The 288,358-nt window shown below is 35.2% G+C and overlaps 2 protein-coding genes and 2 long non-coding RNA genes across 11 annotated transcripts; 2 read left to right on the top strand and 2 right to left on the bottom strand.

Annotated features, from left to right (window-relative positions):
- Nucleotides 1-19,201: 19,201 nt before the first annotated feature.
- Nucleotides 19,202-39,299, bottom strand: LOC124233501 (uncharacterized). The gene is made up of 3 exons (XR_006887081.1): nt 39,195-39,299; nt 34,111-34,185; nt 19,202-19,305 (listed from the first exon to the last, which is right to left on the bottom strand). It is a non-coding gene; the product is annotated as an uncharacterized LOC124233501 (long non-coding RNA).
- Nucleotides 39,111-117,404, top strand: LOC124233500 (tissue factor pathway inhibitor-like). Of its 6 annotated transcripts, XR_006887080.1 has the most exons (10): nt 39,113-39,386; nt 70,619-70,741; nt 78,213-78,410; nt 88,310-88,354; nt 97,737-97,913; nt 98,581-98,676; nt 104,208-104,312; nt 110,724-110,748; nt 114,004-114,183; nt 114,898-117,404. XR_006887080.1 is itself a non-coding variant. In XM_046650643.1 (9 exons), exons 3-9 carry the CDS (start codon nt 70,621-70,623, stop codon nt 115,002-115,004), a joined length of 924 nt encoding a protein of 307 aa, XP_046506599.1. In that variant the 5' UTR covers nt 39,112-39,386; nt 58,022-58,197; nt 70,619-70,620; the 3' UTR covers nt 115,005-117,404. The 6 variants fall into 6 exon arrangements, 5 of the variants coding, with proteins under 5 accessions (XP_046506600.1, XP_046506599.1, XP_046506598.1 ...); XM_046650643.1 differs by lacking the exons at nt 104,208-104,312; nt 110,724-110,748 and adding an exon at nt 58,022-58,197 and having other exon boundaries at nt 39,112-39,386; XM_046650642.1 differs by lacking the exons at nt 104,208-104,312; nt 110,724-110,748.
- Nucleotides 117,405-119,284: 1,880 nt separating this feature from the next.
- Nucleotides 119,285-183,157, bottom strand: LOC124233508 (uncharacterized). Its single transcript, XR_006887082.1, has 3 exons — nt 183,066-183,157; nt 161,342-161,404; nt 119,285-119,473 (listed from the first exon to the last, which is right to left on the bottom strand). It is a non-coding gene; the product is annotated as an uncharacterized LOC124233508 (long non-coding RNA).
- On the top strand, nt 137,485-240,659 carry LOC124233507 (calcitonin gene-related peptide type 1 receptor). Of its 3 annotated transcripts, XM_046650652.1 has the most exons (16): nt 137,485-137,711; nt 155,864-155,931; nt 198,713-198,803; nt 198,976-199,065; nt 200,101-200,193; nt 202,474-202,609; nt 205,580-205,690; nt 205,781-205,893; nt 207,364-207,455; nt 222,999-223,125; nt 225,917-226,070; nt 227,328-227,388; nt 227,470-227,536; nt 231,895-232,113; nt 232,323-232,364; nt 237,364-240,659. In XM_046650652.1, exons 5-16 carry the CDS (start codon nt 200,140-200,142, stop codon nt 237,577-237,579), a joined length of 1,392 nt encoding a protein of 463 aa, XP_046506608.1. In that variant the 5' UTR covers nt 137,485-137,711; nt 155,864-155,931; nt 198,713-198,803; nt 198,976-199,065; nt 200,101-200,139; the 3' UTR covers nt 237,580-240,659. The 3 variants fall into 3 exon arrangements, with proteins under 3 accessions (XP_046506608.1, XP_046506609.1, XP_046506610.1); XM_046650653.1 differs by lacking the exon at nt 155,864-155,931; XM_046650654.1 differs by lacking the exons at nt 137,485-137,711; nt 155,864-155,931 and adding an exon at nt 161,755-161,870.
- The last annotated feature ends 47,699 nt before the right edge of the window (nt 240,660-288,358 follow it).

Consider the following 288,358-nt stretch of genomic DNA (forward strand, 5'->3'; position numbering starts at 1 on the left):
TTTGGGGAGTCCTGCAGGAGGTTAGAGAGAGAGACAAAGACAGAGAAAGATTAAGGAGAGAGAGGTAGTGAGAGAGATATCAAGGTATATATCTCCATGGCTCTTCCTTTGTGGGGTTGCCTTCAACTATGTCCTTTACATAAAGGTCACATCATCAAGGTGGCACCTCTCAAGGTGGTCTGCTCTACCATGACTCTCTTTCTTCTGGATTCCAGTTCCCTCTCTCCCTTTGACACTTTAGGCCTAGGGGAACTGACAGCTAAGCTGCTCTTAGGCCTAGATCCAAGGACTATTCTTGTGTTCCATCCAAATCATTGGGTAATTAGTACTTTTGGAAATAATCTCTTTTTGAATCACTAAATGTGTGTGAACCATCTGTTTCCTGTAGGAACTCTGACCATCTATTTTCATTTCACCCTAAGAGAGGAAAATACTAAAGATAGAGGAGATTCAGGTCACAAAAAATCAGAAATGAGTACAGAATGTATATACGGGAATGAGGAAACCAGGGCAGAGAGATAAAGCTGCAAGGGGCAGTACTTCACAAATAGAAAGGAAGCTATTAGTTGCATAACATATAATTCGTAGCAGACACTTTGTACAATATTTTGGAAGAACAGATTAACAAACATTCTTTTGAAAGTAAAGTGAGATATCGCATAACCAGATGATAGGAATTTCTGCTGAAAAGAACAATTCATATAAAAGAAAGAGACATTGCAAGTCAAACCAGCATGTACAAAAGACAACACAGAGCAAACAAAAAGGAATCAGCAACATTTGATCAGTATCAGAAGCAAAGGACATGCCATTGGGACTGTGCAGACTACTCTCACAGTCCTGCCTGATTAAGGGCATTTCAGTTTTTTAATGTGGACAAAACTTTCAATGAATATATATTATTATGTTCTCTGGTATGAATTTTCAATTAAACGTTATTGACTGTATTGTGATTAACACACTTTTTTGTTTTTTTTTTTTTTCACAGTTGCTAAAATTGTTTTATTTTTTTTTCTTTTTTTTTTTTTATTAATGTTATGATGGATTACAAGCTTGTGAAATTTCAGTTGTACATTTTTGTTAGTCATGTTGTGGGTACACCACTTCCCCCTCCGTACCCTCCCCCCACCCCCCCTTTTCCCTGGTAACCACCGATCAGATCTCCTTCTCAATATACTAATTTCCACCTATGAGTGGAGTCATATAGAGTTCGTCTTTCTCTGACTGACTTATTTCGCTTAACATAATGCCCTCGAGGTCCATCCACATTGTTGTGAATGGGCCAATTTCGTCTTTTTTTATGGCTGAGTAGTATTCCATTGTGTATATATACCACATCTTCTTTATCCAATCATCAGTTTCTGGGCATGTAGGCTGGTTCCACGTCTTGGCTATTGTAAATAATGCTGCGATGAACATAGGGGTGCAACGGACTCTTGAGATTTCTGATATCAGGTTCTTAGGATAGATACCCAGTAATGGGATGGCTGGGTCATAGGGTATTTCTATTTTTAACTTTTTGAGAAATCTCCATACTGTTTTCCATAGTGGCTGTACCAGTTTGCATTCCCACCAACAGTGTATGAGGGTTCCTCTTTCTCCACAACCTCTCCAACATTTGTCGTTCTTGGTTTTGGATGTTTTTGCCAATCTAACGGGGGTAAGGTGATATCTTAGTGTAGTTTTGATTTGCATTTCCCTGATGATTAGCGATGATGAACATCTTTTCATGTGTCTATTGGCCATATTCATATCTTCTTTTGAGAAATGTCTGTTCATGTCCTCTGCCCATTTTTTGATCGGGTTGTTTGTTTTTTTGTTGTTAAGCCGTGTGAGTTCTTTGTATATTATGGAGATTAACCCTTTGTCGGATAAGTGGCTTGTAAATATTTTCTCCCAATTAGTGAGCTGTTTTTTTGTTTCAATTCTGTTTTCCCTTGCCTTGAAGAAGCTCTTTAGTCTGATGAAGTCCCATTTGTTTATTCTTTCTATTGTTTCCCTCAACTGAGGAGTTACAGTGTCCGAAAAGATTCTTTTGAAACTGATGTCAAAGAGTGTACTGCCTATATTCTCTTCCAAAAGACTTATTGTCTCAGGCCTAATCTTTAGGTCTTTGATCCATTTTGAGTTTATTTTGGTGTGTGGTGAAAAAGAATGGTCGATTTTCAGTCTTTTGCATGTGGCTGTCCAGTTTTCCCAGCACCATTTGTTGAAGAGACTTTCTTTTCTCCATTGTAGGCCCTCTGCTCCTTTGTCGAAGATTAGCTGTCCATAGATGTGTGGTTTTATCTCTGGGCTTTCAATTCTGTTCCATTGATCTGTGGACCTGTTTTTGTACCAGTACCATGCTGTTTTGATCACTGTAGCTTTGTAGTATGTTTTGAAATCGGGGATTGTGATTCTGCCGGCTTTGTTTTTCTTGCTCAAGATTGCTTTAGCAATTCGTGGTCTTTTGTTCCCCCATATGAATTTTAGGATTGTTTGTTCAATTTCTGTGAAGAATGTTCTGGGGATTCTGATTGGGATAGCATTGAATCTGTATATTGCTTTAGGTAGTATGGACATTTTAACTATGTTTATTCTTCCAATCCATGTGCAAGGAATGTCTTTCCATCTCTTTATGTCATCGTCAATTTCTTTCAAGAAAGTCTTGTAGTTTTCATTGTATAGATCCTTCACTTCCTTGGTTAAGTTTATCCCAAGGTATTTTATTCTTTTCGTTGCGATTGTGAATGGGATAGAGTTCTTGAGTTCTTTTTCTGTTAGTTTATTGTTAGTGTATAGAAATGCTACTGATTTATGCACGTTAATTTTATACCCTGCTACTTTGCTGTAGTTGTTGATTATTTCTAATAGTTTTTCTGTGGATTCTTTGGGGTTTTCTATGTATAAGATCATGTCGTCTGCAAACAACGCGAGTTTTACTTCTTCGTTACCTATTTGGATCCCTTTTATTTTTTTTTCCTGCCGAATTGCTCTGGCCAGCACCTCCAGTACTATGTTGAATAGGAGTGGTGAAAGTGGGCACCCTTGTCTTGTTCCTGTCCTCAGAGGGATGGCTTTCAGCTTTTGTCCATTGAGTATGATGTTGGCTGTGGGTCTATCATATATGGCCTTTATTATGTTGAGGTACTTTCCTTCTATACCCATTTTACTGAGGGTTTTTATCATAAATGGGTGTTGGATCTTGTCGAATGCTTTCTCTGCGTCTATTGAGATGATCATGTGGTTTTTGTTTTTCATTTTGTTGATGTAGTGTATCACGTTGATTGACTTGCGGATGTTGAACCATCCCTGTGTCCCTGGTATAAATCCCACTTGATCATGGTGTATAATCTTTTTGATGTATTGCTGTAATCGGTTTGCCAAAATTTTGTTGAGGATTTTTGCATCTATGTTCATCAGTGATATCGGCCTGTAGTTCTCCTTCTTTGTGTTGTCCTTGTCAGGTTTGGGGATCAGAGTGATGTTGGCTTCATAGAATGTGTTAGGGAGTTCTCCATCTTTCTCAATTTTCTGAAACAGTTTGAGGAGAATAGGTATTAAGTCTTCTTTGAATGTTTGGTAGAATTCTCCAGAGAAGCCGTCTGGTCCTGGACTCTTGTTTTTGGGGAGGTTTTTGATTACCGTTTCTATTTCCTTACTTGTGATTGGTCTATTCAGATTCTCCATTTCTTCCTGATTCAGTTTGGGGAGATTGTAGGAGTCTAGGAATTTGTCCATTTCTTCCAAGTTGTTCAATTTGTTGGCATATAGTTTTTCATAGTATTCTCTTATGATCTCTTGTATTTCATTGGTATCTGTTGTGATTTCTCCTCTGTCATTCCTGATTTTGTTAATTTGCGCTTTCTCTCTTCTTTTCTTGGTGAGTCTGGCTAGGGGTTTGTCAATTTTGTTAATTCTTTCGAAGAACCAACTCTTTGTTTCATTGATCCTTTCTATTGTCTTTTTTGTTTCAATATCGTTTATTTCTGCTCTTATTTTTATTATTTCCCTCCTTCTACTGACTCTGGGCTTTGTTTGTTCTTCTTTTTCTAGTTCTGTTAGGTGTCGTTTGAGGTTGCTTACGTGAGCTTTTTCTTGTTTAGTGAGGTGAGCCTGTATTGCGATGAATTTCCCTCTTAGGACTGCTTTTGCTGCATCCCAAATGATTTGGTATGTCGTATTCTCATTTTCATTTGTCTCCAGATAATATTTGATTTCTTCTTTAATTTCTTCAATGATCCATTGTTTGTTGAGAAGCGTGTTGTTTAGTCTCCACATTTTTGCACCTTTCTCTGCTTTTTTCTTGTAGTTGATTTCTAGTTTAATAGCGTTATGATCAGAAAAGATGCTTGATATTATTTCAACTCTCTTGTATTTATTGATGTTTGCTTTGGTTCCCAAAATATGGTCAATCCTTGAGAATGTTCCATGTGCACTTGAGAAGAATGTGTAACCTGCTGTTTTTGGATGAAGTGTTCTATATATATCTATTAAGTCCATCTGGTCTAATTTTTCATTTAATTCTATTATTTCCTTGTTGATTTTCTGTCTGGATGTTCTGTCCATTGGTGTTAATGGTGTGTTGAGGTCCCCTACTATTATTGTATTGTCGTTGATGTCTTCTTTTAGTTCTATTAAGAGTTGCTTTACAAATTTTGGTGCTCCTGTGTTGGGTGCGTATATATTTATAAGTGTTATGTCTTCTTGGTGGAGAGTCCCTTTTATCATTATATACTGTCCCTCTTTATCTTTCTTTATCTGTTTTGCTTTGAAATCTACCTTGTCTGATATTAGTATAGCGACACCTGCTTTCTTTTGTTCATTATTAGCTTGGAGTATTGTTCTCCATCCCTTCACTCTGAGTCTGTGTTTGTCTTTGGGGCTGAGGTGTGTTTCCTGGAGGCAGCATATTGTTGGATCTTGTTCTTTGATCCATCCTGCCACTCTGTGTCTTTTGATTGGGGAGTTCAATCCATTTACATTTAGAGTGATTATTGAGATGTGGGGGCCTACCACTCCCATTTTGTGTCTTGTTTTCCGGTTTTTTTCAGTTTCCTTTGTTTCTCGTCCCATGGTTTAATCTGTTCTGATGTAGAGCTGCTACTCTCTGTTGTTGTCCTTCTACTTATCTCCTCTGCTCTTGGTTTTGTAGCCCCTTTCCTTTTTTGGATTTTTCAGGAATGAGGGTTTTCCTGAGGATTTCCTGAAGAGGAGGTTTTGTGGCAATGAACTCCCTTAATTTTTGTTTATCTGGGAAAGTTTTTATTTCTCCATCGTATTTGAAGGATATTTTCGCTGGGTAGAGAATTCTCGGCTGTAGATTTTTGTCCTTCAGATTTTTGAATATATCATTCCACTCTCTTCTAGCCTGTAAAGTTTCTGCTGAGAAATCTGCTGATAGCCTGATGGGGGTTCCTTTGTAGGTTAGTTTCTTTTGCCTGGCTGTCCTTAATATTTTCTCCTTGTCGTTGACTTTTGCTAGCTTCACTACTATATGCCGTGGAGTTGGTCTTCTTGCATTGATAAAGTTTGGAGATCTATTGGCTTCTGTCACCTGAAGATCCATCTCCCTCACCAGATTTGGGAAGTTCTCGGCCATTATTTCTTTGAATAGGTTTTCTGCCCCTTTCTCCTTCTCTTCTCCCTCTGGTATACCTATAATCCTTACGTTGCATCTCCTAATTGTGTCTGATAATTCTCGGAGAGTTTCTTCATTTCTTTTAAGTCTTGCTTCTCTCTCCTCCTCTGCCTGCAACAATTCTATATTGCCATCTTCCAAATTGCTAATTCTTTCCTCCATATTATCGGCCCTACTGTTCAGAGCATCTAGATTTTTCTTAATCTCCTCTATTGTGTTCTTCATTTCCAATATTTCTGTTTGGTTCTTCTTTATCGTATCAAACTCTTTTGTGACATAGCTCCTGAACTCGTTGAGTTGTCGGTCAGAATTCTCTCTTAACTCATTGAGAATCTTAATGATGGCTGTTTTGAAGTCATCGTCATTTAGGTTATACATCTCATTTTCTTTGGGATTGTTTTCTGTATATTTGTTGCTTTCTTTCTGTTCTGGAGATTTAATGTATTTTTTCATATTGCTTGATGTTGTTGATTTGTGCCTCCGCATGGAAATAGAGTTTAGTTGCTCCTTTCACTTGTTTCAGCTGCTGCGGTGGGAGGAGCAGCTGTTTATATTTCACCAACCAGGAATCCTGTCCGTAGTTGCTAACTGGGCCTGGGCCCCTCTTCGTAGCCACAGTGGCCCTTTGGATTCCCTCCTCTGCCGTGGGGGCCGTCACAGGGGGGCTTCAGGCTGCAGGTGCCTACTGTTGCAGCCCACCTAGATGTGCTCTCTCCTTGGGGTCTGCAATGGTGTTATGGGCTTTTCCAGCAGCCGGGGTGGGATCACTTATATTTGTCGCTCCGTTGCTGTCGGCACCCACCAAATCTCACTTGTCCTCTATAGGTCGCAGGAGAGCTATTGGCATCTTCTACAGTCTGTGGTTAGTACACCTAGCTATGCTGCTTTTGCCCTGGGGTCTTCCAGCCTTGTGGCTGGCGGCTGGGTGCCTTCTACTGGTGCTGTGCAGAGGCTTTCCCTAAGGCTGCTGTGAGCCTGTAGGGTTTCCCCCTAGGCTGCTAAGCTGGGTCTCTGGAACTCTCTCCAGCCCCAGTCCTCTCTGAGATCTCCAGCAATCCCTAGCCTCACGGGGTGGGCAACGGCAGCTGGGGGTCGCCCCGCCCTCAGGGATTCTCTCCGGGCCTCTGCCGGAGCCGTGAATGCTCAGTGTGGCCCCTCTGCTAACGGCAGGCAGAGAGTTTTGTCTGCTGCCCGGGCGGAGCTCCGGCGCTTCCCCTCCGGGTCGCAGAACCGGCCTTTGAAAATTCCCCCCGCCCCGGTCCTCTCCGAGATCTCCGGCAATCCCTAGTCCCACAGGGCGGGCAACGGCAGCTGGGAGATCTCCGTGCCCTCCGTGTCTCTCTCTGGGACCCTCCGGGTGCCCCGAGCACCAGGCTGGATCCCCCCGCCAATGGCGGGGAGAGACTCTCCCCGCGGGCTCAGGTGTGCAACTCCAAAGTTTCCCTCTGCGTTTAGGAGTAATTGCAGGGGGTTTAGGTAGGGTTCTGGTCACCTGTTTCCACCGTCGCTCCTCTGTTGTGTTCTCACTCCTGCCCTAGACGTGCGTGGATCCTCTGGGGGCGTCCGTTGGAAGAAAGCCGCTTGCGGGTACCAGGCTGCCCGTCGGGGTCGGAGAGCCCTCACCTATTTCCACATCCTCCCGGAGGAAAGTCCATCCGCCTTCCGATGTATAGTCGCGTGGGTGTCTCAGACGTCCTGAGATGCTGTCTGGATATCCTTTGTCAAGCGATAAGTGTCCAAATAATTGTAGACTCGAAGGGCGAGAGACAAAGAGGACTACTCACGGCGCCATCTTGGCTCTTCCTCCCACACTTTTTTGTTTTTAAGTTTATTTTTATAAAGTTCTAAATTCTTTTTTTAAAAATTTAGATACTGTGATAGGCAGGGTAAGTAGATATAAATATAAGTAAGTAAATAGTGTACAGATTAATAGATTCATCATCTGAACTGGGTGGTCCCGACCATATTGTGTTTTACTCTTAAGAGACTGTGTTCGAGAATGGAGTTGGAGAGGGAACTGATAGCACCACTATGAAGAATATATTTTCTTAAAAAAAGACTTTTTACAAATATCTAAGTATGCTGCAAGTTACTCATAAATGGCAAAAGATTATTTATGGAAAAACAAACAAGCTACCTTTACTTTATTAAATAAGAGTTTGCCTCTAATACTGAAGCCTCACATTGTTCTAAGAGTCCCTGACATTATTCATTTCCTATTGGACTTCATTTTTGGCCTTTCTGGATACATAAAACACTAAGATACAACAAGTTATATAATACAATTCTATTTATCAGTGGGATGTTTTGTAGTTTTTAAGCCAAAGTATCTTGATTTGCCCTTTACATTGGTGTTTGCCCTCTGGAAATTAGTGCTTGTAAATTTTTTATCTTGAACTAAAATGTTTTCCTCTATCATATCTTTGAAATAGTTACAGACTGACTTCTCTTAGAGCAAGAAGTTTCCCAATCAATTCTATTAGACAACAGATTTATTTTTAAAAAATTGAACAACTCCCTAAAAGATAATTAAACCTTATAATAGTCTTCTATTATACTATATTCTGTGTAGATCTCATAATTAATTAGAAGGGATAAAAATAATCATTACGGCGTTGAAAAAGCAAGGTGTGGTGTGAACTGGACATATTGGTGAAAATGGTGATAAAGAAAAATATCTAAGAATAGGGACATAGATATGGATATAGATATAGAAATAGAGTATTCAATTTCAGCTGCTACTTGATGTAATAGATTGAGCCCCCCATTAAAATAAATGTACAACTTTATGCCATTTTTATAGTCTAAAATTTCTAAAACTAAATAAATAACATTGACTTTTTCCAAAGTCTAACTGAAATATATATCAATTGGATGATAAATAAATATCTTACTTTTTAGTCAATAATTCTTACAGATGCATTGATAAAGTATTGTTATTAAGTAAAATACACAGAGTTGCCAAATCAAAATTATATTGCAGTTTGATCTTCTAATTGAAATTACTTAGACCACTAGAGAAACTGAGCAGAGAAGACAACTGAGTTAGAGACATGAAACTTCAGAGGGCCCTCTGAGGAAGTCAGAGGAAAGAGGGAAGCGAGGCAGTTATTTTGATGATTTTTCACTACTAGGAAATAATGATCTAGCCAATACTCAAAATTATTTTCAAAAATCTCACCTTGTAGATATTTGTAAATCTAAGCAATCGCATATTTTTATACATAAAGGCTGTTATTTTTGCTATTTATTGCAGCATTTTACAAACCTGCAATGTTCCAGATGCTGTCTAGTTTAGGAACTAGGAGATTATATTAATTATCAACTTCCTGATAGTTAATCATCTACACGTGAAGAACAGAAGAAAAATTGTTTGTCAATTTTTATACTTTTTGTTACCTTGTAACTTCTCCCTTCTCCTTGAAAACTGTTGGTTTGCATTCGTTGTCTCCAATTGAAAATATTCTTTGTCAAAATTACTATTAGTAGGAATGTGTTTAAATTGTAAGCCATTAATTGAATATGTAGCCTTGACAACTGGCAGTATTCAAAGGAAAGGAAAATAGAATATTTAAAATCTAAAATTTGTGCATCAAAATCATATATATATTGATCTTTAAGTAAATATAAACAATGTCTTATCATTGTCTTCTCAATGTTGATACATATATGTTCCAAAATAGAAATGGTGTGGAAAAGGTGTGAGCTCTGAAAGTTTTGCAGTATGTAGTCATTGGTGTTTTGATCCAGCAAATAGTTAAGTAAAATATTTATTATAATTTATTTTAGATTAAGAGTTTTATCCCTATCTCCTCAAATGAATTTTTAGTAATATTCTTTATGATTACACATAACTTTTACGGTAATATTTTACAGTGTTAAAAGTAGTTATTGCCTAACCGGTGTTTCACAATTTAACACATTTTGTGAATAATCTTCAACGTGCTCCTGGACATTAGCAATCAATAAAGCAGATATTGTGCTGCCTTCAGGAAACTTACAGCCCCTCAGGACAGACAGGCATTCAGCAAGTACCAACCTGGATGGTGAATGTTAAAAAAAAAAGAGAGAGGGGCCTGCCCAGCGGCATATTGGTTAAGTTTGTGCACTTCACTTTGACAGGCTGGGATCCAGGGTGCAGACCTACGCACCGCCCAAAAAGCCATGCTGTGGCAGGGGTCTTACATACAGGGTAGAGGAAGATGGGCACAGATGTTAGCTCAAGGCCAATCTTCCTCAGCAAAGAGAAGCCGATTGGCAACAGATGTTAGCTCAGCTAATCTCCTCCCTCTCCCCCCCCACCCCCGCAAAAAAGAGAGAGAGAGTGAAGTAATGTTCTAAGGTACTGTATAACAAAAGGCTCCAACCCAGTATAGGAGTCCCTGAGGAAAGGATGCTTAAGGTAAATAGTTTAGCCAGACAACAGGGTGGTGGGTGGCATATGTTCAAAGCATGGAAGGACATGCGTAGAAACTGTTTTAGCATAAGGCACTTTGTAAGAGGAGCTGATCGGGGTAGGCAGTTTTAGTCAGTGCTTATGGTATCTGGTGGTTATACGAAGGCTGTGATAAACTGCTTTCTTTCAAACATTTTTTTCCTAAGGAAAAAAAATTCAAACATAAAATTTTCAGTATATATATCAGATTGCAATGGAAAAATATATAGGATGAACTTTTCAAATTTTATATTAAGCATGTAAGTTTTTAGTACTTGAGTGTATATAAATATTCTTATATGCATATATAATTTTAAATGCTTTGTAAGAAAATACTTTGAAAATTTTTTATGTGCTATGTATTAGCCATGCACCATATGCAGCCTAAATCTTAATCCTCTATCTTGAAAAAAGTTATTGTTCAAATAACTTATTTTGGTTCTGTAGTCTTCCTAATGAATTCTTAGTGCTATTTGAAGCATGTCTATAAGTTTAGGAAGAAACTTATATCTTGTAAATTAAAAAGCAAATTGTTTTCCTAATTCTTGGTATTTCATGTAGCTTGCACCTAAACCTAATTGACAGGTGCTTAAGATGTGGATTTGCTTCTTTTAATAAAGTGATTATTTAGAAAATATTCTAAATCACTGTCTTTAGGAAGAAAACAGTCTTATTTGGTAAAGCAACAGTGACATCCAGTGACAGCTCAGTTTTATTTGAGGAATCTTGTTTAGATTTGCCATTGAAGCAAAAGAAAAAGGGTTATTAAATATTAAACTACACACTTTTTCCTGTTTGAAATGTTCTAAGAATGTATCCATATAACAACATCGTTGGATTAAAATTAATAAACAGTCAATCATTTAGAGAGTGAACCGCCACAGTCAGAGAAAATACTTGCAAAACATTGTCTGTTAAAGGACTTGTAGCTGACATGTACAAAGAACTCCTAAAACTCTGTATTGTAGGGCCTGGCCCCATGGCGCAGTGGTTAAGTCGCACGTTCCACTTTGGTGGCCCAGGTTCACCAGTTCGGATCCTCGCTGGGGACGTATGCACCCCTTGACAAGCGATGCTGTGGCAGGCATCCCACGTAAAACAGAGAAAGATGGCATGCATGTTAGCTCAGGGCCAGTCTTCCTTAGCAAAAAGAGGAGGATTGGCAGTGGATGCTAGCTCAGGGCTAATCTTCCTCAAAAAAACCCCAAAACCAAACAAAACTCAGTATTATATATCATAAGGGAATTACAAATTAAAACAATAGTGATACATCCAGTCATGCATCACTTAACGACAGGGATATGGTCTGAGAAATGCAGTTTTGGCATTATCGCAATTGAACATCATAGAGTTTACTTACACAAACCTAGATGGTATAGCCTACTACACACCCAGGCTATATGGTACTGATCTTATGGGACCACGTAGTACATGTGGCCTGTCATTGACTGAAACGTGGTCATGTGGCGTATGACTGTACCACTACATACATGTTAGAATGACTAAAATCCAAAAAACTGATTATACTAAATACTGACAAGGATACAGAGCAACAAGAATTCTCATTCCTTGCTGGTGGAATACAAAATATTACAGTCACTTTGCTGCCAAAATTTTGCAGTTTCTTACAAAGCTAAATACAGTCTTACAAAGCTAAATACAAAGCTAAGTAAATTACATATATCGAGCAACCATGCTCCGTGGTATTTACCCATATAAGTTGAGAAGTACATCCACACAAAAACGCACATGAAAATATTTATAGCAACTTTATTCTCATAATCACCCAAAACTGGAAGCAACCAAAATGTCTTTCAATAGATGAGTGGATAAACAAATTGGGGTGCATCCACAGAACAGAATGTTATCTAGCTATAAAAAGAAATGAGCTATCAAGCCACAAAAAGGCACGGAGGAAAGTTAAATGCATGTTTCCAAGAAAAGGAAGCCAGTCTAAAAAGACTGTACTGTATGATTCTAATAATATGACATTCCGGAAAAGACAAAACTGTAGAGAAATTAAAAGTTCAGGGGTTAACAGAAGGTAGCGGGGGAGGGGATTTTTAGGGAAGTGAAACTATTTTGTATGATATTGTAATAGTGGATACATGACATTATACATTTGTCAAAACCCATAGAACTGTACAACTGTGAAGTTTAATGTAAACTATTTAGTCAATAATGTATCAATATTAACCTGTCAATTGTAACAAATGTACCATAGTAATGCATGATGTTAATAATAATGGAAACTATTTGTGTGGGGCAATATGAAAACTTTCTTACTATCTTCTCATTTACTCTGTAAATCTAAACTCTTCTAAAAAGTCTATTAATTTGAAAAAAGTCAATCAAATAACATTATCATTTACAAGATTAATCTCTTACATGGAATTAACGTGTTTCACTGAATGGTGGATCATCACCAAGATATTTCATGGCGTTATTCATGCTTCTTATTGAATATATGGAGTAGTGAATATTGAGTGAAATGGTGAATGTGTAGCTGTATGACTTTTAATTGCAAAAATTAAATTGGGTATTGTATGTGTTTGGGATGAAGACTTCACAGTCTTGCTACTTTGTTCTGTCCTTGTCATAGCATTATTCACTGTTTTCGTTAATACTAATGGGATATTGAAAACTTGTCCTTGTAATTCACCACTTCTAAAAGCATAGTGGGAAGAGTTAATATAAAGGATACACACAAAAAAAATCACAATTTAATGCAATCATGACAGACTGAAAAAAATGGACTACCCCACTACGAAATTAACAGGGGTACATACAAAGGTCACATCAATCACAAAAATATACAAGGGAGACATAATTTGATAATAGTTCACACTGAAAAGTAAATGTGAGAGAGATTCGTAGTTCACCACAGATTCAATATAATTTATTCATGACAAAGGTATTTGTTTAGTCTGCCTTAATTTCTATTTTTATTCTATTTTGTTCAAAAACAAAGGGAGGAAATAAGCCAACTGCGAACTCCAGCTGGTTAGACTGAATCTGGAGTATTGTGTTCAGTTCTTGTTGCCGTATTGTAAGAGGGCCATTGACAAGTTAAAGCATCGTGAGAAGAGCTAAAGTGTTGAAATAATACAAGGGCTGAAGAAACGAGAATGTTTAAACGAAGAAAGAAAAGCATAGACAATCACTAATAGTTACCTTTAGATACTTGAAGGCTCTCTGTGGGAGACAACATTTCCTTTAGTCTTATAGGAAGACTGTAATAGGTGAAAATTACAGGGAAACAAATTTTATTTCAATGATTTTCACTTATAACATGAATTGTTCATGCGGAACTTGATTATATTAACATAATATTAAGACACGTTACTGTTGATGTATTTTATTTTAAACATAAAACGAACCCATCTCTATTTTTTATGTAGCATATGAAAAATCGAACGATGGACATCTTGAGAGAGACATACAGTTTTTTGCAGCTAATTCTCATTTATGAAATTATAAACAAATTACGTCAATGTCTCTCCATATGAAAGACTCAGAAGTACATAAAATTCTTGATGCAGAGATGTGTAAAGAAAACTTTAATCATCACTCATACGTCTCCTTTCCAACAACCCTGAATTCATCAATTTCAAAAGTCTTTTGGATATTCTTCGATCCTTTCTCTATATTCATATGAATACATTAAATACATGTATATATAGGGGTTATTCTTTTCTTTTACAAAAATATGGATCACAAATAGTACACTGCAACTTTAAAAAATATCTCTAGACAACAAGCATATTGACCATTCCCTCAGATCGGAAGGCTTACTCGACATTTTTTCTATTGTTTGATATTTACATTGTTTCAACTTTTTAGTTTTATATTGCAATCCTGCTGCCTGAAACAAACATCTTTGTGTGTATGTATTTAATTACTACTGGTTTTATATTTATATGACACTATGTAGGAACATTTTGAAAAGTGGGAAGGCTGGGTTAAAGATAATGTGTGTTTCTTGTGTTTGTTTAATAGATGTTACAAATTACAAAATGTTACGAAATGTTACAAAAAATTGTAGCAAGTCATGCAAGAAAATGAAAGAGAATTTCATTTTACACGTTGAGTCATAGTGCTGGACATTATCAAATTTTAAAAGTTTGGTAAATCTGAAGACAAAATATTGTTTAATTGTTGCTTTAATTTGCATTTTCTTGAGTAAGGTTGAAAGCATTACGTATGATGTTTTTGTCGTTGTTTTATTTCTTCTTCTGTAAATTGCCTGCTATATTAGGATAATCTAGGATATGCTGTGGTAATATATTAACTCAGAAACTTTGATGTATTAACACAGGAGAGTTTTATTTCTCAATCATGTTACATGCCCAAAGTGGATTAGCAGCAAGCCCAGATCCACAGTCTCTCAGAGACTCAGACTGAAAACGGCTCTTCAATGTTGTATCTGAAAACACCAGCAATATATGTTCCCAGGGAGCTTCCACAGAAGCCAAGAATCTTGGAGGAGGCCTATCAGCTCAGAGCAGCCTTCGCTTCCAAACCCTCTCTCACTTCTTACACTCACGAGTCCCGTGGCACCAATCCAACTGTTAGCGAGGCTGGAAACACAAGTGAGCTGTATTTGGTGAATGCTTGATGGCTACGAACTTTGTCTGCAACAACTGCCATTTTTCTAGCTCCATATTTGTCTTTTCTCAAATCAATTTATCAAAAATATTTGTAGGAGATATTAACTTTTTATAGTTTATGTTAAGAAATACTTGTTTAGCCTTTATTATTATTTATTTGTCTTTAGCTATTGCATGGTGTCCTTTGCCATATAATAAAAAATGTACATAAATATATCCACCTTTTACTTTATGGATTCTGAATACCTTTTATGTTTAGTAAGACCTATAGAACTTCATTTTTGTACTATCATCCTTGTGGAATATTTATTCATTTTCTTTACATTTAAATATGTACTTCATTGACATTGTTTTTGAAATGGTGAAGAACCTGGCTTTCCCTCTGCCAGATGATTAACTAGTCCCATCAACACCATTTATTAAATAAACAATCCATATCCCATTGAATTAAAACATTTCCCTTACAACACTATATTAGATTCCTTTATAGGCTTTCTGTCTCTTCCAAATTGCTTTTTATATATTCTACAAGGTTACTGTGTCCCTTAATTAGACAGTATATTTTCTTTTGCATGCAGTGTTTTCATACTCAATTTTAATATCCAGTAAAGCAACAAGAGAACCTCTTTCGATTCTTCTTGATAATATTACTAGGTATAGTTCTTCTGAGCTATAAAATCCTATTCAAAATCTAAGGTAAAATCAAATTACTATGGAATTGCTTGAAATTGTTTGTCAATTTTGTAATCACTTTTATTCAGCTATGTGGTTTCTCCACTTTGTGCGGGTCTTGTTTAATGTCCATCAGTAATACTTTGAAATAAATTAGATGTTTTCCATTTTTGCCGTTAAATTTATTGATAGGTATTTTTGTCATTTACTATTTATTGTTTACTACCATAACAGGGTATTTTTATTTTCATTTCTCAGTGGTAATTGTTAGTAGAGATAAAAAGCTACACTGACTTTTATGTATTAACCTAAACAATCAATAAACTTCTTTACTGATATACTCAGTTTCTTCACTTTTCTAGATACACCCGAAGTTATCAACATCTAAGAGTAAGTTTCTCTCTCTTTTGTAATGCATGTACAAATTTTTTTTATTGTCTTGTTGCATTATGTAGGACAGCACTGTCCAACAGAACTTTCCATGATAATGGAAATGTTTTAAATCTTCACTACCAATAGGATAGCTGTCAGGCACACAGGGCTAGTGCAGCTGTGGAACTGACTTTTAAATTTCTTTTAATTTTAATTAATTTAAATTTAAATTGTCATATGTGAACAGCAGCTACTGTACTGGACAGTGCACACCAAAAACAGCAAAAATAATATTGAAAAATATGATAATGGACATCACTGTCTTCTTATTTTTTAATTATTGCAGCATTTCACTGTCTTATATGTTTGCTGGTTTATCTGTGTGAGTGTGTGTGTGTGTGTGTAGGAATATTCTTCAATGTTTTTAAGTAGTTCCTTCCTTTCCTATTACTTAATAAAGTTTAGAAATTTAATTCAGATGGGATACAGAATTTTAGCAAATATTTTTTGGCATACAGTTTTCTTTTTTAATATACATGTAATTGCTTAAGATCAGTGCCCTAATTTTAAACAAAACATATTTCTGTCTAAACTCTTTCTGCTTCTGGTGTTCTTTTCACACTATGGAAATTTATTTTTCTAAACAATGTATTTAGAAAATTAATAGTGCTAAGTGGATTATTCTAAAGTTCTCTAACATGTTATAATATTAAGGTTATAATAAATGCATAAAGTGACATGAGAAACTTCCCATTTTTCTACGATCTAGAATACTTATTATTACATAGAGCTTTAATGTTTAGATAGAGCTCAGTTATAAAAAAAATAAGGGCCTTGTGGCTCTCTTAATATGAGATTTCCAAATATCTTTCTAATTGTTTTCTGTAATTTATTATTATTATTTAGTAATTGCTTTCCATGTTTTTGTAGTTTAACTTTTGATAGTTTGTATTTTAATAGGAAAATATCTATTTCTTCCAGACTTCCTAATTTATTGCCACGGTATTGCTCATAATGTTTTATAATTCCCTCATTCTTTTATCTGCTTCCCAAAGTTATATCTATTTTATCAATCTAAATATTGTAGAATTTTGCTATCTCGTAATTCATTCATCAGTTTGTTAAGAGTTTATCGATTTGGCATTTTTAAAGAAACTTTTGGCCTGTTGGTTTTGACCATATTGTACTTTTTCTATTGAATTATTTCAGCAGTCATGGATTTACCTTCCCTGTTTCTTTTCTTTGGCTTCATTTTTGTTCTTTTTCTAATGTTTTAATTTGGATACTTCATCGGTCTCTTATTGTTTTCTTAAATGTGCATTTGGTATATTACATCAGTCTTGTAATGAACCGTTTTAAATTTTTTTATTTTTCTGAAGTCCCATTTATGGTTTGATTTTTCTCTTTGATCTAGACACTTTTAGAGTAATTTTTCTAATGTTTGTTATTAAATCTGTTATGAATCATTTTTTCTTATTTCCAATTTTATAAAAATTTCAATCAGGGAATGTGGCCAGTAGAGCTTCTACTTTTGAGAAAATATTAAAGTTTCCTCTTTGTACCAATATTTAATCTACTTTATAAATATTCCATTTACTTAAGAATTGATATTGGTCTGTAGGTCTTGGCAGATGTGGAGTTACCTTACACACGTGTCTCTACAATATAAGAGAGTAAAACTGATCGAAACCCTCCAGCTGCTGTAACTTTTTTTTTTTTAAAGACTGGCACCTGAGCTAACAACTGTTGCCAATCTTCTTTTTGTTTTTAATTGCTTCTTCTCCCCAAAGCCCCCCAGTACATAGTTGTATACTAGTTGTAGGTCCTTCTAGTTCTGCTATGTGGGACGCTGCCTCAACATGGCGTGATGAGCAGTGCCATGTCTGTGCCCAGGATCCGAACCTACGAAACCCTGGGCCTCTGAAGCAGAGCGCAAACTTAACCACTCAGCCGTGGGGCCGGCCCCTTTCTTTCTTTTTTTGGTAACTTTTGATTCATCGGGCATTCCAGGATGCTCTGGGTGAGCATGGTGTTGGTCTGGAACCCTACAACTGGGACATTTCGGCCCAATGCAGGATTCTTCAAACAGAGAGACTTTGCTCAAACATTACCCCATCAGCCTAGTGGATAATTTTTTTATAACGATGCTGCAGTCTGAAGCTCTGCCCACCCAGTCCTTCCTCATTTCTGTCTTTCCACCTGGGTTACAACTGCCTCTTAGTTTGAATGCTCTCCTTGCCTCCACCTGCTCCCTTCCGCATATCCTTCACTGAGTTTACCCACAGTGAATCTTTTGTATATCTATTCTTGGAATTTTGTTTCTTTGAAGACTCAAACTGATTTTTGAGTACCCAGATAAATATGGAGATTTCGATTTATGACTTTAACTTATATGTTGTTTGGTGTGTAAAGATTTATATATGTTATACGTTCTTTATGTATTTATTGTTACTATTACGTGATATCTGTCAAATGTCTTTATCAGTAACATAATATATTATGAAGAGCATATGGATTGAGATTGCTGGGAGAGAGTTCTCTACTTTGGAACATAGGTCACACTGGTTCACTGATTCAGAAACAAGAAACAAATAAAAAAATTTTGTAGTAACTTAAAAAACTGTGCCCGTCACAGATGGTAAGTTCCTCGATATACGCAAGGACAGGAAAAAACAATCCTGGCAAGAGCAAATGAAAAGCAAAGCTCATTCAGTGATGCATCACAGGAATTTCACAAGTAAGCAAGGTACTTAAGTGTATAACCAGGACTATTGCTTAGAGGAACCATGAAACAACCATTCTCTTATACGAAGTACATGTTCTATGTGCATTTATGGTCTGTAAAAAAGATAAAAGAGAAGATAATCAATTGAAAGTTCTATGAAGTAAATTGATTAAACAGCATCTAAAATACTGGAAAATTAGACCAGCGATGGAAGATTAAGTGATATGGATTTATTCTCTCTGTTAAACACCCTGAATGAGATTGGATAGTGGTTTGAAGTACGTGAAAGCTTTTTCCAGATGGAATGGTGACTGTTGAAGAGGAGAGAGAACAGAGTCTAAAGGATTTATGTCCCATTTAAGGAGTACTTTCCTGGCAAAATTGATAAACATAAGAACATACTGATGTTGGAAACTGCAGATTTCCTCTTGTCCACAGTCATCCTGAAAAGGACAGGCGACTCCCAAGTAGGTTAATACGTTGGCCTGGTGTGAGACAAAGTGGTGGGAGTTACACAGCTACAGGCTCCATTTGACGCTATGGAGCAAATATCCAAGGTAGCTAATGTACAAGTGAAGAATTCTTGGTCCTAACGTGGATCTTAGAAGGCTTGAATCTAATTCCAAATTTTTATTGTGGACTAGCCTGAGGCCTAGAAAAGTGGCAAGCCTGCATAGTGCATAGGAGCTTCGGCTGAAGTATTGGACAGAGAGAAATAACTCCACCCCCTAACAGGGGGGAGACATCGATATGTGAGACTGGATGGTCCATGGTCTCAGATGGTGGTCTAAGAAGGCTTCTGGAAGAGTAAAACCTGAGTCGATAGGTAGAGCTGAGGCAGTTTTCATTTTAGGCAAAAGGCAAGTATCTGCAAAAAAGGGGCATAAAAGTCAGTCATTTCTTTTCCCCAAGCACCGTAAGATACTCAGCATGCCTAGACTATAAGGCACAACTGGGGATTATGAGAAAACACCTCTAAAGGAAAGGCAATTCTTAATTTATGGAGTACTTTATAAGGCAATATTGGGAATTTGTATTTTATTATGAAGGAATTTGGGCTAATATCTTAACAAGGTCAGGACAGTGCAAGGGGACTGCATGGCAGTAATTGACTGCATTTTCTCTAGAAAATCTAAAAACAATAATAAAATCAACTTAGTCCTTTGTTTTTTATTATGCACCAGCAATTCTAAAACGTCAGTGATGAAATACTTCTCCCAGAAAAAGATATTTTGTTGGTCTAATTCTAAACAATTTCAGCAGTTATTGCTGAATTTTAATAATATGAATTTTATTACTGGAAGATTATATTTTTCAAAAACAGCTGCAACGGTGTTTCTAGTTGTACACGCTTCTAGAATTTTGTCAGTCTCCCATCAATAGGTGGTAACTTTTTCCCCTTCGCTTGCCTTCATGTGGACTTTTGTGAATGCTTTCTTGAGTAGAATGCAGCAGACGTGATGCTGTTTGTGACTTGTGAGGTTAGGTCATGAGTAGGTCTTTCTTGTAATGCCTGCTTTTGGAACCCAGCGCCCTCACTGTGAGGAAGCCGGAAGTCACTTGCAGAGGTTACATGTAGATGTTCCTGCTCACGCTTGACCCAGGCGACCTTAATGTTGTCCCTCTCAGCTGACCAAACTGTAGACTTTCTTCCTCACTATAGTCCCCTGACATTCCTCTCTTTAGAGCATTTATTTTAGAAAACTTGCAGTTGACAATTCTACCTCTGCCCTTTTGAGATGTAAATCTTTTCCCAGCCTCTTGCCCATTTTATAACCCACGAAAGTCTTTCTCAAGGACCCTTTGAAATGGAACCTTAAGAAAGATAGCACCCCTATTTCCCAGTGTGTGTGGGAGTGTAGGAGCCTAACTTTGATAAATACGAATTAGCCAACACAGATGACCTAATCCCGTTGACCGAACCCTCCCCTGTGTCCTCTAATACTTTTCCATTGGCTCACCCCAGCGCTTAAAAACTCTCTTGCCTTTTGTTTCAAGGGAGTTGAGTTCGATCCTTCTCCCTGTGGCAACAGTCTTCACCTCTACTGCAATATTCCTGAGTAAAGTCTCCCTTGCCTGTTTAACTCCATCCAATGCAATTTTTCTTGGATTCACTCTGATGTGAGGTCCCCAGTGACAGCAAGCAACTGTTGGACAGGTGAGTAAGGGAATCTTCCATTTCCAGCACTCAGCTGTCCTCATGGCTGCACTGGCTGGTGCCACTTGGAACAAATGCAAACCGTCTTCACTGAGACCGCCCATGTTACAGATGTGCAAATTAAATAAATGACTGTCATGCTGTAAGTTGCTAAGATTTAGGGTGGTCTGTTAGGTATCAATAGATAACCAGGATAGTAAGCTTCAAATTCACACAATTTTGCTAATAGCCCTTTTATGAACATTGTTTTTTACATGAAAGCTAATTCTGTAACTCCCAGTAACACAGAACACCCAGTTTACAACTGTCCAGAATCATCCCAACACACTTTCTATACCATTTGGTTCTCTGACTCCTAGAAAATCTCATATTCCTGCACTTAAGGAATAGATTCAAAATAAACAGTGATAACACGGTGATTATAAAAAAGAAGAAACAGAACTAACATTTCTGTCATTCTATGTGACCACTTGGAGTTTGTATGTGTGTGTGATTAAACTTTAAAACATTGAAACAAAGCACAAATTGGGAAGAATAATATTTTTTGATAAGTGCAAATTTTATCCCATGCATGAAAATTTTTACTAGATTTAAATAATATCTGTAAAACTAAAATGCATTCCTTCTTTTCGACTGTTAATTGATTATTTATTCAGGAACTAAAGAACAGATCAAGAAATAAAACATTACGTCAGATTTATGATGTAGCGGTTACTTAAATTGTTTTATAGATGTTTCAGTTGTATTAAAATTCATTTATTAATTATTAGACACTTATTTGCATAAAAATTTTTATAAAGTTGTAAAAAAGATGACAGTCCAAACTCTTAAGTAGATATAAAATCCATTGTATAAAATATTGTGGTTTTTTTCTCCTATAGAAATCTGAAGGAATTTGTAATCATTTGCAGTAATTTTGAATAACCAGCAACTGGTTCATAATTAATTTAAATTTCAGAAAGAAAATGGAATGGGACAAGGGTACCAACATGAAATAATTAAAATGAGCTTTTCCCTGAAAATTTTATTCTAACCACTATGCCACACCAGAGATAAGTGGGAAAACCCTTTCAGTAGCCAAAATAAACATTAAAAGTCAGCAAGTTGAGGATTTCTTTTTTATTCTCTACAGATTAAGTCTTAGGTGACTAAGTCCTCCTTTTCAGTCCTACCATCCATGGAGGAGGTTGTGAGGCCCGGTCTAGCCTGCCCTCTTTTCAGCACTTTGCTATCCTCCTCACAGTTGATATTGCCACTCCCCACAAAACTTGTCTTTTCTTATCAATCCACGGAGTTCAACAAGGAAAAAAACCCACAATAGGAAGCAATTGCAGCAATTTCTGAATCTAGTTTGGAATATCCAAAGTCTTCAATATTATGTATAACTGAACTTCATGGTCATATTTAAAATGGTTTTGCCTTATAGCAAGGGAGATATTAAAGAATAATTCCCTCTGGTGTCATATGCTATGTGGACCACTGGAATGCTTACTTTAGATCATAAAGACGGTGGAACTATACCTATCTTGTGCTTAGAACATAGTAAGTGCTTCACAGATATTTGTAAAGTTGATTCATCAAATGGTTACATACGGAGTGACATGATCAAAGTCTTACTTATAAAGGATCACATTGATATTCAGCTTGGAAACTAAATTAGAGAAAGCTAAGACCGCAGTTGGGGAGACCAGTATGGTAATTGTTGGTTAAGAAATGAAGAGCCAAGGTGGTAGCTGTGGGGATGAAGGAGATGGAAAAGATCAAAAAAACTGTTTAGGAGCTATAATTCACAGGACATAAGGGAGAAGAAGGAGGTAGAAACTTCTAGAGTATCAAGAAAAAGGCTAGATTTAGGGAATTAATGATATCATTCAGCTTTATACATGATGGTCTAGAAATGTCTCTGAAATATCCAAGTGGATATAACCAACAGGTGATTGTATATATAGCATTTGTATTTAGAAGACAAGTATTAAAAAGAGCAAAATATTTGGAAACTAATACATATATGGTATATTTGATACCAAGGAAGTGAGAGTGATAACTCAGGTGCAGTCTTTAGGTGGAAGAAACAAGTGTATAAAAACTTGGGGAAAATCAGCAATTACTGAATGAGCAGAGAAAGAGAACCTGCAGAATAAGACTGAAGCAGAGACTTAGAAAACCACTTGGAAATTTCTAGAAAGAAACAGTGACTCCTCTCAAGTTGTGCAAAGAGGTAAAGGGCTGGAGTTCAGGATGGTCATTGCAAAGTGTCCATGTGACTTAGCAAACAAGAAGTCCTTGCAAACCTTGGAAAGAGGGCCTTCACTAGAGCACTGTGGGTAGAAAGAAGGTTGCTATGACTGGACTAGATACTGGCAGATGCAGAACTGCAGATAATTATTGACTGTTTCAAGAGTCTTGACTGTAAATGTCTGGAGAGGTTATAAAATACCAAACAGGATGCAGGTCTAAGGAAGAGTTTGCTTTCTTTTTTAAGATGGGTGAGAATGATTATATTACTGATAAACAGACAGCCCTAATGTGGAGAGATAGTGATAGGAATACTTAATAGAAGATACTCGAGGATATGAAAGGAAATAAAATTAAATCCACATTGAAATCTACTGGGAGGATACTGAGGATTTGCTCATTCAATATTTATTCCAGCTTCATTTTAGTATTGCTTTCTATACTGCAGAGACAGGAAAGCTTAAAACAAATCCCAGATTATCTCTTAGCTAGAATTCCAAATGTGTTTTAGACTCCATAATCAAATACACCCCCATAGGACTTGCATCAGAACTGAGATTACTGATGAGGGAGGAAGGCGGCATGATTCTCTAATGGGTGGCGCATACCGTGGAAGAGGCAGCGTGGTCTGAAACCAGCAGGTGTAATGGCATCACGTTTGTGTGTGAGTGTGTGTGCCCATACACGTGTGTGTTGGTGTTTGGAAATAGCAACTACAGAGACAACAAAGTATTTCATTACAGAAAGAGTTGCTGGCGTGTTGGCAGCAGTTCTGCTACTGAAAGTTTGCATTAGAGTCTCTTTTTTTCAGCTCTCTCAATGATTTATAACCCATTGAGAACACTGTAATAAATATATTTATCCTTTCCAACTCTCTTCATTGTGATATGATTGACATACAAAAATCCATGCAGATTTAATGTATACAACTTGATGAGTTTGGAGATGAGTATATCTCTCTGAAACTATCACCACAGTCTATGCCATAAACATATCCATCACCTCCAAGTTTCCTCTCTCCTTCTTTATTGTTATTATTATTTCTTTTTTGTGATAAGAACACTTAACATAAGATCTACCCTTTTAGCAAATATTAAGTATATAATACAGCATTGTTAACTATAAGCATATCCTATACAGCAGATCTTAGATTCTGTTCTCTTCAACTCAGCCATGACATAAGTTCTCAGTACAACTTAGAAAAGAGCTTTGGATAGTGAAAAGACTGCTGGTGGGGAACAGGAAATTCCTGTTGGTGACACACAATCTGGCAATCTCCTTTTTATCTCAGAACAAAATAAGACCTTCAATTGAAAGTAAAGAGGAAAGTGTTGAGTACAGACTTGAGGAATATTATAAATATTTTAACTTTGAGTTGGTATTCAAAAACTCCTGGGGGCTGGCACCATGGCTAAGAGCTAAGTTTGCTCACTTAACTTTGGTGGCCCAGGGTTTGCTGGGTCAAATTCTGGGCACAGACCTACACACAACTCATCAAGCCATGCTGTGGCGGCATCCCATGTAGAAGAACTAGAATGACCTACAACTAGGATATACAACTATGTTCTGGGGCTTTGAGGAGAGAAAAAAAAGAGGAGGATTGGCAACAGATGTTAGTTCAGGGCCAATCTTCCTCACCAAAAAGCACACTTAAAAAAAAAAATAGCATCACCTCCTTGGAGAATTCTGTCCTGGTTTCCCATCTAGGAAACAGAAAAACCAAACAAACTTACCTTTGTCCTTTTAATTGTAGTCTCTTGTTTTAAAGGGAAAATGTAAATTCCTGAATTAATGGAATGCAATAACAAAGATTCTGATTGAGGCAAAACAGTAGAAAAAGTTAACACAAAACTTTTTTGCAAGAAATGCATCAAAATACTGAATAAAAATATAACTTTTCTGATACAGTGCATTGCTGTGTTTACAGGAAAGAATGGGAATACCTTAGGGGCAGAGGGAAAAAAGCAAAGAAGGAAGTGGAAAGAGTGAGCTGATTTTGTGGCTGTGGCTGAACTTCGCGCCTGGTTTTACATACCCATGGGGACAGGGAGCAAGTTTTGAGTCTGTGGGAGACAGGAAGTTAGAACTGAGGCACCTGCAAAGAACTGAGACTCTCCAAAGAGTTACCCAATTACTGAAAAGGAAGACTAGGGAAATATCTATTCACTGGCACAAGTCAATCGTAAAACTATTTTGTTGGGATTAAAGCAGGAAAACAAGTTTCCCTCGATAACTTAAAGCAATGAACGTGCTCCTCAAGTGGGTTTGATGTCAAATTTGCAAAACTCTATGGTGTTGAAAGGCCAGTAGAGGTGAAAATTAAAGCTTAAAAATAGATTCCATTAAAAAGCTTAAAAATAGGTGAAGTTAGTGCCATCATGGTTTTTTTTTTTTTTTTTTTTTTTTTTTTGGCAGGTTTTGCACTACACGTTGGTGCCACTTTCAAGAGAGTGAGTCATATCCTTGACATCATAGATTGTATATTTCTTCTAAGAATTTTCCAGTAATGGCAGGAAATTGTGTTGTTCAAATAAGTCAATGCATTATGACAATTTTATGAAATAAAATTCTTGAAAGAAGAGTGCAAAAGGTTCCCAGGTGGGATAATAGCAGTCATTTTGAATACGTGGCATATGCAGATGCACAATCTCTGAAAAGATATATAAAATGAGACAGGGTTCTCACAAATAATCCCACTGTGGAGGTGAGGACATTTCCAAAATTTTTTAGCATCATAAGTGATCACTAGCAGACATAGCCAACAGGATGACTAGAGTCCTAAAAACTTCAAAAAATAGAAAAACATAGAAAAGAAAAAAAGGACCAGAAAATAAGTATGTATAAAGTCATTAAAGACAAAACAACAAACTAAAAGCACAAATCAAAAAACACAAAATTATGAGAAAAGGCAGAGTTGACAGAAAATCAAGTAGAACTTCTAAAATTAAAATACAGTCACTTCAATTAAAATCAGCCAAACAACAGATTAGGCACTGAAAGAATTAGTGAATTGAGTATGAGACCTTGAGAAGTGACCCAGAATGCAGCACAGGGAAATAAATGACATTTACTTCCTATTTCATTGAGAAAATAAAAGCCAACAGAAGAGAACTTCCATATACACCCGCCCCCCCATCTGTTTTGCAACTGTACCTGTATGCGTACTCTCCAAGACCAGCTACATAATTTGGGGTGGGGGAGGGGGCAGTGCAAAATGCAAATACCCACCACTTGACCAAATTTCAAGGTGCTGACAGGAGAGTGTTAAACAAGCACAGGACTCTTCTCTGCATAGCGTCCTGTATGACTGCACCAGTCTCACGCCCATGAAGCCAGCCTTTAACTCAGCCTTTACTTCTGTTTTTATGGATGAGCTGCCTGCTTTCTAGCTAAGGTCAGTACATCCACCAGATTATTCAACTCCAGCTCCTCTTATCTATTCAAGCTTATTCTTCCCAAATTAATTTATTAATCCAGTGCAATACCAGTCAACATTAATTTTTTTCCAAAGAAATAGGCACATCAATATTAAACTTTACATGCAAGATGTAAAGGGCAAAAAATAGCCCAAAGAACTTTGTTTGAAACAGAAAACAAAGAGGAAAATGAAAATATTCATTGTATTATGGAGGTAGAATTTTTTAAGTAAGATTTTAAAAGCATAAGCCATTAAGGAAAAGGTTGATATATTTACCTACCTCAATATTAATCCTTTGTGACAAAAAAAAAAAACAATCTAAACAAACTAAAAAGATAAGATACATTTAGAGAAGGTATCTCCTATCCATAAAACCAATAGAGGATTTTTTCCAGAATATGTAAGAAACATCTATTATTTAAACAAGAACAAGACAGAACAGAAAACCAAACATTTCAAATGATTAAAGGATATAAACAGCCATTTCTCAAAAGAGTAAACCAATAAACCTGAATACTTCCTCACAAGAAATCTAAGAAATAAAAGCAAACGAACAATAAGATATCACTTCTTAAATATCAGATTGGCAGAAATCAAAAATTCTGACAACACTGTTTGGCAAGCATGTGGAAAACACGTACTCTTCTATAGTGCTTTGCTGAGACAACTTTGTAGAGAAATTTAGCAATACCTTGTGCAATTAAAAACTGTTTATTCTACGCCCCAGCAATTCCATTCTTACATCTCTATCCTGAAGATTTGTACAAGGTGTTATGTGTAAGAACGTTCCCTGAAGCAAAAACAAACGCAGGCAAGCTAATCAAACAAATGCTCGGTAGAGGACTGGAAAAAATTAGTTGTATTTTTTAATAAATGGAATAGTATACCATAGTTAAAGTGAAAGCAGATCCACACATATAAACATATATGTCAGAAGTATAATGATGTGTGATAAGGGAAAGTTGCCAAAGAATAAGTCGAGTATAAATTTAGGGACATTTTTCTAAAAAGAAGCAGTTGTATAAATTATTTGTTTAAATATCATATGAAACAATGAACAACATCATAAATGGGAAAAATTCATCCCAACTTCTGGATATCGACTACTTCTAAAGAGGAAGAGAGACTATGGAATGGACTGGAGTTAAGGTGGTTTCAGACAAAGTAAAATAAATTTGGGTCCTGATTGGTTATGAGTGGTGAATGCTGTCCACAAAGCATGAATACAACAAATATCAGGAGAAATGGTCCAAGATGGAAAACAGCTCCCTAACCCATGTGCCATAAAGGATTGTTAATGCTCACTGAAGATTATTTCCGTGCTTAGTGACATATACGCAATGGAGCCTGAAATATCTTCCTAAAGTGCATGCATCACTCAGTTGTCATCCATTTTTGTGAAAGGAAAAGTTGACTTTAAGATAAACGTGAAAAAAATCTAGACTGATCTTGTCATTTATGCATTTCATTACTTAAATTTTTGTGAGACAATGAAAGCCGAGTATCGTCTTTATGCTTTCATTGTTTAGTCTGACTTTGGTTATAATGAATGTCACCTGGGTTCTGAAAGACTTCTACATCGAAAGAGAGAAAAATGACTGTTGCCAAAGAAGAAGAAATAAATATTCTCCTCAGTTCAGGTGGGGGTTTGGCAGGGATCCCACCTTCTGAGCCGTCATAGTCAGTCACTAATATATGGATCTGACACGATCCTAATAGAACTTGGAAAAAAATCATGCCATGAAAATACTCTTTCCTGAACTGGTTTTGCTGTTAATGGAACTGAATTTGCAAGGACAGTACTTCTAATTAACCTTGCTTTTCTGTGTGTGCAAAATGGACAGCAGCTGTTTATCACTATGTTTCCAGGGGGAAAGAGAGGATGTGGTTTTGTGATTGTTTCTTACATGTTACGGTACCAATTAATCAAGCTTATCCCACTCACTTTCCAGAATACCTCCATAACTTGAAGCAAAATTCTATTTAAATTTATATTTTCCTTCTTTCTTTCTTTTTTCAATTCTACTCATTAAATTTTGAGGATCCTATTGGCTGCATTGAAATTTTCCTATTATTCTTCTGCTTTCTTTTGCCCCCTAAACATTTTCCACAAGGTCAGACCTTTTCTTCAAGGCTTCTGGCAAGTCTGTCTGCAGTTATGACTTCATCCTACCAAAGCCACATGTCAATTCAGCCAAAATTTGTCATGTCAATGAAGAAAATTGAGTAAGTTTATATGTGCCATTACATGGTCAAAAGCTATATCAAATGCCCAAATATGTCCCCTGACCCCCTTAGTAAATAATGTACTAAAATGTAAGTTCCAAGAAAACAGGAATGTTTATCTGGATTGTCTGTTGCTATAGTTCCAGTGCTGGCATGTAGTAGGTGGTCAAGAAATTGTTGGTAAATGGATGATTCAGAAAATGCTCTGTTTGTATTACAGTGAAGTGGGAGGCAGCAAGGCATTATGATGACCATATGTTCAATATTAAAAGTCGTTAATCAATTTAGCAAACTAGAAGATTTTTTATCCTACTTAAACATACTTCATAAAGATGAAATTGTAAGATACGTTGTAAAGCCATAATTTTTATATAGCTGAAAGTTGACAAACTACCAAGACATCTCAATTGAATTTTTATTGTGCATATTTGGATATTCAGTTAATTGGCCAGTGATGCTTGGATGAATAATAAACTAAGTACATAAGTAAATCGGAAGTATTTACATGTTTATTCCATACCACTGATCTTTTTGCCTTTATTTCAGCAAAATTAATACTTACGTTATAATTAAAATTGTCACATAATTTAGTTCTACTTTATTTAAGTGTATGCAACTTGAAATTTTTGTCCAAAATGTAAATTAAATTAAATCTAAACATTTAAAAATTTCATGTTTTCAAACAGTTTTCTTGTAAAGCATTCAAAATTATTTATGAAAACACAAATGCAGGATCATATGGTAGATCTAGTCTTAATTTTCTGAGGATACTCCATACTGCTTTCCATAGTGGCTGCACCAGTTTGCACTCCCACCAGCAGTGTATGAGGGTTCCCTTCTCTCCACATCCTCTCCAACACTTGTTTCCTGTCTTGTTAATTATAGCCATTCTGACCGGAGTGAGGTGATACCTCATTGTAGTTTTGATTTGCATTTCCCTGATAGCTAATGATGTTGAGCATCTTTTCATATGCCTGTTGGCCATCTGTATATCTTCTTTGGAGAAATCTCTGTTCAGATCTTTTGCCCAGTTTTTAATTGGATTGTTGGTTTTATTTTTGTTGAGCTGTATGAATTCTTTGTATATTTTGGACATTAACCCCATATCTGATATATAGCTATCCCACTGCTGGGTATTTATCCAAAGAACTTGAGAACGCAAAAGCATAAAGATACATGCACCCCTATGTTCATTGCAGCATTGTACACAATAGCCAAGACTTGGAAGCAACCTAGGTGCCCATGAAGGGACGAATGGATAAAGAAGATGTGGTATACATACACAATGGAATACTACTCAGCCATAAGAAATGATGAAATCCGGCCATTTGTGACAACATGGATGGACCTTGAGGGCATTATGCTGAGTGAAATTAGTCAGAGGGAGAAAGCCAAATACCATATGATCTCACTCATAAGTAGAAGATAAAAACAAAGACAAACAAACACATAGCATTGAAGATTGGATTGGTGGTTACCACAGGGGAAGGGGGGAGGGGAGAGGACAAAAGCAGTAATTAGGTTCACATGCCTGGTGATGGACTATTATTAGTTTTTGGGTGGTGAACATGACATAATTTACACAGAATTCCAAATATATTACGATGTACATCTGAAAGCTATATAACGTTACAATCCAATGTTACTGCAATTAAAAAAATAAAAAACAAAAATACAAATGCAAAGTGAAAATTTTAATCAATATCAAAATTTAGTATAAAAATTCACGACTGAAATTTTAATATAATTTTTGAAAATCTCTCATTAAATATTTTAAGAAAAATAAAACTGCCAGTAGTTCTGGTGTGCACTGTTCATCTAGTTGCCAATGAAAAGAATTATTACACTTTATATGTTACATATAGACCTACATATTAACAAATCTCGGAGTTATATGAATTGTCTAATATGACAAACATTCCTCACGCTCCAGGTGCAACTGTTGCAAATACTTCACTAATTTGTGTGTTCCTCCAGGAAGAGGATTGGAATCAAATGAGAGGCCAGGAAACAGACACTCTGCACTTCTGGGAAAATAATCCTTAGCATTGTAAGATCTTTTCCATTCCTGCTACCTGAGAGAAAGGATTTTACAAATTATTTTGATTTTGTATCTTAGCGAGCATTTCTACCACTCACATCCTCTCTGTGCACAGAAGTAGAAACATAGGGTAGCTGACAATGGAGAAGCCTGTAGACGACACCTTGATTAAGTGACCGAAGTGAACAATCATCATCAGTAATGAGACAAACCACAGTCAAGCACCCTGGATGGAATGAAATGCAAACAAAGCAGCCTTACTTCTGGAACAGTTCAAGAAGAAACATACAATCTAAATGAATAATGAGGAACTGTCAGGCAAACCTAAATTAAGGACATTCTAAACTTACTTGTAGTCCTTAGAAGTGTCAATAAAAGGCAGCCGTGTATATATACATATATTTTGGTGAGGAAGATTGGCCCCAAGCCAACAGCTGTTGCCTCTCTTCCTCTTTTTGCTTAAGGAATGTTGTGGCTGAGCTAACAGCTTGTGCCAATCTTCCTCTGTCTTATGTGGGATGCTGCCACAGCTTGTAGCTTGATGAGTAGTGCTAGGTCTGTGCCTTGGATCCGAACCTGCAAATCCTGGCTACTGAAGTAGAGCACACAAACTTAACCACTATGCCACTGGGCTGGCCTCAAGGCAGCCATATTTTTTTAAATGTTATATATCCGTGTGGTAATATGGAATAAACTCTAAGATGTATGTTTTAAAGTTTTTAAAAAGTTGCAGAACGGTATTTCAATTTTGAAAAAATACATATGTATATATATAAATAATTCCCAAAATGACAAAGAAATAGTTAATAGTGGCCACATCTAGGAGTAGAATCAGGTGGAGAGTGAGAGAAAGATGTTTATTTTCTACTTCCCACTTTTCTGTACTGTATGATTTATTTTGAACCTGAACAGACATTTTACCTAAATTTTTTAAAAAGTAAAATAAGTTATTTAATTCCTTTGACTATTGTAAATTTTGTTTTTGAGTCTCAGAAAATGGAAAATATTGTCAGGCAAAAATATTACTGTTTTTAATTTAGTCAACACAAGGGTGATCATAGATCATGATTCCTGAGGTCTCACGCTATCCTTGTCATTAACTACTTATGACTGTTGGGCAAGGCACGTCGATTCTTTGGGATTTAATTACTCATCTTTATAGATGAAATTTCTTGTAATTCTACCGTTAAATACTCTTAAAACATAAATTGTCTTATACAACATGTTGTCAACAGAGGGCAGTAATTAACCACAAATAGTTCCATGTTTTCTATGAGCAAGAAATGAATCATTTTCATAGAATTTGAGGGAAAATAGTATTCAAAATACCACCATTCTTTTCACTATTCCTGAAAATTTTGATCACATTCCTGTTTTCTCCCATTCAAACAAACTCTTCTACCAACCACCTGTCTAAAACAACTTCAGTCCTTTGCGTTAGGAAGATAAGATATGACAAAAAAGGGGAGAATGTAAAGTGAGTTTCGTGATGACAGAAGGGGCCTTGTCAATGGGAATGAAGACGTCATTTACCCTCTGCCTTCTGATCACTTGCACGGTGGATATTAATGCAGTTGTGTTCACTAGAAAGATCACAGACAGGGGATTACTACAGACTTGGGTTTGAAACTGCTTGACTGTTTACTGTCTGTAAATGCTAAACCCTGGCCAATTGGATTAAGCTTTCCAATGTTCAGATTCCTTCAAATTAAAATAGTAACAATAGTTAATTTAGAGGATTGTTTAAGGATTAAAATTATTATTTGTAAAAGGTATAATAACGCTAGGTATATAAATGGGTGCTCAATAATGCTTATTATTATTCTCATTATTATTAATACTGTTAACTGTTATCATACAGATTTCCTTGTTTTAGTACAACTGAGTCTAATAGTAGAAGAAATATTGCATTTTATCCTTAAACATATATATGTAGGTATATATAAACATATATACATAATATGTATATATTCCTTTAGTAAATAATGACTAAAATTTTGTTTTCTTGAACCAAGCTTTGGAAATTTGGTACAAGTTTTAATTAAGAATAAACATCGGTTTAGCTTTCATCTCAATTTTAAGCTTTTTAAAAGAGAAAATTTGGGGGCTGACCCCGTGGCCAAGTGGTTAAGTTCGTGCACTCCACTGCAGGCAGCCCAGTGTTTCGTTGGTTCGAATCCTGGGCGCGGACATGGCACTGCTCATCTAAACCACGCTGAGGCAGCGTCCCACATGCCACAACTGGAAGGACCCACAACAAAGAATATACAACTATGTACGGGGCGGCGGGGGGCGGGGGGGGTGGTTTGGGGAGAAAAAGGAAAAAAATGAAATCTTAAAAGAGAAAAATTTGAAAATACTTCAGTACAGTGGGCATATTACTTTCCTTATGCTAAATGATGTAGCTCAATTATTGTGACCTAAGATTGTACAATACTTTTGTAACAGACAGGTCACTTGCATAGGAAGTTTTCACAGAGGTAGATGTATGTGAAACCCCTGTTATTCATCAATGAAAAGTAAAAGAGGTTACCTCTTTATTCATGTTTTAAAGATACAGATATACTTTCCAGATTCTCACATAAGGAGTTAGACAAGTGAACTAAGTAAGATTAGGAAAAAAGCCACATTAGTGAAAGTGAAGGTTCTGAGTACTCTCCCATGCTATGCAATAGAATATCTGATTCTAGAAATCCAGAAAGAAATAGCTAAGAACCAACTTGTTTTATTTTTCCTCTGAGACATTACACTAAATATGTATATACCACTAAGTAGCAGTAATTTATTGTGAAATGCAATGCCTAAGCACAGATGATACAAAGATTAGCTTTCACTATTTTCTTAGTTAATTTGTTTTATCTGATGAAGGAAAATCACTTGCCCAAGATGTCTGCCTGTTAATAATGCTGGTGATGACTGAGAGTCCTGTGGAGAACCTCCTGAGAGAGCTGAGCGGCACTAGAGCTTCATTACCTCTACTCCTAAATAACCACTCTCATTTTAAAATTAGCAAGAAATAACTGGTTAATCAGAAATATGAACTAGATAACACATAAGTAACGTAATGATTCCAGTACTCAAGTTTGCGTGTCTGTATTTATTTTGAGCTCCATGTGAAAATTCAGCCTAATTTGAGAAGAATTTGTTTTCCTACAGATGGAGTCAGCTTGCTTGTGACCATAACATTTCTGAAAATGCTTTTGTTATTACTCTATTGCATAACAAGGGAGAAAGGAAATCTGCAACATATTTCAAATTGATTGTTGTTTAGTTTTGTTTATCCTGCTGCTTACCATCAGTAAATTTCCAGAGAGCATCCTCTCCAAATTACTTTATATTTTGCAATGAAATCTAAAGGAAGCAAAAGAAGATAGGGTGCCAGGAAGACAGAGGGCATGGGGTCCAAGAGTCCAATTTAGTTTAGTGTCCAAGGTTACGTAATGTAGTAATATGGATGCGGTCAAAATAACGTCTTTGAGGGAAGAGAGTATGCAGCTAGGGAGTATATTATTCATTTCTCCTTAAGTTATGCTTGATAGCAAACTACCCCAAAATCTACAGAGTTTTTACCAAGAAAGCGTTTATTTTCAATCACCTTTGTGAGTCATCTGTGTGACCATTTCTCCTTTATTGTGATCCAGTTTGAAAGAATAATCCAAATGCAGGATATCTGGCAGAGAAAATGGAAAAAAATCATTGAATCATAAAACTCATAAATGTTCCATAAAGCTCATAAAAATCTACTTGGCTGTTGCTTATTTTTCGTCTGCTCATTCTATTAGCCAAAACTGGTAACGCAGCAACACCTCATGTCAATGTGGAGGGAAATGTCCTCTTCTTACTGGTTACTAAGGAGGGACCCAGAGGGAGGAGCACCAAATATGTTTGAAGAAATAAGATAATCTACCACAGAGAGGGGAAGGAAAAGAAGCAAAGTAGACCCGTTCTCCCTGACATATATCCAGTTGTCCCTGCTTCCCTATGAGATGGATTGCTTTTGGAAATCTCCATTTAGATATTAAGAAAATTGAGATACTTAATGGTTTAAGAAAAAACTATCCAAAGGTTAATTAATCATGCAGATACTCTGACTTTAAACCCATACTTGATACCGTGTATGTAGGCATCTCAACTATTGTTAAAACGAGCATGATACTAAATTTGTCTAAAAATGAGGCAGCTGGATTGTAGCTGGTAGCATTTTGATTTACCACTACATGATATATTTTTCCATTTATTTTTGTCCTTACTCTTTACCCTCCTGGGCAGATAAAGCTGAGAGCAAGGAGCAGAGGCTTCACATGACTTGTTGAATAGATGTTTCAACCCACAGGAGAGAATATCTTCTTGAAAGCTACAGCTTTAAATTGCAAGAACTAGTGTCTAAAGCAAGAACAGAGTTTTAATCCAAAATCTTGGCCAAACTGTAATAGACACGACCAGGCTGAATGAGTTGTCTCTCAGCAGAAGCCAGTGAGGACAGAGGACAGCAAGTGGGCCAGATGCCCTTCCCAAACACTTCCAAGGGTTCAGGTGCCCTAAAAAGAAGGGAAGGATAGGGGACATCTGGTTTGCCTGGGTTTACCTGAAAGTGACAAAATTTTGACTGGTAATTTAGTCAGTAGTAAACTACTTAGAATAGGCAAGGTTGCATTTGTCACATCAGCAAAAATAGGGATTTGAGAGATAGATTAATTTTGTTAATGATGAAGTATAGAGGCAATTTTGCCCCTGTGTTTGTATATGTCAAATCTATTACACAGAGTTTCAATTAATACAATTTGATAAAGCCTAGATGCCATTCCTTTTTACATCTGAAGTCTGAAAATGTACATTGTTTCCGGTTGTTGATCAGTTTTCAGAAATTCACTTTGAGAAAAAGTGAACCACAAGCAGTACATGGTTTAGATTCTGGATAATAGGATGACGACTGAGACAAGAGTGAAGCTCAAGGACTCATCCTTAACCTAACCCAATGAAAGACCTTTGCAGTCACACTTCATGTGAAAAGTAACTGGTTGAAATATGCAATAACGGAATATCTAATCTTTCACATACTTTAGAGTAGAGAGAAACGCGTGGAATGAGTGTTAGATGTCATAAAATTTAACTTTGTTTTGGATAGTTATCAAAACTTCTGTATAATTTAGTTTTTAACATCCTTTCTAATTCTGATGTTCTCTATTGTGCAACAATGTTTACTCTTCTCACAACGCTTTTAAGGAACCAACTTCCTTCCAGATTTGTCTCACTCATATAGTCACCTGAACTTGTTGAAACATTTGATATGTTTGAATGAACAAAATTCTTAATGGATAAAATTAGGAAATGTTTCCTGATACTTAGGACAAGTAAAGAAAAAAAGGACAATTTTTCTATCTTGGACAAGAAATAAACAAGCTCAAAGAAAGAGCCTGGAATGTTATTCTAATTGTGTGAGACTTGAAAAGAAAAAATTAACAGAGAATAGTTAGGAATGAAAAGGACAGTATCTAGTATTAGGTGGGTACTTGGATCATCCAGATGGTGATTATAGACAGAAGTCTAAGATGCGCATAGTGAAATTGTTGTTGAGACTTTTTTTTATCCAAATAATTTAGACTTAGAGCTGTACGCAATGGAATGGCAAACTGGTAAGAAAACCACAAAGAGTCACGTAAGCCTCAGGAATAGGAAAGCTGAGTCCACAGAGCCCGTAAGTGACAGCATCAAGCTGTCTTATCTTAAGATAGTTTACCATCAAGTTCCCACATTCTCATCATTGCAAGAATATTCAAGTTTGTGTAAGTTATGTGGAAACAAAATGATGAAAAGTTTTCATTGATGCCAAGTGCAACTTGAATATGAAATCGATTATCTCTGGGAAGTTAATTTCAGCTCAGCTGTGACATTTTCAGGTAGGATTCTTTACATACTAAAAGAGATTACTTAAATGACTTTAGGACAAAGAGGAGTTGATTACAAGAATGTATGTTCTTGAGTACTTAGGAAAACTTGAACTGAGCCTGGGAAAGGGCTTCCCCATAGAGCTCAGGCATCGCTCTCTCCTCTCTCCTGCTGCTTTCATTCCTTCCATGTTCTCTCTAAGAGGTTACACACTCTCTTCCATTTATTCTTTTCATCATTCTCTCTCAAATAGCTTTCTCCACATAATCATCCTGTGCACCCCATAATGGCCGCCAGTCCTTTCTCTATGTCTGCTTTTTAGTTAAGAGCTTGGCATCTACTGTATACTTTTTCTATAGCTCTTAGTTCAAGTTTGGAAAGAGGAAAGCTGAGATTATCTCTATCTGAGCAGAGCCTGTAGATTGGCCAAAAAATTAATCAATGTCCACTCCAATCCCAAAACAGGCAACTTCTCTCAACAATCTGAGCAAGAAGGGAATATTGAATATGCTTGAGTTACAGGGTATAAGGTGTCAAAAAAGAAACAGGTCCAAAATGGAGTCACTTGTGCTAAGCCCCACATCAGAAAACCAAGACATAATACCTAACCTAATTGTAGTGTCAACCTCTCCAGGAATGTGACCTTAAATGTCAATCTGGAATTACCTGGTCAGCACTAGTGAGGTAATCTGCCTCATAGACACCTACCTTCTCCCAAAGGAAGGTGACCTTGCCTGAGACAATCCATTTATTGCTAGAAACACTCTTCTGCCTATAAAACCCTTTCATTTTGTACAGCTCTTCAGAACTCCTTTCTATCAGCTAAGATGGGATACTGTCTGAGTCATGAATCATTAAATAAAGTCAATTAGATCTTCAAATTTACTCGATTGAGGTTTGTTTTTTAATGGAGGTAATAAGGGATAGTAACTACGCAGCAAAGTTTCATGGTTAAAAACAAAATTTTAACACACAGAGTTTTGTTGTGGTATAAAATCCAGAACATGGGTGAGAAAGAAGCATAGAAGAGTATTTAAGCATCTGTGCTCTGAAATCAGCCTACATGATTTGAATCAGAGCTCCACAAACCTATACTCAACCTTCTTAAACCTGTGAAATGGCCACTGAAAGGGCATAGAATGTATCACCCCAAAATATGCCTCTTTGGCATATGGATTAACTTTAGGCTAATTATTTTTAAGAAACAGCAGACACAAGAGAAGCTCTGAAAACTAAGTAAAACTTATCCTTTTGTGAGGGACATTTACATGTGTAGGGGAAATCTTCACTTGCAAATGTATCTCCCCCTCTTTAATAGGAAGAGGAGAATGACTGAATCTGTAAAAGCTTGTCGATGGAGAAGGCTAGGACCTAAATATGCATAACAATTTTACTCCTGTTTACCGTGCTTTTCCAGATAGCATCCCATAACTGGCTCCCTCATGCTCTGACATCTTCCTTTGTTTTTAGCTGGAGATGTTATTTAAGGTGGTGGCTTGAGCTATTTCGGAGAGTTACCCAGTTTTCCTGGGTATCTCCCATGTGTACACAAGGTATACGTGTTATTAAACTTCTGTTTGTTTTTCTCCTGTTAATCTGTCTTTTATTACAGGGTGGTCTCAGCCAAGAATCTAGAAGGATAGAGAGAAAATTATTTTTCCTCCTCCTCTACACCATACAGAGAGGACTTTCTTTATAACCTAGTTTTGAGAATTAAATGAGATAATGTATGTGTCAGACACTTAATAATTATTCAGTGAATATTAAAAACACACAAGAGGAAAAGTTACTCCTTACACAGAGGTCAAAGTAAAGAAGCAAGAACAGTTGAAGGCACAAAGACAATCTGAGATGGAAAAATCAAGAAACTGAAAGATTTTCTGATCAAATGACTTCAGCCTTCGCGGCAAAGTAGATTCTGCCATCTTATGAAATGTCTAGTGGTCTTAGTCTGATATGACCATAATTCCATTATGGAAATACAAAAGGTTAACCTCAGTGATAGCAACCTACAGCAGAGCAAGCTGAGTGACATTAAGTATTCACAAATTGTGTAAAATAATAATAATATAAACAACAGCAATAAACACAATAGTCAACATTCATTGAAGGTTTGCTATGTATGGAGGCCTGTCTTAAGTGCTTTATATATATTTATATGTATTAACCATTTACTACTTATATCAAACCTAGGAACTTATATTATCATCATTTTAGGGAAAAAGAAACTAAGGCACAGAGAATTTAAATAACTGACCAAAGTTGCAAAGCTAGCAAGTAGCTGAGGCAGGGTTCACAGCCGGACAGTCTGCAACAGACAGAACAGTATATTGCCTTTAATCAGAGGGAACTTCCATAGTCCTCAGATTTTTTTTGTAAATATACTGACAATGTGGATGAAATCATTTAAAGAAAGACAAGAAACAAACTGAAAAAAAAGTTCGTTTGGTTAAGTAACAATGTAATGATAAATATACAATGATTTAAAAATATATAACTGGAAAAAATGTTTTCTTTTAAAAAAAACTGATTACGAAAAGAATCCTGGAAAGTAAAAGAAATATTCAAAAATAGTAATTGTGAAATCTTAGTGTAAGCTGTTTCCTTTGTCTGTTTTCTCCTTACTAGAAAAGGCTTTTGAAGAGTTTGGTGAAATTAGCCTAAATACAGTTAGAGTGACCTAAACAGGAAGCCTGGCAATTCCCACCGCAGTGATCGCAGAGCCGGCTCGGAGGCGCCCTCTGCTCCAACAGACAGGGGCGACTTCGGGCTGGATATCCGTCAAATTCTTACCTCGCCCTTACTCTGCTGGCAGGATCAGATTGCATTTCTTTCATTACTCTTCACTTCCCAGTTTGCTGATCTCTTTAAAAGAAGCAGCAGAAAAGATAAATCCTCTCTTCAATGCCTGGAAGGGAAAACAAAATAACCTCAACGGCGCTTTGAAAAAAATCTTTCCAAGAACTTTCTTCAGAGATTTTACTCGTGAGTACTTGGCAATATACTTTCTAGCCCATGAGAAATAACTTTTATTTCTTTTTCTTGGGGGAAAGCAGGGCACTGAGAAGTAAAGAGGGGTGAAGGAGGAGCATTGTCTGTAACCCTAAAATGAAAATCGGCTCTTCTCTGTAAACAAAGTAAACTCATATTGCAATGCAAGTTGTCAGCTCTTTGCATTCAGTTCTTAAACAAGTATATATGCAATTTAGGTTTATGCTTTTAAGATCATAGACATTTTTGCAAGAATTTGGTCAGATGTAGCCTTTTTTATAATTTCACCTTGTAGTGGCAATTCTGTAGTAATTGTCTCTGTTTAATTGGAATTTTCTGAAGATTTGTTTACCTTTAAATATTATTTAGTAATGTATAAAAACTATAACAGAGACGGTCTGGAAGCCTTATGTTTAAAGAAACTTCTTTTATTTTCATTAATTGGTGATATTTAAAACGAGATGTAAACATTAGCATTCTTATAATCTAAATGTTTTACGCCTGCATTAACTAATATCTCTAAGGAAATATTTACAAGACTCCAAAGACCAGAGCTCCTATTCTAAGATACTTAAATAAGAATATATGACATCACGTCTATGTATAGTGCGATTATGTAAAGTAAAGCAATAGGTTACATACCTACACGATGTACTGTCATGTTCTTGTTGGCTATGAAACCATATTAAACTTTGCTTCTGGTAGTAAAGGAAAGCATATAATATAGAAGTACACAACCACAAAAACTCTAACAAGACAAACAATTATTATGGAAGAAGCTTATTTGTATAAGAGTATTAGCAAAAAATAAGGGACAAGAGCAGTACCATGGAGAAAAAAAGAAAAGATAAGCCACAGCCACACTGTGACTCAGTGCTCTGGAAATTAGTCACAAAATGACTTTGTGTAATATGTGATAAACACAAAGGGCAGAACCCAAGCAGGAAGCATACAGCTCAGAGGGTCATATTTTGTGTGTAAAAGCATAATATTCACGTCAAAGGGGAACAGTTGTGTCAATTTTGAGATATTGCAAAGTTTTTAAACCTAACAAAATCCTTTCATAAAACATTTTTAGGATTCTTTTAAATTCATCCTTCTAGTGCATGATTATTTCAAGACATACCGTCTATATCTCATCTACTCCTTAAAGTAAGGGGTGAATTAACTCTTTGAAAATTTATTGGAGTATGAAAAATTAATTTGGGGCCTATAGGTTAATAAAATGATATACAATATTCATGGGGATCAACAGAGATTTAAAAATATTAATGTAAATATAGATAATATTATAGACATAAAACTTTAAAATACTTAATTTTAACAACTTTGAATAGTTATATTGGGAAATCAGATTTGTCTTCTTCAGGTAACCACAGAATCTTGCTGGAGAACTTTATTGACATCCATACTGCTATTTGGTTCCGTTCTCTGTTGGGTATGCTGAATTGGACAAGTTTTTATTTGTAAAGGTACAGTTTGATGTCTTTAGGTGTTTGTTTTACCTCCAGTGACTAGGTCAAACCCCTTTTGGGAAATGTAGCTCCTGTTCAAGTGGATTATGCCATTAGTTGGTACTTGCTGGTCTGATTGATTGTCCCTAATTCTAGGCTTTATTTGCTTGTAGGTTGTACAACTATTTTGACTAGAATCTTCTATTATAAATGTTATTTCTAAATTTAGATATAATAATAATCTATGAAATGGAGAATTATTTTTGTATGAAACTACAATTTTCACAACACTAATTTACTCTTTCCTTAAGAATTGATTTCCTGATGTCAGTTATGTACATTATTCAAATTCAAAAGATAATTGGACAGGATGACCAACTACTGGAAGGCAAGCTCAAAAGGCTTTACATATTCCCAGAATGCCTAGCAATCTAACCAGATAGTAAATGTGCCATAGATTCTTTTGGGATGGTTAGTGTATTAAATTCAGTGTCACAAACTTTAAGACAGATTTCAACTGATATCTACCTAATAGAAGGAAAAAATGCAAAGTAAACATCTTTGCCAAAAAAAAAGGCAAGAGAGACAATATAAAAAGGGAAGGGAAGTACTCAGAATAGAGTTTTCAAAAAAATCTTATTTATTAGTATTAATTAAATACATTGAATGATAAAATTGATTAAAATGGGGTAATTATATCACCAATTTATTTTTGCTATGTATACATGATCTAAAAAACTGTACAACAATCCAACTCATCTCTTCTCAACAAAGGCCATCTCTAGCCACCCTTTTTTTGCTTACCATCTAAAACATTTAACTAGGGGAATTTAATTTGCAGAGTTACCTTTTTAAAAACAAAAATATGTTCAAATGCATTATACCTGTTGTAGAAATATGCCAATACTATAATTCTTTCTGATTGTTACCATGTGCATTAGGAGAAATCTGAATCCAAGACATAAAGTGACTATCAAAGTCCTTGTTTCTGGATATTAAATTTTGCCAAAATGAAGAAAGGGTGCAAGTTATTCCAGACAGTTCTTTTCATGCTAGACCATCTTTCTTGGGTCTCTGAGATCCTCAGCAACTGCTTTCTTGGTGTGATATGTAATCTCCAGGAGCCCAGTCTTCTCACTACCCTTCTCTCTCTGTCTTCACTTCTCCAAGTGGCGGGTGTTAGGTAGAATCAGGGCCGAAGATTCAACTACCAAAGGCTGAGGGCAACCTAATCATTTCCACTCTTCTTTCCAGAACCAATAACAAAAAGCACTGGACCCATGTCAAATCTGCTATGTTCGTCTCTCTTCAGGCCTTCCTTTGGGGTTCTATGTTCTCTCTTAGTTGGAACAACCACACTTTAAAATTACTTTAAAAACAAAAGAGTAAAAGGACACCATCATCCGTAGTAGAAGTCCCAATGCTGTGATATTTCTATCCCAGTTGTTCCGTCTGGACCACAGTTCCCTGGGGAGACATGGACTTACTGCAGGGAATTCCCCAATCAAAATGTGATGACAACATTCTCTCTAGATTGAATAAATATTATATATTGTCATTTAGGCTATTTTAACGTCCAGAATGTGAACGTATCAATCAGTATGGCACTGATAAAATTTAGTGTTTCTATTACCAAGCATAATGTGCCATTGACACTCTTCAGCTGTACCACACTTTCAGTGCCACCATCACTCTGCTGTCAATCTTATTCTCTCTCCTGTTTATGATTCTTATCAGCATCTATCCCATTCTGGAATCTCATAATAACTCATCTTTAAGCATCAGCTCATTACTCATATCACAAGGCTTAGAAATGGAGTAAATCTCAGTGATAGGATGAGTCTCCAGAATAATAGTGTTTGTTGCAAAATTTTGATAACATTTTTAAAGTTCATTTAGGAAACTTCCAAGTAGCCTATATAGTGAATCAAAATGATTATATGAAAATAACATATGCCTACTCTTGCTCATTTTTGTGCAACTGATTTCAAATAAACATGAACAGGAAATGAATGAATTTCTGATTCATGCTACATGAATGAACCTTGAATACATGCTATGTGAAATAAGCCAGACACAAAAGAACAAATAGTATATAATTCCACTTATATGGAATATCTAGTATAGGCAAATTCGTAGAGACAGAAAGTAGATTAGAGGTTTTACCAGAATCTGGAGGAAGGAATGAATGGTGAGTCATGCTTAATGGATACAGTGTTTACGTTTGGAGTGACGAAAAATTTCCTAAATAGTGGTAATAATTGCCCAACATTATGAGTATAACTAATGTCAATGGGTCATACACTTAGTGGCTAAAATAGCAAATTTCATGGTATATCTATTTAACCACAATAAAAAAATAGTAAAAGAAAATAAGAATTCAGTTGAATAATTCTAGATTCACAATGATATTCTCTTTATATCTTCTCAATTAATAGAATAAAAAGTACAAATATTATAATGTAAAGATGCTTGAATTTTTAAAAATGAAAGCAAGAACTTCCTGTTTCGTTTCCTGATGAAAATTGGAACATATTTTTACCTGATACTGCAGTACTGGATGCTAAGGTTTTTTATTCATAATGTCCTTTTTTGGCTTTGGTATCAGGGTAATTCGGGCCTCACAGAATGAATTGGCAAGTATTCTCTCCTTTCTGTTAAATTTTCTGGAAAAGTTACTGTGGAATTGGTATTATTTCTTCCTTAAATGTTTGGTAGAATTCACTGGTGAAACCATCTGGGGCTGAAATTTTCTTTTTGAGAAAGTTTGTAATTACAAAATTCAATTAAAAAATAATTATAGGGCTACTCAGATTATTTATTTCTTCTTGAGTGAGCTTTGGTAGTTTGAGTCTTTCAAGAAATTGGTTCATTTCATCTAAGTTGTCAAATGTATTAGCATAAAGTTGTTCATAACGGTTCATTATACTAGAATCTGTAATGGTGTGAAACCTATAGTTTTTGAGTTTAATAATTTGTGCCTTCTCTCTTTTTTTCCATATCAGTCTACATCGAGGTTTATCAGTTGCAAACCTTTTATAAAACACTCAGCCTTTGGTTTCATTTAGTTTCCCTATTGCTTTTCTATTTTTACCTCATTGAAATCTTCTCTGATTTTCTTATTTTCTTGCTATATATTTTTCTCTAAATACTGCTTTGGCTGTGTTTTGAAATGCTGTGTTTTCTATTCAGTTCATAATATTCCCTAATTTCCCTATGATTTCAACATTGACTCATGAATTTTTTGGAAGAGTTTATTTAGTTTTTGAATACTTGAGGATTTCCCAAATATCTTTCCTTTACTTATTTCCAATTTAATTTCATTAAAGTCGGAGTACATATTTTATATGGATGAGGTAATTTCTAATTTATTGGGACATTTTATGGCCCTGAATATGCACTAAGTTGGTAAATGTTCTGTATGCCCTTGAAAAGTATGCATGGAATGGAATGTTTTATAAGTGTCAATTGGATCAAGTTGGTTCGTAGTGTTTATCAAATCTTCTATAGCCTTACTAAATATTTTTGTCTACTTTTTCTATTGAATATTGGGACACAGTTGTTGAAATCTCTGATTATAATTCTGGATTTGTCTACTTTCCTTTCCATTTCTGTCAGTTTTTGTTTCATGTAATTTGATGCTCTGGTATTAGGTGCATAAACCTTTGGGATTACTTTGTCCTCTTGATGAATCTCTCCCTTTATCATTATGAAATGACCCTCTTTATGACTAGTAATACCCTTTGCTATAAAATGTAATTCAATATTAATATAGCCACCTTAGGTTTCTTTTGATTGGTGTTAAAATTGTACAATGTTTTCCATCTTTGTACTTTTAACTTGTGTGTTGATATATAAAATGGGTTTTGTAGGCAACATATAGTTGGGTCTTGCTGTTTTTTTCAATCAGACAATATTTGCCTTTAAACGGGGGTGCTTAGAATATTTACATTTGATGTGATAATTGATATGTTTAGGTCTACTATTCTTGTTATTGTTGTTTTATTGGTCCTGTTTTTGTTTCCTTTTTTACTTCTTGAGGTCTCCTTTTGGATTTAGTATTGTGTGATAACATTTTATCTCCTTTGTTGGTTTATTTGCTATCATTCTTTATTTTATTTTAGTGGCTGCTTCGGGACTTAGAATATACACATTTGATTTATCCTAGTCTATCCTCAAGTGATGTTAAGCCGTTTCTCTTGTAGTATAGGAAATTTCAAATAGTATACTTCCACTTTTTTCCTTCTTGATCTTTGTGCTGTTGTTGTCATATGTTTTGTTTCTACATATGTTATAAATAACACACTACAAATGTCATTATTTTCGTTTCAAACAGTTATCTTTTTTAAGAAAATTTTCCTTAGAATACATTTAGATTTACAGAAAATTTGTGAAGCTAGAAAGCGTCATCATATACCCGACACATTTTATTAACGTCTTACATTAGTATGGAACATTTGTCAAAACTGATGAACTAATTATCTTTCAAAGAGATTTAAATGTTAAAAAAAGTCTTTTCTATTTGCCCATGTGGCATCTTCCTTCCTTTGTATGGATCCACATGTCCACCTGGTGCTATTTTCCTTCTTCAGGAACTCTCCTTTTTCCAGGACTCCGATTACAAGTGTCTTAAGTAGAATGCTTAAAGTTACCTCACAGTTCACTAATGCACCGTTCATGGTTTTTAGTCTTTTTTTTCCCCCCGATGGTTCAATTTACATAGATTGTATCGTTATGTCTTTTCTTTTCTTTTCTTCTGCTATGTCTAATCTGTTTATAATCCTATATAGTGTATTTTTCATTTCAGATATTGTTGTTTTCATCTCTAGAAATTCAGTTTGGGTCTCTGGCTTCTCTCTCTAGTTAATACGCTCGCTATTTTCTCTAGCTTCTTGAACAAATGGAATGCAGTTAAGATTACAGTTTTAATATCTTCATCTACGCGTTCTGTTTTCTGTGCCATTTCTGTGTCGTTTTGACTCTTCTCGTTATGAGTTATATTTTACTATTCTTTGCATGCCTTGTAATTTTGGTTCGAATGCCTGATATTGTGTATTTTACCTTCTTGGGTGCTGGCTGTGTTGTATGCCTATAAATATTCTTGAGTTCTGTTCTGGGATGCAGTTTAATTACTTGGAAACAATTTGGTATATTGTTATCTTGCTGTTAAGCTTTGTTAGGCAGGATCAGAGAAATGTTTATTCTATGGTTAATTTTTCCCCAGTACTGAGGAAAACAGCCTTCTGACTACTCTCCTTGATGCTCCATGAATTGAGATTTTTGCAACTTACAGACAAGAAATACTCCCAGCTTTACACGTGTTCTAAGTGTTATCGCCTCTTGCCCTTTCAGGTGTTTCTTTACCCAAACTTGGGTACCCTTCTCTCATGCATGCACTGACGAGTATTAAGCTGAAGACTTGAGGGCCATCTGAAGATCTCTGGATCTCTCTTGCTAAATAGCTCTTTACTCTCTGGTACTTTGCCCTGCATCCTCGAGCCGCCTCAGTCTCCCCAGATTCCCTGCTTTGTCTCCTCCACTCAGGAAGGCCACCGGGCAATTCCACAGCTCTCGCTTCCTGAACTTTAGTGTGGAAACTCTCTTCGGTCAGCACACTGGAGCAAATGACGGAATGTAGGGCTGAACTCTTGTTCCCCGTCCTTATGGGATTGCTGTCCCTCACTGACCAATATTTAATTAGTTGAAAACCATCATTTCATATATTTCGACTGTTTTATTTTTTAAGTTGTTTCAGGTGAGAGGGTAAATGCAGTCTCTGTTAATCCATCATAGCTGGAAGCAAAAGGGCTGTTTTTTAAGTTGTATTTTAATGTTATCCTAAAAAGCGAAAAATGACCATAAATAGAAAGAGAAATTTTAAGGACATATAAACTATAAATCGTTAATTTGCCTAAATAAGATAAACACATTTTTGCCTACTGTATCCCAGTAGCTATGTTAGATGAATAAATACATGTTTCTACAATGAAAAACGTAAATTTACTATTTCTATAAAATAATTATTTTATATCAGCTAAGCAGTTCACCTGTTTCATTATGTTTTTCTTATAAGAGTAGCTGTTTGGGCAGCTAAAATCTTACTCTCTTCTATTTTAGGTGACAAAGAACTCTTACAAGCTTAAAACCAATCAAGTTGTCACTTGTTCAACAGGCATTTCCAAAACTGTGAGGGCTTAGTGTTATTTACCTAGAACCTCCAGAGTTTATAACCAGTTAAAGATCGCCCTTCCTGATATAGTTTCCTATCACAATCTTTCATGATTATCTTTCCTCCCCTGCTTCCTAGTTGCTTCCACATATTGAAAGATGGTGAAAGTTAATTAACAGCACAGATTAAAAGTTTCTCTTTTTGTGAAAGGGAGCTTAGTCTCAGGTGCTTCCTGCTCAATTATTTATACCAGTTGAGGCAAACAGATAATCCCAAATGGTAAATATTATAGACAAAATGTATATTTAGCATTAGAATTTTGTTTTATAATTATGCGAGAGTGCGTACATTATTCAAGTTTCCACGCATCTTGTTTGAGTTCTGTGGTTTTAGTCTCATTTAGCAGAGTTGTTCAGTCTGTGAGGAAAAGAAACAGGGACATGATAAAGAAATCATTATGGTATTCATGTCCTAGTGCTAATGCGGGTTATCAAAAACTTGTGAGACAAGCAATTTATCTTGGAAACACCCAGTCTCTCCTTTTAGGGCCAAAAATTTTGTTCTGGTTCCGGACCTCCCAGGATTAACCTCTGTTTGTATGTTTTTCTCTTAAGGAATTGCTGACGAATGAGCTAACTGAGGAAAGATGTTTAATCAAGGAGAATTTAGATTAGCCTCAATTCACATGGCAACAGAGACGTTTTTTCTTTTTGTCTGTGTGTGGTCAGCTCTGGATGAAACTGCTTTAAAGTCATCTTAAGTTTGTATTAATTAATTATAGCCCTTAAAGAAGTAAAAGTTTCCTGAGGTACCAGTGTTTGCCATGTCACTATTATGTCAACGTTCCTCTCCCCACCACACTGACCTGCTTTCCATATTATCATCTCCTTCTTCAGAGGCCAGAGAGGTACGGGTGACCCTCTATCATTCCTAATAGGCACTGGAAGCCTCACCAGGAAAGAGATGAGCAAGTGGGGATCCATGCATGGTCTTCAAAAACGTGTGTGAAAAAAATATCTGTGCATGTGTGCGTTTGCACTTTAGAAGGAATTCTACAGTTTTCCTCAGATCTCTAAGGAGCTTACATATCACCATGAAAATGTATCTGAGTAAATATCTAAGGAAAACATATAGAGTTAGGATCAAAAGAGTGTTAAGTAATAATATGTCCTGAAGAAGGAAAGATAAAGATCTCAAAGGCAGATAAATGACATGGCGGGTGGAGGGCATAGATAAGAGAAGATCTTTTTGAGAAGCCAAAGAAGAGATTAGATCATTTTAAGATCTCTGTCAGTTCTTTCATTACACTTGAATAAGCAGATTCAATTTTCAATATCTTCAAAGCTAGCATTAACTATATGCTTTTTATATATTAGATCCTTTGCAGGTTACAAAACGTGTACAAAGTGATAAATTTTAATCATTTCTAAATTAACCTAATTATTAGGATTTGAAGTAGCTTACAAAAAAATCAAAAGTCTGGTCTCCATTCTCAGAAAATTACAATCAAGGGAATTAAGTAGGGCTTTTAACAAGAAAATATTATCTAATTCCTGATTATATGATCATGTTTAGGTAGAATTTGGGTAGGAGAAAAAGGAATGGCAATTTGGACAAGTAACCGGGGTCTTTATAAAAATGTAAAATAAGGTGCATTCAAAGTGAATAACCAAGAGAAAAAGAGACTTATTTATTGGATACTATGAATAAAAAAGGAAGTGGCACCAATTGTTTTTTCTTTCTCTGGGCCCAGAGTTCTCATTCTTTCATGGGCCTGACATTTTACAGTCTGAATGGATGTGGCTCAAGATCAACAAGTTAACGGTTCCCGGAGGACCTGACTCAGCTTCCTGGGGCTCCCTGTTCCTTTACAGTGATGATTCAGAGAAGTTGAACTCAGGATGTCATCTAAACTTATGAGTATAGTCACCAACAGCTGTGGTTCCCATCTTGAACTAAGCTCAGCCCTCTCCCCAGCCTCTTTTCATTAGAGTACAATCAGAAATTCCAGAGTTTTTCACATTAGGACTTATTTCACCAGCAGAATTATTCTCACTGAGGAGTGAGAAAATCGATCATTATTAGTTCATCATAATTATTGCATACTCAAGGGTAAAAACTTTAGCTAATATTTGGAACCATAACACTTTTCCAGTCAGAAGCTTACCTGCTTCATCATATAACTGAAACCAAAATGTTCTAAATATCTAGTCTCATATCTAGTCCATATACAATATGGAGTACATATTTTGCTTCTCTTCTCTAAAGGAAATAATATTGTAATAATTTGTGGGAAATTCTGCTACATGGGCTCACATTTTCCTCTCCTTTTCTCATACAAAATTAGATAATCATAAGCAGAGAGTTGAAAAGTCTCCAATGTATTTGTCTAAAAAGAGACAAAATCTGGGATAGCAACAGACTTTGAGGGGAGATGAGGAAACCAACTTGACTTTAACTATTGATCCTTAAAATAAAAAAAGGTAATATCAACCAGAATTATATTAGCTATGAATAAGTTCTAATTTGAAATATGTTAGGCAGGCCTCAACTGTCTTTCTGTGTCTTTCCAGAGGACGTATCCCCTGCCTATAGATGTCACACTCATCTGAATTAATAGATTAATTAGAATTAATAAACTAATTGTATAACCAAGAGATAGATAGATAGAAATATAATTAGAGAAGCAATGGTGCTGAAATATCTTTTTCCTATCTTACTCAATAATGGGTACACAAAAAGCAGGAAAAATAGATAGAAGCAGCCATAGGTCTTTCTATATCATTCTTTTTCTTAATAATAATAGTAGACAAAGACAGTTAATGTGTTCAGTTCCTTTCTTTCTCCTCTCACACCAAAATTTACTGTATTCATTTGTATTTTTTCCATTTCCTTCCATTTGGAGCTATTGGCATTAGTAATTCAGCAGAATCGTATTCTCAGAAACCTCCATTTTTGTTTAGCTATATAATACCAGCTTTTATTTGTTTTTTTCCCCCTTTAAAGAAAATAAATGAACACAACATTCTTTGAAGAACTTTGCCTTTAAACAAACTGGGGTAGTATGGAATCAGAGTCACTGGGATGAGGAAAGGTGAACTCATTCAGAGAAATGATTGCCACTCTCCTTTGAAAAAATGGCTTACAAATTTAACTATAAAATCCAGACAAATAGTCCACATTTTTTTTCTGAAAGAGTTTTAGTAACTATAGGCAACTATATAAGGAAGAATCTTTGGCGTTATTTCCTTTATGTGTTTTTATTTGATTCCCTTTGTTTAATGTATTTTTAGTAGCAGAAGATCTACTCTGTCATGTTCTCTTCAGACTTTACTGACAAATTTCTAGAAATATGTTTACATATTTACGTTTTCCCTATTTTTAAACTTCTAAATATTTCTTTACACCACCCTCCCTATTGCTTCTTAACTTTCCTTTTCCACATGCTAGGTCTCTCACTCTTCTCTCTTAACTAGCAATAAGAATCAATATTCCTTATTATTATTTAGAGGGAGATTATTTTTCCTTTTCAAAAATAGAAACACAAAAATTTTTTAAAGATTGGCACCTGAGCTAACAACTTGCCACTCTTTTTTTGCTTTTTCTCCCAACATCCTCCCTAGTAGGTAGTCGTATATTTTTAGTTGTGGGTCCTTCTAACATGGCTTGATGAGTGGTGCCATGTCCGCGCCCAGGATCCGAACCGGCGAAACCCTGGGCCTCGGAGCACAGGAACTTAACCACTTGGCCACGGGACCAGTCCCTAAAAAGATTGTTTTAATTGATGAGTTTCTTGACTTATTTTACTTATAGGGCTTTGGCCCAAAACAGAGAATAAAAATTCCCTTGTTATGATTTGATGAAAATGCTAATTTCTAAATATTGTGAATAATCTGAAATCCACGTTTGGGGGAAAAAAAGAGTAATATTTGTGAGAACAGTGTGGGTCTTTCTGGGACTTGCAGTTGCGCTTTCCTTGAATGGTCACAATTTCTGTGTTTGAGTTGAAGCTCTGCCAATATGCAAATAGAAGACTTTGGGGGGAAAAAATCAGTTTCGGAGCTTCAGTTTCCTCATTTAAAAAAACCCAGGATATTCCAGATACTAGTCTCTATGGTTTCTTTTATCTGTAGCAGTATATAGTTATATGACCTTGCCCTCCATTTCAGTTTTTTTAATTTTTAAAATAAACGTAGTTTACTTGTGTTGTATGTTATTTGGTTACAGCATGAAGATATCCACGCTTTTTCCCTGGTATCTCCTTTGCCTTTCTGTGGGATATTTTTTTATCTTTAAATATTATGATTTTATTTCTCACATTATGAATGACAGAAAGTTAGGCTTACACAGTGAACAGGTTTTAATGTATTATTTCTGGAGGAACCTCCCCTGCTCTTTAAAATCATACCTGACAACTGCTTCTATAGCTAGAAGAAAGAGAGCAGCAGGCATTTTTACCAGTGATATTGTCACAATCTGAAATACAGATAAATGATGATTTGACCTATTAGCTAACATTAGGGAATTTCACGTTGCACAATTCTCCAGAAGTATGACTTCCTGTAACAAGAGCCAAATCTAATAGCCATTCCCTAGTGGATTGGCCAGTCTTAGTAAACATGATCAGAGTCAATAGTCTGCAATTATTTGGAGAGGTTTGTTTTTTGTTGTTGTTTTGCTTTTGTTTTATTTTTAAATCACTCTGTTTCTTTTTTTTTTTTTCTTTTTGAGGAAGATTAGCCCTGAGCTAACTACTGCCAGTCCTCCTCTATTTTGCTGAGGAAGCCTGGCCCTAAGCTAACATCCGTGCCCATCTTCCTCTACTTTATATGTGGGACGCCTACCACAGCATGGCGTGCCAAGCAATGCCATGTCCGCACCCAGGATCCGAACCGGCACACCCTGGGCTGCCGAAGCAGAATGTGCACACTTAACCGCTGCGCCACGGGCCGGCCCTCACTCTGCGTTTCTAATATTAATTTACTTATCAGGTACAGAATGTTTTGTTTCATTTTTCCCTGCATTTATCTTTACTCTCAATATACTTTTAAAATATAATCTGAAAAGTTGACTCTTTTATAGCAAAACATTAGAGATTGTTTTACTGTCAAAATAGTTTTAACGATAAGAAAAAGGGATTCAGACTTGGGCTTTGTGGTGCTGATATTATTTTCCCACCCCCTCAAGCATCCTCCAATCAAAAACACTGGAAAAAGTCGCTTAATAATCAGTTTGTTAAGGCAAAAACAGCAAATAACTGTCAGTTCGGTTACTCTTGGCTGCTGGTAGGAAAAAACCATAGCACACGTAGCTTAACTAATGAAGCTATTTATCTTACATTAGACAAAGTGCGGAGGTAAGAGGCTTCAAACTGGTTAATTCAACACGAATCCAGATTCTTAGCATCATTTTATTGCTATTCTTCAGAGCAGGTCATTTGTTTTCATCTCAGGGTAGTTCCCCTCAACATTACAAGATGGTTGTTTCAGCCACAGGCACCACATACAGACACAGTAAGTGGAAAGAGCCATCATGTGGCCCTTCCCATGTGGCCCCATTTAGATCAAGGATTTTTTTCAAAAGTACCCATCCCCAGCCCTGGAAGACAGCATACTTCCTCTCTCATCTCAATGGCCAGAGATTTATCATATGGAAATATCTAAACCAGTCACTGTAAGGGAAATGGAATCACCATGATTAACGTGAATTAGTGAAGAGTCCACCATTTATAAATTCGTTCCTCAGGTGGGCATAGGCTATCCTTCTCTGAGGGCTGGATTTATAAACATGGTCAGCTCGTCTGCTCTCAGTGAAAAGTGGCAGAGAATGGTTATTGCATAAGCAAACAAGACAACTGAAACAATATTTTAAAAAGTTGAAAAATGTGACAAGTAATATCTATAATCTCCCTGACCTAATGTATTTTCCTCTATCAAGACATATTTTTCTGCATGAACACCAATTTTTGCTCAGTTGATCTTAAAAATACATATATTTTTGTGTACATCTTTTAGAATTCATATTACCATGATTATCCCCCACTTTATCTTCTAGTCATTATCATTACCAATTTAACTTTCTGTAATATTACATGTGGTAGATGGATGTGCTGCCATATCTAATAATTGTCATGATGTCACATACTACGTTTTTAAAAATGTAATATTATTTTCTATGCTAAAATAAACATGAATGTGCATTTAGCCATTTTCATACTTTTAAATTCCCGAGTGTGGTATCACTAGCTTAAAGTATCATCTACATATTTGAACAAAGAAAGTAGGAAAAATTATTAGCTGGCGATTAAATAATAAACCACATGCATTTCCTCTTGCCAACACTCCTCAAAGTCCTGCCTTTTTTCTTCTTTATCCCTGTCCAATTGAGAAACTCCAACTCTGAATCCTTTCCATTTTAATTCCTGCGTCTGGAGGGAAGGGGCACTGAAATTTTGAAGGCACAAATTACTATAAATTTATAATTTGGGATTCCAGCAGCCCAGAAATCCTTTAATAAGAAATCTTCTGTACCTTGCTTTATTTTGCCTAGAGAAGATGTCAAACCCTCACATTTTGTGTGTGTGCGTGTGAGGAAGACTGGCCCTGAGCTAACATCTGTTGCCAATCCTCCTCTTTTTGCTTGAGGAAGACTGTCACTGAGCTAACGTCTGTGGCAGTTTTCCTCTGTTTTGTATGTGGGATGCTGCCACAGCACGGTGTGATGAGCAGGGCCAGGTCTGTGCCTGGGATCCGTACCTGCGAACCCCAGGCCATGAAAGTGGAGCACGTGAACGCAACCACTATGCCACCTGGCCAGCCCCCTCATGTTTTTAAAAGTCCACTTTTGAACAGACAAGCTCTTCTTCACACAAAAATCGAAAGCTGAATCACAGCAAGAAAATCTGCAACTTTCTATCTACTCTTCAACAACTCACTCACAAAACACACACACAAACGTGCCCACACCTGAAAATAACTCATGTGGCCCTACTGTCCCAAAGAAAACCTCTTGTTTCTATGGAAGATGCTCTTTTCTTTAGGCCAAAGTTAGACCTCTTTCGTCTGCGCCCACGATCTCATCCTTTATTCTTTTTATTTTTGTTTTAGATTTGTCTCTCCCTCTCTGATGGCAGAAACGTATAAAACTATACCCTCCACGAAAGTTTCCCTTCAAGTGCTCTCTCCTCCTTTTCAGCAGAGAGTCATAAAATGGCACCATAAATTGCTGTTTGCACAGCCACTCTTCCAGTTCCTTCCTCAGCTCACCTGCTGCTGCCCCCACCAAGGTACCAAATCTTTTTTGGCAATTTTGGCAGGATACTGATGATGCCATTATCATTAAACCAGACCCATGTTTTTAGCTCTTACATCATTTGGACTCTCTGTGCTTTAGACATTGACACTTGTGACAATTTCATGAAGTACCGACTTCCCTCAGCATCTGTGTCACCACAGCCTCCCAGATTTCCTTCTCTTTCCCTGACCATTTCTTAGTCTTCTTCTCAGATCTGTTTTCCTCATCCTTGGTCTTTGGAGTCCACTTCTAGGGTATTCCTTCCCAATCTTCACACTGATCTCATAGAGTCACTGTGAGGACTACATGAACTAATATTTCTAAAACACTTAGAAGAAGCCTGCTTCCCATCAAATGCTACATAAATCTTTGTTAAACAAATCGATCTCATCCCCACCACAGAGGTAATTATTATCTCTATATGGATGCTCACATTTCTGTCTCCAGCAGAGGTGTCTACCCTGAGCTCCATGTCTACGTATTGGGCTTCTTATTTCATGGCTCCAATGAATGACTCACAAGTACTTCAAAGTCAAACTGCCTCATCCTGAATTCACTACCTTCCTAAGGCAACGTGTTCTTTCTCTTAGGCTCCTCAACCCATTGTCTGGAACCATCCATTGATCCTTTAGCTTAAGTCAGAAACTGTAGCTTGAATCCTCCCTCACATAGGCTTGTATAAATATGATCACACACTTATACACAAACATTCACATACATGTGAAATCATATGCAGCAGTGATTTTTTCTGAATGAGTGGGTTGATGGCTATTCTATAATTTCTTTATTCTGCTTCTTTATGACTTATAATTCCTTAGGAATAAAAATAGATTTCCCAATTTTAGAAGACTTTTCATTTTTAAACTGTCAGAAGAATAGCACAGTATATACATGGGTAAGAAATACGTGAAATATAGCATCTGTCAAATTTAATTAAAAAAATAAGAGCAGTTGATCAGAAAATCATCAAACTATCCATACTTCTCTCCACTTTGGGATAAAAGTATGTATTTAAATCTATTATAATTAGTGATACTAGTCATAGCAAAATTTTGCCTAACTATGTTTCACACTATTTCAATAATACCAAGTAGGATGTTTACTTTATTTTTTAAAAATTTATATTGAGATGTAATTGACATTGACGTATAACATTATGTAAGTTTAAGGTGTACACGAGTTGATCTGATATATTTATATATTACAGTATGCTTACCACCACAGTGTGAGCCAGCACTTCTATCATGTCACATAACTGTCATTTCTGTTTTGTGATGGGAACAATTAAGAGCTAGTTTCTTAGCAACTTTGAAATTTATAATACGGCATTGTTGTCTATAATCACTACGCTGTACATTCGACCTCCAGGACTTATTTAGCTACTGGTTTTAAGCTTGTACCTTTAAATAACATCTCTCCTATTCTCCTACCCTCCAGCCCCTGGTAACCACCGGAGAATGCTTACTTTAGATTTAACAGATACATCACGTAGATAAAAACTGAACTACATTTTTTTCCCTACATGGCGTCAAACACAAATGAAAGAGACAATTTCCAGATGGTTTTATTGATAAAAAATTTTGTATTTTTTCTCATTGCAGAGATGAGAAAAAATAAAATTTCTGGTTGACCTAGAACTTATAAGCTTCTTATAGTCATAGAAGTTATATTGAAAGAAGAATATGCCAGAGATATTTTTGAATGGAAAATTAAATTGCTATTATGAAAATGATTTATAATCAAATGGTTGCAAAATACACATAGAAAAAAATGCTGTGAATACACTTGCTTTTCTATTATTGACATTTTTTGCAATAACTTTAAAAAGAAACTGACCATTATGTTAATTAAGGTGATGATAAAATATGTCATTTTAATTATGGGTCATAGGACAGGATTAATTTAGATGCAATAAACTATACATGTAATAGGCCCTCCAGGGCACAATCTGGAATTCCTGGATAGACTATGGAGTATTTTAGAGAACATACAGTCGTGAACTAAGGCAGAGACTGAAATGGAAACAGGTAAGATCGCCATTACAGCCTCTCTAGAGAACTCTCATTATCTGACCCTCTCTGTAAGTCTGCCCCACACTGCTCTCTATAGATCAGCAATTGACCTTACTCAGTACAGGTGTCTACCCCTTGGCAAGTCAGCAGTGGCCACTTTCTAGCGTGACTCCATTATTGTCCATTCAGTAGGAGTTTTGGGAGTAGATTTTATAAGTAGAGAATATGGGCAGGTTTCGGAGAAGTGAGGATGGAGGAAAGGAAGAAATAATTAGTTAGATAATTATTGTCTTCTCTAATAGAGGATTAATTTATAATTGAGGTTGATATGTTCACTTTCATTCATACAGTTTCAAATAATTTTAGTTTATACATATTTTAAAATTTCTCCAGTGACTTTTTACTTTCAGTAAAAATTCAGGTTTTTTTACAGATCCCTAATTCATTGCTTTGTTCCGCAAACATTTATTGAGCTCCTATTAGGTACCAGACAAAACAGACGTAATTCCTATATATAAGGGCAGAGAAGACAGATAATAAGCAAATAAATATATAATGTGTTACATAGGGATAGGTGCAGTGATTTAAAAAAATGAGAGGTAACAGATCATAATCATGGAGCTATTTGGTCTTGGGAACTCAAGGAGGCACTCTGGGAAGCCATCATTGAGGAGAGATTTGATATAGAAGCAGTGTTTCCACAGCATTTATGAGATTGTGTCAGAGTGTGATTCCAGGAGTGGAGAGGCAAGGAGGCCCCTGAGAAGAGGGATTTGCCACAGAATGCCCTCTCTGCTGCCGTGAAGAGTGTCTCCACATCTTTTCCATAACAGTGATAATGACTGCTCATTTTCCTAAAATCTTGTGGCAAATGTTACATACTCAGCTTTCAGGCCCTCAGAATCTTTTTTTACAACCTTTATTATGCCAAATTATGAAAAAAAATCTATTTTCAAAATAAAACTTCTGAGTAATTTCATAGTTAGCCCACACAACTAAGAGGAAGTCATCCCCCAATTTGATGTGACAAGAATTGATGTACAGGGCGGGGCCTTCTGCTCTCTCACACGATTTGTGACGGCAATTGAGGAATGAGGGTAGAGAATAGATCAGGCAGTGAGGGTCTGTTTTACCTGCCAAGTCTTTCCTTCTTGTTGTGAACTAAAAAAGGTACTTTCTTCTTAGGAAAGACTTATAGCGAACAGTTATTTTCTCAGAACAGATGTCCACTAGGAAACAACAACAAAACAAAACAACAGAAACACATAATTTTGGAGAACTGGATCGTAAGCATCCTTCTTATAGAGGTGATTTCTACATTTCCTATAGGAACGTGGTAGGCCATGGCCAGTCCTGCCTCAAGCTGAATAATGCAGCAAGAAATGGAACATGGACGTCTGTAGCTGTGCAGAAGGGAAATAATTGGCTTACACATTAAAAAAGAGATTCGAGGGCTGATGCGTCTCCTCCCACAGCCTGTTGACAAGAGAAGTGACCCTCACTTCTGAAACAAATTTACCAGCCAAGTTTAGAGACACTGCCTTAAGAAACTAGGAGGGCTGCTGCTGTGGACTAAGTCGTGACCCCTCGAAATTCACATGTTGAAACCATAACCACCAATGTGATTGTATTTGGACAGAGGGCTTTTAGGAGGTAGTTTAGGTTAATTGAGGTCATAAGAGTGGTGTCTTGATCTGATAGGATCGGTGGCCTTATAAGGAGAGGAAGAGAGATCCCTCTCTCTCTGTACGTGCTCATACAGAGGAAAGGCTCTGTGAGGACACAGAGAAGGTGGCGTCTGCAAGCCAGGAAGAGAGCTCTCACCCAGAAGCTGAATCTGCCAGCATCTTGGACTTGACTTCCCAGCCCCCAGAATGGTGAGAAATAAATTTCTGTTGTTTAAGACACCCACTTGGTGGTATTTTGTTACGGCAGCCCTAGTAGACGAAGACAGCTCCTGTAAGTTTTAGCCACAAAACTGCTTGTGTCGTTACCGATAAAGATTTGTTTCAAGCCTTATTGGCTGGTTTGAAGGGATAGTAAAGAAAAGTCACCTTGAACTGAGTCTAATTCTGCATTCTTGCCAGACTTTGAACCTAGTTCATTGAAGTTTGCCTACCTTAGGCATTGAGCCTCTTTTATTCATTTTTTTAATCAGTTGGCCTATAAACACAAATTTCATTTAGAACATCGTATATTCAGAGCTCCGAAAACTCCTGCTAACGTGGTTTGGGACATTGTAAGATGGTGACTGCCTTAATCAAATCTGTAGTGCCTTTTTCAAATCTTTACTTACCATTTTTATTACAGCAAATCACATTAATCAATCCATAGATTAATGTGTAGATATAATTTTTACTAATATTTAAATTTTCTTTAACCAAGACTGTTTTTGAAATCTGACAGTATAAAGCCATGATTAAAGACATTTGCGTCAGAGTCGGGTACACACACTTGCACTGCCACTTACAAGCTGTTTTCTTGGATAGTTATTTTATCGTTTTGAACCATCATTTATTTTCTCTATCATTTGAGGACACCTTCCTCTTAGGGCAAGTGTGAGATATAAATGAGAAAAATATAATAATAAAGTTTCATTAATGGAAACTGCTATTTGCATTACTATTTATTGTTGTTCTTTGACAAAGTGTAATTTAACCACCCCATGGTAGGACAATGCCTTAAAAGCAGACATCTAGGGAGAAAATTAAAACAAAGACTTAATCTACAATAAAAAAATTTATCCAAGATAGTTCAAGAGCTGACTTAAAACATATTTGAAATGGCACTCAAATAAAACAGGAATTTGCTCTTTTCAACTCTGGTCTTTAGCCAAGATTTTTTCTTTTATGTGTGTATATGTGGTTTCTATTTCCACTAAAGTTTGGGAAGAAAGAGAAGATATGATACTTGACAGATTTTCAACTATCCCTTTTAGATGTTCCCTTGTGTAGGCTTGTTCTAATCTACTCGTTCTGGCTTTGACTGATGGGAAACTTCTGTGTCTTCTTCCCACGTGTAAGGGGCAAACCCCCAGGTTTTCCAAGGCTTATGACCTGTGTCCTTCTCTAATGTAGTCAGCTAAGGTTTGGGCCCAAAACCAGCTTCTCATATATATATGAATAGAATGATGTGGAGATATTCACACAGCAATAAATATAATCACTAATGAAGTATAGAGTTTAAGCCAGGAATAGAAAACTTTTAGGCAAGTCACTGAATCCACAATTATAATAATGATCACAGTTAAAGCCTAAATTGGTTAATGAATTATAATTGTAGGATTAGCAAACCAGAGAAACCAATTTCTATTCTGTAACTCCTTTGGTGATCTTGCCGAATCATCTTCTTCAAGTCACAATAAAGATAATATTTCAAAGAGAAATAAATATAGGAAGACGTAAGTAATTAATATATTTAGTTGCATTTTCCTGAATTGCATTTGGTCTCTATTCCATAAATCTTATTTCTTTTAAAGATTCTTTGGGATAGTCCAGGATCTAGTCCTGCCTCTGTCACTTACTAGCCATCTAGGCAAATGATGTTGGAAAGTAAATCACATCTCTCTAACATAAATTCAGTATACCTGCCCCATTGCCTGCACAGCGTTATTGTCAAGAAACGATAACCTAATAGATAAGAAACTACTTCAAAAAATAAAAGATGATTAAAAAAGTGATGTTTTATAATGATATCTCTTTGCATTTCTAGTATCATTTCTTAAAATAAATGTGGTATATATGTCATATAGCCAGAACCTCATGATATTCGGTCTTAATTTTAATATTATGAATCCTGATGCCAAAATAATGCTTATAGTGATGACTCAGTGTCCTAGGAATGTGGGCCCCTGGGGGGAAGTTAATAAAGAGAGAGAGAAGGCTCTGTACCAACCTGTTAGAATCTGGTATGTGGCAAATGTGCAGCGGCACAGCCTTAGACCTCTCTTGGGAAACTGCCCAAACATTTGCATTCCCACAATGTATTTATTCAGAAAATACTCTTTCCTGAGAAAAATCTGGGCTCTCAAACCTCTCGCCAAGATTATTCAAGTTCAGTGAATCTCCATTTGGGAATAAGAGAAGTCTAGTAAGAAATTTTAACAAAAATACGTTTGCAGTCCTAGTTGTCAAGAATATTTGGGAACTTTCAGTTGAAAATGCTACTTGTGAAAAATGAACTTCAAAACATAAAAGGAAAATAGAAAACTATTAGAATCCCTATTGACCTTTTTGTCTCCCTCTCCCCACCGTAGTTCTATTCTATTTCATCTCTTCATTTATTATCCTTTCCATTAGTGTGCTGCAGACTCACCCAAAATGAGAAATAGCCAAGGAAGCACATAAGTTAAAGATAAAAACAGCCTCCAGGTTTTAGTGGACAGAGGGTAGCCCCCCCCGGGGATCAGCCAAATTGAGTGGATGGAAGTAATAAACACCAAGAAGATAACAACATTAGCCACTGCTGAGCAGAAAATTGGAATTATTCTTCAAGCTATGTTTTTTTCTCTTTTTCTAGTTGCCAGGTTTTGTCTCTCCTGTCTCTCATTGGTACATCGCAAATAAAGAAGCAGCCCAAACGAAATTTCTTTCTTTTAGACGTGGCAAAGTACTCATTGAGCTTAGAGCTTAACAATAAAACTCTAAAAAAGAAAAAGTTCAACAAAATGTGATAAAGAAAACCTAAGTGCTATTTCAAAAACAAAGCAAGATATTACTGGTAAGAATGTAAAGTGGTGCAGCTGCTTTGGAAACAGCCTGGCAGTTCCTCAATTGATTAAACAGAATTACCATATGATCCACCAGTTCCACTCCTAGGTACACTCATACCTCCGAGATATTGTGGGTTCCGTTCCAGACCACTGCAATCAAGTGAATATTGCAATAAAGCCAGTCACATGAATTTTTTGGCTTCCCAGTGCATATAAAAGTTATGTTATACACTATACTGTAGTCTATCGTGTGCAATAGCATTATGTCTAAAAAAAATGTAGATACCTTAACTAAAAAATACCTTATTGCTGAAAAATACTAACCATCATCTGAGCCTTCAGCGAGTTGTGATCTTTCTGCTGTTAGAGGGTCTTGCCTCAGGGTTGATGACTGCTAAGTGATCAGAGTGTTGGCTGCTGAAGGCTGGGGTGGCTGTGTTAATTTCTTAAAATCAGACAACAATGACGTTTGCTGCATCGATTGACTCTTCCTTTCGTGAATAATCTCTCTGTAGCATGTCATGCCGTTTGACAGCATTTTACCCACAGTAGAACTTCTTTCAAAGTTGGAGTCAATCCTCCAAACTGCTTTATCACCTAAGTTTATGGAATATTCCAAATCCGTTTTTGTAATTTCAACAATCCTCACAGAATCTTTACCAGAAGTAGATTTTATCTTAAAAAAACACTTTCTTGGCTCATCCATAAGAAACAATTCTTCTGGGGCCTGCCCGGTGTCACAGTGGTTAAGTGCACACGTTCCACTTCTCAGTGGCCTGGGATTCACCGGTTCCGATCCCTGGTGCGGACATGGCACTGCTTGGCACGCCATGCTGTGGTAGCCATCCCACATATAAAGTAGAGGAAGATGGGCACGGATGTTAGCTCAGGGCCAGTCTTCCTCAAAAAAAAAAAAAAAAAGCAAAGAAACAACTCCTCATTGCTAAAGTTTTATCATGACATTGCAGCAATTCAGTCACCTCTTCAGGCTCCAATTCTAATTTTAGTACTCTTACTTTCTGTCACATGTGCAGTTACATCCTCAGCTGAAGTCTTGAACCCTTTAGTCATCCATGAGGATTGGAATCAACTTCTTCCAAACTCCTGTTAATGTTGTTATTTTGACCTCTTCCCATGAATCACAAATGTTTTTAATGGCGTTTAGAATAGTGAATCCTTTCTAGAAGGATTTCTATTTACTTTGCCTAGATCTATCAGAAGAATCACTATCTATGGCAGCTATAACATTACAAAATGTATTTCTTAAAGAATAAGAGTTGCAAGTTGAAATTGCTCCTTGATCCATGGGCTGAAAAATAGATGTTGTGTAGCAGGCATAAAAACTTTAGTCTTCTTGTACAACTCCATCAGAACTCTTGGATGACCATTGTCGATGAGCAGTAATATTTTGAAAGTGATCTTTTCTTCTGAACAGTAGGTCTCAACAGTGGGCTTAAAATATTCGGTAAACCATGCAGTAAAAACAAGTGCTGTCATCCAGGCTTTGTTGTTCCATTTATAGAGCACAGGCAGAGAGATGTAGCATAATTCTTAAGAGCCCTAGGATTTTCAGAAGGGTCAATGAGCAGTGGCTTTAACTTACAAAGTCACTAGCTGCATTAGCCCCTAACAAGAGAGTCAGCCTATCCTTTGAAGCTTTGAAATCAGGCATTGACTTCTCCTCTCTAGCTATGAAAGTCCTGGATGGCATCTTCTTGCAAGAGAAGGCTGTTTTGTCTACATTGCAAATCTCTTTTTTAGTGTAGCCCCCTTCATGAATGATCTTAGCTAGATCTGCTGGGTAAATTGCTGCAGCTTCTATATCAGCACTTGGTGCTTCACGTTGCACTTTTATGTTATGGAGATGGCTTCTTTTGATATGGAACCTGAAGTGAGTTCGCTCACCCATTGCTCAGCAAGCCAATCTCTGACACCGGGTGTGGTGGAAGAAAGTAGGAATTTTATTTTTGCACAGCACTGAGCAAGGAGAGAGGACAGTTAACGCTGAAATCCCAAACTCCCCGAAAAGCTAAAAGGAAGGGTTTTTATTTGGGGTTTTAGATAGGGGAGGGGGAGCATATGGGCTTGCTGATCAGAGCTTTCCCACCAGCCTGTGTTTGTCCTTGAGATACTTGCAGAGAGGAGGGACCCCGTGACCTTGCTGGTCAGCAGCTTTCCCACCAGCCTGTATCTCTTTGTGGAGAGATGATCCAGGTGCTTGTCCTTGATGGTGTCTGTCTCCATGGAGGATAGTGGATTCTGGAGCTAGGAAGCCAGGGAGTAAGCAGGGAATGAGTGTTTTGGTTTTAACCCCGTATATGCTAGGTTTCATGTGGGGAAACTGATATCAGGGTCGATATCACTTTCCTTAAACCTCATGAGCCAGCGTCTACTACATTCATACTTTTCTTCTGAAGCTTCCTCACCTCTCTCAGGCTTCATAGGCTTGAAGAGAGTTAGAGCTTTCCTCTGGATTAGGCTTTGGCTTAAGAGAATTTTGTGGCTGGTTTCATCTTCTATCCAGACCGCTAAAACTTTCTCCATATCAGCAATATAGCTATTTTGCTTTCTTATCATACATGTGTTCACTAGAGTAGTACATTTAATTTCCTTCAAGAACTTTTCCTTTGCAGTCACAACTTGGCTAATTGTTTGATGCAAGAGGCCCAGCTTTCAGCTTATCTCAGCTTTCAACATGACTTCCTCACTAAGCTTAGTCACTTCTAGCTTTTGATTTAAAGTGAGAGATGTGCAACTCCTTCTTTCACTCGAACACTTAGAGGCCATCGGAGGGTTACCAGTTGATCTGATTTCAATATTGTTGTGTCTCAGGGCATAGGGAGGTCTGAGGAGAGGGAGAGAGACAGGGTAACAACCAGTCGGTGGAGCGATCAGAACACACACAACATTTTTCAATTAAGTTCGCCATCTTATTATGGGTGCGGTTCATGTTGCCCTGAAACAAATACAGCAGCAACATCAAAGATCACTAATCACAGATCACCATAACAAATACAGTAAAAATGAAAAAGTTTGAAATATGGCAAAAAGCACTGAAATGTGACACAGAGACATGAAGTGAGCAAATGCTGCTGGAAAAATGGTGCTAATAGACTTGCTCATTGCAGGGTTGCCACAAACCTTCAATTCATAAAAAAAACAATATGTGCAAAGCACAATAAAGCAAAGCATAATAAAACAAGGTATGCCTGTGTATGCCCGAGAGAAATGAAAACGTCTACACAAAAACTTGTGCACAAATGTTCATAGCAGCATTATTCATAATATCCAAAAAAGTGGAAATAGCAAAAATGTTTGTTAAGTGATGAATGGATGAATAAATTGTGACATATCTATACAATAGAATATTTTTGGCAATAAAAAGAAGTACTGATTTTTGCTACAGCATGGATGAAACTTGAAAATATTATGCTAAATGAAAGAAGCCAGCCACAAAAGGCCTCGCATTGTATTATCCCATTGAAAAGAAATGCCTAGAACTAGTCTATATATAGAGACAGAAATTAGATTAATGGTTTCCTAGGGATGTGGGAATGGGGAAATTGGGGGGTGGGGGGAGATGGCTAAAGGGTGTGGAGTTACAGGGTAATGAAAAATGCTCTAAAATTGATTGTGGCTCTCAAATTGAATGTTTGTAAACTCTGTGGCTATACTAACAGCTATTGAATTATTTTAAAAAGACAATTTATCCAAATTAAAAATTTGTGCTCATCAAAAGACACTTGTATAGAAATGAAAAGATAAGTCTTAGACTAAGATAAAATATTTATAATATATATTATTTGGCAAAGAACTTGTATCCATGATATATAAAGAAGTCCTACAATTCAATAATGAAAAGACAAAGAACCTTGAAAAACAAACCAGGTTATTGGGATAGAGTGACAGAGGAAGTGGTGGTGGTTACTTTCTAAATATGGCACTCAAAGAAGATCTTTTGGAGGAGAGGCTGTCTGACAACCATTCTTACTAAAAGAAGGGAGTCTGCTATTGCAGTATCTTGTTGAAGAGTGTTCCCATGACAGGAAATAGCAATTTCAAAGTGTTAAACCTAGAAGGAGTATGGTTTGTTCAAGAATTAGCAGTTTCAGTGGAGGTAAGGGATTAGAAGGCAATGTCCATACAGCTAAGCAATTACGGGAATGACTGACAGAAAATAAAGTTGGAGGGGGAGCTGGGAATGCTTTATTGGACACCCGTTCCCTTGGAAAATCTTACCTCATGATGATGATGGCAATAGAGCAAAACATCTCCTAGCTCCTGCCTATGTCTGTAATTGCCCTTATACAGGTCCACTTAGAAAACATAACCTCACACGCAGACTGAATTCATGCCTAATATGCACACAAATCCATACTTATATTAATTTACCTAGTTGTATGACTAGCACAATTCCCTCGGGATATCCTTGAGTCCTCTGTCCTTCATATCCTCACTCAATTTTGCCAATACTCAACTCAAAAAGTCTCTCACACCTGGCCTTTTTCCTATAGTTCCACCAATAGCTCCTGTTCGTGATTACATTCTGATCCTCTGCAATATTCTAGCTGTTAATTCCACTTATAATTTTGCCCTCTCAACATCTTTCCACACATGCTGGATTTTATTAAAGCACAAATCACATCATACTTTTTTGTATTTTCCTGATTCAGGAAACCTGCTGACTTTTCCTTACCTGTATCTTATTTCTCAAGGTATTTTCCAAAAATATTTTATGGAAAAACAGTCCTTTGTCATGTAACTTTGGAAATGCATTTACTATGTTCTCCCATAGAAGATACAATTGCACATTACCATAATAAGGATTCTGAAAAAGTCCTACAGTTGAGAAACCTATATAAATTTTTCAACTCAGATAGAAACATATATTAACCTATGAACACTTTTTTTATGTAACAACTAATAACATCTTGCTGAACTAGTATTCTAAGAACACACCTTGACCTAAGAGAGTAAAATCGATGCTGAAAATTAGCATTAAAGTGAATAGAAAATGTAAGCTATGCAGTGTGTAAAATATGTTAGTTCAAATGCATAAATTCTTAGCACTGAAATGGAATTTAAGGACAATCTAGCCCAAGTCATGCATTTTATGAATCAGCTTCAGTAATATAAATTTATTTCCAAAAGTTACTTAATAAGTTGCTGGCAGAGCTGAGCTTAGAATTTCTAGTTTATTGCCCCAGTATATAAATACTATTTTTATTCAAGTTAAATAATTTAACATATATTTATTCTCCACTGCTACATGCCTGGTATATGCAAAGATATCCTGACAATCCATCTTGGCACTTATTGCATTTTTATTTAACTCAATTGGTTGAGTGCAAATTCCTTGAGGGTCAAGGATTTCTCTAGATTTTTTTAATTTCCCTTAGTGTCTAAAATATTATGATGCACAACCAGTCACTAACACAACACATTCATATAATATATTCTTGCCTAAATAACTTCTGATGCCAAGTTAGAAATTAAAAGGGACATAACTAGAGTGAGGACCTAGTTCATAGCTGGTGCCTTCTCACTCTATCTTCATATGGTGGAAAAAAGGAAGAATCTCTGTGGAAGGATCTCACTCATGTATATATATACACAATATATATATATATATTATAACCACACTAATCCCATCCCTCATGACATAATCTGCTCTGAAAGACCTCACCTCCTAATACCAGCACTTTATGTAGAATTTTAGGCTTCTACATAAAAATTTGGGGGAAGCAAACGAGACCATAGCATAATCCCACCAACAATGATGGTGGGGTCCATATTCTCACCAACACTTTGTATTGTCCGTTTTTATGAATTTAAGTTATAGTATCTCACAATAGTGCTAATTTGTATTTTTCTGATTACTGATTATGTTGAGCATCTTTTAATACGCTCATTGGCCATATGCATGTCACCTTTTGAAGTGTGTGTTCACTCTTTACCCCATTTTTAATTAGATATTTATTTGTAGTTCTTGATACAGTTTCAATATATGATCTTTGGAGATATGAACTTCAAAAACCTTCTCACAGCTCACCTTTTCAGTCTTAGCAGTGCTTATCTTGATGAACAGAAGTTCTTAATTTTAATGAAGTCCATTTATTGGTATTTTATTTTATAATTGGTGCTATCTGTATCCTGATTCAGAAATCTTGGGCCAGCCTTAGTGGCCTAGTGGTTAAGTTCAATGCGCTCCACTTTGGTAGGCAGGTTTCAGTCCTAGTAGTGGACGTACACCTCTCTGTTAGTGGCCATGCTGTGCTGTGCTGGAAGCCCACATACTAAAAAATAGAGAAAGATTGGCATGAATGTTAGTTCAGAGTGAATCTTCCTCAGCAAAAAAGAAAAGAAAAGAAAAGAAATCTTCGTTATGCTCATCATGAACATATTCTCCTACGCTTCTTCTACAAGATTTAATGTTTTGTCTTTCACATTTAGATCTTTAAGTTCCCTTGGCTCAATTTTTGCATATGACACAGGGTGGGGTAATGCATATTTTTAATGGAGCCAGCTATTCAAGAAAGTCAAGTACAGAAAGGTACAGGAATGTGGGAGAAGTGAGTTAACCAATGCACAGCTCCGGTTTGGGCTTATCATCTTGTTTGCCATTTTGCAAGGTGACTTGATGCATTTTGAAATTTTAAAAAGGAAGTTAATTACAATAATATATAATTAGGTCAGTTCACTCTGATTGATCTCCACAAATTACAGTTTTATAGATGTTATAAAATGTTGTATTTTTTTTCAATGGTATGCCGAAATCAGTCTCCCACTGCTCTGTGAACATGAATCATTTAATGTTTTTGGTCACTTTTCTGAGGCAACGTTATGGAGAAGAGAGAGCGCTGAACTAGCAATCTGCTGACTGAATTCAAGTTCAGATCAGCCATTAATTAGCTGTGGCCTGTTGTAGTGCATACTCATAGTTTATCTGTCCAATATCTTTCCTTTCTTCTGGAAGCAACAATCCCCTCCTCCTGGGGGCTACCTCTGTCCACTCCACCCCCAAAACCAAATACTTAAATCAGATTTCCAATGTTATTCCATTTTCCTGTTTCTGACCCCTGGCTTGTTTAGGGCCCCCCAAATCCATACTGATCTCCTACAGCTTTCCAACTCAAATATATTGGTCCAAAGTGGGGACACTTTTTCCAACTTGAAACTATCAGTGCCATTCTCAAGCTGTTTGAACCTAGTCCATAAAGAGATGTAGGAACGCTATTTTGATGGAAGAACCTTCAGGGTTTAGAACCCAGGAAATATCACTGCTATGCATCGTACTGTGTAGGGAAAGTTGGGCTGCACTGGGCGAGAATAAAGCTCGTGTAAGGGGTGCAGCAGGAATGAAAGACTCCTGGTGGTGGTCAGCTCCCTGACTAGTCGTTTCTGAGATCCAGCTGCAAACCTGCATCTCTAGTCCTCATTGTTCTACCTTCTCTAGAATGAATGAGCTGATGACTTTCTGACCCAAACTATCTGAGCTGGCTTCTGATTCTCACAATCAAGGAAAGTCTAAAACTACTAAAACTGAGCAACACTCCAGGCCACCATTTGTAAAGAAAGTCACGATGGATTTAGAGTCCCAGTTTTCATCAAGTTCTTCAGCAAGCACCCAACTTCAACCTGCTTCCTAAGCCATGGGATAGAAAAACATGATGTATTTTACACTCAAAGTAAAACAGGTTGTATATCTCAAAGAATCAAACGAAAATAGAAGAGTCGCTGAAAAATACATTTTCAAAAATTAGATAAAGCCTACAAATTTGGTTGATAGACTCTTCAAAATAATATATATGTGTATATAGGCATACATATACATACATATATTTGTGGATTCCTATAGCTTATGATATGTTTTAGAAGGTATATAACATTGCTACTGACTCAAAATCAAATATGTGCTAATGTGTCTAAAGTGTTATGAGAAAATAGGTTATACATTTCACTGGTGCTTTTAAAGAAGCTTAAAGCAAAATGGCATTTCTTACTTTATTAATTTATTATAAGGCTACTCACACCTTAATGGTGTATATTGTGGCAGTGATTTGCTACAGACATAAACAGAGAATTCTCAAAGTTGTTTTTGATGGAATATCTGTTCCTGCATTTGTGAATGTTTACTGATTAGATTTCTCTTTCCTTCGGGACTCTGATGGCATTAGTATCTGAACATGTGTGTACGTTCCCTTCTTTTTCTGTTCGCATCCTGTATGAACATTACACATTTCCTTCCACCTCTGAATCCAAGGGAGAAATAGCCTTTAAAAAAAAAATTTAGATATACTTTTCCATTATTTTTTTGCTGTAAATCTTTAAATCATTTTGAAACAGGAAGTGTCACTCTCCTGCTGAAATCTGTTTCCCTCAGAGTGTTAATGTGTTGGTTTATCACTTTCAGTCACTTTTCTGTGAAACATTTTTGAATCAGATAACTCCCTAAGCTGAGGGGGGAAGAACTGGAGGACAGGACTGGCTGGAATGTTAGATATTTCTTTTTTCCTCAGTTCTGTTTGCTATCTCATAGAAAACCTGGTTAGGAAAGTGGTTATAAAAACAGAAAAATATTTTAAAGGAAACAAAGATGAAAATTTGGAAAATGTGTTTCTTTTTTCAAAGAAAGACTGGAGCAAAAAGAAAAAGAAATCAGGAATTGAAAGTTTCATTAATGAGTTAGTAGAAAAATGCAAGAAAAGTTAACATATAATTAGTTCTGACTGAGAAAGAAGAATAGCTGTAGAAAGATGTGGCAAACAGAATTGCATGTGAAAATGGATCTTTAAAAAAATTTTTTGTAATTTATTTTGTTGCAGTAACATTGGATTATAACGTTATATAGTTTTCAGATGTACATCGTAATATATTTCAGATTCTCTGTAGATTACACCATGTTCACCACCCAAAAGCTAATTAGAGTCCATCCCCTCACGTGTGAGCCTAATTGATCCTTTCGCCCTCCTCCCTCACCACTTCCCCTATGGTGACCACCAATCCAATCTCTGTCGCTATGTGTTTGTTTGTCATTGTTTTTATCTTCCATTTATGAGTGAGATCATGTGGTATTTGACTTTCTCCCTCTGACTTATTTCACTCAGCATAATACCCTCAAGATCCATCCATGTTGTCACAAATGGCCAGATTTCCTCATTTCTTATATCTGAGTAGTATTCCATTGTGTATGTATACCACATCTTCTTTATCCATTCGTCCCTTGATGGGCACCTAGGTTGCTTCCAAGTCATCTTAATACATACTTAGCCATGTTTATCAGCATTTACCCATGTCTCTCAATTATTGCTATTTTAATTTGTATTTTCAAGGAAATATGAAATATGACCTGTGTATTTGAATTTTATTAGATATATGTGCTGAAAGTATGTGAGTCCACAATATTGAATGCTACATACACATGTTTGAAATATGAGTCATGGAATGTGTGGACAGAGATGTATAAGAATACACATTAAATGTCATAGAAATTTACATTTGGAGGTATGCATTAGATTCCTACTAGCCTATGGATAATTATGCATTAACATTTTATTTATTAGCTCTATCCATGTCTTGTATTTCAGAGATGATCTATACAATGAAGAAAGAACAGATTTGTTGGGCTTCTATATGTCTGCTGCTTGGTTGTGCGTCTGCTCCTCTTAATGCTGCTCCTCAGGAAAGTGAAGAACATACAAATATTACAGGTAAAGTGGCGGAAGCATTCATCTTTTTAAGCTAGTCAAAGCTCTCAATTTTAATCCAAAACCAAATTTATTTTCCCCATCACGTAGGAAAATTAGTTTTTATCGAAGGGACATTTTTCTCGGGAAACATCTTATATGTAATGTATCAGAAAACAAACAAACTTAGTCCAAAAAAAGTCATTTTAGCAGGGAAGACTTCTCTTTTTTCAGGCTATAATATTAAACACTGAAGGATCTCTGGAAAATTGCAAGGAACCAAATGCTGTAAGAACAACTCGCTGCGGACTTTGATGCCCCCGTTAGCTGGGAGAAGCGTGAGAAGGAAACAGAAGCTACAGACATCTGAAGTCGAGCCATTCTCTCCTTCCGGCCCTTATTCCCCAAATCAGAACTTGCCAGATGAGTCCAGTGTGAGAATCTAGTCAAGCAGGACACCAAGAGATCTGTAATAGAATTTAGTTCTAATCCCATAAAGCTCTGTGTCTAAAAATAAAATATAACAATCAAACAATAGAGCAAGGAGAAGACTGTACAGTGATTGTTATTATAGATTTCTGTCTTTCTTAAAAGTAATATTTTGTAGCAAGTTAGTAAATCACTGATAGAACTCTCAAGTCATTGGTAATAGTGAGAGAATATGAACAAAATGACAACTTCTATTTGTATTTATGTGCGTTATGTACAAAAGACTTCCATAAATACATCCTTATTACGTATCTTGAACAGCTCTTTAAAGTGATTTTGTTCAGTGTACTTCCCTTTGATAAAGATTGAACAGATAAATTTGAAGTGCCTGAGACTGTGGTAGGTGCTAGGCAAGCAGTGGTGACTGAGACCAGGTTCTCAAGAATCTCAGTTTCACAGGGGAGACTGAAGTGTAGACAGCTGGTTTCAGTGTAACGTGTAAGTGAAGTGATGGAGGCAACCCTAAGGAGCTGCTGTTGGTGAGAAGAGGAAGGGGACTCAGCCACGCTTGGTGACCTGAGAGCTTGGCATGGGGAGGTGGCCAAGTGGTACGTGTGGCATTACTTCATCCTTCACCCAAGAATGAGACACTTGGAGCAGAGCTGAAGATCTGCCCCAGCTGGACCCACAGCTTGAAGCCCAGCTGCCCAGGCGGACCCAGCTGAGACCACCTCCAGCTGACCACGGGAGGGGAAGCAAGGCAGCTGAGATCAACAGGGCCATTCACATCCAACCCATGAGTGAAAAATAAAGGCTTACGGTTATATGCCACTGAGAAAAATATATATCGTTAGAAAAAATTCCTAAAGATGGAATGTTATTTAATGAAGTCAAAACTGTAATGTGCCTTATGAAAATAGGAATTTGGGCATTATGGGATGAACTCTAATCCTTCATTTGGCTCATTTCTCAAAAAGGATGTCTAAAGTTCTAAAATTCTGGAGGTTCAGTCAAGAGGGGATGTGGAGGATAAAATAGGTTCCAACAGGGAAAAAGCAGGCAACCCCATCTCGGGAAGTGGGAGGAGAAAGGCTCTGCACGTTCCGATATTCACCTAGTCCAGTCTCCCTCAGGTAGGCTGAGAAAATGCAAGCCAGTTAACAAGGAGGTTCCCGAAATTGTTACTGCAGCCGCAGTCAACCAAGAAATCAGATTCACCCATCAATATTTAGGCCAGAGTCTAAAATCGCATAAATCCAGACCAAACCCAGCTGGATAAGAAAACATTTTGATCTTAAAGCTAGACTTGAAGACCACTTAGCTGACTGATTGATTGCACAGTCTTACTCAGTTTTTGTTTTGTTTTGTTTTTAATGAATCTTGGAATAGCATGATCCTGCATCTGAATCAATTCAATTTTGGAGATACTGTTTATCACATTATGCCAAGGTCGTACCACCATTTTCTAGAAGTACACTATTTCAGTGAAATAGCGTACTATCCTTTTATAGAAAAACATGCAAGATTTTATGGCTTCTCTCACAATAGTAAACTTTCTTTCATCAGTCCAACCAGCAGGTAGGATAAAGTAGAATAAACTTTTTATTCTTTTTTTGGTAAGACAAAAAGGATGATAAACCACAGTGGTGATAAACTTTTTTTTTAAATTCCTCTGGACTGGGAGAGAGAAGATAGCAGGGAGCATTTAGAGAAAGGCAAGTATTTTTCATAAGATTTAGAATCAGACAGACTTAGGTTTGCGTGTGCGGTTTGCCAGAGGGTAGCTTTGCAAAATTAGATGGGTTAATGTAAACTTTCTGACTCGCAGTGTCCTAATCTATAAGCAAGTGATGTAAAGAACCACATTTGGATGGTTGTTATACAAACGGCATGAAAACATGTGGCACATTTTCTGGCACAGAGAAGGCGAAGAGTACATGTCTGAGTTCTTCCCTTACAGAGAAGTCAAACCTTCTAGTGAGAGAGCCAAGCAGCAGGTCGACTCTTAGATAGCAAGTTGCCTTAAAGCTCTAGGTTCCCCAACAAATTCCGGGAGAATTAGGATGCTAACAGTCGAGGACGCGACAGGCTCCAAGCACTATGAGGAGCCTTCCATCCAACATCCCGGACAAGGGGACGGAGGAGTGAGACTGTAATTGTCGGACGGTGAGATATAAAATACAAGAAATCAATTACAAAAGTGCTTAAACATAGGGCCAGCCAGGTGGCACAGCAGTCAAGTTTGCATGTTCCTCTTCAGCAGCCCAGGGTTCGCAGGTTCGGATCCCAGGTGCGGACATGGCACTGCTTGGCAAGCCATGCTGTGGTAGGCGTCCCACGTATAAAGTAGAGGAAGATGGGCATGGATGTTAGCTCAGGGCCAGTCTTCCTCAGCAAAAAGAGGAGTATTGGCAGCAGATGTTAGCTCAGGGCTAATCTTCCTCAAAAAAAGAAAAAAAAAATGCTTAAACATAAACCATAATTCTGTTTATCTCACTGCATCAGGTTGAATTCATGTTACATTGCCCTCCGTGTGTTTTCCAATTTCACAGCCTTGGGCAGACCCATGTCACTGTCAACACTGTCTTCACATCTCAGTTTTGTCTCAGGAAAGTTATCCCTGACCCCCTCAGACAAGCTTAAGAGTCTGATTATAGGCTCGTGCAGCTTCCTGAGCTCCGTGAATATTTATACATGTAATCTTTAGTGTCTGGATGCCCCATGAAAAAGAGGGTACTGCTGCCATATATTTACTCTCATATCCGCCATGGCAGCACAGTGCCTGCCACAGGCTCGACCCACGATCGTTAACTCTCAAAAATTAAGAAATGAAAACAAGGGCGATTTCCATCCTTTTGAGTGGAGTGGGCTGATGCTGTGTCCAAGAGGGCAGGCCTGATCACTCCTCTACCTCAGGGATGCTGCGCCCAGGTGTAGGTCCCAAGCTCACTGCACAAAAGGATATTCTAACACAAGATTCAGGTAAGAAATACATTAAAATTCGAATAGTAAAGAAAAATAATTGCTAATAAGATACAGTTAATAAAAGTTAATTCTTAGCATTTTCCTTAGGAAATTGGTATAAAATCATCACCTACTTTCATCATTGAAAGCTTTTTTAGTTTTTATAAACTGAATTTTAGAAAAAAGTTTATTAATTGACTGGAAATTATATAACTAAGTCTATGTGCTTCACTTAAATGCCAATTTAGGATTCTCAATTATAGAGATCTGTGACATTATTACTCAGTTACTAAGAAGGTGTGACATATCTGATGTAAAACTATGTGGGAGTCAATTCCAAAGCCATCACTTATGGTGTGAACTGAGCAATTAAATTTCTGCAGTGCTTTTTTTTTTTGGTGAGGAAGATTGGCCCTGAGCTAACATCTGTTGCTAATCTTCCTCTTTTTGCTTGAGGAAGATTGTCACTGAACTAGCATTGTTACTGAGTTAACATCTGTGGTAATCTTCCTCTATTTTGTATGTGCTTGATGAGCAATGAATAGGTCTGCGCCTGGGATTCAAACCCGTGAACCCCAGGCCGCCAAAGTGGAGCGCACAAGCTTAACCACTACAGCCCCTGCAGTGCTTTCTATATAATTTACAAATTGGAGATAATACCTAAGTCAGAAGGTTGTTGTGATCATTAAATAATATAATTACAAAATGTCTGGATCATAGTAATCACTCAGTAAACGACATTAGCTGTGGTTAGTACTGGGAGGAGTGCTGCAATTACTGGGCATTATCTTTCGTGTTTGTGGTGCACTGCCGCCACCTCGTGGCACAACTACTAAATAGCAGGTTGAACTTCGGGTTGCATATCCTTAACAGGCAAAATGTGAAAGAAAAGATTTGGCATGATGATAAGGAATATCAACTATATTAAGAGTCAAAAGCAGAGGAATCATCAATGAGAAAGAACTGATATACATTACTGATTTATAAGAAATAGTTTTCCTGCACATATATGGCAACCCAGGTGAAGCTCCCTGTGCTCTCCAGGGGGAGATCTGTGTTAAAGGTGCCTGTCTGAAGCCCTTCTTCAGTCGTCGGGTGTCTGCAAAGTTCTAAAGTAACATTAACGTGGGAATCAGGACCATCAGGTGATATGAGAAGTGCTATAGGAATTTCTGAGATAATGGTATGTAGCCGTAAGATTCAAAATGTCAGAATACTTTTATTCCTAGCTCATTTCTCAAAATTATTTATGTGACTTCTGAGGTCTAATTCTAAGATCAGATATTTATAGAACTGATAGGTCAGATTTTGTCCATCCTATAAAAATGCATGTGGAGCAAATACACAGCGCTAATTCGATACTGCCATCGTGGGCCTGCTGTCAGTCAGAGGCACCACGCAGGGTCTCTGATGCAAAGTTTTCTAGCTTCTCACAACTTTTTAACAACTCAGGCTGCCACTTATAGAATTCTCAACCTTTGAGCAACAAAAGAGAATATAAAAAGCATTTACATTCATAAACGTACTACTAGAAAATGCTTTCAATTATTTTTTAATTCAAACTGACATAACTTCAATGATGAAGAGGGAAACATTGTTTCATAAGTCATTTTTTGTTTATACAGAGAGATTTATCTGTGAAAAATGCTTTCATCAACACTCAAATGCTATTTTATATTACGAATTTCTATAGAAAAAGTACTTGTGTATATAATTTAAGAAAAATAAGGAATGTCAAGGAAGTCTACAAACATTTAAGGAAAATTCTAAATCTGAAGTATCCATTTTTCTAAGTGCTAAAAACTTTTGATATGCCTTCAGGGATCTTTTACAGCTAATTAATTTCAAGTAAGTTCATCAGCATAAAATGTTAGGTAAATAATTAGGAAGAAAAAGAAATGAGATTTAAATATTTATATGATAATCAATAGTTATTAACTTACTTTGATAAAGTTATTTATGTATATTTTATAGAGATTGACTGGCTTTAGGGACACTATATAATTGGTGTAAAAATTATAAAAAACATCATATTGGTAAGCACCTAAATGATATTTTGCCAATTGAACATAACCCACAGGAAGCTGAAAACACACAAATGCATAGGTGCAAAAAATTCAATGTTACAGATTTGACCAGTATTACACCTTGCTAATTAGCCAGTTCATGAAAACTGTGTTTGGTTCTAAAAGTTCCCCTGTCTTTTGTTGACAAAGGTATGTGTATCATAACAAATCTCTGTTACTCGTTACTCGACCTTATCAAGTTTGGGGTCTGAAAATTTCTGTTCTGTCATTCCATCTGCTTAATTTATTTCAGTTGAAAAAAATAGTCAATTCTGTTATCAGAGAAATCAAAATGGTAATATGAAATATGGTATTTTATAAATTAACCTCGGAGTTTTTAAATTAAAAGTTGCATTAGTGGTTGACATAAAATTCACTTATTCATAAATAGTGTCAAATGAATCAAGCAGCATAATAATACCAGCTATATTTGAATGCAAGGCCTACTTATCTTTTTATAACTCAGAAAATAAAAAATAACATTCCAATTACTTTTTTTACAGAAACTCTTAACATTATTTGAAATATGGCTAATACTTGACATTAATTCAGTGTAGATCATTAGGATAAAATATTAAGGGTGAAAGAGACAATAAAATTATCTAATTCAACTTTTATGATATATGTTTTTCTCTTTCAAAAAATTCAGTTTTGAAATTATAGGAAAATTAAAATTGATTTCGTTCTAGATGTCACACACCCACAAACCTATCCTTTACTTCATGTTTTTAAAATATTTTATGTGAAAGTATTAAGGTGACATCCATTCATGTTTCCTTTTTCAAAGTAAATTATTTTATAGTGCATTAAAGCACTTTTTTCAAAGATACTTAAACTTGGTTTTCATTCAATAGGATACTGCTGCCCTCTAAAGGGCTGCTTCGGTTTAGATCATTTTCCGGTTTTGTATCCTCCACAAGGAATCATGGTGAATAGTGAAAGACAAAGAACAGAGACTCAACACTTGGGCAATCCCCGAGGACTATTATACGGCATCCTTTGGTCGTTATTATGTTGGTTGTACCATCCAGAATTTTCAGTGTCTATCTTACTGGCCGATTCTGTAGACAAATGCAACTTAATTAAAGTCAGGCCTCCCTCTATTAATATTATTAGACATGATAAAAATCAATTTTAAACATCTTAGTTGAGTTTCCTGTATGTACAAGCCCCTTCCCAAGATAGGAAACTCTTCTGTGATGCAAATAAGTGACTAAATATTTAGGGAGAAATTATAACTCAAGGTCAACAGAATTGCCTCATTCTATTTTAAAACATAGAAAGCATTGTTTAAGTTTTCTCACTGTTGTTAAAAACCAATCGTGGTAAGTAAAAGCATATATATATATATATTCATAATATCAAACACCTAAATTTTCATAATTAGGGAATATTTTAATATAGTATGATATATATATGTATATATATATATATATATATACACGAGTATAAATATACTGTTGCTTATTTTGGTTTGTTTTCATGTGGATTGGTGTCTTGTAGGAACCCTGATACTGTTGCTTTTAAAGAGTTGTTTTTTGTGTAAAAATGACACAACAGTGAATTAGGGAGAGGAACTCAAAAAGATTGTCCATTAACGTCTGCCCTTAAAAACTGCTGAATTAAAACAGAGGTCTCTACTTACTGGTGATGCCAACACATCAGCTATCTTACAACTACTGCTCAATTCCATATGGGTCAACTGGTACAGGTGTAAGCCATATTTATAAAAAAAGTCTAGAGAAATTATTCTACATTTTCCTTTAATAGTTGATTAATAATAGTTAATCATAATTAATCATTAGTTAGTAATAACAGTTGATTAATAAAGTTTAATAAGACCTGTCTCATTTGATGAGTTTATAAACTTTATCTGCCTTTTTGATAATTTTGAATAACTTTTCATAGTTTCTTATATCGGCCTGTTTTTTGTTGTACTTTTCCTTAAAATTAAGATGTATTAAAAAGGAAATAAAGAATATTCCTACAGGGTTGATGAAGGATTTTATGTTACATCTTTTGTTTTTACCTTGTAGATGCTGAGTTACCACCACTGAAACCTCTGCATTCGTTTTGTGCGTTGAAAGCGGATGATGGCCCATGCAGGGCAATGATCAAGAGATTTTTTTTCAATATTCATACTCAGCAGTGTGAAGAATTTGTATACGGGGGATGTGAAGGCAATCAGAATCGATTTGAAAGCCTGGAAGAGTGCAAAGAAAAGTGTATAAGAGGTAGGTGTCTGGAGGCAGTTATCAGCCAGGAGCCTTTAGACTTATTAGATATAACCATAGATTTGATAATTCTAGAAAAAAAAATTAAAACTACTTTGACATTCCAAGGAATTTTCTTTTTTACTTTTTCAGCTTTCCTTTTCAACTATTGCTTTTCATTTTTGTCATATCAGTCATTTAACATACCTTAAGCCTATTGTCCTATACTCTTCTCCACAATAAAGAGGGAAGACAAACCCTTAAGTTTACAGGAAGGGTTTTATATCTGCAATGATATGAGTGTAATTCAGCCTCTCTAAGTGGCTAAGAAATTGTTTGTCACATTGACTTAGACTTTCTTTTATCAATACAATGATCTCATAGCTGTCTCCTTCCAAGATAATGAACCTGAGAATCCACTTTGAGGCTCTCAGTAGCTACTAATTAGAAAATTCTAAGCTGCATCAGGAAGTAGAAGTATATATATGAAAGTTAAGTCGTTCTCTTTGGAAACTTGGAAGACTGTAAAAAAGAAAATATCATCCTTGCTGACCCACGAAGACTTTACTGAACCCAACTTTTCATATTTTTATTAAGTTATAAGGTTTAAAAGCACATCACGTTATATTGTTAATAACCCTTATTGGACAATTTTATTCTGCTTTAATCCTATTAAAACAACATTTTTTTTTGCAAATTTTACAAATTACGGTGTTTTGCCTAGTTTTACCGCTTCCCACTGAGATCAATTCCAAAGAATTACTGGTTCAAATTTTGAATGTTTTTATCTCAGTTTTATTCTTCTGAATTGTGAGCTACTTGAAGGATAGAAGAATCTGTGTTCTCTTTATATCCCAAGTTTCTAGCTCCAAATTCCCCCCTCGCATGTTCTTAGAGCTCGTTGAATTGAATTGCTATAGCAGTGGTATCCTTTTAGTAACACTAGGTGTCTTGTTTTTTGCAAAGCAGGCGGCTCTGCATTCTCCCTCTGGTAATGCTTTCCAAACAGCTTTTACAAAACAGCCTTGGCATCACGATGCTCTTGGCCTGTGGGAAAACCTCAATGTGGTGAAAAGAGAGCACTTCTCTCCTCTGTGACTCTGAGTTGCTTTGTTGTATGCTCCAGAGCTGACAGAAAGGAATTGATGTGAATATATTTCTTTGACTTCAGCGCACTTATTTCCTTCTTTCCTCTCCATAGATGTGCTGGAAATGTTACTGACACAGATTAGGCAGGTCAGTGGTCCCTTGTGGTGCCTTTAGTTTTTGTGATTGTCCGGTCATTTGCCACTCATCACAGATTTCTATACCCATTCTCTTCCATACTGGGCCAAATCATCTTTTGTGTTGATTTGAATATCACTCAGGTTCAGCACCGTGGCTAGAGGCTTGGATGCCTCATTCTTTGTAATCCCCGCTTTTTCGTTTGGCAGCTACTTATTTCCATCAACTAGCCTCTTCCTTGAAATACATACTTGTTTCTTTTTTATAAATTCATGAATCAAGGGTGTCAAAAGTTACCCTTTTCTTTAGATATTAATCAAATATACTGGGACTGGCCTGGTGGTGTAGTGGTTAAGTTAGCATTCTCCTCTTTGGCAGCCTGGGGTTTGCTGGTTCCAATCTCGTGCACAGACCTATGTGCCACTTATCAAGCCATGCTGTGGCAGGCATCCCACGTATAAATTAAAGGAAGATAGGCATGGACGTTAGCTCAGAGCCAATCTTCCTCAGCAAAAAGAGGTGGATTGCCAGAGGATGTTAGCTCAGGGCTAATCTTCCTCCCAAAAAAAAAAAAAGAAAAGAAAAAGAAATTAATCAAATATAATCATTTTGTTCTTCAGTGACTGCCCTGCTTATAATGTTTTCTCAAGCATCATTACCGCCTAGCATATAAATATGTCTCTTGCCCCATCTATCCATTATCTCTTCAAAAACCACTTCATATTATTGTTTGAATATCTGAGTGTTTTATGTGGCAAACTACTGTTAAGGATAAAGCTAGCATATAGAAAAAATATTTCCAGGCTTTTAAAATATCACCCAAGGAGAAAATTCCATCTTCAGCAATGATGAAGTAACTGGAACTAAACTTCCTCTCCTAATATAAATAACTAGAAAATTGGGCAAAATATATGAAGCAACTGTTTGCAGACATTGATCAAAAGTCAGTGCAGGACTGTGATCTCTGAGAGAAGGGCAACACGTGAGGGGATCCTCCAATCCTCCCAGCTTTCCACTTGAAGGCACTTCTGGACCACAGTAAAAGGAGAGGAGCCCAAGTACAGCCGTGGGGGTCTCCCTGGTGGAGGTTATGGAATTGGAGATTAGGAGACTGAGGTGACTGAGTTTGGGGGGAAAATATGTGGGAGAGAATGTACATATGTCAAGAAAAAGTACAAAAATCTGGATAAGGGTCCCTTTGAGTTTGTCTCTGAATAATAAAGCTGAATGCAATTGGTGAAATTTTGTGTTTGAGAAAATAATTATAGGGATTTGTAAGTGGAAAAATTCCCAGAGCTCCCACCTGACTGAGAGAAATTTAGCATTTAATTTAGTACTAAGACTAAATTAGACCTAGTATAAGGGCCAGTTTAGACTTACCATAATGAAGCTTAAAACAAACCTTAAAAGATCTGGCTGATCCACAGGTGACTTAATTACTTACCAAAAGGCACTTCAACATTTTTTAAAGGAAGACAATAAAATCCAGCAGCCAACAGCATGATATTAAAAAATATCCGTACCCAACCCCCAAAATACTAAACATTCAAAGAAGAAGCAAACTGTGATCCATGATTAGAAGAAAAATTACTCAGTTGAAACAAAGAAGTGACAGAGGCAATGGAATTAGCAGACAAGGACTTTAAAATAGTTATTATACATATGCTAAAAGATTTAAAGAAAACATGAACATAATAAGGAGAAAAATGGAATATATAAAAGAGGACTAAATCAAACTTCTAAACCTGAAAAGTACAATATATAAAAATACAATATATAAAATAGGAAATTCACCAGATGCACTTGAGAGCACATTAGACGTTATAGAAGAAAAGGTCAATAAACTTAAAGACAGAGCAATAGAAACGGTTGACAATTAAGCACAGTGGGAAAAAACTAAATATACAAGCAAAAAAGAATATAGTCCAATAACCCATAAGACAATATCAAGAATTCTATCAGAATGTGTTATAGGTATCCTTGGGGTGGAGCAGAAGAAATACGTGAACAAATAATTGCTGAAAATTGTAACTTGTAGAACCAAGAGCCTTGATGAATCCAAAAAAGAATAAACACCAACAAAGAGAAGACCACACAAATAAATAGAATAATCAAATTGCTGAAAATCAGGGATAAAAAGTAAATCTTAAAAGGAGTTATAAAAATGATACATTAGGTATAAGAGAATAAAGATCAAGAGAATCACAAATTTCTCATCAAGAGAAGATTCACAAGAGAGGAAAATGAAACAACTTATTTAAAGAGCTGAAGGAAAAAGATTAACTGCCAATTAGTAATCTAGATCTATGAAAATACCCTTAAAATGGAGGTAAACACTTTTTCAGATCAACAATATCTGAGAGAATTTATTGCTAGCAGTGCATGTCTAGCAATAAAACTGCAGTGCAGTTGTACCTGCACTGCAAGCAATATTAAAGGATTTAAAAGTACAGCACATAAGAAAGAGGGGGAAATTCGCAATTACTGCTGTAAAGTTCTGACATTGTTGGTGAAAGTGGTGGAAATTACCGGAAGCCAAATTGTCATAAGTTAAAGATATGTATTAAAGGCCTTAGAAAAACCATTAAAAATAAAATAAGGAGATATAGCAAATAGGCCTATATCACTAATGAAGATACAATTGTCATTAAAATACTCAATTCTAAAGAAGATAGGGAAAGAGGGAAACAGGCACAAAAAACAGATAAACAGTGGGAAAAAAATAGCTAGGGATTTATACTCAACCATAATAATAATTACATTAACATTTAATGGTGTAATTGCTCCAATTAAAAGGCAGATATTAGTCAATATACAAAGCAAATCAAGAAATACATGCTGTTTATGGGAAAGATATCGTTGTTTTTTTTTGAGGAAGATTAGCCCTGAGCTAACATCCACTGCCAATCCTCCTCTTTTTGCTGAGGAAGACTGGCCCTGAGCTAACATCCATGCCCATCTTCCTCTACTTTATGCATAGGATGCCTACCACAGCATGGCCAAGAGGTGCCATGTCCGCACCCGGGATCCTAACCAGTGAACCCCGGGCCACCGAAGCAGAACGTGTGAACTTAACTGCTGTGCCACTGGGCCAGCCCCTATGGGAAAGACATCTTAAAAATAAAGACACAGCTAAAAGAGAAACAATAGAAAAAGATATACCCTGCAAACACTAATCATAAGAATGGTCAAGAAAAGTATACTACAGAAGAAGAGATAACAGCAGAAGAAAGGGAAGATACAAGGATGAGAGCCAATTAATAACAATCCTCAGTGTCTATGTGTATGCCTCAATTACAGAACTTCAAATTTTTCAAAGAAAAAATTGACAGAAGTTAAACGAGAAATCGTTTCTCAGTTCAGTTTAGATTTTTCAATACACACTTTTCAGTACTTAATAGAACAAGTAAGCAAAAAATCAGTCTAGATATATAAGACTTGAACAACACTATCTTCCAACTTCACATAATTGACATTTATATAACACTCTCCTCAACAACAGCAGGATACATACCTTTATTTTGAGTGCACGTGAAACATTCACCAAGACAGACCATATGTAGGACCAAATTTCTTAATTAAATTTAAAAGTATTACAATCATACATAGTATTTCTGTAACAGAAAGGGAATTAAATAAAAAATCAATAATAGAAAAATACCTTATAAACCCCAAATATTTGGAATATGAAAAATATTGTGAGCCAAATGATGAAAAAAACACAAGCTACAAAATCTGAGGGATGCAACTAAAGCAGTGCTTAGAGAAAAATTTCTAGCTATAAATATTTTACTACAAAAACAAAAAGTTGAAGATACATTTTTAAGTGTCATCCTCAAGGAACTAGAAAAAGAAGAGTAAATTAAACCCATAATAAGTAAAAGAAGAAAATGATAAAAATAAGCAGAAATCAGTGACATAGAAAATGGACAAACAGTAGAGAAAATCAATGAAACTAAAAGGTAGTTCTTAGAAGATATCAATAAAAGTAATACTGTTCTAGCAGAGAGAGAACAGAAAGGACCAATATCAGGATGAAAGCATAGATACAGTTCGTGTGAACATTAAAAAGATAATAATGGAATATTATAAACAAATTGGTGCCAATACATTTAACAGCTTGGATAAAACAGACAATTCCTTGAAAGATAAACATTATTCAAACTATCACAAGAAAAAGAATAGAAAATCTGAATAGCTCTCTCTATATTAAGTGAATTAGATTTGCAAATAAAAAACTTCCAACAAAGAAAACTCCAGGCCTAGATGACTTCATTGGTGAATTCTATAAAACATTTAAGATAGAAATGACGGGGGGCCAGCCCCATGGCCGAGTGGTTAAGTTGGCGTGCTCCACTTCAGCAGCCTGGGGTTTGCTGGTTGGTTCGGATCCTGGGCGTGGACCTGCACACCGCTCATCAAGCCGCGCTGTGGTGCCATCCCACATAGAAGAACTGGAATGACTTACATCTAGGGTATACAACTATGTACTGGGGCTTTGGGGAGAAAGAAAAGATAGAAATAATGTAAATTCAATACAAATTCTTTCAGAAATTGAAAAGGAAGAAACACTTCCCAATTTATGATACGAAGTCAGCATTACCTTCATATTATACCAGATAAAGACAATTCATGAAAGAAAACTACAGACCCAATTTCTATCATGAATATAGTCACAAAAAATCTTAACAAAATAATAGCAAATCAAATTTAGGACAATATGAACAGACAATATATTATGACCAAGTGTGGTTTATGCAAGCTTGCAAGATTGGTTAAATATTCAAAATTTAATCTCCATATTAATCAATTAAAGGAGAAAAAACATATGAACATCTCAAAAGATGTAGAAAAGCAACTAACAAAATTAAACAGCAATTCATAATAAGAATATCCTCAAATTGATAAAGGACACCTATGAAACATCATCAGCCAACATCATACATAATGGTGAAAGAATGAATGCATTTCTCCTAAGATTGGGAACAAGATAAACGATGTTCACACACCACTTATTTTAGACCCTCTGATGGAGGTCCTAGCCAGTGCATTAAAAGAAAAAAGTACAAACAGTTTGGAAAGCAAGCATAACTTTATTGAGAGAAAACCCAATCACATAAAAAACACACATATAAAATATATTAATAGATTGAAAGACGTTATTGTTAAGATGTAACTTCTCCCGAAATAGATCTGGAAATTCTACTCTCTACCAATCAAATTCCAGCAAATTCCATTCTGGTTTTATATTCATTAATTAATCAACTCTAAAATTGATATCCAATATAAAGGACCTGGAATGGGTAAAACAATTCTGAACGAAAGAGCAGCTTTAAAGGACAGTACACTGTCTGATTTTAGGAGTTAGGTTACAGCTGCCAAAATTGGACAGGATGATATGGGGATAAGGATGGACAGAAATCAATGGAACAATAAACAGTCTAGAAATAGACCACACGACCATAGTTAACTGATTTTCTATGAAGATAGACATACTATTTTTATAATAAGAAAAACAATTTAATGAAAAAAAAATAAACTTGGTAAAGCTTTGTTTGTTTCAGTCCTGACTGTCACTTAACTCTCTGAAGCTCACTTCATGTGCACATTGAAGACGTGCTGATGACATAGACCACAACCGTTAGTGTTGTTTAAACTAGTATTTACATCACTCGTTCAAGGGAAAGATCCCTTCAGGTAGATAATGTGGCTGTAGGTTTGAAAGGGCCCGGAAACATTAGAATATCATGACATCAGCATGTTGGTATTTTATCCTGTCACACCTGCTAATGTCTCTATTGCGAAATTATATATATATATTTTATTATGCTAGTAGTTGTTTAGATTTTTATTCATTTGTAAAAACTGCTGTTTAGTTGCTATGATAAGATAGGAATATAATAGAAGTCTCTCAAAAGTGGTCCTCTCTCTGCTGAGAACCTAATTATTTTACAGTAACAAGGAGAATGGCATTATTTCAAGGCATTTCTGGTTGGTTTTTGTTTAATATATGTTATTTGAGCATAAATTATTGACAGAATGATGTAAATTAAGTGTTTCATTATAGATATTCATATCACTTTCCAAGGGATAAAGGGAAGATAGTGTGAGCATAGGGAATAAAAAATCAAAATATGAGGTACATCTTATATATTAAGGCCTGGAAGCTGAAGTTTTGTTTTATTTGGGAAGACCAATGAGAACTATAGTTTGTAAACTACCATGCCTAAGAATAAAGGCAAGCCAAATATTTCAGAGAATAGAAACTATGCGTGTGTTTACTTTGATATGTATGCTAGCTGTCCTTTTGGATGTAAAGTTGCTTTATTGTTTCCAACTATGTATAATTTTGTTTGGTGTATTTACCTATATAATAGAGGCATGTTAACAAAGTTAATAAATTTAAAAAGTAAAGATACAGTTTGTAAAATAGCTTCTAGATACCTCACTTTCAAAATATTTGTCCTTTGGTTTAGTTGCTTTTTTTCTGTAGCCTAAGCAACAACGTTGTCTTTGATTATTATTTTTTGAAGAATAGGTGTAATGTAGTGTGGGAAATTAACAAATTAGATGAAAGAGATCAGATGTCCACTTAGCTTTATAGACTCTCAGCCTCTACAGCGAGGTTGAATGTGTTACATTTAAATTCATGGAGCGTCAATTCCTGAAACGTCTTTCAAGGTTCTAGAAAGTGTGCTGTTAATATTAATTACTATTTTATTGATGGGGCTACTGTGACTTGTGGCTTTTCATGGGGATTTAGGTGGAACTTTTCTCCACAGGGTATTAAACAGCTGTGTAAATGCTTTTTCCATTCTTATTTTTTACTTTGTCGTTTCATGTTTTATTTGTTTGGAATTATGAATACTTATTTGGTAACAAGAATCTTCTTCCCATAGAGTCATTTTCCCACCTGCTTGGATTTTCTAGGCTGACTTCAACAAATAAGAAACATTAAAAGTTAGCATTCAGATTTTACCCTACCCTTCTCCAACAAGAGACAAAAAGATGAAGAAAGAATGGGAGAGATAAACAACCCATTACAATTACTGAAATGTATCAGATAATTATGACTTAATTTGTTGGATATTACATTTTAATATTCATAATAAAATATTTAAAATGTGAATTCATGTAAGTTAGAGCTCAAAGAATTAGTACAATGGGAATTGGTAAAGCACACTCTCATTTCTCCTTAAGATGTCATTAACAAATGTTATGTTATACATAAATCTAGGAAAATATGATAACTTGGGTAATTTGCTGTAAATCTTATCTTTCTATTTTTTCAGACTGTAATTGGCATAAAAATCCATTAAATAGGGTTTCCATGGTTGTTATTTTCAGAATCCTCAAAGATAATCATTAGTAACGTAAATACAGTTAAAATTCCAATGGGCTAAAACACTTTATTTGAGTGAGTTTGTGTGTATACCAGCTGAATTAATCTGACTTGAGATGAAACCAGAGACAAACAAACAAAATAGTTCTCTCTTTTAATATTGCATGAACATTGAAACCAAGCATTTCTATGTTCCCATCACATGGCTGTTATCAGTGGATAAAACAGAATAAAAATTATCATTCAGCGCTCTAGTCTTACATGCTATTTATATGTATATATTCTTTCCTTGCCCTCAGAAATTAAAACTGTAACATTAGTACATTAAAACATTTTAATGTAAGCTTATTATGATGATCCACTATTTAATTAAAAAACAGCAATTGGGGGTTGGTTATTTACAATTCAAAAAAAATCACAATATTTAAAATGGAATTAGAATTATATATACCTTTTTAATATATATTATATGTATTTCTTTTGTAAATATATATATATTTCTTTTTTAAAAGACTACTGAATAAAACACAGTAAAACTCAAAAAGGAGATAGGCCCCATTACCTTGTCTTTCATGGGTGTTTTACTCTCCAAAACACTCTTTCCCTCTCTCTCTCTCCTCTCCCTTACCATACAACTAATTAACTAATTATAAGCTGCCTCAAACAAAGCTTTTCTCTGTAATACAAGTGATTATAAAACAAAATAAATATCACTCAGCTTTCTTAATGTTTACATGAACAAATTAAAACTTCACGTATATCAATTTGAAATTCATTATCATTAAAATTAGAATTTAGAATCCTTTCTCGAAATATAATGAGTCAAAGACAAGAAGCATTCTAGTTCTTGAGTGGAGTAATGGCATTAATTCTATGAGGCTAAACCTAAAAATATGTCCCAGATAACTTTTGCTTCATTTCTCCTCTGTACTTGGAAATAATAATAAAGTTATATTTGAGTTAAGAATGAGGCAGGGAAGGAATTAGAAAAGGAGATAGTTCTGACTTCTTCCACCCCTACTCCCAATACTCTATAGAAATTATTTGTTTTGTGCGCAAAGCAGGCTATTTGAATTACTTTCATATTTTACATTATTTTGATCATAGATATTTTGAATAACAGAGTTCACTGTGAATTCTTATTTTTGTAAATGTGTTAGAAACTTTTAACATAGTTAATTATGTTAAAATAATTTAATCTTTATAAAAAATGAAAAGAAATATATTTATTGACATTATGTATAGGAATAATTCTAATGGTAATGGATACAGTATCCTAATTTTTTAAATTGAAATTCATAATATTATATTATCAATCATGGTAATTGATACACCTATATTGTTTTTCTTGCAGTTTATCCAAAGAAATCTAGAAAGACAGAAGGAACATTGCAAAAAGGTGAACATTCATTTGTTTGTTAATTAGTAGAATTTACATAAGGAAATTCAATTCTCGCATTTCTCTGATGCTGGGTTCATCATAAATTCCTGTGATCTTTGAAATGCTATGTTGTTTCAATGGACATAATGAAAAAATTAGAAATAACATATATGATATTTGGTGGGGAAGGCTTCAAACACCGTATTGACTCCCAGTCTAATGCAGCATGATGTTTAGTGTTAGATCAATCATAATCCAGAGCCCCACACACGTTATTCTAACATCTCCCAAATGGCAATTTGGAGGTTGCTAGTCTTACATTTTAGTTCTCAGATCTCTAATCCCTTGGTAATCTCAGCACTGTGTGGCTTTAGCAAATTTCATCCAATATTCCCCCAAATGGATATATGTCTTTATGGTGTCAACAGTCTATATGCAAGAGTAGGTGGAGATATATAACAATAATTGTTTTTTCCAACATTATTTAATTTGCATATTTTTTATTTTGTTATTTAAATTATTTTACTTATTGTTTATAATGAAAAATAATTATTTTTTTGTGAATATATTATATCAGCCCAAGAAAAATTGTTATCAACAGATCAAGAAAGCCACATTCCTGTTAATAAAGGTCTAGAAACTGATTTGGCCCAATTAACATTTATAGCATTTATCTTTGAATCAGAAAATATTGAATAAAGAGATCAAATTATTCAACTCAGGACATGAAAGAGCTACAAAATTCAAAGTGTATTTTTATTTTACTGACTTTGATTTAATTGTTTGGGAAAGAGTGGAAAATTTCTGTGACTCACCGATAAACTTGATACAATTTATTGTTTGGAATTTGAATCAAAATTTATAAAATAAATTCAGCAGCAAAGATTGTACAAACAGCATAAGTGAATGTTTTTATTTACAAGTTTTAAAATATCTCCCTATAAATATTTAGATAATCTTGACAAAAATGTTCAATACTGCAATTAAATGAAAGTCTCGTTATCTGTAATATCAAAGAATACAGCATATTTATAGCATGTTTTGTACCAAGTAAAAGATGACATGTCTGTGAAAGGAAGGACCATTATTTAAATGTTAAGACATTTTTTAAAAAATGTAGAATCAGGAAAAAATTATATGCAGGTAGAGTTTACTATAAAATTATGCCGTATAATGTATATTTAGTGATTTAGGAATTAAATCATTCTTTTACTTTATTGCGGTCATAATAGTTTATAACATTGTGAAATTTCAGGTGTACATTATTATTTGTCAGTCACCATATATATGTGCCCTTTTACCCCTCATTCCCCTCCCAACCCCCTTCCCCTATGGTAACTACTAATCTATTTGCTTTGTCCATGTGTTTATTTATCTTTCACATATGAGTGAAATCATGCAGTGTTTCTCTTTCTCTTTGTGGCTTATTTCACTTAAAATAATACCCTCAAGGTCCATCGATGTTGTAGCAATTGGTACAATTTTGTCTCTTTTTATGGCTGAGTAGTATTCCATTGTACGTATACCACATCTTCTTTATCCATTCATCAGTTGATGGGCACTTGGATTGCTTCCATGTCTTGGCTATTGTGAATAGTGCTGCAGTGAATATAGAGGTGCATAAGTCTCTTTGAATAGTTGATTTCAAGTTCTTTGGATAAATACCAGTAGTGGGATTACTGGGTTGCATGATATTTCTATTTTTAATTTTTTGATGAATCTCCGTAATGTTTTCCATAGTGGCTGCACCAGTTTGCATTCCCACCAGCAAGGCACGAGCATTCCTTTCTCTCCACATCCTCTCCAACATTTGTTATTTTTTGTCCTGGTAATTATAGCCATTCTAATGGGTGTAAAGTGATATCTCAGTGTAGTTTTGATTTGCATTTCCCTAATGATGAGTGATGTTGATCATCTTTTCATGTGCCTGTTGGTCATCTGTATATCTTCTTTGAAAGATGTCTGTTCATATCCTCTGCCCATTTTTTGATCGTGTTGTTTGTTATTTTGTTGTTGAGTTATGTGACTTCTTTATATATTTTGGAGATTAACCCCTTGTCAGATATATGATTTGCAAATATTTTCTCCCAGTAGGTGGGTTGTCTTTTCATTTTATTCATGGTTTCCTTTGCCTTGCAGAAGCTCTTTAGTCTGTTGATTTCCCATTTGTTTATTTTTTCTTTTGTTTCCCTTGCCTGAGTAGACATGCTATTCGAAAAGATGTTGCTAAGGCTGATGCCAAAGAGTGTACTGCTTGTATTTCTTCTAGGAGTTTTGTGGTTTCACCTCTTACCTTTAAGTCTTTAATTAATTTTGAGTAAATTTTTGTGTATGGCTAAAGATAATGGTATACTTTCATTCTTTTACATGCGGCTGTCCAGTTTTCCCAACACCATTTATAGAACTTTCTCCATCCTATGTTTATAGCTCCTTTTTCAAAGATTAGCTGTCTGTAGATGTGTGGTTAAATTTCTGGGCTTTCAATTCTGTTCCATGGATCTGTTTGTCTGTTTCTGTGCCAGTACCATGCTGTTTTGATTACTATAGCTTTGTATTGTATTGTGGTGCCTCCACCTTTGTTCTTTTTTCTCAGGATTGCTTTAGCTATTCAGAATCTTTTGTTGCCCCAAATGAATTTTGGGATTCTTTGTTCTCTTTCCATAAAGAACGCCATTGGGATTCTAACTGGGATTGAGTTGAATCTGTAGATTGCTTTAGGTAGTAGGGACATTTTAACTATTTTTATTCTTCCAATCCATGTGCATGGAATATCATTCCATTTGTTTGCATCATCATCGATTTCTTTCAATAATGTCTGATAGTTTTCCATGAGTAGGTCTTTTACCTCCTTGGTTAAATTTTATGCTAGATATTTTATTCTTTTTGTTTTGATTGTAAATGAGATTATATTCTTGACTTCTCTTTTTGTTAGTTTGTTATTAGAGTATAGAAATGCAAGAGATTTTTGTAGTTGATTTTGTACTCTGCAACTTTGCTGTAGTAGTTGATTATTTGTAATATTTTTTGATGGATTCTTTAGGGTTTTCTATATATAGAATCATGTTGTCTGCAAATAGCGAGAATTTCATTTCTTCATTGCCAATTTGGATACCTTTTATTTCTTTTTCTTGCCCAATTGCTCTGGCCAAAACTTCCAGTACTATGTTGAATAAGAGTGGTAAGAGTGGGCACCCTTGTCTTGCTCCTTTTCTCAGAGGGATGGCTTTCAGTTTTTCCCCATTGCATATGATGTTGACTATGAGTTTATTATTTTGAGGAATTTTCCTTCAATACCCATTTTATTCAGAGTTTTTATCATAAATGGATGTTGGATCTTGTCAAATGCTTCCTCTGCATCTATTGAGATGATCATGTGGTTTTATTCCTCATTTTGTTAATGTGGTGTATTGCATTGATTGATTTGCGGATGTTGAACCATCCCTGCATCCCTGATGTAAATCCCACTTCATCATGGTGTGTGATCCTTTTAATGTAGTTCTGTATTCAGTTTGCCAATATTTTTTTGAGGATTTTTGCATCTATGTTCATCAGTGATATTGGCCTGTAATTTTCTTTCTTTGCATTGTCCTTTTCTGGCTTTAAGATCAGAGTGATGTTGGCCTCATAGAATGAGTTAGGAAGTGTTCCATCTTCTATTTTTTGGAATAGTTTGGAAGAAAAAGGTATTAAATCCTCTTTAAATATTTGGTAGAATTCTCCAGAGATGCCATCTGGTCCTGGACTTTTATTTTGGGGGAGGATTTTGATTACTGATTCAATCTCTTTACTTGTTATTGGTCTATTCAGATTCTCTATTCTTGATTCAGTTTTGGGAAGTTATATGGGTCTAAGAATTTTCCAATTCCTTCTAGATTGTCCCATTTGTTGGCATATTGTTTTTCATAGTATTCTCTTATAATCCTTTGTATTTCTGTGGTATCTGTTGTAATGTCTCCTCTTTCATTTCTAATTTTATTTATTTGAGCCTTCTGTTTTTCTTGGTGAGTCTGGCTACAGGTTTGTCAATTTTCTTTATCTTCTCTAAGATAAAGTCTCAAAAACCAGCTCTTAGTTTCATTGAGCCTTTCTACTGTTTTTTTTGGTTTCTATTTTATTTATTTCTGCTCTAATTTTTATTATTTCCTTCCTTTTGCTGACTTTGGGCTTTATATGTTCTTCTTCTAGTTCTGTCAAGTGTAGTTTAAGATTGCTTATTTGAGATTTTTCTTTTTTGTTAAGGTAGTCCTGTATTGCTATGAATTTCCCTCTTAGGACCACTTTTGCTGCAACCCATATGAGTTGTTGTAGTGTATCTTCATTTTCATTTTTCTCCAAATATTTTTTGATTTCTTCTTTAAATTCTTCTATGATCCCTCGGTTGTTCAGTACCATGTTGTTTAGTCTCCACATATCTGTCACTTTCCCAGCTTTTTTCTTGTGGTTGATTTCTAGTTTCATTGCATTATGGTCAGAAAAGATGCTTTGTAGGATTTCAGTCTTCTTAAATTTATTGGGGCTTGCTTTGTTTCTCAACATATAATCTATCTTTGAGAATGCTCGATGTGCCCTTAAGAAGAATTTATATTCTGCTGCTTTTGGATGGAGTGTTCTATATATATCTATTAAGTCCATTTGGTCTACTTTTTAATTTAATTTCACTATTTCCTTGTTGACTTTCTGTCTGGATGACCTATCTGTTGAAGTAAATGGGGTGTTGAGGTCCCCTACTATTATTGTGTTGCTGTTAATTTCTCCTTTTAGGTGTGTTAATAGTTGCTTTATGTGCTTTGGTGCTCCCATATTAGGTGAATATATATTTCTAAATGTTATATCCTCTCAGTGGAGTGTCCCTTTTATCATTATATACTGTTCATCTGTGTCTCTCATTGTGTTTTTTATTTGGAAGTCTACTCTGTCTGATATAATCATGGCAACATCTACATTCTTTTGTTTGCCCTTAACTTGGAGTATCATCTTCCATCCCTTCACTCTGAGACTGTTTTTGTCTTTAGAGCTGAGATGTGTTTCCTGGATGCAGCATATTATCGGGTCTTTTTTTAAATCTATCCAGCCACTCTGTGACTTTTGATTGAGGAATTCAATCTATTTACATTTAGAGTAATTATTGATATATGAGGATTTAATACTGCCATTTTATCACTTGTTTTCTGGTTGTTCCATATTTCCCTGCTTCTCATCCCATGTATTACCAACTTCCAGTTCAGTTTGATGAACTGAACTGTATGAACAGTATGATGGCTTTCTCAGTTTTCCTTTTTTTTATCATTTGTATCTCTGTTCTGATTTTTTGTTTAGTATTTAATGTGAGGTTTATATAAAAGATCTCATAGACAAGATAGTCCATTTTCTGATAGCCTCTTATTTCCGTAGTCTAAGCAGGTTCCATCCCTTTTCTCTTCCCCATCTAAGTTATCGTTGTTACGACTTATTGCATTTTGCGTTATGAGTTTGTGATTAAAATCAAGTGATTATTGTTATTTTTGATGCTTTCCTTCCCTTTATCTTTAATGTTTTAGTTAGGTGTTTGCTAACCTGTTCTGACAGAGAACTGCAGTTTTCTGATTTTATCTATTTATCTCTTTGCTCAAGGCTTTTTAAAGTCTTTCTCTTTTTTTTTCAGTTATGAGGGCCTTCTTGATCCTTTCTTGTAGTCGGGGTCTTGTGGCAATTAACTCTGTCAGCTTTTTTTTATCTGGGAAAGTTTTTATTTCTCTATTGTATTTGAAGGATAGTTTTGCTGGATAGAGTATTCTTGGCTGAAAGTATTGTCTTTCAGAATTTTGAATAGGTCATTCCACTATCTCCTAGCCTGTAAGATTTATGCTGAAAAATCTGCTGAAAGCCTGATATAGGCCTTCCTCTATAAGTTATTTTCATTTGCCTTGTTGCCCTTAATATTTTTTCTTTGTCATTGACTTTTGCCAGTTTTACTACTATATGCCTTGGAAAAAGTCTTTTTATGTTGATATAACTAGCAGTTCTATTAACTTCATTTACACATACTTCCAGCTTCTTCCCAAGATTTGGAAAGTTCTCAGCAGTTATTTCTTTGAACAAACTCTCTACTCCTTTCTCCCTCTCTTCTTCCTCTGGAATACCTATAATCCTTATGTTGCATTTCCTAATTGAGTTAGATGTTTCTTGGAGAGTTTCTTCATTTCTTTTTGTTCTTAGCTCTCTCTCTCCTCCATCTGCAGCATTTCTATATTTATGTCCTCTAAATTACTCATTCTGTCCTCCATTATATCAGCCCTATTTTTTAAGGGCTCTAGATTTTCCTTTATCTCATTCATTGTGTTTTTCATCTCCAACATTTCTGATTTTTTTTTTGTTTCAATCTCATTTGTGAAGAATTCCTTCTGTACGTTAATTTTATTCCCAAGATCATTAAACTGTCTTTCTGAGTTTTCTTGTAACTTTTTAAGCTTCTTTCTGAGAGCTATTTTGAATTCTCTGTCATTTAGATTGTAAATTTCTGTGATTTCAGGATTGATTTCTGGGTACTTGTCATTTTCCTTCTGATCTGGAGTTTTAATATACCTCTTCATGCTATTCCATGGGGTGAACTTTTGCCATTGCATAGTGGTAGTATCTGGTAGCAGATTCCACCTGCCACCACTGGGGTGAGGGGTCAGGAGCTGTGTCTTCTGAGCTCTCTGCAACCCCTGGGAGATGTGACTGTCTTTTGGAAGCTTTGCTGACTGGACCTATCTGTGTTTGCCTGCTGGCCACTGCTGCTTTACACCCATATGTGAAGCCATTTTGGAGTGATCCCCTCTTCTGACTGACTGGCTGAGCTGGTGGACCAGGCAGGAGGGGAGGATGGGTGCTTTCTTTCACATGCACAATACCACATGTCCCTGCTCTGCACTCACTGTCTGCCAGCTTGGACTACTTGACTTGGTGTAGGCACCCCCACGATTGCTTAGCTGCCTCAGTGTGGATCAGTCCCACAGGCTGGGAGGCAACTCCAAGAGCTCATGTGTTCCCATGAAGAGCTACCTTTTCTCCCTTCTCCTCTCAGTATCATGCACCAGCCACTGGCAAGGTCCCACACCTTAGATTGCCACCACTCAGGGAGGGAGGGGAGGTCTCCTTACCTCTTTCCACTGCCTCCTGGGGGGTTCCTGCACTACCACCTTCATACATATGACTGTGTGGATCTCTCAGACATCTATGATGTTGTGAGAATGTCCTCTGTTTGTTTATGAATGTCCTTTTCATTATGTCTTAGCAGGGAGAGACTACGGGAAGAGCTCACTCTGCAGTGATATTGATGTCACAATTTCAATCATTCTTAATTGAGATTATACATGAAAGTTAGAGAATAAAGTTATAATACCATTCACATGAGTGTTAAAAATGTTCAGATGTTAAAACAAATTCGTAATAAAGACCTCTAAGCACATCAATTTGAAATTAACATTGTGATATGCTTCCTAGAATCAGCATTGGAACAGTTATAAAGACAATGGAATTCTTTACCACTCCTTCAAAAGAAAGTTTGGTTTAAGACAATTGCCAAGTATGCAGCCTCAAGCAAAAGATAATAGTGAAAATCATGTGGCTTGTGGAAATTGGTGTATAGCTTAAAGTCTGCATTCTGTGTTAGTTTTAACTGAGCATCAATTTAGAGCAAAGATTGTGTATGCAGATTCAATATGAATGTTACTTTATTTACGTGAGGAATATGGGTCGTGAATTTCTTGATTTGTAACCATAGTATTTTAAACAGTAGGCCTAAGCAGAATTATTTTACAAGTATGATATTTCGACTTTGTCCTAAAATAAATTTATGTCCTAGAATGGGCCTCATAAATAGTATCAACTTCCAGTTGTAAAATTCCTTAATTATACTTTTCAGCATAACTTGCTACTGTTTTCTGTTCCTTATATGCAATATTTTTTACCTACTTCCTTTTGTTAAACTTAGAATTATTATATTCTCTATTAAGATAATTTAAAATTTCATAAGAAGTACATACTAAGACCAAAACAAATCAAAATGAAAGTAATTGAATATATTTTTTCTTTTTCTTATAAAAAACTATTATAAAAATTTAAAGAGTTGTTTTCTTTCCTTGTCCCATATATTAAACTTAACTACAAATTGTTACTATGGGAATAATAGGAACATTCACTTTGAGAAATGAATCAATAAATGATAAGCAAAATAATTTTCAAATTGGTACTCTGAGAACTTATAGAAAATGGATATTTTAAACTATTAAAATAGTATGTTTTATTTAATAAAACAATTTTTATGGGAGATTAGTTTTTCTGAAGATCTGCAACTATTGTAGAAATTACTAAAACATTCTTTTTATAATAAAAACCTCATGAGTATTGCTTCCCTGAGCTAGAAGAGCAAGTTGCTTTAAGATGCAAAAAGATACCACAGTTCATTTTGGCCGCTATGGTAATATAGTTTTTACAGTATAGTAATTTTGCAGCAAAGAAAGGGGGAAATCGGAAGTTTGCCCTAAAATATTCAAGCCCAATATGTCTTGCAATCATAATAATTTTGAAAGCAAATTCAATTCTCTCTTTACAGAGTATGCAGGCAGACAAAGCTTGTAATATAGATCACAGTGGCACAACATTTGTGACAGCTGTGTTTAGCCAGGTTTGGAGCACTATCAAAGAATGGGTCTTGGACTTTTTCAAAAGCCTCTCCGATCCCTGAACATGTATTTCCTTTCTGCCTCTGTACTGTTGGAGTCATTCCAAGGACTGGAAGAAGAAAAGTAAGAGGCACAGTGGTAGAGGATATCATGCATAATACAGATATTAATCCCAGCATAAAAATTCAGGAACTTCTAAGAATAGCCATGAAAGCTTCCATACCCCTTAAAGTTTCTTCTCCAGTTTCTTTTTTGGAAACCATTCTTAACGAAGCAACATATTAGATGTGTTTCCCTAATGAGATCACACACCTAAAAAATACAAAAATATTCATAGATCTTTCCTTATTGTCAATGCCCATAAGCTTAACAAAAATAATTAAACCAAATTTTTGCCATAAAACTTTGTATTTCCAAACCAAGCATAAAATTACCCAATATCTTTTATTCTCTCAAATCATGGAATAGTTGATAGTTAATGCCCTATTAATTTACTAAGAGAAATTTAAAAATTGAAATTCCATTAGCAAGAACATGTAACAATAGTTACATCTTCTATTTGTCACAGTAGGTATAGTAGATAATCTTAATATTGTACAGTTGTGGATAAAGTTATATTTTTACCTCTTACCTTTAAATTTTCGTATTTACTCCATAAATATCTTCAACATAACAAGTTATTTATATATTTAATTAAAATAATTAAATTATTCACAAATAAGATTATTGCTTTCTGACATTTTTATAATTTCTAGAAAAGCCAGATTTCTGCTTTTTGGAAGAAGATGCTGGAATCTGTCGAGGTTATATTACTAGGTATTTCTATAACAATCAGTCAAAGCAGTGTGAACGTTTCAAGTATGGTGGGTGCCTCGGCAATCTGAACAACTTTGATTCTTTGGAAGAATGCAAGAACGCTTGCGAGGATGCATGTAAGTTTGTTTCTCATCTCATCTTACTTCATTTATAACCATTCTTTTAAAAATAAGACATCTGAGAGGATGTTGAAGTTTACCCAGATTTTGTTTCAGCCATACAAATGAAGATACATTTGTATTCACTAAATCTGATAGAAATTGGTCATGATGTTAAATTTTTTAAATAAAAGCACAGATAATTAAGAAATCTAACTATAGTGGAAATTGTTTTCATAGATCTGACATTTTTTTTCAGGTTGTATTATTTAATTTTCCTTCCTGAGAATACTATAGCATAATTTAGGCACAAGAGTAGGACTGCTGAAATCCCTTAGGTTTATAACAATTTGAGAGCGAATAGTTCTTTGGAACCTACCACTAAAATCAGTCGGTTTTATCTGACCATAAAATTTATTAAAGAAATAACTTAAACATTAACTGTTATATCTTTTTTGACCAAGAGCCGCAAAGTTACTGGGGGAAATATTATCTTATCATATACATAATATTATCTTATATATATCATATGTTTTTAAAGATTCACTGTTTACTAATTTAGCATAGCAAAGTGAGTAAAATTTCTAGAAGTCTACCTTTCTTCACACAACTGCTGTGCTTTGCTTTATGTGTACAATTACAAGCTTGCGACAATGTCTATTTTAACTGGCTATATTTTTTCCAGTGAATGATTTCCAGGTGGATGATCATAGAACCCAGATTAATGCTGTGAATAATGACTCCTTGACTCCCCAGCCTACCAAGGTTCCCAACTTTTGGGGTAAGAATCTCATTTTTTTAAATTGCTGCCAGAGAAATATTACCACGGTAACAATAGAAGTGGAATGTGTATTAGAACTGTGCTTTAAAAAAAATTATACCTGTTTGTATTTAATAATAAATGTGTTGAAATACTGAGATTCAAAATGTTTAAGGCATTTGATCTCATAAAAGTGACAATTTTCCTAATCTATTTACAGTATGCTTTGAAGTAGGCTTTTAATTACCTATCACATGAAAACTTTCACATGATATTTATCTCTATGCCAAATTCATTGTATAAAATAATGCTAGGAACGTCAGCCTCAGTGTCTGAGGGTAAATCACTATAATAGCAGCAGTGTGCCATGGGCAATCTAAGGCACTCTTAAACTGAGCACGGCATTGGGCGTGGTCTCTGGTGTCAGTCACAAGGCAGATTAGGAATTTGTTGAGTAACTATCCCCAAAGGTTATGTCACTCTAAAGGGAATTTTCTTTTGGGCTTCTGCAGAACCCTTTTCTGGGTTCTACTCTGTCAACATACTTATCAAATTTAAATAAACATACAAGAAATATGCTCACAAAAATGGAGAGCTGGGAAAATACTGAAAAATTTGGAAAACATAACCAGAAACCACGAATATCTAGGCAGTTAGAAACAACCTGAAAATCTGAAAGTTAACAGGATAAATGTAAGGTCCTACCTAAATTTTAAAAACCACATGTGTTCATAGAGGAGTTGAAGATTCTGATTAGAGGCAGTCCATGTGAAAGTGTTAAATGTGAACTTGGCATGAATTGAAAGAGTTCTGTGGCTATTAAAATTGCAACCTGAGGGTAAAAGGAGATCTTAGTGTCTGGACCAGAGATTCTCCACCCTGGCCATGTGTCAGCATCAGATGGGGTTCAGAATCAGAATGTCTTTGAGTTTCTCCCTTTACAACAAGTAAATAAGCACATGTGCCCAGCTGGATTATAAAGTACTGCAAATGTTGGCTATGATTTATTTAGAATGAAGGATGTAGGTGTCTGGCTTAGTCACACACTGACCTGATCATGCCTGTGGGACTTGCTTCAGCCCTGAATGCCATACCTTAGAAGTCACAAAGAGAACTGGAAACATGTTTATAGAAGCACTGGAAAGTGTAAGGAGGCATGAGATCTTAGAGGGAACATTATATATGCTCTCAGGACTTGAAACACTATCATGGAAGGAAGAATTGAGTATTGTACGTGCCTCAGTCCTCTCCATTTTAATCCCCACTGCCACTACCACATCCCCATCCTTCCTTCTTATCTTCATCAGCCCAACCTAAGAATCACGCTGCGCATATGAAATCTAAAGTACAAATTTCTTTCTGTAAAGTGTTTACTTTTAATATGAGAACTTCAAAAAGGAATGGGTGCCTCAGGGATTAAATTCCCTAAATTTTAGGCATTCAAGCTGTGTTCTAATAGCAGCTGAGATGTCACAGAGGGCATGCAAAGTTTCAGTGGGACTTGGACAATATGGTGTCTTCAAAGTGCCTTGAGATCCTTAGATTCTATAATTAGAGCAGTGAATTCAAACCAGATGAATTTGAGTCTCATTTTTAAACACTACTTTGTTTGTAATAATGATAGTATCTTTGTAGTTCTGATTTTTTTATCTGTAAAATTAAGTAATTTCATTGCATTGTTTCTTCGTGTCCTTCCAGCCCTGTGTCTTTCAGTGACATTTTGTTTAACTAGTTAAATATCATATGTTGAAAAGCATGCTCAATCTTATTGCTGTGGAAGAGGGGAAAGTTTAGAATGGCAAATTTATTAATGAGTTTAAAGGCAGATGAGATATAACAATATATCTACAAATAAAAGAAATGCATGAAATCAGTTTTCAATATGTTTCAACATTTTTTGTTTGGGTTACTTTACTAATCCCAATAGAGATCTTCAGTCATTTATCAGTAAAATGAGTATAGTAGGTTAGGGGGTGGTTTTGCCTTGAACTTTTATGAAGTACAAAACTCATGATTTTTACAGGCATAATACCAAAATAGCAAGGGGGGAAATAAAGAGCATACATGTGAGAAAGTAAGTGTTTTAAATACTGATATATGTCCTAAGTCTTTATGCAAATACACACTAAAAAGTGTAATAAATAAATTAACGGCCATAAGAGTAAATTATTAACTAAGGAAGCAGTGAAAGTTCACAATATGAATTTAAAGGAAAACAGATTAAGAGGATTTTTATTTAAAGCAAGAGGCATTTAAGGAATAATTCATAGTGATCTGCATTTAAAATTAGGGCCACTGGTCTCCTTTATTTGTCTAAAACTATTTTATTTTTTTATTGTATATATTTGCCTCAAAGTCTAAATTCCTTTAGCCAATTTGATCCCTTTCCCTCCTTTTTTTGGAGCATTCTTTTCTTATTCTTTTGTAACGTTCCTAATTGAAAACATGAAATAATGTTGCAATAACTACTATGAGAAGTTCGATACAAAGGCTGGCTTAAGCGTCAAGTGACAATGAAGCCCTGCCTCCACTCTTCAAAAGACCGACATGATCCCGTATTCACCCCATCCAAATTGTGAAAGGTGGGCATACAGCGTCTCTCTCTCTGCTATCTAAGACCTAGATTATCCCTCCTCCACCCCATATAGATGACAGAGTATAGAAAGGAAACCGTGCCCCACTCTTCCTATACCTAATCCATTCCCCACTCCATCAAAGGGCATTGCTCAGGTCTGTGAAGACACTCGATATTCCAGCTCAAAAATAATTATATCTGTCACTGCTTGCAATTATATTACTATGTTCTATTATAATTTAAGAAAATACAGCTTTATGTTTGTGTGAGACCTTGTTCAAGGTTTTAGCAAATATGTAAGGTTCTCTGTGGGTATTAGCATCTTTTGCAAAGATGTAAATTCTTTAAGGTTCCAATTCAGTTTGCAGGAATGACAGCATGCCCACCACACAAATAGAATAGCATTCTCTTAAAATTCTTTCCATTAAGTAACAATCCTTAGGTAGAGTATTTGAATATTTCAAAAATACAGCTAGATTGTATTACTGTTCTTAAGTGAAATATATATAAATATATTTTGTAAATATATGTTTCTCTTCATGATGATACTAGAAAAGCATTTTAGAAGTTTTGTTCAATGTTACTAGAAAATGGTTTGGTAATTTTTAAAAATTATTATTCATTCTTAACTACCATAATGTTGCAAATGAGCTTGAGAATATATTTTTTCCAATGAGCCTTCTTGACTCAAGATATTTGAATGCTTATTGAATGCACAGTTGGGGTTTAATTTTCTCCCTTTCATCTCCATATTTCTATATTAGTAGACTACTTTGATGATCTCTAAGATTGAGCCTTACTCTTCCTTAATAAATTTTTATAAAATGTTTTGTAAGCACGTCCCTGTGAACAAGAGCAAATTATTTGAGTTTGATTGGCTGAATTATGAGCATATCCATGTAGCTTCAATAAATGTTTGTTCTCACCACGTGTGACAGAAGTAATTCTGAAACAATCTCTCTAAATGTGTGCAGTTCTGTGCATAATCTTCAAAATGAAAGACTACCATAATTGGTTCTTCTTGATGTCCCCCCTGTGGTTGGCATTATAATATAGCAGCTGAGAGAAAAGACTCTGGGCCTGAAGACTTGGGCTCAAGTCCCAGTTCATCCACTTACCAGCTGTGCAATCTTATAATACTTCTTAACCTCTCTGAACCTCATTTTCCTATTGTAAAGTGAGGATGGTAATAACGTAGTACTTACCTCATCAGTTTTGTTGTGAGGTGAAATCAGTCTGTATGCATAGCTTGCTTAGGACAGTGCCTGATACCTAGTCAGCGCTATAGAAGTGTTATTACTTGTTATTATGACCCACATGCTTCAGAGCAATACGCTTCACTTCCCAGCGCTTGGTTTCTCATCTGTCAAACAACTCTTTGTAAGTTCCCATTTGCAGGAGAAGTTGATGTTTCAGACACTTATAAAATCTCTAATTATTCAGATAAAGGCATCAGTACAAACATAGTCACAAAATTACAATAAGCCCTTAAAAGAGAATATACAATAGAACTAAGTTAATAGATATATGGAAATTTCAACAGTTCAAATGTGTTTACTAGAAACAGGCTGAGAATACTGACATGCAGAAGAATCATGGGGCTTCGAAGCCAAAAGAACTTTACTTATATAATTTTTCTCTTTTTCAATATTTCCAGCTTTCCAAACTTTCAGAGTGTTGCCACTATTTTTTCGATTATTCCAGCTTTAGCATTTTGTAACGTCCTTTGATCACTTCTCTTCTTCTAGTCAGTCATTAAATTCTATTGTTTTTTTCTGACAAAATATCCATTCCTGTCTTCTCCATTTTCAGTCTCACCTGTTTTGTTCAGACTATCAATCCTTCGTGTTTAGATTAACTCAACGATCATTTATCAGCCAAACTGGGGCACTAATGAAAATAAAAGGGGGATGCTAAAAAATTATCTATTCTAAATATATATGTATAGACAGAAAGTTGGGTTTTTAATTTGATGGATATGTAAAATAGTTTTATTTAAAAACTATTTCAACTTTTTAAAAATCACATATATGTTGGGACATGGTATACCAAAAAAATAAGCATGAACTAATACTGGCTCAGGCAAACCATGTGGTATAGACAATAGATACATAGATGATTGATGATAGATATAGAGGAGGGGAGAGAAGAGGAGAGAGGGAGAGAGAGAGAAAAAAGATAGATGATAAATATCACAGAGATCAGATATAACTCAGATATACTATATACATATATTATTAATATATATAGTCAGATATCAAACATAAGTCAAAATATATGTATGTATATATGTGTGTAGAAAGAGAGACAGAGGATGAGAGAGTCATATATGACATGTATCAGATATGATCTTTTCGACGTCACTGTCCTACTCCCATACATCCATCGTGTTTGGGTCAGACTATCTTTAATCAAACAAGTTTATATCTCTCTCTTGCTTTAGAGAAAAATTTTTTAAAAACTTAATGGAAACATTCTTTCTCTGTGTTCATTTAGTCTCATCCACTTGACTTAAATTTGTCGGCAACATCTGTCAGCCCTCTACCTGTTCCAGATTTTGTCTCACCATCCTTTAAACAGAAATTTTCTTTGTCCATTCTGAATAGACATTGTCATTAAACACAAATTATCCACTGTTCATTATTACCAAATACAAATTATCCATTCTCATTCCACATGATGTTTTGTGTGGTTTCTCCCACCTAAAATCCCCTGGCCGTCCTCATCTTACCTAAGCTGCCTTTTCACCGCCACAGGGAAGTCCTCCTCTCTCTTTCTCCTGGCTTCCTGGTTTGATTCATTTGATACTTACATTATTTGATGTTGTGTTAGCTCTGTCGCACTGACTAGATTACAAGTTTTTCAGGAAAGAGACCAGGTATTATATATTTTGTAGAACTCCCCTCCCCCAGCGTCTCACACAGTCTTAGGCACAAGACAGATGACTTACGTTTTTTATTGATTTTGTGATCCACAGTTACAAAAGAAAGAACAAATGATGGTTGGAAGAATGCGGATCATACTTACCAAGTCTTTCTGAATGCCTTCTTCATTCATGCATCCATGTTCATTTTAGGATTAGGTAGCGTTTTACGCATATGTTAATGTTTGTGCTTTGACATTTCTTTAATATTTATATGGTATATGTGATGCCTTTGATAGCATACAATTAATAAAGTTTTAATATTTCCATGCATAGAGTTAATATTTTCCTCTCAATATATCTCATTGGTAAATGTCTAACTAGCAAACAAAAATTAATGTTCTCAAATGTTCATACTGGTTATGGGCCTTTTGAGTGGACCTGACCCATTCACGAAAAAGGTAAGTTATTTTCGTGATTGTTATAGTCCCCTTTGCTTCTATGTGTCAACTTTGATAGCTGTCTTGGGACTACATCAGCCTTATGATATTTTGGGAAAAAAAATCTTTGAATAGACTTCAAAACCCTACTGCCAACCCAATCTGATACTTGCTTTCTGACTGAGAAAAGGAAGACCAATCTACCTGACCTAGTTCCTCATTGCTTCCTGGCAGCCTCCAGGTCAAGGGAAACTGATTGGATGTCATTCTGAAGACCATCTGGGTGCTTGGAGCTCTCTCTCTTTCCTGACTGTATTCAATGTATGATCTAGTGGCTAGATGCCATATATACGTGAAAAAAATGGGAAGAAAGGAAAAACATATATATACACACACACACATGCATACATACACTTCTTTTTAAAATTTTTTTGTTATTATTGGCCCTCTAAAGGAGGTGTTATGCTGACAAATTGCCCGATTGTCAGCCAAACACCATCCCTGATATAGTCATTTACAGATTTGCAAGAGAATATTGTTACCTATTTGGCCTCTTGTTGAAGCTATGATTACATATAAAAGAATATCACAACCATGGAAATTTTCTGGAAAGAAAATATCCCCCATCAACTATAGAGTTACACACTTAGCAGCATACCATGGTTAATCACTAGCACCATCAACAATTCTGAAAAACCCTAATTCATCAACAACCCACTTCCATAGTCCCAAAGAAGTATCCTGTTTTTCATAATGTATTTTCAAACCAAGAAGCATAGAACCTTCTCTGATAGTCTAAATACGCCTGCATGGTGAATCTGGTTCCTCATATGTTGATTTTCTGACAAGCTGGCTTTCCAAAAATAGATAGCAATTTGTAGAGAGAATCCATCAGACCTCCTACTTCCTGGCAGGAGAGCTGGTGAGAAACAAAAATGTAGCACTTCATTTCTGCCAAGATTGCTGCCATTCAAACAAGTCACCCTGGTGACCACAGACTGCTTTTGCTAATCCCTTTCTTCCTGGACCATCTCTGGTTTTAACAAGGATGAATTTTTTACGTCAGTTGTAAGATTCCTCCAGGGAAGTGTTTCTAAAACTTGAATAATATACAGATACATTTAAAAGAGAAAAATCACAGACTTCCAATTTGTAAGCCAAATTATTTTGAATGACATTAATTTTACATGAACAAGTAAAATAGTAGGAATAAACTATGCATGTGACTACTTGAAAACTATATCAAAACTTATTCACAAATGAATACAATACAAAATACAAACTACTAAATTAATAATAGTAATTTGATGGCACGTGCTTTTTGCTAAAGGTAAAAATCTCTATTATAATATGAATTTGGTATTGACTGCTAAGGGCAAGTTAGGAATGTGGTTGGAATAGGATAGAAAAACTGTGCTGCTCTATGTCCTGTGTAATTCTCTGACTGCCCTTTTGCTATTTGAATACTGGACAATCTTTGCAGGAATGAATTTGAAAAGCATTGGTGTAAAATGTCTTGGTTAGGAAAATCTCAACTCTATCTTTCTAGGGACAGAGCAGAATGAGGTTTCTAGTTGTCTATCACAACCTAATGCCATTAAATGGATCTGGCTGGCCAGTACAAACATGATCACAGAGTGCAGAAAAACCTGGAACTTTGTAGAATCAGTCCATGTTGAACATGGTAACCCAGTAATTCTTGCCTTCAAATGTTGGAGTACTGAATACGGTTTGGCTCAGAACGGTTACTCCCAAGACTGTTTCCAGCTTCCTTGTTTGATGACCTATTTTGATTAGATCTTTGTCCTGTTCAGACTTGGTAAACTCTAACTCGATGCATGTAACTGAGGGAGGGAAGCGTCTAAGACATTCTGAACCTGAGTTGCAAAGAAGAGAGAATTTTGGGATCAGATATAAAGGAGAAGATGTGACAACTTTCTCTTTATCTGATAATTATTAAAATATCTTTGCTCAGTTATTTTTATTTTCCAGTTAATTTTCAAATGACATAGCATAGTGGTTAAGAGCATTAGCTTTATGAGCAGAAAGATGTGGGTTTAAATTCCACTTCTGCTGTTTGTCAACTCTCTCTGTGGCCTTGAAAAAAATTACACAACTCTTAGCCTTGGGTTCCTCATTTGTTATATGCGGAGAGTAATATCTCAGAAAATTTTTGTGAAGATTGTGATGACATATATAAAATTCTTAACCCAGTGTTTAGTACTCAATAAGAGCTCAAAAGTATTAATATTTGAGGGTTTTTTATGATATTTATGATGATCACCGATGTCAACAGAAGTTTACAGCAGGAAAAAAATAAATAATCATGGAAATTATTTGTATACATTTTATTAGTGATAATTTTTTAGTGAAACTAAAGTCTGTAACCTTGATCTGAAATATCCTCATTTTATACTTAATACTATGATTACCTGAAATAACATAAAGCACTTGTAAAATTCAAACATAATTATAAACTACTAATACATGTTTTCTGTCTTTGGATCTTATTTCTAAACAGAAGACTTGCAAACCTGTTTCCAACTTTATCTTATGACCTGAGGTACAGATGTGTTATTCTTCTTAATTTCAGTTCAGTTCAATAAATATTGGGTGCCGCCTACAGAACAAGAATTGTCATGGACACTGGGAGTCTGGGAAGAATAAAGAGGGTGTTGTTGTCCTTACAGGCATGTCTGAAATCAGGGAAGGAGATAGACACATAGATGATTTCAATGGCTATGTTACCTGCTCAGACACAGACCTGCACAAGTGTTATGGCAGGATGGAGTCATGATGTTGTACTTCCACTGAAGTACAGAATTAATCATGATATTGTTCTTCCATTGAAGTCAAAATTAAAATTTTCTGTCTTCTCAAAACCTGGGTTCTATCTTCGATCTAACATCTTGGATCTGTTTGCCTAGACGCTGGCTAATCCATGGGCATAGTTCACAATTTCATCTTCATTCAGGGATTTTTCTATGTAAAGCCACAATGAAAGAAAGCCATGCTAAAATTACAACTTATGAAACTATCATGACTATAGTTTCTATTATAATTATGTTTCATAATAAATTAAAAAAATATTGCATCTTGTAAGTCAACTAGTCTAGAAATATTTCAATTATCCTCCCTCTAAGTGTCTGTCTCCCTTGCCCACATTCAATCTGGTGCTTAATTTCAGCTATTCCCACTGTAACTGCTTTAGTTAGGGAGTTAGGGTCACCTTATATTCGCCTCTATTGCAAGTCTCCTAGTGGATTCAACCAACCCATGCCTGGTTGAGTTTGCTTCACGAATCAAGAAAGAACAGAACTTGTGTCCTTCATCCTTCAGTACTTTCAGTGGTGTATTAATGTCTACATCATAAATCCAAATATAGTAGCATTCAAAGACCTTCTTTATTTGGCCTAAATCTACTTTTCCAGCTTTGCATCCCACTGGACTCTCCATGCACTCTGTTCTTCAGATAGCCCAGAGTTTGCAGAGTACCCCCACCCCAAAACCAGGAATGTTCTGACCTTTGTGCTTTCCTTCACCCATAGTTCCCTCTATCTCCTCAGTGTATCAAAATCTCATCCTTCCTTAAAAGCTGATCAAGGGACTAAATAAACTTTAATTTTCACTTTTTACTAAAATCGTATAGAGTTTTCAACTTTGCAGATATGACATGAAGAAAAGTTTTTCTAAAACATTATAAGACATAATTATCATAGAATAAATTATACTCATAAGTTTCATGATTGTCAATTTTACCATGGCTTTCTTTATTGGTGGCTTTATTTAGAAAAAATCTCTGGATGAAGATAACTTTGTGAACTCTGCCCATGGATTAGGCAGTATCTAGGCAAAGAAGTGCAACCCAATAAATATCTACCCAATTTCTCTTTTCCTTTTCAATATGTGGAGGCTTCCGTGCCTGGGCAAGGTTTCCTGCAGTCTGTTTCCACACGATCTTTTAGTTTCCAGTGCCCTGGCAGCCTACCTTCTACATTTCACACTCAGCAAAGTGGCCCAGTACACATAGAAAAAAAATGTTTCACGGCGCTCATTTTCCCATTCCCTGCTCTCTTTTCTCTTCTATGGAATGCCAGTTTCTGCTCACTTAACACCGCTTCTCCCTTGGTAGTGAATGGAGACACATGCTTTTCCAGTAGTACAGACTTATTATCTATATATAGTACACTTACAGCTGATAGTTTTACTTTCCATTCCCAGTCAGAAACAGCTTCCAATCTCTGGACTTTCTGCATGACCCCAGGACACTGGGATCACTCTAAAAATATTTTTACTATATAATATTATTTCTAATATTTATTATGTATTTTATTATATAATTTGAATATTATAATTGCAGACAAATTGAAAAACATAGAAAAGAAAGTCAGCCATATTTGCATTACATACAATCACTGTCAACATTCCTAGCGTATCCTTTTAATATTTCTTTGCTATTTTCGTTTTCCAACTCATCATGAAGTAAATAAAATAGAAGACTGGAAGTAGCTTCTAGAGGATCCAAGCAGGATACAGTAAGCTCAGCATAAAGGAATTATTTTGTAGAATTGTAACCTAGCAAACTGCTAAGCTTGCTACCTGCTAAAAATCTCTCTCTAGGAATCATCCTGCCATCTGATTGCATTCCCTCTCAGCTTTTTGCCCAACGGGTAGCATATATCATTTCCCTTCCTATTTGTGTGTGTTTGTATGTACGTACGTGTTTCAGTGTGTTGACACAAAAAAGATAAATTATCATGTTTTATTGTTTCTAAGATGCATATTTTTCCACATTTTAACATTGTTTAAACCATGATGAAGCTTACAACTGATAGTGTATAATAGTGTAATTGTGTTTTTTTCTTTCTTTATAAGCAGTACATAAGATAATGTTGTGTCTTAAAATCAAAGGTATCTTAGATTCTATGTAAATTATATTTAGTAGAATATTTGGGGAGCTCTGAGCAGTTACTAGTCCTACAAAGTACCCTTCCACTTTTGTGGGTATTAGGAGAGGAAAAAGCAATGAATAGTAAATAAATGCATTGGATTAAGGTCCACGTTTTGTTAAATAATGTTTAGGCACTTTTAAACTTAAGGCGCGTGTAGAAATATAAATTTATATAAACTTTTAGTTGAGTATTCAGCAGCATCTACCAAATTATACATTGAATATAACTTTTGTACAGTTCTAATTTTAGAAATATCTCTTCTAGAAATATCTGAACCAATGTATAAGGATGTTCATGATCTATTGTCCGGAATTGAAAAAGTAGAAGTAATCTATATATACACAAGACATGGATTGACTGAACATACTGTACTCAATTCAAAAAATAAAATTAAAAAGAAGGAGGCATATGTATGAACAAATGTGGAAACATAGCCACAAAATGTTACCAAGTATAGTAATACGACACAGAGGAGTATACTAATACATGTCTGCATATGCAAACAGTTTGAGGGAAGATAAAGGCCAAACCATTGATAGTGATTAAAGGGCAAGGATTAAATTATGGAGAACTTTTGCATTATATTTGCTTTACTTTTGTATTATTTGAACATTTTACAATGATAATTTGTAATTAGAAAATAAAAATTTTTATTTTTCTTCACTATGAAATTATGGGGAAAAATGAAGTTTGTTATTCAAAGGAAATATTTGTTATTCAATTCCCTAAAATGGTCTCAGAAGAAAAAAATAATTTACTCCACAAGTCATGAGGTGGTTCTGAAACCTTATTTGATTGGTAAAATAAAAGCCTAAATGGGCATGTAAAATGGGAAGAAGAAGAAAGACACCATAGTAAAGATTCAAAGTGAGTATAAAATTCAAAGTTTACTGTATAAGTTTCAAAGAAAAATTATATAAACCACTTTACACATAAAACTGACTCTGAAGTGCCACCTACAGTTTAGCAGGCCTACTAGATCATGGCAGCTCCTGGCAGAAAATAAGTGGATCCTGAATTCTGACACCTTATCATAGACCCTCTAAATGGAAGCTATCCAACTTGTTATTAATGGCGAGATCGAGACAGAATCCATTTGGTTATTAAATTCCCTTTGGAAAACAAACAGAAGTCAGGTTAGTGTCTTTTGTTCTATCTTAAATTTCTATCAATAATCTAAACCAAAAAAATCACATTGTGCAACCACTTCAAAACCTTTATATTTTCTTTCATTGTAGATTTCAAAGTCTGGATTTTGAATAGGTGAGTGCCTATGTTTATCTAGAATAAATATGTTAATTGAAAACAGTCAAGCTTATCTCATCTCGTCCTGGGGTATAAAAAATTTTAATTTCGTTACCTTTGGAGATTGAACCAGACGATAATTAAAGACTCAAAAAATCTTAGAGCTAAAATGTCCTTGAGAAGACATCTGTTCATCATTTAATTCTACTGTTGTTTATGCTAGAGACACCCAATGATAGTCTTCCTGTTTAGAGTTAAAATGATTTTAGGAGAAACGGATTCGTTTACAGGTATAATTCATTTCCTGAAGAGCAATGGCCTTATAAAGACCCCCCCCAACTAGTAATAATTTATTTCTTTATTAAAAACTTTTAAATGTTAAGTACATATAATACAACATCCTTAGTGATTAATTTTAAATTTTAACCATCAAAATATTCTTATTTCTAGTGTTAAGAACCTCAATACTGATCTGGGTCAAAGGTGAAGTTGTGTTTGATGATCTGTGTAGATAGTGATTAAAATCAGGGCAAACAAAGAGGGATAGACAAACAACTGTCATCAGGGCAGTCAGGAACACACACTGCCTGAGTAGGGGCAAGTATCTGGTAAGAGGGACAATTCACGTCCGCACACCAGATCCCAGGCTGTGGGAGCAGCATGCCAGAAGTCACAAAGAGTTTCCAGCAGAGGCAGTCTGATGCCTTGATCAATTTAACTGGTAGTGAAACTCTTTCTGATGTCATCTGTGCTGGTCAACCGTCTGCTCTCAAACCAATCCTATACCTTCCTCTTGCCCTGTCCCATATTATAGGAAACCTTTCCCTTGGCTTCTGAGTAGATTTGGTCAGTGGCAGACATTGTTGGAAGACTTGGTGGCTAAAGAAAGACAGAAGCTAAAGTATATCTCCCCCCAAACCTGTAGTGTATTGACCATGGTTTTGGATCCCATTGGAGAGGCCCATTTTGGTTCTAGCTTTTACCTCGTGTTCCAGGCTCCTGGCCCATGATAATAGAGGCTCCTCTCTTGTTACCTCCAGTTTAGGAACTGTAGCCCAAGATGAAGCAGGATAACTTGCCCTCACTTTGAAATAGCCTTGATTTTGTTATGGGGCCAGGTTTACTGTAAGTTGTATGTTAGGGGAAAAGAAGAATGAGTTTACCCCATGTCATCAGAAAACTCTCTCTGTCCTGGAATAAGGAACTTTAGGTAGGGCATTGCTATTAAGACATAGTAACTACCATTTGTAAAGAAGTGTCCAATTTATATGTACATCCACACATATTATCTGCAACTTACTGTGGGCTAATATATCTTGTGTACAAAATGCTAAAGTAAAATTGATATAAAGTCATATCATTTCATCATACACATCTACTATAAAGTATCTGTGGGTGTTTGTTGAGAATAAAAAAAATAACAATTTCCTCTGTTTCTCAAATCAGACTAATTGCTTGTGGGGTAGTTCTTTTATTTCTGAACATAAGTGATGACTTTGGAAGTTCATGGAGATGGAAGCGGTGGCAATTAATAACCATCTCATACTCTAGGCTGTGGGCTGATGAGAATCCATAGCACACACATTGGGAACGTTTGCACAATAGTTGGGCTGTTAAAGCGTATCTCTCCTAGATTGTCAGAAAATTCCTCTTACACAAACCACTGTTGGTAAGAGGAGATTTCAACCTTTTATGGAAAGTTAAGCACACATTCTCACCAAATATATTTTAATTTTGATTTCTGATGGCAATAATCATGCACTATAACCCCCAAATAGGATAAGGTAAAACGTAAACTACACTACATGATTTTGAATAATGTTTCAGTTTTACAGATCCTAGGAGTTGCTTTTAAAATCACAATATTTATAGACCTAGTCAAAAACCTAAATAAAATTTACTATTCTTTACGTGATTACAGTTCTTGAACTTTGACAGAATATCACCGTTATAAAATATCTTCTCATATATTGCTCCCATATTATTCCCACTCCTATTTTCCAGAGTTTCTTTATCACATGAGCTATTATATCAAGACACTCTAATCTTTTTTTAAATATCTAGAAAGCAAGAGGTGGTAAAATGTGTGTATCAATTTAATATTTTACTCATTTTTTCCAAAATTGTTTTATTTTATTTCTTTCCTTTTACAGTCTGTTCATCTGGGGCTCGCTTGCCATCAGATCATTTCTTGCTTTCAGCTCAACTTATTTACCCTCGTTGGCTATTGGATTCCTCAAAGTTCTATTTTGTGCCAATGTTGAATATTTAGCAAATTCTCTTTGACTGCATTTGCTGTCCCACATCTCATGCTTTGGCAAAGCCACTAAAGTTTTCCTATACTGATTTCTCACCGTCCACCAACATATCTGCAATATGGGTTTACTAATATCAAGCAGTTTAGCTTTGCTACTAAAGGGGACCAGCTTCCCCTCACTGACAGGAATTCCCAAAGGAGCTAAAAACAACCACTGGGCTGAATCTATTTCTCTGCTTTGCCTTAAGGAAATGAGTGTTCCTTTTATTACTCTAGTTGCATCTTTTTCTTCTATTTTTGAAATCGCTTGGTCCCATTGACAGACCAGCTTGTCTCTCTGGTTTAAACCTGTAAGTGTTTTATTTTACTGGCTTTAGCAATATTCCTTCCTTTGCAAAAACGTCTAACTCATCTAAAACCAATGCTTCAATTTATGAGAAAACTTTATAACTAAGTCAAACCATTTCTTCTTGGCTCCTTCTCTGAAGCTTAAAGTTAGAATTTGCTACATCTAGATCCCTGAACTTTAAATTGTGATTTTGTTACATCATTCAGCACTTTTTTAGTCAAGAGAAGACACACTTCCTCAGCTTCAGTATTTGTGCTGTACAAAGAATAAAGATTTTGTTCATTGGCACTATTTTTTCCAAAGTTGAACATTCACGAACAAACAATATGTAAACATTGACAGTTTTTTTAATGCATATGGTTAACAAATTTTCAGAAGTCAAATTGTTGAATAGTGGTTTTATTATGTACAGCTAGTTTTTTCATAGAAAGAGTAATCATAGCACTTCTCATTAGCAAATGTATCTACTTTTTAATTTATTGGACACTTGGAGATTGGTTGAGCCTTTTCATGGAATCAAAATGCATGAATTTTACTGAGTACTGCTTTTATTCATGCAGATTACTGTTTTACATAAACACCCCACAAGACTAATCTATAAACAATAATATTAAAGTCTTAGATTAATTATCCTAAGTGACTTACCGTGTTTTCTTGATGTTCTTAGAATTTTATGGCCCCTCCTGGTGTCTGACCCCAGCGGACAGAGGATTGTGTCAAGCCAATGAAAGCAGATTCTACTACAATTCAATTATTGGGAAATGCCGCCCATTTAAGTACAGTGGATGTGGAGGGAATGAAAACAATTTTACTTCTAAAAGAGCATGTCTTAAGGCTTGTAAGAAAGGTATAGAAGACATTCTTCAGATTATTAATTCACTAGTGTTTAAGATGATAATTGTATTAAAATCCTGAATGAATTTTAATCTAGAAAAATATCCTGAAATTGGTTCTATTTATTATAAGAAACAAAATATTATGATTTAGCTAATAAATGTCCACTTTTCAATTACATTTAGATAATATTGCTGGATATGTAAGCTGCAATTCCTCTTAATGTGTTTTCATAGAAAAATAATTAATTTCAAACAAATCAACATTTTATTGTTTTAATATTTACACACTATGTTTTCATTTTAAAGAATTATACCAAAATATCTTTACGCTTTTTTATAATACACAAAATTTTAATGCCTTTATTGATTTTCTGCTGAGTATAAAAATGATGCATGTTTATAGAAGAGTATTTATATGTAAATAAAAATTATCTATAATTCCACTAGCCACATAGAGCCACGTGTCCACTTTTTAATAAAATGAGCTTGAATTTTTGACTGAAGATAAATAATAAAAATCAACAACATGCTTGTCCATTTTTGCTAACTCTTATGTATACAAAGTGACTTCCTTAGAAATAGGTTCTTCTAAACATAGACAAATTAAAGGCTTTTAATTATTCATTTTTTTTGTTTTTAACAAAAGATAATTTGAGGAAATTTTAGATAAAATGTTTTATTATGTTACTTTATCATGCATAAATTTGTTTCTATTCCTTTTGTAGGTTTCATCCAAAGAATATCAAAAGAAGGATTAATTAAAACAAAAAGAAAAAGAAAGAAGCAGCCAGTGAAAATAGTATACGAAAAAATTTTTGTTAAAAAGACATAAATTTGTTATGTTATTACAACATTAATCCTACTAAATATTTTGGATGAAGCTTTTCAATATGATTTCTATTTTTTTCTTTCCTAAAGTCCTTTTAAAACTTCATGAATTTCCTATGCATATATTATCTGCTATTAATACATTTACATCAGTGATCGTTATCTAATCTAGTCAAATTGGTTCTTCCAGGGCTATAATTTATTAACTGACTACTATAAGTTTACTTATTCTCTTGATCCCTATTTGCCATTTAACTACAAATGATCTTACTGCTGGCCACCTCAAATCAGTCCATTTTTCCATTTAGTGGTCATCTATTTGAGATTATATTGTCACTTACTTGTTTTGATCATATATATGATGATCTTCTTTATAGCCTATGCCCAGATTAAGAAATGCAGCTATTAAAAACCAAGCACTTTTTGGGTTTTCCATCTAAAATGGTGACAAGCACCTTCTGACAAAGATCACTCAATTGTGTATTTGGAAAGAGCTGGTAACAATGGAATTCTGTCATATACTTCCCTCTCTAGAAATACGTTTTCTCCTGTTGCACTAACCAGTAGTACCTCGACCAATCTTGAGCCAAACCATATTTCAACAAAGAAAAGTCAACCCTTTGTCATGTGCCTGCCTAATTTTGATTCATATGATTTTTTTTTCTTTGCTTATGGCCTGTTATATCAGTAAAGATAGTCAGATAATTGTGTGTTAAATGCTGATCATGATACGAAGAAACTTGGTGGACAAGGGAAGTTTTAATGGCCATCAGAAAGAAACTCTATGTACTTCCTAATTTTATTGTTTGACAAAATGTTCTGCTCCCAAAATAGCAATAATATTTGAACCTCCTGAAACCTGTTGATTTATCATTAGGATAAATGATTACACACAATACAGCCAGAAATTCATGCTTAAAAGAAAAAACAGGCATGCCATTTCTGTAGAAGAGGAAGAGAAAATTATCAGTAAGGAAGATTCCCCTAGAAAATCCAAGTGCTGTTTACTCTCAGGGTTTTAACTAACATTCTCTGGTGTTAATTCACTATATCCAGATCCATTCCTTTCCTTCTCTGCTGAGCCATGTGCAGTCCAGCATCCCAACAGCCTCATCATGCACATTTCAGTCTCTATACTGTTCACTTCTAATTTCGTATTTAAATTGGAACTTGTCATTTAGAAACAACTAACCATTTCATCCATTTAGTTTAGCTTAATGACTAATTTCTAGCAATAGTATTATAATTCTGCCTGTTCCTCAGGTTTGAAAGTTTGAACCCAGTCTTGACTTCGTATTTTCCCTCATATACCACATCTAATCAGTCTCCAAACACTGTTGCCTCCTTCTTCATAAGCTCATCCAACTCCCAGGCTTTTTACCTTCACTGTATTCTTCACATGAGTATTGATTTAATTCCTAAGAATTAATTCAGTATATTTCACCACTACCCCAAACCCTTCAAGGACTCAGTAGTTGGTACTTAACCTTACCCAATTCCCCACAATTTATATATATATATATATGTATATTTGGACTTAGCTACACTACTCTTTCATGAATACTTCAATTTAGTTAAAAGAGTATTTGCTGTTCACTGAAAATATCTTTAATTACTCAGCTTATTCATGCTGATTTCTTATTCAAAAATCTGATCCCCTCCAGACCATTCATCTGAATCCAGGGTCCAACTGATATGAGTTATGAAATCACCATGTTTTGAGACAGAATATGAAAAGTCCTAACATACAATTATACATAATTTTCATCCTACGGCATAAAAATTATATGACCCCAAAATAATTTCAATTTTTTCACTAAAGAAAAACTTTGTATCTTAATTTCAAATATTCAGTACACAAGCAACTGCTTTAAACTGAATCTTTGCTGTGGAATTTGAGCAAAGAATGCCAAAAAATCCAAAAAACTTTGGAAATCAAAATCCATTGTGAAATATGCTCTGTTGTCATTTATACATGGATAGCAATATCTTCAAATAAAGGCTAAAGTCTCCTTAGGTCGAGTGGCAAGTTGCCAAGGACAGATAAACAGCACATTGGTGAGTTGACTAATTGTTTTCTCCAATTACCATTCATGGCTTCATTACTTAGTCAAAAAAGACATACACTAAGATGGTTTGCAATGTTTAATGCATGTGAATATTATTTTTACTATGTTTTTAAATAGAAGCCCTCTGGTGGTTTTGTCTTGCTTTGTTTTGCATAATCAAATGCATCTAACTGTGAATTTTATATAGATTTATATTATACAGCATATACTTATATTTACCTATTTTGTTTATTTGTTCAAAATTAAGTCATGCTAAAAACAGCTCAAATGATTTTATTTTTTACATTATAAGAAGTAAAGTGTATTATCCTGAGTAATAAAGTTTTACTGCTGTACTCATGAAATTTTTTACACTTAAAAAATAAATTAGTGTTCTTCACTTATCACAAAGGTAAAAAGCCCAAAGACAAAGAAAAAAAAATGTTTCATAAGCTCCAGTCCATTTTTACCTCTTTAATTGGAATTTCCTAATAATCCCCTTTCAATTACAAATCTGCATCTATAATGATTTCCTACTTGTCAAACAAATTAGGATACTATTCTTTACAATCCTAATATTCTACATTTGCTCTATTCCATCTAAATTTCTATCAATCATTTCTTATGTAATTATATAAATATGCTATGTATATTTAGACATATATCATAACTACACGTTGAAGGTGGCCTCGCCACTCTCCATAGAAGAAGAAAGAAGAAAATCACACTAATGTAGCCACTGGTTAGTGGACTTCTTGAATTTTTATCACCTGCACTTACTCTTGTCTGTTTTTTTATGAAATTAGCATTTGTATGTAGTTTTTCCAACTTTTGACTTTCAGTTCTTTCTCAACGACATTAGCGAGGACACACCTTAATTGCTTTTCCTGCATCCTGCTATACAGAACAGGGAACCTAGATCTTGTCAGTCCCTCAGGCCCCAATCTCTGAACTACTCTAACCACGTAGCTGGTGTCTTGGCTAGAATTATTCAGACCACTTTTAAAGGGAGTAGCGGTACATGGCATTTCATTTTACCAGAGGGAGAAAGAGGCAGGCAGTCATTTAATCATATAATACAAAAAAATAGAGCATTAGGACTATGAATATGATTTCCTCAACACAGATGAGAAAAATTCTGGTCCAAACAGTCTGAAACAAAACAGGGATATATTTGACTACAAATTGAAAAGGCTAGAGGTATTTGACTTTATTATGGATGGATTCAAGACCTCATGTTTTCATCAAAACTCAGTCTGTCTTTGCCCCTAATTCTGCTGCTCAACAGTATTTCTCTTTATTCCTAATCTCACAAGATTTCAAGATGACTTCCAAAATTTAAGGCCCACATCCTCTCAGAGCAAAGTTTTCTAGAACTAGAAAAGTTTGGACTCTCTTACCTCAAAGAATCTAATTAAAGTCCTGGCCTTGGGGACGATCCATGAAAGAAATAATTGAGAAGTTAGACTTCATTAAAATTAAAAACTTTGCATCTGCAAAAGACAATATCAAGATATTAGAAGACAAGCCACAGACTGGGAGAAAATATTTGCAAAAGATCATCTGATAAAAAAATTCTTATCCAAAATATTTTAAAAATTCTTAAAAGTCAACAATAAGAAAACAAAAGACTCTCTATTTAAAAATGGACCAAAGTCTTTTTTAACAGATATCTTACCAAAGAAGATATGCAGACAGCAAATAGCATGTTAAAAGATGGTTCACATTATATGTCATCAGGGAAATATAAATTAAAACAATGAGCTATGACTACACACCTATTAGAATGGCCAAAATCAGGTACACTGACACCATCAAATGCTGGCAAAGAGCAAGAGCAACCCTTATTTATTGCTGGTGGGAATGAAAAATAGTACAGCCACTTTGGAAGACAGTTTGAGAGTTTCTTATAAAACTAAACATACTCTTACCATATCATCCAGCAAACATGTTTCTTGGTATTTACCCTAAGAAGTTGAAAATGTATGTCCACACAAAAACCTGCACACAGATATTTAGAGCAACTTTATTCATAATTGCCAAAACTTGGAAGCAATCCAGATGTCCTTCAGTAGATGAATGGGTAAACTGTGTTACATATAGACGATGAAATATTATTCAGCACCGAAAACATATGAGCTGCTAAGCCATAAAAAGACATGGAAGAACCTTAATCCATATGACTAAGTGATGGTTTCTGAGCAGTTAAAGGAGATGATTAGATTTTTGGTTTAAACATGAAATTTAATGACTCTGATAAATGGGCAGGGAGGAGAGAAGGAGGATTAAAAAGCTCACAGAAGATTCAGAGGTTTCCAGCATCTCTGCTTCATGTGATTCCAGATTCCAGAGAATTCCGGAGGATTCCAGAGAAGAGCAACATCAGCTTCATGGCAGAGTGAGCTCTTCCCATAGACTCTCTCCTCTAAGACACAATGAGAAGGACATTTATAAACCAACAGGAGACATTCATAGAACACAGTAGACACCTGAGAGAACCACACAGTCATACGTCTGAAGGTGGAGGTGCTGGACCCCCCAGGAGGAAGTGGGAGGAGGTAAAGGGATCTCCTTTCCCTCCCCATCAGTGACATAGGGTGTGGGACTGCATGCAGCTCTGGGTGAGGGGATCTCTGTGGGAACAACTTTGCTCTTGAAATTGCCTTTCAGCTGTAGGTAAGCTACCTGCATAGGAGGCTAAGTTATCACAGAGATGTTCTCATCAAGCCAGCAGCCCAGGAGGGCAGATAGCTAGGGCAGAGTGAGAATGATCCCAGGATCACTCACATGGAAGAAAGCACCCCTCCTCCTGTCCAGTGAACCAGCTCAGCCAGTGAGTTAAACCAAGGGAACCCCACCAGAGGATATACAAATACATTAGTAAAGCAGCAGCTGCCAGCAGGCAATCACAGAGGCACTGTCAGCATAGATCCCAAAGGACAGGCACAGATGCCAGGGTTTTTGGCAGGCTCAGAATACACAGCTCCTGACCCCCCACCACCACCACTCAGTGGTGGCAGGTGGAATCTGCCACCAGACACTACCAATATGTGAAGTCACAAATCCACCCCATCAAATAATATGATGAGGTACATTAATACTCCAGACCAGAAGGAAAATGACAAGCACCCAGAAATCAATACTGAAGGCATAGAAATTTATAATCTAAATGACAGAGAATTCAAAATATCTATCATAAGAAAATTCAATGAATTACAAGAAAATTCAGAAAGACAGTTCAATGAAATCAGGAATAAAATTAATGACCAGAGGGAATTCTTCACAAAAGAGATTGAAACTACACAGAAAAATCAATCAGAAATGTTGGAGATAAAAAACACAATGAAATAAAGAAAAATCTGTAGTCCTTCAATAACAGAGCTGACATCATGAAGGGCAGAATTAACAATTTGGAGGAAAGAAATACAGACATGCTTCAGATGGAGGAGGAGAGAAAATTAAATCTAAAAAGAAATGAAATAATTCTCTGAGAAATATCAAAATCAATTAGGAAATGCAACATAAGGAACATAGGCATTCCAGGGGAGAAGAGAGGGAGATAGAAGCAGAGAGCTTGTCCAAAGAAATAATATCTGAGAGCTTCCTAAAACTGGCAAGGAGCAGGAGTTATAAGTAAAAGAAATAACAGAACTCCTAATTAGATCAATGCAAAAAGACCTTCTCCAAGGCATATAGTAGTAAAATTGGCAAAAGTCAATGACAAAAAATATTAAGGGCAGCAAGACAGAAGAAAATAACTTACAAAGGAACCCCTATCAGGCTTTCAGTGGATTTCTCAGCAGACCTTACAGGCTAGGAGAGAGTGGAGTGATATATTCAAAATTCTGAAAGATAAAAACTTTCAGCCAAAAATACTCTATCCAGTGAAAATATTCTTCAGATATGTTGGAGAAATGAAAACATTCCCAGATAAACAAAATCTGAGGGAGTTCATTGCCACAAGGCCTCCCCTACAAGAAATGATCAAGAAGGCTCTCATACCTGAAACAAAATAGAAAGGGTTTACAAAACTTTGAGCAAGGAGATAATAGGTAGGCAAAATAAAAAAAAAACTGCAGCTCTCTATCAGAACAGGTTGACAAACATTTAATTATAACATTAAAAATAAAGGGAAGGAAAACATCAAAATAATGATAATCTCATCATTTTAACCACAAACTCACAACACAAAATGGAATGAGTTGTGACAATAACTTAGATGGGGAAGAGGAAAGGGATGGAACCTGATTAGACTAAGGAAATAAGAGGCTATCGGAAAATAGACTATCTCATCTATGAGATTTTTTATATAAATCTCACGGTAACCACTAAGCAAACAATGAGAACAGAGACACAAGTAAAAAAAAAGAGAGAAAACTGAGAAAATCATCATAGAGAATTACGTAACTGAACTGACAGTCCAAAATACATGAAATGAGAAACAAGGGAAATATAGAACAACTGAAAAAAAGTGATAAAATGGCAGTAATAAGCCTTCATATACCAATGATCACTCTAAATGTAAATGGATTGAATTCTCCAATCATATGACTGGCTGGATGGACCCAAGAGTATGCTGCATCCAGGAAATACAGCTCAGCTCTAAAGACAAACACAGGCTCTGAGTGAAGGGATGGAAGATGATACTCCAAGTTAAGGGCAAACAAAAGAAAGCAGGTGTTGCCATACTTACATCAGACAAAGCAGACTTCACAAGACAAAAGGCAATGAGAGACAAAGAGGGACAGTATATAATGACAAAAGGGACACTCCACCAACAAGACATCACACTTATAAAAACATACATGCCCAACATAGGAGCACCAAAGTACATAAAGCAACTATTAAGACACCTTAAAGGAAATGTTAACAACAATCAAGTAATAGTAGAGGACCTTAACATCCCACTTACATCAATGGATAGATCATCCAGACAGAAAGTCAAAAAGGAAATAGTGGAATTAAACGAAAAACTAGGCCAGATGGACTTAATAGACATATAGAGAACACTCCATTGAAAAACAGCCGAGTACACATTCTTCTCAAGCGTACATGGAACATTCACAAAGATAGTCAATATGCTGAGGAAAAGAGGCAAGCCTTGATAAATTTAAGAAGACTGAAATCATATCAAGCATCTTTCCTGACCATAATGCTATGAAACTGGAAATCAACCACAAGAAAAAAGCTGGGAAAGTGACAAATACATGGAGACTAAACAACATGCTACTGAAAAACCAATGGATCATTTAAAAGATTAAAGAAGGAATCAAAAAATATCTGGAGACAAATAAAAATGAAAATACCTCATACCAACTCATATGGGAGGCAGCAAAAGCAGTCTCAAGAGGGAAATTAATAGCAATACAGGCCCACCTTAGCAAATAAGAAAAATCTCAAATAAGTAATCTTAAACTACTCCTAACAGAATTAGAAAAAGAAGAACAAGCAAAGTTCGAAGTCAGCAGAAGGAGGGAAATAATAAAAATTAGAGAAGAAATAAATGAAATAGAAACCAAAAAAAAACGGTAGAAAGGATCAATGAAACTAAGATCTGGTTCTTTGAGGAGATAAACAAAATTGACAAATCCTTAGCCAGACTCACTAACAAAGAAGGAGAGAAGCCGTTGATAAATAAAATTAGAAATGAAAGACGAGAAATTACAACAGATATCACAGAAATACAAAGGATTATAAGAGAATACTTTGAAACAAATTGGACAATCTAGAAGAAATGGATAAATTCTTTGACTCATACAACCTCCCAAAACTGAATCAAGAAAAAATAGAGAATCTGACTAGACCAGTCACAAGTAGAGATTGAAACAGTAATCAAAAAACTCCCAAAAAACAAAAGTCCAGCACCAGATGGCTTCTCTGGAGAATTCTACCAAACATTCAAAGAAGATTTAATACCTACTCTTATGAAACTATTCCAAAAAGTTGAAGAAGATGGAACACTTCCTAGCACATTTTCTGAGGCAAACATTATCCTGATCTCAAAGCCAGACAAGGACAACACAAAGAAGGATAATTACAGGCTAATATCGCTGGTAAATATAAATGCAAAAATTCTCAACAGCATATTGGCAAACCAAATACAGCAATGCCTTAAAAGGATCATACACCATGATTAAGTGGGATTCATACCAGGAACACAGGGATGGTTCAACATCTGCAGATCAATCAATGTGATAAACCACATTAACAAAATGAGAGATAAAAACCACATGATCAATTCAATAGACACAGAGAAAGCACTTGACAAGATCCAACATCAATTTATGATAAAAGCTCTCAATAAAATGGGTATAGAAGGAAATTACCTCAACATAATAAAGATGATATATGAAAAACCCACAGACAACATCATACTCAATGGGGAAAAACTAAAAGCCATCCTTCTGAGAACAGGAACAAGACGAGGGTGCCCACTCTTGCCACTCATTCAACATAGTACTGGAGGTATTGGTGAGAGCAATTAGGTAAGAAAAAGAAACAAAGGATATCCAAGTTGGCAATGAAGAAGTAAAATTTTCACTGCTTACAGGCGACATGATTTTATGTACAGAAAACTTTAAAGAATCCATCAGAAACTGTTAGGAATAATCAACAACTACAGCAAATTTGCAGAGTAGAAAATCAACTTAGAAAAATCGGTTGCATTTCTATACTCTAATAACGAACTAACAGAGAACTCAAGATTACAATCTCATTTACAATCACAACAAAAAGAATACAATATCTAGCATAAAATTTAACCAACGAGGTAAACGACCTATTTATGGAAAACTATAAGACATTATTGAGAGAAACTGATGATGACATAAAGAAATGGAAAGATATTCCATATACATGGGTTAGAAGAATAAACATGGTTAAAATGTTCCTCCTACCTAAAGCAATCTACAGATTCAATGCACTCCCAATCAGAATCCCAATGACGTTCTTCATGGAAATAGAACAAAGAAACCTAAAATTCACATGGGGCAACAAAAGACCCCAAATAGTTAAAGCAATCTTGAGAAAAAAGAACACAAGTGGGGGCACCAGAATCCCTGACTTCAAAATATACTACAAAGCTATAGTAATTAAAAGAGCATGCTACTGGTACAAAAACAGACAGAGAGATCAATGGATCAGAATTGAAAGTCCAAAAATAAAATGACACATCTATGGACAGTTGATCTTTGACAAAGGAGCTAAAAACATATGATGGTGAAAGGAAAGGCTCTTCAATAAATGGTGTTGGGAAAACTGGACAGCCATATGCAATAGAATGAAAGTAGAGCCTTATCTTTTGCCATACACAAAAATTAACTCAAAATGGATCAAATAGGATCAAATTACTTGAAGGTAAGATTTGAAACCTTAAAACTCCTAGAAGAAAATATAGGCAGTACACTCTTTGACATAGGTCTTAAAGGGATCTTTTCAAATACGATGTCTACTCAGGCAAGGGAAACAAAAGAAAAAATAAACAAATGGGACTTCATCAGACTAAAGAGCTTCTGCAAGGCAAAGAAAACCATGAACAAAATGAAAAGATAACCCACCAACTGGGAGAAAATATTGGCAAATCATATATCCAGAAAGGGGTTGATCTCCAAAATATATAAAGAACTCACACCACTGAACAACAAAAAAACCAACCCGATCAAAAGTCGGGCCGAGGATACGAACAATTTTCCAAAGAATATATACAGATGGCCAATAGGCACATGAAAAGATGTTCCACATCATTAATCATCAGGGAAATGCAAATCAAAACTACACTGAGATATCACATTACACCCATTAAAATGGCTATAATTACCAAGACAAAAAATAACAAATGCTTGAGAGGATGTTGCAAGAAGGGAACCATCATATGCTGCTAGTGGAAATGCAAACTGGTGCAGCCACTATAGAAAACAGCATGGAGATTTCTCAAAAAATTAAAAATAGAAATACCATACAACCCAGCTACCCCACTACTGGGTATTTATCCAAAGAACTTGAAATTGACAATTCAAAGAGATTTATTCACTGCCATGTTCATTGCAGCATTATTCACAATAGCCAAGATGTGGAAGCAACCCAAGTGCCCATTGACTGATGAATGGATAAAGAAGATGTGGTAAATATATACAAAGGAATACTACTCACCCATAAGAAGACAAAATCATCTCATTTGCAACAACATGGATGGACCTTGAAGGTAAGCAAAATATACCAGACAGAGAAAGACAAACACCATATGATTTCACTCATATGTGAAAGATAAACTAATACATGGACAAAGAGAACAGATTAGTGGTTTCCGGAGGGAAAGGTGGTTGGGGGTGGATATAAGGAGTAAAGGGACACACTTATTTGGTGACTGACAAATAATAATATACAACTGAAATTTTACAATGTTATAAACTATTATGACCTCAACAACAACAACAAAATCTGGTCTCAGTGTCTTTGACCCAAATGTCTTATGGCTAGCCTTGACCTCAACGCCACGTTTTAAGAAATGTGACTTTCCGATTAACTAGGTTTGACTCACAAGTCCACCCCCAGATTTCTGGTTGGTATAAGCACTACCTGAAATTTGTGATCTGAGTGGCAGGGCTTGAATTAGAGCAAGGCAAGTGAAGCACTTGTCTCAGGCACAAAATTTGAGGGGACACAAAAAAAATCTCAGTAACCAGGATAAAATTGTAATGCAGTATTTTTTTAAAAAGTCAAAAATAAAGTAAAAATTCATGAAAATACCAAGCTTTTTAAAAAGATGGGATTAGTAACTGAAACATACTGGAATCTAAGGCAAAAGGAAAAACCAGTAATACTGATGATTTAGTAAGAAATATAAAGATGGTTCAAATTTGATCATTGTTTAATGTAATAAAAATACTAACAGAAAAAAAGTATAAATTATTATATTAAATGGATAAAGAAAAATCATTTGATTAAATTCAACACGTGTTTCATGATTAAAAACATTTAGCAAGCTAAAGAAGAGACCTTTCTTAATTTGATAAAGGATATCTACCAATATCTACCAATGTTATAACATATTATACTTAGTGGTAAAATTTTATAAACATTCCCACTAAACTCAGGAACAGGATTAAGATGTCCTCCGTTACCATTAATATTGAACATATCCAGGCAGTCTTAATTTTACAGCCAAAGCAAAAAACAAGAAACAGTAATTAGATATAAATATTATATCATTGTTATTGTCATATAATATGCTTGTCATAATTTTAAATCCAAGAGAATCTAAGACAACAATTAGAAATAATAGTGGAGTTTGGCAAGATTCCTATAGACAATTTCAACATATGCAATCAATAGCATTTCTGTAAACTAAATAGAAAATATATTCTAGCCACAGTAGAACAAAACCCTAACATACCTAACACGAAATCGCACAAAAGATGTTTTAAAAAACCTTTAGGAAAAAAAAAACCCATAGAGAAAATTCAAATACGTCGTTGAGGAACATAAAAAGAGCAAATATTTTTCTATTTATTGTAATTCTTCTAGTTAGTATTTTCAGATAAAGAAGATAATAATAAGAACATTAGCTTATAAAGGAAAAAATTTTTTAAATACACTAAATATGTTTTTTAAAAAATCAAGAAATGGAAGAAAAAGTGAAGAAAATCTCTAAGCTATTGAAAGAAAAAGCCACAGAAAAGGAAAATGATAGGAAAAAAAAAAGAACAGTAAGCCGTCAATTCAGGAGCCAAATCTTGAAGTAACAGAAGGTCCAGAAAATAGAAAAGACAAAATAGAGGGGGGAGATTTTGTAGAACTAGATGACACAGGTTTTCTTCATTGAAATGGTGAATGCTACCCAACAAAGGAAAACCCACCCAGCACACCCTCTACACACACACACGCACACAATTTCACATACTAGTGATGAAGAAAAAATTCCTACAGGACAGAGAAGAATATGGGAGAATAAGTCACATACAGAGAAGTAGAAATAAAAATGCAATTGTACATCTAAATGGCGAGAATGGAAGGAAGCCAGAATAAAGTTGGGCGTGAAGTCTGAGAATGAAGAATAGCTGTTTACTTGTTATAAGTCTTTAATGTTAATTGATCTTTCAATTATGTGCCTGTAGTGCTTCGCTGAAAAATAAAAATTAATTAAAATAAATATAAAATTGTTTAATGCTTTCACTTCCCATCAGAGCTTGGGGGAATAGTTCTGGAGTGTGAACTAAGAGATACGGTTTCTTGTTACCAACACCAACACTGCTTGGTGGATGAATTTGTTTTGTCATCAAACTTCTTCGGCTCCACATTTACTCATATTTAGAACAAATGTTTTGGACTAGACTGCCTATAAGAATTCTTTTGATTTGGGCATTTCAGGATTTTATGAAAATGATTTCTCTTTAAAAAGCATCCAACACCAATATACAGTAAGTCAAAAATTGTAAAGATGTTTTGTGATTAGAAAACAAAAATCAACATCAGCCAGACTTTTCTCTCAGTAACAACGCCCATCCCTCCTAGCATAAGGTGGGCATTTTCAGTGTTCTGCTATGTTCCTTCAAAACCAGCCTATGTTGATGCAGCCTGCCACATCTGAGCTGACTACGCCTGTAACGGACTTCCTTTGTCAGTGCCTGATTGATCCCCAAATATCAGAAGCTTTTACAGAAGCTTCTAAGTTACTACCTTATGGGGGCCCCACTCAATTTGGGAGATTCCAAATGCCTTAACATTTGGATTTTGTTTACAATTAAAAAAAAAAAAGTTTTCTGAACCATTAACTTCTCCCCCCACTCAAGATTATATGTGTTCTAGAGAATATAATAAATGTGCTTCTGATTTACAGTAACTCATCAAGGCATTTCAAGCTCATGAAAAGCTTTGACAATTTTGAAAGTAATCTCTTTTTTATTTAAATCGTTCTTAAAAGAGCTGGTAAAATTTAGAGAAGAACAAGTTAATTCTAGTACCAAAGTCTTATTTCAAATTATAATTTATTCTAATAAGAGTTAAGCAAATCCTAAACAGCCAGAATTAACGCATTCCTCCACACATTCCTGACGGGTTGCTGTTCTTCATTCTTTATAAGATCGGCTACATCAAATATGAATCTGAGTGTTTTCGGGGTTTTGATCCGTATTTAATCTGTACTTTCACAGAGGGTGTAATTCTAATGTTCTGCACTGTGTTAAGCTGCAGGTGCTCTCAAGTTAGAAGCCAGAGGAAACTGCTACTTCCTTCTTCTTTGTAACTTTTTGGAATCAGAAGGCAAGAATTTTGACTTTCCAATAGTCTTTCTTTTGTTAACATATTCCCCACTCTCAACAAAATGTTCCATAAAATTTATAAGTCACTCTAGGGAAATTTCCAGAGTTTCAAAATGTGAACAGCTGTGAGCTACCTAAATGACCCATCTAGCCAAGAAATTGCTACTCCAGAGATGAAGAAATAAACAATTAAGATTTTTTTACTCAAAATATCTGCCAGTGTTCAATGAGAAAGTCTTTAGAATTGTAAAGCTAGTATATGTTAGGAAAATTTTCATTTAATCTTTTGCAAGTTCTGTTTTTCTCCTTCACAAGCTATACACACCCACCCACCCACCCACCCACACATACACACACAGACGCAAAGGATCATTTAATTAGGGAGAAAATCTTTAAAATCCAGTAAATCCCACAGTTTCTCCTTTCTTCTCACTGTCAATAAACTGTCAGAAGCAAATAAAGAATATTTTAAGGATTGTGGAAGAAAAAATAAAACACCCAATCAAATACAATAATAAAGAGCACAGGATTCGGATTGAAATCAACTTGGATTTGAGCCCAGTAAATCTTGGGGTCGCTAATCCTGTCTTCTTTGTCTGTGAAATGATTGTGAGTGTAAATGAGAGCACATGTGTAAAGTACTTAGCATAGTGTTTGCTCCATCATATGTATTCAATAAAAGGATAGCCAATAGTATTACAATTAGTTGAGTATTTAATATTTCAGAGTTTTAGAATATAGCCTCTTTGAACTGTAACAATTATTCAAATAAGTAAGACAATTGAAAGTTAAAGTAGGAACTTTTAGGTAAATTTTGCTTGCTAAAGTAACAATTTTATAACTGACAAATGAGGGGATTAATATAATTGGCTTTACTGTTAACAAGATTAATGGAGGAAAATGTAAAAATTATATATTGAGAATTTTTAAAATTTTTAATAATTTTTTAGATAATTGCCTGAGGTGCTAATAATATTTTTAATATGAAAATTTCGACATGGGTAAAAACGAGTAAAATTGGTGAATGTTCTTTATAGTTCTCTAATAAACCTATGTAAAACTCATCTTAAAATATTTAAATATGCCTTATGTTTCTAAGAAATTTTAAGTTTAAAAAATGACCTCCATTATTCTTTGTGTCATCCTCCCAAATATTCAGAAACATACACTATCATTCATATATGAATACTATTGGAAATATATGATGCAGATAAAAATCAGAATACAAATATATTTAAATAGAAAAATAGCCAAGCTAGTGGTAATGCTTTAACATAAATTTGCTGAACATTGTGCTGTTTTCCTAAATTGTTAATACTCATTATTTTCATTTTGTCAATGTGGAATTATCTACCAAAGCCCCAGCAACCGATGCCATTTGACTTATAGTCCATACAATTTTCTTCCAAAAATATCTGAAGTAGTTTGCCAGATTAAATATTTTGCTAATAATGTTGTAAAGGACAGTTTTAAAAACTAAATAACTTAGGTTTCAAGTTCCAGTTTGACCAATTTCCAGTTGTATAAACTTACTAAGATTCTGTTCTTTCATTTGAAAAGTGAAAATAAAATCTTCACAGAGTTAAAGAAAGTATCTAAAGTGTATAGCATATTTCTGGAAAAGTGCCAGCCATCAACAACATTACTTTTCTTCCTCAACCTCCCCCAAAACAAAACAGAGACCCAACAGCACTACTAGATATTGTTAAGTACTCAACAATACAATAGTCAATGCAACCCAAAATTGAATTTGTTTTTATGATTTCTTACAATTAATCCAAAAAAGAGAGTTGTCCAATTGTAGTATTTTTATTTTCTGAATATCCCCCATACCATGAGAAATGAATTTGAAGGCTACCATATATAAGGGTCTATGGTCAACACTGTGGGCATTAATGACAGCTAATAACTTGCAGAAAGACACAGAACATTTCCCAGGAAAGCGTTTTGTCCTTGGTGCCTCACCCCAGCCCCACCCAGTCGCACCAGAACAAAGCATAAAACTTGATTTGGATTGCGTGACTCATTCCAAGTAGAGTAAAATACAAATTCCTTCCCACAGTCTACATGGCCCTACATTCTATGTCCTGATGTATTCACATGGGATTCTTTTCATGCTCACTGGTCTCCAGGCTCTAGAAGCAATCTAGGTGCAGCACTTGAACAGATTTTGTGTACTTGCAATAGTCTTCCTAGTAAACTCTGCTTTGGTGCCCCTCCCACATGCCCTTTATTGAGCTGGTGCACTCAGCTCCCAGTTTCTGGGAGAATTGGCGACTAATAACTCCCAGCTGCAGCCTTCTCCAAATTATCTTCAGCTGATGGTAGTTACTTTGCCTAGAATTTATGTTCTCCGCTCCCACGGTGACAGTGTCTGACTAAGTGTCTGAGCTACTAAAGACAGACTCCCTTGCATCATGGGAGGACAACTCTGATATGCAATTTACACCCCAGAGCCCTACCCCATTGGTTATGCCAAATCTAGATTTTACCTGAGACCATATGCTCGCTCACCTCCTTCTTCTTCCAGTCCTGCTTCATTCCCTCCCTTAATGTTTTTTCCTAAAGCCTAAAGAGCTCTCCTTTAGTAAGTCATGGGCACCCAAATCCTTCTCTCAAGCTCTGCTTCTGGGAAGCCCTACTGAGAACAGACTTCTTCCTAATGTATTGAATGCCTTATATTTCTTGACTTTTAGGTTCCAGAGTAATTATTACCCTCTTTTTTACAAGAAATATGTTTTCCCTCCATCCTACCTTCAGTCATTGAACATACTGCTTTTTAGCAATCTGAGTATTTAAGCAATATGAGCAAAAATAAGTACATTTTTCTAAATGTCTACCAAAGGAAAGAAAGTAAATTCCTTAAGAGCAGGGACCATGTCCCCATTACCAAACTTTGTACTCCCAGTATCCATCCAAATGCTTGGCGCATGGTAGATGATCAATTAATGTGGTTCCGAAACCTTACAAATGTTTATAGAGACAGACCTCAGAGGTAATTAATATGCCCCCCACATACTGCCTCTCTCAAATGTCAGCTGTATTAAGCCAGGGCAGGATTATAGTGAATTAATAATTGATTTTTTTCCTAACATACAGTGGTAGAATAAATACTTTTCATGCTTAGATATTAGAGGGCCTTGCTTATCAGATGTGAGAAACACTTTTCACACTGTTGTGAGCTTTTGAAGATCTTATTTCTATTCCTGATCAGATACCTATGGGTTAATTTACTTTATCCTAGCCATGGGCTTCAGAGTTGTCTGGCTTTAGATCATTTCAAATATTTAAATATATATATATATATATATATATATATATATTACATGTACATACATATAATACATGTACATGTAATATATATATTCATTGGAAGACAAAAATGATATGTCATTTTAATTTGTAATTTTTACTTATGTTTTAACATTTTTTAAATTTTTTTTTAAAGATTGGCAGCTGAGCTAACATCTGTTGCCAAACATCTTTCTTTTTCTTCTTCTCCCCAAAGCCCCCCAGCATGTAGTTGTATATTCTAGTTGTAGGTCCTTTCAGTTGTGCTATGAGAGATGGTGCCTCGGCATGGCTTAATGAGTGGTGCCATGTCCACACCCAGGATCCGAACTGGCGAAACCCTGGGCTGCCACTCGGCCACAGGGTGGGACCCTTAACATTTATTTAATGATTTGTTTGCATCAAAATATTTTATGAAGTACACCTTCTTTTCACTACATATGTACCAACTGATACTTTAATTACCTGCCCATTACAACTCTCATTATCATGTGCATCAGAATGTTTTCTTAAGAATCTTCCCTAGTTGTTGGGATTTTTTTCATTAGAGAAAAACAATTTCATTATTATTTCAGACTTTTTGCAATTTGAGAATGTTTAACACTAGGTGGCAGGATGGGACTATAGATACCCAACTCCTCAAAGCTAAGTATAAAAAGGATCTTAAAGGTGGTAAGAATTCTTAGGCAAGTATGTTGTATTATTCTTTAATATATGCATTATATATAGTTACACATTCCTATATATTTAAAAACTTTCACTGTATATAATAGAATGATAAGTATGAGTGAATTATCGAAGAGAAAAATAGAAATTGTTAATAATTTTACAAGTTATACAAATATGACAATAGTTGCTGAATAAAATAGTCTGTACTGGGAAAACTTTCATACTACTTGGCATCTTTAGAACTTAATGATTAAATTGTAAGCAAAATATAAGACAGTCATTTAATCAAATACTACTTACGTTAATATGCATAAACACAAAGTTAAGAAAACCATTTATTTTCACAGTTGATTGATATTCAGCAAATAAGAAGCATTTCAGAATAAGCTCACAATAAATACATATCCAGAGGTGAAAAGAGCATCTTTATCAATTCCAACCAAAACTATCCTAGAAATAGAATTACTTTCAATTCTTCTGGGAAAGAAGGCTCCAGTTTCCCAAACAAATCACTCACTCACTCTCAGTATTTATGTATCACTTGTCAATGCAGTATGGATAAGTATGGCTAGGGTGACCACGTATAATTTTTCATCTAAACTAGGACACTTCGTGGGGTGTCCTAGTTTATATACACTGGGACTGCCCTAGCAAGCCGGGGCATACGATCACTCTAATTGAGGGTGTTCACCTGGAAGAAGTTCATTCTGTACCCTCATTTAAGTGAGCACTTATAATCTCGTTGTGTTAAAATTTTCATTTTTAATTAGTCCATGGTATATCTCATTTACTAGGGCTAGCTGTTTATTCTAGCAACTATCCCCCGTTTCCCGGGAGGAGAGGCTCAAACACTCATGAAGATCTATGATAAAATGTTGAGTTCCCTGCAAGATCCAGGTCCATCAGAACTTAACAAGAATCAATGAAAAGAGTAGGCAGCTTTTTAGCCAATTGTTTTTGACATGTTGTTTGACTCTCTTGGGGAAACAAATTATAAAATACTAAAAGAAATACTATTTATAGGCCAGTAAAATAGTTTTGTTTTTCTATATATGGACCTGATATAATGTTACTCATTTCATATTTAAAATTTTCTGCTCTTTTCAAATTCGTATTCATAGCAAATATTTTAAAAATATTTGATGTTATGGCAAACATTATGATTTCCCTCAAGATGATAAATTATGTGCGCAATCAGCCCTCTGATTTTAATAATAGAAAATAGCATATTCACTCTCAATGGTCCAGCCATCAGATCCAGGTCTTTTTACTAAATGCAATTCATTTAGTAACAAAATAACTTGGAAAATGCTAAGCAATTGTTAGGTAAAATAATAAAAGTTCAGGTTGACTTATTTCATTACTAGAATTTTTGACATAAAGATTATAAAAAATTATATGCTTCTCCTCAAATTTTTGGTGCATTTTTAATAAAGCATGGTATACATAATTTTGTTGACTGCATAATTCTCTCTCAGTGTAAGTAATGACTTTCAGACATTGAGAGCACAGAGGAATTATTAACCCGCAGCATAAAACCTGAAAAACTTCATCGAAATCATTTTCAAAGTTCTTCCCTGAACCCTTACCAGGACGGTCTGTTCATAACGTTTCATGTAAAGGTGTTTTGTTTTGTTTTGCTTGTTTGCTTTTGTAGCGGAACTACGCTCCAAGGAAGTAGCCACATGAATTCAAAAGAAGTGGTCAGTTCAGCCTGTAGAGAACTAAATTTGTCAAACAACATTTCTCGTCTAATTTAACTAACTCGGTCGAATAATATAAACAGTAATCCTCAGATTTTGAGTTCGTCTCATCCTGAGTGTGAGTCAAAGGGCATTTCACATGGTCATCGGTACTCATTATTAAGGGACTGCAGTGCTTGTAAGCCTGACACGGGACTGCAAGAGTAAGCACAACCCTGTGTGCAGTATTCTGAAATAGACCAGTATGATTATTTTATCATTATATCTGTCATTCTTCATTTATACACCATTGCTCAGTTCTATAGAGAATCTTATTGACAGTGTCCTGCGTGTTTACATCTAGACCCTGTGTTGGCAGCATTAGTTGCTAATTGCAGAGAATTTGGCACATGATTCCTTGTGTGATAGTCAATCTGTGCTGTAAACAACTAGACAGCAGGACACATCCTATTTTTCCATAACTCCCCAACACAACTAATACAGTATCTAGCTCAAAATATAAGCCCGATCACACTGCATATTAAATGATTAGCAAGTGTCTTCAAATTGTTCTGGGAAACATTATTTTATATATATATTTTTATATATATATATATATATATATGAAATACAGAAGGCTGAATTAATGTATTGATTAATGCCACATTGGCTAAGAATCACCTCATTGATTATTGAAATATTTTCAATTTGTTCTACTGCATTTTTCCAAATATTTTTCATCATGCTTCAGTGTGTACTTGAGAAGTTTGCATTATCTATCTTTTCACTTGTCCCCCCATACCCAGAGCTCCCTGGAAGTCTTCAAGCCATTTATTTCACCTGGAGTTTATGAAACGGCAACTCTGAAGGATCTGATTAGTGGGATGCAGTTTGCTTGTTATTTCTGAATAAGGTTTATAGATGATAGTGATGAAAATTATTAGAGTCTTTAGGGACAATAACCATGTGCCTGACCAATAACTTGAACATAAATACTATAACCTAACCTATTAGCCTTCCACTTAGTATAACACTTGCTGTATAGTAGAGGAGAAAGAGCATTGGTTTAAGAGTCTTACGACATAAGTTCAAAGCATAGATTTTTTTTCATTTACTAGACTTCACTAGTGTAAATGAAATCAATGAATCTTTGGGGAAAAAAGTAATGCTTTTGCAAACTTATTGGGAAAAATTTTAGTTTTTCATAACTTAAATTGAAAAGCTATATATTGATCTCTTTCTAGGGGTCAGATACTATACTAAACATAGGAGATGAGAAAACATGGACAGTGATCATACAAATATTAAAATCTAGGGCTGGCCCTGTGGCCTAGTGGTTAAGTTTGTTACCCTCTGCTTTGGTGGCCCTGGTTCCATTCCTGGACATGGACCTACACCACTCATTGACAGCCAGGCTGTGACAGCGACCCACATACAAAATAGAGGAAGATTAGCACAGATATTAGCTCACAGCAAATCTTCCTCAAGCAAAAAGAGGTAGATTGGCAACAGATGTTAGCTCAAGGTGAATCTTCCTCAGCAAAAAAACAAACAAACAAAAAAATCTAGTATATGATTCTGCTCTGAGTTTTAAAATGAAAGCACTGGCACCTAAAAAGTTTCGTTAGAGGACACACAAGAAAGTGTCAGAACGAGGACTGGAATTTCACGTTTCTTGGTCCAATCCTAGTGCTTTGTACTTCTTTCTTAGTGGTTCCCTGGGCTATGTGCTCCCTCCACAGCAGAATTCAGCAAAGCTTTCACCTGGGAATATCCACATCAGCGTTCTGATTAAAGAGCCACTGTTCGTGGAGCCAGCGATGATCTGCAACATCTACTTTCCTTCTCATGGGTTGAAGGAAATAGCTCAAAATGAGGTACACCTCAGCAGCCTCCCAAGGCAAAGCAAAACCAAGCCATACTGGAAATACAATATTCTATAACCTGGCTGTTTAACTCCTCTGGTTATTTTCTTTCTCCTAAGAACCAAATAGGTTTGAATTCAGTTTCTTACAAGTCTTTTAAGTATAATTGATGGAGATTGGTATGTACCCTATTTTTTGCATGTATGTATTTTTATTGACCTTGATCCTATTGACTTTAATATCAAAGATTGTGTGGTAAGTTACTTCCGTGGATCCAGGTAATAAAAATGACAACAGGAGCATACTGCTTCGGAAACATGATATCCCTTTAATTTATGTTGCCTTGTCCTCCTTTGTTAGTCTACAAAGAGTGTGAGCATCTCATTTTGTTCCTGAATTGCAATGACTTCCCCATTTCTCAGTGCCTCTGATCTCAAATTTACGAAGAATTGAATAATCACTACAATGTCTTATCTATTTCTAAATGTTACATAATTTGTTGATTCAAAGTCTTAGAGATAGAAGGGATTTTAGATATTATTTGATCCATCTTTTCTAGTTACCGATGAGAAAAAATTGATGCCCAGATAAATTAAGTGATTTTCAATGGTGTTGAGGTTTCAGCAATTATAATTATTGCTGTATCTCACAGATATACCTCATTATCAAAAGACAAGTGCATTTCAAATTTAAAATTTTCTTCCCTGATAGTTTCCAATGATTCATTAAACACATTTAGAATAAAATTATATTTTGAGGCAGAACTTTTTCTAAAAAATTAATGTATGTTACACATTTTACATTGTTTCATAATATTATGTTTATAAATTACCTGCATTTTTGTTAAGGCTATTTTGAGGTATAAATGTTGTAGTATAAATTGCTTTTTTATTTCATAGGTGATAGCATAATTAAGTCCCATATTTAAAAATATGTACAATTATTTTAGTCTTATGAATATATTCTCAAAGGGGTATTTTCTCTAAAATGTATACTTATAGATAATGAAAAATAATTCTACGTATATGAATATATATATACACACACAACATATACACACACACAAATGTTTTGTTTATGACACACATACGTAATTATGTCATGAACAAAGTAAAAAAAAGTTGAAAAACATACAGGATAAAGTTTTGTCATTAATTATGGAAAACTGATCAAGGAAGAGCTCTGATTATGAGCGCTCCAAATTAATGAGTCAGATCATAGATTTAATTATGATGGGAGCAGTTATTATTTTTCTGTGTTCATTTACAAAGATAGACACGTTAGACAAAAAATGTCCTCGATGCTTTGTCAGGTATAATTCAGCACACACACGCACACACACTCTCGTGATTCCTTTAACTCTTTGAGTAGAATGTTACATTCAGATTTCCTTCAAATCACAGGCAGCTCTGTTTGGCAAGTTCTAACAGAACTCAGTCAAGGTGAAATCCAGCCAGCTTTTGCTGCTCACAATGTATTCATACAGCATATGATCTCTGTCTGTTCAGGCTACATCTTGCTCTTGTCTCAGAAGAAGAAAGGAGTGCTGCTTTCCTGGGGAATGCTATTTGAGAAAGAAAGTAACCTAACACTAACTGCAGGCGGGGTCAGAGTGATGTAACAGGAAGCTCTGATGTTTCCCTTCTGCTGCTGAGCACATACAATGTGACAACACTTCCAATCTACTCAGAACAGTCCTCTCTCTCCAGCAAAGAGTGTCACCTCCTGCTTTAGGATCATCCAGCTCTGCTAACTGGACCTCACCCTGCCTGCAGGATCACATTGCAAGGCTCTCCCTCTTCCCCACCTAGCCTGGGGGTAAATCTCCCCTGCGGAATCTCAGAAAATCAAATTCCATCCTAAGAATATCTCACCAAGAATTTCCTTAGGAGCTGTGCTGGGTAAGTACATTATTCACAACAAATATATTTACTCCGAGTAGTGTTCTCATGTAGTTTGACAATGTTTCTACTGCAGAATTTAGTGACGTTGAAATGATGTTGAAACATATTTTCATTTATTTCACGTTAAAGAAACCACAGTATGTTACCCCAAGATGTATACAAAATCTACTACTATGAGATAATATTATGTGCAGTGATATTCTAGAAAATAAATTTAGCAAGTAATAAAAACCTAAATGCATTAAAAGGCATGCTTCTGAACAAACATCTTAATCAAGGAACAATGCCTTTTAAAATTAGCTGCTACTAGCTAAGATTGAATTTTGACAGCAGGAAAACATTTTTTCCCCCAGGAGGGGTCTTTAAACTTTCCATATAATCAGTCCTCTATGAAAGAGGTGAAAGAACAACTATTTACGGGGTCTCAGAGTCTCACTCACTCAGCTGTTGAACACAATGGAGAATTAAAAGAAAAGTAATCACTTGGATTTGTTATATTTGCCTTCTATTTGCATTTCACCTCTATTTATACACACATCTCTAACTATTGAACTAATGGAATTTTCATTGTTTGTTGTTGCCAGATGTGTTTAAATCTCTCTTTTGCTAACTCTGAACTGTTTCCGCTGCATCGGATCATGGGGTGGGCTACAAAGGGAAAAAAACAGCTAGGGGTGAGAAAATGTTCAGATTTCTATATTAACTCTAACTTCAAAAATCTTTAGCTAATAGAATGTGTTACTTCAATTTGTCTGGTATCCCTCTGCAAGCTTTGGGGGGAGGGTGTGATATTGAGATAATTGTGGATAAAGAAAATTAACAGTTTTCCCAAATAATTATATCAAATTATTAAACAGAGAAATTAAAGTGGGTATTTAAAAAAAAAAAAGAATTTCCAGAATAAAACTTACTGAAATGTTGAGATGAAACATCTGTTAATGCTTCTTTCAACAGTACAGACTGTCCTGGGCAATTTAAGAAACTAGTGTCTCTTTAATAAGTTGTTGGTATAGCGATATCACAAATTTGTTGCCAAGAAAAAGTTGGATGTCAGATTTGTGTTCAAGTATATGGTTTGACATAATTTACATGTATTTTCATACCTAAATGAAATTATATTCTGCAAAATGTCCTTCAACGGAGAAATCCTGTGCTTAATCACCCATAATCCGGCACGTTAGCAGTGGACTACAAACTCATTCTGAGTAACTCCTTCATAATTTTCTACTCAGTTTTTCCACAAATTTCTCCAAATAATGAAAACTTCAATTAAATCTGATTTAAAAATATTGTAGCTGATTTCCTATCTCCTTTCAATCATTAATTGTATTGAGTTCCCTGACACGTGTAGAAATGGAAAAAGTGTTTTTAGAATATGACTTTGTAAATAGTCATTAGATCATGAGAGGAGGAAATGGAAAGAACACATTAAATGCCTAACCCAATGCCATGGGTTAGTAACAAAAATTAAAATAGCATAATTTTTAATTGAGATTATTCTTTAGAAGGAGGTATGATACTAATATCAAGTTAATATCATACTTTATAATAAGGAACTCCCCAAACTTCTCTAAGTTTTATTTAATTGCTCGCCCAAAAAACATAATTTTATTGCATAATTTAATTAAATTTTTGTAACTGTACTAATAGTATGGCTTATAATCTTTATTTTTCAAAAAAATACTGTTAAAAACAGTAGGCAATGAATATTGAGGGTCATTAGGCAAAGACATTATTTGAGAAAATAATTGAAAGCTTGAAATAAGAATTCATATTTTAAAGTTTGCTTTCTTTAATGATAAGAGAATATCAGAGTATCAATGCATGCTTTCAGTCACAAAGAATTCATTTTTTTTCTGGATGATAGTACCCTATAGGATCATAAAATTATTGCACAGAGTCTAAGGCCAATTCTAAATATGTAAAATGAAGCACAGAGTTGAGAAATTATATGAATAATGTGAGCTGAAATATGTTATACCTGTACTATTCAGTTGTCTTTAAGAAATATGCTTTTGGTTATTGCTACACTGTCTTTTTTTCCTACTATAGCTTAGCGTATGCCAAAATATTATTTGATTAGTTAAAATATGTAAATTTTTGTAATATATAAAATTACTCATTCACTTTGAAAAACTTGGAATAACAGAAAAATAAAAATAAATTAGAACTCGGTCTGAAATTTTAAAAATTATGTTACATACTCGTTCAAGGTGTATGTCCTTTACTCACCAATGATGCCCAGGATACAAACAGGTTTAAAGGGAGTCAATACCCTAACATATTGATGAGAATATTCACATTCACTGGTAGATATTTTAGCATTATTTGAGACATAACAGAAGTTTATTTCAATAAAAATTTCAAAATAATATTAAGACAAAAAAGATTACCTTATATGCTTTATGTTAATGTGGAAAAATTCTTTGAAAAACACGTAAAAACTAATCAGACTTCAGTTAATAGTATTAGATATTTCTAACTTAGATCATTGTGTAACCATTGTAACAATATTTTGCTTTTAATTTTTATCTCCATGGTTAAAATTTGATATTAACTTAATTTTTAAGAACTGCCTTAGAAACTTTTATAGATAAATGAACAAAATGATTTTTAAAGGGTCAAAATATGCATTCACTAAACGAAACATTTCATACTCTTAGGTATGACTTTGAATGCAGCTTGAAAAAATAATTCTGTTTTTGGAGATATGATTATGGTGTCAACTTTTCAGAAAACAAATATATTCAAAGAACATTATTTCAAGTCAAAATTGGCTTTCTTCCTTATCTCTGTTTAGGATTCAGAGAAGCTTTTAACCCATAAACATAAGCTGTATCATTCCAATGGTGTTAATGAAAGACACTCAGAGAGTCAAGTTTGAAGCACCTCAGTTCTTGTCTCAATCAGACGATCAGGGAAGACACTTAAGATGGAAAATCAGTGCACAGCTATTTAAAACATTTGTCTGTGTCTGGTTTTGAAGTCCATGTGTGAACTATAAATGTTTATAATTTCTCAGGAAAGATCTCTTTTTCTACCAAAGTACTTCTAGCATGCTGCACTATTATTTCAAGAAATCCTCTCATTTAATATCAGAAAACGTTTTGATGCATTTAGGTGGAAAATAAAAATTGACCAGAAACACGAGATCAGGTCTGTGTACCAAACAGATATCTCAATATCTTTCCCATTTATTCACATAGACAACCATTTCTGCCCAAATTCTTTTAAGAATAGGAGTTATGCAATCAAAGTATCTGGATAGTTTTCACACCTTAATTTTAGTTCACCTACTTATAAATTGGTTTATAATTTTGAAGGTAAATAGTCTTCATTAGTGCAAAATTGAAGAAATAATAGGTAGAATACATTTACTTGTAAAATTTGGAATATAAATATTGGTCTAGTGTGATTCAGGAAAAGAGAACACGTGATTAGATATGTGATAATTAAATCAACAAAACCCATTTAAATAATAGAAAATATATTTTTCTACATTCTATTGCCATTCCAATTTAAACAGAAAAGTCCTCAATAAATCCAGATTATTGTTTTTTCATGTCTAATTAGGATTATAATATTGTTCATTAAATCAGATTAGATCAAATAATCTGAATTTTCCCATATTTGAGTAATCTTAAAATCAAATTAGTTTTTTAATTTAATGTTATTTTACAAAAAACAAAGAGGTGAATTTAATTTTTAAAGACGTAATAGAAGTCTTACTTATTATTATTAGAAAATAAAATAGAATCTCTGGCTGTGAACTGAATTAGGGTCTATGTTTATTAGGTTACTAGTATTATTATCAGATGATAAGTTGCAAATATTTTCCTAGATCATATTTTGTTCCTTTTTTCCCTTTAAACTAGTTCGTTAACTTAAAAGAGATAGTATTATGCAAAACTAACACATTAATATTATTGTTTGCAAAAATGGTCAAAATAGTGTATTTATTTTTAAAATGTAAAGGAAGGCTTATCTTATTATTGCTTCATGGTTTTAATTAAATGTATGATATGTTTCCTACCTTACCACCAATTAAAAGAACAGAAATCTCAACTCAACCCAACATAAATCTACATAAATAAATACCATCCCTATGGTATTGAGGCTGGAGCTCTATACTTTATTGAGGTTATTGGATGGAGCCCAATTTTCAGAGAAATTTTATTTCCTTTAACTTGGAACATAACTTGAAAAATGGTAAGGTGGCATAAACTTTTGTATAAATCTGTTGGTATTTCTCTATTCAGGTTTAGGTTAACCTGAGCTCAGTTGTGTTTCTCATAAAACCATAGAGACTCCTGACCATTCCATGTCGTGTATTCAATAGCAGTGATAGAATGAAATAGTAACCAGCTGGTTTACCAGAGTGCCCCTCTCCTTACAGCTTATTCATGGGGAGGATTATCAGCATATTCATGAGCACATGGTCTAGGTTTTATCAACCAAAACTAAGACAAACTTGTCTTATCTCCAAGTACTGATTTCACAAATTTTACAAATGAATATTAATTTGAACCCATGCCCACTAATGAACCTGAGACCAATTGTTATGCAGATATTTTGTGTGTAAATCTCAGTTTTATCTGCCTTCCAAGGATAATTTGAAGAAGAAATTGAAACTTTGGTAAGTACTAGAAAAGAATAAAGTTATAACAAAAATAAGGAGAATTAAAACTATGGGAAAAGAATGTCATCAACACAAAACCATGATTTTTTTCCCTTAATTCTGTAGTTATTTTCAAATGTGAGGCAGAAATAGGAGACTTGTTTTTACTTAGATAATGGAAACCTAATATTAGAGTAACGCTGAAATGTTATTAATCAATCTACACATGTTTTCTCTAAAAATTTGTTGTCAATAATTTGGATTTAAAACTTTTTAAAAAAAATGCCGATATAATCTATTAGCTAAGGCAAAAAAATATAACTTATGCATTTGTGTTTTAGAAATTTAGGTATAATGGTGGTTTGAAGCAACTGCCTGGAATGGAGTACAATTAGACAGCATTCATGTCATGTGTAGACATTGCTACATTTTAAAAGTGTTCAACACAATTTCATTAAGTCCCAGTTAATTAACTAAAATATCCTGGAACTTGTCAGGTTTATTCGTGTAGATGTATATATTTATTGTCAGCTTTACCCTCTGGTCCTTGACAGTTTTAGAGGAAGGATGCGCTATTGGACACATATATCCTAATATCCCTGAGGGACAAAAACTTCTTTTTGCCTCAAACAGGAGAGTCTGCCTTCCTACAGCAGCTCTCCCTCCAGAAGTTAGCAGTGGGCTCATCTTTCCACACTGCACTCATACAAGAGAACCACTTTTAGTTATTTATTTGGTGAGGAAGATTGTTGCTGGGCTGACATCTCTGCCAACCTTCCTCTATGTTGTGTGTGGGAAACCACCACAGCATGGCTCGATGGGCAGTGTGTAGGTCTGCACCTGGGATCTGAACCTGCAAACCCTGGGCCGCCAAAGCAAGCATGCGAACTTAACCACTATGCCACCAGGCCAGCCCCAAGAGAACTTCTTTTAATAAATGGTTTGCTGCTGCCGAGATTATTTAGCTAATTTCTTTGAGAGTTCACCATGTGCCATGTACAATATTAATTACTCATGTATAAACTCATTTAATCTTCCCAAAAACCCTAGGAAATATTATTAGTATCTTTGTTTGCAGATAAGAAACTCCAAAACCAAGGCACAGAGCTCTTGAGTAAATTTGCCCAAGGTCACATAGCTATCAAATGGCAAAGCCAGGACTTGAATCCTGGCCAGCTGGCTCCAGACCTCATACTCTCAACAAGTCTGCTTCCCTTTCCAATTGGTTCCTGGTACCTCGTCCTCCCTAGAGCCAATGGATGCTATTCCCAGAACCTTAGGTTAAAGCATAGAATGCGTCATTCTACTGAAACAATGACAGAGTAAATAATCTTAGGTTCCCAGGTTAGTCTGTGAGTTTGTGTGATCAGCAGGAATTTTTTTAAAAATCATGCTTTTGTTTCCCACTTCCTTCTTATCAATTGCAAAAAATGAAAAGAAAAAAAACCCTAATATACCACAGTTAAAATATGAGCTATATTGCAGTGGTGCAGCTTAATGGACTTTGGCTTCAGATCATTGGCACATGAACCCCAAATTCACCATTTCTTAGTTCCCCTTTCTCATCAACAAAATGGAAGTGTCAATAATACTGCTTTACAGGGTTTGGTGAGGAATCCAGGAAACAATACATAGAAAATGTTTAGCACAGCACTTGGCACTTAGTAGGTCTCCAACAATGTTAGTGCTCATCATAAATCTTCTGTGAACAGGACTGAGGACATAACTTGCTTCCACACAAAAGCTCATTCCAGTCAACACACAGACAGAATACAACCTCTTCACAGACAGGGATGTGTGTGGTTTGTGACCACAACTTTTAGACTGTTCACACTTTTGCCATATATGATATATGCCAGAATCTAAGAAAACTGATATTAATCACCATTTCTATAGAACTTGAGCACTTAAAAAGTGTCTCATACTAACAGTTTATAAAGGTATATTAAAAAGAAATTATTGCTTTTTCTTTTTTTTACACATTAAGCTCAATGAAGTACGTGGTGAGTCCAAAGTCAATCATCATTGACAAATCTTCAACTTGAACTTACGTCCATTGTGACTCCAAATCCTATTTTGTTGTGCTATTGTGTATTACCTACTATTAGCCCTCTTATTACTGATTATGCACAAAGTTGAATGAGGACAACGATCCACCAAATTTAAACTCAATCTCTTCTAACACAAGATAATAAAAGTAAATTTATTGTTGTTGCTTGCATGGATTTTGTGGAATTTAGTACATTAGAGACAAATTTAGATGTTCACCAGGAAATTTTTAGTTTTGACTAGTATAACAGCTGCAGAAGCTCAAAATTAAAAGAACATTAAGAATGACCAGATTAAACTCAATTTGTAGGGCTCCAAGTTTTTGGTGCTTATTTTGTTTTTGTAAAAATGTCTTTATTACAGGGACTTCTTACTACTGCCTAATGGTAGACACATATTTTCTTATATATTATATTTCAAAAACATGATGAAAGAGTACCTGTGCAATAGGATGGTAAACACTCATTTAGGTTTTGGTTTAAGATAATTTATTCTAAAAACTTGTTTTTTAATATTTTAGTAATTATAGCCCACATTGAGAATGCCATGAAAACTATAAACTCTCTCTCCCAGACAAAGTAAACTCATCTGTATTCATAAGACCTCTCATTTGCATAGAGTTGCGTGAGTTTCATGGGATCTTCCTTTTTGATGGATCCATTAAGAGTTCTTAGACTCTTATTTATGAACCTATGCTAATTAATTCAAATAATTATTTTTTTAGAATGAGGTAAATTATATGTGTATATTTTTCAGCCACCTCAGCTTATAAGTATCTGAGCACTCAAAAAACAGACATGGACATCAGAAACAAATGGCCTATAAGATTATTTCCATCAACCAGAGGGCAATACTGCAGGGCTCCAGGGCGGGGGGGGGGGGGGGGGGGGGGGGGAAGCAACATAGTAGCTAGAATCTGCAACTGTTAATTTCCCATCTTCCTTTCTGCACCGCTCTCCGTCCACTAAGTTCCTTCACCTGCACCTACCTAATCCTCAGGTTCCTCCAAAGCAAATGCCCAGGAGCTACTTTCTGGCCTCAGGTGTCCAGCAGCATGGAAAAAAAAAAAATCTTCAAGAAGAATTCCTTCTTCTTTGGGAAACTTCAGTGTTTGCTCTTAAAGCGTTCAATTGATTCGATGAGGCTCACACACATTACTGAGGGTAATCAATTTCCTTAAAGTCAACGGATGGTAGATGTCAATCACATCTACAAAATACCTTCACAGCAACATCTAGACCAGTGTTTGATCAAACAACTGTGCACCTTAGGCCTAGCCAAGTTAACCCATAAAATTAACCATCACAGCTAGGAGGGGGATTCATACATATTTGCTCTTTTTCTTCCCCCAATTATATAGGCTTTTAGACTTGGGAATTCTTCAAACGTTCCTACAGGAATGATCATTGGAATTGCAGTGAACTCACCAGTTACATTTATAAGGATAGACAACTTAATAATGTTTAGTCATCCAACCATAGCATGGTATATATTCTCCAGTTGTTCAGGGCTTTTTTTTGGAGATGGGCAGTCTGATGTGGTTCTAAATGAATGTAGAGTAAATGTTTAAAATAATTATATTGTAAATAGAGGAGGGTAAAGAAATATAAAAGGCTATAAGACTTCTACACTTCAAAAAGAAAGGTAGCATGTTTTCCTCTACATGATCCACATAGGACCTTCCAGAATTGCTCTTATTCTTAGCAAACTAAAATGTGTTCTCATTACAGTATAATTTAAATGGGGAAATTTCTGTTCACAACAGAATTTCATCCTGTCGGAGAACAGCTGTGTTTTAACTCATATAACTGTACCATTCTTGCTGTTAGGGGGTGCTAGGGTTAAACATCATGATCCTCGGTTTAGCAAGTGCTCACAATGTGCCAGGCTCCATGCTAGAGGTCAAAGGTAAGCAAGACAGGACCCGGGCTCTGGACAACATCAGCTCCACCTCAGTTCAGTGTAAGACGGTGCTGATTAAAGCATGAACTCTTGATCTGTGCTGCTGGCCGATACTCTATTTTTTGTCTTGTCACAAGATCAAGACTGAATTCCGTAACTAGAGTGTTTTCTAAAATGACAAAACCTGATAAATCAGATATTTTCTGTATATATTTATGATATTTAGGAAACCTTGGATTACAGATGAAACATCAAAAAAAAATAAAACCCCACCTGAAGTGAAGAACAATCTAATGGATTCTACTGAATTGTATGTGCTTTGGTTAAGATATTCTAAAGCATCTTTTCAACTGCTTCTAATTCTGACATTTCATACTTTAACAGAAATATTTCCTTGCATCTAAATCCATCACAAAGGTCATGGTTGTGTATCAGAAATTGTTCCTTTTTAAGACAAAAAGAATGTGGTTAAAGAAAATGATATTCTTAAGAATAAAACTTTGAAGAATGTTTGGTTTCATTAATTTGAACAGGAAGGCCTTCCAATGAGATATGAACAAGTATTAAGGTCGGGAACAAACTGAAGGGTGAAACCCATAAAATGGCTTTCCTAAATGTTGTTTAATACTTTAATTAATTGAGTTCCTCACATGAGTTAACTTCCTTAATTATACATTTTCCAAAAGGATTTCCTGTGCCGTGTTCCATGTTATCAGTTCAAAAATTATTCCAAGAGACTTACTCAGTCTTTTTGATCATAAAATTAATATATGTCCATATTTTGTGAGCCATATTCCTGCCTACTTCCTTCAAAATAAATACACCAAAATTAACAAAGAGGGCTTTTTTAGTATCACTCAAACATCCTTTAAAAATCCACTAACTGTGTAATTTTTCAGATTAACCCTGAAAGCTGTTTGTTCACTAAGTTCTCAACTGTCACCACTCCAGTATCATAAAGGACTGCATATTTAAGCTTACAAGTTCTCAGCTATCTCAATTCTACTAGTGTGCATACCATAAAAGACTATATGCTCAAAACTTTTAATGTTACGTGTAGTTTCTGAAGGTGGAGACCTCAATAAGCTAAATAAATCTAGTTCATGGGTTCCTAACTTAGAAATAAGAGACTCCAGCTCAGTGTGTGCTCAGAGGGTTTCATTAAGTCTAACTATGCTGTAGGTCCTGAAAGAGCACGTACTTAACAAAAAAAAGTTAGACTTTTACATTTAGACAACATTCTGCTCCTAATTACTCAAAATCGTTTAGACTTCAAGGGTTGCCCCACATCCTGGTCTATGTTTTTCTTCCAGACATAATTGCATAATGTTATAAACGTGGAAGGGAAACAGTCTGCAAATACAATGTATAAGCTTTTCTATCTGAAGAGCTAGCACAGTATATCCATTCCAATTTGAATAGCTCTTTGGAATTAAATCAAATTTGTCACAGGCAACAAAGATCATTGTGCATTGTATTACTTTATTGATATAAGAAGATAATAGAAATTAATGAAGGAATACTTATTTGAGTGAATTAACCGAGTAACTTCCTAAGTTTATCTCTCCCCTTTTCTCTACTCTTCATCACATATGCATCATTATAGCACCTGAATATGAAAAAAGTGTTCATTTTCCTTATATGTGGGTCTATAGTTCCTGGATTCCAGATGTTAGTATTGCTTCGTTTTGTTGAGTCCTTCACCTCCAGACAAGTTTATATCTTGCTAGTACCTCTAATTCAAAGGCAGGTAAACACATTATCTAAAGGAGGATTAAAAGTTACCCGTGGGTTTCTTTTAATGAGCACAGAACGCTCTTCTCCCAGGTATCTGTATGGCTAGGTCTCTTTCCTCCCTGTAGTCTTTGCTCAGATATAAACTTTTCTACAGGGCTTAACCTAATCACTATTTAAAATCAACCTATACTGACACTACCACAACCCTCTTGCCCATCTTCATCTATTTTAGTTTGTCCTAGCTTTTTCCTGTAACGCCATTCACTTTGCAGCAAACCACTCACTATAATTTACATATTTTCTACATTATTGTTTACTTTCTGTCCATACTACTAACTTGCAAGTAGAACACTTCTGCCTGGTTTTGTCCCACAACATGTCTTGAGCACCTAGAGAAGTGCCTGCCTATGGTTGGTGCTTAACAATTGCTTAATAAATGATTAAATGAAGGAATATGTTTCTTTATACCAGTCTTTATGCAATAGATGCTGGAGCTGAGATTCTGAAGGTGTTAGAACCACGACACGTTGCCAAAGAGAAAAATTCAGAAAGTAATTACCATTTTATTATTCTTAAATCGACCTAATATTTATCCCTTCACTACTTCTGTAAAGGGAAATAAATTAGTAGAGATGATTTCTGTAATGTGTTTAGTGTTCAGGTTTCACTGAATTCTGAAGAGTGACCTTTCAAACTAGGGTAAATGAGAAGGTTGCTCAGTATTTTAACACAAAATGTTGGAGCATTTCCCCAACTGGCCAAAGAATGCCTGAAATTGGCAGAATTTCTTGTTGAAACTGGCAGACTTGCCAACTGTTGCTTCCCAACAAAGTCTTACTCCATTCTTATTGCCTTTCTGGACAATAGCACTAAGGCTATAGAAGGAGAAGAAAAACTTAGCAGTGAAATCAAAAGAAAGTAAATCAATCTTTTAAAAAAGCATATATGGTTAAATACAAGGACTGTTTAATTGCCAAAAATTCTACATCTGCTCAATAATAATTGATGTGTTACATTTGTTAATCTGGAATTTATAAAGCTTTTTAAAGTGTTGATTTGTTGATTCGTAAATATTTAAAGATAATTCTAAAAAGAATGCCAACTGTCAATGGCCTTTCGTCATCGTACAGTCTTGCAAGTTTTCCATACTTAAAAGCCAAAGGACTATTTTATAAATTGAAATATATATTTGTCATTAAATAAAATCATGATTTGTTTGAGAGCCTCATGATGGATTTTCATAAAATATGTCTTCTGAATTGACACAAATCACAAGTTATAGCAATACTTTTCTATTTTAAATTCTCCATGTGTTTGAGACTCAGAATATTAATTGTCCGTTCACCTAGAAATATCACAATTGAGTTATTTTTCCTTCTGAGCCGAGGTATGTGTATCATTCAGGGAAACAACAATTTTCATTTGAGAAAAAGACTAATCCTCAAAATACATCCAGAGATTTCAGGGAAAATAGGCATATAAAATACATCAAGGTTGTAATTTTACTTTGCTTCAATGTATTATCACCACATATTAACACACTGATGGATTTTAAACCGTAAGCAACAAACTAGTTTAGATTAAGCAACTCTCTGTCCTAAATGAAGTATTGCTCAAAACATAAAAAGTAAATTGTAAAATACCTTTTTCTTTAAGTCTTCCAGAACTTTCTGAATTCATTTGATGTGGTCATTATTGAATAATATGCTTTCAAATAGTTATTATTAGAAATCACAAATGATAATAATGTCCTTACAAAAACTGTATTTTGTTTTAAGAATTAGTCTACATTCAATTTATTTCTGGTATATTTATACATAGCATGAGAACCCAATATTCTACAACCCATTTTCCACCAAGTAGCTTAAAATAGACAAGAATAATAATAAAATAAAACTGAACAAAATAATTTTTAAAAGACAAAAGAGTGACAATTTCTAATCTAGATGGGCTTGATGAAATGGTGGAAAAGGCACTTAAAAATAAACTTTACAGAATAAAAACCTTGATAGAATTTTTAATTCAAGTACTTTGCAATTAAATTGGAATGCACAAATGATCACTTTGTCACACTGAGCAGAGACACTTCACACTTTCTCAAGCTAGTATCAGTCCCTACAGTGACAAGTGGGTACTCCCAGTAGTCCTGTTCAGAAAAAGGCGTTGCCAAAAGATTTGTTCCCTCTCATTCAGATTCTGCAGAGGCACCACATATTCTTGAGAGCCTTTTCTAATATGGCGTTACTTGTAGGATGAAAACAGATGTTTTGAAGCCTAACTGTCTGATCCTAAATTAAGTATAAAAAGTTGCTGTCAATTTATAACAGTTTCACTAATTATTACAATTGACTCTCTATTGAATAGTGGATTTAAGGGTATAGAATAAAACTCATATCTGTTTTAGTAGTTCTTCAGCTCTTAAATATGCTAGATCACCTTGATTATGTTAAGGATCTCTATTCCAGGAGATTGCTAGTAACACCAGAGACATAACTAGCTAGTCTATAGCGTGAAATATGACCTTAAATCAATTTTTTAATTCATATTGTTGCCCACAAACAAATGTTGTTAACAATTGTCTGATTGGTCTTATTTTAACTGATTTCTTTTACTAAGTAGGTCCTCACTTCATTTATTTCTAAAGGAGTGGATGAGCTCTCTGTGTTTACATGTATCACATTTTTAATTGTATGTTTTTAAACATATAATTTAAAAATTTTACACACCCTAAACTTTTGTCCCTTGGAGTAAAATCAGGACACTGCATTTTGTTACAGGTCTGGTGACAGTGTCTTGGTAAATGGCAAGGTGAAATGTTAGGAGATTTACTCAGAAGTTGATGAAACTAGAAATGAAAGGAACAATTACGGAGTTAAGGACCAATCAGGAGAACAGAGAACAGAGAAGATTCAGAATTCTCACCTAGAGAATAAAGCTATATGACTGTAACAATGTATTTATCTTAGTAATTATTGCTTACTGAGTAAAAGACTGATATAAAACCAGAGTGAAGAATGGCATTTGGAAGTAAAAGAAACCAGAGAGAGAAAAGGGGAGTGAACAGAACAAAAAGGAAATGAGAAAGAACATAAAAGGAAAGACTATAAAAAGATAAAGATAAATTGGTTCAATAAGACATATTGTATTCACCAGAAAGGTTAGGAAATAAAAATGCAGCACTGAACTGCATCAATTAAGATGTGGAGACAGTTTGGATACATGGCCATGCACACAAAGTTGATATGCAAATGCCTTCCAGCTGCTTGGTCTAACATTTCAGATAGGAAAACTTTGTCTGCTCTTTTGTTTGGGGAATGGAGGTGAGTGTTAAGCCTAGGGGTTATTTCTTCTGATAAGAGGTGAAGATTGTTTATGAAGAAGTTGTGAGAAGCAAACACTACCTTCTGGGTGGTAATCATCTTCTAACACTTGGACCCAATTGCTCAAGTTAATGACTCTCCCTTTGACTGGAGGGTTCGTAGAATCTGACCTACTGACAGGTCTTTGTCTAGGACAATTTCTCAAAAGGTAGCCCAGAAATTGGGCTACTTTAATCAATCACACCACATTTAAAGCAGCAAAGCTGTTTGGTAAAATGCAAGTCCTTCTTCTCATTCCAGACCTCCTGGAATCAGTCTGGGGTGGCTCAGCACACAGAGGGAGGTGATGTTTAAATGATCCCTGTGTGCCCTCAAAGCAGCTTTCTCTTTCCCGAAGTCTGGACATTGTGAGCATAAGACATAACAACACCATAAGGTTCAAATTTACAATAACAGAAGAGTGAACAAGGCACATGTTTAAATCAAGTCATTCTCTTTCTAAATAATGAAGCAGTAAGTATAAATTCACAGTGAACTACACATAAATAACAAGAGATTATTACTTTCCCTTCTAATTCTGGCTTTGAGAATTATTAGTTTTCTGATTCGGGGGACAGATTTTCCCTGTCTGAATCATCCTAACTTAAAAGTCTTAGGAATTTGATAATAATTCCAAAATACATACAACTTTACTGACCTTTTTCTCTTTCATTGGACCCAGGGGTAAGTGCACACACACACACGCACAGACACACATATACATTGATTGATTCATGGGTTGTTCATCATTGGTGTTCCAAAACTTCCTGCATTTAACTAGGAAAGTAAACTAAAGTCAAATAGAATTCACACACCTAAATCATATTTGTAAAGTTCAAAGTGTTTAAATTGTGTATATGACTATGATTTAACTGTAAAATCTTAAAAGAGGTCTAATCTTAACAATATTCTGACAAAAGGAAGTGAACTTTCAAATTGGATCAGTACTGTGTGAGGCAGCTGCATTTCCCACCCAACCCCTCTGACCTATTTGAAGCACATTGCATTTTTATGTATTTTGATCCATAGATTCACAACGAATCCATGATTTCAAAGGAATCATACTCTGCATACTGTTCTACAAAAACTTTTTATAATTTTTAAAATCTCATGCATATAAATAAATACCTGTATATCTAGAAGCCATTTTGTCCATCATGTTCCTCCCTGATTAAGTCACATACATGTCCCCAAAAGTAAGCCATTAAACTAAATTTGTACCAGTCATTCTCTTGCTTTACTTTTTTATCACATATATATGAATTTCTAAGCAATATATTATTTAGTTTTGTTGTTTTAATTTTTGCTTTTACGGAAGTGAAATCGTTCTGAATACAGTCTTCAGAGACTTACTTCTTTCGTTCAGGGCTATGTTTTGGAGAAGCATCAGTGTTAACATGTGTAGCTGTGGTTTTTTCTTTTCACTGTTGCAGTATTCCATAACAAGAATGGATCACAATGTATTTATACTTTCTCCTGCTGAGGGACATCTGGATTGCTTCCACCATTTTGCTATTACAAACAATGAAGAAATGAACGAATTTTTTTTTTTTTTTTTTACATATCTCCTGGTACACATGTGTCTGAGTTTCTTTAGGGAATATATTTACAAGTGAGATTTCAGGATCCTAGCAATCAAAGTGCCTGTACCAATTTATACTCCCCCCACCAACCAACAACGTCTGAGGTTTCCATTACATCACATCCAATACTTTGTAGTATTGTCAAACTTTTTAATTTTTCCCGGTCTAGTGGGTGTAACATAGTGTTTCATTGTGGTTTTAATTTGCATTGCCCTAATTATGACTCACAGCAAATTTGTATGTAAAATGAATTAAAATTTTCCTCTGAAACATTTGCTTCTAATTGGGTAGCAGTGGCTTGATGTTGAGGAATTACAGTTGAGCCACTTTTGTTTATATTATTTAAGAAAAGGACTAACCATCTATTTTTGATTAGGTAGTCCAGGAAAGATTGTTTTATTGCTTTCAAAACTGGGACTCTATGAATAGCATTTCTTATAATGAATAAGAACACAGATTGACAATGCCTCGAATCATATCCCTAACTTTCCATTTCCCTTTATCTAAAAACTCCATCAGATACACGTCCCCTTTAAAATAGAGAGGAAGAAAACAAATAATTCCATTCAGATGTCTGTGTGCTTTTTTTTTTTTTGAACAGATTTTATTTTTAGAGCAGGTTTAGGTTCACAGCAAAATTCAGTGGAAGGTACAAAGATTTCCCATATACCTGCTCTCTCCGCACATGCACAGCCTCCCCCACTATCAACATCCCTGACTAGAGTGGGACATTTGTTACAACCGATGAACCTACATTGACACATCATGATCACCCAAAATACGTTAGGATTCACTCTTGGCGTTGTGCATTTTATGAGTTAGGACAAGTGTATAATGACATGTGTGCTTGTTATAGTTTTTTGAATATTTTAAATCATTTATGAAGCTTACAAGTCTCTTGAAAGAGGTAGCATCTCTCTTTCTACTGTTATAAAACTGTTTCTGATATATAAAAACCTCACAGAAGGCATTGGAGTTTGTGTCTTTCACAGGATTCCTCATTTTGGAAACCACTTGATTGCCCTTAGATCCATCAGCTGAATTTAACCAATATATTTCTTCAGGGTTCTGATTTCCTCTTAATAAATATGCTTAGATTTGCCTTTTATTCTTTTGGCTTAATTGTTGTGCTTCACTATGGCAACACTATATCAAGAAGTTTTCTCTATTATTCTTATTTGCTGTATCTCTTTTCTGTGTTTTTAAGGTTTAGTTAATTTTGACTTCATTGTGTACTCACTTCAGCCGGTGGTGCTACTTGAACAAAATTGGTTTTCTTTTGAGTTTTTTCTAGGTATCGCTATGGTTTTTATTAAGGCTTTGTAATATTTTATTTGTATTCTCTTTTCTTGGATAGTGATCTGTTTTTTGGTACTACAGATATTGATATTTTTCAGAGGAAAGTGGAAGTAAGACCATACTGACATATAGATTACTTTATTAATATGTGCAACACATTTACTAACCAAAATTAACTCATCAGTAAATTTTCTGGTAGCCAGAAGTAATCATTGATATATTTATTTTCTGCTTATTCCAAATCACCAAAAGGGTAGAAAGATTCTTCCATACAATTTCAGCTGGGAAGAAAAATAAAATGTCTAGACCCATGCAGAAAAAATAACACTCTGTGGTCATTTCTATTTCTAGTGGTATTTTCTAGCAAGTTGGGAAAATATTCAAAATAAACTTCAACTTTGAACCTTCTGAATTCCATATGTATGCGGGTAAAGCCTGAGACTGACAAGTTATTTTTTCCAAAATAGCTTGTACGAAATCCAGATTCTAAATAAATGCAGAGTCTCTATTGATGTAAAAATACACCTCTGTTTAATGTGACCAGACTCCAATCTTAACAGCAACATATACTAGACAATTTATGATAACATATAATAAATGATTAAAATATACGAAGAGGTAAAATTTTAAAAAGCAATTTTACAAAATAATTAAAAAATGTTTTTTGATTCACAAAAGATTTGATTGCAAAGATTGCTTTTAACATAGGCGTTCTTAATACTTCTGAGTTTTCACATAAGATCCCTATTGCTTTTATAGAAATCCTTGGCAATAATTCAGATGTTATTCTTAGAAGTAGCAGCAAATTGATAATCCATAAGGGTAAGTTCAATAAAAGCCTCTCAAATCACAAGAAAAGCTAATGAAGATAAATAGTTTGCAAATGCAAATTTGACATTTTTGAAGTTCTACAAGTCCATATACTGTGTAAATGCAAAGGGAAATGTGCTAGATTATGGCTGTATCTTGCTTTCAACATTAGTTTGATTCTGAGAAGATACATGTAAAGCACGTTTGTAGACATTAAGTCTGTTTAGCAGTGGACAAATCTCAGTAGTTAGTAACGCCCTGTGTTTAAAGAGAGTTAAATTTCATTGCTGACATGGTCTAGCCTCTGGCTCCCTCTTGGCAAGTTCTACATCACTTTTTCCCCCTCATTCACTCGACCTTTATTACGTTGACTCTCTTTCTGTACTTTAAACCAGCCACATTATTCCCTCCTCAGAACCATTGGCCAAGTCATCCTATCTACCAGGAGCAACCTTTCTGCTGAACATTTCAGAGCGTCCACCTCTTCCTAGTGCTAAGATCTTGAACAACAGGTACCATCCTCCATGTTTGTATCCCTTAAAATCCTCATGCTTAAGATATAAGACGGCAGGAACAAAGTTCTTGATCACTTCCAGGTTAGCATGGTGGCAATCTAATTGTGCCTGATACATCTTCTCCCAACTTCCCTCTCAAATGCAGCATTTAAAATACATATGTTCATGATTTTAACAAAGAAACACGCTAGTATATAATTTTAAGTTAAGTTCTATAAAAGCCCACTATCCACTAATAATATTGCCAAATTCACAGGAATGTTCTCTTGTCATCCAGGGTCCTACGATGATGCACCAACCACTTGTGTTGCCACCTGTCAAAACCTTGGATGGCCCTACTTTCAGGTATTGCATACATTCCAAAAGACCATTCATGACCTAATGAAAGCAATGTGTTGGATTTCCAAAGAAGTCAAGGATAATATGAAAATGTTAATGATAATAAGAAAGATTTCACAGAATAATATACAGTTTAACTTCAACTAACTTCTGAATAAAGGGAACTTTGAAAGATAATCCGACAAAATACTGATTAAAGAGGGACTAATAGACATCTGTCAAAATTACAAAGTCATTTCCTTAGGACGTTTGAGTGTGGATTTAGCCCCCATGTTTCTGTTCCCTTGGCTAGAGGACTAGAAATGTTAAATAATTGGAATGGGTTCTATCAGATTTAGTAATATTAGTAATTTAATAACATTAGCCACCAACACAAAAACATCACACACACACACATATAATGTCTGTGGCAAATATTATAACTATTGTTATAACTAGATATATATATATGTATACACACATATATAGAAAACAAATTATGTTTAATGTTATAAAATAATAGCACTATGTTGTTCATTTGAACTAAATTCCTTTCTTCAGTAGACTTCTTTGTTTTCTGATTTAAATAGTGACTGATATGTTCCTAAAAATGGATGTAAAACTTCCCCATAGTTGGAACGTGAGAGGATATCTTATTTATAAAGAAGGGAACAGAAAAATAGGGAGCAAGCTGTTTTAAAAGTTAAAATCACTCTAGATACTATTTTTAAAACTCCTGGCAAAGCAGTTTCAATCTTAATCCTGGGCATTAATTACAAGCTTTAGGGGTATTGGTGCGTCCAAAAAAGATGACTGTTACAGATGGATTCGCCCTCTTATTTATATTTGGCATTATAGTACCATGTCAGATAAGATATTAATTATGCAATTGTTATCACACCTCACAGCCCCCTTCTCAACAAAACTAAAGTAACTTTCCTGTCCTAATTTATTTTTAGACTGCAAAGTATTTCACAATTCAATCATGGATCATCTTAATCAACTATAACAGCATTAAAGAAAAATAAAGCCTACTAAATTATTTTATCTTTAATTCAAAGCTGAGTGACATAATTTCATCTCCTGTACTTAAGCTGTGATTTTTAAATTCCCAAGTCATTCTGCCAGACCCAAAAATAGACCCTCTATAATTATTCTTTGTCCCACAGCATGTCTTTGGGAAGCCATCATTGTTTTTCTCTCCTTTTATGTGTCAGCTTCCTTTGCACATTACATTTCATATGACTCACTGTTCCTTAGTACAATGCTCAAAATGCCTACTTATACCTGACAGCTGGATTTTTCTTCCTGAACTGTTTTATGTGAAGTGGTGCCAGATCAATTTTTATAAGGCCTCAATTTTGCTTAATGAAGACGTATAAGAAAGAGTATTAAGTGGAAGAAAATTTACCTACTAAGCAAAAATTGATTTTGGCCTCCACTATCTGTGTGTGCCAGTCATCTTCACGTGGAAATTAAGAGGATTACACAATATTTTTTCTAAGTGTCTTTCAACTTATAAATCCTGACATATACTGGACAGTTTGAAGGAGATAAACTGGAAGTGGCTTGTCAATGAAAGGTCCAAATTTAAATTGCTTTCCCTTCATTAGGTTGGTCTCACAGGAGTATGGTAAGATTTTTTTGTGAGAAGTTCACTGCCCCTTCTGTAATTTTTAAAATTTTGTTTCTAACAAGTACAGTTTAAAGTGGATATGTATTTAAATTCCACCAAGAAAGAAGTTGAAAAATCGTCCCTGGAGAGATTAAAAAATATAACTGAGAATCAGTTGCAGTTTGCTATCATATTATTTAAAAATATTATTTTGACTCATACATGGTTTGAATTTTTTTTTTGAGGAAGATTAGCCCAGAGCTAACATCTGCCACCAATCCTCCTCTTTTTTGCTGAGCAAAACTGGCCCTGAGCTAACATCTGTGCCCATCTTCCTCTACTTTATACATGGGATGCCTGCCCCAGCATGGCTTGACAAGCAGAGCGTAGGTCCACACCCGAGGTCCTAGCCAACGAGCCCCGGGCTGCTGAAGTGGAACATGAGAACTTAAACACTGCGCCACCAGGCCAACCCATATGTGTTTTAATTTTAACCCAATCAAAGAAGCACAGAACTGAGACTCAGGAAAGGGCACTCCTAGTCTTAGCTCGTCTCCCACTGCTGTGGGATATGAGGCAAATCACTAAACTCTCCTAAGTGATTAAAAAGTGGTCACTTCAGGATTTCTATAAACTTTCATAAATGTATTTACTTATCATTTGTTCCTTTTCACATTTGCTTTACACTAAATTACAATTTAGGTCTTACTCATTTTTCTGACTACAATGCCCAGCATAATGGTTCTCAAATGCAATGCGTTTTGATTTTTGGTAGAATTGAATTCATCATTTAATATGTCTAACACTTTGGACCAGTGATCTACAAACTGGGGCATGCACACCCCCTAAGGGTTAGGCAGAAACAACCTGTTTTATAGAAGTCAATTTCTAGATCCTTAGCCTTCATTTGAACTCCATCCTAAAACTGATCTATCATAGAAAATTCCTAAAGTCTCAGTGTCAAGCTAGTTCTCCTTTTTTACCTTTCCTTTCATAATCTTCCTTTCACTTCTATTCACACACACACACGCGTACACACAAGCATTCTCTCACCCTCTGAGTCTTACTACAAAGCATTTCTGCAAGGTGTAATGATGTCCTAGGCCATCAAAGAGGGGAGAGGGACAATGGATACACTGATGTTTGCCAAACCGCCTTCAAAAAGACACATGAGCTCCCCTCTTTCTTCATCTCATTAAGTGATATATTTCTAATAAAATTTTAGTTTTGGGGGCTGGCCCCATGGCATAGCAGTCAAGTTCACATGCTCCAGTTCAGTGGCCTTGACCTCACCGGTTCGGATCCTGGGTACGGACCTGGGCACAGCTTGTTGAGCCACGCTGTGGCAGGCATCCCACATATAAAATAGAGGAAGATGAGTACAGATGTTAGCTCAGTTCCAGTCTTCCCCAGAAAAAAAGAAAAACATTTTACTTTTTGTGTTTAAAAATTATGCATCAAAATTTGTAACAAATTTATTATGTTTTGATCTAGAGTATAAACTCTAGAGCCAAAGTGCCTAGTTCAAATCCTGAAGTGACCACTTTTTAATCACGTGGTGAAGTTAATAAATCTACTTGTGCCTCAGTTTCCTCATAGGTAAACCTGGGATAAACATAGTACCTACCTATATGTTTTTAATAATGTGATCATAAAGTCTGAAAACTTAAATATGACTTTTTCATGTATTATAAGTGAGCAAATCATCTACACTATGTCAATCATGTTTCCAGACTTGGGGACCACTCTGTATATGAATTGATAGAGACAAGTAGTTGTAGAAATATGTAGTGCTTAGATCAGGGCTTGGAATTTAGTAAGCCTTCCAAAGCATTAGCTACTATTATTATCAACATCATCATCATTATTATTATTTCTAATAAAAATTGTAACAGTAATACAATCAAGGAATTTTTAAAACATTCATTGACAACCACTTGAATAGGAAATTCTTTCAAATAAAATTTTGACCTAGATACATATTTTCTTGCATAGAAGATTTTGAGCAGGAAGATGTCACTTAAAATTTCCTATGAAATGATTAGAAGAGATTTGCATAGAAGTCATGCAAACTCTTCAAAGGAAAAGGAAGACATCACGACATTTTAATTTTTAAAATGTCACCTACTCTCTCAGTGGTCTAGCTCCCTCCCTCCCCCTTTCTGGCTCCACTCTGTGTTTACTCCCTTCTTTTTCTTTATTTGCTTTTTGCTGGCTTTCAGGTGATCAATTAAAAGAATTTGAAAAATAAAGATATATTTCAGTAGCATAAAATTGTGTCGGGGGAAGGTGGATCCTGGAGTAGAATATGATGTCAAAGAGACCAAGAAATGAAGTAAACTTTCCCACTGTCAAGAAAAGTGCATTCATTTATTTATAAATGACTGCGATAGGCATTAACTTGTTGTTGCACGTATATTTCATTGAGAACATTTAAAAAAATGATATAACAGTTAAATGTTGAAAATGTCAACATTTAAAATCGGCCATATGTTTTGCAAATGACCTGTCAACTTAAATGGATGTTTTTTCAAAATTATTTGAGAGATGGTGTCAACAGAAAAGTTAGAAGAACACTGCACTGGATTGGCGTGTTCAATTCGTCTTTGCACTCCCTCCCCCATGAGGAATGCACTTAAAATAAGTTCATTAATAGATATGCGTATAATGTTTTCTTATACCATATAATGAGTTATAGCATACCTTTCGTTGTACAGTGCATTTGTAACCAGAACAATTAACTTCAAGTTCTTAACTTGACTTAATTAGAAGAGGATAAATTGAATCTGGAGTAAGTAACGTGACTAGATACTGCATGTATCACAGGGAAATGAGCTGTTGGTACTATCAGTAAGCAAATGAATATAAGGCTTTGCAAGCAATAGGTTGGAAGATAGCAAAAGGGCTTCTCTTTTGTTATTGAGGATAATAAATTATAAGAAGGTTAAGAAGATCCTTTGCAACTAAATCTTATAATTCTATGTGTAATAATTTATATTTGTAACTTATGATTATTAGCAAATAGCTCACATATTTTTGATAATGAAGTTCTATTTTTGATAATGAAAAACATTATACATTGGCAAAACCATAAGAGGTTGTCATTAGATGTGGGAAAATTCCACAGTCTTTTTCCAAGATGCATTGACCCATAAAATAAGCAATCAGTGAACAGACAGCACTTATCTCGAGTTTTTATCATACTTGAAAAGCTTATTCAGTGGGATAGACTCATATTTATGATTAAGAATCAGACCCCTCAGACCAATTCTCAGAGTCCACTAGACTCCTGATGAATTCTGATAGACAATGGGGTGTGGATTTCCCCTATGTAGGAAAACCCCACATTGAAAAAAAAAAAACACCTCCCTATACACACACAAAATTTGTTTCACTTAGATATTTTGCTATTGTTTCATTTGTCTTCCATCCTCTTCCAGGCCTTATTTGAGCCTTCTTTCAAAGCAAATTAATTATCTTTTTATGAACCGTATCAATTTTGACAAAATCTTCCTTGTTCCCAAAACATGGACACCCTAGCATGAATTTGACAAAGTGTATTATCAGTCCGGCTATGCCACAATTCATTTGTGCCTATTAGAATTATAAATATGCTAGTTCTTCCTAAAGTGTCCATATTTATACCTTTCTGAGATTATCTAATTTTCTGTCTATGTTACTCCATCAGTCACAATATGCCAGATGGGAAAGCCTTTCCACCTTGTGGCTTGTTCCATTATTGTATAACATCCTGCTAATACATTTAATGATGTATTATTTATAGGTCTACTAGTTATTAAAAACAAATGATAACACACTTACATTTATTGATTCCTGTGAAAGTGAGCATATTTCTACCCAGAGTAGTAGAGAAGTATCTAGGACCTAGGAAGAAAGAAAGGGTGTGGCATATGAGGAAAGCACAGTCATTTACTATATTTTACAGGAAGTTCCTGCTGTGGCTAAAAGTTCTTTGCTTTCTCAGACTGATGCAGATGTAAGACAAAGGAAAACCCAACACCAATACTTGTAGCTTTTAACATGCTGAATCTAAAGCTTGCCTCCTGATGAGAAACAGACCCTGGATTTAAAGGAAACTAAAGCTATGATTCAATAATCCTGGCGAATAGACTTGGTGACAATTAATTAACTCAAGCAAGCCTTTGACCCACTCTTATTGTTTTAGGCTGTTTTACATGACACCAAAACCTCCATATTGAAAATTCAACACGTCAGTCAAATGTTTTGTCTCCGTGACTCCAAAGATCACCTTGAGTGAGAGAAATTTGAGAAACAAACAGCTATCAATTCCCATTGTAAAGAATTACCTCATTGGGCACATCCACATTTTGTAAGTCAAATTTGGCTATTGTTAATTAGGCTTTAAGCAGGAGAGTCCTGCTCTATAAAGAAAAATAATGACCATGTTGAATTTATTATTTTTTATTATCTCATATATAAACTTGTTTTTCACATTTACTATATAATTAGTAACAAACTCTAACTTCAAATCATTTGGGATTCCATTTTATAGAGACTGTGCTAATCTTAGTTACTTATTTCCTTAAAAAGTTTATTGTTCCCTATTTACTCTTAATTTTTTCCAAAGCCTTTGTACATTCGTGAAAGGATCCAGAGAGCAGTGACATGACACACTGGTTGCTTTATCACTGGCAACACTAATATACACATACGCATAAAATCACAAAATAATTTAGAATGAATTTTCCCATCATTAGAGTAAATTTTCTGAATCATAGCAGACCTTAGAATTTAGCCTTCAGCCAGATGATACAAATATTCCTCAACAAATCCTATTAAGATAAGTTTTGTGTTTTCTTTATAGGGAACAATGATATTGAATGTTTTTATGACATCTCAGATTCTACATGACATTTGATAAACTATTTGGTGGAAAATTATATAGGAATACAAACAAACATACATAGGTACATATGTAAACTTGAAGCACATTAGCTGAACTTTAAATGCATTCTGAGAAAAAATTCATGCAATGACAATGAAGAGAAAGAAATGTGTTTGTTCACATAGATATATTAAATTTAAAAGACTAAGACTATATTTTTTTGTTCACATTTTGTAGTGGCTGGTTTGGAAAGCTCTGTATCTTTGTAGCCAGAACAATGCCTCTATAATATTCTATTATTACTGTCTAGATTGATGTCTTTGAAGGTCAAATTTGTCTTTGAAAAAGTTTAGTAGTGAACAGACAAAAACCGTTTTTTCTCTTTTAAGTCTTTTGTAAATGCTGTAATGTGAATTATAATTTCTAGTCTATTACCGCTCCATAACTTGGAAGTCTTTCGTGCCACTTCTGGGCACAGAGCTGTTAAAAGCTCTATATTCAATCTTCTAATGTATTAGCTTTATAGCTTTAAAGGACTAGAAGGATCCTAACAGCTTTTTTGATACAAACCCTGCATTTCTGAAATGAAAAATGGGAAGCAGGCAAATAAATAGACTGGTTAAATGAAACAAAATAGTATCCTGGTATGACAACCAGAATTAGTATGTATTTCTCTTCAATATACTTGTATTGACTGTTCTATAAAATGACCACAAACTATCTAATTATGCCTCTTAGAAGTTATCTATAAGCAACACTCCATTCTTCACATAAATTTAATTTTTCCCATGTTCTTCTGGACATTTTCGTATCTGGTGAACTTGGAACTTAGCAAAGCATTTTCTGATATTTACTCTAAGATCCTGACAATTGTTAGACAGATTCGATAAATCTTCCCTGTCATGGTGCCCCAAGCAATTAGTCACATACTGCTAAATATGGACTTCAATAAACCACCTCATTTTGGATTCATCTCCAATCCAATTGTCCATTGAATTTGTCAAGGTATTTTCTAATTGGGAGCACACAATATGCTGATGTATCTTACATTTCAGGATAATTGTTGCTGCAAGATCTCTTATGCAGTTCTGGTGCAACCCCTATTCAGTCTTGTGATTGATATTTCTACTGAAAAAAAAATTGGCTCTATCAAATAATTTTCTGAAATTGCTTTCCATATTCTGACATGATTATGCTACTCAATTAACAGCACACACATGTGCTTAGAGACTTTGTGGCCACTCTGTCTATCCAGGTCTCTCAATTGCCACTTTATTGTATTTTTTTCTCTTTATGTAAGCAACTTGGCCCTATTTAGTACCAAGGCCTTAAGAAACTGACCAGGCAATAAGTTTTTATATTGAAAAAGGATTGAGAAAAAATGTTTTCTATTATACAAGATGAAGCTCAACCTGTTAGCAGGGGCATCAAGCCAACTGCAAGCATTGGTGAAGTAGACGAAATTAAAGACAAAGCACAGACTCTGGTCGTTAAACGTAACTCTTTTGTGTCATTGATTTTTCAATCTACCTGAACCCATACGTAAATATATATTTTCTAAAAATGCTAATTTTCAATTGAAATTTCAGTAATAAAAAGCCTGATCATTTGTGGATGTAATTGGGTGTTTGGACTTTATTTTGAGGATGCCGTTAGCTCATTTCACAGGATGTGTGTATCTAGGGTGAGTTCCCAGAGATGCACAGGGTAACGGACAGGGATCTGAGTTAGGGCATGTGTTTCTAGCTCCCCTTTGCCACTGTCCACTCGCATGAATGTGGTCAAGATATTTCACTTCTCTGGTCCTCCATGTTCTCATCTATAGAGTAAAGATTTTGTGTCAAATTGATGTTGTTTATATTATGAACAAATGATATTTAAACAAAATAATAAGCTCAAAATGCATAAAATTGGTTCTCATCAGATAAAAGCTATTATTACTATTATTAATGAAACCCTTAGGTCCTTCTAACTGTAGTTGCTATAAATGGCATTGAGTTAAGCCTTGGCTCCTGAAGTTTTGAATCATTTCAAATGGTCTGTGTTTCCACTAGAATTGTATGCAAAAATATAGGTACTTGCTGTATGTGTAATTAATTTCAAAATAAAATACTGAGTTAAAAGTGTCTTCTAAGATCAATTCTCCTAAATTGTCAACTGGTCGCACGTTCATGGCTTACCAACAGATACCTCACTAAATAATCTTCCAAAAATCATGTTGCATACTGTTTTGCTAATTCTGAAAAAAAAATTCTGTAAACAGAAAGATCTCAAGTCTTAAGTGATTGCTCATAAAGTGAGCAATTCCAAAGGAGAAGTTTCACAGGATTATTTAAAATAGCCCATCTTTTCTGAAGTATACTTTAATGGTCTTAATATAAGTAAGGAAACCAAATTGAATGTAAAAGAAAAGAGGGTATTATTTATTTTAATATCCTCCCTCTAGGATCTAGCTTGGTGGTGGGCACATAGTAAGCAAACGCTCCAACGACATTGTTCTCTCAGTGATGGTTTTGCTCTATGGGGGGCATGTGCTTCATATAAACTTCAGAATACTACTGATCAATATCTAGATAGACAGTGACTATTTGAAATACATCAGAGTCTGGTGGTAGTTCTGGTTAAGAGTATATGTTTGGGAGTCAGAGCGTCTCAGGTTGGGATCCACTTTTGCTCTCCATTAGTGAGATGAGTTCAAGCTTTAGTTTCTGTATACAGAAAAAGAGAAGGGACTCATTGCTCTTAGAATTGAGTATGATAGCATGCTTCTAGTGCCTACAGCAGTGCTTAGCACACAGAAACACTCAATAAATGGTAGCTATTACTGTTTAAATTACCCTATAATTCTCACTTAAGTTGTTATAACATCAAATTAAACCTTGGTTTGTAATAATTTATTTCCTACTATTTATTGCTGATATTTTGGTAAGAGATTTCTAAATACTACCTCAATGAGTTCCTGACAATTTCTGCTCTCCTTTTATTAGTTGGTAGAACCAGGATGGGATGCTTAGTCTAAATACCCCTCCTTTCTCCACTTCCTCCTACCGGCTCACCAGCATTTATATGCTTGAAATAATATGCAAAAGAATTTGAATATTGCCGAAGAAGGAAATAGGAGGTTGTTTTGTTTTGTTTTGTGGGACCTAAGCTACGATGATGAGGACATAAAGACTCAGAGGTGGGCATGGTACCTGTGCTTTACTGGACATTTAAACTGGTCGGGAGCTTCTAGGGAGCTGAAGACAGAGGAGATATTTTCACGATCAAATTAGTAAAACTCTGGACAGGAATTGTGCTGTCTTAGGGTCTAGGTGGCAAGACAGCAGAGGGTAAAGTCTAAGGCCCAGCTCTGCACAGGACACAACAGGACTCTGGCACCCCAAGAGTTGAACACTTTTAGAGGGTCAGGAGATAGTGTCTTTGTGATATCATTTTCAGGATGAAGTAGTAAGAAATGGCAAGAGTAAGGTCAATTTCAGTGATTCTAAGGGCAGAGGACTAGAGAGAGGTCAGAGTACTAGAGAAAGAATGGTGTGTGTTGGTCCTAAGAAAGGGACTGGCTTGTGAACCATCCCTTTAGAGATCCCAACAGACACTTGGGACGCTGTAGGATGCTGGAGGTCCCATGTTCTAAGGTGCAGATAAAATTAGGAATTTGTGAATTATTGATAATATGGCTAGATATCCAGAGGCTTCTGGGGCCTAACAAGATTTCAGTCACAAGAATAATTATGCACAAGTTTAGTTAGGTATAATTAAGGTAAATATTTAAATAGTATGGAACCAAGACTAGGTTTCAAAGTATTTGAATTCATGAAAATAGTAAGTGAACTATGGGATTACCTAACTGATTTAAAGTCTCTTGTGCTTTCATATGAGTCACCTGGCAATAAGAAGGTATGTGTTATATCCTAATAAGGTTATTTTCAGAAGGGAAAAAACGAATATAGCTTCTTCCACATGGGAAGTCTTGCCGTTGATGTACGTAACCATAGGGATTAATCTATTCACGGTTTAGATAGTTCTACCTAAGAAAGGGAACATGTAAATTCTTGTAAGTCAGCATTCACAGATACCCTTTAATGTGTTCAGAGGAAATTCTCAAATGGCTTTGAAAGCCTTAAGTAAATCCTTTCTCAAAACCCATGCAAAGCATTCAATATTCTGACGTATTAAATCCACTTAAAAATAAACTCCTAGACATATATGGTTACTATATTTATGTGTAAATAATCCAAGACTAGATATTAGAAATTTGCTTTCCTTCATCTTCTTTTCTGAACACTAGCCTTCCCCGACACCTCTACTCTCTTATATCCTTTACATGCACATTTCAAAATTTTTTTTTCTTTTCACTCAACATACCACTCAAACATATATAGTCCTGAAATATAAATTCATATTATCTCCTGTTGAGTTTGGATTCCCAATTAAGTTATATGAGTCCCTTAATGATTTATTTTCCTTCTGGCAGTAGTCGATAAGAATTCACAGCTGGTTTTAATGTATTCTTTGAATATGTATATATTTTTTGTAGCTGTAGGCAAATACATAAAACTTGGCAAAGGCATCATGCTCTACAATGAGCTTCCCCACAAGGACAGCTGCCTCTCCCTATTGGTCCATGTCTTTTTCTTTTAAAAAAATTTCAAAAGAAGAAGAAATATGATTATGACAACCTATTTGAGCCATACTTTCAAGCAGTTTCATTATAACGCTATTTTTACACTTTCAAAGAGCAGTGGTTCAACAAATGAGATATTTCCAAGATACGCATTATAAATATTACATCATAATCTCACGAAAGAAATTTGATCTCTTCCAGAACTAGTTTATTAAATGATTCTTTTAATCAAACTGATTCTTGACAGAAACTTCTCTCTTATATTCACTATCTGGGAAAGATATTATCTTCTAAAAATATGAAATATTAACAGATTTAATTAATGGCAACCACTACATGAAAATGATTTTTAATGTTCTTATTCTGGAAGCACTCTTAGAAATGTTAGCATCTATTTCATTTTATAGATTTTGGAGTAATTGCTATTAAGAATGTATAGTTCAGTGTGACTATAGCAACTGAAGATTCAAGGAGTAGGGCAAACGGAGATTAAGTTGGCATGAGAGCCAGACACTGCTTCCAAAAAGATTAGCCATTAATCGTAGTATTTTTTAAACTGCTATGTTTAATGGCTTAATATTATGCTATTTATCTTCATAACATAATATACATATATAATAGATTCTTTAGAGGTGGATTAATACCTCTAGTTACAGTAATCCAAAGAAGGCCTTTTTGATGCATTTTAATTTAAACTCATATACAGTAAATATTTTTCTTTCTTTCTTTTTTTTTTTTAACTGCTGGGCGCTGTGTTTCTGACGCAGGAGATTTGGGTGGGGCTTGAGAATCTCCATTTCTTTCTTTTTTTATTGTTTCATTTATTTTATCGAGGTCATATTGCTTTATAACATTGTGTAATTTTAGGTGTATATTATCCTATATCAGTTTCTGTATACACTGCATCATGCTAACCACCCAAAGTGTAATTTTTTTCCTCACCATGCATATGTGCCTCTCTACCCCTTTCGCCGCCCCCCTGCCCTCCTCCCCCAGTAACAACTAATCTATTCTTTTCGTCCACTTGTTAGTTTACCTTGCACATGTGAGTGAAACCATACGGTGTTTGTCTTTCTCTGTCTGGCTCATTTCATTTAACATAAAACCCTCAAGGTCCATCCACGTTGTTGCAAATGGGATGACTTTCTTATAGCTGAGTAGTATTCCATTGTGTATACACTTGAGTTGCTTCCACGTCTAATAATTCCCATTATTGGGAATAATGTTGCAATGAACACAGGGGTGCAAACATCTCTTTCTATGGTTGATTTCATGTTCTTTGGATAAATATCCAGTAGTGGAATTGCGGGATCATACATTATTTTTATTTTTAATTTTTTGAGAAATCCCTATACTATTTTCCATAGTGGCTGCACCAGTTTGCATTCCCACCAGCAGTGTGTGAGGGTTCCCTTTCATCCACATCCTTTCGAACATTTATTTCTTGTGTTGGTAATTATAGCCATTCTGATGGGTATAAGGTGATATCTCATTGTAGTTTTGATTTGCATTTCCCTAATAATTAGTGATGTTAAACACCTTTACATGTGCCTGTTGGGCATATGTATATCTTCTTTGGAAAAATGTCTGCTTATCCTCTGCTCATTTTTGTTTTCTTTTGGTGTGGAACATTGGCCCTGAGCTAACATCTATTGCAAATCTTTCTCTTTTTACTTGAGGAAGATTGTCACTCAGCTAACATTTATGCTAGTCTTCCTCTATTTTGTATGTGGGATGCTGCCACAGCATGACTTGATGAGCAGTGTGTAGGTCTGCACCTGTGATCCAAACCTGTGCAGACCTGGCTGCTGAAGGGGAGCATGTGAACTTACCACTAGGCCACCAGGCCAGCCCCAATCCTCTGCCCATTTTTTGATTGGATTGTTTGTTTTTTTGTTGTTGACTTGTATGAGTTCTTTACATATTCTAGAAATTAACCTTTTGTTGAATATAGATTTTAAAATATTTTCTCCCAGTTACCAGGTAACCCAGGGTTACCTTTTCATTATTTTCATGGTTTCCTTTGCCTTGCAGAAGATTTTTAGTGTGATGTAGTCCCAATTATTTATTTTTTCTTTTGTTTCCCTTGCCTGAATAGACATGGTATTCAAAAAGATGCTGCTAAGCCTGATGTCAAAGAGTGTACTGCCTATATTTTCTTCTAGGAGTTTTATGGTTTCAAGTCTTACATTCAAATCTTTAATCCATTTGGGGTTGATTTTTGTGTACGGTGTAAGAGAATGGTCTATTTTCATTCTTTTGCGTGTGGCTCTCCTGTTTTCCCAACAGTGTTTATTGAAAAGACTTTCCTTTCTCCATTGTATGTTTTTGGCTCCTTTGTCAAGGATTAGCTGTCCACAGATATGTGGTTTTATTTCTGGGCTTTCAGTTCTGTTCCATTGATCTGTGAGTCTGTTTTTGTGCCAGTACCATGCTGTTTTGATTACTATAGCTTTGTAGTACCTTTTGAAGTCAGAGATTCTGATGCCTCCAAGTTTGTTCTTTTTTCTCAAGATTGCTTTGGCTATTTGGGGTCTATTGTCATTCTGTATAAATTTTAGCATTCTTTGTTCTACTTCCATGAAGAATATCATTGGGACTCTGATTGGGATTGCATTGAATCTGTAGATTGCTTCATGTAAGGACATTTTAACTTTGTTTATTCTTCCAATCCCTGAGCTTGGAATATCTTCCTATTTCTTTGTCTTCTTTGATTTCTTTCAATAGTGTTTTATAGTTTCCCATGTATAGGTCTTTCACCTCCTTGGTTAAATTTATTCCTAGATATTTTATTATTTTTGCTGCAATTGTAAATGAGATTGTATTCTTGAGTTCTCTTTCTGTTAGTTTGTTATTAGTGTATAGAAATGCAAGTGATTTTTGTAAGTTGATTTTGTACCCTGCAACTTTGCTCTAGTTGTTGATTATTTCTAATAGTTTGCTGGTGGATTCTTTATGGTTTTCTATATAGAATAATGTTGTTTGCGATCAGTGAGAGTTTCACTTCTTCCTTTCCAATTTGGATATCTTTTATTCCATTTCTTGCCTAATTACTCTAGCCAAAACCCCCAGTATGATGTTGAATAGGATTGGAAAAAGTGGGCACCCTTGTCTTGTTCCTGTTCTCAGAGGGATGGCTCACAGTTTTTCCCCATTGACTATGATGTTGGCAGTGGGTTTGTCATATATTGCTTTTGTTATGTTGAGGTTGTTTCCTTCTATACCCATTTTATTGAGAGTTTTTATCATAAATGGATGTTGGATCTGCATCTATTGAAATAATTATGTGATGTTTATTCCTTGTTCTGTTAATGTGGTGTATCACATTGATTGATTTGTGGATATTGAGCCATCTCTGCATCCCTGGTGTATATCCCACTTGATCATGGTGTATCATTCTTTTAATATACTGCTATATCCAGTTTGCCAATGTTTTGTTGAGGATTTTTGCCTCTACGTTCATCAGTGATATTGGCATGTAATTTTCCTTCTTTGTGGTGTCCTTGTCTGGTTTTGTGATCAGGGTGATCTTGGCCTCATAGAATGATTTAGGAAGCATTCTGTTTTCTTCAATTTTTTGGAGTAGTTTGCAAAGGATAGGTACTAAATCTTCTTTGAATGTTTGGTAGGATTCTCCAGAGAAGACATCTGGTTCTAGACTTTTGTCTTTGGGAGGTTTTTTATTACTTTTTCAGTCTCTTTACTTATAATTGATCTATTCAGATTCTCTATTCCTTCTTGATTCAGTTTTGGGAGGTCGTACGAGTCTAAGAATTTATCCACTTCTTCTAGGTTATCCAATTTGTTGGCATATAGTTTTTCATAGTCTTTTGTATTTCTGTGGTATCCATTGTAATTTCTCTTTTTTAATTTTTAATTTTATTTATTTGAGACTTTTCTCTTTTTGTCTTAGTGAGTCTGGCTAAGGGTTTGTCAATTTTGTGTGTCTTTTCAGAGTCAGCTCTTAGTTTCATTGGTCCTTTCTAGTGTTTTCTTGTTTCTGTTTCATTTATTTCTGCTCTAATTTTTATAATTTACCTCCTTCTGCTGAGTTTGGGCTTTGTTCTTCTTTTTCTAGTTCTGTTAGGTGTAGTTTAAAATTACTTATTTGAGATTTTTCTTGTTTGTTGAGGTAGGTCTGTGTTGTTAAGAATTTCCCTCTTAGAATCACTTTTGCGGCATCCCATGAGTGTTGGTATGTTATATTTTCATTTTCACTTGTCTCCAGCTATTTTTCGATTTCTCCTTTGATTTCTTCAATGATCCAATGGTTGTTCAGTAGCATGTTGTTTAGTCTCCACATATTTGTGACTTTCCAAACTTTTTTCTTGTAGTTGATTTCTAGTTTTATAGCATTGTGGTCAGAAAAGATGTTTGATATGACTTCAATATTATTAAATTTATTAAGCCTTGCTTTGTTAACCAACACATGGTCTATCTTTGAGAATGTTCCATAAGCACCTGAGAAGAATGTATGTTGTTCTGTTTTTGGATGAAGTGTTCTATATATATCTATTAAGTCCATCTAGTCTAGTGTTTCACTTAAGACCACCATTTCCTTGTTAAATTTCTGTCTAGCTGGTCTATCCATTGATGTAAGTGGGATGTCAAGGTCCTCTGCTATTATTTTGTTTCTGTCAATTTGTCCCTTTAGGTCCATAAGTAGTTGCCTTATATACTTTGATGCTCCTGACTTAGGTGCATATATATTCATAAGTGTTATGTCATCTTGGTGGAATGTCCCTTTTATCATTAGATACTGACCCTCCTTGTCTCTCATTGTCTTTTTTATCTTGAAGTCTGCTTTGTCTGATATAAGTACGGCAACACCTACTTTCTTTTTCTTTCCATTTGCTTGGAGTATTGTCTTCCACCCCTTGACTCTGAGCCTGTGTTTGTCTTTAGAGCTGAGATGTGTTTCCTGGAAGCAGCATGTTGTTGGGTCTTGTTTTTGAATCTATCCAGTCACTCTGCTTTGATTGGAAAATTCAATCCATTTACATTTAGAGTTATTATTCATATATGAGGGCTTAATACTGCCATTTTCTTTTGTTTTCCTGTTGTTCTATATTTCCATTGTCTCTCTTCTCTTGTATTTCTGACTGCCATTTCAGTTTGGTGGTTTTCTCTGATAGTTTTCTCTTTACTTATGATTTGTGGCTCTACTCTGATTGTTTGTTTAGTGGTTACCATGAAGTTTGTATAAAAGATCTCATAGAAAAGATAGCCCATTTTCTGATACACTCCTATTTCCATTAACCTAAAGACATGCCTTCCCTTTTGTCTTTCCATTCTGAGTTGTTGTTGTCACAAATTCTTTTTTGTGTTGTGATTTTGTGATTGAGTGTTTATAGTTAGTTTTTATGCTTTCCTTCCCTTTATATTTTACATTATAATTGTTTTAACCTGTTCTGATAGAGATCTGCAATTTTTTTATTTTGTCTATTTATCTCCTTGCTCAACGCTTTGTAAATCTTTGGAATTTTATTACAGGTAGGAGAGCTTCCTTCATTATTTCTTGTAAGGGAGGTATAGTGGTCATGAACTCTCTCAGCTTTTATTTATCTGGGAAATCTTTTATTTCTCCATCATATCTGAAGGATGGTTTTGCTGGATAGAGTATGCTTGGCTGGAAGTTTTTGTCTCTCAGTGTTTTGAATACATCATTCCATTCTCTCCTAGCCTATAAGGTTTCTGCTGAGAAATCTACTGAATGCCTGATAGAGTTTCCTTGTAGATTATTTTCTTCTGCCGTGCCGCCCCTAATATTTTTGCTTTGTCATTGACATTTGCCAGTTTTACTATTATATGCCTTGGAGAAGGACTTTTTGCATTAATGTAATTAGGAGTTCTATTGGCTTCATGTACTTGTAAGTCCAGTTACTTCTCCAGGTTTGGGAAATTCTCAGCTATTATTTCTTTGAACAAGCTCTCTGCTCCTTTTTCCCTCTCTTCTTCTGGATTATCCATAATCCTTATATTGCCTTTACTAATTGAGTCAGATATTTCTCAAAGAATTTCTTCATTTTTTAAAAAATCTTAGCTCTCTCTCCTCCTCTACCTGTAGCATTTCTATATTTCTGTTCTCTAATTCACTAATTCTGTCCTCCGTAATATCAAGTCTGTTTTTTATGGTTTCTAGATTATTTTTTATCTCATTAGTTGTGTTCTTCATATCCAGAATTTCTGCTTGGGTTTTTTTTAGAGTGTCAATCTCTTTGCTGAAGTATTCCTTATTCTCATTAGTTTTATTCCCAAGCTCATTGAACCGTCTTTCTGAGTTTTCTTATAGCTCATTGAGTTTCTTTATGACAGTTATTTTGAATTCTCTGAAATTTAGATTATACATTTCTGTAACTTCAGGATTGGTTTCTGGAAAATCGTCATTTTCCTTCTGCTCTGAAGTGTTACTGAGTTCTTCATGGTGTTGGAAGAATTGATCCTTTACTGGCACATTTTTGGTAGTATCAGATCACAGATTCCACCTGCTACTGCTGGGGAGGAGCAAGAGCTGTGTTTTCTGATCCTGCCCTGACTGTTGTAAGTTTTGCTACTCTGAATTTGCTCAGCCTGGCTGTAGCTGCTCTGCAGGTTGCACTCACATGGGCAGGGCCTCTGTGCTAGTTGAGTGGATTGGGCACTGTAGATGAGGCCTCTGTGCTTGGCAGGGAACCAGCTGAGCTGCTGCACACTAGGCAGGAAGGGAGCCTTCACATGGGCTGAGCCCTCACTTGGTGGGTTCTGCGAGCTACTGTGCTCCACAGGCAGAGGTGCCTTCTGAGTGGGCAGGGCACCTTCCCTCCTGCACTGTGCTCAGTGGGCAGGTGCCTTCACAGCCCTGAGCCTGCACCACTGGGTGTAAAGTGTTCCCATCAGCAGTGCTGCTGTAGCACAGTGGACACTCTCACAGATTGGGCTGCACCCCTGAAAGCATTTGTGAAGGCTGGGCCATCCCCACCTCCTCTTACAGTCACACTGGCCACTGTAGGGATCCATGACCTGGCTTGCTGCCACTGGGGAGGGGGAGGAGTGCACTCGTCTAGTTCCACTGCCTTCCAGGGATCCAGTCTACCCATCTTCAAATGTATAGCTGTGTAGGCTCTCAGAAGTCCTGTTGTGCTGTGCAGGGAATCCTCTGCTGGTTAATTAATGTCTGTTTAGTTGTGACTTGGAGGGAAGAGACTAAGGGAAGAACTCACTCCGTCATGATGCTGATGTCACTCCTCAGTTATCAGTAAATATTTTCTTTAGTTAGCATAAATAGCTCTTTTGCAAATTAAGATATATTTCTTTGCCCTAACTTTAAGTAAATGAAATGGCCTATTCATTAATAAGACAGTGTTTAAATTGAGATAATTTTTGCAATGCCATTTATAAAATTCTTGGAAATTTTTCTCCAGGTTGTACTTTAGAGTCAAGCTCTAAGAACTGACTCAACCCAGCTGTATTAGGCTGGTAGGGCTGCCATATAAAAATATCACACACCAGAAGGCTTAAACAACATAAATTAATTTTCTCACATTTCTGAAGGCTGGAAGGCCAAGATCAAAGTGTTGGCAGGTTTGGTTTTTCATGAGCCCTCTCTTCTTTGCTTATAGATGTCCACTTTCTCACTGTGCCCTCACATAGCCTTTCTCTGTATATGAGCATCCCTAGTGTCTTTTTCTCTTCTCATAAGGACATTAGTCTTATTAGATTAAGGCCCCACAATGATGACCTCATTTAATTTTAATTATTTCCTTAAAGAACCTATCTCTAAATAGAGTCGTGTTGGGGCTTAGTGCTTCAACGTATGAATTTTTGGAGGCTGGCCCAGTGGCATAGCAATTAAGTTCATGCACTTCACTTCTGTGGCCTGGAGTTTGCCAGTTCAGATCCCAGGTGCAGACCTACATACTGCTTATCAAGCCGTGCTGTGGCAGGCGTACTACATATAAAACAGAGGAAGATGGGCACAGATTTTAGCTCAGGGCTAATCCTCTTCAGCAAATAAGAGGAGGATTGGAGGCAGATGTTAGCTCAGGGCAATCTTCCTCAAAAAAATCATTTAGTTAATTTAAAAAATATGTGAATTTTTTGGGGAAAAATTTAGTTCATAATGCTAACAATTTCTAAGAAATTATTTCACAGAAGAATATGGCATTGAAATAGGTAAGAGTTACTTGAAAAATTTTAAAGTTATCCTGGGTAATAACTAAGTTGGTTCCCTATTTAAAAAATAATAATCCATATCTTCAATATACCAGTTACTCCCAAACTTAAATTGTTATGTAAAAGCTTCTTACATATCAGCCCTTCAAAAAAGAATTTTTAAGCCAAATATTTTATAAATCATTCACAATTAAAAGACTTTTCATGGCTGAATGCCAAGTTGACGTCAGAGAAACTACTAGTTTCCTGTCATAGACACTATTAGAAGCTGCAAGACTCTATAAAAATTTTTCTATGTCAGTAAGTATACTTTTCAGATCTATACTTTTCCTCAGATTCTTCAAAAAGATATGTTTCTCTTTCCTTAATGCTTCAATATTTTGCAATAATGCCCCTTAGAAAAATCATTTATTTTATTTTTCTTGCTGATCATAATGTGAAGATACATCTGCTTGCCAACAGACATTTTGAGTATTGACTTTGACTATGCTCACTGTTCTCTAGGGTTTCATCAAAACCCCTTTTTGTGTCAGAAGTTCAAAGACAGGCATATACACATAGCTTTTAACCAAAGTCTCAACATTTAGGAAGCATTTATCTCAGCATTTATCTTGATTTTTCTAGTGTAGAATTGTCTCATATTCTCTATCCCAAATATTATCATCTGGAGTTCTCACACTTTGACCAATAGAATGCATAAAAACCTCTTTCTCCAGGAACTTCAAAATATTGCTACCAGGCCTCTTGCTACTTCACTCCTTCCCTATAGGGCTGGATTTATGGGATTAACACTTAACCACAGAGATTATTAAGATAGCACCTGTGTCTACTCCTAACCAAATCAATCAATCAACCAATCAACAAACAAGGGGTATTTCTTGTTTTCTGGGAAATGAAATTCCTGGATGAATGGTAAAAAAATACGAAAAGAATAGACACATTTCTCTGGCTGCCTTAAAACAAAAACAAAAACGCCCACACTTACTAATTTCTTGAAGAGCACAGCTCTCAATCCTCTGAGTTTCAGCGAAGATAGTGAATTTGGGATGATGTGTGTGTCAACTTTCTGTTTTTGGGTAGGCGCTTATTGTTTCTGGGTCCAGCTCTACAGTAACTGGAGTGCCTCCACCATCCTGGGAAAATCTGTCTTAAATGTCAGTGTTTTGAGGTGTGTTTCTTCAACTTCTGTGTATTCAAGGTGTAACTGGCATAAAGATAGCAGATGGCATACATTGCATAGGTTGCCAGTCAGATACCATTTTTAGCCAAGATTCACGTATGTCCTTTGATGTTAGGCATTATTTATTCTATTATGATAAAAGAAAGATTGTGTTTTCAATCTTCTATAGATTTGGTGGCTAATAATTATTACCTCTCAATGAAAAGTGGATTTTAAATGATTTCATTATGACACTCTGCTGCCTACATTAATATGTGAGCAGTTGGTTTAAAATGTTGTCATGTACTTATAACTTTAATATCTAAAGTTACTTTTACATTTAAGAATGAAACACTGTTGACTAATATTGAGGAATTTAAAAACCTCTTTGGATAAAAATATGCTAATTGGTTTTCTTAGATAACTATAATTACACTACTTTCCCATCCTCACACCCTAATAAAACATAGGAGAAAAGAGAACTTCCCTTCCATAAATGAAATTTTTCATAAATAAAATATTTGTTATGCTGAAATCCCAATTGAGTTATGGTACTTTCCAGTCCATTCTTCTTCTTCTTTTTTTTTTTTTGGTGAGGAAGATTGGCCCTGAGCTAACATCTATTGCCAATCTTCCTCTTTTTTTCCTTTTCTCCCCAAAGCCACAGTACATAGTTGTATATCCTAGTTGTAAATCATTCTAGTTCTTCTATGTGGGATGTCACCACAGCATGGCTTGATGAGCAGTGTATGTCAGGCCCAGGATCTGAACTAGTGAACCCCAGGCTGCTGAAGCGGAGTACGCAAACTTAACCACTCGGCCGTGGGGCTAGCCCGTGGTGCTTTCCATTCTTCCTGCCGGGTGACAACAATTAATGATATCTAGTATTAAACTTGTTTCATAATAATAACTAACTGAGTGCTTACTAGTGTGCCAGAAAATGTTCTTAGCTCCCTACATACTAATTTCTCATGTAATAGTCACATCAGCCCTAAATAGGATATATTATTAGCCCTGAGCTAACTGCTGCCAATCCTCCTCTTTTTGCTGAGGAAGACTGGCCCTGAGTGCACATCTGTGCTCATCTTCCTCTGTTTTCTATGTGGGACACCTACCACAGCATGGCTTGCTAAGTGGTGCCATGTCCACACCAGGGATCTGAACCGGTGAACCTCGGGCCACTGAAGCAGAATGTGTGCACTTAACTGCTGCGCCACTGATCTGGCCCCACTTTTGTCCTTTTGCTATGTGAATAATAACATCTTAAATAATATTATAGTCCTATAAGTTTCTCTTGCTTTCCTCCTATGGGAGTGGGGCTGATAGAATTTAATTAACTTGGAACAAGTATGATATAACCATTACAGATAGAGCCACCATCAGATAGAGATAGCAATTACCTTATAAGGTTTAAAATATAACAGCTGACAGTAATCACATATAGTAATATACGATGTCAAGGAAAACAGAATGAGTGTTTCAATCTCTTTAAAATTTGAAATTCTGAGATGTAAATATTTTGCCCATTTGATATTCATGCTTTTCTCTTTGTCTTTGTTACTTCTTTTGCCCATGTTACTTTCTCCATCTGGACTATTCTCTCTCTCTCTCTCTTTCTCTCTCCCTCTCTCTCTGACAGATGCTTAGATCACAATAATATCTCCTTTGTTGGTCCAGAGGAAAATCCTGAGGCTCTGCTAAGGTTATTTCCTGAATCAAAACAAATAAATTTGTTTGAAAAGCTGATCCAAAGGAGGAGGGGGGGAAAAGACTTTAATGTGATAAACATTTTCCCAGGGATTTCAGGGCTATTATCCATCATTATTTGGTAAACAGAGTCAATTAAAGGCATTCACATGTAAAACATTTCTTACAAAGAGCTCACAGTGACTCTTACAGTCCTGGGAGAAAACCACCGGGAGGAGAAGAGGGGAGGAGGAAAGACTTCAGACCTTTAACCGAGAGTAATTGGAAACATTTTATGTGCTCTGAATTAATTTATTTGTGCCCTCTTTAAAATGTAATTGCTACTTCATTTTTAGGAAAAAGCAAATTCTATATTTCCACATAATGTTCTAATTACAAATTGTGTAGAGCATAGAGGAAGGGAGAACAGGAAAAAAAGCCTAAAGAAAAAAACCGCATTTGTAAATCTTATTTTTTTTCTTGATCTAGCTATTTTTTAGCTATCACTGGAGTATAATCATTTCACTCCGCTATACCGTGATTACATTACTTCATTTCCTTTACTAAAATTTTGTTGGTAGCTTTTCTGAGAGGGGAGGGTTTGTATGTGAATTACAATAAAGTCCAAACGCCGTCCGGGACTATCACAAGAGCAGAAACAACCAGCTGCAGAAGAGAGTTTTCAAGTTTTCCCTTGTAGGCAACAGAGGACTCCAGCGCAAGATCATAGTGAATTCATTGGTTTATTTCTGCAGCCGGTGTCTGGGGTCCTGCATCATCCTAACTTTTTAAAAGAAAGATACATAGTACATAACGTAATTTTATGAATATCATGTTAGTCGTCTTTGGATTTTATTTCTAGATTCTCTACTTCTTAACAATATTTTAAATAAACTTTAAAATATATTGTCATGCTTCTTAAATGTTGCCTTACTCATCTATTAATGAAGACATTAGGAGAAAGAAAAAATGAAAAAAACCTCACTATTAGCTAAAAAACAAAATCCAAATATGTTTTCTAACTATGTAAATAAACATCAAAATAGCATTATTTTGCAAACTGTAATATTTTGGTGCATGCATATCTGAAATAAATTAGTGGGAAAAAGTTCCCCTTTTTTGGGGGGGCTTCAATACTTAATGTATTTGCATTAATATATGTGTCTTGGATATAATTGATATTTTTCCCTCAGAATAATAGAATTAAAGAAAAAAAAAAGGACCTTAAGAATCTAGTCCAATACTCTTATTTTACAAAAAAAAAAAAAACAACCTCAAAACTGAGACTACCAAAGATAAATGGTTTTGCTCAAATTATACAGAGCTTGCATGGTGATGGAAACCAAGATGACATGTAGAGGTGGAATATTAGCAACCTTAATGCGCTATACACAGGAAGCCTAGGCCACATGTGTTGTTATTAGAACCAGCCTTCAATCTGTTCCCGCTGCGATCTCCAGGTTCGTTAAAATTAGAACCTTGGGTTTATTCACATTCAACCTGATGCTATTTGAATTTTTTAAATGCAATTTTTTACCTAAATATATGCTTATTGCTAAAGAAGGCTTTAATATCAAGCAGTATATATTTATATCTCTCAGTCCTCACCTCATGCCCGAGGACTTCTCATTCACTTATTTTTAAATTTGGATTTTTTTCCCTTAAAATAGAAGTGAATAAAAGTCAACGTCAGCACAGATTTCTAGGATTAACAGGCAAAAATACATGACTAAAATTTTGAAAATGTGCTATTTAAAAATTAAAAGAAGTAGTTCATTTGAAAATGTTCATAACTTTCCTGTTTTGATTACCATGATGTTATCACCTACCAACTTTTAAAATTTTCTTCAAAGTATGAGAAAACACTTTCTTTGACTAGTTTAAGTCCCTTCTTCATTTTACCAGTGGTGGAGACAAACATTCTTAACTAGTCTTTTACTCTTCGTAAGACACATAAATTTTGCTGTGATCAGTCTTTGTAAATCATTAAAACAATGTGAATTATTATAACTATGGACACATATTTTGTAGCAGATAATTATTTCATTTATTTATTTATTTAAAAACTCAGTGACACACCAGGCAGTGCCCTGGGGACTTGCAGCTGAGTAAGGCAATGCCTTCTAATGCCCTCAAATAGCACTCACATTTGGAGGGGAAGATAGAAAAAGAGACCCAGGTTTAGGGTGATAATGCGCTATTCAAGGATGCTTAAAAAAGGAGCAGAGGTAATGAGGAGGGAAGTCAAAGGAAATGAGAAGTTCAGATAGGATTTCTTGAGGATTTCTTGAGAGCCAAAGTCCTGAAAAGACAGTAATCAGATCCTTCATAAAGCATCGTTAGCATTATTAGACAAAATAGCTCTGTTTTTTCCAAAATTCTGCTTTTCCTACATCCGACTAAAAGATTTTCCAGTTAAATAGTTGATGTATATGTTTAATAATGTTGAGTCCATCACTCCTTCCCTGACTAGGCAATAAACTAGGAAAACCTTTCCTTCTGTCTTCCAGTTTTAGCTCCCTCTCCCTGTCTCACTGTCTCTCATATTATAACTGTGTGCGCACACACATACACGCTCTCTGAAAAAGGGGACCAAACCATGTCTTTTTTTTAAACATTTACTGATCACTGACTCTAAGTGCCAACAACAGCATTATAAGAAGCGGTTAGTTAAAAAGACCATAGATCTAACTAAATAAATAAACAAAACAAATAATGTTACATCCAGTACATCCTGGTTGTATTTTTTCTCGCCAGCGTACCTTCCATCAGACAGAGGCAGAATTCTCCTAAGATGTTTTTCATGATGAAGATGTTTAGCAGGAAATTTAAGTTTGAATTGTGGATTGAATATTCTGTACATCTTCACTAGTTAAAGAATTAATTTCCAATTTTTAAAAGTACATGTTTTCTTACAAATAATTTTCATAAAATAGTAAAAGCTAAATCAAAATATATGCAATTTTACAGTACAACAAATTATTTTCAAGCCTAAAAAGTCATTTTAGATGATAAAGTCTTGTTTTTATTGTTTCTTTGCCAAACATGAACATAACGTTTTTTTTTTTTCCTCTGGGGATGGTGGTGGGGTGGTCCAGAATCAAATTTTGACAATACGAAAGAAGTGATAAATACATAGCCCAACACTGGTACTATTTTATATTAAAAGTCAACATTATGTTTTAAAACATAAATAATAATTTTTGTTTAATTAAATTAATAACACTACTGATTTGATTATTTTGTTTTAATTATTTTGTATGTATGTATTATGTCTTAATTATTATTTTGGACAACAAAATAACTAATAACCATTCTGGCTTTTCTTTCTTTCTCCTAGAACCAGTTACATTTTATATCCTTGCACCGTTTTATCTCTAACTAATAACCCCTTGCTATATCCAGATAAGGTATATGAGACATTCAGTTTCACTGGTGTTCCTGATCCAGAAAATGATTAAGCAAATAAAAATCAACAGTTGATAACAAACACAGAAGTCTTCTTAGGGTAGGTGTTTGTGACAAAGCAGAAAAGACTTCACTTCCTTAATAATATTGTCAGAGATCCAAAGAAAAGATGAGGAAGACTTGAGCCGTGGTGTTTATTACCATTCTTTGAAGAAAGACCTAATACATATATATGTAATATATATGCACCTCCTAACAGAGTAAGGGTCAGCACTGTTATGCACAAAGCAAAGTAGCTATGAAGAGAAGACAAGTGATTTTGGAGATGACACCCATTGTCACTCTCCCTTGAATATGTTAAATCCCATGCCTTTGGTGGCCGATGAAGTTCTCTTTGACAGAAAGCCGAGAATATTGGCATAGTTAAATATTCACACGCAATTTTATTCAAAATTGCTAGTCTTTTCACTGGGACCAATTAAGAAAATAAGACATTTTCTTTCTGCTGCAGGGAAGAGAGGGATCATTACCTCTCAAATACTTATCACCTCGCAGATTGTGACAGGTGATTTCGGGTTCTGAGATTTAAGCCCCACAGGATATTTGAGAGACCTGTGGCACGCCCATCCGGGGGAGCCGCAGAAACCCAGGCAAGGGTTGATTTCCGTCTACATTCTCGGTTAGGAAATCCCGAAGCTAGTATCCCAAACCAGCGCCTGTCCACGCAGAACCTGTCCTCTCTCTCCTGCATCTTGCTTTCTACTGTTTTCCTGTCTTTTTTTTTTTTGCCAATACAAGTCCCCTACTGCTATTCTTTTAAAAAATGTTATCTGCTGCCAAAAGCAGCATACTATTCAGACAGACTTATTGACTCCTGCCCCAGAAAGCCACGTGAGTTTTCCAGCCCTTGCCTCCACCAAAGTGGCCATCAGGCTATCTTTTATTTACTTTCATCTTCTTCTGTGGCTTTTTCCCCCGCTGACATTGCTGTACAGACTTTCGGTGGGAAACACTTCTGGCTGGAAAGACAGACACACATAATATGACAACCCTAACAATGCATAGGATTAATTTGAAGCGACCAAGACAGACCTCAGGATGTTGTGATTCTCTTCTCTCCCCGCGCCTCCCCCCGGAAAACGGCTTATTAGGTACCTAGGGAACAATTCTATAGGATTAAGTTACTCTCTTTCAGGTTATTTTAACTTTTACAAAAAAAGGACTTATTTTCCGTAATGATTTTTTTCCTCTTTATTGGGGAAAAAAATCTTACTCAAGAGGACAGATTTTTGACTTGACTTTTTAAAATGGTGAATTTTCGGGGCAATTGTCTCTTCTTTTGTTTCTTCAAGGTATTTTGCATTTTCACTAAAATGCACCATCTTAAGACTTAGAGAGGAAGCAGTCAAGTCAGGAAAATGTTTTACTGTGGTTGTTAAGGTCTATTACATACACTATGTCAAGCGTGACAGGGCATTTTTTCTTTAACACATCCTCATCCATTAAGGCTGAGATTCAGAAAAAGTGCTTGGCACAACAATTTAGCAGGAAAGAAAGCTATTTTAAAAGTCTTTTGGGAACATGTTTGTGAAACAGGAAAAAACATACAATTGAGTTGATAATAGCACTCCGCAAAGGTTAGACTCACCGAAATGGCTTTGCCATCTTTTTTCACAGAGAACGTGTTGTTCTGAAGCAGCGGTTCTCACTTAAGCACGGCTTAATTCAGCAAAGAGCTTCTTCCTGTGCGACTTCTTCTGCACTGGAAAATCTATTTTTAAATTACAACCCAGACTTAGTCACAGGGTAAATAATTAAAAATAAGCTGTGTTTGGTATGTGTGCAATTTACAGCACTTTGTAGAGGGCATCACGGGACTGTGTGCCCAGCAAATTTCTCCATCCCATATGCAGTTTTCCACTCATTAATTCCCCCAAAGACTCTCGAGTGCCCTGCAGGCCTGCACCTTCACTTTCCCTCACACAAGCTTGGCTCATTTCTGTACCCAGGCTTTTGAGTCTCTAGGTCTTTGTCCCTAGAAAGTTCTAACTCTGTCCTCTATCACTGCACCTTCTTACTTACTTTGAATTCCTTAAACACTGACGGTTTGAAATGTGCTCCAATTCAATTCACAGACACACCTCTTAGACTACACTGTCTACTCCCTTCCCATGACAGACAGTCTTTCTGGACAAAATGTCACCATTTACTATTATATGATGATAATGAGAGTGAACTTTCTATTTTGAGGCTCTCCCTTACTGACCTCCAGAACTCTCTAGACAAACACTCCGAGACACTTTCTTCTTCAAAATGTCTGATCTGTATGCAAAAATTTTCCCACCACCCCTTTTCTGCTGCTAGATTCCCTATATTAGTGATTAGAACCTACTCAGATGCTCACGTTAGAATTTGGGGAATCTCTTCAGGTTTCTTACATTTGCTAAGTTCTCATATGCTCATAGATTAAACCTTTTTAATATCTCCAACTTTTAAATACTCCTCTCCATCCCCACTATTATTAATATTATTATTATTATTATTGTGTGTGTGAGGAAGAGGCCCTGAGCTAACATCTATTGCCAATCTTCCTCATTTTGCTTGAGGAAGATTGTCCCTGAGCTGTGCGATGTCACCACAGAATGGCTGACCAACAGCGTTAGGTCTGCACCTTGGATCCCAACCGGTGAACCCCCGGCTGCCAAAGCAGAGCGCGCAAACTTAACCACTACACCACGCGGCCGACCTCCTCCATCCGCGCTGTTGTTATTCTTCGTTCCAGGTTCCAGCCTTCAGGATTACTTTCTTGCCTCACTTACTTAGAAGTTGCTGCAGTATTCTGATTTGTCTCTCTGCAACTTTCCTTGTCACCGTCTTTGAATTAATCATCCTATTTTCTAAAAAAAATATCTTGTCATAGTGCTGGACTGCTGAGTTCTCCCACAATTTTTATTCATTATTTGCAGCCAGGTTAGCAAATATTTGGAATACATGTCGTTCCTTCTCAGGATGGTGCCCCTGGCAGACATCACTGAAGCATCAGTTGACTCTCACTGAGTCTAGATTCAACTTCAACACTGCTGGTACAGCTGTCCTGCCTGCCACCACCAGCAATCAGAGGGGGCATCTTACATGAAAATCTCTAGCCTAGAGCATTAATTCAAAACTCTTCAACAGGACAAAAGATACCATCTTTAATTTGCTTTCTTGTCTTCCTGGAAAGCCTTATCTCTTAACATACCTGCATCTTTCAAGCACCTGGTACTTCCGTGTTACTGACTTTTTGATACTCCATTTAAGTGTCATATTCTCGATGTCTCTCTTTCTCTCTCTCTCCACATGCATACACACACACACACACACAAATATACTTCCATGTAAAATGCATCATTCCATCTGATCAGACACTAAAAAATATTTATTGACTACCAATAACACTTCGTTATCCATATTTGTAAATCTGCCTTCCCCTACAAGGTTTTGACTATTTCTGAGAGCAGAAATAATAGCATTTCTGTATCCTGAGTAATTAACATAGCTTTTGGAATATACCAGTTTCCAAATAAATGTTTGAATGAATGAATAAATAAATGAATATGTTAAAAAACACTAAGATGGAATTATGTTTAATGGTGTAAGAATTAGAAATCTTGTCAAGGGACAAATTTCAGTATTATCAACATTCTGTTTGCTTCTTTATAAAAATAATGGAGAACAGAGTTAATTTTAAATCAACTATGCATTTACCTGAGACACCTACATTGATTTTTCTCTTTCCTTCCTTCTTCCCAGCCTCCCTCTTTCCCACCCTTCCTCCTTCACATCCTTCCTTCCTCCCTCCCTTCCTTCCTTCCTTCCTACCCTTCCTTCTTTCCTCCCTCCCTTCCTTCTTTTCTTCCTTCCTTCGTCACTTTCTTCTTTCCATCTTTCCTGCACTTTCCTTTTACCTAGTAATAACATAATTAGTTTTACCTAGTAATAACTTCAGAAGGGAAATATTAGGATATAAGATTTTTAACCCAAGTTAATTTCCAAGAATGATCTAAAGTTCAATAATTTCTCTTCTCTTTCTTGCTAATATTCCTGTATGGTTTTTTTCTTGTTGTTATTGTTTGTAATAACACAATTAAAATATATCATAAATGTTATAAAAATATCTGCATTTGTATATAAGTGGTCAGTTTTCTACTCTTGTGAAAAACGAAATAAAAGACTGCACAAACTTTAAAACAACAAATCACTGTCAGGAGAAAAAAGATAAACAATTATGGATGCTATTTTTTTACCAAGGAAGATTAGCCCTGAGCTAACATCAGCTGCCAATCATCCTCTTCTTGTTGGGGAAGATTAGCCCTGAGCTGACATCCGTGCCCATCTTCCTCTACTGTATATGTGGGACGCCTACTACAGCATGGCTTGTCATGTGGTGCCGTGTCCGCACCCGGGATCCGAACCAGCGAACCCTGGGCCGCCGAAGCAGAATGTGAGCACTTAACCGCTGTGCCACCAGGCTGGCCCCAGCAGCATTATTTTTAATAGCTAAAAAGTGGAAACAATTCAAATGTCCATCAACTGATGAATGGATAAACAAAATGTGATATATCCATACAATGGTATATCATTTGGGAATAAAATAAAAGGAGTACTAAAACATGCTACAACATGGATAAACCTTGTAAACATTAAGCTAAGTAAAAGAAGCCAGTCACAAAAGACACATATTGTATGATTCCATTTATATGAAATGTCCAGAGTAGGCAAATGTATAGAGAGAGAGACCATATTAGTGGTTGCTTAGGGCTAGAGGAGAGTGGCAATGGGAGTGTTCTAAAATTAGATTGTGGTGATAGTTGCACAACCCTGTGAATACACTAAAACCATAGAATTATACACTTTAAATTGGTAGACTATATGGTATGTGATTTATATCATAATAAAGCTGTTTTTTTTAAAGAAAAAAAAGGAAATGCAAAGTCATGTGTATCTAAGGAAAGAATTATGCTGAGCAGAACATCCAGTTTTCTCTCTCTCTCCTTTGTCAAGAGATAAATATGTTCACATTATAAAACAAAACACATTGACCAAAAAACCTGCCTAGCTTACAGAGCATCCCATGAATGGAAAGTTTAAATCGTTCCTTCAATTTCATGTTCAACAACAACAAAATTTAGCTATGTTTTATATGTTTGGACTGTTTTGATTTGTAAGGAAAAGTGCACTTTCCTTGAAATTTGCTTTCAGAAACTACTTTTTAATTCATACGCAAATATTGTATTTCCCTTCAGAAATAACTTTTAATTTATAAAAAAATAAACATTATATATAGTTAAGGCAAAAGGTATAGTGATATACCTGGAAAACTTCCCTTAATTTTAAATAGGATCCATTGGGGCCAGCCCGGTGGCATAGCAGTTAAGTTCACGAGCTCCACTTAGGCGGCCCGGGGTTTGCCAGTTCAGATCCCAGGCCCAGACCCATGCGCCTTGTCACCATCCTTGAATTAAGCAGGGCCAGTCTTCCTCAGCATAAAGGAGGAGAATTGGAGGCAGATGTTAGCTCAGGGCTAATCTTCCTAAAAACAAATAAATAATAATGCTGCTTGAACATTCATATACAAGTGTTTGTTGGGACATATGTTTTTATTTCTCTTGGGTGTATACCTAGGAATGGAATTGCTGGGTCATATGGTAACTCTAGGTTTAAAATTTTGAAGAACTGTCAAACTGTTTTGCAAAGCGGCTATGCCATTTTACATTCCCACCAGCCATATATAATGGTTACATTTCTCCACATCCTTTCCTATATTTATTACTGTCTCTTTTTTATCATAGCTGTCCTAGTGGGTATGAAGTTGTATCTTATTTTGGTTTTGAATTGATTTCCCTATAAGTAGTGATGTTGATCATTTTTATCATGAGATTATTGGTCATCGGTATATCTTCTTTAGAGAAATGTCTTTTCAGATCTTTTGCCCATGTTTTAATTGGGTTGTTTGTTTTTTTATTATAGAGTAGTAAAAGTTCTTTTCAAAGTTCTTTATATATTCTAGACACAAGTCCTCTGTCAAATATCTGATTTGCAAATATTTTCTCCCATTCTGTGAGTTGCTGCTTCATTTTCTTGATGGTATCATTTGTTGCACAAAAGTTTCTAATTTTGATGCAGTCCAATTTGTCTATTTTTTTGCCATTTGTGCTTTGGGTATCACATCTAAAAAACATGGCCAAACACTAGGTCACAAAAAATTGTTCATATGTTTTCATCAAAGGGTCGCATTACTTTTTGAGCTGGCTGCAAATATCTTGCCACAGGCACATATTAGCTGTAGATTATCCAAGAGCATATACTGCTAAGTCTATTTCAGATTTAGAGAAAATAATCACCTCATAGATACATTTGGGTGTAAACGTTAGTTTCTGCACTCCTATTAGCGGGGCTTGGAATATGCTTTGGGAATTAATAATGATGCTTTGCTTTGATGTAAAAGAGAGTAATCTTTAGATACTTAGATTACAAGATAGAAAGGAGCTTGAAGTCATCTTATTTTACAGGTCAGGAAACTGAGGCCTGGCAGTGACTAACCTAAGAATATTCAGGCTCTGTAAGCTAGGTAGAATGGAAAATGGAATTTTCTTGGTAATCTTTCCATTATACCAGCATTTCTCGTAGTGTTAGTTAGAAATGTTTTGGTTGCAAGAGATAAAACAACAAATCAATCTTGTTTAGGCATAAAGTGTAACTTACTGGTTACATGGATGAAGAAATCCATTATGGGAGCTGATTTCAGATGTGGCCAGACTCTAGGGCTCTAACGTCCTGCAGTCTCCACCAATCCCCAGCTCTCATCTGATAGCCTCTGCTTGACTTCATTTTTTGGGATAGGTTTTCTCCATGTGGTAGGAAGGATGCATGAGGGGAGCCCAATAATCATGCTCTCCTTGCTTTGCAACCTCCGCAGAAAGAGAAAACCTTCCCTGATAACACTAACAGAGATGTCCCAGGGAGAATTCTGATGGCGTGGCTTGGACCACATTTCCATGCCTACGCCAATCTAAATCAGAGGACTGTGCTAGTCTGCCCAGATTTCAGTCACTTCCTACCTCAGTGACCAGGAAGCCAGCCTCACTTGAACCAGAGGGAATAGATTCTCTATTGGGAAGAAAGGTTCATTCCATCAGAGAAAAAAAGAACACGTGCTGGACCAACAGTATCAGCAGCGTGTGTGTGCTTCCCAAGTCCTGAGAAATGCTAAAAGGTGTCACATAAAATTTTTTTGGAGAAAGATTGAAAGCTCCAAATACCAAAAATACCATAATTTTGATGATGGACTGCTAGGTTAAGTTAAAATTCCAGCAGAATTATATATTTTTTGATTTCATCGTCTATGGAAGAAAGCATGTTTTCACATAGATTTTGACTCCTAACTTTGTGGAAGGGAAATAAGTGTAAAGCTCTTAGTCCAAAGGGCTAGAAAAATGTGTTTTGCTTCTATGCTCTTTGAGCAAGCAATTCTTTCCATATTACATCTCCTGGAGGGAGAGCGCTCCACCAAGTACAAAGCATTTTTTTTAGGCTCCCTCCCACCTTTTACTAATTGGGCTGGGGTTTGGCAGCTTGCCTCTTTCCAATAAAAAGAGGGTGACCAAAATCACCGGAAAATGGTTAATTATGTCCACAATGGGAAGATTATTCCCGTGAGTAAGTACTTCAGAGTGTCAAATGAAGTCCCAAATTTAATCACAATATTATCTCTCTTTAATGGTTATTCAACCTGGAATGTTCATTAGATTAGAAAGTAAGCAGAGTCAACTTTTTTTTTGGGTTCCAGTACAGTGCTGGTAAAAGCTTTCATCGTCAACCTAAAATTAAAGTCAAACCTGGGCAATTTTGTATCTTGTTTTTAATTGGATTAGCATGTTATACTCTTTAAGATGTGACTGATTACAACATATACAAACAATCCGCAGAGCTTTAGTTTATATAAACTCAATATTAGGAAATATGCAGTGATATTAACATCATAGATGGACATCATATTTGGGAATATACTTGTTATTATTTGCTTTATTTGATATTTTCCTAACTGACTTAAGTGATAGAATTTAAAAAATCTTATTATTTCTGTAGAAGATAAAAAAACCCAAGATGCATATGACCATCACCTTAAAATATAGGGTTAATTTTCACTTATAATGCTATTGAAATTATGGCAAATAACTTAAAATGTATAAGTTTACTTATATTTCTAAAAATTTTAACATGATATAATAGTAGCTAACATTTACTGAGTTCTGAAAGGTTTTTGTGCATTATCTCATTTTATTTTCACAATAGCCTTCTGCTTTAGGAACTGTTTTGCAAATGAGAAAACTATTCTTACAGAACTTGTTTAGCTTGCCAGTGTGAGGCCAAATTGGGTCTTAACATCAGGAAGGCTAACTCACATTTGTAGCCAGTCTAACTACCGCCTCTGCTTGTAACTGATATCACACGTTGTCCCTCTGTTATGCTAATTATTAAAGATCAGTCAAATGTCACTTTATTTATTTCAATATCTCTCTGGAAAAAAGAAAACTGTCTCACTAGTCAATAGGACAATATTGACAATCGTGGTCAGTAGTTTCCCCGCAAGCATCTTTGCTGCAGACATCTTTGCTGCAAGCATTTTCGTTACATAACTAATTGACCGTAAGGCAATTTTTCCATAAAAGATAAAATCATGAAAAATAACAGAGATATTAATTAAAAAGGACATAATAAAACATGAATAAATAAATAAAATTAAAAAGACTTTATTACAAAATACTAAATATTTGAATACATTTAAAACGTGTACGTAGATTCATGGTAATACTGCACAAAAAACTGATTTTATTTTTTTTGTGGATAGTACTTAACTAAGCACGTGTTTTTGTTCTTTGGGAAATGTGGGTTCAACTCTGCGCCCTCAAAGAAGAGGCCCTTGGCTCTCTTATTCTCTTGCAATGTAGTATGTTTCAAAATAAAAAAACAACTCTTCGGGCACATCATTGTCATGTCAGCTTGATAAAGCCATCAAGAAAACATCGCTAGCTGGAAGAAACGCTAACTGTTTTAAGACCAGCATCTGCTCATTACTGTGTAGACCATTATGAGGGCTAGCTAAGATTAATATCACATAAAAATGGGAGTAACTTCGAGAACTTCATCAGTGGAGAAATGAAAAGAAACCGACAAGAAAAAAAACCTGGTGACCAGCTATTTTTTTTTTAACCTCTAATGGTGGTTGATTCATCAATGGAAAAATGGCACCAAAAAACAAAAAACAAAAAAACCTCAATCTCTCAACAGTTATTTTTTAATCTTTTATGGCAAAACTGCCTTATAGCCAATTAGTTATGCAACAAAAATGCTTGCAGCAAAGATGTTTATGGCAATACTACCCAGCACCATTTACGATATATGTTTTCTTAGCATGTAGAACTTAATAGTCATAATTAAACTCAGGTGTCTCTTTAAAAATAAAATACCTTCTAGAGGTTTTTATGAGAATTTTTGTTGACTTTTAAAAATTGGCTATTAGATGTGCTTATATACTCGGTCATTCATATGATTTTTTTTCTTTGTGAGGAAGAGAGACCCTGAGCTAACATCTCTTGCCAATCTTCCTCTTTCTTTCCGAGGAAGATTGTTGCTGAGCTAACATCTGTGCCAATCCTCCTCTAGTTTGTACATAGGATGCTGCCCATGGCTTGATGAGCAGTGTGTAGGTCTGCACCTGGGCCCCAAACTCGTGCACCCCAGGCCGCTGAAGTGGAGTGCATGAACTCAACCACTACACCAATGGGGCAGCCTCTCACTTTGATGAACTAAATGTAATGAACTTTCTTACTGTTTCAATTGATTACCTTGTGGAATTTATGCACTGTTGAATCATTTCTTAACATGTCCTGTAATTTCTGACACTCTGTAATTTTTAAATTTTTACCTAGGTCATTTTCTGTGAAATGCAAAAGAGATAAAAACCCAATGTAGCCAAAATTCAGAAATTGTTGGTTTCCAGTCCCAGGAGCGTTAAGGCTATTCGAATGATGACAGCAATCAGTTTAGCTTGGCCTAGATGAACTGATTAGATTCCATTCTGAGAAGTCTGGCAAGGGAGCTTATGAAGAAGTATGTTTGCTTTTCTAATTTCGATTTTTTGCAGCGGAGAAGAGAGAGCTAGACTTTCCCCAAACGGCCTCTAAAATGTAAGAATAGTTCTAAAAGGAGGCAGTAGAAGATGAGGTGAAATCAAGATGTGATTTGTTTTGGCCTAGATAACTTTTCCACGAACTCCAATGTGACAAGAAAACTCAGGGAGCCAAAAGGTCCTCTGTCCACAGTCTTCAAATTCCAGCTCAAACTCCTGGGCCAATTGGTGGTAGGAGACCCACGGAAAGTCTTCCTGAGCCAGAAAAGATGGTGTCAGGAATGACTTAGTTTCAAGGATGTTGTGGATTTGGGTTATTTTGAACAGAAGTATTCCTGTATGCCAACCACTTTTTTCTTTTTGCATAAATTTTGAACCCCTACCCAAGGCTTAAACTGATCTTGTCCTATTCTTTCATTTTATAAAAGAGACACCTGGGAGGGGTGTAACTCGCTCAAGCTCATTGAATGACAGCATATTGACTGAAGCCAGGACTAACTTCCTGTCTTAAATGTTCGTGAAATCATCCCCCTCAGCACCTCATAAATGAGTCCTACGGGCTGTGTTTAAAAGTAATGAACTGAGCCTCTAAAATCAGCATAAGATTACTGCTCTTCAACTTGATAAGTATTTTTGTTGAGGTCAGAAGTCTTAACTTATATTCACTTTTATCTCCCTACACAACTAGGTAAAAGCAGATGCTCAATAAATAGGGTAAGATGACTAACTGAATTCCTGGAAGGATTTCTTAATTTAAAATGCATTTTAAAATGCTCGAGAGTAAGATAATATATGTGGTTTTTATTTTGGTAACTTACCAGAATGGCAAGTCTGAGTTGTCAAGCCACTTACTCATGTAAGTTTAGAAAAAATCTACTATCACAACATTACTAATAAAATGAGTTAAAATAAGACATTGTGTAAGAAAAAATATAAATGTGTTTGATGAATAGAAGTGAAATGAAACGCAAAAAATTGGATAGTTAGGCAAAAGAACTGAATGAGCAAAATAGAAACGTATCCTGACCTTTTTAAACCTTAATTATCCAAATAAATGACTCAGTTCTCTGAGTCAGTATGGTGTAGGGCAAAGGGCCCTGAATTTAGAGTGAAAGAATCTAAATTCTTAGCTTGGGGTCAGCCCTAGGCATCTGGGGGACCTTGGCCAAGTCACTAAAATATGTATACTGTACTTCCCTGGTTCATTCAGTTGAGATTATCATTGCCATAACTAATTAGAATCATAGAATAATGCAGATAATAGCAATAGCTAATGCTTATTGGGAGTTTATTATGAACATGTTCTTTATATTTGTCATGTAATTTAACATTTAAAACAACCTGACTAGGGGTCAGCCGGGTGGTGTAGCCGTTAAATTTGTGTGCTCTGCTTCAGTGGTCCAGGGATCGCAGGTTTGGATTCCAGGCACAGACCTAGCACCACCCGTCAAGCCATGCTGTGGTGGTGTCCCACATAAAATAGAGAAAGGTTGGCATGGATGTTAGCTCAGAGACAATCTACCTCAAGCAAAAAGAGGAACATTGGCAACAGATGTTAGCTCAGGGCCAATCTTCCTCACGCATGCATAAAATTAAATTAAAAAAATAAAAATAAAACAACTTGACCAGACAAGTTATAAAAATTCTAGGCCACATTGATTGAGCCACTGTTCGTACACCCATTTTCCTGTCAGGAGATAGGTTTAGAGAGGTTAAGTGCTGCAAGAACTGGAATTTGAAGCGATGTCTCTCTGATGCCAGCATACATCTTCTAACAAGTATGCAATAGAAAACAGAGCTAAAGATCAAGTTCAGTACTCATTTTCTAGTTGGATAAACCAAGCAGAAAAGAGTTGAATTGATTTTCTCAAAATCACAAAGCAATTTAGGAGCAGCTGGAAAGAGATGCTGCTAGCTAATGTGACTGCCTTGCACTATGATTTCCAAAGTTGGGAGAGATGACCAGTCAGTGAGAAGCAGAAACTTACCACTTAAGTTTGGAGAGAAAATGTAATTCTTGATCAGGTGAGGATTTGTAATTAGTCTTCTACTACAGTTGTAACAAACTGCCACAAACTTAGTGGCTTAAACCAACACCCTCATAGTTCTATAGATCTGGCGGAGCCAGCAGCAGGGCATCAATTCCTTATCTCGTGTTATCTCTTCAGCTTTCTTTTCTTTTCTGCTGCATCTCTCTGACTCCTCAACATTCTTTTTCTACTTTGAAGGGTTCAAATGATTCATTTAGGCCTACCAGGATAATTCACAATAATCTAGGATAATCTTTCTATTTTAAGGTCCATAACCTTAAAATCACAGATTCTGGGGATTAAGGCATGCAAATATTTGGGGCCTCATTATTCTGCCTACCACAGGACTTTTCCATCTGTACCACTGGTTCTCAATTGTAGCTATACATTAGAATAACCTGGAAAACCTGAAAAAATGCTTATCCCTGGGCCCCAATCAAGATGAACTGAATCGGAATTTCTAGGGGTAGAATCCAGGAATGATATATTTTTTTTTTTCCTTTTTCTCCCCAAAGCCCCCCAGTACATAGTTGTATATTCTTCGTTGTGAGTCCTTCTAGTTGTGGCATGTGGGACGCTGCCTCAGCGTGGCTTGATGAGCAGTACCGTGTCCGCGCCCAGGATTCGAACCAACGAAACACTGGGCTGCCTGCAGCGGAGCGCGAGAACTTGACCACTCAGCCACGGGGCCAGCCCCAGGAATGATATTTATTTAAAGGTGTCAGAAAATTATAATATGCTTGAGAGGATTAAGAACATCCTAAAACACCAGGTTTCTTCAATTTGATTAAATTCATTTTGTAAGTAATCCACTCAAAATACACTTTCTCTGTAACCTCTTTATGCCCTGGCTCTGCTAGGGTTTGGAGTCACCAAGATGGTAATGATGCAAGTCCTATTCTTACTGTGCTCACAATCTAGTGGCACAAACAGACACACAAAGGAATAATTACAACATGACATGATACGTTTTAAAATAGATATTTGGATAACTTGTTCTGGGAGTTCTGGGACATTAATTGTGCCTCGGAACATTGCAGAATATTTTGCTTGATTTATACTTGATAGTTCTTTTTCAAGTAGTCTGGTCAGTACTTAGAGGAATGAATTTAAGTCTGTCCAGGTTTCAGCATGCCCAATGAGGATGATGTATTTATATTGTGCTTCCCAAAATCTAACAGGCCAAGAATTTCCCCGGGTGCTTACTAAAAATGCAGATTCCCAAGTTCATCTCCCGAAGATTCTGATTCAGAGGGTCTGTGGTGGGGCCTAGACACTCTAACATGTTCAGCAAGTTCTGGTGGTGATCCTCAAGCAGGGATCCGTGAACCCACACTTTGAGGAACGCTGGTTTACACTACATCAGTGATTTGGTACCTGTTCATTCAATAGCCTGAAAAATAATGCAAGCTCCAAGTGATATTACAAAAAAGGACTTATAGTTTGAGTTTCTTACATGAGTAACGGATCGTTAGGAATGAGAAGTCTCTTTATATTTTAATTTTCTTACCTCTTGGTGTATTGAAAGTGTTAGGGACATTCTAGGCCAGGCTGGGAGTGGGGAATTGAAATCTTACACTGACATTTCTTTCTCAAAGACTCTATTGGAAATAAAGACAGTAATTTGCATGAATAATTCTAGCATGAAGTCTAAGCTTTTACCAAAAAATAAGCAGTGAGGACAGAATAAAGGTAACCAGGATCTTGTACTTTGACATTTTTCTCAGTGACACAATGTATTCTTCATAGTATAGAATGACAGAAAGAAGTTTCTATTTGCCATACAAGTGTGGAATATTGGAATTGGGGAAAAGCACTTATTCCTTGCTTTGATTCAGGAGAAATGTAGCTTGTTCAATACGCCATAAAAGAAGGCATGTATTAGATAGGAAACAGCCTCATTTTGCTCAAACAAAGGTTCAGGATACTTAATGGCAAATTAGATATGTGGGGAAATGCTTCTGTTAGCCAACTTTATAGTGACTGGGTAAATAAATGGAGAAAAGAATATGGCTCAGGGCCTGTAAAAATTCGAGATACTTTGGAAATGGAGAATGGAGGAGTGAAAGATGAAAGTTTTCTTTTTTTTCTTAATCTTGGAGTGAACATACACTTTTAATATTATGTTTGGGTGACTCAACTAAAAATAAGAATTATTATAAAGAAAAATAAATTTATGGAAAGTGTTTTTAGGAATAGTAAAACTTTGGGAAGATAAGAAGCCAGTTTGTAAGGCATTAAGATGCATTTACAGAATTTGTGTTTTGTGTTCTGATAAATTAGTATTGATTAAGTCACACTGACTGATAATTTTTATGTAAAATAAAACATCCCTTTACACTGAAGTAAGCCAAGAAGATTGGTTGAAATTTATGAACTTGGAAACACAGATCCATGAAAAATGACTTGTGGTGTGGATCTATGGTGATTTTAAGAAATGAAACCAGAATGATGTTACATAAAGCCCTGAGTGACTAGGAAGCTATATTTCAAAAGCTGTTTGAGATTTTAAGACATTCTTCATTTCTCAAAGTTTTCTGTGATGAGATAAATTATTTCTATTTTATGTTGGTGATTCTCTGGGCAAATTGCATAGGACTATTTAGAAATAAGCTATTTTTTATTCCATGTGTAAAAATTATTTTGTTTCTAGCAGTAGAGAGAAATCTTCCACTTTGTTTAATTTTGAGAAGTGAAAATAAAATAGTACTTACAGGATCCGTGAGGCTAGCAGTTAGAAAGAGAAAATGCCAGTAACTAATACTATACCATTGTGATTACAAATTCACTTCAGAGTTTAAATTAGAGCTTTCTCAGTTTTGAAGAAGTCCTTTACCTACCAACAAACCTGAGCCCAGTAGGAAAAATACACCGGCAGATTTATTCATTTGACTTGACCTCCTTTAAGTATGTATTTTATCTTTCCTCAAAATTGAATGAAAGCTGCTACTATATTTCATGAGGCAACATGTGACTCAGTTATCAGTAAATAATTTAACAAGATCTGAAAGAGGTTTACAATGATTTGCTCAATAGTTTTGGTCAGTTAATATCAAATGTATTTTAGCAAAGATAAATTTGGAATAAGCTAAATATAGAAAAGAGATCCATTTGCTAAATGAGCGTATTAGAGGCAGTATGCCAAGAACCAATCAAATATGCTTCTCCTGATAACGGTCATGTCATTACATCTACCAATATGAGACTCAGTCTAACCTGAACTTCAGACGTATCTGCAATGGTATTATCTACCTGGCCAGTCATGATCCCTCCATTATTGACCTAAAGAGCTCTTAGTTAAAGGGGTGATTCCTCCATTTTGGACCACTCACCACATGTGTCTGCTGGCTGGAAAATTTGATAGGGCCTTGAGAGAGAAGATGACTCAAGTGACTGGATCACCACATAAAATGGACATTGCCAGATCTCATGGAGAGTACAGCTATCCGCCATGTGTTTGAAAGTCTGCCACCCAAACTCGTTGCTGCATCCTTGATAAAACCAGGGGCCATAGATCTGCCCTCTTAATTAGATGTGCCGCAAGTTTACATAGTGCAAGATACAACCTTGTTCCTAGGAGCACATTTTCCCAATCACTAGGAAATAGGGTGAAGAAGGAAAACTATAAAAGTGGAATTATTTGCATTGATGAATATTTTGTGAGTTGAATAAATCCCTCTTGAATTATTGGTGCCAAGATGATCCAGCGAACACTAAGAGATTTCACTAAGATATTTTGGATCTCTGATTTTGAAGCCTATTAGATAAGCAACAAAAATACCTGCTAGTGTTGGGTGAAATGTTTTTCAAATATGTCGGGTTTGGGAAAACTCTAAACATATTTTTTGAAGAACTTTCCACTTCGAGTTTTGAGCCCATGTACATATTAAAGGTAATTTAATCTTGACTCATGTGTAATCAAAACATTGTTGCATAAACACCTATCTGACTTCCAAAGAGAATAATATTTCTTTACATTCTTACTTGTATATTCCTGGACTATATATATTTAATACAGAAAAACGTAAATTACCAATGTCTTCAATTTGGCTTAACTTTATGACTTCCAAAGTCAGTACAGTACATTACTGTTTATTCAATATCAAAACCACCACAGAACTCGAAAACTGAATAGTTTTCAGGACATTATCTTGTAAGAAAGTAAACATGCTGATATAAGAACTTTTTTTCCAATTTTCATTGTCAGTATAGATTCAAACACCATCTAAAGCCTTCTACTAGAAGAAACGACAGTTAATTAATAGTTATGATTAGCATTCTTGGTTGTAAGTTTAAAATCCTAAAGTACTTTATTGATTCACTTTTTCATTTATTTATTCATTCATTTATACACCAAATGTAAATTAACTGCCAGGCACAAAGAATACAAAAATCAATCAGATACGGTTTCTGGCTTTCGGAAACCATACCAGCAAGGGAAATAGACATAGGGAAGTAAGACTAATAACACATCCCAATAAATGATTAGATAAAGTTATTCAAAGGAAGACTAAGCTATTGTTTAATTTAAAAGACTTTTTATCATGTTCTAGTTTTTTGAAATTTACTTAAAATATTCAGTTAATTGCTCAGTGTCTCAACAATCCCGGATAAATGAAAATTGATGTAAGTTTCTCCAAATAATGGAAAACAACAAATATTTGTGACAAAATTCAAATATATTGTAAGCAAAAGAGATTTTGAGAAATTGGAGTAGCTTAGTGCGAACCCTCTGGCTGAATGGTTAAGTTTGCATACTCTGCTTGGCGGCCCAGGTTTTCGCTGGTTCATATCCTGGGTGCGTACATATCACTGCTCATCAAGCCTTGCTGAAGTGGTGTCCTACATAGCACAACCAGAAAGACCTACAACTAGAATATACAACTGTGTACTGGGGGACTTGGGGGAGAAGAGAAGAAAAAAAATTGGCAACAGATATTAGCTTAGGTGCCAATCTTTAAAAAAAAAAATTGGAATAGCTTAATAAAAATATCATTTTGAAAATGGTATCTTCTTTGAAAATTTCAATTTATGATGGAAATGATTTTGGTTTATTAAAATAATGTTAAATTATTATATCAATCAATATTTCAGGTCATGACCCGTGGATTTAAGAAATTCCTCAAGACGATGTCGAATATGATCCAAGAGAAAATGTGATTTGAGTCTGGAGACAATTGTGCTTGTAAGTCCTGGAAAATTAGATTTTCTCATAGTACAATGCAATAAAAACTAACATATCAACTCATTAATTACTGAATTGCAAAAACTTTGATTCATTGTTTTCCTCATGCTACTTTTTTTATATTTAAAATTAATACAATGCTTCTTGATTTTTTGGTTATATTTTTCTTAAGGTCAACTAGTAAGAAAAACCCAATATAGCTGATAGAAGAGAAAACATTATTTGGAAGATTGCTACAATTAAAAAGAAAAGCTGCTTCTAGGTGAGTAATTGGTGAGGGCAAGCAATGGCACAGATTCTCCGTGCTAGTTAATGATGTGCTCTCGTTGCTTGTGATAATAAAAATAATCAAAGTATGTGGAAAGATTTTTATGATTCTTATTCTTATATTTGCCCTGTAACAAAAATCATGACAAGTTTCCTAATGAAATTAAATCCAAGTGCTTAGTTCACTGACAAATATCTACTGATTGGAATTTTTTTATCTTCTTTGAAAAATATTTTTTACACATTCAGTTAAATAAGTGATCATTTATATCTCATAAGAATACTGTGAGAGTAGGTTGCTCAGGAGCCTTATAGGGAGTAAGCAATATACACTTTACCTTAGCAATGTTTGTCTCTTAGAATTAAGAAGGTAGGGAGTGGTGTTTTAGACGTTATTTTTCATTAGCTCAGAATCGTATCTCCCATTAGAAATATTTAACAGAAAGACTTTTATTTGGTATTGCCCATCTCCTGTAAACTTATTTTAGTAATGTAGATGACTTAGGGAATCTTTTATTTCCTGATTAAAAAAAACCAATTGAAGCCTGAAATGAAGAATAATTTGTATTAAATTATAAGGCCATTTTTATGACATATGCATGTTGATTCCCAAGAAATTGACCTGAGAACAATTTTCTCCCTTAAATTAATCAGAAAAATAAAAATGAGATTAATACTCATAGGAAATAAAGGTAAGCTTTTTTTTGTGTTCTTGTGAAACTCTTTATTTTGGTATTTTAATCATTTTATCTCAATTTTGGCAAAGGAAAAGAAAGCAAGATGTTTTCTAATTACTTAAAAATATATATGGAAGAAGCTTTCCTGATGGTAAGGCTAATTAAATTAAAATGTATTTTATTAAGTTCTTTAGTACTTTAAGCCATGATGCTCTTAACATTTGTAAAACATAAGACTATTAATGAAAGCTTTAAAGCAAAATTATTGTGTAGTTTTAAAAGAAATTATCCATTGAGAACCATCTATATTTCACAATATTGATGAATTATATTTCTTTCATTTTCTATTGCAGTTTGATTTATATTATATAGCATATTTCATTTTGGCTTTAATGATGGAGAAAAAGTGTATCCTGTATTTTGTGTTTCTCTTGCCTTTTTTTATGGTAAGCATAAATTCCTCTAATGTATCTCCCTATCTCTGATTATTTCTGTTTTCACTTCCAATATACCAATAATTGATAACGGTTAATGACAACAAAATGACATGCACATATTTGATGCATAAATTAAGTAAATTTTTATATCCAATCAATACAGCAATAATTCATTTCCTTTCAGTGGGCACTTTTAGGCGATTAATCCGACAGCAGGCACTATAGGATGGTGGGCAGGGTGTGTGAGCAGGGGACGTCGAAGTGAGGAAGGTCAGTGGATACCCATGCTCAAGACACCAGCGGAAAGTAATTATCAGAATGGCTCTATAGTACTGTTGTAGTAGCAGATAAAATATTTTCAACCAGATCTGTTGATTCTAAGTTAGATCTATCAAAAAAGCAGATTCCAACCTGTTGATTTTTCTCCCATTCTGCCAACTGATTGACTTATATTGACTGAAAAGCGATTCAGAACCATGCACTATATTTTAAATTAATTTCCTCAGCTATTCATTCAAACAAGTATGAAGTGTCCATTTTCTGACAGGCACTGATGCTAAGTTTGGAGCAGCTATGGCTGTGAGTGTTTGCTCTCATGCCTGCCTCTGCAGGTATATGGGGCTATGTGAGAACGGAAGTGGAGGATAGACTACGGATGACTGAAAAGCAATTGCTATACTGGAGGGGTCATATGCCTTATACATTTAATTTATTTTTATTTACAGAAATATTTTGTTCATATTTTTTCTCTGTCTCTCTCATATTAAAACAGTGACTGCACCTTTATCTCATTACATGTATGAGAAACCGAGAGACATAAACTCATCTAATTCTGTGCCAGCAAATAATTTTCTCTCCTCTTGTGTTCCCAACCAAGCAAACCCCACACAGATTCAAACAAAGAAACACAACAAAATGTACAAAACCTAAACGGGGAAAAAAGCAAGACTACATTCCTGTTAACATTTGTATTTGAAAACATTCTCAAGTCTCAAGCGGTCCAAATTCTGCACTTCTTAGATGTTATCTTAGGTAAATAGACCAGAATTCAAGAAACAGCTCTTCTGTTTCTTCAGCTCACACCCTCCATTGAGCATGCCAATGAGCTGCTCGGGCCAACACTGGTTTCCTGTAGGTAATTCTGGAACCGATTACCAATCTGATTATTGTAATTTAAGAAATTGTGACCGTTTCTCTTGAGTTCATTCAGATGGTGTTCAAATCTGAGTTCTTATTTTAAGCAAGAGTAAAAATGATACAGGTTTTATGCAGTTCTATAAACTTCCTGAGAACAAGAGAAAAAAATATTAATTTTCTTGATGTTATAAATTTCCATTTATTACTTGTGCAGCACGCCTGCTGCAGAAATCCTTATTAGGAAATTGAAACCAAAAAAAGAGGAAAGAGTTAATGTTAAATGGTGGTCAGGAGATGGTGAAACTTCAGTGGTGCTACACACTGAGGGAATATTACTATTCAGACTTTACTAAATTCAGCTTCCTGGTAGAGAAGAGAAAATCAAGAACAAGAGAACAAAATAAGAGTAGAAAGATAACTGCTTATAGAAAATAGTTAATAGAAATAATGGAAAAGTGAAGGAAAAATAAGATTTAAGAGATATTTTTACAGGACTCATATCATAAAATGGGGAAAAATCATAGAAATTAAAGTGGAAGTGAAGCTTAAAATAGTGCTACTAAATTGGAAGAACATAAACATAGACTTTGTCCAAAAACTTTATTGATATGCATACAATAAAAATTCTATTTACCAGCATCATAGATGAACTTGTCATTATTTTGATTATCAAAATATAGTGATAAAAATGACAACAATTTTGAGCATTTACCTCGTAATTAAATGCTAGATACTTCCCCTCTGTTGTCTTAATACTATTTCATCTCATTTTACCTAAGAAAGCAGAGGCTTAGGGGGTTAAGAATCTTGCCTACATTCACAGAGCAGGAGAAAAAGTAGAGGTGGGTTTCGAACACAGCTCAGTCTGCATTCCAGAACATGTCTTGGAGCCAGCTCCCACAGGCTGCTGAGAGCCGACTGCTGACTGTGCTTCCCAACACTGCCAGTGGCAACTTCTTATAGGTGGCCTCAAATTGGACATGGTGGGGATATTTGTACCATGGAAACTGGCAAACACTGAATCAGAGAGTTCCCCTTAGAGCCAGCTGACCACGCAGTACATCACTGCACTTAGAGTTTTCCACGGTGACAGCCAGCCTCCCACAGACATTCTCACAATTCTGAAGTTTTATTTTTTTTTTAATTCCTTAGATTCTTGTCACAGCAGAATCAGAAGAAGAGATCCCTGATGACTCAATTCAGTTGAGTGTTACTAGAAATAAAATCATGACAGCTCAATATGAATGTTACCAAAAAATTATGCAAGACCCTATTCAACAAATAGAAGGTAAACATGACTATTTAATTTTAAATTATTTGATATATATATGTATTTTTTTTTAAACTACCCCATTACATCATTATGGGTTCCTTAGCTTCCTTATTAAAAATGTGTTAGCTTCTAGTTTTTCTGGTATATCTGCAGTTTTAACTATTTATTTATGGAGAATATTTATGACATAATTTATCTTGCTCCTTTTAGAAAATTCTATGTAAATAAACTATGTGCAACAGGGGTATTTTTAGGGATAAATAAAGATATTTAAAATATCAAATAAGTATATGTCTTGAATTGAATCACTGACCGTCGATTTTCAGTTTATGGAATCTGTGTTTCCTTTTTTCACAACCTTCATAGGAGCTTGCATAACAGAATGACAAACAATTTTTTTTTTTTTTTTGGCCAAACACATACTTTGCATAGGACATTTGGTAGCAAAGCTAATGAAATCTAAGTGCTTCTGTTTCCATAAGGTGTTCTTTAGATATTTTTGTCACATGTATTGAGGGCCTATTAAGTGCCAGATATTTGCTTCAATTCTGAGGATGCAAATATAAGTAGCTGAAGTAGCGTTGCCAGATTCAGCAAAAACCAAAACCAAAAACAGGCTCTGTCTTTTACCTGCCAACCCTAAAGACAGGGTCATCTTCAAGGTATAAAACACAAAACTCACAGTGAAACCAAGCAAAATGAAAAGATTTTAGATATTTCTAAAGTGATAAATTATCATTGGAAACAAAGATCTTAAAATTTGGGGGAAAATATTTGATAGTATAATACATACTGTTTCTTATATAAATTTAATGTTATAAGTAGGTTATTATTACTATTTTTAACTGTTAAAATGAACTTGCTTGTGAGAAAGAGAAAAAGGTGATTTTTCTACATTGGTCAACTTTTAGAATCTTAATTTAACTGAATAATAAAATTACTTCATCTTTGGAGAAGTATTTAGACATACCTGTCCAAACATTTTTATTATAAGATACTCAGCCAGTTAAAAAATATCTGTAAAATACACCAGACAATGGCAAATTATCTAATATTAGGTCAATAGTGGTCAAATTATCAAGTAATTAAAAATTATATTCAAATTCTGTGTTAACTGATCTCGCTTTTTACTTTATTTCATTAAAATCTCAGTGTTATTAGTTTAAAACTATTGAATTAACACCTTCCAGATTACCTAGATATATGTAAAAGCAGGCTTCAAATCTAATTGTTGAACAATAGGAATATCTCTATGAGAGTTTCATAATAAAACAATTTTGTGATAAAATGAGTTTAGGATCACTGCATTGTAAATCTTCCTCTTGGAGCTTCATAATGCTCTTTGTAATTTTAAATACTCTAGCATGTCTTGCAATAAAGAACTGTCTTTATTTTAACTTTGTGTTTCCCAAATTTATTTGACCACAAACTTTTTGTGTTTTTTTGAGGAAGATTAGCTCTGAGCTAACATCTGCCACCAGTCTTCCTCTTTTCGGTCACGAAGATTGGCCCTGAGCTAACATCTTCGTCTATTTTATATGTGGAACACCTGCCACAGCATGGCTTGATAAGTGGTGCCCAGGTCTGTGCCTGGGATCCTGGCCTGTAAACCCCAGGCCACCAAAGCAGGGTGCACCAACTTAACCGCTACACTACCGAGCCAGCCCCTGACCACAAAATTTTTTAATGGAATACTTTCTCATGTCTCAAATGACATACAACATGGTTTGAAAAATTCTGGACCTTGCAGTCTATCATGCTGCCAGTGTTGTTGTTAACCAGATGGAATATTTTGGAGCAGTGATAAGGAATCATTTGAGATGCTTTCTAAAGTGATATCAGCAAATTTTTCTCTGCTAGGGCACAAAACACATTTTATTTAGTAATAGATGGATGCAAACTACTTAAATAAGTATTTGAAAATCACAAGAGAGAAAACTGAGGTTATCTGAGGTTTTTCTAAAAATTGAGAATTATTTAGACTTTCAGGTCAAGAGAATCTTTCCTACTTCCATGAAGGCCAGATTGATTCTGAGAGTGCTGTAAAAATCTGTTAAAAAAATAAACATCCCATGTAGCATTCAGGTTTCTATCGATGTGTGCTTACCTGACAAGGTGGAAAATTACTTTCTTTGATTCTAGACTGTTAGATCTTTGGAACAATGATCATTTTATTTCTCTATGCCTTTAAACAATTTTATATTTTTTCATGTAAGAAGTTTTTATTAAACACTTACTGGGGCTGGCCCGGTGGCGTAGTGGTTAAGTTCCCTCGCTCCACTTTGGCAGCCCGGTGTTCATGGGTTTAGATCCCAGGTGCACACCTACACATCACTCATCAAGCCTTGCCATGGTGCCGACCCACATGCAAAATAGAGGAAGATTGGCACAGATGTTAGCTCAGGGTCAATCTTCTGCACCAAAACATTTAAAATAAATAAATAAACACTCTATTCCAGTTGAAAAGAAAAGGAAGGAAAGTGAGTGCTAGAATTTGGTGGAGGGGCCTAAATAACTATGTGTCAGGGTTAATATGATGAAATAGGAAACATTGGAACATTCACTTCTTCGGTTCAGAATATACTAACACCTTGGCCCAAGAACGCAGTTTCTAAAATAAAATGTTTCTGATTTCCGATATTTTTTTAATTTCAAGCATAGGAATGCTAATTAACCACTACTTTCAGGTTAAGGACAACCAGCAAAGACCACTGATTTATTGAATAAGTAGCTATCTTTGAGAACTAGAATTAAAGCGAAACTTTTTATATTTTTTTCAGCTATTTCTACATTTAATTTAGCAATTAGTTATTCTAATGATTACTTGGTGAAAAATCTAAGTTGTTGCTATAGATTTTATATGATGTCTTCATTTTCAATAGACAGTCTTTATTCCATGTCAGTGTGAACCCACTATTAAGACTCTGTGGCTTCACGTCTAAGTAGAAGCGGTTAGCGAACCCTAATCTGTACTTTCTCCTTAAGGCATTTACTGCAACAGAACCTGGGATGGATGGCTGTGCTGGAATGATGTTGCTGCAGGAACCGAATCAATGCAGCACTGCCCTGATTACTTTCAGGATTTTGATCCTTCAGGTAAAAGCAGAATTTATTTTCAAATATCTTTGACATCTATTTAGCAAACCCTAGGTTAATTAATTACCTTTTTCTTTTTTAACATTAAAGAAAAAGTTACAAAGATCTGTGACCAAGATGGAAACTGGTTTAGACATCCAGAAAGCAATAGAACGTGGACAAATTATACCCAATGTAATGTTAACACACACGAGAAAGTGAAGGTATGTAATAATTATAAATTGAAATTTCATTTACACTCTCTCTTTAAAAAGTTAGTTACTGATACAGCACTGGAGAAATTCAGTTAGTGCTCCATTCCATTGTACAGTGTTTTCCTAATACGCCTTAAGAAAGCAATGAAGAAAAATATCTTTATGGCAATAATTATCATTGATTCTGCCATTCACTGAGGAAGCCATCCTGCTAGGTAACAACGTATTTACAAGTCAATGGCTCAGGATTGGGGCTTCAAATTTTCCAAGGAAAACATACCTTAAAAGTGTAAGAAAAGGGAAAATTTTCATTTGTGGTGGAATTTCTAGAATTACGTGGGGGAATTGTGCTCCAGTAAACAGGATGAGCCCAGCAGGGTTTACAGGTCATCTGCCCCTTAGCAGAAGGCTTCCCATCTGACTGGCTGTCAGTCCCTCACTCACAGGCCCACTTTTAACTCCATATGTTAAAGTCAAGGTTAGTCACGGTGTGTCACAATGATAAAGCTTTGATAGAAAGTGCATGTATATATTTTCACTGGAGTGTAGACAAAGGCAATTTCTCACAGTGATTAAATCTGAATCCTGATGTCTGACTTTCTGCCCTTTACCAGCTCTGTGACTTTGGTAAGCCATGACCTCTCTCTGCCTCGGTCCCCTCAGGTATAAAATGAGGATAACAATAAACCCACCTTCAGGGTTTTTTTTTTTTTTAATAAGGTTTGACTTAATATAAACAAAATACTTAGAAAACTAACAAGCATGTAGTAAGCACTTGATAACTGTCAGCTATCATTGTACTTATAAATCATGTATTCTTTGCATATTCAGAGAAGGGTTTGAAGAGAAATATAAACATATACAATAAAATGGTAAGTTGCAAATAAGTGGAATACAGGCAAATAAAAATCGAAGAGAAAAAGTCAAACAAGGAGAAATTTAGTTTGTATCTGTACAGATCAGAGGTTCCTATAAGTTACTATGTTCAGATTTGTCTTGGAGCCTCAAATTTGTCACAGGAAAAAGAAAAACCCATTTGGGAAAGAAAGCCTTATCTGGCATTTAAGCCTAAGCAAACAAACGAACAAAAATCATCAAATTGTGTTTGATTTAAGGTGCACAAAGTGATACAGTGAGAATTGTCAATATCCTGCAAAATATAAAATGGTTTCATATGTTGCACAAGCTAGATCAATAAAATTATTCCTTCATATATTTAATAAATTTCTAATTTCTTAAACAGAAAGGGCTTGTGATTTATAAATTTTAAGGTTACTCAATAAATTTGCATAGATATTCTTCATATCAGACGTATTCAAGTATTTCTTGGTTTATAAGCTAAATGGTAATGCCATCAGATCACGTTTTTTAAAATATATTGTATTGAATTTGAGTTAATACACATGTAGTGATTATAAGTATTGTAAGTATTATTAGTATTGATATAAGCCTTCATTTTTTTATTCATATAAATTATAGACTGCCCTGAATTTGTTTTACCTGACTATAATTGGACACGGACTGTCTATTGCATCACTGCTTATCTCGCTTGGCATATTCTTTTATTTCAAGTAAGTACATGTAAAATATTTTTTTAAATTTACCAGTTGTCTTTGGTGAATGTAGTGTCATGTGCATGTTCGTCTCACGTGCTGATAAAATATACAAAATATTGATGATGATTTATAATATTTAAAATAAATTGAATGTTTGAAATATGTTGAACTTATCTTGACTTTGTAGAAATATAGAGCGAGGAGGTTGATGAAATATCTGAAGTCTGACTTTAAAAAATTAGTAGACATATAATAATGAAGTCATATAGTAAGAAAGGAGCCAAAATCAATATGTAAACCTATCCATATTTGCTTTGGAAACTGTCAAATATTACAGTCCTTCTTAACTGAATTTTCAACCTCTTGGTCAATTTTAGTATCAGTATACATGGTACATTATAGGAACCCGTATTTTGTGTGAATAATAACAATGGCATTTAATATATATTATTAAAAATAAGAATCCCAATATATTATGATTAGGTTATTTTTCCTGGTTTGAGGGGATCATTGTTAAAATGGTTAAATTATACTTTGAACTTTACTTGAAATTTACTCCTTTTTTGGGGGAGGGAGAGTCAGCTGCAATTTCTTGATTCAATCAATCAACAAGTGATTTTTTAAGTTATAGGAAAGTAAATTCCAAAACATGTATACATTATTTTATGCATTAACATGGTTTTCATAATTTTGATCACAATCACAGAGTGCTGTGTGAAGAGTGAGTAGAAGTATTTCACTGTAGCTTCATCACCATATTTATTATCTTAGCCGTCCCCTCCTCTTCCCTTCCTTCTTCTCTTCCTCTTCCCCTCGTCCTTTGCCTTCTTCTTCTTCTTTAACAGTCATCTTGAAACATCAACAGCTTTAGAACCAGCTAGAGTAGTAGCACGTGAAAATAATCCAAATCGAGAAATTATCAGACAGCTGGATGTTAAGTACTTATGTAACTGGAGCACCAACTTTAAGCTCATAGTCCATCAAATATTCAGAGTACATCAAATAATATATGAACCAACCAACTGTTACCTCTCCTGGGTTCAAAATCATGGGATCTAGAGATTGTACCAGAATTAACATTTTTGGAAACTTGTGCCTTCTTAAGAATCTTCAATATCAATTACTTTGAGGAATCCACATGAAAACTTTTTAATGGGGCTTTTGATTTATGACATTATCTAGGCACCATTAGAAACTGATTTTAAAAACTCTACTCTGAATAAAGCTAATTAAACGTGTGTACATTTTTAAAATTGGACATTTTCTTTAGTAAATTGTGCAAAATGTATATCAAAAGAAGTTGAAAAGAATTTTTATCCTAAAATATGGAAAACATTTCTGAAAGACTTAAATTTACCATACTATATTTTGCAACAAGTCACCAAAATGTTCTTGCTCAAAACAAACTGCCAGTTCTCAGTCACTGCCTTTACAATTAGTTACATCACATCAGTTACTTATATATAGCTTATTAAAGCTCCATCTGTACTCTTGAATATGCTCCTAATTTATGCAAGATTTTTGAAATTAATACTATCTTTGGAGTAGCAAAAACTTTATTATGATTGTCTAATAGCCTAAAAATAGCTCTGAAAAATGGAAAATAAACCATTTTCCAAAGTGACAATTTTTAAATAAAGTCCTCAAGTCTGCAGTGATATATTATTTATGCTAATTAACAAAGTGAAACAGTATTGCTGATGCTAACAAACATTGGTAAAATATAGCAACAAAACTAGGTTAATATTTAGTTAATTTAAAAACAAAATGAAATTAAAATTTCAAACTCTCATTTAGTATAATAAAAGGAACAAACAGTTTAAGAAAGAAATAGTTCATTTTTTTTCTTCATTCCTGGAAACAAAATCTGTACAATTTAAAAATACAAAGTATCTAAATTTGAAAATATGACTCTCTTTGGTTCTTGGAACTAAATGATGCAACGAGTTGCCTTAAAATTTATGCAATACTCTAGAACTCAGACTTTCAGTTCACAAAAATTACGTATCTACCACATCTATAAACAAACACAAAGAGAGAGTTAATTTAAGTGTAACTAATATTAGCCAAAATTCTTTTTTTAACATGAAGACTTTTATGACTGTGACTGCGTATAAAATAGACCAGCCTTTACCATAAAGGCATAAAATAGAAATCGTAAGAGTTATTTAAGATTGTCCTATAAATCTTCTTGGGAAAAAGTTGTGTTTTAAATATTTCTAACTTCAGGAAAAAGAATTCAGTCCTTAATTAAAAACAAACAGGCTATAATGTTGAGAAACGAGACTTGCACTTAAATTTGCCACATTTTAAAAAAATAAAAAACAATTTAAGCATGTAACTAATTTTTAAATAAAGAAAAGAAAAATATGCACATAATTCTAACATCCTATTGATCACTTTTTGTATTTTTCCAGTTTCATTTCATTTTCATTTGTTTTTACAGTTTTAATTGCAATGTAACAATTATTTTAACTGTTTTTATAATTTAGCACTATATAATTTTTCCATGTCACTAAAGAGTTTTTAAAAACAACCATTTAATTAGCTAAATAATATTCCACTTAGTAAGTTGACAAAAGTTTATTAAATCATTCTTCTTTTTTTTCCCTAAAGATTGCACCTGAGCTAACAACTGTTGCCAATCTTCTTTTGTTTTTCTGCTTTTTCTCCCCAAATTCTCCCAGTACAAAATTGTATATTTTAGTTGTGGGTCCTTCCAGTTGTGGCATGTGGGATGCCGCCTCAGCATGGCCTGATGAGTAGTGCCATGTCTGCGCCCAGGATCTGAACCAGTGAAACCCTGGGCCGCCACAGCGGAGCGCCCGAACTTAACCACTTGGCCACGGGGCCGGGCGCATTCCTCCATTTTTGAACATTAACATTTCTTCCAATTTTTCCCGTTAATAAAAAAACACTGCAATGGACATTTTGAGGCATAACTTTTCCCATATTTTGCACTATTTTTTTAGCTACATTCCCAGAGACTTGGGATTGTTTGGTCAAAGGATATACATCTTTTTACGGCTCTTGAAATACATCATCTCAAAAGCATCTCAAACATGTTCAAAACAAATTCACAGTGTCTACCTCCTCCTAACCCAAAGCAGTGTTTCTTCCAGACCCATCTTTACAAATACCACTTACCAGCAATCTAGTTGCATTAGCCAGAAATTTAGGAGCAGTCTGTGACACCTTCTCAGTTTTCTTCCCTATCACTCTTTCCTCATACTCTGTGGATTTAACCTCCTAACAGCCCTCCAGTCTATCCAATTTGTTTCATCTCTACTGTCGCCACCACCAACCTTGTCTTACCTAGCCTCAGTAAAACCACTTTCACCACCCTCATTCAATTCTAAACAATGCAGCCAGAATATTTTCAGATTTAAATCAAATATAGATCTGATTTTGTCATCCTTTGCTTTAAAAATTTGACTTCCTATTGTAATTTATAGAAAGTCAAAACCATTAGCATGTCCTATAATTGAATATTCTGCCTCTTCTCTCCCCTTCTCCTCTAGCATAGTTAAATGTATTCATCTTTCAGATCTCAACTTGAGCATCATTTCCTCAGTGAAACCTTCCTAAATTCCTTATTGTAGTAGTGTAAAACTGCAACTAGTTGTAGTGGACTTGGAGTAAATTTTTAATTACCATTTAGGAGACCATCATCTCTGCAAATTTAAAACTAATACAGCTGAGACCCTTCAGATTAAATGACCTCTTTTTATTTTGTATGTAATAAGTCAAAGTATTCAAACATATTAAATTTCTGAAGGACATGAAATTAAGAAGTGCAGCAGTTATGTTGCATGCAAAATCAGCAGTCAAAGAGAGAACAACTGGGGGCTGGCCCGGTGGTGCAGTGGTTAAGTGCGCATGTTCCACTTTGGTGGCCTGGGGTTCACTGGTTCTGATCCCGGGTGCGGACATGGCACCGCTTGGCAAGCCATGCTGTGGCAGGTGTCCCACATATAAAATAGAGGAAGATGGGCACAGATGTTAGCTCAGGGCCTGTCTTCCTCAGCAAAAAGAGGAGGATTGGTAGTGGATGTTAGCTCAGGGCTAATCTCCCTCAAAAAATTAATTAGTTAATTAATAAAAATAAATAAAAAAATAAAAAAAGAGAGAACAACTGTCTCCTAGAATTCTAAGCCCTATAGCCCCAAACAAGTTTGAATTTAGCAAGGATATAAATAAATAAAGCCCTACACTAATTCCATAAAGTCAAATGCAAAATTAACACAACTCCTTCATGAAAGAGCCCAGGATTTGATTGAACAAATGCTTGCTGTGAACTAACGAGGCAGTAGCGGACTGTCAAGTGAAAACAATGCTGGAAGCCAGACTACACCAATAAATGTGAAGTATCAATTCCAAATCTCTAATCAGTCCAGCCATTTATTCTGTCTACTCTGGACTGACGTTGTAAGAGGAAAAGAGGATGTCATAAGAATTGGCCTATCAGGACGGTGAAGAAATTGAAGAGACTAATGTCTACTGATCAGGGAGTTGAGGTACCAAGAATGTTAAGCCAGAAAAAGGTAAAATATAGGGGGCACAATAGCTGACTTCAAGAATTCACCTGACTATAATTGGGAATAGAGTTTGTATAATAACATAAAGAAAATATTTGTCTCACTTAAAAAAAATTAAAAACTCTACCAGCTAAAAACGTAGAATGAACCACCAAGTGACCAATTGACCTTCCTGTCAGTCAAGATTTTCCGACAGAAATTAGATGTCAACCTATCAGGAATTTTGAAATGGGTGATTACTATACTGGATTTACAGCTGAAAGGAATGATCTTTAATGCTACTTCTAAGCCTATGAATGACCAGCCATTCAGTAAATAGGATTAGAACCAAGGAGTTAATGTTTTTATTCAAAGTACATAATTTCAATATCAGGGAAGTGAGCATTGTGAAAGTATTTTGCAAGATAAAGGCAATCTACACAGATAAGCTGTATTTATTACTGATTAGGAATTGAAAGAAAATCTGGTTCAATATTTTTATATCTGTATTTATATATTTTTATTTAAAACAGCAAATACTATTCAACCAATACTCACAAGTAATTTTAATTTTTAATTGAAGGCTTAAGATTTAAAACTGCAGAATTAATTTATTGTTTCTATGGAAAAACACTTTTTACAAAACTGAAATTGTATACATATATGCTAAGTACTTTAGCTTTAAAGATATGATCTGTAGATTCATTTCTCATTTTAAAAGAGAGATTAGAAATTTCATGTTGCTCCAAATGTTGTTCTCACGTTTGAAGAACAAATAGGCCTTTTTTTCTCTAGAAATAGATGCAGTTTTTTTTTAATCAAGAGAACTGTATGCATTAAACACATGTATTTGTTATTTGCTAAAATTTCTTTATCTTTTAAAAAGATGTATAGCACACTACATAGGCAAAGTTTTGTTAAAGCAAATTAGTGACTTGCTAATATATGGAATTTGGTTTGGCCTGTATATAAAAGAAAAAATAAAGTTTCAACTAATTACATTGCTTATACTTAAAGTTTATACTGAAAGTACAGTGAACTGTTCATTCTCTACAGTAAATTGAAAAAAAAATCTTTAATGGTGAATTAGCATGACAGGTGAGCACTTGATTTCAAGCATAAGTTAATTTTATTGGATAATGTAATACAGTAATTAAAAACATGGGATATAGTCAAATCTTGCCATCACCACTTACTAATAATATGGACTTAGGCTGATTCTGCTTTTCAGTGAGCTTCAGTTTCTTTATAATGAATCATAATATTGTTTAAAATACTGAGCAAAGAAGCGTCATATAGGACCTGGCATGCAGCAATCTCTCAATAAATGATAAGAGGCACTAATTTTGTCATTAGACTATAGCAATCATGAAGGCATATAGAATACACTTACGTAGTCATCTAACATTACCTCTGTAGAATAGAAATACAAAGTAAAAAACAAGTTATTGTGGTACTACATAGAGCTATGGGTAAACTCCTGAGGTGATAATCTCATTGAAACAAGTGTTAAATGATGGGTAGAATTTCAACAGGTAGAAATTGTAAACCATAAGAAATGAAGAGAGGGGCCAGTCCCATGGCATAGTGGTTAAGTTCAGCATGCTTTGCTTCAGCAGCCCCAGTTCACAGGTTCGGATCCCAGGCATGGACCTATACCAATTGTCAGCCATGCTGTGGTGGTGACCCACATATAAAGTGGAGGAAGATTGGCAGAGATGTTAGCTCAGGGCTAATCTTCCTCAGTAAAAAAAAAACACAGGAAAGAAATGAAGAGATTATCTAGTCCAACACCCAATTTTACTTATGTTCTAAGTAGTTAACTAAGTTATCCAGGGTTCATCCTGATCTGTGTTCTTTCTGTTTGGCTTAGTAATTTTATTTGACTTTGTCTTTTAAAAATGGAGAATTTGAACAGACAGAAGCAAAGCTACAAATGAATTTTTATTTCTTATTATACGTTCTCAGGCTTTAGGTAAAACATAAGAAAGCCTCTTCAAGTAAGATCCAGGTATAGCATTCTAAATACTTTTCATATGTCTAGACATCCTTAATTACAGGAGAGTGGTTAAGAATATTTGCTCTATATAAGCACATCTGGTCCCAGATCGCACCTTTATCACCTGCTTGCTGTGTAGCTTGGAGAAAGTTCTTTTGTTTCTCTAATCCTCCATTTCACATCTTTAAAATGCAGACACTGTTAGTATCTATAGCATAGATTTGGTATAAGGGCTGAGAATATATCTGCAGTGTTAAGCGAAGTGTCTAGTTTGGAAAACACTGTCTATTATTGGCATAGTTATCGCTCTTTCTTATTAGTCCATTAAAAGATTTTTATATAAATATTTAGCCCTGCTAGGCATATTATACCAGTGGTGCCTTTAAGAAAAAAATTAAAGACACAATTTCTAGTTTTATATGCACCATATTTATAAAGAAATGGTTCCAATGTTCATGTAGAAAAATAAGTAAACAATGAATGAAAGATTTTATATATACCAAATTAGTAGTATAATTATGTCATAAGAACTAGTGGTTAAGTAAATTAGTCAAAAATAATAAAACTTTTTTATGCCCACAAGATACCACATAGCTAACTCAGTACTTGAAACCATGTTCAAGAATTTGTGGTCTTTGATTGTAAAATCCTCTAATGTACACTCCCCAGAACCATCTCCTAAAATAGGAAAAACCACCACCTACCAAAAACAGCTATCCGCTAAAATGGTAAGTAATGAAAAGAATGTCACAAAACGAGCTCCATGAGAGCAGGAATCATCTCTGCTTTGTTCTTTTACACAGTCCAGGGCTTAGTACAGGACCTTGCACATGGTAGGCACTTACCACACTTTTGAGGACTGAAGATGTGAACTGACTTGGAAGCTTGTTTCCCATGGGACTGACTTTCCCATGCCTTATCTGGGACCTTGGACAAGTCCCTTGAGTTGTCTGGCCTTTGTTGTCTCCATCAACAAAGAAAGGCATTAGACTAAGACTCCTTAAAATTCTAGTCAGTAGAAGCATCTGTGTAAAACAACATAGGATACTCTGCAACGAGGTTGAAGGAAGACCAAGGCCACCTCAGACACGGTGGAAGTGAATGGTTAATGAAGCACGTTAATATAGTCAGGAGCAATAGAAATTTTAGCCTTCTTCCAACTAACCTGGACACAATTCCTAAAGGAGCTGAGGTTTCACATAAAATCATTGTGTATAAAAAATCTGTCAGTATCTCCTTTCTGCTTCTTAGCCCAGTTCCTCATACTGCAGTCATTCTTGCTTGGTCTCTGGTAGAGGCACCTTTTTTTCCTATTTGTTAATTGAGAGTCACTGATCCATCCTAATAAAAACCAAGAGCCATACAAAAAGTTGATTTAGGGTACTGTTTGTTAGTTTTTACTTAGAGAGAGAAAAGAAAAGTTTACTACTCATCCATGCTTTAAATTAGAAACAGAGAACATGAAACACTATTTACCAGATATACTTCAGTTTTATATTAGAGCCAATTAAAGGAAAGTCAGAGCGGGAGATAAAAAGAAAGGGAAGAGAAAGGGAGGGGAAGAGAGAGAGACAGAACATTGCGATTTGCCAAGCCCTGAGAGGCAATGACTCTTACTCATAATGATCCTTGGAAAAACAAAGCAGAACCCTTTAGATAAAAAAAATAAATAAACTTTACTGGAATTAGTTATAAATTATATTTTAATTACTGTTTAGAATCTGAGAGCATAGCAAATCTTGTTCTTACTTTCAACCCAGACAAAGGGCTCCATCTTCTTGCCCATAAAAGAGCGCATATAACATCTGACTTGTATGGGGAAAAAAGGTTCTTTTTTTTTGTAAACATCTCAATTCTCCTGACATTTCTGACACTGATTCCAAATGATTTTAGAGCTAAACTGCATATTTGCAACTATGCAGACAATGATATCATTTCTAGGTAGATAAGATCCTAAATAAAATTCGGCAAAAATAATCTATCCGGTTAGTAGGCCAAAGCTTTTTCAACTTAATAAAATAATTCTTTAATGCTAATGTTTCTGCTTTCCAGGACAAGTGACCCAAATACTCACCTTTTTTTCTTAGCTCATATCTGAATATATTCAGTCAAAATTGTGAACTTTTATCTCATTTCCAGTTTCTTCATCTATCTCTTTGAGTTAGAACAAGTATAGGTTTCTTCTTTAAGCTATCATTTTTCTCCTGAAAACTGTTCATGATTCAATCTTCAAACAGATTTTTAACAAAGCTGAGTATTTAAAGCCTGCATTGAAACATACAAAACAAAGAGTCTTCCTCTAAAAATCATACCCCGATGCACCTGTTGCAGCAAATCAGAACTTTCCCTTAGAGAAGTTATTTAAAACCTGGCAAATCTGCACTGGCAGAGGTTTGACAACGGCTGAGGTCAGAAATAGTCGTCTGGTGGTCCCTAAATCACATCTCTCTCAGCGCCCACCCAGGACCGTGCATCCCAGATGTTCTTCAGCTTTCCTTTGGATAATGTTTAATTAACAATAGTTTTTCACGTAATGTTTTATTAGATCATACTCACTGAGTGTATTTCCAAATTGATGAATTTTAATCAATGTGCTGAAAACTCCACCCTCCTCAAACTGAACGTGGTGAGAGCCAGAAGCATGCCTATTCAATAATGCAAGTCTTGGTTGGAAATCTCTTTAAATACGTCTACTGTGATTACATAATAAAAGCACTGCATTTCCACATTAGAGTATAATATTTGAATAAGGACAGGGTGATGCAAAAAGTAATGGATTTACTCTAACAACAACCAGTTCCACTATAATGTAATTGGTATTATTGGTTTTAGAGAGGAGTCCCAGGTATGGAAATATAAAGTAAATAACTGAATTAAAGAATTTGGACTTATGTTAAACAGTAAATTTATTATCTAAAGCTATAGCTGAATGTTAAAGATCACATATTTCTGTTGATATTTTTGATAAAAATGCAACTTCTATCTAAGTGTATTCCATCTATTTTGCCTGAGCAACTTGAAACATAAGTGCTATTTAAGCATAGCTAAATTTTCATGGGAGTAGAATGACAAGTCATTTCAAGAAAGCTAACGATCCATTGCTTGGTGTAAAGACTATACCGTAATTTGAATGGATCAAACTTTGTCAATTGAAATAGAGAAAATGAAAGATATAACATTTTTCTCCCCAAAGTCGTAATATATTTTGCAATCTGGATTTCCACTCTTGCAGCATAGTTTATTTTCCTAGACCGTACCCACAGATATGATGATATATGAGGAGAAAGTCAAAGTAAACCCTCTAAACTGTGTCATCTTTTTAGTAAGTTAGGAAAAACAAAACCCAAGAATGACTGGATATTACGCTGCTAACATTTGCTGACGCAACGTGAAGATGTAACACACCAGAGTATGAACTTCAGAATCGACAAGTCATTTGGCAAATTATGCTCTTTAAATTTAATTTTCTTCGTCTTAGGATGGAAAAAAAACAATGTGGAGTCTTGCCTTATGCTCTGTTACACCGTCCTTCTTGCACCTCAAAAACTTTAAGCTTTAACTTTAAACTTTTCCTTTTAAACTTGGATACTGGGTGCTTGGGACGCTTTTCTCCCCTATCTTCTCCTGTTTCAGTTCTATCTTGAATATTCTCCTCATTCTGGCCAGAGTTTTTATCTACATTTCAGTCCTATTTTAACTTCTAAAAAGCATATAACACTATCTAGAACTACATTATGTAATTTATGTGTCTATTTACCCTTCCCTGTCACATGAGTGACATGGGATCAGGGTCTCGCTCTGTATTATTCACAACTGTTTCCCCAGTATCCAGAAACAATGTACAATATGTTACTTATGCATCAATACTTATAAGTGACTAAATGAATATTAAAAGAGATAAAGCCTTATTACTTTCTTAAAAACTTCAACACTCAAATTCAACAGATCCCCTAAGATTGTGACCTTGAGCAACTGACCTCAATTTTATAAAAGGATAATGATACTTCAAGGGGGTGTAAATTAGATAATGAATGTAAAGTCCTTATCTCTATGCCTGGGATATTCTAATGGCTCAATAAATGGTGACTACTGTTATTATGAATTGGCCTCTAAAAGGGGTTTTTTGGAGGGTGAGAATCACAGGCATTCAGACAGGCTGACATTTCTTCTCTCAGTTTCCTGCCTCTCAGGAGACCAGGGAGAGCACTTGCACTGAGGGGGTTCACACATGGGAGAAAACCAGTTGGCCACACAAAATGAGCATGTCTGTTCCTTACACAGCCTGGACTCACATTACATGAGCAGCCCTGAAAGGCAGGGGCAGGGGAGGAGGGAGCATGACGGAGCAAGAGCAAACATTTCCCCTCCAGAGGGAACTTCATTGAGCACCCGGGCTGAAACACTCTAATACTTTTTCTAATCTGACCATGTGGATCACCAGCAGCCTCCAAAAGAGAGCTGCTGATAGAGGTTATGTCTGCTTTGTGTCACGCATAACCAGGTGATTCCATCACCTCAAGTTTCCATTTAGGAGACAAAAGATAGCCATACTGCTGCTTCTTTTAATAGATTTATTGCTTTCTGCCTGTTATTTTTGGCAGTGTTCAGATTGGCATGAACTTTGCTCTTGGACACATGGCTAGTGTTTTCTTGGGAAAAGAGCTGAGCATTTGGAAATTAAATTAGATAAAAGAGCATAAGAAAGCAGTACATCGTAGACAGGCTGTTCTTACATTGCTTGTACTTCCTCTTTCCATGACTAGTTTTGCTCAGGACTAGTATTGAGGAAAGTAATTTGGAAATTTCCACCTCCTGTCAAAACCAAATGGGAAACAAAGACAAGTATTTTATCCATTCTGTGGCAGAGCCTTGAATAAGAAGCAGCATAATTCTTGGGGTCAGCCTGACAATGAAGGTGGAAGGAGACAATTCTGGGGAGGATGAAATTCTTTGAGAAGATAATTTAGATTGCTCAAGTTATTGGCCTTCATCACATGGAAATTGTCTTTCTAATGCTAAATTATTGTGTTCTGTAAGAAAAACATGACAATTTACTGTTTCTTTGCATTACTTAAAACGTGGGCAGTTTTATGTTACTGACGTGAACCTTGATGCTATTTTATTATTTATGTGAGAAAACCATTAGAGAACTTGATTACAACCAGCCATATGATAACTATGCTAAAAAAATAATAGCTAACTTAACATTGAGTGTTTACCAAGGGTTGGACACTATGCTGAGCACTAGACATTACTGATCTCGTTTAAGCTTCCAGCCAAACCTATGAAGTACTATTGTTATTCCTATGTTACAGATGAGGAAACTGAGGATTAGAGTTTTTAAATAACTTGCCCAAAGTCATACTGTCAGTAGGTGGCATAGTCCCGATTCACTTTCAGGTCATGTTTCAAAATTCACACTGAATTATGTGTACTGACTAGATACTATCTGCTTCTAATTGTTCCAAACAAGAACTGAAAGGCATAGTTATATTATGCATGCAGTGTAACGGTTCTGTTGACATACTTACACTAACTGCCTCTACAACTCTGCTTGTCAAAATTGCATAGTGAAATACTGTCCTAAAATAATTATATGTAGAGAATATGAAATGGAAACAATCCAGACCCACAAACCACATTTTCTATTCTGTGGTTATGCTAGGATAGAAAGGGATATTATGACATTCAAAGAAAGCAGGAGAGTTTTTTGTAAAACATTCTCTAAGCCTATAAAACAATTGTTTAATATTTTGCGTAAAATAGCACATTTAAAAATTTAGAGTAGGTGAAATTGGTTGCAGGTTAACATTTGAGAAATACCTAAATATTTTTAGAGTTTCATTTAAACAAACCAAGTACATGTTTTGGTTTTCGTTTATAAGTTGATTTTATTTGTACTAATGTACTTACACATATTAATGAATACATTTAGAAGAAAACAATATGTATCACTAGAAAACTATGAGCCCTTTTTACTACTAGACATTGATAGAAAACATATGTCAGATAGCATGTCTGCATTAAGTTGCACAGAACCTGGAGGAAGAAATGGAAGAAACTAAAGCAATAGCAATAGGCTAGCATTGTAGATAGTAGGTCACGTTTACACAGCGTGAAGTGAAATGATTCGGCAAGGGTCCAGTTAGTTACAATGGTATGGACAGCTAAACTAGCTATCAGGTTTTCCAAAGCAGAAGTATTTGGTTTAAGTAATATAGGGTGGATTATCTATGTTGACTATATTATTTGAATAATTTTGTGAAATACTCACAATAGGCTTTGTCTCTGTACTGAAACAATTTCACATGTTCTATTAAGTATTTGTTTGGTTTGGATATTAAATATTTCATTTATAATAGGATTTGACTCCGTATTTCAAAATGTTGCCCATAATATGGCATTGTTTGGGTCTAAAGGAGGAAAATGCTGTATGTCTTTGTATCACACAGTAAGAGAATAAGAAGCCATTTTTTTGAGACTGTACTCACAATAATCACATCTTTAAAAGAGAACAGACACCAGCAGCTCATTTTTAAGTCCTTAACTTTCAAGCCAGGTTGACGCAGGAGCAGAGTCATTAGAAGGGAGGGAATTCTAAGAGGAACAGAAATACAGACCATCATAGAGAGTAAAAGGAAGTTTAAGTGTACACAAGGAAAATTAAAATTGTTTTTCAACTAACTACAGTTAGCATTTTATTTTACTTCCAATCTTTGCACATGTAAATATTATAAATATCAACAGTTATAATATAAATGCTGTGTGTTTTGTGTTCCTCAGCTCCTATCTTTCTGCTCATAATTCTATCATGAATTGCTATTTTTGAAAACCTTCTTTAATGTTTGGTTTCCTTCATTCTGATAAACTCTTTACAAACATTTCTGATTTGCTGTCTAAGCAAACCCTCAAAGGCTTTTGGTCATAATTTGAAAGCTATGAAATTTTGTTGTTTATATACATGTCTTAGCCAATGGACCTGGATATAAGTGTGTTCAGCAGAAAAGGGCAAAATAGCCCAGTTAAGGAAAACATTTTTAAATTCTAAAAAAGTGAGTATTTGCATGGGTAAGCAGTTTTTCCCTAAACAATAGTTGGCACTCCGTGGATGCGTGTTAAGCTCAAGGCAGGCATTTTAAAGTAAGACCATGTGGACAAATTTTATATGTTCATAATGTTGTTCACAGAAGAATAATAGATGCAAGAAATAAACCACACATACTCCAAATGATTTGGAAAGAATATTCTTTCCTACACCTCTTCTCATATTCATCAATTCCCTTCACCCTCCGTGAACACAAAGCACTCGTGTCACTGCTGTGACATTTTATTGAAAATGGAACCATCTTGGCCTCAACGTTGACTTTCCTTAAATAATAACAGGAATCGTGCCACTCTGTTGTTCAAAACTTGTAGATTCTTCTTTTCTACAAAATATCATCTCCACTCTGTAGCTCGATCACTGCCTGCCTCTCACTACTCTCAGGCACTGCAAAGTCAAATCAAATACTGTCTAACATGAAAATACTAGCAGCTCCCAGCTGTTTCTATTTTGATGGACTCCAGCTAGACTTCACCTTCTTGTTGGTGGATGATGGTTTAAAAGGCAGTGATTGACCCAAGAGCCACCTTGTTCACGCAGCCTTTCACAGAAGTATCCCTGACAGTACCCACCTCTGTGGAAGGCAGGTGTTGAAAATCTATAAATATTGATTCCAATTGAACTCACTTCAAGATCCTTTAAAATACTAAAACTATATAGAGAATCACAGATGTACAACCTGAAGAAATTTCCGAGACAAAATAGCTAAACTTTGCATTTTTAAATATAGAAAACCTTGGCATCCCTGCCGAACTATAATATCCTGAGCACATAGTCTGTTTAGGATAAGGTGATGGCATGATAAAATTAGGTTAAAATCTCCTTAAATTTTCCAAAGTAGACGTCATTTGGCGTTGGAGTTATTGGGGTGGATTATCTAGGTTGACCCTATTAATTGCGTAATTTTGTAAGAACACAAAATGAGCTTTTAGGTCTCTGTAATGAAATGACTCCTCATGTCTTCCTACATGTGTGCTTTGTTTTGATACTAAGTGTTCAATTTCAAATGTATTCCTTTCTATTATTTTAAAACTTTACCCATAATAAGCCTTAGAATGAATGCTTCATGAAGGAAGCAGTGTTCGAGCTGGTCTTTGAGCACAGGAAAGCAGTCACAGAGGGGCCATCTTGGAGAGTAAATGAGGATCGAATCTGAAGAGCAGCATTACTTGTCATTAAGGATGACTTTTCCTGAAATCTATTTCTATATGAAATCCATAACACTCATTTAATTTGTTTTATATATGAGGACCTCCAGTAAAAGGTGGTAATATTTTTATATCTTACCTATGGCTGGGCCAATTAGAAAAAATTCAGTAAAGCTGAACAAACTTCATTGGTTGCTAAGTCTATATTTTTATCAATTTATCTATTGTGAATACAATGTTATCTTTCTCATGGTCGGTCTGCATAACCACCACCACCACAGAAAGGCTGTACAGTGTAAACAGAACAACCAGAAACAACCATCAACAGGTTATACAAAGAGAACAACCTACGTGGTGTAATGAACAGAGCATCATCTGTGTAAGAATGTGACAGACAAATCCAAAGTTTCAAATTCATTAGCTGCGTGATTTTTTGATCAATTATCTAATTTCACTGAATCTCAGCTTCTACATTTTCAGAATGAATTAAACATTAATCATGTTGAGAGATTAACAGAAGAAATTTATATAGAGGTCTTGTAAAGACAAATTTCCTATCGCTATGTATGTCTACCTGTACTGAAGCAGCACATTTATCTCTATGTTTTAAGGAATTATAGGTTTTCTCTAATTAAGATTTTTACCATGATGAAACTTAGAGAGAAAGAACAATTCCTCCAAATTTGGAGCAGCTGCTATGAATTCTAAATGTATCTTATTTAAATGATTATTAATAAAAAATGTGGAAACATTTTATGATGTCAACATCCTTTGGTTTCTCTTGCCTTTTAGGAGCCTAAGTTGCCAAAGAATTACCTTGCACAAAAATCTGTTCTTCTCTTTTGTTTGTAACTCTGTTGTGACAATCATTCATCTCACTGCAGTGGCCAACAACCAGGCCTTGGTGGCCACAAATCCTGTAAGTAAAATAAGGTTGTGTCCTTGGGTTCAAGTGGTTAGTGGAGAAGAGATGGGAGGGTGGGGGGCCCAGACACATGTATTATGTGTGTAATTAAGGGCTCATACATGTATATTTTAAGGTCTGCCATATAGAGAGTATATGTAGCTATATTCCAATCCAGAAAGGTAAATATATCTTAATATTCCCCAAGTTATAAAGATTGACTGTCAAAGGAAGGAATGCATTTCTCTGCTTCAATTATTTATGTATGTCACACATATCTTCATGTCATTTTACAGCTAGAGTCCCTCTGCTGTTGGGACATAGGGTTTATGACTACATAACATTTACTCAACTAAGTGAAAAATCAATCCAAGTAACCAACTCTGTGTAGTTAGAAAAAACAGCACATGAAAATAGAAAATTTAAATTAAGTTGTATGTTTGGCATCAGGCTGACTTTAAAGAGTTAATAAAACTGGCAGGGAAATGAATTATACATTGTCTATATAATGTTAAACTTTATTAACATAACATTTTTAAAGTGCTCTATCATGTCCTTATCTTCTCAGCAAACATTTATAAATCGTTTCCTTACAGGCTTTTTAGAAGCACAATTTGTAGGATGAGTATCAAAAGACACACAAAAATAAGCACAGAGACTGTCATAACATAAAAGCTCTATTTTTAAAACATAAGCTAAAATTTACTTATACAAATATATACAAATATATATGTTTTATGCAACCTATATGTATATGTAAGCTATATTTAAATGAAAATATCTGCACAAATAACATAAATAAATTCAAGTTTTTAAAATCATCTGCTTTCATAATGTTTGTAGTATCCATATTTAAGTTTTGGATGTGGACTTGTGGAGGGGTATGTGTGTGTGTGTATATATATATATATATATATATATATTTATATATAAAGTGGTTTTTTAAAGATTATCCAGTTACTGAAATCAGGAAAGGGAAGGAATTTTCACTCAATGGGTCAAAAAACAATACTCTCATATGTGTTTTATGTGTGTTTTTAGGGTAATTTCCAAAATTCTAAAATTCCCTGCATTGTTTGCACATGTGCATCCGGATCGCCTAATCTAGTCTATGTTCCACTCTAGAGTCACTGGGTGAGGAAACACGTTGGGTATAATTAGCCGTACAAAAAACTGACTAATGTCCTGCCATTTTGAGTGAATTTCTCTAAAACAAGGAGAGTCAGAGTTTTGTCATGGAGCTGCAGAGCAAGAGATTCGAAATCTTACCTTTATATACAAGGATATTGTGTTTAACACACAAATCGCAAACTGTAATATAGTGATTTTTAATATAGTCTAGGAAAATTTGTCTGTTTATATCAGCAATGGCCTTCACAAAAATATTTTTCTGAAGCGTGCTTTAAGTTCTTTTTATCATAATAGTTTATAGATTAATTTTTTAAATAATATCAGGAGTTAGAAACCCAGTTATATATGTATATCTAAAAAGTATGCAGATAAAAATTTGAAGCTGAAGTCTATTATTTCTATATAATATAGTTGAATAACTCCTTTTTACCTTCGAGAGGACTTTGTTAATATAATATTGTGTTTGACATCAAGGTATGTTATTTAAAATTTAATGTCACGCATTCTGCAGATGTATTTAATGACACAATAGGTTTTGTAAATGACCTTCAGTTAGAAGGCATTGTGTATAGTCATGAGAACAAAATTGGAAATACAGGACTTGTGTTCAGGGTACAGCTTTGATTGATGTCATATGAATATTAGCAAATCACTTAACTTCTCCAGTACTCAGTTTTTTATCTTTCACATATATGACTAGTGATAAATCATGCCTCAGAGAATTATGTTAAGGTTTAAATAAAACAATATGTATTGAAAGTATTTTAAGCTAACTCATATGAAAATATTATTATTACTATTCTATGGTAACCCAGTATTTATTTTCCAGTGCATTTCGTTTCCAATTTTCTTTTTAGTGAAAAAAATATTTATTTCAAAAATAATAGTAATTGCTACTAAACATTTATTGTGTCCCAGACTAGAAATTGGAGCTGCTGGGAGCCATTGGCCGTGTATTTCTAGGAGAGTTTTAAACTTACTCCCCTTGTTAAGGGAGTAAACTATGTTTCTTACTCCTTTGAGTTTTCTTTACCCTATATTTGAAGTTCCCTCTTAGAGAAGGGAAGAGAAAGTGGAAACTTCAGGAAAAGAGGAAGGAAAACCATAACATTTTCTTCTTTTTACTTACACTAACCCTCAAACACCACATTTGAATAAGAAAAATTATGGGCTCATTAGATTACTAAATATTTGTCGTGGTGGCGTATAATATGCAAGACTTTCCAAGAGTTGGGCACTTTTCATGAATTGCTTTTAAAATTATTAAGATAATTATTGAGATTTTTCCAACAGAATGCAACAATCAAGGAGTTCGGGATGACATAACTAAAATAGGTGTAAAGTCATTCATGTGTGACACTTTTATACTTATAATTGCATAATAACTAAAACACCTTAGGAAAATATACACCCACTAAATGTAGCAGATTTAGAATTTACACATTTCCTTGGAGGGGCCATTATAAATCCTTAGAGTCAGTGGCTAAAAGCTTTAGAGACACCATTAGATGAGGATGCAGGCTGGCATTTTACAAACCTGAATCATTAGTGTCTAAGATTTTGCATAGAGAAGAGAAAATTCTGTGTTTCTATATAATTGAGCTAAACTAGACTATTGCTTTTCCTGTGAATTCGTAAACAACTAAATCCTGATTGCTTTCTTTTTTTCTCCCAGATTAGTTGTAAAGTGTCCCAGTTCATTCATCATTACCTGATGGGCTGTAATTACTTCTGGATGCTCTGTGAAGGCATTTACCTACACACACTCATTGTGGTGGCTGTGTTTGCAGAGAAGCAACACTTGATGTGGTATTATTTTCTTGGCTGGGGTAAGTGCTATTACACATATCTGTTGATTCACCTTATTAAGAAAGCTTTTGGAGGATGCAGAGTTCCTTTGTAACAAAAACATACTTATTAATCATTTTTAAACAATATCAGGTGATTAACCTTTGCTTATTGCTACAAATTGAAATATTTAAACAAAGTACCACTGACTCATTGTTTTCGGTAGTCAGAGGTCAATTAATAATACACTGTGGGTTTCTTCTGTTTAATATTCCGATGTGTATCTTGGCTAAATATGTAGTGACTAAAACAACAGAATTAGAATCATGAATTAGGGATCTAGTCTTTTTAGTGTTCTGAATCTCCTTTTTCTTCCCGTGCAAATTGACGGCATTGGGCTTAACCAGCTTTGATGTTCCATTCTAAAAATGTTTGTTTAAAAAAATATATTGTAATGTTATCTAAGAGGGATCAGTTATTGAATAAAGGCGTGCAAAAGATCTATTTTTTCCACACAATCTGCTGAAATGGTATTATTTACAAAGCAAACAATGATTCACTTCTAGCATATTAAAAAAATAGGAATAATGCAAAACAAAATGCTGAAAATGAATTCAGTAAGACTAGTTTCCAAGAACATAACTGAAATTATATTATTTATCTATCTATCTATCTTCCGTCACCTATCTATACAGTCAGATAATAGATATAGATATATACAGAGACGTATACAAACACACACCATCTTTAGTGCATTTGGGTTACCTTTATAAAGGGATATACCTATAAAAACAGAGACCTATATATTTCTTCATTTCATGTTTGAAAAATCTGATTTAGAATGCTCAAAACATGCAAAATTTCTGATACACAAATCATCTCTTTCTTCCTTCTCTTCTTCTTCACACAGTTGCTCTCAACTTCTTCCCACATCAGATCATCTACCAAATATTGGCCAACTCCATCTCACAGAAAATCTGTGAATGCTGGGGTTCTGTGAATGCTGGGGTTCTTCGAATCCTTGAGGCTTAGGCAGCACAATTAGGAACTTAGGCTCTGGAGCCCATTGATTCAAAATGACTTCTATTAGAAGAAAACTTATACACACAAACCTCAAAATACAAATACCTAATACTTTACCATATTTACTGCTTGAGTATACAGATGATATTTACTCAATAAACATATATATATTTGCTCCTAGAGTATCTCTGTGTTTCATATTTCATGACCTATTTTAGGAGTTCCATTGATAGAGACAGTTGCCTATTTATTTTCATTTTCTTTAATATTTACAGGATTTCCACTGATTCCTGCTTGTATACATGCTGTTGCCAGAAGCTTATATTACAATGACAAGTAAGATAATCTCTCTTCCTGATTTCTATTGGAACTACGTAAAATGAAAATCTTCAATATAATTTCTGTTTTTTCCCCTAGCTGCTGGATCAGTTCTGATACCCATCTCCTCTACATTATCCATGGCCCAATTTGTGCTGCTTTACTGGTATGTAATTAAAATTCTTCTTTTTTCCTCATTGCTCATATTTCAACTTTATTTTCTGAGTCATCTAGCCTATGGTATTCTTCAGGATCCAGACGACACGCTGCCAAAGTTTAACTGAAGAAGATTTAATGACAGTATTATATTTGAGGTGCTGGCAGGAAGAGTAAAGGAACTAATTCATAAGGGGTGGTGAGGCACCAAGAACCAACAGTGGAAAGTTGTTATTACAGCTAGACCTAAACAGGGGACAGAACAGTTCCCGTAATTGGGCAAGTGTTGGGGGAGGTGGTCCTGCGTAAAGGAACACAGCCACTGCCCAAACCACAGCCTGCAGAGCAAAGGAAGGAGAAAGAAATACTCAGACTTCTCTCTCTTGGTTCCTCCCGTTGACCAAATGCAGCAAACGTCAGAGGCAAGAAAGCCTGGGTTATGACGCAGTTCTCAGAGATGACTCGGGGCCTCCTGGGGCACCGAGCAGAACAGAGAAGGGCAGAGGCTGGCTCTAGTAGCTAGGGAGGGCAAACTGGAAACACCTACACACCTATGTTGGTAATAACAGTAATATTCCTATAAAGAAAAGACTTTAATTTGGAAAGAGAGTATTGCTTAAACTGTTGTTTTATTATTATAATGATCATTACTTAATACAAGTGCACCAATTGGACATTTTTAAAGGTGGTTGCAGGGAAATGAAACTCACATTCAAGGCTTTCATTACATTGTTTCAAAGGGGAAATAAATTAATCCAAATTAACATGCTTTCTCTCATAGAGCATGAGAGACCAGAATGCAATTACAGTCTTCAAGACTGTAATTACAGCTGATATTTAATTATATACAAAAAGACAAAGGTGGTATGTCAAGCCAAAATTTGAAGCTGTCCAACCCTTGTTTTCAGACTCTTTTTTAGACAAATTTTCTTCTATTATTTTACTATATTTGCTAGCTGCAATTTAGTATCCAGTTATGTTAGAACACTGTTCAAGCCATTCTCAAATGTATTATTGTTAACTAATTCTCAAAAGTGTGTCTTAAAAATTAGAGGGTAAATTCTGAACTCTTCTTCCACCTCTTACCTGCTGTGTGACCTTACGGAATTAAACTAATCATTCTGTGCCTCAAGTCTCTCATTTTTAAAATAGAGAATTTAATAATAGCAACTTTTAATTTTTTTAACAAGGAATTATATGAGTTAATACATAATAAGCGTTTAACCTGGCATGTATAAGGCATGTAATAAGTGTCAAATTCCTGATTTGTTCTGGGCCACACAAGAGAGCCAGTTCAGAAAATCAACTCATGGAATTTCTTACATCTCTTATGGAGATTTTAACATGCCTTAATGTAGATTCTACTGAAAATTTCAGAGCGAGAGAATTTCCTTTCCCTGCTCTTTGCACATGCTAGGGACATTTTGACACACGGTGTCTAAGCTGTACCCTGAGACATCCTCCTTTGTGTTCTTTGAAAAAGCCAGCATTGAAACCCAGCTCTACCACTGCTGGCTGTGCTTCAGGGTAAGTCTGTTTGATTTTATTTTTACCTGCTCTATGTCTTTGTTTTCTCATCTGTGATTATGGAATAATAAGAATAAATACGTCACAGAGTATTGTAAGGATTAAATGAGATGCATCCTGTTAAATGACTAATACAGTGCCTGGAATATATAACAAACTCTTGAAAAAACGCTCACTTGTAGTTTCTACATGATACCATGGTTCTGTTTGGAGGAGAGTTCAAAGAAGTTAAGATCCATTGTTTGGACCACCCAGAGCTTACAGAACAAACACAAGGCAAAATTTTATTACCAGAGATGTGAGTCTGCAGAGGGGTATGTGATTCAAATGCCTAAATCAGAGTGGTTCAGGAAATAAGTAAAAACATTCAGCAAATGCAAAATGTAACAGCAACTAACAATCCTTGGAAAAGCCTGTCCACATCCACTCTGAGAGGCAAGAGTAGATGGCCCAGCTGGGGTAAAACGTCACATAGGAAGATAGCCCGTCAAGTTGCTCAGTAAGACAGGAAGTGAAATCCACATGATTTGCTTGTAACTTTTTGCATTTTCTTGGCCTAAGAAAAGATTAGGAGCCTATTTTTCTACCAGGACAAATTGTTCTGTCCTTGTTTAAGCTCTGAGGCTCCTCACTGGTCCTGGCCAATTGCAAGGTCTTGGGAGGGGCACAAGCAATTGTTTAACATGGTCATATGTTTTGTATAAATAAGATATTTCAATTGCAATCCCTTTCTTTCCACTCGGACTTCCTCTGTCACATTTGTCCTTGAGCAGGGTGGTACAGGCGTGGCTACAGCAGTTTTGAGATCCTGCTAAGGGGAAGTTGAGAGGGGATACATTCAATTTGTGTTTAGCGAGGGATGCTTAAGTCACTTCGGTGCCTGGTGAAGTGATTGCTGGTTGTTCTAGAATGAGAATGGTTTCCAGGAATCCTCCTACCGCCACGGTGCTGACTCCCCCTGCTTCCCGTCATGACCTTAGGTTGGTCTCGTGACATGAAAATGTCCTGTTGTACCTCCTAGCTATGGGAACTTTATGGGCGTTCAAGTAAAAACAGCTTTCTTCTGAACTAGTTTTGCTCTAAGATAGATGAGATTCAGACATAGTTCATCTGAAATTTAAAATTATTGTACTATTTTTATTTAAAATAAATGCAAGTATTTGCAAAAAGTGAAGTAGGATGATTTTCTAGTTTCACATTTTAAATCAGACTTACCATTTTGAAGAAGCACTTGGCATTTAGAAAGCTTCATATAATGGGCATCTAAATTGCAGCATTTCTTCTGATTTTTATAATTTATGGTTTTTGCATATTAGGATTATAAAATATTTCATATTCTAAATTTATAAGCAGGTAAAATAGCATTATTATTTTTTCTTCTATGGGCTGTTAGTAGTTTCCATTTAGTCAAAACTTTTAAAACAGAAATGAATGCTCACGAAGGGAGTGCAGTAGGATGGGCGGAATAACAGCTGATGTGTTGATTTGTCATGTTTCATTCTTACACCTGTTGAAACGGCTTATTCTGCTTTTGTCTTTAGCAGAGACATTCCTGTATCAGTAACCATGTTACTTTTCATAGATGTGTTTCCATCAGGATTAGAGCGTGCTGTCTATTTTTGAAGCATATGTTCCATTGACTTCTCTAGGAATAATAGTGGAATGTTTTTATGCCCAGTTATTTTCATAACACATGCCTTACATCAGCAAATGTATGTTATTTGTTCATTGTTTTCTACATTAAATGAGGTGCTACCGTTATTATTCCAATTTATTAAGGTATGTGGTATCAATTGCATATTGGTATGCACTTTGAAATTTTTGGATTATTAAACAAGCACAGATGGTAGAAGTCAAGGTGAGAAAAAAAGAAAAGAAAAGAGCATAATAGCATAGGAGTCCTAAGGGTCTCATCTGGAGTTAGTGTCCATAATCCTATGGAATACGTAAAGAATGGGCATAGAGAAAATAAACAGATGTGAAAGATATTGACTTGGATAAAGATAAGAAAGAGAGAAAGTAATCAGAGAGAAAGAAATGTATTTCAGCAGAACTCTGTCCGTTTTCTGAGTAACTTAGTTATCCGGACTATATTTTTGAAGTTTTATGTCTCCTTTTTAAAGAGAATGTTTTCTCTTGGGGAATGTTGTTAACACACAGTAAATATGTAATTACAGAAAGTCATTAACAGAAGGCCGTGTGAGGTGCCAAGATTTTTTTTATCTCTAGGACGATCTAGGTTGAATATCAACTGGTTCAAGTGTGTGATTCAGCCTACTCAAAAAGATAAAGAGGATTACAATAATATCTTGGGGAGTTTTGAGGATTATTGTTACAAAAAGAAACACAGGAAGGACAAACCAAAAAGATGAAAATTGTTATTATGGTGTAATATATATTTGGAAAGTACCTAGTGTGGACACTGGTACAGAGAAGGGACTTTAAAAAATAAGCATTTGTTGAAAGAATTAAACAATTGAAAAAATAAACAGTTCTTTCCTTTGAGCTGAAAATATTCAAAAGCTTTAATTTTTGGACCATAGCAAAATTCAAAAAATTTCATAAGAAAATGAGCTGAGAAAAACACTCATGTATTCCTCAACTGAACGTGTTTCATATTACTTCCACCATAATTTTATTTTTCTAAAATCCAAGTCCATTAAAATTGGCGTACTTGTTAAATTAATAAATCGCAATTCCAGAAATACAAATTAATATCTTAGGCAAATATTCCCTTTATTCTTGCACATTGAAAATATTCCAAGATGTATAAAATTAAAGATCCTCAATAATGCTTCTTAATATTAAATAATTTTCATATACCATTTCATTTTCTTTTAGGTTAATCTTTTTTTCCTATTAAATATTGTACGTGTTCTCATCACCAAGTTAAAAGTTACTCACCAAGCAGAATCTAATCTCTACATGAAAGCTGTGAGGGCTACGCTTATCCTGGTGCCATTACTTGGCATTGAGTTTGTGCTGATTCCATGGCGACCTGAAGGAAGGATTGCAGAGGAGGTGTATGACTACATCATGCACATCCTTATGCACTATCAGGTATGGTGTTCTTGGAGGTATACGACCACATCATGCACATCCTTATGCACTATCACTATGCTGTTCTTGAATCAGGAACGCAGCTTGCGAAATCTGGTATTAAACTTACATATAGCTTTGGTTTTGTTTTTATTATGTATGCAGCAAGTTGGTTACAAATAATGTCTCTTTTCCATTTGAAATCAGATAATTCTATTTTTCTTTTATAGGGTCTTTTGGTCTCTACAATTTTCTGCTTCTTTAATGGAGAGGTATGGTGATTGATTTTATTCCTTTTATCATTTTATATTTGCAATATATATTTCTCTTTAAAAAATGAGAGAATTATAAATTCTCTAGGAACAATTCTTTCAAATTCCATTTCTGTCAGGAAAAAGAATCATAGAATCTCTCTTCATGATGCAATTCTGTTTCCCAGAAGCTCAGGTCATATTGGAGTTGAAGACTAGGGCAAATTCAGCTTCACTTTACAATATTCCACAGTGACTTTATTCATCCAGTCTTTTGACCTATTTTTTGAACAATCCCATTAAGTCTGTACTTCGACCTAAGTATGGTGGTAGGCAACACTTCATGTCATAGAACAATACACACACTCTAATAGGAAATAGAATTGGCTCGTTTTCATTTTCTCCTTTTCTCTGTTTTTTTGACTGGTCCACAATGTGGTCTTTGGAATCAATTTTAAGGTGTATATAAAAGGATTTAAAATAATTAAACTCAGTTAGACAGGGAAGAGATGCAGTGGGTTAGGAACTTTAGTAGAATAGAATGCTCTAATTTGTAATATGGCAACATGCTCTCAGACATTTCAAGATTTACATCCAAGACTTTCCTAAATGGAAAGTTTCAGGCATTTTAGAAACTGGTACCATATTTCTTATGCATATGAATCGTGCTATTGCTCAGTGGTTTGAGCCATGCTGATTCACCTCTTTACATCGTTTTAATCTACTTGACAAATTTTAACCTGTTGGAGGATTTTGGCAAAATTCTACAGTTTAGAAATCCAGACAGTAACTGAGTGAGAAGTGGATGCTTGGTAACTATGAAGCTTATCACGAAGCTTCAGATAGGGGACACGTAGAACCAGTTGGCATAACTATGAGAATCATTCCTGTAAAATGAATCAACATTGGAAATCATATACATGTCACGAAAAACTGTAAAATATTGCTTTCCTTTGCTTAAGTAATATTTGATTTCTTTCTCAGCATATAATAATATTTCATGTTTAATTCTGTCATTAAATTTAAAACATTTTAATTTTAAAATGTAGATCTTTATTTTATACATACATATATTTTTTAAATGGAGTGTAGCACTGTCCAGCATAATAGACTATAGTGCATATTTTTAATCATGCCTCCATGGTTTTTCTCCTATACGGAGGACAAGAGTGACTGTTTTTCTGAAGTCAATGAAAAATATAGACAGAGAATGAAATTAGGAAGAATAGATAACTCATTTGTTTTGATAACAAAATTTAAACAACATTTATTACCTATCTCTATAAATTTCTTATTGTGTAAACTGAATTAGACAATCTTATCTACTGCCTATATAGGATTTTACAGTTAAATATAGATGAGAGAGACATGGACAACGTGCCAAAAAACATGAGTGAAATATGAAAGGTACACCTCTGCATTTGCAGAAACAGATTTCATTTTTGTGAAGGGTAATTTTTAAATGTACAAAACATAATCACTAGTGAAATATTTTTTGAGGCAGGATAGAATAAAGTCACTGCCACATCAATGCATTTAAACCCTAAAGATGCCACTTCGCTCCTGGCTGTGATATCTTGGGTAATACTCCGAACCTCCTGGAGTCTCAGTGTCTACCTTTATCAAAGGGGAATCAAAGCAAGTTCCTACACAAGACTCACCAGGATTCATGAAAGCTAGAAATGCAACGTTTTTAGCACCAGGCTCCACCCTCAGTAGATTCTTAGTACATTACAGATTCCTTGTTAGATTTGCCCTCACTCAATTTCAAAAATACATGTACAAATGGGAACATTAATCATATTGGAATCAAATGTCAAAGTGACCCTTTTATTTAGAAAGAGTGCCCAGGGGATATCCAAACTAATGCCTAGCACTCTTGTTGCACTTGATCTGTGTAAGCAAAAGAGACGCAGACTCTGATCTTCTGCCATGTCCTAAAATTGAGGAAATTTTGGCAGTGGAAAATTACAATAATATAAAACCTTCTAGCCAAGTTGTTGCCAAATCTTCACTTCTTCACAACATCTTCAATATCTGTCCCATTTTCTTCATCTCTCGAGATACAATCCCTGTTTGTGTATGATTCATTTCTCATCTTAGGAAATACTATAATCCCTCCTTCTTTGTCTCTTTGCCTCTTAGTTTTTCCCGCTCTCACAACACGAAGCTACAGCTGCCAGATTCATTTTGTGCGCTTCCAACTATGCCCCGTACTTCTTAAGATCATTTGCTCAGGCTTAGTTTCCTTCTTGCTTTACACATTAGGTCAAATGGCTTGTCTTCAGCTTAATATCTCTATTTCTTTACTTTCACGTTTTATTTTTTTAGCCACAATAATCCTATTTGCATTTCTCACTAAATAACTGTGACTTGACAAGTGCTCAGGCCCCATTCATCTCATCTCTAGTCCACTAAGACAAAAATGCACACTGTTAACGTAAACTAGGGACTCTGGTCCTCAGAAGGGCCCTCCCTAGTCTCGTGGGTATATTTAACAACACCTGAGCATAGAGAGTTTTACAGGGTGAGCAAAAGATTTGTTGAAAATAACCAAACCCACATTCTATAATGAGAAGTAGGTAGAATTTTTATATGAAGCTTTATTAAATATCTCCTCAGTGATCTAGGTTAAGGAGTAAAGAGTCGGTTCCTTATCAGGTGCTAATGGGCATATAAAGTTGTAATGTTATATTCTAAACAGTTGGCCTTACTATTTATATAACACTCATATGTAAAATAATGAAAAATATTTTCATATCTTTAATAATACCAGGCTATCTTCCCTTCCAAAGGCAGTTTTTCTTCTTATGTTTCTCCATTAATTTTTTCACATTAAAAGTTTATTAAGAGTGGCCACTTTAATGTTCTGTTGAACAGGTGTGATATTGTATTAGAGGAAGCAGATGGAAAACATAACATCCTTATAGAGGATAATATAAACAAACAGATGTCTACAAGGCCTGTGGGTCTTAATTAGGTTTATTTTTAACTTCAGTAAATAAGTTCCCACAGTTCAAGACATAAACTTTCCATGGTTTTTCTGATGATTTATTGTCAAGAAAGAAATAGGGTGATGATTTTAGTCAAACTAGATGTTTCGAGAACAAACCATTCAGATATTTCAAAAACCATTGTGGCTTTTAGAATTGAATTGAAGCTTTCATTTTTAAAACTGTAAGTACTATGTTCACAGCTAAGATATTTCTTCCTGTCAGCTTCTTCTCCACATTTATGTAGAATCTTTGGTACAGAGCTACATTCCTCTTCCTTTCAACCAGAAACTATATAGTGTACGTATTCAATCAGCCCAGCATTCAGTAACAAAGTGAGGAGAAATTATTTTAGCATAAAAACTAGGATCAAAACCAATTCTCAGCAGAAATAATTAGAAAATTGGCCAAAAGTCATTTTTGCTTTAAATCCCTGAATATGTGTTTAAAAGTCACACTCTAAAGCCATTCCATTTGTCATTTGCTTGTGTTCTTGAAGATATTACATATGCAGATATTATTTGTAAATTACCTTAATTTATATATATTATTTGCAAAATTTATAAATACGTTACTTAACCATGAGGGAAACAAAGTGTAATTTTTTTGCCAGATAAATATATGTGTTGTCCTATAAATGCTCTTTTCAAAGAAAATTTACATAAATATAAATATAAATTATTTCCTTCAGATATAGAAATAAGCTTGAAAGTCCTGAAGTTCTGAGTTTCATAATAATATAACTTCTAAAATCAATTTATTGTATTTCTAATTACATGATTTTTGAATTGCAGAGGATAGAAAAGTTACCACGAAATTCTAATAACTCATTTTGAATTCTAACTAAAGAAACTCATTGACTTCATATTTGTTTCTTCTGTTTTTCTACATGATAAAACATGAATGAGACAATAAGACAGTCTGTTCATTTTAAGTAACAGAGTATAGGAGACACTAACAAGACTTTAAAGTATCCCATGATATTTGCTAGAGATTGTTTGTAATTTGGAGAAGTAAGTTTTCTTGATCTATTTGACAGGAAAATGAGAAGACTGAAATAAGCCAGCCCTATTTTAAAGTTTAATATTGAGGTGTACACATGAATAAAGTGAATAAAAAGTTGAGGACTTCTATATACTTAGCAGAAAGTTAAACAATTTTTGCATGAGTATGTTTGTAATACATGAATTATATGTATTACAGAATACATGTATACTGTATGGAAAATTGCTTTTAGGTGCTCGGATTTCCTTTGAAATCAAAGGGTCAAAAAGCAGTAGAGAGTTTGGGGAAGACAACTCAAAGCTGTGCATGCTTTGGGAAGACATAGATCAGGTTACAGGGATGTGGCTAATACATTCATAACTTAGAATGTATCAGCCCCAAGCAGACTGCCCCAAGCTGGTCTGCTTACTCATCAGACATCTGGAAATGTCCAGGTGATCGAGTTGGAGATGTATTTGAATATTCCCATTTGTGCTCGCTGACTCAATGTGAAGAAAATCACCTTGGTGTCTTACGTTCAATTAAAACCAAAGTCACTCTATATGGCTTACCTAGGCCTGATCTCTAACCCCAGGCAGAGAACAAGGAAGAGTTGATAAACTTCAAATTCATCCAGGCAGAGGGGCACCATTAATTCTCTTCTCAGTTTATTCGTAAAGATTTTTATATAAAGCTGGATGTTGTGCATGCAAGCTTGTAAATGGGGTGTCTGGATTAACTATTTGTTCAAAAACAATACATTCTTATGCATTATTAAAGCTTCAGAGATAAGGCATGGAAAGAAAAATATTCACGGAGTCTAAAAGTACAGAATAATTGCAGTGAATTCCCTAACGTAAAGATGGCTTGCTCAATTATTTTTTAAATTAAGTAAGGAAATAAGGCAATTTTAGTCACTAATTAACATCAATGCATTTTTTAGAAAAAAAGCTATACTACATAATTTATTGTAGTATTAAATAGAATATCTTCATTTCAGTTAATGGATTGCTCTTGTCTTTCTATTTCTTTTTGATTGATAGGTTCAAGCAATTTTGAAAAGAAACTGGAATCAATATAAAATCCAATTTGGAAACAGCTTTTCCCATTCAGATGCCCTCCGTACTGCATCTTACACAGTGTCAACAATCAGTGATGGTACAGGTTACGGTCATGACTATCCTAGCGAACACTTAAATGGAAAAAGCATGCCTGATATTGAAAATATTATCTTAAAGCCAGGGAAGTTATATGATTGATAATGGAGGGAGGGTTACTTAACTATTTTATGCCACTCCTATCTCAAAGACCCGGATCCATGACTTTACAACTAGAAGACTTTGATATTCAATGAGTTTTTTGAATGCCACAAAGAAAACCCTCCATGAAGTCAGAAATGTGTTGATAATGTTTAACAAGCAGCTCTATGGGGAAACAAAGCTCTGATGTGTAACGTTTGCCAGTTTCTGCGGTGTAAATACTCTTACCACGGCTGATTTTAAGCTGTCAACTTGACGTCACTGAATGTGGAATTGGGAAAATATAAACACAATCAACTCTTGTAGGCTGGCGTGAGCCAGTTCCAGCACACCACTGCATGAATTCACAAATGAATAAGACTGTAAAAGTCCACATACACATTGGGCATCACTCTACTCTTGTTGCCTAAAGAGACCTAGCCAAGGCCTATAGACTTGGAGAGAAAATTAGCTTTTCATTTGTTTTTAAAATCTTTATCCCATATTCATTGGTGCATTTGATTTTTTTGCCCAGAAAGTGTTCTAGCCCTTTTTGTGTCTCCCCTTTCCAACGGACCAGATAAAGACTTAATTATTCCTGTTGGCTCACCCTATTCTCCCCAAGGAAGGCAAATGAGCAGAACTGCTTTTGGCTACTCATTTGCTGATATGTCACAGCTCCCCCCTGTGTCATATCTGCTTTTGAGAATTGATGGATAGTATTATAATATGCAATTCCACTTTGGTATTATCAGGGAGACACTTTGTTGATACTACAGAACACCTTGCAGCTACTTTCCTATCTTACTACACAAGTGGGAGGGAATCAGTTTCCCTGTATCTGTAAATAGAAACTATGCCCCTTCCATTTCTACTGTGTAGACAAATTAGCAGGTATTTTACGTGAAGGAAATCAATGAAGGATTTCTTATTTTCTTGGAAGTTTGTAAAAAAAATTGTTGTGAAAAATGAGCTTGTAAATACTTTGTTATTCTATTTTATAGTCTCAAATCAAATACATACAATCTAGGTAAGATTTTTAAAAACAAACACATAACGTAACAATGTGTGCATGTTAATATCTGATACTATGTCTGGGCTGATTTTATAATAAAATAGAGTCTGGAATTCTATATTTGGTAAATATTTTAAAGACAACCAGATGCCAGCATCAGAAGTTTGTTTAAAAACTAAGATATCAGAAATATCTATGATAAGATATATTTATTAAAAAAATTCAAGGCCATTGTTTTATTGAGTATATTAGCTTTGATGATTCATACCTTAAGAATAGGTATGTTTGACATATTTCTTTTTTTTATTTTGACGATGAACTTGCATTCTAATCCAGAAAATATAAACAACTCCTACTGTAATAAATGCCAATCCACTACTCTTACGGTTTTTACCCCATTAAAAATATTACTTTTCTGACTTTTACTATAAGAAGATACACAGCTTTGGAAATGTTTCAGGCTATTTTTAAAAAAACTATGGCAATACATTATCTATCATACACAATGTTTTAATATTTTAATAGAGCTACTATAAATGATAAAACAAATCGGTGAAAGACTTGACTCCATCATTGAGGAAGACTTGTCAGAACGTTTATGAAATAATTAAAGGAAGGTGGAAGGACATCTTGCCAACGAATTAAAGTGACATTTAAATGGGACTCAGTTTCCCTAATGTTATTTTCCACTGAAATTTCTAAAAAACAAAAATGCCTTCAATTAGTAAAAGTCAATTTTGGGAGGAGAAGTCATTATGTGTATGCATTTTTGCAGTGGGTCAATCTGCTTAAAATGGATTAAACTGAGTGACTTAGTCATCATAGGTTGTTTCTTAAACTGTCAATAGATGGTGACTTCAGAAATCATTTGAAATTGTCCAGGAAAATTAGCTAAATTAGTAAGAATTAGCATGTTAAATGGCCTAGTCAATACATTTATAATTTATAATTTATCTATATATGTGTAAAGGTTTTATTAAGTGAACTTCAAATTTGTGAATTTTACAGCACGCTGTCACAAAAAGGAATGCAGGCTATTCTGGACTTTCTGTTGCCTAAATTATGCAAAAATTCTGTTAAACAAATTGATTCTTTTGCTATTTATTAGTCAAAGATGCAGATTCAAATCCTTTGCTGATGCTGTTCACATATTTCAGCATCCTTCCAGACAAACTGTCAAGTCTCACCTATAAACGACAGTAGAAGATATCGCATTATCAGCTATCATGTTAAAATCATGTTGTGGCTGTCAAGTATTTTTACTGCGCTGTTGTCATATTAATTTTCGATCAGATTTCCTTTATGGCCAAGAATCACCTATTGCACAGTGTTCAGGTGGAGACAGCCCATGATTAATTAGTCTCAGTTTTGATCCACATTTTTTAGGGGTAATATTTTTAAATATTAGTCTTCTCTAAAGCTGAAGTGCTAATTAACATCTCCTTTGTATCTTACTCATGAAGAAAAGGTACAATCAATATTTTTAAAAGCAAACTTCGTTGGTATCTAAAAACTAATTTTGGGAATTTCTAACTTTTAAAATTTGGATCTGCTATTTTCCTGCAAGTACTGTATAAGTCATACTTTAATTTTTAAAAATTCTAATCTATCTTTTTTTATTTTATACAGTTATTTTCCAGTGCATTTATTCATAAAATATCCATTCTGGAATTTAATGTTTGTTCAGATGTAATCTGGTGTACATAGAAAAAATTGTAGCTGTAGTGCTGTATTTATTGCTTAACAATTTTTTAAAAATGTGAATTTGTTTTAATTTTCTCTTGGTTTTAATCTGCTAATAGGAAGCACCATTTCTTTATTCTGTAAAACATACCCAAGATATTCTGGACAATTAAAACAACTCATGTTATGCCTACTTAATGTATATCTCTATTTTTTGATTGTATGAAAATATTAAAGTTATGAGTTAAAGTTGATTTTCATTCATTTTTACTGGACTGCTGAATAATTTAACTTACAAACATAATTCTTTACAGTAATCAGTGGAATAACTCTTAAAATCAATGACTCTCATCTCTGTTACCCTCTCTGAAGTCATCAATAAACCTGTAAATCCTTCCATAAACCAATTTTTAAAAAGTTGTGAATTTGTTTTTTAAGCTAGAAGATTCCAAATAAATGCAGTGTATGCAAATTCCTTCCTAGGCTGAAAGAAAGAAAAGGATGCTGAAAAATAGGAGAATGTACAGGGCTTTGTCTTCTTTCCCCACTATATTCCACTGTGTAGTATTGAGTAGCACAAAGAAAAAGGAAAAGAACTAGCTAAAGATAATTTTTAAAAGAGGGCATACCTTATGATTTCACTCATATACGGAAGATAAAAAAATAAGAATGGCAACAAACAAACAGAAAGATACAGAGAACAGATTGGTGGTTACCAGAGGGGAAGGGGGTAGGGGCGGGGAGAAAGGGGTAAAGGGGCAACTAGATATTGGTGGTAAACACAACATAGTCTATACAGAAGTCAAAATACAATGATGTACACCTGAAATTTATATAATATTATCAATCAATGTTACCTCCGTAAGAAAATAAAAAATAAAAGAGGACAAAATTGTGAATCACAAAAATATAAAATGAAAACATATCACAGGTGTTTTTTAATTTATTCATTAATGAGAGAACCAGTAAGATGTTACAACCATTCAAAGAACTCAAAATATCACACATATAGAAGAACACAAGAAATGACAAAATGAATTCATAAATAGATGCAAAACAGTTCAATGCTCAGGGAAATAATCAGTTGCATTCCACTGAATATCTAATTCATATTTCCATGATCAAGAATAATGTACATTATTATCAGTTTTCCTGCAAGTAACATATCTGTAAAATAGCTCAAAATAATGAAAGGTCAAGACAACCCAGAAGGGCACACTAGAAAGCACTAAAAGGACACTCTAACAACTCTAAAATATAACAAGAGAACAGTATATTACACACACAATACTCTTTTGTATATATGTATATGTACATATAGAGAGAGATACACACACACACATATATATAATAATCTAATATATATAGAGAGAGAGGGGATATATATACACATATAGGAGAGGAGGTGTTTATATATATATATCCATTTCAAAGGATTTTGCATTTTTTTCTTACAATATCCCTTTCTTGTGATTATAATAATTTCAAAGAATAAATATTCTTGATCAAAAATAAGGCTAGTTTGGGGTCAGCTCAGTGGCATAGCAGTTAAGTTCATGCGCTCTGCTTCCGTGGCCCAGGGCTCTCTGGTTCGGAGACGGTGCAGACCTATGCACTGCTCATCAAGCCATGCTCAGGGGGCGTCCCACATATAAAGTAGAGGAAGATGGGCACAGATGTTAGCTCAGGGCTAATCTTCCTCAAAAAAAAAAAAAATAAGTCTGGTTTCTTAAAGTTTGGTCTGATTATTTACATAGGTGGGCAAGGGTGTTAATTTATAATTTAGATTTCCTTAAGTTTATTTTACAAATCTACAGTCATATTGCATTTTTTAACAGCTTCCTTGAGATATGTTTAACATACCATACAATTCACTCATTTAAAGTAGCTTTTAGTATATTATATTAGTATAGTATATTTTCATTTCTTCAAAGACATGTGTTGCCATCCCCCTGGTCAATTTTATTACATTTTCATGACCTCAAGAAGAAATCACATATCCTTTAGCTATCATGCTTTTATCCTCCCATCCCTGTTCCCACCACAGCTCTAAGCACCACTAATCTACTTTCTGTCTCAATAGACTTCCCTATTCTGAACTTTCAGATGAATGGAATCCTATAGAATGTGATCTTTCGTGTCTGACTCCTTTGACTTATAACGTTTTCGAGGTTCATTCATGTTTTAGCACGTATCAGTATTTCATTCCTTTTTATGCCTGAATTATTCCATTGCATGAATTTATCACATTTTGTTTATCCATTTGTCTGCTGATAGACATTTGTGTTGTTTCCATCTCTTGGCTATTATGAATAATGCTACTAGAAACACTTGTGTACAAGTTTTTGTTTGGAGATATTCTTTAATTTCACTTGAGTATATACCTAGGAATGGAAAGGCTGGGTCATGTGTTAAATGTGTTTGTTTGAGGAACTACCAGATTGTTTTCCAAACATCTTACATTACCACTAACCATGTATGAAGGTTATAATTTCTCCACTATTCTCCAACACTTATCATTATCTTTTTTATTTTAACCATCCCCATAGGTGTGAAATGATATCTGTGGTTTTAATTTGCATTTTTTGATGGCTCATGATGTTGAGCATTTTTTCATGTTTACTGGCCATTTGTATGTCTTCTTTGGAGAAATGTCTATTCAGATCCTTTGTCCATTTTTAATTGGATTATTTGTCTTTTTATTATTGAGTTGAGAGGATTTTTCATATATTACACATACAGGTCCCTTATTAGATATATAGTTGCAAATATTTTCTTCCATTCTGTGTTATCACTTTCTTGATGGTGTCCTTCAAACTACAAAAGGTTATCATTTTGATGAAATACAATTTATCTATTTTTTTTTTTTTTAAGGAAGATTAGCCCTGAGCTAACATCTGCCACAAATCCTCCTCTTTTTTTTCTGAGAAAGACTGGCCTGAGCTAACATCTGTGCCCATCTTTCTTTACTTTATGCATGGGATAGCTGCCACAGCATGGCTTGACAAGTGGTGTATAGGTTCACACCTGGGTTCCAAACCAGCGAATCCTGGGCCACCAAAGTGGAACATGCAAACTTAACCACTGCGCCACCAGGCTGGCCCCTCTATTTTTTTTCTTTTGTTGCTTATACTTCTGGTGTCATATCTAAGAATTGTTTGCCAAATTCAAGATCGTGAAGATTTACCCCTATGGTTTCTTCTAAGGAATTGATAGTTTTTGCTCTTATACTTAGTCTTTCATCCGTTTTGGGTTAATTTTTGTATATGGTATGAGGAAAGGGTCCAAATTTATTCTTTTGCATGTGACTATATGTTTGTCCCAGCACTACTTGTTGAAAAGATTATTTTCTTCCATTGAAGAGTATCCTTGTCTTGGTATCCTTATTGAAAATCTATTGACCATAGATATATGGATTTACTTCTGAACTCTAACTTCTATCTGCCTTTGCACCCAAACCACACTGTCTTGATTACCTTTGATTTGTAGTAAGTTTTGAAATAAGGAAGTGTTAGTTATTCTACTTTTTTCTTCTTTTTCACAATTGTTTTGGCTATGCTAGATCTCTTGCAACTCCATATGCATTTTAGAATGAGCTTGTCAATTTGTACAAAGAAGTCAGCTGAGATTATGATAGAGATTGCATTGAATCTGTAGATAACTTGGGGAGTATTGCCACTTTAATGTTAAATGTTATTAAATCTTCAGATTTATGAACATTGGATGACTTTACTCTTACTTAAATCTTTGATTACTTTCAATGTTCCCTAGTTTTCAGAGTATGTTGGTACTTCATTTGTTAAATTTATTTCTAAGCATTTTATTTTTTTGGATACTATTACAAATGGAATTGCTTTCTTAATTTCACTTTTGGATTGCCTATTGCAAGTGTATAGAAATAAAATTGACTTTTGAATATTGGTCTTCTATCCTGCAACCTTGCTGAACTCATTTCTTAGTTTTAATATATTTTAGTAGATTCTTTACAATTTTCTGTATAAAAGATCAGGCCATCTGTAAACAGATATAGTTTTACTTCTTCCTTTTGAATCTGAATGCCTTTTCTTTCTTTGTTGTCTAAATGCCGTGGCTAGAAGCTCCATTGAATAGAATTGGCAAGAGCATATATCATTGTTCCTGATCTTAGGGGAAAGCATCCAGTCTTTCATCATTAAGTACATTAACTGTGGATTTTTTTGTAGATGCCTTTTATCACATTGAGGAAGTTCCCTTCTATTCCTGGTTTGCTGATTGCTTTTGTCATGAAAGGGTGTTGGATTTTGTCAGGTGCTTTTTCTGCATCTGTTGAGATGATCATGCAATTTTTATTTAATATTCTATTGATATGATGTATTACATTAATTAATTTCCAGATGTTCAAACAATCTTGAATCCCTGGAATAAATCCCTCTTGGTCATGGTGTCTAGTCCTTTTTATATGTTGCTGAATTCAGTTTGGTAGTATTTTGTTGAAGACTTTTGCGTCTCTCATATTCATAAGAGATATTGGTCTGTAGTTTTCATTTCTTGTGATGTCTTTGTCTGCTTTTGGTATCAGGGTAATACCAGTCTCATAGAATGATTTTGGAAGCATTCCCTCCTCTTCTATTTTTTGAAGCGTTCGTGAAGAATTATTTGAAGAGTTTGTATTAACTCTTTTTGAACATTTGGTGAAGCTCAGTTGTGAAGCCATGTGGATATGGACCAGATGTGGGTAGTTTTTTGATTACTGATTCAAATCCTTCTCTTGGCATAGGTCTATTCAGATTGCCTGTTTTTTGGAGCCATTTTTGGTGTTTATATTTTTCGAGGAATATGTCCATTTAATCTAATTTAATTCATTAACCATACAGCACTGAACAACCACTAAGGCCACAAACTTAACTTTTGCTTGGAAGATTTATAAGGAATCTTGGATTGGATTTTCAAAAGCCTGTTTTTTTGGTCATCTTGAGACTAACAAATCATGCCAAAAAAAGAGATCTCTCTACCCCAGATTTTACCCACTGTATCTAAAACTTTGGGTGAATTCCTCTTTTCTTAAGGTTCCCCAAATCTGACATGATTCTTGGCATGCCAGAATTGATCTCCCTTACCATCCATGAGCCTGTGTGGGACCCTTGAGCCAGATATCAGGCCAGTTTCCCTAGGAGGGCATTGTAAGTATTTACTGCATAAGAGCAGTCAAAGTCTTCCCACAAATGACCATAATTTGATGACCGTCGTTCTCAAATATGACCCTTCAAGTTAAGTCCTTCAGTACACAATCCATTTGCTCAATATATACTGATAGGAAGGAGAATATCTTCTTACTGAATCAATGCTAAATGGTAAATACGGTAAATAACTATATTACCATGAAAAGTATGAATACTTAATAAAGTTTTTTTTCCCTAAGATTCTGGGAGATCAGTTAGAATCTGATATTATTTTTAAATGTTTTATTTCAGTTTCAAAATAAAGCTTATAAAATTGTGGGTTAGATATCTTAAAATGAAAGAAAAGAGGTTTACTTATATAGAGAGCAAATGAAATATTAAAAATATTCCACACAAATAATCATAATCAAATATTCTCTTATCAGTTCCTTCACCCCTAAGAAATTAATTGTTCTGCTGGATCTCAGACTAGGAATCTCACGAGCTGTCTCTTGTGCAACTGAAAAAGTGTTCTCAAAATCCTGGGTCACTCCACTGGTGCAGTCTGAAAGTTTAAGTGTGTACCCAAACATCTATTCTTTGAGGTGTCAGTAGTTTGAAAAATTTAGTATGTTTATTTTCTAGGAGCTTCTGAGATTGTCCTTATGTACTGAAGATACAAATTCTGGTCTATAGATTATAGCAGAATATTTATTTATTTATTTACTTTTTTAATTGAAGTAACATTGGATTATAACATTATATAGCTTTCAGATGTACATCATTATATATTTCGAATTCTGTGTAAATTACATCATGTTCACCATCCAAAAACTGATTATAGTCCATCCCCTCACATGTGAGCCTAATCACCCCTTTTGCCCTCCCCTCTTCCTCTATGGTAATCAGCAATCCATTCTCCAATGCTGTGTGTTTGTTTGTCATTGTTTTTATCTTCTACTTATGAGTGAGATCATATCGTATTTGACTTTCTCCCTCTCTTTTATTTCACTCAGCATAATACCCTCAAAGTCCATCCATGTTGTCGCAAATGGCCAGATTTCGTCATTTCTTATGACTGAGTAGTATTCCGTTGTGTATAAATACCACATCTTCTTTATCCATTTGTCCCTTGATGGGCATCTAGGTTGCTTCCAAGTCTTGGCTATTGTGAATAATGCTGCAATGAACATAGGGATGCATGTATCTTTATGCCTTTGTGTTTGCATGTTCTTGGGATAAATACCCAACAGTGGGATAGCTGGACCATATGGCAGATCTATTCTTAATTTTCTGAGAATACTCCATACTGCTTTCCATAGTGGCTGCACCAGTTTGCACTCCCACCAGCAGTGTATGAGGGTTCCCTTCTCTCCACATCCTCTCCAACATGTGTTGTTTCCTGTCTTGTTGATTATAGCCATCCTGACCAGAGTGAGGTGATACCTCATTGTAGTTTTGATTTGCATTTCCCTGATAGCTAATGATGTTGAGCATCTTCTCATATGCCTCTTGGCCATTTGTATATCTTCTTTGGAGAAATCTCTGTTCAGATCCTTGGCCCATTTTTTAATTAGATTGTTGATTTTTTTGTTGTTGAGTTCTATGAATTCTTTGTATATTTTGCATATTAACCCCTTATCTGACATACGGTTTTCAAATATCTTCTCCCAATTGTTAGGTTGTCTTTTTGTTTTGTTGATGGTTTCCTTTGCTGTGCAGAAGCTTTTTAGTTTGATGTAGTCCCATTTGTTCATTTTTTCTTTTGTTTCCCTTGCCCAGTCAGACATGGGACTTGAAAATGTGCTGCTAAGACCAATGTCAAAGAGCATACTGCCTATGTTTTCTTCTAGAAGTCTCATGGTTTTGGGTCTTACATTCAGGTCTTTAATCCATTTTGAGTTGACTTTTGTGCATGGTGTAAGGGAATGGTCTACTTTCATTCTTTTGCATGTGACTGTCCAGTTTCCCAACACCATTTATTGAAGAGACTCTCCTTTCTCCATCGTATGCTCTTGGCTCCCTTGTCAAATATTAGCTGTCCATGAATACGTGGGTTTATTTCTGGGCTCTCGATTTTGTTCTGTTGATCTGTGTGTCTGTTTTTGTGCCAGTACCATGCTGTTTTGGTTACTATGGCTTTGTCATATATTTTGAAATCAGGGAGCATGATACCTCTATATAGCAGAATATTTAGGCAAGCACAAGAGAAAAACAAATAAACAACATAGATGTATGACAGAGATGTAAAATGACTGTAGTTAGTTGATTAGTGATCATTTTCGAGTGAAAGTCCTAATGAGAGTTCATAATAAGAATAACGCAACTCACAATGAAATATTGTTATTTTCGTGGTAAGAAAAAGAAGGATAACAAAACCTTTCAAAAAAATGAGACAAAAGGTAATACATCTTGAGTTATAATATAGTAGTCCTGGTATATATATTTTTTCTTTCTTTTTTTTTTGAGGAAGATTGGCCCTGAGCTAACATCTGTGTCCGTCTTCATTATTTTATATGTGGGACACCTGCCACAGCATGGCTTGATAAGTGGTACATAGGTCCTGCACCCGGGGTCTGAACCAGCAAACCCCAGGCTGCCAAAGCGGAGCACGTGAACTTAACCATTTTGTCATCAGGCCGGCCACCTGATATATATTTTTATACTAAGAACATCAAGTAAACAGATTCAGTAAGATTTTTCTAAAACTCCATGGGCCAGTCTAATGTGCACCCTAAATTGAGAACCACTGGTCTAGAAGATATGAGCTTCAAATTAAAGAAGTAAGACTGAGGCCAAACAACAGTTTAAATAATAACTGAAATTATGACCGATAGCACTTTATTGTTGCGTAATCTCGTCAGGCAAAGTGTTGCCTGGGCACTGATAATTATAGTACAACTTGGCATAGAATTTTGTTCAGTGTTTCCTCCAAGGTTAAAGCATTATGGAAAACAAGTGCAATGACAAACTTCCAGGGACTTTCCATAAAACTTACAAATTCTGAAATGTTCATGTTAATATTTTATCTACAGAAATTTAACCTAAGGAAGAATGGGGGTCTCTTCTGATTTGACAACTCTCCCCCTACAACTATTACAATGCTGATACATCAAACAAAACAGTTGTTTTTAAGATGTTCTTTATAAGGTGAAATAATAAATCTTTGAGATTTTCAAGGCCTTTTGAGACATTTCAATAACAGTTTAAGTTTAAAATGCGTCCTGAAATTTTATTCTGTTTCTTTATATATAGAATATGATTTCTGGAAAGGTGACAATTAAAAAAACAAAAGATATCAGAGAAAATTTAGACGCTAGATTAGATAGGATTATGGGAGACGGAAAAACAATACTCAGTTATCTATTTAATCAAAGTGAAGACACACATTAAAAATATAATACATAGTAACACATTCTTAAAGAATTTTAGTTCCTTCATTAATAAGGAGACTGTTGTTAGATTTTTTGTGTCTTTTCTGTTTTTGATCAAGCACATAAGCAAAGTCAACATAAAGCACAGAATATTAACTTGGTAAGACATAAAATCTTTGGTGCCTAGGCAGATTTCATTGAAACTAAAAAATATATTGTAGGTGAAGGCAATAATCAGTAAACCAAGGAACCAAGCCTGAGGCCAATTAAGACTGAAGAAACTCTCTGGACATTTTAACACACGTCATAGTTTCTTTTTAGACTCAGGATTTATAAACCAAGGGAAACAGTATTCCCTTTGCAAGTTTTGTCCTTCCATATGTTCTTCTATATTCTGTACAAATAACACTTCAGAACAGCTCTAGGAGATCCATGAGCTAAGAACCAATTTTATATTAATAGTAAGGTATTATTTATGTTAACATGCAATGTGGTCCTCATTGCTATACTCGAATGGTCAAAAATCAAATATTCTTACAAGTTCTCACACTTAGTTTCTAATACAAGTGAATACCAATAATTATAATCTACAAAGAGAAGCTCTGTAGGGTCCTCAATAAGCCCCAAAGCGTAAAGACACTTAGAGACCATACAAACACAAAGCAAAAATCTGAGTCACTTTTGCTCCTAAGCATCATTTACCCATTTTTCTTAATTATAACTTTTTTTTTAAAGATTGGCCCTGAGCTAACATGTGTTGCCAATCTTCCTTTTCTTTTCCTTTTTTTTTCTTCTCCCTGAAGCCCCCCAGTGCACAATTGTATATTCTAGTTGCAGGTCCCTCTAGTTCTGCTATGTGAGACACTGCCTCAGCATGGCTTGATGAGCGGTGCTAGGTCTGTGCCCAGGATCCAGACCAGCAGAACACTGGGCAGCTGAAGCAGAGTGCACAAACTTAACCACTCGGCCATGGGGCTGGCCCTTTAATTATAACTTTTAATAAAACCAACTAACTTCTATTTCAGAGAATATCGGGGAATGGAAATTGAGAACTGTCTGTCAAACCCAAGCAATTTCGCAGATGAGCAAAGCTTGTGAACACAAATAAAACAACTTTCTACATCTATACACATCCCTTTTACATCTTTAGAAAATGGCAAATATGAGCATAAGCCAAAGATATAGTGTGTCTATAATATATAAAGATAAGAAACAAACAAAGAATATGCACTTAAAATTACACTTAATAATGAATTGGTCAATATTTTCTTACATAGAAATAATACATATACCCAATGATTATCCATTAATTAACTCAATTTAATATCAGTCCAAGATTTTAAACTACCTAAAGGTCTTGGAAGGTATCTTCAAGTTGACATACTACAAAATATTGAAATAAAGAGTATGTCAGGATAATGATTTGATTTACTAGAACACAGAAGTACATTTTCCATAATCTTAAACATTATGTAGGAGTAATATTAGCTTCTGCATCAGTAGTAAGGTTTTGGGTCAGAATAAGTCTATGAAAAAACCCACAAGTTAATATAAGGTATGTTTCTGTTATCATTAATACTAATAAATGAGAGAAAAGATAGTTGTGTTTATTGAATCAAAATTATTAAACTAGTCACATATGCCAAAGACTTACCTTAATAACATGAACTTAGATTCTTAAAATAAGAGTTTTGTAAGAATACACACATATATATATATATACGCATATGGAGAGAGAAACAGAGAGAGAGGGGAGCACATTTAAAGTATTAGAAGTTTAATTTCCTGATTGTCTGTCAATTTTCCTTATTTTCCGGGATATTCAATTTATGTAAGCACTTATGCATCTTTGTAAGCCAATCAGAACAGAACCATTTAATCCGAGAGACTTTATAAGTCATTAATAAATCCAAAGACAGCAACCATTACACACTCCCTGGCACAGATCTACACCACTCATCAAGCCATGCTGTGGCAGTGACCCATATACAAAATAGAGGAAGATGGGCACAGATGTTAGCTCAGGGCCACTCTTCCTCAAGCAAAAAGAGGAGGATTGGCAACAGGTGTTAGCTCAGGGCCAATCTTCCTCATCAACAAATAAATAAATAAATAAATGCTGAAAAGAATTCACAAAGAGATGAAAAAGAGCTTATCCAAGGGCAATAATCAATTGCATTCCACTGGACAGAAGAGATTTGCATTTCTATGACGGAATTATTTGCATGATTATCTGTTCTGACAACTTAGTTACAGAATATTTCAAAAACAAAACAAAACAGAGGTAACCTGCAAGGTTGCACTGGAAGTGATACAACCTTCTCAAATGTTTAACCATTTTAAAGTCTTTCACAATTTTCATTCACTGAAATGTAAGTGGAGAGAAAGAGGAACCATGCGGGGATGTGAGGGCCAATTGTAGATGTAAGGGTGAATGTTTGTTAAACAGCTCTTTCAAAAACTGTACAAAACGGATATTATCTTCACCCGCAGACATCTAGATAATGATAGTGTTTCTTTGCAACATGGAACTCACCTTTCTCATGTGCAGGTTTATTTCTCCTATTCTCCCTACTTTGCCCATTGACATTCATGCAGTTATTACTGATGTATATACAGAAATGCTTAATGCCTTAAGGTTTAAATAAATCTAATATACCACATTCAGAATACGAAAACCATATTCCGGTTAGATTTAGACTACATAAGTTTGAAATATCAGAACAGATCCTACCCATTGTGTAGTTGCTGACTATCAGTTCTGAAGGTATGTCTCTTGATGAAAATCGTGAAGTGTGATATATATTAAGAAATGTCATTGAATTCACAATATCGAACCAATATCTTAAAACAGAGATCAGATTATTAAATAAACTTAACTCGACAAAGTGTACTCAGCATCTACTGTTTAAAAAGCACAATCCTAGGAACACTGCAGTATAAAATGGAGTTTCTCCGTGGAGTTTTACAACCCAAATAGGATTTTACAGCCTCACAGTTTTCAGTTTACTTTCAACTAGACATTTCTGAACTAACTCCTTTGCATTCTGCATCTTTGTTTTGAACCTATGAAAGCTACAATTCAAACTATGCAAATAATTTTACAACACGGCTTACAGAAACATGTAGAATTAAAAAGAGTTGAATTAAATCTGGTATCAATGCTCCCACGTGCAAAATGAAAGTTTCTATGTTCCAACTGGAAGCGATATCAACAAGTCCCAGGCTTTGACCCAGAGACAACACCTCCCTTGGATCAAAATTCCTCATGCTATATTCCAAACGTGCCAGAAATATTATGCTAAATAGCTTGACAAGTTTATACCACAGCTCACAGCAAGCAAGGAACAAAGGAAGCAAATAGAATAAATAGCATGGCAGAGAGTCACCTCAGTCTCCTCTCAGCCCCTCATAGAGCATATGCTCCTCTTGCGTGTGTGTGGCCAAAACTTTACGAAATCAACAGTAGAGTTACACCTCTGCCCACTTCAGACTGTTTTGCAAACTCCACATTTCTGGCTGCACAACCATGCTACACAAAAGCAGGATACACCCAGCAAACAAGCTACTTATTTCAATTCAAACACCAGGGAATTTTCTTTATTTTTTTTCTTTCACTTTTGTTCTTGTTTATAAAAGTGTAGTGGGAGAATAGACAAAAGCCTTGCCTGAACCTCAGAACTACCTAGGAATCCATTTTGTCATTCAGCAAATCCCTCTTGTATAAGAGAAGTATTATTTTAGATCAGGTCATCAGGAAGGGTTTCTCCGATGGGATGACATTTGAGCAGAGACATGAGAGAGCTGTGTGGTTATTGGGGATGGGAGGCATCATTGGCAACATGAAGTACGCAGGTCCTGTGGTGGGATTGTGCTTAAGAGTTTGAGGAACCTCAAGAAGATGGAGGGAAGGGAACTGAAAGAGATGAGACCAGAGAGTTGCTAGTAACCACATCATCTAGAGCCTTGGAAGCCAAGGTGTTGATTTTAACTTTTATTCTCTGGAAGGACAGGAGGGTTTGGGAAAGAGGAGTGCAATAATCTGACATGTGAAATGCATTTTAAAAAGTTCATTTTGACTGATGAGAGGAGAATAAACTATATAGTAACAAAGGTGAAAGCAGAGTGGAAGCAAGATGGAATCAGGGAGACCAGTCAGGATGCTATTGCAGTTGTACAGGCAAGAGATGAGGTTGGTCCATGGGAAATCATAGGATTCTGGATATACACAGAACTGGAGCCGACAGGATATGCTCCTTGATTGGATATAAATTTAAGCGTCAAGGATGGTTTCAATTTTGTACTATTTTGCTTTTTGTTGTCTTGTTTTCCTTGAGCATTGAGGAGAATGAAGTCACTTTCACCATTTACTAAAAGAGGAAGCGATGAGAGAGGGGCACATTGGTTTGAGAAATCAAGAGCACAATGCTGATCATGATAAGATTGGCATTCCATTGGGTATCCCAGTAGAGATGTGAAGTAGGCTCCTCAGTCCATGAGTCTAAAGACCAGGAGGAGTGTGGGCTTGAGGTATTAACATGGGAGTAGTCAACATGTCAAAGGCACTGAAAACTTTGAAATTGGATGAATCCACTCAGGAAATAAAAGTAAATAGAGAAGAAAATAAATTCAAGGCCTGAGTTCTGGGGTCCTTTCCCCCAATATTAGGTAGGTAGGATATGGTAGAGAAGCCAGAAAAAGATAAGGCAGAGCATCCAGTATGGTAGAAGGAACACCACATGAGAGTATTATTCCCAAAGCCAGTTGAAGAAACTTTCAAAAAAGACAGCGTAGCTAGCCTTGTAACATGCTGCTGGGGCTTAAGCCAAAACGAAGCCAAGAATTTCATTAATGCTTTTGGCAACATGAGGGTCCTTAGTGACATTGACAAAGGCACTTTCAGTGGGGTTGTTGAGACAAAATCCTCATTAAAGTGGGTTTCAGAGAAATGGATTATCATAAAATACTTTTTTGAACTACCATAAAAAGTAGGAAACATGACATAAAAATAATATGGCAGAATTAAATCCAATGCATCTGGTATTTATAAGCATAAGGCTTAACTTACATATTAACAGATTTTCAAACTGGATTACAAGTAAAGCCATTTCGTTGAGGGAGAAAAAGACAAACCAAAAACGTGATTCAGAAACTTTGAAAATACAAGAATGGACAAGGGTAGGCGACCAGGCAAATCCAGACAAACGAATGAAAAAGCAATGGTCATGATCTTAACATCAGACAGGGAGGAATTTAGGTTGTCTGAAAAGGCGTTAATTGAGAAAAATAGGGTTAAAGGCTACAAGTCCCAAAGAAAGCATGACACTTACAAATACCTGCACTGTTATGAATAAATGAATGTAGAAATTAAAAGGAGATACAAGGAGAACTAGACAAAAACACAACAGTAGTAGGAAACTGGAATCACCTCTCTACAATTCAAAAGTGGACAAAAATATATGAAAAGAAACAAAAGACATAATTAACGTACTTAGAAAAGTAAACCTTCCAAATTATTTTTATGAAGTGAGAATATCATTGAATTTAAAAACTAATATTGCACCCAAAAAAGTACAATTAATATCTTATGAGGGGGCTGGCCGGGTGGCACAGCAGTTAAATGCACAAGTTACGCTTTGGTGGCCCGGGGTTCGCTGGTTCGGATCTGGGGTGGGAACATAGCACCACTTGGCAACTTATGCTGTGGTAGGCATCCCACATATAAAGTAGAGGAAGATGGGCACGGATGTGAGCTCAGGGCCAGTCTTCCTCAGCAAAAAGAGGAGGATTGGCAGCAGTTAGCTCAGAGCTAATCTTCCTCAAAAAAACAAAACAAAACAAAACATAAAATATATTATGACTATTGAAGACGCAAGACTAAAGTAAAATATTGGCAAACAGAATTCCATGCATATTAAAAGATATTTCATAACCAAGTAAGATATATCTCAGGAATGCAAGGATGAATCAATATTTAGAAATCTGTTAACTTAATACATCGTGTTAATAGAATTAAAGAGAAAAACATCAAATAGTTATCTTGAAAGATAGTGGAGGAGCACTCGACAAAATGCAATTATGTATTTAATTTCAAAAAGTAAAAATAAATAAGACTTTACAAACACTTTATTGACATGATAAAAGATGCCTCAACCCCAAAGTCAGCATCATGTCAATAGAAAAATACTAGAAGCTTTGCCCCTAGAGTAAAGATCAAGATGGGAATGATTATGTATCACCACTGTAATTTAATACCCAACTAGAAGAACCAGCCAATGTAATTCGACAATGCCAAACAAAACAAACTAAATAAAATAAAGGTGTAAAATTTGGAAAGGAGGAGAAAACTATCAAGATTTTCTGATGATAGACATGGACACATCTGGAATGCTAATCCAAGCACTCAGAGAATTCAGAAATGTAGGAACACAGAGTAAACGTACACAAATCGCTATTTTCCATGTATACGTATAATGACCAGGTCAAAGATGCAATGAGTAAAAAAGGAGCAAATTTGTAATGGCATCAAGAGAAGATAAATAGGAACAAATTAAACAAGAAATGAATGATATATATTTTAAACACTACTAATGGTCACAAGAGAGGACATCAATTCTTGGAAAGACACAGCATGTTCTTGAATAGGAAAATTATCATAAAGATGTCAGTTTGCCCCTAAATAAATTATAAAGTATATATGAGCCAAATGAAAATAATAGTAGGTAATTATTTTGAAACCAGACATGCTGATTCTAAACATCACATGGAGTAATAAAAATAAAATAGTCGTGAAGGCCCTAAACAAGGGGGGTGGGCGAAAAGTCCAGACAGATATTACATAACTTAATAATTAAAACCGTGGTAATGGCACAGGAATAGAAGAACAGAGAACAGAGAACAGGGGGAAAGGAAGTGTGTAGAACACTTTTGAAGTATTTTGCCGTAAATGAAGCAGAAAATGGTAATCAGAACGGGAAGTGGAATGACATTATCACCCAGAGAATCATTAATTCTTTTCCTTTCTTACTTTTCTCTTCTTTAAAAATGTGCCACTGCTGGAATACCAGGTGTAAGAAAGGGGCTTATTAACAAGCCACATAACTGGTAATGGTCACTCACTTGGCTTTACAAGTGCAAATGCATGGAAACCATCATCGGTTAGGTGTAGAAGTCTATCGAAAAAAGCCTTCCTCCTCATTAATTTTTGCCTGGAAAAGGAGTGGAGATGCCAGTTGTTTGTTTTTTCAAGTTACAATTATAAGCATATAATTTCAGTGACAATAGATTGATGGATGTCGAACCACATCTGTGGATAATCTAGGCGTACGTAAAACCCGTTGGACCACATTATCAGCAAAACTGAATGGATACTCCATTGTTTCTAAATTCCATGTACATTCTCTTGTCTCAGTAAACCCAGCTAGAAGGCATTTCTTTGGCTTCATGAAAGCCCAAATATTTTCATCGTATAATTTTGTTTTAAGGTGTTTCTTAAATATTTTTGCTATTTCAATTTGTCCTTCACAATTTCCTTTTAACTTTCCTTTGACCTTCATCTAATCTCAAGCTATGTATTATATTCCATCCCATTACTGTCTTAAATTGTCTGGAAATACATTCATCTATTTAATTCCCGGTCTCTTATTGTTTCCTCCATGTCTGAGTCTGCTCAGGCCCCATAACAAAAATACCATAGACTGGGTGGTTTAATCAACAGAAATTTATTTCTCACAGTTCCGGAAGCTGAAAAGTGCAAGACTGAGGTGCCAGCAAGGTGCTAAGATCAAGGTCTCACTCTGAGGCCTCTTCCCTTGGCTTGTAGGCAGCTGCCATCTCGCTCTGTGCTCAGATGGTCTCTTATTTGGGCACGTGGAGAGAGAGCGAGTGAGCTCTCTGGTGTCTCTTCTTATAGGAACACAAGTCCTATTGGATCGTGGCCCCACCTTTATGATCTCATTTAACCTTCATTAATTCCTTAGAGGCCCTGTCTCCAAATAGAGCCACACAGGGGAATTAGGGCTTCAACATATGAATTTTGGGGGGGACACAAACATTCAATCCATAACATTCTATTATTTCATTGGAAGTTCTCTCTATACTACCCATTACCTCAAAATAAAGCAAACAGGGGCCAGCCCGGTGGCACAGTGGTTAAGGGAGCACATTCTGCTTCAGTGGCCCGGGGCTCGCCAGTTCATATCCAGGGTGCGGACATGGCACCATGTGGCAAAAAAGCCATGCTGTGGCAGGCGTCTCACGTATACAGTGGAGGAAGATGGGCATGGATGTTAGCTCAGGGCCAGTCTTCCTCAGCAAAAAGAGGAGGATTGACAGTAGTTAGCTCAGGGCTAATCTTCCTCAAAAAAAATAAATAAATAAAGCAAACAAACCAAATGTAACAACAAAACTAAAATTTACATTCCCTCTGTAAATCAAATAGCACTCCCTTTTCTGAAATAAGAGTTCCATAAAAATTATCTTATTACTCACATCTATTTCCAGACAGTTGCCGACAGCTGTCTTCTTGAACTTCCTCTTCATAGGACCTCCAGTTTCCTCACAAACTTCAAAATTCTCCCTCTTTAAAGTTCATTTTGGTCACATTAGCATTTATTTCTTCGTATTCATGTAACAAATGCAGCCAGAGTCATTTTCCTCCTTTTGATTCTGTCCAGGAAGCTTACCCAGCTGTTTTTATCTCCTGTTTTTACTATTACTTATTCATATAAAGTTGTATAAGAATGCTCTCCATCTCCCAGGATATACAAAGAGCTCTTTTTTTACAACAAACCTGTCTGATCCTTGTCTACACACCCAGGACACTTTTGCCGACTGCAGTTTACACTCTAGTGCGTGCTCCGTAAACTTAGGGTAAGCATACATCCCAGTTTACTCAAGAGTCTAGGTTTGTTGCTTGTTGTCCTGGCATCAATTCCAGCCTAGCATTTATAGTACTGGCCTCAGATCCACGAGAAAAGGGTTATGTTCCATCCTGGCACCTTAGAGACCCCAACTCTGGCCTTCCTCTAGCTTGATCTCTTTCTGTGTGTTGAGGAGTTATCTGAGCCACCGAAACATGTCCACCTAGAGCTTAATCCTCCCCTTCCCACCATGTCCTGGGCACCTTGAGAGCCCAGAGCTTCCAGCCTAAATGGCCTATGTTGTGTGTTCAGGAACTGCATGAGTCTTTTGGCTGGATTCCCCTTTATGATGACAGACCATGCCTCTTCTATGCCCACCCCTAGCCTCATGAATTGGCCACGGGATGGTTGTTTACACTTAGAAATGAACAGAACTTAGATGGGCAGGCTGAAGTGTGCACTTATATCCACATGAGAGGCCCCACCAGCACAAGGAGGAGTGGCGATGGACAGAAAACAGCCTTCTGGGGGCCAGGGGCCAGCTAACCCCCTACCAGCATGTTCCTGCACAAAACTCCAAGGATTCTGAGAATTCTGAGAATCTAATCTTCTTGTGTGTTTTGAATATTTATTTGTAAAGACAGAAATAGAAAGTTACTTAATAGTTTCGTGGCTTCCTTTATATACTTGAAATATGTCAAATACAGGGACTTCAATTTGTATTCTTGCCTCAGGCTCCACAGATATTAGAAAAAGCCTGAGTGCTTTCCTAGATAAACACTTCTTGGTTTGGATAATGAATTCTATGTTCCCTTATTCAGTTCTACTCCAAACCTTTCCTGATCCAACTGAAAAGCACATATTCAATAGTTAAGCCGTTTTTTTTTTTTTTTTTTTAAGATTGGCCCTGAGCTAACATCTGTTGCCAATCTCCCTCTTTTTTTTTTTCCTCCCCAAAGCCCTGGTACATAGTTGTGTATCCCAGCGGTAGGTCATTCTAGTTCTTCTATGTGGGATGCTGCCACAGCATGGCTTGATAAGCGATACTAGGTCCACGCCCAGGATCCAAACCAGCCAAGCCCGGGCCGCCAAAGTGGAGAGCAACAACTTAACCCCTCGGCTATGGGGCTAGTCCTTTCTTTTCTTTTCTTTTTCTTCTTCCCCATAGATCTATTGCATGCTTTTATTGTGTGTACTAAACGCCACGTTTACCTGCTATTTTTGAGCAGTCACAACTTAATAATTCTTAGCAATAAGAATGAAAAGAGCTAGTTTCACTAGTATTATTCTAACAACTCTCTCAATCAATTATTATACCTTCACTCAAAGTGACAAAGCATGGGCCACTCCCAAAAGTGACTAACAATCTTTATCTTTGACTTGCTAAGTAGAATTGCAATAGGGTTCCTCCAGAAGTCACAAGTTTCTTCTACTGATAGATTTTTAAACCACCTTCACTGTTGTTCTAAAGATCATCTAAAATTCTTTATTTCCTGGCATTAACATAATAATAAATATCTGCTGCATTCCTAAACATTGATGTAAGCATCAGAGTTTGTGGGGCAGTTGTTCTTTCTCTGGAGACACCAGTCCTCGGAAAGAAGCCCTCCCTCAACGGCTCCTTGCACGCCCTCCTGCACAGAGGCTATGCAAGGCTGTCTCCTCTTTGCTTTTGTTCAACTCTCCAAATGCAGATATTATGATGATAAACAGAAACTAACAGAAAACAGTGCTTTCCCTCCTCGCTGTCCTATAAAAACACAGTCAGCTCTGTTCCACATTAGATAGATTTGCCCTGTCTTCCATCTTTCTTAAATTTTCCGTCTGCAGCTGCCTGCACGCATTTCTACACCCTTGGCAAAATCTGAAGGAGGAAACTCAGCACACCGCATCACCAAAATACTTTGGTTGATTGCTGCTACTGCTGATCTTTTGCAGACAATTACACCCCACTAGGATGCTCTCGGGTTCTTCCCGCACGTATAGTCTCTTTGTTCTCTTCCTCCTCACTGCCAGCCTCTGGCTCCCTGAATAGCTGTAACATCTGCAGAGACTCCATTTCTTTCCCTCTACCCCACCTGCCAGTTGGATGTGTTACCTTCTTTCCTGTGTTACACTGCTTCCTCTAAATTATTAGAGCTTCGCACATAGGAGGCACTCAATAAATATTTGTTCCTCTTCTCTCGTCTATTAAAATATATTTGAATCACCAGGGCAAACGTAGTCCTCAATTGATTAATAAAACTGGGCATTTGAATGTCACACTGTTTCCAAATTATAAAGTTAAGACCAGAAATCAGTGTCAGTATTTGATACTAGAAACAGTAGGAACTACCAACAAGAGACAACATAGAAAAAAATATTTTCTAAGAAAGCCCCTTAGAAGAACTTTTATTATCCTTTGATGATCAGGGCTTGGGGGAAGAATCTGTCAAATAAAGGGAGCTGAAAGGCAAAGACATGGATTTAAAATAATGGCTTCCAAAATAGGGAATTGGCAAACATTCCTCTTGTACTGTACAAGGTCCCATCTACAAAACAGAGACGTGGGTTTTTTTCTGTCAGTCTATTGTCTCTCCTTTCTCATCATGAAAGTAGATTCATGCTTTTATACTCTGATTATTTCCTGTTTGAGTAGTCTGTCATCAGTGGCTGAAATAGAAAAAAATCCTTTTTTGTTCTCTTCATTCAACTGATATCTTCACTCGGCTATCTCACATGGCAGCCAGGCCAGGTCTCATTGGCTACCTGCCTCTCTGCAGCTGTGGCCCTCAAGGCCAGAACACAGAACCAGAAATGTGGAACTGAGTGGGAGTCATGGCCCTGAATTTTGCTCCATGACCTTGACTTGTTTATGTGAACTTTGACTATCCATTTCCTCAAATGGAGCTAGCAGTGACAACATGAAGAGAACAGTTGAAAATTCACTGTTTCTAAGAGGTTCTAAAGAATTAAGAGTAGTCAATTAATACATAAAGTGACAAGTAAAGATTTGCAAAGCACGTGGAAAGAAATTTAAAAATATAATGAATATGAAGGTCTTGTATGATTAAGCAGGAAAATATGTAACACTGTTGGTAATTTCCAGTAAACTACTGGATTAGCTATGCTTAGACTGTCACAGGTGTTAGACCACGAGGTGCTCTGGAGGAGAACATTTTATTCTATGGCTTCCAGAACACATTTAATTCATATCCTGTCAGCTATGTTGTTTTACAATATATTGTGTTTATCAGATTACAAGATAAACATTTTTCAGACTGGCTGAAAATTACCCATCTTGCAAGCTGCCTTTTCCTCTAGGAGTGTGTGGATGAAATTGAAAGGATCCATGAATTTAGATGCAAAGAAAACTCATAATTTATTTTTAATAACTGCTGGCTGAAATTCAGTGTCTCCTTCAATTATGAATGTAGGCAGAAAGCACAAGAGTATTAGTAATATCTGTGACGTTGTCATGAATATAAATCACAGACATTGTCATATCACATTTTGATTGTTGCAGATATCTGGAAATAACATCTTTGATCATCAGTATTTTTATTTATTTATTTTTTATTGCAGTAACATTGGTTTATAACATTATATAAATTTCAAGTGTACATGATTATAATTTGATTTCTGTGTAGATTACATCATGTTCACTACCTATAGATTAATTATAATCCATCACCGCACGCGTGTACCTAGTTACCACTTTTGCCATCCTCCCTCCCCCCTCCCCCCTTCCCCTCTGGTAACCATCAATCCAATCTCTGTCTCTATGTGGTTGTTTGTTGTTGTTTTTATCTTCTACTTATGAGTAAGATCATACTGTATTTGACTTTCTCCCTCTGACTCATTTCATTTAGCATAATACCCTCAAAGTCCATCCATGTTGTCACAAATGGCTGGATTTCATCCTTTCTTATGGCTGAGTAGTATTGCATTGTGTATATATACCACACTTCCTTATCCATTCATCTCTTGATGGGAAGCTAGGTTGCTTCCAAGTGTTGGCTATTGTGAATAATGCTGCAATGAACATAGGGGGTGCATGTATCTTTACACATTCATGTTTTCATGTTCTGTGGATAAATACCCAGCAGTGGAATAGCTGGATCATATGGTAGATCTATTCTTGATTTTTTTTAGGAATCTCCATACTGTTTTCCATAATGGCCTCACAAGTTTCCACTCCCACCAGCAGTATACAAGGGTTCCCTTGTCTCCATATCCTCTCCAACACTTATTGTTTCCTATCTTGTTAATTATAGCCATTCTGATGGGAGTGAAGTGATATCTCATTGTAGTTTTGATTTGCATTTCCCTGATATTTAATGATGTTGAACACCTTTTCACATTCTTCTTGCCCTTCTGTAAATCATCTTTGGAGAAATGTCTGTTCAGATCTTTTGCCCATTTTTTAATTGGTTTGTTAGTTTTTTTGTTGTTGAGATGTATGAGTTCTTCACATATTTTGGATATTGACCCCTTATCAGATATATGGCTTGCAAATATCTTCTCCCAGTTGTTAGGTTGTCTTTTCATTTTGTTGGTGGTTTCCTTTGCTGTGCAGAAGATTTTTAGCTTGATGTAGTCCTATTTGTTTATTTTTTCTATTGTTTCCCCTTGACCAATCAAACATAGTACTTGAAAATATGCTGCTAAAACCCATGTCGAAGAATGTACTATCTATATTTCCTTCTAGAAGGTTCATGGTTTCAGGTCTTACATTCAAGTCTTTAATCCATTTAGAGTTAATTTTTGTGTACGGTGTAAGATAATGGTAGACTTTCATTCTTTTGCACGTGGCTGTGCGGTTTTCCCAACACCACTTGTTGAAGAGATTTTCCTTTCTCATTATATGTTCTTGGGTCCCTTGTCGAAAATTAGCTATCCATATATGCGTAGGTTTATTTCTGGGCTCTCAATTCTGTTCCATTGACTTGTGTGTCTGTTTTTGTGCCAGTACCATGCTGTTTTGGTTACGGTAGCTCTGTCGTATATTTTGAAATCAGGGAGTGTGATACCTCCAGCTTTGTTCTCTTTCTCAGGATCCCTTTGGCTATTTGGGGTCTTTTGTTGTTCCATACAAATTTTAGGATTCTGTGGAAAGTGTTGTTGGAACTTTGATAGGGATTGCGTTGAACCTGTAGATTGTTTTAGGAAGTATGGAATATTTTAACTATGCTAATTTTTCCAATCCAAGAGCATGGAATATCTTTCCATTTCTTTGTGTCTTCCCCAATTTCTTTCAACAACGTTTTATAGTTTTCAGTGTACAGATCTTTCACTTCTTAGGTACATTTATTCCTAGGTATTTTATTCTTTTTGTTGCAATTGTAAATGGGATTGTATTGTTAATTTCTTTTTCTGCTACTTCATTATAGAAGTTTGTATAGAAACAAAACTGATCTTTGTATGTGGATTTTGTATCCTGAAACTTTACTGTATTCATCTATTATTTATAAAAGTTTTTTGTGGATTATTTCGGATTTTCTATATATAAAATCATGTCATCTGCAAATTTTCACTTCTTTCACTTCTTTCACTTAAACAGTTTCACTTCTTCCTTTCCAATTTGGATGACTTTTATTTCTTTTTCTTGCCTGATTGCTCTGGCTAGGACTTCCAATACAATGTTAAATAAGAGTGGTGAGAGTGGGCATCCTTCTCTGATTCCTGTTCTTAGAGGAGCAGCTTTCAATTTTTGTCCATTGAGAATGATATTAGCTACGGGTTTGTCATATATGGCCTTTATTATGTTGAGTTACTTTCCTTATATGCCCATTTTATTCAGAGTTTTTATCATAAGTGGATGCTGTATCTTGTCAAATGCTTTCTCTGCATCTAAGGAGATGGTCATGTGATTTTTATTCTTCATTTTGTTAATGTGGTGTATCATGTTGGATGACTTGTGAATGTCAACCATCTCTACATCCCTGGAATAAGTCCCACTTGATCATGGTGTATGATCTTTTTAATATATCAGTGATATTGGCCTGTAATTTTCTTTTTTATATCATCCTTGTCTTGTTTTGGTATCAGGGTAATGTTGGCTTCATAAAATGCATTAGGAAGCTTCCCCTCCTCTTCAATTTTCTGGAAGAGTTTGTGAAGGATAGGTATTAAGTCTTCTTTGAATGTTTGGTAGAATTCACGAGGGAAGCTGTCTGGTCCTGGACTTTTATTTTTTGGGAGGTTTTTGGTTACTGTTTAAATCTCCTTACTGGTGATTGGTCTACTCAAATTCTCTATTTCTTATTGATTCAGTTTTGGAAGGTTGTATGATTCTAAAAATTTATCAGTTTCTTCTAGATCATCCAATTTGTTGACGTATAGCTTTTTCTACTATTCTCATAATCTTTTGTATCTCTGAGGTGTCTGTTGTTATTTCTCCTCTTTCATTTCTGGTTTATTTTATTTGGTGCTTCTGTCTTTTTTTCTTGGTGAGTCTAGCTAAAGGTTTGTCAATTTTGTTTATCTTTTCAAATAACCAGCTCTTCATTTCTTTGAGTTTTTCTCTTCTCTTGTTTTTCACTCCCTATTTCATTTATTTCTGCTCTGATTTTTATTATTTCCTTCCCTCTACTGATTTTGGGCTTTGTTATTTTTTTTCTAGTTCCTTTAGGTACACTGTTAGATTGTTTATTTGAGATTTTTCTTATTTGTTGAGGTAGGCCTGTATTGCCATAAACTTCCCTCTTAGAACTGCTTTTGCCATATCCCATAAATTTTGGTGTGTCATGTTTTCATTTTCATGTCTCCAGGTATTTTTTGATTTCTCCTTTGATTTCTTCATTGACCCAATAGTTGTTTCGTAGCATTTTGTTTAATCTCCACGTATTTGTGGCTTTTCCAATTTTCTTCCTGTAGTTGATTTCTAGTTTCATACCATTGTGGTCAGAAAAGATGCTTGGAATTATTTCAATCTTCTTAAACTTATTAAGACTTGTTTTGTGACCTAACGTGTGATCAATCCTGGAGAATGTTCCATGTGCATTTGAAAAGAATGTGTGTTATGCCGGTTTTGGATGAAATGGTCTCTATATATCTACTAAGTCCATCTGGCCTAATGTGTCATTTAAGGCCAATGTTTCCTTATTGATCTTCTGTTTGGATGATCTATCCATTGGTGTAAGTGGAGTGTTAAAGTCCCCTACTATTACTGGATTACTGTCTATTTCTCCTTTTATGTCTGTTAATAGTTGCCTTATATATTTAGGTGCTCCTATGTCAGGTACATAGATGTTTATGTGTTATATCCTCTTGTTGGATTGTTCCCTTTATCATTATGTAGTGCCCTTCTTTGTCTCTTGTTATAGTATTTGTTTTAAAGTCTATTTTGTCTGATATAAGTATTGCTACTCCAGCTTTCTTTTCATTGCCATTTGCATGGAGTACCTTTTCCATACCTTCACTTTCAGTTTGTGAGTGTCTTTAGGTCTGAAGTATGTCTCTTGTATGCAGCATCTATACAGGTCTTGTTTTGCTTTGTTTTTTTAATTTTCTTTTCATTTTTTTGTGAGGAAGATTCTCCCTGAGCTAACATGTATGCCAATCTTCCTCTACTTTTTTGTATGTGGGATGCCTCCACAGCATGGCTAATGAGTGGAGTAGGTCCAAGCCTGGGATCTGAACCTGAGAACATGGGCTGCCAAACAGAGTGCACAGAACTTTAACCATTCGCCACAGGGCCAGCCCCTGGGTCTTATTTTGTTATCCAATCAGCCACCTCATGCCTTTTTATTGGAATATGTAGTCCATTGACATTTAAAGCAGCTGTTGAAAAGTATGTACTTATTGCCATTTTGTTACTTTTTTCTGGGTGTTTCTGTAGTTCTTCTCTATTTCTTTCTTCTCTTGTGGCTTGATGGCTTCTGTTAGTACTATGTTTGGGTTCCTTTCTCTTAATTTTTTGTGTATTTATTACAGGTTTCTGGTTTATGATTACCATGAAGTTCATATATAATAACCTATGTATATACCAATCTATATTAAGTTGATGGTTCCCAATATTTTTAAACTATGTAGTTATTAGACTTTCCCATGAATCTTGTTAGTTAAATCTGTTAAGAAAGATGCACATATATAATATTGTGTCACATATATATCATTATCTTATCAGATATATTATTATATCACAAATTTGTTTTTAATATTTAAATAACTGAATTTCAATATAATCTATTTCCTTAGTAATTATGTATTTTTAGCTTGGATATTTAAAAATAAGATCCATAGGCTTTACAATATTGTCAAAGGAGACAAAGATACACAAAATAGTGAAAAGCCATAGTTTAGAAGAGCAGTTGTTCTTAAAGTTGAGTGTACATCAGAATTCCCTAGAAAGCTTAAGACACAAATTACTGGGCCCTGCCCCCAAAGTTTCTTATTCAGCCAATCTGGGGGGAACCTGAAAACTTGTATTTTGAACATGTTCCCAGGTTATGCTGATGCAACTGGCCCTGGGACTACACTTTGTAAATGATAGCATCACTTAGCTATCAATAGCAACACTTGGAAGAAAGTATGGTCAGCTTTTAAATCAAAACCTAGAATTGTTTAAAAATATTGTGAGGATGTTGGCAAGTAAGAGTGTAGAAGAACTTGAAGATCACACACATTGAGAAGAAATGCTTAAATAATTTTTTGCTATCAGAGCATAGCAAATGCACTGTATAAAGATTTATATGTTAAATAGCTGGCCTCCTTTCATAGTAATAATATGAATCGATACAAAATATCAACATCATTATCAAAGATGAACACATTTTACTTATTTTTACCTTGATTAAGGAAAGAAATCTGCAAGTAATCAGCATGCCATGTTCAAGAAACCAAACCAGAGAAAATGTGTCTAGTTTTGATCTTTTCAAATGTACATGCCTAAAAACTCAGCATCTCTAAGCATACTGTGCATATGAAGTCTAGCTTCTGAGTGATGAATGATTCATTGTAATGATAGAGAACTCATTCTATTCCTCTTATTCTTACCCAGGTCACTTTTCAGAAAAATCTCCACGATAGAAATTTTTAAATCCAATTGTGTAGATCTTGATATGAACTGATGAATAGTGAAGGGATCTTTACATCTATAATTGATTTAAATTCTGAAAGTTGATTTTGCATTTATAATTCAGAGTTAGTCTTGTTCCAAATTAGATTAGCTGCCTCTGGAGTATTTAATTTCTTCTTGTGCATGTCTATTTCTTCTCAGGCAAAAGTATAAAAAAAAGTTGTGTGGCGATAAACTCTTTTGTTTTATAGCCTCTCCTCCTTGTGACTGTGCATTCTTAATTAACATTAGTCCTGAGTTATATTTGTGAGTGTTAATGGATTAGATTATACATTTAGCAACCCTTCCTAGCAGAGGGAAGAGACAGATGCACAAATAAGAGTTGAAAGAAAAAGATGATGTTACAGGGAATCAATATACAGGATATTCTTTACACACTATGTTCTAGAAATTGATGTCCAGCTCAGAATTCTCACATTATTACATTCTCCTGGGCCCAGTGCAAACAAATTCTTTGCCCATATAACTATTCCATTCAAGAATAGCTTGAAAGCTATTAAAAGACATGGCAATATTTTACTGAGCATAGAGGGAGCTACAGTGAGAAAGTGTATCAGGGACCAGCATTAATGTGTGTTACGGAAAAGCAAATATGTATGCTTAAAGAGTATTCCCAGGATGGTGGGCAGCAGCCAGATCTCAGAATGGAGCTACATCACTAAATATGTGGGAAAACCAGCAATCAAATAGGTTTAGTAATAAATAAGTCCTGCCAAATTTGACTACAGGCTTTTAAAATTTGAGAATCTCAAGTAAAAAGCCACTTAGATTTCTCCAAGGATAAGACCTGGATCATTTCACTGTTAAACACTACTTTTTTACTGAAAAAAGTAGCAGTAGGGAGAATGATTGAAATACAGATGCTAAATTACAAAAGAAAATAATTTCTTAGTTTCCTTCTTTATCAAAATAAGTGAAAATTTTCATTAGCACCCAAGATCTCTAAGACATTCTCAGATTCATTCTGATTCAGAGAATAAGCAGCTGGGAAAGTATCGGTAGAACTGTGATCATCTCTAATCTTCTCAAGTGTAGAAGGGAGGATGAGCACTTATTAAGGAGTACATGATCATAGCCAATCACTTGATTAATTGTATATGGGTCTCTTTTACATGAAAAGCAAGAAAAAGATAATGTAGCTCTGAAACTTATATTACTAAGTGCTGCTTTAATTATTATTTCCTGTTTTCCCATTTTCTTGTCCACAAGATCCACTTTTTAGGGTGCTTGCTTCCAGTTAAATGAAGAGAGAACTCAGTGTGTCTGTTAGAGAGAGAGAGAAAATCTTAGTCTTGATGAAACTATTTTGAACTGTTAGATGTATAAAATATTAGTAACATTGACACTCCTGAGGGATTTTATAGTACAGATTCCCTACGTGAAACTGAGGTTTCCCAAGTAACTGATCTTGGGAGCAAGTACATAGTAAAGGAGTTTCAGAAAATCAATTGCTTTTCTGGATGCCTGGTAACAACTTATGGGAAATGCAAAATATAAGAAAAGAAATGAAATCAGAAGACGGACGAAGCAGTAAGGAAAAGTTTTTAAAGGAGAAGCAGGCTGGGTCACATCATGTTTAGTTGCACAGAATTCTGAGTGACAAAGGCCAATGTGCAAATCCTAGTTCTGCCGTTTTCTACCTTAGCCTAGTTGCTTAACTTGTTGTGTCTTTGTTTCTTTTTCTCCACAGCAAGAAGGCAAAATACCAACTTTTAGGACTTTGTAAGAAGTACATTAGTTAAGATATTTATAACATCTAGTAGGATACTAAGAAATGGAGGACATTTCAATGAACAGAGTTTTAGGTTTAGGCTTGTTAAACAGCTACTATGCATTAAGTATTACGTATTTTACTAGACACTTTATGTTGTTTTCATAGTTACTATTTATCAAAATTTTATGTGCCAAACTCTTTTATAGCTATTTCTTTCATATTAGTTCCTTTTCTCTCAATAGACTGTTCATGGTTGGATGAGTCATTTGTTTTTAAAGATAAATAGTTAAAGTGTGAAGGGAACATTTGTGTTTCTAATTGACAAATAAAAAAGTTTACTTATATAATTCACATTTTATCCAGGAATTTTAAATAATGATGTGTGGCTGTTGATAATGGGTGTGTGGTGGTGATGATTGGGAAAATTTTCTACAGAATTGTTGCTTCAAGTAACAAGTATTTAGTAACCATTTTGATAGAAATTCCCATTTGGTTCACATCCTTTGTTCATTAAAAAGAGGTATGGAGCAGATGGTGATAGATACCATATAATGAAGGGCATCTTTGATAGAAATATCATTCTTAGGGAGAGGGCTGCAGTGTAAAGCCTGAATGTAACCACAATCATCTACCCATAATGGACTCTTTTGCTGGCAAAATTATGGATAGTGTAGAAATCTCATTTCACTTCAATGTACATTATGGTACATGTTGTTGATATTTGTGTCCCAAGCTCAAACACATAGAAGATTTGAAAAATGCCCATTGAATAAATTAATAAATGGATTAATTAAAATCTTTCATACTTACTAATGTTACCAAGGACACCAATATCCTCTTACTCCTCAGCCTCTGCATAATTTGCTAAGTCTGACAAGTTGACTTCTTTCAACTCTCCTCTTTAACTTCTAAGATGTCATTGATCTTTTGTTTTCCTACTTATTTTTGTTTATCATTTTTTCTCTGTCATCTTTACTGACTGTGTAACCATCATAGACCAATTTGGACTGGCCCTATTGTATCGATAATGATGTATCAAAAGTTGTTTTGGAGGGGTAACAAACAAAAACTGCAAGTCATGTGGCTAGAGCATGTTCAGAAGATGGAAACCTTGTCCTTGGATGACCTCAAGCTACCTGGGAAACAAGTTTCCTAACCATGCAATTCAATGTGAAGAGAAGGCAGAATGGGGAACCTAACAAGAAGTGAGGGGTCCCTTCATTTGTAGCACATCAGACTTATTAGACTGTTACACTCCTACCTCCCAATCAGATTCCACCAAGCTAACATTTTGTATAGCCAATCCCATCCCCAACTCCTTAAAAGTCAGTCCCCACTTCAACTCAGGGAGACAGATTTGAGCCTTGCCTCCTGTCTCCTTGCTTCTTGACCCTGCAATAAAGCTCTTTCTTCTCTCAAAAGCTGGTTCTGTAGCATTGGCTTCTATGCACATAGGGCAGTGAGCCCTTCTTGGCAACAACTGTTCCTCTTCTAACCATCTCTTAAATACAAGTTATTCACTGGCTGTGCTTGATTACCTTCTCCAGTCATATTTGCTCTCTCTTGGTGATCCCAATTAGTGTCATGGCTTCAACTATCACATTCATATTGAAGAAACAGGAGAAACAGAAGAAACAGAAAAAGAAGGGGAGAGGATGAGAAAAAAAAAAGAAGAAAGGAAACAAAGGAAAATTGGTTATTGGAAATATTGAGCTAATATCCCCAAATCATCTCATGTCAATATGTCAAAAGTAGAACTACTTACCTGTCCTGTTAAACCTGATCTTCCTCAGTATTCTGTATTTAATGAGGGTTGCCATCTTCTGTCTTCGCTTAAGCTCAAATTTTAATTATCCTCTAACATACTCTCTTTTCCTGGCTATCTATGTTCAATCAACCTCCATTATCTATTAATTTGTTCTCACTAATGTCTCAGGAATATCATTCTGTCTTCTTCTTCCACTGTCATAGTTCAGTTCCTTAAACTCTTTCACTTGGAGTATTATTTCTTTCTATCGGGCCTTCTACTGTTGATCTCTCCCCTCGCCAGGCAATTATCCACATGCTGCTCCCAATATTTAATATTCTTTACCCAGATCAAATTGGATCATTTCGTTTTTCTACCTGAGACCTCTGCCTTACCATTACCCTAAGTATAAAGTTCAAAATCTTTTGCACAGAATGTTAGGTCTTTCGTAACCCGGACACAAATTATTTCTCTACCCACGCTCCCTGCTCCATGGTTTTGTGCCAAGCATACTGACCTTCTCATTCCCTAACACACAACATGCTTTCAGAACATTGTTCCTGGAATACCCTACTCCATCGCCTCCTCTTGGCAAACTCCCACTCATCGTTCAGCCCCAGTTCAAATGTATCTCATCCGTGGCCTTTCCTCACTCCCTCAGGCAAGTAGTTATTCTGTTTTCTTCTTCCAAAGGACTCATGTTCACACAGTGATTATATCACTGGTTACATATTACAGTAGTAATTGGTTTTGGTATCTGTCTTCTCCACTGTATTATTCATGTGTGCCTCCATCTCTAATATAATAAATGCACAATAATTTTAACTTATGTATGCATAAATGAACATTCATGCCAAAATTTCTTTTGAATATCTTTTTAAAGCCATTTCATATCTCCTTTCAGCTTAATGTTACAATGGTCAGTGTAATAATGATTTACAATAGTTCAAAATTTGGGTAAACTCCAATGTAATTTTAATTATTTAACATTAATTCATTTATATATTCTACATTTTCATAACGATGAGCACTAATATAATATGCATACCACTTTACAGGAATGTGTAGCTTCATCAACATGAATTCTATCTCTTGCTCTAGATATGCTTTTGGTCCTAGTGCTCCAGGCCTTTATGATAGGTTATTAGCTATGATTCTCTTGCTATTGCTAATTCTACAAATTATAGTCTACCCACATATAATTTTTTTAAATATGATTTGTCTTGAAGAGTATAAGTATGTTATAATTGAATTAGAAAGAACAAATACCCCTCAAGGAAGATTCTATTGGCCTCTCTTAGAGAATAAAATCTATGGCTTTAGTGATGGAGTTCTGTGAAAAATATTGTGGGTATTTCAATGATCTGTTCTACCTCCTTGCAAAGGTAAAAGGTTGTATTCAGAAACACTGAAGTTTACTAGGAAATACTGTAATTGACTTCTATTCAATGGCAATTGCAATATCCTGCCTGATTTGTATCATGTTCTTTTTAATTCACTCATTTATTCGACAAGTATTTATTCAGTTCCTATACTGTGCAAGGCATTGTGCAAGAGATGCAGTCAATGGTGAATAAAGACAGACAGTGTGCCTGCCCTCACAGCATCTGTAGTCTTCTAAAACTAGGTCTCTACTGGCCAAGAGATTTGCAAAGCATTGTGTTACTAGAAATGCATCATAAAAAATTCCTTTAAGAAACAATTTAAATTTTGGATAAAAAGAGAAATCAGTATGTTACGTATAATGAAAAAAAGGAAGTTATGGAATTCAGTAGTTAAAATAGCTAATAAACAAGTCGGGTGTAAAAGATTTAAAGGGTGCATAGGAGGAGATTAGGGAAATATTATTTATGCAATTACACCATGAGATTGTCTATCTTGAAGAAAGTGCAATTTCACAAATTCAATAAACTCGTATTAGAAACGTCGAAAAGGAAAAGGACTCTCTTTTTGTTATTCTTTGCCCCTAAATAGTAGGTGTTCCATGACAGTGTGAACATATGTGTAAAACACAGCCCAGAACTAACATAGAAGCCCTTAAGCAAAAGTCTAGTTTTCAAGTTAGTTCCAGTGAACATGATCATCATGCTCCTACACCGTGTTTGATATTATTTTCTCTAATACGCATTTAGGTATACAGAGAGAAAGAAGAGTGAAATGGAAAAACAAGGCTTCTTAACGTAGGCACCATTAATGGGCTTTAAGACATGGAATGATTTACGGTATTTTTTTTAATGGAGAAACAGTCAATAACATTTAGCAGATACTCCAAGGGACCTATAATTACCCAAAAGTTCAGGAACCCAGAAAGGACAGAGAGAGATCAGAAATGAAATAATTCCAAGGCTGTAATTAAGAGTACTTTTGAAGGCCCAATTAAAAAAAAAAAAAGGTTGATAGAATTCTAAAATAAAACAGGGTATTTAAAAAAATTAATTAGCTCCCAAAAATGTTCCTATTTTGTTTAGTATTTAGAATAGAAATAAAGCGGCATTTGAAACAGGAAAGTTTTCCCTCTTATTTAGATGTTCTAGTGTTTGCTACAAACAACTTTTGGGAAAGTATTTTTAGATCTACAGCTATCAAAATCATATCAACCAAGACTTGCCTTCAGTTTATTCATAGAATCTTTCCATTCAATTCTGCTCTTAAGGATTCCTGAAATTTTAATTTGTATTCTATATCATCATTAGATTTACTATTGAGGAAAAATTATTTTTTTTAAATACATATATATCTCCTCTGCTTTTAGGTATTGCACATAGGTCAATAAGATACTTCAGAAACAAAAGCAAAGAGTTTAAAAACCAAATTCACTCATGTCATCATGAACTTATTTTTTCAAATGATTAAAAATGTGTTAGTCAAATTAAATGCAGTGAATGTCTACATATACACGTTTTGAAAGAGTAGTTTTGAATATAGCATATGCACCATCCATCTCAGAGTTTTGAGAGTTTACTTAATAAATGAAATACGGCTCTTCTTTACTGAAGTCACTTCCTGATAAACAGCCAAAATGAAGAAATAAATAAATATAAGGCAGTTTGTGAATTCCAGGCTTCTTGGCTAGTCACAATTGGTGTGTTGTTATCTTGGCTTGAGGACAGTAATCGTAATTACTTTCTTCTAAACAGCTGAAGTCGATCCAACTCAGAGTGTCATAAGTTTATGGATCTGTTATAGTAAAAATTAAAATTACCAAAGGAGACAAACGCCACTGGAATAATGTTTTTCAAACCTTTCCTTTTCTCCCACTCCCCTCTCTTCTTTCATCAAATTGGAAACACTCCCAACTTTAAAGGAATCACAGTCTGAATTGCACTTTCCCAGCCACTGTTTGTCCAGTGAGTTAAGCAAACACATATGCAGGCAGAAAGCATTTTTCCTTGTTATACGTATTAAAATAATGTCATATTTTTGCTGAAAAACTATGGTTAGTACATCATTATTAATACGTCTATGTACATTTATACTAGACAACAGTTTCTAAGCCATGTTTAAATGATGTTATAATGGCTACGTCTTGAGTTAGAATTTACCAGCTATGAAAAAAATAAATTGTTCATTTTTATATTGCTCAATTTTCAAAATAACATTAATTCAATAATACAAAATAAAATCATTTTTATGTCATTTGTTACTGTTCAAAATGGCCAATAATCCCACTGAATCTTAAAATTATTTACTTTATCAATGGAAATTGAAGAAAAAAGGGGGTATGTGCTGAATGAAAAAGAAAGAAAAAAGTCATATAAATAAGGGGAAATCTGAGCACCTTGAGGTGTTCAGCAATGAACTTGAAAATTCCAGAAAAAGAGAATCTGTGGGTTAGGTGGAGGATTTTTATCAACCGCAAGGGAGCATTGATTTGAAAGAAAACTTCATCATGTGGCTAAAACTTTCACCAAGGGTTATCCTACTAGGATAGATAAAAAGGGACAAATGAAATAAAAACTTTTCTCAGAGGAATATTTTGCAAGATTTTGATTATGAAAAGAGTGAAAGAAGGAGGAGATGAGGAAGATTGAAATTTCATGCCCAAAGGGCCTGGAAGGGATTGTTGAAGTCATACAAGAGAAAGAATAGTGAGAGAACATTTAAAGGAAACCAGATGGTCTAAGGTCGAACATGATGATAGCCATAGTAGAGAAGTTATTAATGCTAATTTTTAAAATTATCACATGTGTATAGTGCATTTTGTGTTGCCAGTGTTTTTGTGTGCATGTTACCTCAGTTGACTTGACAGCGAAGAGGGATGGCCATGTAAGAGCAAGAAGCTGAGATCAACCAGTCAATGGTAATTTGGACCATTAGGAAAAAGGTAGAGAAGAGCTAATACCATTTATTTAGTGCTACCCTATCTGCTTGACGTGATACATGATGCTAAGATTTCTTTATCCCCCCGCTATATAGTTGTATAGTCTTTTAGTTGTGGGTCCTTCTAGGTGTGAATGCTAACATTTCTAAATCTCTTTTTTTTAAATCTTCACAATAAATTTTTCACACAGTTATGATGTCTCCATTTTGCAGATGAAGAAATTGAGATTCACAGAGATTTTGTAACTTGCCCAAGATCACATAACTAGGAAAGAGAAGAGCTAGCATTCATCCCAGATGTGACTGGCTAGGAAGATTTAATATATTAAAAAATCCTAAATCAATAAAAGCTGAGGGAACTTTCTGAAACTGCGACAAAAATCAAATTTCTTGGCCACTTATTTGTCATTCAGCACTGTGTTCTTTTGGTTAAAAAGCAAATGAATCAAAAATAATCCAAACAGAGTTATAGTTATAAAAAAGTTTGTAACAATATATGGTCCAGATATTAACTGGCCTTAACTGTGTGATAATCTTGCAATATATACAAATACTGGATCATTATGTTGTATACCTGGAACTAATACAATGTTATATATCAATTTTACCTTAATAAAAATAATCTGTCAATTCTGTTAACTAAGAAAAAGATAAAGTTAGGTGAATACATTTATGTAGTGTGTTCTATATATCAGGTAGTCATCTAAGTACTTTACAATGTAATCTTCACAATTTCTCTGATGTTGCAATTTAATTCCCTCACCTGTCTTTGCCTACCCAGGGGCTCAACAACAGAAGTAGGATACACGGTCTACATATTTCCCTTCCCTCAGAGGGAGGGAAGTGAGAATAATAATAGCAGCTAACACTTTGTGTAGTGTTTCTACATATGAGCCCTATTCTAAGTAATTTACGTACATTCATTGTCAGTCCTCACAACGGCATTAGGAAGTGAGTACAATATTGTGGTCCTCCTTTTATCAATAAGTGAAAGAAGGTACAGAGTAAACTAGTTTCCAGAAGTTTCCAGAGACAAAGAGGCAACAGATCTAGGATTTGAGTGGAAGTCCTCTGCCCTTGGAGGCTCTGCTACTAGTCAACACGTTGTACAGACTTCGTGCAAGTTAACAAAGGACACTTCGTGCCCCACCATGGTTCTCGAAGCCTGCAGAGGTCTGGGGTAGGGAAAATGTTCACCATTAGGATAAGGAGCCTCGTTTCTGGGTGCAAACCAGACCCTACCAACAAAACAAAACAAAAGAAAACAAAACATAACACAACACAGAGACAACTTACGTATGTTTATGTTTATTATTTATATTTTATGAATTTTTAACTAGTTGAGGAAAAAGGTATTTGGTAAATATCAAAACAAAGAGCAATTAAATTGAGAACACAGATAACTCCTGTTGATATTTTTGTATCTAGCATTGAAAAGCCAAGAAAGACCGTGAGAATGTCTAATTTTAAACATTCAAAGGGTGAATGTACCTAAATATTCAGACAAACGGAAGAGAAAGAGAGGAAGATGCCCTTTTGTTCCCTGATACAGTCTGAAGAATTGTGGTTCTTGAAAATACAAATATCAATGAAATTAATACTAGCTATAAATAGCCATATAAAATCATTCCAGGATTTTTTTTTCTCATTCTGAAGGCAAAGAGATGTGATTTAGGCTTAACTCTATACTTTCTTGTCAACTGATGCTTCTTCCTTGTGTTACAATAATGATATAAAAATTTAGATTCACAATTTTAGGTTGGTACAACTAAGAACATTAAAAAGGGATACAATTCTTATAAAAGCTGTTTTTGCTAAATATAGACAGAACTGAAACACGCTAGCTAACATTTGGATTTTTATTCACAATTAACAGAGGCCAAACAAATATCAGACAAAGCATACCGTACTTATCACCACTCAGCTCTTCTGTGTTAGACATTGCGAGAAGTTCCTTTGATGTTGCTAATTCCATATACTTCATATTAAAGTTATCCCACTTTTAGCAGTTACTAAACTGAACCAAATTATCCTTCCATCTCCTATCCTTTGCACATGACCACTACACAAAGCAAATTCCATACACGATAACATCTTTATTCTCAACTGTCTGAATTTAGGAAAAAATATTTTCCTATAGATGATAACATGGCTGTCAAGGAAATACTAAATATATATATATTTTATATATATATATATCAAGAAGCTAATAATAGTATCTATGCTTTATGTGAAGGGTACTTTGAATCTTTCTCTTTCTTCTAAAATCTACTATGGTTTCATAGATCTTATATTGTGTATCAAATTTTGCAACTAATGCTAAGAAGATCTCTCATATTCTCTGCTAAGATCCTGAAAGAATTAAAATATTTTTCACCAATTTAATTTATAAATTAATTTATACTTTTAAATTTATAATTTATTACTCTCAAGTTTCTATTTGAAAAATTATAATTTGTGGACTAAATGAATGAATGATTAAAGTATGTCCTGTGTTTCATGCAGTTCATCATTTTATTAAAGATCTTAGACAAAAAGTAGGATTTTTCTGATATAATGAATTTATTGATTGACTCCTTCTCATGAGATAGGGCAAATGTCACTTCCTCAGAGCAATCTTCCCAAACACCCTCTATAATGTGTCCCCCTATCCCTCTCTTCCCCAACTAGTTACTCTTCATCCTATTAACCTGTTTGGTTTATTTTCTTTAATTATTTTTATCTTTTCATTTAGTATTTGCTTACATAGTAATGCTCTGTTGGCTTCTATTAAAATGTAGGCCCTGTAAGTTTGGATATTTTCTGCCCTGGTGACTGCTATCTCCCCAGTGCCTAGCAATAGATGCTCAATAAATATTCCTTGAACAAATGAGTGAATGAAAACACTAATGATAAGTGATGATGATACGGAATATTTATTTGTTTTAGGTATTTGCTGTTATTCTAATTTGCTGATGTGGCTATAATTATGTACCTATTATTTTCAGTTTCACCAATTATTGGCGGCAACTTGTAACCTTGTGTCAGTCAGGTAATATGTGTATGAGCATGAAACTAAAAATCAGTATAACAGATTGAGTTATTCCAATGGCAAAATTAAAAACTTAATGTGTTTTTTCATCAACTCAACAGTCAACTTGCTAGGTGCTGGGAATACAGTACAGATAAGAGGGATAGAAATATACAGAGTGTGTACCATCATGAAGCTGACAATTTGTGGGAGGGGTGGAATATAACTAGCAACAAAAGAACTGAAATTGTATAGTGTGTTATGAAAGGAAAAATGTAGGTAGGATCTCACCTCACCTAGTTGAAGAGGAAAGAGGATCAGCAAGGCCCCCCTGAGAAAGTCACGTTCAGGGTCAGCTCCAAGGCAGCCAAAAAGCTGCTGAGAGCCAGTTAGGACATTGTTCCAAGAAAACTGATCCAGATTTAGAAATTTAATTAAATCTGAAATCAACTCTACACATACTATACTGCATTAAAAATGTTTTCTCTAAGTGTTTATCATAGACATAAGTATATCATAGAGAACTAAAACAATTTATCAGCAGTATCTTCCAACTATCCTATAAAAGTAAAAACGTTAAGTATGACTTAAGAGCCCTTTTGACCTAATTGTACTATAATGATTTTACAGCCAAGGGGTCATCTAGTGTATCATTTTAGAGCATCCAGCATACTTTTACAAACTCGTTCGGGAATGGATTTTTCATTTTCACAAAGGGAGGATATTGACACTTGGAAGTCCCACAAAATCATAGGGAGTCAGAGAATCCTAAGATTAAGTAGTTTATCAAAGCTAAACTTGTAAAAAACAGAGAGTAGAACGGTGGTTATGAGGGGCTGGAGAGTAGGAGTCTGGAGACCTAATGTATGCACAGTGATTATAAATAATAATACTGTATTATAAACTTCAAAGTTATTAAGAGACTAGATCTCAATGGTTTCCAACACAAAACAGAAATGAGAATTACATGACATGATAGAGATGTTGGCTAACATTAGGGTGGTTATCATATTGCAATATATAAATGTATCAAATCAACCCATGTACACCTTAAACTTACACAATGTTATATGTCAATTATATTTAAAATTTTTTTAAAAGATGAAGCAGTATATCAAGAATAACCGGTTGGACAGCAATGATTTAGGAAGACAGACACTGTCCATTTTATGTAACTACCTTAACGCGAATTGCCAAAAAAGGACCATGGTCTGAGTGGGGATTTAAATGGGTCATTTCTTTCCCTGAGAATCTACTCCTCTTTTCATAACCAAATGGTTCCAAGCAATCAGTAAACTAATATTGGCTTGCAGGAAACTCTTCTTTTTGCTCCCTGTCCAAGAGGAGAGCCTTTTAATTAAAAAAATAATTATTTTGAGAACAAAATAATAGTTTTACTACTCCTAATTGACTTAAAGTGAACAAATACATGATCATGTAATACAAATTAACATAGATTTAAACAATTATTAACTCTCACTCTGAAGTTTGGAGACAAGTGAAAGTAAAACTTGCCAATTTTGCATTTTAGGCTGATACATTAAAATGTAGGCATGTTCTTCTTTAAAGAAATACAAAATCTGAAAATACGCTACGATTTAGTAAATACAGTTAACATTTTTCCAACACATCTGAGCATATTTCTTTTGAGTTTAAATGTGGTCAATATTTCAACATAAGAAAACACAGAACTAATGCAAATATTTTAGTATACAAGAATTCAACACAGACTTTTATAAGGAAGATGCGGTTCTCATAAGGCAGAAATGCTCCATCCCCATGATATTGACTCAATACAAAGTGTTGCCTACTTCACAGCCTCACATTTTGTTAAAAACAAAAGCAAAACTCTTAACCTCAGTCTAGATCCCCATAATACAGCAGAAGGGAAATAAAATTAAGGATTAGTGTAATTCTGATATAGCCTTCCCTTTTTGCCATTTTAAGACGATCTCGGGAAAAACTGAAAATCACAGTTTTGCAAAAAAAAAAACACAAAGTGCACATATTCCTTTAAAATGTGTGAGCTAGAACATTTTTCCCTGAGAACACTTTTGCCAGCTTACTTTCTTCACCCTTTAGGATGCACCTAAATAGAGGCTTTATAATCTTTGTTTTCCTTTCGACTAGGAGCACTAGGGCACCTTGCAAAGATTTGCAGCTGGCAAATCTTCCCCTAGCTTAATGAATATTCATCGCCATTTGCAAAGACAGAATGACAAGGAAAACCCTCAGTTCTTTTAACATATAACAGAGTCTGGCTCACTCCTAATGATGGCTTCCTGTATTTGAACATTGGATTACATCAGTGGAGAACTGATGACAGAAAAGTCCCCTGCTAAGGGGAGGAAATAAAGTGGTTGGAGGGATATGAACTGGTGTGATTATAAAGATCATTCTAGAAATTTAATCTCAAAAAATTTTAGTTTTGAATAACGTTTTGTTTGCTCTGGAATTGCATTGACACTCACAAATACAACTTATTGTGTTAATGTTAGGACATATTTATCTTAAAATCACTTGAATGAATTCTGAAGCAGACTAAAGGAATGGTCACTTTGAACTTCAGTAGAAAAAACTGCTGGGATAGTATACTCAGTCACTGAAAACAAGATGGCCTTCATTGTCAACACCCTTAGATCCTAATGATATTAAAGTTCTTATTTGCTTTCCTAAGTAGAGTCCTTTTCAGATAAATTATTACTGGTGTGAGATGAGAAGCTTTTTTAAAACTCTCACCACATAGATATTGTATTACTCAGGCTTTTGGTTAACAGTATTGTTGAACTCAGGAAAAAAAGCTCGAAAAACCCATCTGTTACTGTAATGTAAAATCAAGTACAATCTCATTTAAAACAAAACAAAAATGTAAAACAACACAAAACAAGTACTCACAAACCTAAGCAATTTTTCATTTTATTTCTTCGCCTTTTTTTGCCATAAAGTCTTCTTTCTTTTATATTTAGAAATGATTGGGGCTAGCCCGGTGGTGCAGTGGTTGAGTTTGGCATGTTGCACTTCAGCGGCCCAGGTTCACGGGTTTGGATCCCAGGTGCTGACCTATACCACTCATCAAGCCATGCTGTGGCTGGGACTCATATGCAAAATAGAGGAAGACTGGCAACAGATGTTAGCTCAGGGCCAATCTTCCTCACCAAAAAAAAAGACAGAAAAGTTGTTGAAAGTAAAGAATCATTATAAAATTATATAATAAACAATAATAATGAGAAACATTAAATGTCAGAACATTCCCCAGTGAGATGTTGGCTCATGTGAAACATATAAAATGCAGTATACATTAAAAGAGGAAAAAATATGAAATTTTAAAAGTTAATTTAAAATGTCAACATGTTATTATTGAAAGGTATTACATAAATTAAAGCAAACTGTGTTTAGCTGTTAATAAAAAAGACTGATATTTAAACCAGATATCCACTATATCTAAGAAGCAACATATTCTTTCATGTCCTTATCATCATAAGCTATTAAATGATCCTTCCATGCATAGTATTCCACTACCCTGTAATTCTTTAGCAACGTTATGAGGCTGCTAAGTGTTAACACATGCACACGCACACACACACACAACTTTAGACTTTCCTGAATACTACAACAACAAACTATTTTTATTCAGACACTTTATACTGGAGAAAGCTATTTTTGGAATGAATCACATCCTGGTCTTCAAAAACAATGGGATAAAACTGGGTACTAAATACAAGGGCAATATTTCCACTGTGAAAAGGAAATATATGTGTACGTGTGTGTGTGTGTGTGCATGCACACAAAACATTTCTCCAAAAAGCTGTCAATGATTGACTCAATTCTCTGCATATTTTGTAATCCATTTTATCACATGAATACTGTGCTTTCCAACAATTCCAAATTATTCATTTTTATTTGCTTCTTCTGAGTTCCTCAATAAATAATATAACTATCTCTTAGTGGTTGTATTTTATTTTTAAAGTAAAATTCTCATTGTTGCCAAATAAAGGATTATTAGGTTTACTATTGTATACCTATTTCTCCTTCTGAGAAGCACTGAAATCTTCAAATCTTAGAGAAGCGTGCCCTTTGCCAGAGGAAAATGGAATTTCTTTGAATCAGATGGTTCAGGGCAGCTCGCAAACAGATGGGAGAGTGTGGCTGCTCTTGACCTTCTGCCACACAGATTAGTTCACACAGGGGAGCCTGCCTCGTGCTCACTTGTTTGTGTTTTCTCTAAATGGAGGTGGTGTGGTCCCGATGCATATTCTAAATGATTTTTTCCTTTTTGAAAAAATACAAAGTAGTCTTGCCAAATCAAAGTTCTAAAAATAATACACATTGCAGTGAATGGCTATCTGTTTCTAATATCAATGTGACATCTGTATTATTTGCTCTTTTTTTTTCTGACAAATAGAAAAAAAATTTATTATGAATGATGTGAACAGAAAAAAATCTAAGTGAATATTTTTCTTTCCTAGGGCAATTTTTTACTTTCAATTAAAATTATTCTTCCATGTTAAATATGTATTTCTGAAATTAATAGAAAATATAATTTTACTATGTGATATTCTACAGAAAATTTAGGAATCAAGTATAAAATATTCTAATTCCAGTTGGAAACATTTTTTTCCAATGTTTAGATACTGGAAGTGGAAATGATAAGAAGTATTTCCAGAATATACATCCTTCATTTGCCGCGTAAATTGTAGGGATATTATGCTTGAACATTTCTTGCTTAAGACATACATTTATAAATATATTGTTATTAAAATTGAAAATCCTTTTTTGAAACAAAATGCAGATTTGGCTTTGTCCTTTGAAAATCTTAATTACATAGCCATTGTCCAGATAATTACTAAAAGAATTACAGACTTGGTTAAAATAAAAGTATTAGAAACAAATTTTGTTATATATTACATTCACCCACTTTTTAGTAATCTCAGAATTTTATGTTACAACAGCCAAAAACAAAATAAAATTTCCTTAGAGAAAATGGTGAATCCATACTATATATACGATATGTTTTTAAAACATAGATGTGAAATTAGATAATGGCCTCAGAAAGTTTGTTTTTGGTCCTGGCAGGATTAAAATAATATTTCTCAGACAAGCCTTTCAACCATGATATTGGTATATAAATATCATGTTAGATCAGTTAAAATGAACAATGGATTGGCTAAAGCTTGTCTTCAGTAATTAATTCTTATAATTGAGCAACATTGATTTTTTTGACCTTTATACCAATAAGATTTTGACATACTGGTTTACTGGGCACTATACACGTTGATTAAATTTAAGAGAGAAAAATGTAAAGAAATATAGTAATAATTAGAAAGCACAGAGCTTGACTCAAATAATTAAGAAAGTAAATATTTACATTGTATGTAGGCCAAGGGGGAAAATATGTTTATAGGTAAAAGGGAAATGGTGACAATTTCATTTCAATTAGAAGAAATTTTCTCTTTTGCCTTTCAGCCTCAAAAAAATAGAGACAGAGTGGGGGGGAAGGGGGAACATGAGTAGGGAGGTGGTCATAATGTGTATTTTTTAGAGTGACCTTCTGATTGTACCCTTGTGCAAGTGTGCCTGTAATGGTAGAAATTTTTGAAATTCTCTCTGTTGGCAGTTTTGTGACAGACTTGTGGGGTATTGAGGGTTTTTAGCACCTACTTTGTCTACAAATAAAGCCCCAATGCAGAGAACATTTCTGCCATTGAAACAGGAAAAGAATTGTGTTAATTTTGGCTGTAACGTCACCTCAGTTACTAGTAGAGAGTGACTTACAATTAAATTGCAAAATTTTATGCTCTATGACACGGTTAAAAAACTTAGTCTATATTGGGATGAGTACTAACAGTGCTCATTTAACAAAATTTGCCTGTTATATGATGCTATCCCCGCTCCTGAGCAGTTCAAATTTAGTAGAGGATGGGAGGGAAGAAACAGGAGACAATTCAACCAAACTTGAATACAATGTTTCAAATTATACAAGAGAAATCTATGTAAAATGTTGGTGGTGCACCAAATAGGAAGAAGGCAATGGGACTAGAGATGGCTAAGTTATGAATAAATCACACTTAACCTTAAATGCCATGCTATAACTGGTATTTAAAATTCACTGGGCAATGAAGAGATGTCAAAAGATTTGAGTTCCAACAAGACAAATGTGGTAGCCATATAACATCTCACACTGATTCTGGGCATAACAAAGCATCTTTAAAAAGGAGGAACGCTTTTCAAGACTTCAGAATCCAGCACCACCATCCCTTCAAAATCCATAGTCATGGATACTCTTAATCTGTGCCCTCATTCTGGCCTCCCGATGCTCTCCTTTTACTTTTAATACTTGGACCCTGCTCTCGGCCTTTGCTTTCTAGCTTGAAAGCTTACTGGCTCTGCCTCTTGTCAACCTGACTTCCTCACATTCCTCGTGGCTAGGTTATCTGAGAGAAGTCCTGGCTCTATTCTTTCCTAGTAGTTCCCTCTTAGAGTATTATTTCCCTCAGGTGGTATCTAGTTATCTATACCACAGAGAACTGTTTCAAAAATTAAAATGTGGTAATGAAGGTAAAAACAATATTTTTGTTTTATTCTTTTTATTTTATCTGTTATGTTGGCTGCTGTTCCTGGTACAAAGACAGTAGGTTAGTTCCTTGGGTCGCTTACATTTCTCCACTGCCAAATGCTTCCCGAATCCTCCAGGGTTCTTTCAGGCATTCTCCTCGGCTCGTCTCAGGCCATTTTGTCAAGGCCGTGTTTCTTACCTGGGCTGCACTTGCTGCCCTCTTCTGACCTACAGTCATCATGGCTTTGATTGGGCAGAAACAAACCAATTTTTAGGCTGTCTCTAGAATTAACTCTTTTCAGGCTCTACTATTGCCATCTTTTAAATTCCTGCCTATAGTAATAACTGCTGTTTCTATTATATTGAAGAAGTCTGCATATACACAATTATAGGACAAAGCACTGTAGTTGTCTACAATTAAATTAATGGTAGCAATAAAAGTTATCCTATTTCCACGATCATTTCAACTGCGCCAAATTTCAGAAATGATCTATAATTAGATGAGGACTCAGATAAAAGCATAAATAGGCGTATACTAATATAATAAACACATGTAAGTTTCTTATTTGAGGGTTTTCAAAAAAAATCCTAATGTGCCATGGATTTTTTATATCCATCCACTCAACAGATATCTATGCTTATTATGTACCTACTACTATCCTGCAGAATGGATAATTTATTCATCCAACCAATCAACAAAAATTTGTTTGCTCTGTGCTCTCTACTATCCTTTAGCAGAGAAGGCACAGACTCCAAGAACTTACAGTCTAGCGAAGCAGACACATCAGTCTTCAAGTAGTTGCATTTCAAAAAACAAAATGATAAGAGAGTTATGTGAAAAAGTTATAGAGTAGGGTTAAGTAATTGTGCCTACAGAAGTCAGAAAAAAAAATCCTTCCTGGATACTTGCAATGCATTATCAAGAAAGACTAGAAGATAGAAAAACAGACAAGGAGAATAAACGGCAAATTCAAAGACATAAAGGCATGCCTTTGAAAGAAGTTATTTCTTCATGACTATTGTATAGGAAAAACAATTCTGAGAGACATGGGAAATAAAGCTGGAAAGAAAGGCATGGCTCATGATGGTACCTGAATTCTTGGTAAAAAGACCTTAATTTAAACCTGTAAGCAACTAAACAATGGGCAGCCATTAAATGAGGATTAATAGAGGAGTAACATGATCAAAATAGCATTTTGGAATTGAGTCTCTAACTACTGTACTGTTTGACTGACAGGCTGAAGTGGAGGATGATGTGACAGTGGCAATTAGAATAAAGGTGAAAAAAAGAACAGTTGAGACTTATCTAGAATGTACATTGAGTTTTATACAAAACACTGGAGAATGCAAAACAAGGTGAGAGACCAGACTGCATATTTTGATCACAAGGCAATAAAACTAGAAATTGATAACAAAATAATGAACAGAAAACTCAGATCTCTTGGAAACATTCCAGATCTACACACATCCATGCAATTTTCTAAATTTTGAAGACATGAAGAAAATTTCAAATGTTTTCAAATCAGAAGATTTGCCTAAAGCTTATCTATATCATGCCAGTCAGCTCCTCCAATTCTTCATTCACTCCCCATTGCCTACTGAAATTCCGACTGGGGGAGTTCAGGATTCCCTGCAATCTCCTTTCACTTTACACATTCGCTACTCTTCCTCACATCTCTTGTGTCAGCAAAAGTGCATTTTATTTCCCCCTAAAATCACTAAGCATGTTCCTATTTCTCTTCTATCTCCATTAATTAAATTTCTGTCAATTTTTTTCTGAACTATTTTTACTTCTTTCTTAATCCTGCAGTTCTCCCTGTGTATACTCTATCCCTTCTCAGTGTTCTCATACTAGTTTATTTATTCTCTGGTGAGATTCTTAACATCTTTGAGCTGTATATATAGTTTTCTTTGTGCTTATCTGAACCCTCTATCCTTAGATTAAAATATACTTGAATACATGGCTCATATAACTTACTTTTTTTTAACCACTTGAATTTCCTAGCACAGGTCCTTGTCCAAAAGTGTTTTCAGAAAATAATAACAAAGTGAGAGAGAGAGAGAAGAAAAAGAGATGGAAGGAGGCAAAAATTACTGTCTAATTTAAAAATAATTCTGAATAATAATTTAATATGATGGGATTAATTGAGAAAATGAATGTCTTTGTTGGCTGGAAGGTTTCATGGTTCTGAATCATAAGACCTCATTAGGCAACTATATTTAAAATCCCATATATTATGTGATTGTGGCTAAGTAGAATAAGTGAAATTCCAGGTGAATTACATAAGAAGATCACCTTGGAAACAGAAACATAAAACTATATGCATCTTAAGAAGAGACGATTTATAAGAGATTCCATGAGAGCTCGATTTGAAAATATGATGTTTCTGTTATGATGAAATGCTATAGCACCACGTTTGATGAATGAACACAGAAGCACGTTCTCATACAAGAACAACAAAGCCCTGGGGGTCCATCAAGTCAAACTGATGCACCATTCAGGCCGTGTTTTCCTTATTCCCATGATATCTATCTCCTCCATTCTTCAACAGCACTAGTAACAGAAGCTCATTTTGCTAAGACGTGTCTCTGGGTAGTCTAGCTGAAGCTATTTCTCCTCTCCCTCTGTCTCCCCCAGCACTTCCCTCTCCCTCTCTCTCTCAGCTATTACTTAAGAGTGTTATAGTATTTTATTGCTTGTTTCCCAGATAGTAATATCCAATTTCTCATCAGTCCCTTATGTGCATTTCTAAACCCAAGCCCATCTTTTAGCTTGATAGAAATCAACTGCATGAGTCCAAGATTATTTACAAACAAATGCTTTGCAGTTTTAATTAACTGAAATGTTATTTACAATACCCTTGTGTTTAGGGTTTAATCACTTTATAATTGTGGGATATATTTTAACAGATGAAAGATATATCCTCTGAGAAATAACGTAAGGCTATTTATATATCTGATCTTTTATCTGACAATCAAGTCACAAAAGGCTGAATTTTTGCTCAACAGAAGATACAACTGCACAATCCCTTTTTTTAAAAGCTGATTTAAACACACATTTTGAAAAATTAGCATCCTTATTTATTAAACCTGGGCACTAAGTGTGGAATTCTAAATTTAATCCATAAAACAACATATGTATGATTATAGTTGCATAAATATATAAAAATTATAATAACAGGCATGGGAATGATAAAAGCCAAACTCATTTGCCATCTCTAGGGAGAGAAAAGGGGAAAAAATTAAGGGACTTCAAACTTCATATCATAGTTTAATTGTTAAAAATGAGACAGAGATCTAAAACAAATGTGTCTCAATAAAAAGATTTGACAAAACTGAATGTTACATATTAAAATGGCTCCTATTTATTAAAGTCTCCCTAATACCATTAAGTTCTTTACATCTACCATCATAACAACCCATAAGAAAAGTATATATTCTTTCCATTTTATAGAATAAAAATTGAGGCAGGGAAGTAAAGGAAGCTGATCAAAATTGCTCAGTAAATCAAGGTTGAACTGGGTTTGAACCCATGCATTTTGTCTCTTGAGGCCATGTTCTTAATCACTGCATTACATAATTTGTTTTATTTTGTTCTTTGTTACTTTTTTGTGTGCTTGAAGTCGTTCATATTTTTTTAATAAATGAAAAAACAGGAAAATGAGAATATAAATGTTAGTTAAGCTAAAAAATTCCATTTTTTAATGTTTACGCAGAAGCTTTGGCAACTTGTGCCATGATTTGTGAGTATATAGATGATTAGTAACAGACATTTGCAATGACACTCATTCTCATGATGTAAGTACCGTCTCACAGAAGGCTATCTTTAAGAGACACAAAGAGTAGGACTTTGGATATTTTCCTAAGAAATGTCTGAGTTCTGATTGTTTCACATATTGACACATCCATCCTTTGGACTTAGAGTCTTAGAGTATTTCTTATTTTCACCCCATGCATCTCTTTTTAAAACAATGGTTTGAGATCTTCTCAAAGGTCAATGTAGGAGTGAGGAGTATGAGATTTAGATATTCCAAATCCAGAAGGAATCAGAAGATAGGTTATTCTGAAATATTTCAGTGATGCCTAAAGAAAGCAAATTGTTCAAATAGACTTTTTCCTTATGGTACGTGATTGATTTAAATACTTTGAGCAAGTTACAGAATCAACAGCAGGATACTTCCTACTCTCAGTTCTCCTGTTGTTTCTCTGCAAAATTTTCTTTACTCTGTCATCCCACCAGTTTCAGCCACTTCGGTAGCTGTAAGTGACCAATTTCTGTTTCGTCTGCTCAGCCTGACTGCCATGCTCCTATTGTCCCCATCCC

Source organism: Equus quagga, unplaced genomic scaffold (genome assembly GCF_021613505.1).
Source record: "Equus quagga isolate Etosha38 unplaced genomic scaffold, UCLA_HA_Equagga_1.0 203_RagTag, whole genome shotgun sequence".
Lineage (NCBI taxonomy): Eukaryota > Metazoa > Chordata > Mammalia > Perissodactyla > Equidae > Equus > Equus quagga.

What these genes read in the sequence shown, in the direction of transcription:
- LOC124233507 (XM_046650652.1), top strand. Translation starts at nt 200,140, where the DNA reads ATGATGGAGAAAAAGTGTATCCTGTATTTTGTGTTTCTCTTGCCTTTT. An exon ending in TCAGGATTTTGATCCTTCAG is followed by an intron (nt 205,691 to 205,780) that starts GTAAAAGCAGAA and finishes TTAACATTAAAG; the next exon opens with AAAAAGTTACAAAGATCTGT. An exon ending in TCTGCTTCTTTAATGGAGAG is followed by an intron (nt 232,365 to 237,363) that starts GTATGGTGATTG and finishes TTTGATTGATAG; the next exon opens with GTTCAAGCAATTTTGAAAAG.
- LOC124233500 (XM_046650643.1), top strand. Translation starts at nt 70,621, where the DNA reads ATGATCTATACAATGAAGAAAGAACAGATTTGTTGGGCTTCTATATGT. An exon ending in GAACGCTTGCGAGGATGCAT is followed by an intron (nt 97,914 to 98,580) that starts GTAAGTTTGTTT and finishes TATTTTTTCCAG; the next exon opens with TGAATGATTTCCAGGTGGAT. An exon ending in TCTTAAGGCTTGTAAGAAAG is followed by an intron (nt 114,184 to 114,897) that starts GTATAGAAGACA and finishes TTCCTTTTGTAG; the next exon opens with GTTTCATCCAAAGAATATCA.